At 42.8% G+C, this 288,358-nt stretch overlaps 1 protein-coding gene across 1 annotated transcript; it reads right to left on the bottom strand.

The window, feature by feature from the left end:
- Nucleotides 1–58,903: 58,903 nt before the first annotated feature.
- Nucleotides 58,904–263,071, bottom strand: SH2D4B (SH2 domain containing 4B). Its single transcript, XM_070945383.1, has 10 exons — nt 262,939–263,071; nt 246,268–246,321; nt 236,482–236,497; nt 211,669–211,821; nt 202,507–202,657; nt 165,899–166,046; nt 148,835–149,045; nt 116,289–116,416; nt 60,083–60,303; nt 58,904–58,996 (listed from the first exon to the last, which is right to left on the bottom strand). Exons 1-10 carry the CDS (start codon nt 263,069–263,071, stop codon nt 58,904–58,906), a joined length of 1,308 nt encoding a protein of 435 aa, XP_070801484.1.
- Between the last annotated feature and the right edge of the window lie 25,287 nt (nt 263,072–288,358).

Genomic DNA, 288,358 nt, shown 5'->3' with positions numbered 1-288,358 from the left:
AACCCCTTCTCTAATATCTCTTTTTAATTTTTAAGTGCCTGATGTTGGATCAACATAGATGACTGTTTTTTTTTTCTTCAAATAATTGCCAATATTCCTGTCTGAAACATTATATCTTAGAGCTCCCTTAGTTTACTAATACTGAACATCAGGATAATATTTTTAGAATCCTCCAAAACAGATAATTGGGACCATCCAGAGGGATGTTTGCATCTCCAATTCTGCACAAAAAACTTAATATACATTTTTGAAGTTTTTATGTTGCTCAGCTTTCATGGGCTGACATCCATCAATAAATCTCAGCCTAAATGCATGAGAATCCAGACTCAGGGTGATACCTTCAAAGAGACAAGCTCTTTTCCCCCCTCCAAATCTTTCCTTTTGTTTGTTTGTTTGTTTCTATTTCACACCACCCAACTGCCTATCTCCCTCAGAGAGGGGCTCTGGGCAGTATACAATTTAATTTAATACAATTTTCTCTCCTAAATTAGAGAGAAAATGAGAGAGAGCCTTGGTAGTACAGGGGTTTAAGGCACCCTGTTATTAAGCTTATTAAGACCAGCTGCCTGCAATTACTGCAGGGTTCGAATCTCGCCAAGGCTCAAGGTTGACTCAGCCTTCCATCCTTTCTAAGGTAGGTGAAATGAGGACCCAGTTTGTGGGGGCAATAAGCTGACTTTGTATAAATATACAAAAGGATGAAGGCTATTGCTGAGCACATTGTAAGCCGCCCTGAGTCTTCGGAGAAGGGCGGCATATAAATCAAATAAAAATAAAAATAAAATAAGAGAGAGAGGGAGGGAGGGAGGGAGAGAGAGAGAGAGAGAGAGAGAGAGAGAGAGAGAGAGAGAGAGAGAGAGAGAGAGAGAGAGAGAGAGATGGAATTCAGCCGGTTCACACCGGTTCAGGCAAAGTGGTAGTGCCCTCCTGCTTGCCTCATCCCTCTCTGCCTGTTCACCCCACCCTTCCCATCCACTCTGCCCCACCCATCCACCCAGTCACTCCTCATCTCACCTCCCTGGCATAGCTTTTGCTTCTGTTTGGCTCCTCGTTTGCATTGACCACACAGTCTCTGTGGGCCAGCCAGCTTGCCTGCCTTCCCACGCAGTGCCTGTGGCCCAACTGAGTGGCCTTGATCTGCCTGGGAGCCTGTGGGCAACTCCCGAATCCTGAGCACCTCCAGCTTGCCTGCCTTTGTTGCCATGGCTGCATCCCATGCAGCACTCACCCACAGCCCAACTGAGCAGCCCTGATCAGCCTGGGTAAGCCTGTGAGTTGTGGCCTAGCTACCTGCCTCCCACCATCCCACACTACATGGTGCCGCCAGTTTACCTGTCTTCGCCACCACGGCTGCATCCCACATGGCACCCACCCCATGTTCACAGCCCAACTGAGCAGTCCTGAGTGGCCTGTGAGCAACTCCCAAATCCCAAGTGCCTCCAGCTTGCCTGACTTGGCCTTCCATGCGGCCTAAGCAGCCCAGTCCACTTGCCTACCTTCCCTGCAGCCTACTATGTGGTGCCTGCAGCCCAGCCCAATTACCTGCCTTCCCCGTGGCCCAGCTGATCTCTGCATAGGCAAACAGGTGTGTGGCTGACACTTGGCTTCCAACGCTGGAGAGGGCGGGGAAGGAAAGCAACCAGGCTGCTGCGAGATGGAGCTCTTCTTGGTGTCTCTTCCCCCACCCCCATCACCTGGAATGGCAGGGCTTCCTGCCCCTCACTTAGCCACCTGCCCCCTTTTTGGATGTAATTTGGGCAGGTGGGGTAGGGGAGGAAAGGTATTCCCGACTCCTGGGCCGACTGGCTTCTTCCAGGCAGCTCTTGCTCTGACTTTCAGTGTTTTTATGGGCAGAAGAGCTTGCCCCACCCACCACTGCTGAGGCCCTTGCTTTTCTTTGCACCTCCCTGATTTCCAGCTCCATCGCATTTCTCCATCACGTTTCTTGCTGTCCTGTGCAGGAAAACAAAAGTTTGTGGGACTTAAAAAAAACTTCAATCAATCAATTCCAACTTCTCATGAAAGAAAAAGATCTCGCAAAGTTGGAATTGGTTGATTGAAGGGGTTTTTTTTAGTCCCAGAAACATATTTCCCTGCACAAAATGGTGAGAAATGCAATGGAAAAACGTGATGGAGGGGAAATCAGGTAGGCAAAAAAATGCTTGGGGGAAATAATGGCCTGGGCGGTGGTGGGTGGGGCAAGCTCCATGGCATGGTGCTGCAATGGAGAAAAGGGCAACAGAGCAGCCAGCATTAGGGAAGGAAGCCACTTTTCTTCTTTCCCTGCTGCTCATCTTTCCCTTGAGCTGGCTGCTCCCGTTCTCCTTTCTCTATTGAGCGCAGCACCCAGGATCCTCTTAGATAATGGGGGGGAGGGATTTAAAAACTGGGCTCACACTGGACACAGTAAAAAGGCCCTGATCTTTACAGAGGAGGAGGGTAAGGGAAGGTTTTTCAGTGCAGGAGCATCGCTTGAGCATTCCCCTCATTGCCCGTCTCCACCCATTCATGACAGAGCAACTCCTCCCTCGCTGGGCTTTAGTCAAGGGGAAGCAGCTGGAGCAGGGAATGGGGGAAGCCTTGCACAAAAATGCAGAGGCTGGGAAGGTGAGATAGCAATGGAAAGGGGGTAGCCCAGGAGGGTCTCCCTCTCTCTCTCTCTCTCTCTCTCGCCATCTCCGGTTTATTGAGGAGATGGAAGGGGCAAGAAGTGGAGCGGAGAAGAGAGCAGGGCAGCCGGTCTCTTCTTCCATGGTTGGAAGCAGATGAAGTCTGCTTCCTCTCCTCTGCATTTGCATTCTGCCTGCATTGCAACATCTGGGGGAGCTGCGCCCAAGAGAGCTTGGTAGTATCCCAGAGTGCAAAATTTGGTTTTCATTTCTTTCCATAAGAGGGGGAGGGAAGAGTGTCCAGGATACAGACCTACTAAAGTGCGATCCCCAAAGGGCCAGATTGCGGGGTGGTACAGCCCTCTAAGCCAAAACAGCTGGTTTCCCAACTTTTTTTGAGCTTAGCCTAACGCACAAATAGAGGCACGAAGCTAGACTGGCTGCATATCTGCCTGGCTGTGGTTAGGAACCTAGTCAGGGCTAGCTCTCTGTCCCCAACAGGGTGCTCTCCAGTGGTGAGGAGGGGCTGGGAGGGGAGGGGCCGGGTTAATGTCAGGGTTCCAAGTAACATCCCCAATGAAAGAAGACTCCGAGGCTTGAGTTTCCTCAAAGTTCCTTTTTAATGAAGATGTCATATTGGCACATCTGGGAAAATCTGAATCTGAAAGTTTCCAGGTGTTCCCCACCCAAGTGAAAGTTCAAGTCCCTGCCCAGCACCCTCATGTCCATCACATGAGGTCCAATCATCCACCGCCCAAACTGGAGAGACCTCCCAGTCATCTGACTCCATGTGCCATGGCAAAGCATCCATGACTCTCTGAGAAAGGAATGTTATTTTGACTACATATCACCCATACTCTATGCAATCCCCCCTCCCATTTTCCCACAGAAGAATACAGTATGTGGCAGGCCTGAAGGCCCAAGTGTAAAAGATGGCTTCCAGGTCTGACACATAGATAGGTAGATAGATAGATAGATAGATAGATAGATAGATAGATAGATAGATAGATAGATAGACAGACAGACAGATAGACAGACAGACAGACAGGCAGGCAAGCAGACGATATACCAAATATTGAAGCAAGTTCAAAAAAAGGTATCTTTTAGCTGTATGAAGTTCCTGAGGATGTGCCAAGGAAGATTTTTGGTTTCTGGGAGGGGAAGGCAGGGGGAGGGAGGGAGGGAAGCAGGGAGGGAGGGAAGGAAGGAAGGATGGATGGATGGATTTGTAGGGAACTGTGATGTCATGTACAGTATCCACTTTCTCTGGAGTGAGAGAACATAGCACAGTTATGATTACGTTTCTCCATAAGCCTACAATATATGAATTAACCAAATAGAGATACTTTCCCCTATCTTTTCCTTCAGGGAATGATTTGATTAAAGTTATTGAGTGTGACCTAACCCTTTCTGTGTAAGAAGAAGTAATGTCAGAATCTGGGGATGGAGTGAAAAGAGGGATCAGCCTAGAATCCCTACACAGTCACAAATAAACTAAGTCCAACCTCCCTTGAAGGCCTTTTCCCCTTATCTAATTCTGATCAGGTGCTGTTCACTAGTTGAGAATGTCAGATGTAAATGCCTTATTCTCTATTGTGTAAATAATGTATATATGGGACATCAGGGGTTAACTTATTCTTTGGATTTTAATGTATTCATAATTTACCACTCCCATTCCTGGCTCCACCCCTTGTATATATAAGGAGCCACCCTCACCATTTTCTTTGCTTCTATCTTGAATATTCAGCGAATATAGAATGCCTATTATTATTAAAGAGAAATATATTTAAATCTCTAATTCTTATTATCTTTATTGAGTCTGATCCTGAAAATATTGCAACAAGCTGGTAGCAGAGGATGGTTAATTGACTCAATAAATAATTAAAAATGTCTAAGAAAGATAGGCCCAACACCAGGGCCTACAGCAAGGAAATAGAAACTGAACAAGAGATGATCAACGAATCCACTAACGCGATTTCGAGAGAATCCGAAGAATACACCACTGAAGAAGAAGAACTGATAAATGAAAATAATGACCAGGAAGAAATCGAAATAGAAAATAACGAACTCAGGTCAGAGATATTGAAGATACTAAAAAGCCAGAAGAACGATGAAAGCCTCATCGCGAACCTCCAAGAAATGCTGAAGAACAACGGAGCAGCGAGAGAGAAAAACGTCGTTAAAGAAAAACCCAAAGATCAAAAAACTGTGAGTGAAATGAATACTGAGAAAGTCGTTGTAAAAAAGAAAAGATGTGATCCCGCGCGAAATTTTGAATGGCAGCCATCTTGGTTTCAACGAACTTCAAAAGAGAATGGAGCAGAGCCAATCAAAACGCTCAGTTCAAAATTTCTGGCGCGAAAAACGCTATCAGACGACGAAAGTGAAAAAGAAGACTCAAACTCTTCAGAAGAACCAGAATCAGAAAGTGAAGACGATTTAACAAAGTCTCAAGTAAAGTCAGCAATGAAAACGCTTTTTGCTGCTTTTGGGCCAAGATTGAAAATTTCCAAGGCACCAACGAAGAAGCAAGAGATCAAACCGACAACTCGAGACCTGCACGCTCCCATCCTGACTTCGAAGGCGATGACACCTGAGCCCAGAGAGCCATGCCGATTCCGTCCTACACCGCAGACCGGATCAAGTGCCAACGCACACGAAAGAAAGAGAAGAGCTGTCGCCACCACCAGAACCCCTAAAACCGAACCAGAGACCGACTCATCTGAAGAGGAGCGGAACGAGAGAGCTGAAATGGAGAGAACCTTCCACGACGACGCCAAGGAAGAAATGAGCAACGCGCATGTGCAAAGCTACGTAGACGGCCCCGAAAGACTTGAACTGGCCAGAGAACCGCGCAGACTCGTTGCGAGCATCCCCATGCCGTTCTGTAATTTCCTGCACTTGCGAGACCACGGACTGCCTCAGGTTGTAAGTAATGGACAAAATAATGTGGGGAACTTACCCAGTGACTTCCCAAAACTTAGAATTGATGGCATTAATTTACAAGAGTGGTATCAACAGCTTCAGGTTGTCTTTATGAAAGAAAATTTACTATTCTTTATAACTAGTCCTCCAAGAAGACCTTGGACTTTAAAAATAGATTGTTTACATCATAGAGCATTTTTCATAATAATATCTAGCGTATCTCCTGCAATGTATCATAGCATCAAATCAAACCTAACTGTGTCAGAAATAATTCAATGCATGTTTAATCTATTTCACAGCGATAGCGTAGCTACAACTACAAGAATGTCTAAGGATTTCTTTTCTTCTAGAGTGAAACCAGGGGTTTCTATAAGTGAGCATTTGATATCTCTAAACAAAATAAGAGCTGAGCTGCAATTGAGGGGGGAAGTGATTTCAGATCAAACAATGAAAAGTGTTATTATCAATTCACTTGATCCATCATGGGATAGCTTTATGTCACACTTAGATACTATTAATTTAGGATATTTAACCATAGAAAGTCTATCTAACAAATTGATAGCAGAAGACAATTCAAGAAAAAATCGTTCCAGTAATCAAACAGAACACAAATCTTTTAGGAAAGTAGCTTTCCAAGAAAAATATAATGAAGCCTTTAGATGCCACAATTGTGGGTCCAGGGAACACAGTAGAAGAGACTGTCCCAAAGTCTCAAGGGAGAGACATAGGCCAGAATATAGGAGCAAATACAATTATAGACAGTCTTCCACAGATAGACACAAATATAGAAGCCCACCAAATTACAGAGAAAGTAGAGGGGGTAGAGAAAATTCAAAAGAGAGAAAATCTGGGTCACTAAATGGACTAAACAAACAAGAAAACACCAAAACACAACAAAATGAGAACAATAATTGGCTTATTGATTCTGGTGCAACCAATCACACCACTAACAACAAAAGTATATTATCTTCATTTACAGAAGATAAGTTTGTGATTAAGGTAGCTAATCAAGAAAAGGTTCAAGTATTAGGCAGAGGAAATGTGACCTTGCCTGGTTTAGGTAAAATAGAGGGGGTATTATTAATCCCAGAAATACCTCATAACATACTAAGTGCTATAAAACTAAGCAGAGATTCTGACATCAATATAGTTTTCTCAAAGGGGAAAGCAACTTTAGAGAAGGACAAAACAAATATAGGCACTGTGATGATAAAAGGAGGTCTACCCTATCTGATAACGAAAGAAAGATGGTTACATAACATTGATTCAAATATGGAAGATTGTATTGAAGCAGATGATGAAAATGTTAGTAACAGTGACAATGATGAATGTAAAATACCTCATGATCACAAAAATACACACAATGAGAAGAAACCAAAAATAGGTAAACCAATTCATGATGAGTGTGCTCACATCTTACATAGGAAGTTAGGACATGCAAGCTTTCCTGTAGTTCAAAAAATGACTGAACACGCAGAAGGTGTCAAAATAAAAAATTGTGAAAATTATTTGGAATGCTCAGTATGTAAATCCACCAAACTAAAAACCAGTCCCAGACCAAAAAAATCTAACAGATCAACTAACAATATTTTTGACTTAGTACATATGGATTTAGTTGGTCCATTAACTCCATCAATTACCTATAGAAAACGTTACTTTCTAACAATAGTGGATGATTATAGTCGCTATGGTTTTGTTTACACATTAAAGCACAAGGATGAAACCTTTCAGAAATTTAAGGAATTCTACAAACGCATAGAAACACAACATAATATCAGAATAAAACAAATTATGACAGATAGGGGATGTGAATTCATGTCTAAAGAATTCTCCCAATGGTTAAAGGATAGGGGAATGCTACATTTCACGTCCAATCCATTTTCTGCGTTTCAAAACGGGATTGCAGAGAGAAAGAATTCCACACTACAAACCATGATTAGATGCACATTAGAGGATGCTGGTTTAGGCAAACAATTCTGGTCAGAAGCCCTACATTATTCAAATTACACTCAAAATAGAACCTGGTCCAGTATTGTGAATAAGACACCGTATGAGGTGATGTACAATAGGAAACCTAAATTAGCACACATGCACGTATTTGGAGTCACTGCAGATGTGCACATACCTAAGCAGTTGAGGAGAAAGGGAGAAAACGTATCCAGAAGATTAAGATTTATGGGATATGAAACTGGAACCAAAGGGTACAGATTCATTGATAATAATAACAAATTTATAGTCTCCAGAACAGCTGTGTTTCATGAGCAGGCCAATTGGTCTAAACTGCACCTTAATGAAATATTTCCAAATAAATGCAAAGATGCGATATCTTGCGAGGAAGGGACAATAGAAAATCAAAACATTAACAAAAATAAGAACAAAACCAAAACTTGGACAAATAGTCAGCATAAAATAAAGACAGACACATTAACAAAAAAGGAAGCTAGATATTTGCACGACAACCATAGCAAACCTGAAAGAGCTATTAGAGACAATAGAAATCAAATACCAAGTAAATACAAAGATTACATAATGCATATGAATGGAGAACAAATAACACCTAATACATATGAGGAAGTATTAAAACTCCCTCGTGAAGAAAGAGAAAAATGGGAACTAGCTATGAAAAAAGAGATGGAAAGTTTGCAAGGATTAAATGTATTCACTCCTACGATCGCACCTAAGGATAAAACAATTATAGGTACCAGGTGGATTTATAAAATTAAGAACCTAGAAGGAGGCAATACTTTATACAAGGCTAGACTAGTTGCACAAGGTTATGCACAAAAATATCCAGAAGACTATACTGATACATACTCCCCCACGGTGAGGACAGAGAGTGTTAAAACAGCTCTAGTAGTAGCATCTGCACTCAATCTGGACGTATTTCAATATGACATACAGACTGCGTATTTACACGCAAAACTAGATAAGGAAATATATGTAAGAGCACCACATAGTCAATACACTAATAAGAATGAAATTTGGTTATTAAATAAGAGTCTATACGGATTAAAGCAATCTGGCAAGAGATGGTACGATTGCTTGGTAAAAGTACTAAAGACCATGGATTTCAACGCTACCACTGCTGATAACTGTTTCTTTGTAAAAAAGAGTGATGATCACATTGAATTTGTATTAATTTATGTGGATGATATCTTATATATAGGAAAACACAAAGAGAGCAGAGAAATCTTTGTAAATAAGTTAAACGAACATTTCTCGTTGAAATCTCTAGGTAAAGTGAATAAATACCTTGGTGTACAAATTAACAAAACTAGAAGGGGATTCAAACTTACTCAGAAAGATAAGATCATTGAACTTCTAAACAAATGTAATTTAAACAATGCCAAAACCTGTGACACTCCTATGCAAACTGATTTCCTTAGAAACACTGATGAGTCTTCCCCTGAATTTAAAGATAATACATTTTACAGATCAGTTATAGGCTCACTACTTTATATATCTAATTGGACCAGACCAGATATTGCATTACCTCTCAATTTATTGTCAAGATATGTTAGCAAACCAACCATGTATCATTGGGAAGCTGTCAAAAGAATTCTAAGATATTTGAAAAGTACATTAGATTTTTGTTTAGTATTAGAACCTAATAATGACAAAGAACCAAAAATTACCTGTTATGCGGATGCAGATTGGGCTGGTGATACATCATGCAGAAAGAGTACTTCTGGTTATATTTTTCTATTGAATGATTGTCCAGTTTACTGGTACACTGGTAAACAAGAACTGGTAGCCACTTCAACCACAGAAGCGGAATATGTTTGTTTATCCAAAGCTGCAAATAACCTTGTATGGTTCAATGACTTGATCTCAGATGTTTGGAAAAAACCTGCATTACCTTTTGTTGTGCATGAAGATAATAAAGCAGCCATTGAAATATCCAGATCCGATGCCATTGGACAAAGGTCCAGGCATATTGATATAAAATTTAAGCACGTGAGACAATTATCTCAAGATGGATTCATCAAAGCAATACATTGTGATACTTCTGAACAATTAGCTGACATATTAACGAAGCCTTTACCTTCTAAACAGCACAAATATTTAACTTCTAAATTGTATGTATTATATTGTCCTGAATCTGAATGTAATTGGTGTTGTATAGCGAACCGGCATTTAGAGGGGGATTTGTCAGATGTAAATGCCTTATTCTCTATTGTGTAAATAATGTATATATGGGACATCAGGGGTTAACTTATTCTTTGGATTTTAATGTATTCATAATTTACCACTCCCATTCCTGGCTCCACCCCTTGTATATATAAGGAGCCACCCTCACCATTTTCTTTGCTTCTATCTTGAATATTCAGCGAATATAGAATGCCTATTATTATTAAAGAGAAATATATTTAAATCTCTAATTCTTATTATCTTTATTGAGTCTGATCCTGAAAATATTGCAACAGAGAAGTTTCTCATGCATAGGCCTTTAGCAATAAGTCAGCTTAATTGAACCTTCACACGTGGACCCATGCCTGACAAGCCCTGTGATATTGCCACAGCTATACTTAATCTTTACATTATAATAAGCTGTCATGTGTGCCTCTGTTCCTCTGCAGCAAACAGTAGCATCACAATCTCCAAACTGGAATAAATAATCAGTTAAATAACTTTGCAGGGTGGGAATGCTTTCAATCCCATTCCAGAAGTCTGTTTCCAAATTGAAAGCAGATCGTTCCTTTCTCATAGTGATCCATTCCTCTGTTGTATGCAAAAGAGGGTATTTATCCTTGCATTGAACAGTGAGGATGGCCACCATTGTATGTTTCGTACAACCACTCCAAACTACCTACTTGTACACCAGGAATCATTAAAAACGTTTCGGATCTCACATCCATAACATGGTTGTCGTCAAAGGGAATTAAATGCATCATGCCAGCCTTTTTATTCTAAACCAATGCCACGATATTGATAATAATGGGATTTGTTGCAATTTGCAACTGACATTTTCCAAAGCTTGTAATCCACAATGAACTCCCTCGGTATTACTTCATAGAGAGAGATATAAACCAGCTTCTGGTTTTGCGAAATATGGCATGGTATTATACAATCTGACATTTGGATGGTTTCCCAAGAGATATTAAGCGTTTAATAACTTCATACCGTGCTTCTGTCAGACTAGATTAAAAATTATATAAGGACTTGTTTTTTATTTGAGTGTGATTAATCTCCAAGAGTTCAGAGATTCATCTAGAATACAAAAACTTTGGGGGAATATCTTTGGAATGTCCTGAACTTCTAATCCTAGCAAAATTGTTCTGAAGACCTACAAAACAAGGACAGATTCCTATGATGTTTCTGCATTTTTTTAAAACAGATGCCAGAATACAGAAACAGATCTATTTGTGGGGTCCTTAGTGCTCTCTGAGTTTGGATGTTTTCTTGGTCATTTCATGACCAAACTAAGTAACATCACCAGTGCTAGTAGGCAGTGGGGATCGCTCTCATTTTATATACTTGCCCTGTCAGTGTTCTTGGTGGTTCCTTCATTGGCCTGTCATTTATTTCTTGATTGTCAGAGTTGGTAGTTCTTTGATTGGAGTATTTTTTGCTTCTTGAATGATGGTCTAGAGGTGTTCCATTCCATTCCAATTTTATTTTTATTTATTTATTTGTCAAGCGTATATAGGATAACAGATAAAAGTATAAACATGAATTGTGAATACATGAAGGATATGAATAAAAAGGGACAGGGATGGAAGGCACTCTGGTGCTCTTATGCACACCCCTTACAGAACTCTTAGGTGAGGTCAACAGTAGATAGTCTAAGGTTAAAGTTTTGGGGGCTTGGAGAAGTAACCACAGAGTGCATTCCAGGCATTGAAGTTGCTGAAGTCATATTTCCTGCAATCGATTTTGGAGCGGTTTACCTTAAGTTTGTATCTATTGTGTGCTCATGTATTGTTGTGGTTGAAGCTAAAGTAGTCATTGACAGGTAGGACATTGTAGCAGACAGTACATATCTAGAATGTTTCTTGGGATCTGTATCAGGAGGCGACGGGAGAAACTCGCAACTAGTTCAAACTATGAGTAGAGACCAGGTATGAGTTCCTTAAGTCTATCACTTACTCTTTAATAATAATAGCTTTCTTTTTTAAAGGTAGACTGCCCTAATGAAGGAAGAGTTTCCATTTCAGATGTAACAAAACTGATTACAATAGTTTCATTTATTATTGGATATTATTATTTATGAATGCATAATAACATTATAAAATAATGCATTTTATTATTCATTATTGGGTATATTTGTCATTATATTACACATATACACATACACACACACACACATGCATTCACACTCACACACATATATATTCTTTTTATGAGACGGCTTCTTTCATATCTGCATTGGGGAAAATATTCCACCCAACCATTAAATAACAATGATATCTTTACCTTTATTAAATAACAATGAAGTTGGTATTATTTCATGGTGAGATTTATTTTATTGCCTGATATTTCAATTATTATCTTCCTGTGGATCATTTTTATAGTACTTTGACTAATTTTAGGTTCCTAGGATTTTGCAGTAGAGGATACATTTTTAAGGGGAAAAATGGTGATTAGCAATTAGTTTTAACATCTCTCTGTTTTATGATGTAAACAAAGCAAAAGGGACTAGTTTGATGCTTTTTAATTAAGACAATGGCTTCATATAATCATAATTCAAGCAATGTCCAAAGGACAGAAAATTATATAGTCCTGGGAATGCATTCCTTCCTGATCATTAAATCCTTCTGCAATCCCAAATCTATACTTTAAATTTACCTTGGAAGTTCAGTGTAACAGCCTTCCTCCTCCTCTTTCTCATTCCTTGATCCTGCCTTTTTTAACCAAGAGGTTACTGAAGTCTGTTCGATATAAAACTTGAAAATAGAAGATATCTATTGAAGAAGAGACTTAATTTTGAGCATAGTCCTGTTACTTTATATATAGCTAAATGACTGGTTACGTTGCAAACTGGTTTCAAATCACTCAGCTTATGAAGAGGCAACTGAATCTCCATAGTAAAGTCAACCCTCTTTTGAGCTGAGCTGACTTCAGAGCATCTTGTTATTTTCTTGTTATTTTCTTCACAAAACAGTTTCGCATTACACAGGTGGTCCTGGATTTATGACCACAATGGAGCCCAACATTTCTGTGGTTAAGTGAGACATTTCTTAAGTGACTTTTGTCCCATTTTACGACCTTCCTTGCCACCGTGGTTAAGTGAATCACTGTGGTTGCTTAGTTAATAAACTGGTTGTTAAGTGAATCAGGCTTCCCCATTGATTTTACTTGTCAGAAGGTCTCAAAAGGGGATCACGTGACCCCTGGGATACTGCAACGGTCATAAGTAGGAACCAGTTGCGGAGCATCTGAATTTAGACTACATGATCACCGAGAGGCTACTAAAGATGAAAGTGTGAAAAATGGTCATAAGTCACTTTTTCCTGTTATGGAATGATGGGACCAAACAACATTCCTGGGTCAGCCAGAGACAGTTTTATTGCGCAGTTTCAGAACCAGATTTGTATCTGCAATTCTGAACCAAGAAGAGCTCTGATACAACTGCTTTTATACATCTTCAAGACAAAGGATTTTGCGAGCACAGCAGTTTTCCATATATGGTTAACATACATTTGTTACATAATAATTGACACTTTCTAATTACTAAATTCTTTCATTATTTTCTAGTTCATAAGATTATTTTAGCTAAACAACCTTCCTTAGTTCTGTAATTGCTGATGCGTAGATTCATGACTGCTTTGGCTAATAAGTAACTTTTTGTTTCAGATGGATGTCTTTGCATCCTTGACATAGGCCCCTCAGAAGATATATATTACTAAGAATGGAATTTAGCTGACTTAGTGTAATCTCTAAACAAGCACATTTCTTTCTTATAATAATGTGAATAAAGAGGGTCCTTCAGTGTTCATATAGCTGACCCTGTACTATTCCTACTGTTCTGTCCCTGTACCCCACACGCACCCCCACAGATGGCCTGGAGTTAATAAGCCACATGACAAAACTCTTTGAAGATAAAGCTGGCAGCAACCCAGTGGCTAGCTGCCAATTCAGACTTTACTCACACAAAACAAAGATTAGACTGCAAGCATTCCGATAAAACAGGCAGAGTGTCAACAATACAAGGATTAATCCAAATGCAGTCCGATAAAGCAGGCAAAGTCCAGTAACACAGAGATCATGGAGTATTTCCAGTTTTTGCTCATCACAAACTGAACCGGCTACCACACCCACATTTATACCCTGTGGGGTGTGGTCCAGTGACTCAGCTAATCTCTGGCACGCCTTCCCTTCTGCTGTGCATGCTTCTCCCTGCGCCTCTGTCGCGGGTCCAGCCAGCACTTATCTTCTTCGTTGCTGTCCACCTGTGGCTTCGGGGACGTGCTTGGCTCTGAGCCTATCGTTTGGCCTTCGGTGTCCTCCGGAGGCATTGCCGGAGAGGAGGGTCCTGGTGAGGGAGAACTTGCCAACTCTTCTTCCTCACTCTCAGAGTCTGCATCTGTCAATAGCCCAGGCTCAGGCAACGGAGCCACAACAGCTACATCATTCACATTATTCCAGTGCCATTGTAACTTAGAAGGTCACTAAATGAACTGCTGTAAATTAAAGGACTACCTGTATTCTTTGGAGATTAAGCAAACCCACATCCATGGGATTTCCTGGTTAAATGTTAAACTTGCTTAGGTCGGCCTGTTGCTATATTTTTAGAGGAACTGGCTATATCTCTCCACTAAGATCATTGACAATATTTGAAGGCTGAACATGTATTACAATAATTGGGTCTACAACATACAGCAATATGAAGGGTATTTGCAAACTACTGGCACTTAAAAAAAAAATACAGCAAAGCTTGTCTTTATCAAGCTGATGAGAATTTCACTACATTTTTCATCCTTTTCTCTCACAGAAATATTCTGGATAATAGGTTGGCTACCAGCAACTGCCCCCCCCCCCCAGTTTATGCAGTAGTTGACAATGTTGTTGATGAACTGAAACGACCATTAAACATGAGCCAGCAGTGTGTGGCAGCAGCCAAAAAAACTAACAAAATCCTTGCCTGTATAAACAGAGGCATATAATCAAAATCATGTGAAGTATTAGTACTTCTTTATAAATCCTTAGTAAGGTAACACCGTGAACACTGTCTGCATCTGGTTTTGGTCATCACAGATGTTGAGACTTTGGAAAAAAGAAGAGCAGAGAAGAGCAACTAAGATGATTCAAGGCCTGGAGGCTAAAACATATGAAGACCAATTGCAGGATTTGGGTCTGGCCAGTCTAGGGAAAAGAAGGACTAGGGATGACATGATAGCAGCATTCCAATATTTGAGGGGCTGCCTCAAAGAAGAGGGAGGTCAACTTATTTTCCAAAGCACCAGAAGGCAAGAGAAGAAACAATGGATGGAAAGTAATCAAGGAGAGAAGCAACCTGGAATTAAGGAGAAATTTCCTAAGAGAACAATTAAGGCACAGCTTGCCTTTAGAAGTTGTTCTAACATTGCTTTGACTGATTCAGGTATTTTAGATAGCTCTGCTTTTTCTAAATATTGTTTTATTTTCTCTTCTGATATTGACTCCTGATCATATAAATTCTTGTAGTAACTTTGGATCACTTTCTTCTTATCCTCGTTTTGGTAGTAAGTTTTCCCATCATGGTCCATTAACTTATCTATCAATTTCTTTTCTTTCTCTTTTTTCAGTTTATACACCAACCATCTTCCTGGTTTATTTGCATTTTCAAAAAAGTTTTGTTTAGCACTTTTAATTTTCCTTGCTCGGTCTTCTTTATCCATCAAGCTCAGTTTATGTTTCAGTAAGTCCATTTGATTCTTTTTTTGTAAAAATACAAAAAAGGCAGCTCTATTTATCCAAATATTGTGGTGGTCAAAGCTTCTCTACAGTCCAATAATATCTTTGAGGTTCCCAGTCCAGCTTTTAAGTCAAAAATATTTTCACTCTTTTTCTAAAAGTTTTAACTTCCTGTTCCAAAATGGCAAAAGCTCTTCTTGCCACTTTTCAGGGGAGGTGGAGGGGAAAAAAACCAAACCCACCTCCTTTTGGAGCCCCACTTACACCAGCTGTTTCCCCAGGGGACTTTCGCCCCACTTCTAGCAAAAAAAACCAACTGGAAATCTCTCACCCAGATTGATCACACTGACAGTCTCTCTCTTAAAAGCTTCCTTCCTGTGGCTGGCCCAGCTTTGATCCAGCCCATAATGGCTGTCTCTTCCACTCCATAGACTTCGAGAGCCTTCTCTGGGTCAATTAGGGAGTTTGCGGACTTCTGTAACCCCCAGAATGCACTTTCTTCCTCAATCACCCCTCCAAGGCAATTCCAGTCCCAATGGACTGTTCCAACAAGTGGATTTGGCGCTGCCCTCGGAGATCCCAAGAGATACATCATCCAGCTGTGACACTAGCCATGCCTTTCCTAATTATTTACTGTGTGAAAAGCTAGCAGAGGAACAAGTAAAGGAGACAATGATAGAATGGGTGAAAAATTTTGGTTATACGATAGAACTAGATAAATGGCAGAAACTGTGGGACAGGAATTATAAATTAACGATGTCAACTGCATATAAAGAGAATTTATATAAGATGTTTTATAAAGGTTTAAAGATGGCATCTTCCACTGGCAAAGTTGGCAAAGATATTTAAAGACAAATCAGCTAGATGTTGGAAGTGCCACCAGATACCTGGGACGGCCACTCATGGCCTAGCTGGTTGGATGAAACCCCATTTTAGGTTTTTATCAATAAAGGTTCGCAATTCCTCCAGCACATGAGGGGTCATGGAGTAGATCTTTGGTTTAGGGAGTTTCATCCCTGGGAGGATTTCTATACTGCAGTCCATGGGGCAATGGGGTGGGAGCACATCTGATGACCTCTCACTGAATGCCTCCCTGAGGTCCCAATATTCCTTAGGGATTTTCTCCTCCCCAGCAATGCATTCGCTCACTGCCACTTCCAGCTCCTTTGTGGCTTTGGCTATGCAGAGGAGTTTTCCCCCTTCCTTCCCTCCTGGGTGGAGGGGATGCACAACAAGCTCTTCTTCCAATTCACATGAGAGTTCCATTACTGGAGCCAGGGTAATCTGAGCAAGAGGGGCCATTCCATTCCAGGGGCCACAATAAAACTCAAAGTCTCTTGGTGGTCCCCCATCCTCATCTCAACTGGCTCGGTCACAAAGTGGGCTGCCCCCACACCTTTCAGAGCCATTTTGCGGTTCTTTGCTGGTGGCTTCTCATCTCTATTCCCTCCAGCAGGGGTCAGCTTGGAGCTAGGCTTGGTGAAACAATCAGCAGCTCAGTGCCCCTTCTTCCCACATCTGAAGCATGCTGTGGATCTGGGCTTGGATGCTGCCCCCCCCCTTTGACAGATCTAGGGGCCTCTTTCAGGGTGGAAGGGGAAGGCTTGTTCCAGCTGCCACCCCCATGGTACCGATCTCTGGCCAGGTCAATTTCCACCTCAGCTGCCAACACATACCAGCACTGCAGATCTCAGGGGGGCCCTCGGGAACAACAGCTTTGGTAGACATCCTAATTGAGGCCATCCTTGTAACATTCCATCAGGGCCTCCTGGGACCACCCCTGCTTATAGCAAACCAGCTCACAAAAATTTCTGGGTGTATTTGACCACCAATCTCTGCCCCTGGTTTAGGGTTTCATCCTGGTTCTAGCCTTTCGTTCAGCTAAGGGTTCATCAAAGTGCACTCGGAAGGCTGTCATAAACAGGTCATAATCCCTCAGCAGTGGGGAATCCTCAATATGAAGGGCCACCATCCACTCAGCTGCTGTCCCCTCCAGGGCCATGGTGACACACTTCACTTTTGCCACTTCTGAAGCAAAATCTGCCCCATACTCCTGCATATGATTCCAAACATGGGCTAGGAGGAATTCCAAAGCCTTGGGATCTCCTCTGTATTTTACTGCTAGCTGAGGAACCTTTGGAATTTGGCACCTCCAGGGGCCTAACCCCCCCCACCAGGGGGGCCTGGACTGCAGCCACCACTTGAGTTCCTGCAGCCTGCGCTGGCTCTGGATGAGCTCTAGGAATCTCCTTTGGGTATGCAGTGGCTTCTGCTCCCCCCCCCACCAGTTGCTCAGCTCCTCACGCGCAGGCAAGGCATACCTTTCATGTGTTCTCCAACTTTCAAGAGCTTCTTGCAGGAAATGCAGGGCTTGAGTCAGCAGGAGGTCTTCTTTGTCATCTTCCTGCCAGGCAGCCTTTCCACGCCAGTGTCTGGCAGCTGTTACTCCAGGGGGAATCTCCTTGGGAGTCTCCATCCATCCTATGCCCAGTGACCATTTGGCTCGCACCGGCTTTTCCTCAATCTGCACTTCAGACATCCACTCTGATGCTTCCCAGCTGCAGTGGGACTGGATTGGAGTCAAGCCAGCAGCTCCCATGTTCTCTCGGTCACTGCCTTAGTTAGACATTCTTTGCTCATCCCCCATGGTAGAGTTTTCTCGGGGTTGGCTGATAAAACAGCTCTTGCTTAATGTCAGGCATGCCTCCAGTCAAAACTCAAGAAAGGAAAACCCCAACTCCATGTTTGTAGGCAAAGGTACTTTTACTGAATTTGAACTGATAGCAATGAAAGAAAAGCAAGATCTGAAGCAAAAGGCATGAAAGTTGTATATTGAAAGTATCCCCAAGTCCCTCCCCAAAAGACCCAGGGTAAATGTCCAATCCCTATTCCAATTGGTGTCATGTGGGCAGCATATTCAGGGGTTTTTGTCCATCTGGTATTCCGAGATGGTTGACCTTGACTGGGCATAAACAAGTCCATACAGCTGTGCAGTAGAACATAGGAGCAATTCTCCCTATTTGTTCACCCAGGGCAATCTCTCTCCAGCTCACATCCCCCACCCCCATTACTATGGTAGCCGATAGCAAGCAAGCATCATAGAGGCTGACACTGCTCTTTAGAAGGCCAGATCCTGAAGATGAAACTCAAATACTTTGGCCACCTAATGAGAAGGAAGGACTCACTGGAGAAGAGCCTAATGCTGGGAAAGATTAAGGGCAAAAGAAGAAGGAGACAACAGAGAACAAGGTGGCTGGGTGGAGTCACTGAAGCAGTAGGTGTGAGCTTAAATGGACTCCAGAGGATGGTAGAGGACAGGAAGGCCTGGAGGAACATTATCCATGGGGTCGCGATGGGTCGGACACAACTTCATAACGAACAACAAAAAGTCCTTCTCTATTAGATGGTTGCTACTTCTAGCTATATATGGTCAAGATTTTCCTTGCACCGGTATTCTATGAGTTGGCTGAGAGTTGATTTTTTTCCGCATTATTTTTGTGGGGAGAAAAAGCAGTTCCTTTATTTGAAAACCCTGACATTTATTAGCATAATAAAACTCTCTAGATGAAATTGCAATTTTCTAGCCAGTCACTTCATTTGCTGGGGAATTTAGAAGGAATTTAGAAGGAATTTATTTTAAAGCCAGGTAAAACTTAAATTTATAGGTAAAAAATATGAGGTATGCATGAAGTGCCTGTTAAAAAGGGGGGAAAATAGACGGTGGCATGAAAAATCACATTGTTAGACTATATATGTTCATTAGAAAGTAGTTGGGGTGACAGGCCAAAGGACAGCTTTTCACTCTTCTCTATGCTAGTGTCATGCAATAATCTATAAACTGTTGCCAGTTTAGGAATTGTTCCAGAGGCGTATTATGCTCCTAAAAATCCAGCTATCACCCCTTCAGAACAATCCCCGACAATAATTTCAGTCTGCAGGGTAGCGGTTTCAAGACAATATCTTGAAAAGTTTACTCTAAGAATGGATAATTTTTGGTTACATTTTTGGTGGGCAAGATATTTGTTTGTATTCCATCTTTATTATTTTTATAAATAACTCAAGGCAGCAATCATATCCAACATGCCTTACTCCTCCTATTTTCCCCACAACAACAATTCTGTGAGGTGCTTTGGGCTGAGAGAGAGGGACTGGCCCAAGGTCACCCAGCTGTACTTTATGGCTAAGGCAGGATTAGAACTCACTATCTCTTGGTGATTGGTCCAAAGTCATCCCTCCGGCTTTCATGTCTAAGGTGGGGCGAGAACTTGCTGTCTCCTGGTGGTTGGCCCAAAGTCATCCTGACAGCTCTTAGGCCTAAGGCAGGACTAGAAATCATCCTCTCCTGGTGATTGATCCAAAGTCCTCCAGCCAGCTTTCATGGACAAGGTGGGACCAGAACTCACAGTCTCCTGCTTTCTAACCTGGTGCCTTCACCACTAGACTCAACTGCCTCTGTTTTGACATACTTCCAAGTGAGTGGCTCATGGTGTTCTCTGAGCTTGGTTATTTTCTTGCAGATGTTTCTGCAAGAAACCAAACTAGGTAATTGTCAGCATTCCAGAAAACCCCAACTCCGAGTAAAGACATGGAAGCAAGCATTTTCCAAAGTTCTCTTTACTAGAATAGGTAAACTGGCACATCTGGGAAAACCCGAATCTGAAAGGTCCGGGTTTTCCCTCAGTAAACCAAAACCCCCAAAACCATCCCCTCACACCTCAGTCAATCACATGCTCCAATCAACGTCCGTCCCATCTCGACTCAGTACTCCGACCACTCCTTCTCCAGATGCCGAATCGCCCTGACAGGAAGAATGCTATTATGTCTACCAACAACTCCTCTACTAAATCCCCCCTCCTACATTCCCACACATGAGAAGGTGGCAGCATGGAAGCTTCCGGCCTAATATGGCTTCCAAAACTGATAAGCATCCCCCCCTGCAGAAAAAAACCACATCCTGAAAAATAAAACAGACAAAACACAAAAGAAGGGGTTAACACCTTGTACCCCTTAACCCCTCTCTCCCCCCCCCCAGGGGGACCTTTTTGTTTCTCAGGAAATTTATCATGAAATTGCTTCACTAGAGCATCAACATTTATATCCAAACGTTTCACCCAAGTAACTTCAGATAATGGGTACCCTTTCCAGTGTACCAATTATTGTAACCGAACCCTGTATAGTCTAGAGTCAAGGATCTTTTTAACTTCATAATGAGTCTCCCCTTGCACTACCAAAGGAGGGGTGGGAGCAGCTGGTAAGGGCCATAAGTTAGATTCTTTTGCTGGTTTCAATAAGCTACTGTGAAAAACTGGGTGCACTTTCCCTAATATGTGAGGGAGGCTAAGTTGGACAGTCACTGGGTTAATCACTTTCACTATAGGGAAGGGACCTATGAATTTGGGTCCAAACTTCTTCCTAGGTAACCTCAATCTTAGGTACTTGGTTGACAAATACACTTTATCTCCTATATCGTCCAGTCTCCAACCTTCGCTTGGCAAAGGTTGTTGAGAGTGTGGTGGCGCGACAACTTCCCCAGTACCTGGATGAAGCTGTCTATCTAGATCCGTACCAGTCGGGTTTCAGGCCAGGATACAGCATGGAAACGGCATTGGTCGCATTGGATGATGATCTCTGGAGGGCTTGGGACAGGGGCTGTTCCTCTGTCCTGGTCCTATTAGACCTCTCAGCGGCTTTTGATACCATCGACCATGGTATCATGCTGCGCCAATTGGAGGGGTTGGGAGTGGGGGGCACCGTGTTGTGGTCATTCTCCTCTTTCCTCTCTGACTGTATGCAGTTTGTGTTGGCAGGGGGACAGAGATCGACCTCAAGGTGCCTTGTTTGTGGGGTGCCACAAAGGTCGGTCCTCTTGCCCCTTCTGTTCAACATTTATGTGAGATCATCCATGGATCATCCGCTGGGTGAGATCATCCGTGGTTTTGGGGTGAAGTTCCAACAGTACGCTGATGATACTCAGCTGTACATCTCCACCCTGGACCACCCCAATGATGCCCTTGATGTGATGTCCCAGTGCCTGGAGGCCGTGCAGATCTGGATGGGGAGAAACAAGCTCAGACTCAACCCCTCCAAGACCGAGTGGCTGTGGTTTCCGGCGTTCCAGTAGAGCCAGCTGGCTCTATCGCTGACTATTGAGGGTGAGATCTTGGCCTTCTCAGAGAGGGCTCGCAACTTGGGTGTCCTCCTGGATACACAGCTGTCTTTAGAAGATCATATGACGGCTGTGGCCAGGGGAGCTTTTTATCAGGTTCGCCTGATTCACCAGTTGCGTCCCTTTCTGGACTGGGATGCCTTGTGCATGGTCACTCATGCCCTTGTCACATCACGTCTGGACTACTGTAATGCTCTCTACATGGGGCTCCCCTTGAAGGGCAATCGGAGGCTCCAACTGGTCCATAATGCAGCCGTGCGGGTGATTATGGGGGTGACACGACGCACCCATGTAACACCTCTCCTACACGAGCTGCACTGGCTCCCAATAGTCTTCCAGGTGCGATTCAAGGTGTTGGTTACCACCTTTAAAGCGCTCCATGGCTTAGGTTCTGGGTATGTATGAGATCGCCTTCTGCCACCAATAGCCTCCCACCAGCCAATACGCTCCCACAGAGAGGGACTCCACAGGGTGGAGCCAAACAATGTTGACTGGCGACACCCAGGGGGAGAGCCTTCTCTGTGGGGGCACCTGCCCTCTGGAATGAACTGCCCCCGGAGATTCGCATGATTCCCTGATCTACGTACCTTTCGCCGTGCCCTTACGACCCTTTTATTTCAACAAGCCGGGCTGTCTTAGAAAATGAATTTTAATAGGATGTTTGTAGTTTATAATATATGGCCACATTTTAATATATTTTAAATTGTTTTTAAATTTTATGGGTATATGTTTGTTTTGATATGGCTGTACACTGCCCTGAGTCCTTCGGGAGAAGGGCAGTATAAAAATTTAAATAATAATAATAATAATAATAATAATAATAATAATAATAATAATAATAATAATAATAATAATAATAATAATAATAATAATAGCAGAATATAAGAAAGAAGTAATTGAGCAGTGAGCTGTAAATTGGAAACACAAAGCTCTGCATGGCCAATACTTGAAAAGTATTGAAGGCAAAGCTGACCAGAAACTAACTTGGAACTGGTTAAGATCAGGAGTACTGAAAAAAGAAACAGAAAGCTTTATTTTGGCAGCTCAAGAACAAGCCCTAGCCACAAACTGCATGAAGGCAAAAATTCAACATGTTACCACCAACAGCAAATGCCGCCTCTGCAATGAGAAAGATGAGACAGTCAACCACCTGATCAGTGGGTGCAGCAAAATTTCACAAACTGACTACCTACAATGCCATGACCATGTTGCTAAGATCATTCACTGGAAATTGTGCCAGAAGTTTGGATTTGAGTACAGCAAAAACCACTGGGAACATCAGGTTGAGAAAGTTTTAGAGAATGAGAAACTCAAGATCTTGTGGGACTTTAAGATTCAGACTGACAGGCACTTGGTCCACAACACACCTGACATAACAATAGTTGAAAAGAAAAAAGTATGGTTCATTGACATTGCAATACCTGGTGATGCACGGATTGAAGATAAGCAGCAAGAAAAAATCAAAAAGTACCGGGATTTACAAATTGAAGTTGAGCGACTGTGGAAAAAGAAATCGTGTGTTGTCCCGATTGTAATTGGAGCCCTCGGAGCAATACCCAAAGGGCTACCCCGCTATTTAGAAATTCTAAATTTGCCGGACTTGAACATTTTGACTCTACAAAAAACCACCTTACTCGGAACAGCTTACATCCTCCGACGATACCTTAACAGTTCCTAGGTCCTTGGTTAGGACTCGAGCTGCTGAGCTATTAACCAGCCTGTGAATCTCACTAAAGATTAACCAATAAATAATAATAATAATAATAATTCGGAAAGATGGTTGGAGAGACTGGCCTTTGTCAGCCTGGGCCTTATATTTCTCCGCTGATTCAGCTAAAGCTTTCTTAGTATTCTCCCAACCCTTTTTCAACGAGGTCATCCATTCTGTTAGGGACATGGAAGTGGACGGCTCTCTAGGCAACTCAGGCATCGGCACAAAATCCATGCCCATAGTTATCTGAAAAGGAGTCAACCCAGTACTGCTGTGTACTGCATTATTATAAGCCACTTCTGTGAACGGTAGAAAGTCCGCCCAGTTTTCTTGTTGATAATTTACATAACATCAAATGTATTATTCTACCACTGAGTTCACTTTTTTAGCCAATCCATTAGTCGATGGGTGGAAAGCTGAGCTAAGCCCCTGGGATGACCCAATGGACCATAGGAACTCTCTCCAGAATTTAGCGGTAAACTGGACCCCGCGATCCAATATTATTCTCCTTGGAACCCCATGTAGCCTGTAGATATGCTTCATGAAAAGCTTTGCCAGCTTCTTGGCCGAGGGTAGTCCATTGCAGGCAGTGAAGTGTGCTTGCTTGGAGAATAAATCAACGACAGTCCAAATCACCTTGTTCCCTCCACTGTCAGGGAGCTCAACTGTGAAGTCCATTGCAATCTCCTCCCAGGGCTTGGTGGGTTTGGCCACAGTCTGGAGAAGTCCAGGGGGATTCCCTGGTCTGGACTTCATGGTGGCGCAGGTGGCACAGCTCCTCACATAGTCTTCCACATCAGCTTTTCATCTTTGGCCACCAGAATTGTCTCCTAGTCAAATGGAGGGTTTTAAAAAACCCAAAGTGGCCCCCTAGTCAAGAATCATGACTCCTCTTTAGCATCCGCACATGCTGCGGGGCACATAAATCTTACTCCCCTTCCATGCCAACCCTTCTCTTAGGGTTAGATCTATCTGGTTTTCCTTGAACCAGGAATCAGTCGAGAGCGCCACTTTTAGCTCTGCTGTCATCTTTGGGGAGGTTGGAACCATGGCGCATTTGCATTCTGGCGTGGGTTTGGGCAGCTGGCTGAGTTTCCGAGATCATGGCATGAACTATCTCTTCCCGTTGGCTGTCAAACTGGGGCTTACAGGAGAGAGCATCAGCTAAAAGGTCCCCCCCCCCAGAATGTATTTCAGGTTAAAGTGTTTGAAATACTGAGCCCAGTGAACCTGCTTGGTTGAAAGCTTCCTCAGGGTCTTCAGCAGCTTGAGATTTTTGTGATCAGTCCACACCTGAAAAGGCTCATTAACCCCCTCTAGGAAGTGTCTCCAGGATAGGAGAGCCCATCGCACCACAAAAGCCTCTTTCTCCCATACTGCCCATCTGCGCTCAGTGTCTGTTAACTTCCTCAATACATAAGCACATGGCATTAGATTGTTTTGGGCATTCCTTGGCAGTAGAACAGCAGCCACCGCCACATCACTTGCGTCCGCCTGAACCACAAATGGCTTATTTGGGTCAGGGTGCTGTAGGATCGGCTCCACAGCAAATAGGCATTTTAACTGTTCAAAGGATTTTTGACAGCCCATTGTCCAAGCTAGGGGTTGGCTAGGTTTTGGCTTGGTGGGAGATGGACCAGTTTTTAGTAATTCTGTCAAAGGGAGAGCAATTTCAGCAAAGGAAGGGATGAATTGTCTGTAAAAGTTTGCAAACCCCAGGAAGCTTTGTAACTGCTTACGGGTTCGTGGGGGTTGCCAGTCCAACACTGCCTTCACCTTCCCTGGATCCATTTCAATTCCTTGATTTGACACCCTGTATGCCAGGCAGTCCAAGGACTCCTTATGGAACTCGCATTTGGACAACTTCGTATAAAGCTTGACCATTATGAGCTTTTTCAGTACTTGTCTGACCAATTTGACATGTTCTTCCATACTTTCACTGAATATAAGAATGTCATCAAGGTAAACAAGGACCCCCTTATACAGGTGCTCATGCAAAACTTTGTTGATCAATTGCATGAAGACTGCAGAGGGCCCTTGGAGTCCAAAAGGCATGACCCGGAATTGGAAGCTGCCCAGGGGGCAGTTAAAAGCAGTCTTCCATTCGTCTCCCTCCTTTATGTGAACTCAGTAGTAGGCTTCCCTTAGATATAGCTTGGTGAAAATCTTACCTTTTGACAAGTGGTTCAGCAAGTCTTTCATTAGTGGTAGGGGGGAGGTATTTTGTATGCAAATTCAGTTCACTCCCCTAAAATCAACACACAATCTCAGTGTACCATCTTTTTTTTTTCTTTAAACAATACTGGGGTGGCCACCCTGGATTTCACAGGCTCGATGAATCTTCTGGCTAGGTTGGTGTCAATGTACTTCCTCAACCCAGGAGTACATCCTGGGTTTTGGCACCTGGTTCTAATTCAATGGCGCAATCCATGGGCCGATGCGGGGGAGGAGGTTACATTCCTCCTCACTGAAAGCTTTGGCTAAGTCTGTATATACCTTAGGAATCTGGTGTTCACCTGGAGGCCTGTCTGAACAAGCCGCTGCTGTTTCTGGCAGCTGGTTGTTATGGGTAGGCTGCTCTTTGGGAGGAGGGCCAGGGGGTAATTTATTTATTTATTTATTTATTCAATTTATATACCGCCCTTCTCCTAGTGGACTCAGGGCGGTGCACAGCCAAAACTAAAATACATAACAATACAAAATTTAAAATTAATTAAAAGAATTATATACTTTGGCCTGAATTAAAACAGTGCGAATTAAAACCCATTAACAAATTAAAACTAAACAATTAATAACCATTAAAAACTAAAAAAGGGGGTGGGGTTCACACCAGCCCTGCTTGCTGGAAAAGAAGAGTTTTCAGGGCACGGCGAAAGACCCGGAGATCCGATATCCTTCTTATCTCCGGGGGCAAATCGTTCCAGAGGGCGGGAGCTGCCACAGAGAAGGCCCTCCCCCTGGGGGTCGCCAGCCGACATTGCCTGGCTGACGGCACCCTGAGGAGTCCCTCTCTGTGGGAGCGTACTGGTCAGTGGGAGGCTATCTAATGGGCCAACTCCTATTCTGATTTTTCGGTATCCATCTTCCCATTTGATGGTGGGGGCCCATTTGTCCAACCAAGCCAGGCCCAGTATGACAGATTCTGACATTTTTGGGGTTACTATAAATCGTATAAGTTCATGATGCCTTCTGATTTCTAATTTAACCAGTTCTGTAATATGGGTGGCAGGGACTCCCCCCCAATTAACGTTCCATCCACCTGGTGAAATTTAATTGGGTGCTTTAAGGCTGCTGTTCTGATCCCCAATTGTTCAGCAACTGGAAGTCCAGTTAGACATCTGGTGCAGCCAGTATCTTATTGCTGTCAGTTCTGCTTGCTTCCCTGTCTATGGCACTATCAGTTTCACTTTAATTGAAAAGGGGGGGGGTGCACTCTCCATCAGGTCTTCATCTAGGCTAGCCTCACTGGGAGGGGCTTCTTTAGCCAGAAGATCCTCGCTCTCTTCAGTGGGAGGGGAACCTCTACAGCTTGTCTGGTGAATCGGCTGGTGTCTGGGGCTTTTCTTGGAGCCCTCCTGCCTCATGCAGCTGTGGCAGGACATTGTTGTGGAACTAGAGCAGGGGCCAGGCACTCAGAAGCTCAATGTCCCAGTTGTCCACACTGATAGCATTTAATTGCCCCTACTGGTTGAGGGTGGGGTGATTTCAGTAGCCTTTGAAATGGGCCATCTAGATAATGCTCTCTGAGGCGGCTTCTATACTGGGGTTTTGCTGTGGGGATGGATTTCTCTGTTGAGAGCTATGGACATGGTATACTAGTCGTGCAGATGCTCAGGCACCCACAGGCTTTTCTGACTTCTTGGTCAATAACTTCTTTAAAATAGTATAGGAGTATGCGATCTGGCCAATGCCCCAGGTTCCCTACAACTCGTCTAAAGTCCCATACAAAGTCTTTTATGGGTCAATTACCTTGCTTCATCACTTTTAGCATGGCTTCACTTTCATTTATTCAGTCTGGATCTTCAAATTGGGCATTGAGCAGCACAATAAACCCATCGGCATCATTCAGTTCCGCAGAGCCCTCATTGTGCAGCTGGGCTATCCATTCAGAAGCCTGCCCCTCATTTAACCCATCGGAAATTGCCGACACCAAGTTCCAGTCTGACTCATATTGATCTCTGTACTGATCCACATGAGCCCAGACCCTGCTGAGGAAATAAGCCAGTTTGACAGGCGTACCATCAAAGGTTGCTCTGAAGTGGGGTGGGGTGGCCTCGCAGGTGGAGGCACCCCAGCAGCGGCTGGGTGAGCTGGAACTTGTTGCGGAGCTGCTCCTGGTTGCTGTACTCGAGCCGGCTGCTGGGGGAGGGGGCCCAGCTGCTGAGCTGCTTGCTGGGCTGGAGTGAGGGGGGGTACTCCAGCCAGCTGATGGATTAGTCCCCCCTGTGGTGCTGGGATCGTTGGGCCATACTGGGGCCATGGGGATCCCTGGAAGCTTGGAACAGATGACGCTGAATACCACTGGCACTAGACCCACCCCTGGCTGGGATAAAATCCCCAGCTTGGAGGTATACTCTCAGCAGAAGGTAGCAAAAAGGCAGGCTGGCGAGGGTTTTTGCATTCCATATGCTGGCTGTGTTTGTTGTCTCACAGCTGCAGGATGGCCAGGCTGAGCTGATCCACTTGTTTCACCCCTGGCCGGGTAGAGGGGTGTCTGTGCCCTACTAATTCCCCCTCCAAGTCCCAGATCAGGGAAGGTGAATGTAGGTTGCACTAATCTCCATCTACCTCAAGAGGTTGGGAGGTGGGTGCGTAACTTCCCAATTTCATTTGTTCAAAACGCTTCACATTGGGCACAACAGGTCCCAGTCCCGGGAGTCTCTGGATCCCACAGCTGTCCCCATCCTCCACTCTGGCTCACGGGATGACTTCATTTCCCCTCCTGGAGCTGGGTCAGACTGGTAACTCTTCCAGGAATCTGATGCCTTGGGCCGAGCCCTCAGCCTTCAGGCTTCCTCTGCAACCTCAATGGCTCGCACCATTTCTGTTTGTCGGCCAAACAGTGTCGACTGGGGGCCCCCAGAGGGAGAGCCTTCTCTGTGGGGGCACCTACCATCTGGAACGAGCTCCCCACAGAGATACGGAGGATCCCGGACCTGTGCACGTTTCGTCGTGCTCTCAAAACTTTTTTATTTCAGCAGGCTGGCCTGGCCTAACTCTCCTCTTTTAAATTTTTAATTTGTGATTTTATAAATTGGGTGTTTTAATCTGTGTTTCGGCCAAAATATTTAATAATTTTAAGGGATTTTTAATATTTGTATTATCTGTATTTTATCTTGGCTGTTCATCGCCCTGAGTCCTTCGGGAGTAGGGCGGTATAGAAATTTGATTAATAAATAAATAAATAATAAATAAATAAAATCAAGGAGTACATGAAATCCCATGCCCCACCTGCCCCACCACATACATCGGACAAACCAACAGAAGAATAAATGCATGCATTGAAGAACACAAGAACTCAGTCAGAAAAGAGGAACCAACTTCTTCCCTGGTCCAACACCTTAAAGCCACAGGACATGATATTGACTTTAAAAAGACCAGAACTATCGCCAAAACTGAACACTTTAACAACAGAATTATCAGAGAAGCCATCGAGATAGAAAAATGCCCACACAGCATGAATAAACAAAATGATACCTCCCGCCTACCAGCCATTTGGAAACCCGCCCTTATTGACAAATGAGTCCCTAACACAAGGAATGACACCAGACCCACACTCACGAAAACCACACAGGATGTCACCACCATACATCCACGCAAAAAGCAGACTCAAACCCATACCAATGATGAGGCATGACCACGGACCAGAAGCCAGACCGCAGCTGCATCATTAGCCACTTTAAATCCCTCCAATCCATACATGAAGCAGACTGACACCCACCATGAAGATGTAGCACGATCACGAATGTGAAGCCAAACAACAGCAACACAGCTCACCAGCTCAAATCCCCCTGCAACTCAGACTAACCCGAGCACAACCAAGCCCCCACCCAAACAGAACACACCCCCATCCAATCAGAGCACAGCCAACCTCCCATCCAATCAGAGCACAGCCAAGCCCCCAACCAATCAGAACACACCTCCACCCAATCAGAACACAGCCAAGCTCCCACCCAATCAGTTCACACCCCCACTAGCAGTTAAGAGGAAGAAACAGCTGCGATCCACACATTGCTCCTAGAAGCACAAAGCCGAAAACACCAGCCTGACGATGATGAATGAGACTTCATCGAAACGTCGCCAACACACTTCCAATTTTACGTGGGAGAAAACCCGAATAACCAAAGACCTACATACAAACACTGGTGAAAACCTCAGAAAACAAATATATCTATATCTATATATATCTGAAGCAGAGACCAATGGCACCCTCCCCCCACCTCTGAGCATGCAGACTCAGCCTGTGAAGGCATAGTCAGTCCTGACCAAACACAAAGCAACCTGGCAGGGCTATCTCAAACTATAACAGATAGGATTAATGAGAAACAAACCGGGCCAAAGTCAAAGGTGAAAGTGTGTTGTTAGTGGTTGTATATGCACCAAATAGTGAACAAAAAGAATTTTATCAAAAACTGCATGAAAAGATTATAGAACAAAATTTAGAAAATGTATGTCTGTTGGGAGACCTCAACACAATTGTGGACCCAAAAAAGGATTATAAGAGTGACCAGAATAATAAAAAAAAGAAAAATTTGCTGCCAAAAACATTTTTTAATTTAACAGAAGAATTAAATTTAGTAGATATATGGAGACTATATAACCCAGAAGAGGAAAAGTACACATATTATTCCAACCCCCACAAATCCTGGTCAAGGATAGACATGGCATGGGCTACAAAGAGTTTAATACAGGAGATAGAATCAGTAGAGATTGTGATGAATGATTGGGCTGATGATAATCCAATAACGATAGAATGGAGAGGGCAAAGAAAGAAAAGGAGCAGATGGATGATGAATGTTCAGATAATGAAAGAAAAGGAGTATACTGAAAGGATAGAAAAAGAATTGAAGGGTTTTTTCAAAGATAACAACAAATATCAGACATCCCTCCAAAACTTGTGGGATACAACAAAGGCCTACATTAGAGGCTTAACAATAGCCTATAATAGTAAACGGAAAAAGGAGAAAGAAAATGAATATAACAAAATTCGAGAAGAGATCAAAAATTGTGAAGGGAAATTACAGGAGAGGCCAAAGGATGAACAAATAAGAACTAATTGGATGGCAGCTAAACACAAATTGAATTTATTTGAGCAAGAAAAATATGTCAATACAATGAAATTTGTAAAACAAAATTAATTTGAAGAGGCGAACAAACTGGGGAGATGGATGGCTTATAAATTAAGAAAAGAAAGAGAGAAACGAACAATTCATCAACTGCAGGATAAGGATGGTAAGTTATGTCAGAATCGGAAAAGAAGAAAGAGATAGTAACTCAATTTTTTCAAGATTTATACACACAGGATAAGGTGCCAACAGAGGAAATAGACCAATATTTAAAAGAGGAGGGAATGCCAGTAGTAACTGAAGAAGAGGAAGAGATACTCAATAGAGAGATTACTATAGAGGAACTATATTCCTTGCCCAGGCTATCGTTTATCCTTTGACCAGGTTTTCTGCCAGATCAAATTCTAGTAAATATTTGTAAATTTTTGAAATCAAGTTTCCATCTTTAACTCCTAATAATTTGTCTAGCTGATTGGAATTTATTTCGATTCCTCCTTCCTCACTATCTTTATTGTATCTAGTTTGTATTTGTAGGTAGGGCCACCAATCTATTTCTATACCTTGTTCCCTAAGTTCCTGCCGTATTTTTAATCTTCCATGGGGATCCAGTAATTCTTTATATCTTATCAATTTATGGGCAGCTAATGTGTTGGGGTGCATTGCCACCTCCAATGTGGATATCCAGCCGGGAACCTTCATATAATGTTTATTTTTAATTTCGAGCCAAGTGCCAATTAGTGAATTTCTTATTATATGATTTTTAAAATGTTTATAGGTTTTGTTCCCGGCGTTCCACAAGAAGGTGTGCCACCCCTTTAATAAGTCGTGGCCTTCCAATTTTAATAGTCTATAATTATCCAAATTGACCCATTTTTTAATCCATGTTAGACTTGCTGCTTTATAGTATTTTTCCCAAGTTGGTAGGCCAAAACCCCCTCTAGTTCTATCATCCTGTTTAAATGTTTAAATGTAATATGTTTAAATTTATTCTTGGTTTTTTTCCTTCCCATACGAATTTTGATGTTATTTTATTCAGATTTGTAAAGAAGTTTTTCTCTAATTTAACCGGAATAGTTTGGAATAAGTAGAGAAGTCTCGGGAGCATATTCATCTTTATCGCCCCAATTCTTCCTAGCGATGATAGCTTTAGTTTCCCCCATCTTTCTAAGTCTTTTTTAATTTGTTGTACTAACTCTCTGTAATTATTATCTTTTATGGCCACATTCCTAGTTGTCAAATTGATACCTAAATATTTTATCTTCTTAATTGCTTGTAATCCTGACTGTTTTTCTAACTCTTCTATTTGTTTTGCTGTTAGGTTTTTAGTTAATATTTTGGACTTATCTTTATTGATTTTTAAATCTGCCACTTTACCGAATTTCTCTATTTCTTCTGTTAATTTTAATTCTGTTTCTAGTGGCTCCTCTATGAAGAATACAAGGTCGTCAGTGAACGCTTGGACCTTGTATTCTTCTCCTTTTACCTTGAGTCCTTTTATATTTTTGTTTAATCTGATTCTTCTAAGTAGATTTTCTAAGGTTAAGATAAAAAGTAGTGGTGAAAGTGGGCACCCTTGTCGTACTCCTCTACTTATTTAAAAAAAAATTGTTAATTCCCCATTGACTAGTATCCTTGCTCTCTGTTTTGTGTATATTGAAACTATCATCTTTTTGAATTGCTCCCCAAATTTCATATTCTTTATTTGTTGTGTCATGAATCTCCAGTTAACCCAATCAAATGCTTTTTGTGCATCCAGAAAAATCCGGGCTACTTGTTTTTCTGGCTGCACCTCATAGTATTCTATTACATTGATCACAGTCCTTATGTTGTTTTTAATTTGTCTTGCCGGCAGGAATCCGTTCTGATCCGAATGTATTCTACGGTTTAATATTGCCTTTAATCTGTTTGCCATCAAATTCATAAAAATCTTATAATCGGAATTTAGTAAAGAAATCAGCCTATAATTTTTTATCTATGTTATATCTGCCCCCTCCTTCGGGATTAGCGAGATATATGCCTCCCTCCAAGAGTCTGGTAGCTTTGCCTCTTTCAATGCCTCATTGTAAACCTCTAATAGTATCCAATTTAATGATTCCCCTAATCCTTTGTATAATTCTATTGGTAACCCATCTGTTCCCGGGGTTTTATTGTTTTTTTTTTTTTGTTTCCTAATTGTTGCCTGTAGTTCCTCTATAGTAATCTCTCTGAAGAAGAGGAAGAGATACTGAATAGAGAAATTACTATAGAGGAACTACAGGCAACAATTAGGAAACAAAAAAACAATAAAACTCCGGGAACAGATGAATTACCAATAGAATTATACAAAGGATTAGGGGAATCACTAAATTGGATACTATTAGAGGTCTACAGTGAGGCATTGAAAGAGGCAAAGCTGCCAGAATCTTGGAGGGAGGCATATATCTCACTAATCCCGAAGGAGGGGGCAGATACAACACAGATAAAAAATTATAGGCTGATTTCTCTACTAAATTCCAATTATAAGATTTTTATGAATTTGATGGCAAACAGATTAAAGACAATATTAAACCACAGAATACATTCGGACCAGAACGGATTCCTGCCGGCAAGACAAATTGGTGGTGCGCTCCGACCCTCCAAGTTCTATCCGACCTCCTGGGGGTTGAGGGATTGGGCCCCTGGGCTTAGGCTGGTCTATTTTAATGCTAGGTCTGTGGTCAATAAAGCTCCCCTCATTCGTGAGTTGATTGAGGAGGAAACCACAGACCTGGCATGCATTACGGAAACCTGGTTGGGCTCAGAGGGGGGTGTCCCTCTGACTGAATTGTGCCCACCAGGTTTTCGGGTGCCGCACCAGCCAAGAGCCCAGGATAGGGGAGGGGGGGTGGCGGTGGTTATTAGGGAGGTCCTTAGTCCGCGGGAGGTCACTGCTCCTAAGATTGATGGGTGTGAGGCCCTCCTCATGAGGTGGGGCCAGTATGGTCAGTTGGGCTTGTTGATTGTGTACCTGTCTCCCAGCTGCGTATCAACAGCCCTGCCCAGGCTGCTCGACGCTCTCTCGGGGCTGGTGGTAGAATTTCCCAGACTTATTGTTCTGGGGGACTTTAATCTGCCATCCCTGGGTGTGGCATCGGGTGTGGCTCGAGAGTTCATGGCTTCCATGGCAGCTATGGACCTGACCCAGATTATCCAGGGCCCGACTCATGGGAGGGGGACACACACCCGATCTGGTTTTTGTCTCGGAGCAGTGGCGAGATGAGTTCGGTGGGGGATCTCCTACTATTTATCCCCTGTCATGGACCGACCATTACCTCCTTCGGCTAGGCTTCCATTACGCCACCCCTCCTCGCTGGGAGGCGAAACAGACCATCTGGTTCTGCCCCAGGTGCCTGATGGACCCTGAGAGGTTCCAGAAGGAGCTTGGGATGATCCCTCTCTCTCTCTCCCCCGCCCTGGTAGAGGCCTGGGAAGAGGCTGCTACCGGGGCTCTGGACCGGGTCGTTCCTTTGCGGCCTCGGACTCGTCGCAGATCCCGGCCGGCTCCCTGGTTTACCGAGGAGCTCCAGGAGATGAAGCAGCATAGACAAGGCCTAGAGAGCTGTTGGAGAGCAGGCCGTTCCGAATCCGACCGATTTCAATTAAGGTTGGCCACACGGGCCTACCTGGTGGAATTGGCGGTGGCAAAGCGCCGCTACTTCACCGATGTCATCGCGTCCGCAGAGAATCCCCGGGCTGCCCTGTTCAGGGTGTCCCACTCCCTCTTAAATCAGAGGGTGAGCGAAGATCCTTTACAGGGACGAGCCGAGGAGTTTGGTCAGCATCTGTCGGACAAAATCGCTCGGATTCGGGACGGCTTGGACTCTGACTGGACAGAGTCAGATGGGGGTGAGACAGCAGGTCCTGTGTTTTGGGAAGAGTTCGATTCTGTTACCCCAGAGGAGGTGGACAGGATCATGGGAAAGCTGAGTGCGACCACCTGTGTGTTGGACCCATGTCCCTCCTGGCTGGTTTATTCGGCCCGGGAGGTGACAGGAGGCTGGATCCAGGCGGTGATAGCGGCTTCTTTGAGGGAGGGAAACTTCCTGACCGCCTTGAAGGAGGCGGTGGTGAGGCCCCTCCTCAAGAAGTCAGCCTTGGACCCAGCTGTATTAAATCATTTTCGTCCAGTCTCCAACCTTCGCTTTTTAGCGAAGGTTGTTGAGAATGTGGTTGCACGTCAGCTCCCGCTGGTCCTGGATGAAGCGGATTACCTCGACCCGTGCCAATCGGGTTTCAGGCCCGGGTACAGCATGGAGACGGCATTGGTCGCACTGGTGGATGATCTCTGGAGGGCCTGGGACAGAGGTCTTTCCTCTGTTCTGGTCCTTCTGGATCTTTCGGCGGCATTTGATACCGTCGACCATGGTATCTTGCTGCATCGCCTCGAGAGGTTGGGAGTGGGAGGCACTGTTTTACGGTGGTTCTCCTCCTACCTCTCGGGTCAAACACAAGCAGTGTTGACGGGGGGGCAGAGATCGACCTTGAGGCCCCTCACTTGTGGGGTGCCTCAGGGATCGGTTCTCTCGCCTCTCCTGTTCAACATCTATATGAAACCGCTAGGGGAGATCATCTGTGGTTTTGGGGTGAGGTATCATCAGTACACTGATGATACTCAGCTTTATATTTCCACCCCAAACCAACCCAGTGATTCCCTCGATGTGATGGCCCGGTGCCTGGAAGCGGTACTGGTCTGGATGGGCAGAAACAAATTGCAACTCAACCCAGCCAAGACCGAGTGGCTATGGGTACCGGCATCTCGGTTCAGGGGAGAGATGCCATCGCTGACTATAGGGGGTGAAGTTTTGCCCCCTGTAGACAGGGTGCACAACTTGGGCATCCTTCTGGATTCACGGTTGAGCTTAGAAGACCAGATAATGACCGTGACCAGGGGGGCATTCGCCCAGATACGTCTGGTGCGCCAGTTGCGTCCCTACTTGGACCGAGATGCCCTACACACAGTTACTCATGTGCTGGTCACCTCACGGATTGACTACTGCAATGCTCTCTACATGGGGCTGCCCTTGAGGACCACTCGGAGGCTTCAGCTGGTGCAAAATGCAGCTGCGTGGGTTGTGATGGGAGAATCCCGATACTCCCATGTTACACCCCTCCTGCGCGGTTTGCATTGGCTACCGGTTGCCCTCCGGGTGAGATTCAAGGTGCTGGTGTTGACCTATAAAGCCCTACATGGCTTAGGACCAGGATGTTTGGCGGATCACCTACAGCCAGCAACAACATCCCATTGCCCGGTTCGCGCCCATAGAGAGGGCTTACTCAGGGTGCCGTCGGCTAGACAGTGGCGGCTGGTGGCCCCCAGGAGTAGAGGCTTCTCGGTTGGGGCGCCCACCCTCTGGAATCAACTCCTCTTGGAGCTCCGACTAGCGCCCGACCTTCGCACCTTCCGCCGGGAATTAAAAACTTGGCTTTTCAAATCCCTTGACCTGGTCTGATGATGGGGTTTTTAATGGTTTTAATGGGTTAATTTTAATTTTTTTAGATTTTAGTCTTTATTTTTATTGTGGCTTTTGTTTTATTGTTGTGAGCCGCCCTGAGTCCATTGTGAGATAGGGCGGCATATAAGCCGAATAAAATAAATAAAATAAATTAATTAATTAATTAAAAACAACATAAGGACAGTGATCAATGTAATAGAATACTATGAGGTGCAGCCAGAGAAACAGGTAGCCCTGATTTTCCTGGATGCACAAAAGGCATTTGATCAGGTCAACTGGAGATTCATGACACAAGAAATAAAGAATATGAAATTCAGGGAGAAATTTGAAAAGATGATAGTTTCAATATACACAAAACAGAGAGCAAGGATATTAGTCAATGGGGAACTAACTAATTTTTTTGAAATAGGTAGAGGAGTACGACAAGGGTGCCCACTTTCACCACTACTTTTTATTCTAACATTAGAAAATCTACTTAGAAGAATCAGACTCAACAAAAATATAAAAGGACTCAAGGTTAAAGGAGAAGAATACAAGGTCCAAGCGTTTGCTGATGACCTTGTATTCTTCATAGAGGATCCACTAGAAACAGAATTAAAATTAACAGAAGAAATAGAGAAATTTGGTAAGGTGGCAGGTTTAAAAATCAATAAGGATAAGACTAAAATATTAACTAAAAATTTAACAGCAAAACAAATAGAAGAGTTAGAAAAACAATCAGGATTACAAGCAGTTAAGAGGATAAAATATTTAGGAATTAATCTGACAACTAGGAATGTGGCTATAAAAGATAACAATTATGGAGAATTAGTACAACAAATTAAAAATGATTTCGAAAGATGGGGGAAACTAAAATTATCATTGCTAGGAAGAATTGGGGCAATAAAGATGAATATGCTCCCGAGGCTCCTCTACTTATTTCAAACTATCCCAGTTAAATTAAAGAAAAACTTTTTTATAAATTTGAATAAAATAACATCAAAATTCGTATGGGAGGGGAAAAAACCAAGAATAAATTTAAACATATTACAGGATGATAGATCTAGAGGGGGTTTTGGCCTACCAGCATGGGAAAAATATTATAAGGCAGCGAGTTTAACATGGTTAAGGAGTGGGTCAATTTGGACAATTACAGACTATTAAAACTGAAAGGCCACGATCTATTAAAGGGGTGGCATGCCTATTTGTGGAAAGCCGGGAACAAAACCTATAAACATTTTAAAAACCACATAATAAGAAATTCACTGATTGGCACTTGGTTCAAAATTAAAAATAAACATTATATGAAGGTTCCCGGCTGGATATCTGCATTGGAGGTGGCAACGCACCCCAACACACTAGCCCCCCATAAATTAATAAGATATAAAGAATTACTGGATCCCCAAGGAAGATTAAAAACACAGCAGGAACTCAGGGAACAAGGTATAGAAATAGATTGGTGGCCCTACCTACAAATACAAACTAGATACAATAAAGATAATGAGGAAGGAGGAATCAAAATAAATCCCAACCGACTAGACAAATTATTAGTTTAGTTTAGTTTTAGTTTTATTGAATTTGTATACCGCCCTACTCCCGAAGGACTCAGGGCGGTGAATGGCCATAGAATAAAACAATATAAATACAAAATTTAAAATAGAATAAAACAAATTAAATAATTTGGCTGAACAAATTTAAAACCCCAATACCCCAATTTTAAACAAAATTTAAAGCCCCAATTAGGAGCTAAAGATGGAAATTTGATTTCAAAGATATACAAATACTTATTAGAATTCGACCTAGCAGAAAATCTAGTCAAAGGACAAATGATAACTTGGGCAAGGAATATTGGCAAAAATATACAATTGGAAGAATGAGAAAGGGTATGGGAAACCAACTATAGAATAACAAAATCCGTAACATATAAGGAGAACCACTACAAGATGTGGTACAGATGGTATCTAGCCCCTGCGAGATTAGTGAGGATGTATGCAAATCTTAATCCAACGTGTTGGAAATGTAAGCAAGCACAGGGAACCTTCTTTCATGTCTGGTGGCTTTGCCCCAAAATTAAGAAATATTGGATAAAAATCAAAATTTGGATATCAGAAATAATTGCGGAGGATATATATATATATATATAAATTTGATTTATATGCCGCCCTTCTCCGGAGACTCAGGGCGGCTTACAATGCGTTAAGCAATAGCCTTCATACTTTTGTATATTTATACAAAGTCAGCTTATTGCCCCCACAAACTGGGTCCTCATTTAACCTACCTTAGAAAGGATGGAAGGCTGAGTCAACCTTGAGCCTGGTAAGATTCAAACCTGCAGTAATTGCAGGCAGCTGTGTTAATAACAGGGTGCATTAAACCACTGTACTACCAAGGCTCTTGATATTGAGTTAGAACCAGAATTTTTTTTGTTAGTATTGTAGCGCAGGAATAATGAGAGGCACAAGCAAGCTAGTGACAACAGCTCTTTAATTCAGGGTGAGACTTCAGCAAAGAACCACAGGCAACAGCCCTCCTTATATACAGTACTGAAACACCCGTTAACCAATCACAAGCATTGTTGAATTTCCCGCACAAAATAGATACATACATAACACCCCTCCATTCCCAGAAGGCACTTATCCTATCTATTTACATATTTACATACAAAATCATGCAGGTGACCAGGGCATGACTTTACTACGCAGTTCAGTTGCTGGAGAGGCGTTGAGCCGGTCAGAGGGACCTCCCGTCTCTCCTGGCTCCACCAATGGAACCTCCTGGATTTCTCCAGAGGCGTGGCCATCCCCGGCTGGGAGTATCGACTCGCAGGGGCAGCGCTGGAATTCAGGCTTACCCGATAAGTATTCCGGTTTACTCGGGCTTGAGATAGCTGTTTCGGGGAAACTTTGGAAGTTAGGTTTTACAGTGTTGGAGTTTTCACAGCTTCACAATTCAAACGTTTACGCAATTGATCTATATGCCTTCTCCAAATTTTACCTTGCCCTACATCCACGGTGTATGATTTCAGACTGGTGATCCCTACAATAATTCCCCTGATCCACAGTGGGCCATTGGCATAATTCCTAGTGAATACCGGGGTTCCGATTTGGAATTGTCTTAATCCTCTCTCTTTCCCCTTATAATTATCTGTGGAGTAGTTTGGGTGTAAGCGATCGAGAGTGCACCTGAGTTTACGGCTCATTAAAAGCTCTGCTGGGCTGCGCCCTGTGGTAGTGCATGGGGTTGCATGTTGTATTGCTAAGAATTGATCAATCCTAGCTTGCCAGTCTCCCACATCGAGTCGGGACAGTGCTTCTTTGGCCGTTCATACGAATCTCTCTACAAGGCCATTCGAAGCCGGATGAAAAGGAGCAGATAATGCGTGTCATATGCCTAACTCTGCCAGATAACTTTCAAATTGAGTTGCTGTGAATTGGGGCCAGTTATCAGAGACCAGGGTGTCTGGCAAACTGTGAGTCATGAAAAGTTTCCTGAGGACTTTAATTACGGCCTCAGAAGTGGTTGAAGGCATCAAAACTATTTCTAGCCACTTAGAAAAAGCATCTACAATTATGAGAAAATTCTGGCCGTGGAAGGGGCCTGCAAAATCGATATGGATCCTCCCCCATCGTCCTTTTGGCTTTTCCCACTCTCTAACAGGAGCTACCGGGGGATCCGGGCAGGACTCCTGGCAAGGCCTGCATTTCCCCACCCACTCAGTGACGTCTTGGTCAAGATGTGGCTACTACACATAGCTCCGAGCCAGACTTTTCATTCTAACTATACCAGGGTGCCCTTCGTGTAGCAACTCTAGCATCCGATACCTTAAACGAGAGGGAATAACCATCCTGTCGCCCCATGGCAAGCAGCCCCCCAACATAGACAATTCATTCTTATTGTTGAAAAACAATTGAAAATCCCCACTGTCCACCTTTGTTGGTCAACCCCGCATGACCCAGCCCATCACAGTACGTAAAACAGAGTCTTTGGCAGAAGCCCTCACCACCTCGCCAGACGAGAGGGGCCCCAGGGACACAACATCGATCAATAAGACAGGGGCTTCTGGAGTCGGGTTTTCCAATAGATCGGGCAAGGGGCATCGGCTGAGGGCGTCAGCATGGCCCAGAGTCCGGCCCGGTCAGTGGATTAGTCTGTACAAGTAAGCAGCCAGGAAAATGGACCATCTGGTTATCCGGGGGGAGAGAGCGGCCGGGGTCGGTTTGTCGCCAGCTAAAAGTCCCAACAATGGCTGATGGTCCGTGATAAGTTCAAAAGTTCAGCCAAACAAATATTCATGAAATTTTTTGACCCCCGCTACAGCCGCTAAGGCCTCCCTGTCCAGCTGGCTGTAATTTCGTTCTGCACTAGATAGAGTGCGAGAGTAATACGCAATGGGCGCCTCTAACCCATTTGGTAGTCTATGGCTCAACACAGCGCCCACACCAAAAGGGGATGCATCACAAACAAGTACAAGCGGCAATTCAGAGTTATACTGTATAAGGAAGCTGTCTTCAGACAAAAGTTTTTTTACAGCCTTAAACGCGGCCGCTTCAGATTTGCCCCACACCCAGGGAATGTTTTTCCCTAGTAGTCTATGCAATGGTTCCGCAATGGTGGCTTTGTCTTTGAGGAACATGGTATAAAAGTTTAGAAGTCCCAAGAAAGCCTGCAGTTCGGGCTTCGATTTGGGCGTGGGTGCATTTTGGATGGCCTTTACTTTGCTTTCTGTGGGGTGAATGCCCGTGCCATCGATTTGGTAGCCCAAAAATTCTATGGAAGGTACTGCAATTTTACATTTCGACTTTTTGAGTTTAAGTCCCACTTCTCTAAACCTGTTTAGGACTTGTCTAACTCTATCTCCAAGCTGCGCCTCATTCTGGCCACTAATGAGGACATCGTCAAAATAGGGGACAACCCCCGGGAGTCCTTGTAGGAGGCACTCCATAGTGCTCTGGAAGAGCCCTGGGGCAATGCTAACCCCTCCTTCTCTGACTCTTCCTCTGTACTGGTTCGCGCCTCCTCTCTGTGAACAGGGGCTGACTTCAGGCCATCTTTGCTTGGCTGTGGCCATTGTAGTGCTTCAGAAACCTTAGTGGATGCTTCGTGTGCTCTGGCTTCGTCGAGCGCGCCGGCTAACGTTAAATCTGGCTTCACCAGAAGGCGCCTCTGTAATCGAGTGTCTTTCATGCCACAAATCAACTGTTCGAGTAGCGCTTCGTCTAGATCCCGATAGTCGCAATGCGTTGCGACTTTTCGAAGGGCAGCCACATATGCGCTGACTGGTTCTCCTTCTCTTTGTACTCGTTGCCAGAATTCGTAGTGCTGTACAAACTTCGAAGGAACGGGAGTGTAGTGGACTCTCAGGTTTGCTTGTAGGACGTCCCAGGGGACTGTCTGGACTGGAGTTGGCTCGCAGAGGGACTCGGCCATCTCGAAAACGTCTGGCCTGCAGTGGCTCAAGAAGAGGGCTCTTTTTCGGTTCGCAGAGAGCCCTTGCATCTCACTTGCTTCCAGGGAACACTCGAACCTGGTCAGATACGACCCCCACTTCTCTCGGGTTGGGTCGAAGGGTTTTGGCGGAACGTAGGCAGACATCGCAATATGTCTCCGTGTTCGCTCGTCACCCTGACTGAAACTCAGAGCTCTTTTTGATTTGCTTCTTGTGGCCTCAATCCCACCCTCATCGCCAATGTTGTAGCGAGGGAATAACGAGAGGCACAAGCAAGCTAGTGACAACAGCTCTTTAATTCAGGGTGAGACTTCAGCAAAGAACCACAGGCAACAGCCCTCCTTATATACAGTACTGAAATACCCATTAACCAATCACAAGCATTGTTGCATTTGGATTTCCCGCACAAAATAGATACATACATAACAGTTAGGAATGCTTAAACAAAACATTAGAAAGGAAAAAAAGTACCTAATATTACACATAATCATGGCAGCTAGGTTAGCCCTAGCACAAGTCTGGAAAACAGATCAATTGCCAACAGAGCAGCAAATAATTCAAAAAATTTACACATGTGCAGAAATGAATAGACTAACATTGAAATTGAAAGATAAAGAAGACTCACAGTATTTTAAGATATGGGACAGTTGGTATGAGTGGATAAACCAATGGAAAAGAAGGTAAAGTCAAAATTTAGTAAGAAAATTAGGATTTTAAAGGTTAGCCCTGAAGATGCATCCTGCAAGATTGATAAGGCCTACAGAGTTAATTCTTGGGTGGCAAAGCAAAGGCAGTTGCCTAGAGATGTGGAGATTTACTTTACTGATAAAGAAATAAGAAATGATATTGTGCAAAAGTCTTTCAACTCCACTCTTGAAATGCATGGAAGGAAGATCTGGATATTTAAAGAACTACCGCCTAAGATGTTAAAAGATAGAAAAGATTTTGGATTTTTGGTGACTGAACTAAAGAAACAAAACATCCCATTCAGGCGGGATGTCCCAGTTGGTATAATATTGAGATATCAAGGAGAACGATACCAATTAAATACTGTTGAAAAAGCGGAAGAATTTTACTATAAGGTTTTTAAAATGGGTTTAACATCTCCACGTATAATACATGAGGGGAATAAAGAAAAGCAAAATCAACAAGAGATTGAAATTCAGGCTAAGCAGATGGAGGTGGAGGTAACGGAAAAACAACAAGTTACAGAGGCTTTTGTGGATGAACCGCTTCTGGATTCTCCTTCGGAGGCTATAGTTGGATTACCTATAAATACTAGAGAGGTGGCTTTGGATTCTAATGTGATGATTTATCAAGCTACAGACCAGCATGGAAACCAAACAGTTGATATACAACTCATAGAAAGGAAACCAGGATGGAGATCTAAGCCACAAAAAGTTAAGAAAAGAAGAAGCAGGTCCTACAAAAATAAAAACTTTTACACCAAACAACAGTGTAATGCCAGTTACTCAAGAGACGATTGAGTATTTAGAAATTTAGCTGAGGCAAAGTATTGGTTTACATTATCCTGAGGAGAGTGACAGATCTCTGTAGTGCTGTACTCTTGGGATGCGAAGATGGCCATAAATTGAGTGGATTGGAATTTTCTATTTTGGATTCTTTGACAAATGGATTACGTTTATGCTGAGCTATAAGGCAAGAGAACTATGGGATTGGGGCATGCAGAAGATCTGGCTGTTACCCCAACACGGTGGTTGGAATTAATAATCTAGATGGAAGACATTATAGACGACACTATATGGAATATAAATATAAAGTCACTCAAGTGGTTTTTTTTATATATGAAAATATTTACTATTGATGGGGGCAGATGGTAATTGAAGATACCGAACATACTGTTGGAATTAGGATGTGATGTTACCCTAACATGGGTAATGGAATTAACAATCCATCTGAGAGACATTACAGAAGATATCATATGGATTACAAACTTAAAGTCAATTGAGGATTTTATATATATATGTAAATATTTTTTTTTTTTTTGTGGAATGGGCAGAAGAAGAAAGATATTGAAAATATTATGTATGTAGACCTGTAGGAAAGTGGGTGGAGATAGGTTAGTTTACTGATTGTTTAGTTTAGGAGAAGGGATGTTATCTTATATCAATATATGTAAAAGATTTGAATTAAGAGATATATGTATGGGGGAGGAGGAAATGGATAGATTATGAGTTGAAATAGCTAAATTAGGATTTATTATATAGTTTTACAGCTGAAAGTTGCTTTGAATGTTGCTTTGAAATGTATAGTATAAGGGGGATATAATGATATTGTTAGAAGGATAGATTATGAGTTGAATAGATGAAATTGCTAAATTAGAATTTATTATATAATTTTACAGTTGAATGTTGTTTCTGAAATGTATAGTATAAGGGGGATATAATAATATTGTTAGAAAGAAAGAGTTAGTATATGGGGGGTGGTACAAAAGGATGGTAAAGTATTATATAATCTGTTATTAATTTGGGTTTTATTTTGGAGAAGCCACAGGGGGAGGGGAGGGGGAGGGGGGGTTAGGGTGGGGGGGGGGGAAAGGGGGAAAATTTGTATTTGAAAAACTTTTTCAATAAAAAAAATTTTAGTAAGAAAATAAAAGTAATAATTATACACCGTCATTAAGGGGGAAAAAAAGGAAAATAAGTTTTTGTATATATGTGTACTTATATACATTATATATACTTTATTTGTTGTTTGTTGATACTGTTTTTTTTTTAATTTGATTTATATGCCGCCCTTCTCCGAAGACTCAGGGCGGCTTACAATGTGCTCAGCAATAGCCTTCATCCTTTTGTATATTTATACAAAGTCAGCTTATTGCCCCCACAAACTGGGTCCTCATTTCACCTACCTTAGAAAGGATGGAAGGCTGAGTCAACCTTGAGCCTTGGCGAGATTCGAACCCTGCAGTAATTGCAGGCAGCTGGTCTTAATAAGCTTAATAAGCTTAATAACAGGGTGCCTTAAACCCCTGTACTACCAAGTTGATTGTTGATTGTATTTTAAGGTTGTGAATGTTTTATACAATTTTATCTTTTTTAAAAATCTAATAAAGTTTGTTTTTTAAAATAATAAAAAAAGAGAAACAAACCGGGCCGAACACAAAGTCACGGACAAGACAGCAAATTGCGACAGTTGACAGGCTAACATCATCCCCCACAGATAAGCAGACCAGGAGGGAGGAAACAGTAGGAATTAAGCCTTCATCAACCAGCATGACGACAGCAAAAACAACACAGTTAATTACAAGTGGGAGATGGCTGGAAGGGCCTATTACGGGTGCAATGGCCAAATTGATTAATGGCATATAAAGGCAAAGATCTCTGTAATGGTAGTTTAATACTCTGACGATGTCAGCAGATGGCTGACAAAAGCTTAGTGGAATAAAATTTTAATTATTTTAGTTCTGGAGCTCGCAGAATGTCTGCTTCTTTTTTTACATATATACACTGCTCAAAAAAATAAAGGGAACACAAAAATAAGACATCCTAGATCTGAATGAATGAAATATTCGTAGTAAATACTTTGTTCATTACATAGTTGAATGTGCTGACAACAAAATCACACAAAAATTATCAATGGAAATCAAATTTATCAACCCATGGAGGTCTGGATTTGGAGTTACACTCAAAATTAAAGTGGAAAAAAACACTACAGGCTGATCCAACTTTGATGTAATGTCCTTAAAATAAGTCAAAATGAGGCTCAGTAGTGTGTGTGGCCTCCACGTGCCTGTATGACCTCCCTACAATGCCTGGGCATGCTCCTGATGAGGTGGATGGTCTCTTGAGGGATCTCCTCCCACACCTGGACTAAAGCATCCCCCAACTCCTGGACAGTCTGTGGTGCAACGTGGTGTTGGTGGATGGAGCGAGACATGATGTCCCAGATGTGCCCAATTGGATTCAGGTCTGGGGAACAGGTGGGCCAGTCCATAGCATCAATGCCTTCGTCTTGCAGGAACTGCTGACACACTCAGCCACATGAGGTCTACCATTGTCGTGCATTAGGAGGAACCCAGGGCCAACCGCACCAGCATATGGTCTCACAAAGGGTCTGAGGATCTCATCTCGGTACCTAATGGCAGTCAGGCTACCTCTGGCGAGCACATGGAGGGCTGTGTGGCCCCCCCCAAAGAAATGCCACCCCATACCATTTATTTATTTATTTATTTATTTATTTATTTATTTATTTATTTATTAGATTTCTATACCGCCCTACTCCCGAAGGACTCAGGGCGGTGCACAGCCAAACAATAAAAACACATGCAATACAAAATTTAAAAAATAGAATAAAATCAAATTAAATAATTTTGGCCCTGACAAATTTAAAACCCCAAACTTTTAAAACCAATTTAAAATTGAATATATAAATACTAAAAGATATTTAAAATTTTAAAAATCTTTTATAAAAGAGGGGGAAAATTAGGCCAGGCCGGCCTGGTGAAATAGTAAGGTCTTTAAGGCGCGGCGGAAGGTGCGCAGATCCGGGATCCTCCGTATCTCTGGGGGGAGCTCGTTCCAGATAGTAGGTGCCCCCACAGAGAAGGCTCTCCCCCTGGGGGCCGCCAGTCGGCATTGTTTGGCTGACGGCACCCGGAGGAGCCCCTCTCTATGGGAGCGTACCGGCCGGTGGGAGGCTATTGGTGGTAGTAGGCGGTCCCGCAAGTACCCGGGTCCTAAGCCATGGAGCGCTTTAAAGGTGGTAACCAAAACCTTGAAGCGCACCCGGAAGACCACCGGGAGCCAGTGCAGCTCGCGCAGGAGAGGTGTTACATGGGAACGCCATGTCGCTCCCATTACCACCCGCGCGGCCGCACTCTGCGCCAGTTGGAGCCTCCGGGTGCTCCTCACGGGGAGCCCCATGTAGAGAGCGTTGCAATAGTCCAGGCGGGAGGTGACAAGGGCATGAGTGACCGTGCGTAAAGAGTCCCGATCCAGAAAGGGACGCAACTGGCGAATCAGGCGAACCTGATGAAAAATCCTCCCGGTCACGGCCGTCAAGTGCTCTTCTAAAGACAGCCGTGAATCCAGGAGGACGCCCAAGTTGCGAGCCCTCTCCATGGGGGCCAATGATTCGCCCCCAATAGTGAGTGATGGCGTCAACTGACTATATCGGGACGTCGGAAACCACAGCCACTCAGTCTTGGATGGGTTGAGCCTGAGCCTGTTCCTCCCCATCCAGATCCGTACGGCCTCCAGGCACCGGGACATCACTTCAAGGGCATCGTTGGGGTGATCCGGGGTGGAGATGTACAGCTGAGTGTCGTCAGCGTACTGATGGTACTCCACCCCGAAACCACGGATGATATCGCCCAGCGGCTTCACATAAATGTTGAACAGGAGAGGCGAGAGGACCGACCCTTGCGGCACCCCACATATGAGGGGCCTCGGGGTCGACCTCTGTCCCCCTGTCAACACAGACTGCGACTGGTCAGAGAGAAAGGAGGAGAACCACCGCAACACAGTGCCTCCCACCCCCAACTCTTCCAACCGGTGCAGCATGATACCATGGTCGATGGTATCAAAAGCCGCTGAGAGATCTAACAGGACCAGGACAGAGGAGCACCCCCTGTCCCGAGCCCTCCAGAGATCATCAACCAACGCGACCAATGCCGTTTCCGTGCTGTACCCGGGCCTGAAGCCCGACTGGAACGGATCCAGATACGTCGTTTCATCCAGGTGCTGGGGGAGCTGTTGCGCGACCACACTCTCAACAACCTTCGCAACAAAGCGAAGATTGGAGACCGGACGATAATTTACCAACATTGCCGGGACCATTACCGACTCACTACCAAACCAGTCATGCTGGAGGATGTTACAGGCAGCAGAACATTCTCCACGGCATCTCCAGACCCTGTCACATCTGTCACATGTGCTCAGTGTGAACCTGCTTTCATCTGTGAAGAGCACAGGGTGCCAGTGACGAAGTTGCCAATCTTCGTGTTCTCTGGCAAATGCCAAACGTCCAGCACGGTGTTGGGCTGTAACCACAACCCCCACCTGTGGACATTGGGCCCTCATACCACCCTCATGGAGTCTGTTTCTGACCGTTTGAGCAGCCACATGCACATTTGTGGCCCGTTGGAGGTCATTTTGCAGGGCTCTGGCAGTGCTCCTCCTGTCCCTCCTTGCACAAAGGTGGAGGTAGCGGTCCTGATGCTGGGTTGTTGCCCTCCTATGGCCTCCTCCATGTCTCCTGATGTATTGGCCTGTTTCCTGGTAGCGCCTCCATGCTCTGGACACTACGTGACAGACACAGCAAACCTTCTTGCCACAGCTCGCATTGATGTGCCATCCTGGATGAGCTGCACTACCTGAGCCACTTGTGTGGGTTGTAGCCTCCGTCTCATGCTACCACTAGAGTGACAGCACCGCCAGCATTCAAAAGTGACCAAACCATCAGCCAGAAAGCATAGGAACTGAGAAGTGGTCTGTGGTCACCACGTGCAGAACCACTCCTTTATTGGGGATGTCTTGCTCACTGCCTATGCTTTCCACCTGTTGTCTATTCCATGTTTTTTTTAATTTGATTTATATGCTGCCCTTCTCCGGAGACTCAGGGCGGCTTACAATGCATTAAGCAATAGCCTTCATACTTTTGTATATTTTATACAAAGTCAGCTTATTGCCCCCACAAACTGGGTCCTCATTTTACCTACCTTAGAAAGGATGGAAGGCTGAGTCAACCTTGAGCCTTGGAGAGATTCGAACCAGCAGAAATTGCAGGCAGCTGTGTTAATAACAGGATGCATTAAACCACTGTACTATCAAGGCTCTTGCACAACAGCATGTGAAATTGATTGTCAATCAGTGTTGCTACCTAAGTGGACAGTTTGATTTCACAGAAGTGTGATTGACTTGGAGTTACATTGTGTTGTTTAAGTGTTCCCTTTATTTTTTTAAGGGATGCAGTATGCTCCCTCCCACATGCTGGGGTAGACCAGGTGCCTCGATAGAAAAACACTTAATATCTCCCCTGGCTCAAGGTGATAAAGGGAGGAGAACTTGTGGCTCAGAGGTTAATACAATTGCCTAACATGCGGGCAGCCCAAGTTTGAATTCAAGTAAGGGGATGGTTAGCTGATGAGAGCTAAATAGCTTGAAATAAATCTATACTAGTCTCCCTTTATTTCTTATCAGTGAAATAGAATACGAAAGAAGCTAAAAATGAATACAAACATATATAAAGAAAAGAAATGAAAGAGAAAGCTAAAAAGTTCAAGAAATGAAAAAAAGATAAAAGAAAAATGGATAAGAAAGAAAAATAATAAAAAGAAGTAGCTTCCAGTCTTCTTTACAGCAGTTATAAGTACAATTATATAATTATCTCTAAAGTGACAACATGATTCTCTTCTTTCTATATTCTCTTCTTTCTAATCATCAAAACCTCAATCATAATTCCTTTTTTTTTTTTCTGTTTCAGGCAAAAATTCTATAAGGGGTTTCCAGTCAGCAATAAATGTAGATATTGTGTTTTATTTAACCAAAGAAGTCAGATGAAATAAATCATGGCCTTCTCAACAAATTCCATCATCTTCACAGTCCATTCCTTCATTATGGAGAATTTCAATAATTACACACACACACACACACACACACACACACACACACACACACACACACACACAAACACACACACAAACACACACACACACCAAACTAAAGAGGCTGAGTGAAGGAATGTATCATGAAATTTCATTTCAGAAGACACCACCTCACCTACTGACTTGCAACCATGACAGGTGTCACCAGAATTTTTTAGCTGTTACATTTTGCAATTGTTGGACAAATATCTATGGAGAGTCATTCAGATCCTGGTTGTCCCAAAGGTGCTTTTTCAAAAGGCAACTGGACTTCAGTTCAACTGAAGAATGGATGAGAAGCGAAACGTCTTCAAGAAAAATAAAGGAAGTCCAGTTGTCTTTTGAAAAAGCACCCTTGGGACAACCAGGATCTGAATGCTAAGACACTCCGTAGGCATTTGTCCAACAATTGCAAAATGTATCAGCTAAAATATTCTGACCTTTTGTCAGATCCCTAAAAGTGATACTGCCATTCAAGTGGAGGAAGGGGGGACTTGGATTTGATTTACTAGCATGGCCTGTGTCATCAGATATTTTACAACCTATATCCTGGCACCAAGGAAGCCTGAGATTCCCTTTACCTGCAGGAATTTATATGATAGCCATGTGGGTTGTCTCACTTTAAAGGGTGGTGGTGGGAATGCATGTTTGTTCGGGTTCTCAAAGGAAATAGTAAAGAAAACATCTTCACACTTGTGTATTGGCTAAAATCTGCATTCTGACTTAAAGGGAGGGGTCTCTACCACTTTAATCTTCCTGCTTTGCCTAAGGGCATTCAGATTGTGCTTTAGCTGGATGGCTATCACTTCTGCTTAGTAAAAGAATCTTTTGAACAACCACGTTTCAAGAGTTTGTACTTTCTTAAGTTGGAAGGAGAGGAGATCCTACAGAAAGCACAATCTGCAAAACGGTCAACCCAGAGAAGCAATCTTCACTCTACTGAGGCAGTACGCACACCGGCGCCCATTCTCAACCAACCCTGGGCTCCTCAACTGGAAAGAGAAACTCCCCCCTTGGGGTGAAGTTTGATGGGAATCCGCAACAATTAGGATTCTTTGTGGCACATGTGCTCACCTACATGCAAGAGTATGGGCGTGATTTCCAAACCTAAGGCTCCCGAGTGCGAGTTGTGACCCTAGCCCTAGAGGGTGCTGCAGCCAGATGGATGGTGACCCTGCATAATGCCAACGCACCAGAACTGAGGAATTTCGACCGTTTCATGATGGCCCTGTGACGTCGGTTCGAGGACCCACTGGCAGATCGCAAAGCACATGTCCGCATTAAGGTGATGAAGCAGGGGCGACGGCCAGTAGCAGAGTATACTGAAGAATTCCGGGACCCCACGTGTCGTGTGCACTGGCCGGAAGATATTTTGGTGAGCTGTTTCAAGGACAGGCTGAGTGATAATCTATACAATGCTTGCCTGGCCCGAGAGGCACCGAATGACCTACATGAATGGTATGTCACTGCTGAAGAAGCTGAGATCGATATGGCCAGAAACCATTATCGAGCGGGGCGAGCATGGAAGAAATCCCCCCCCCAATGGAAGCAAGAGCCCATCAAATCACAAACCGCATTCTCTCCGAGATCTTCAGCCTGTTTCAAGTGTGGAAAAGAGGGGCACCGAGCTGCAGAGTGTCGCTCACAAACACCCGGCCAGAACCACCCACCGGGGGAGAACCCGGCAAAACCGGGTCAGCGTGGGAAGGAGACTGCCCTGAGGAGCAGGCAGACCACAGAGATTCCATCCCCTCCCCCCTTTGGGGAGGAAACCCTGGCATCTGAACATGAGGAATCACACTCATTCGGAAGCGATCCAGATGATGAGCCACTGGTAAACAAACCAATTAAAACGCTTGCCCTCCCCTTAAGACTATTTATCCCAAACCAGGACAGGGAGATAAGTATCCCCACCCTAGTGGATTCGGGGTGCACCCGTTGTTTGATCAGCCCAACCTTAGTAGGGAAGTTAGGGATTAACGTAAGAAAGCTGAAAAACCCCATTGCTTTCAGCGAACTAGATGGGTCAATAGCAGGAGGGGAGCCAGCTTCTCTGGCCACCGTGCCTCTACATATAGGCATTGGAAGCCACGAGGAAAGGCTTACCTTTATAGTGGCACCTGGCATGGAATGGCCGTTAGTTCTGGGCCTTGCATGGCTGAAAAAATGGAACCCACAAATCAATTGGAAACAAGGCATCATAAAATTTCAGAAGAAGGTGACTTTTGCTGAGTATCCACATAAAGGAACTGAGGGGGCAGAGAATTGAGAAACAGCCATGCCTGGTCACGCCACACCAACTGAGGGCATACCCATAGAATACAAGGATTTAGCTGAGGTTTTTAGCGAAAAAGCCTCAGATGAGCTCCCCACCACCACCGCACCACTGACTGTGCAATAGAAATCTTACCCGGCGCGAAACTCCCTAAACCCAAGATGTACAGCATGTCACTGAGGGAGTTGGAAGAGACCAAAAATTGCAGCTCCAGTATTCTTTAGAGAGAAAAAAGATGGCTCAAAACGTCTCTGTGTTGATTTTAGAAACCTCAATACTATCAGTGTGGAGAACATGTATCCTCTCCCCCTTATGAAATATATGTTAGCACACCTCGCTAAAGGGAAATTTTTTTCAAAGCTGGACTTAAGGGAGGCTTACTACCGTGTCAGAATTAAGGAAGGGGATGAGTGGAAAACGGCATTTAACACCCCCCTCGGCTGCTACCAATTCAAGGTGCTTCCCTTTGGGTCGCAAGGAGCTCCTGCAGTGTTTATGCAACTAATAAATGAAGTACTGCATCAGCATTTATATAAGGGAGTCCTGGTCTACTTGGACGACATTTTAATCTATACCGAGACCAAAACAGAACATGTAAAACTAGTCAGGGCAGTTTTAAACAAACTCCGCTCTGCCAAATTTTACGCCAAACTTTCCAAATGTGAATTCCACCAGGAGAAGATTGACTATGTGGGATACCGCATTTCACACCAGGGAGTTGAGATGGATCCTCTAAAAGTGCAGGCTGTACTTGATTGGGACCCTCCACTCACATGTAAACAGTTACAGAGCTTCCTGGGGTTTGCCAACTTTTACCGCCAGTTTATCCCTGCATTCGCTCATATTGCCCTCCCCATCACCAAGCTCTTAAAAACAAAGGGGGAGGACAATCCTAAACCAAAGCAGCCATTAAACTGGACTATGGAATGCCAGGCGGCATTTGAAAAACTTAAACAACTGTTCTCAGCAGAACCAATTCTAAAACACCCAGACACAGAGAAACCATTTGTCATACAAGCAGATGCCAGTGATGTGGCAATAGGAGCAGTCCTGCTTCAGAAGAATGAGCAAGACCAACTACAACCCTGCGCTTACACATCCAAAAAGTTGAATGAGATGGAGCAAAGGTGTGCCATTTGGGAGAAAGAGGTTTATGCAGTTCGTTGGGCATTGTTAACCTGGCGGCACTTCCTAGAAGGCAGTAAGACCCCTTTTGAAGTCTGGACTGATCATAAAAATCTAGAAGCCCTAAAGACCCCAAGGAAACTCTCCCCAAAACAAGTACGATGGGCTCAGTACTTTAAACGGTTTGATTTTACTCTAAAATACCTCCCGGGGGGGAAAAACTTTCTGGCGGATGCGCTATCCAGAAAACCGCAATACATTAGTGCAAAGTCAGACGTAATCAAACCCATAGTACAAAACAATCAACTAGCTGCTAAAGTAGTCACCAGATCCCAGGCAATACAAAAGTCATTGACGGGCAATGACACCACCTAAAATTTTAAACAAGCATTGGCCACTGATGAATGGTTTTTGAACAACAAATCCAGCTGTCTGATGAAAGAAGACTTGACTTGGGTGGGAGGGAAGTTGTATGTTCCTGCAAGCCAAAGGCTATGCTTAATGGTAAGGTGCCATGACTCCAAATTAGCTGGACATTTTGGGTTTGTGAAAACTTTACACCTGATTAAAAGACAATTTTGGTGGCCATCACTAAAAAAGGACATAGAAAGCTATGTAGCTAGCTGCCCCATTTGTGCAGCAGCAAAAAGACACCAGGGGAAATCCCCAGGTCTATTGCAGAAGGTAGCTGAACCTTCAGTGCCTTGGAGAGAGATTGCTATGGATTTCATTGTGGAATTGCCAAACAGTGAGGGAAATACTGTTATTTGGGTTGTGACAGACCTATTTTCAAAACAGGCACATTTTATACCCTGCCAAAAGATTCCAACTGCTAAAAGTTTAGCCAAATTATCGACTTCATGGTGCTCCACAAAGGATCATCTCCGACAGAGGGGCTCAATTCACCTCCAACTTTTGGAGGGCATTTTTGGGCTTACTTGGTACTGGCCAGGGGTTGAGCATATCTTTTCATCCTTGTACTAATGGTAATTCTGAAATTTTGAACTCGGTGTTAGAACAATATTTAAGATGTTTCATTAATTTTCAACAGGATAACTGGACTGAACTTTTGCCTTTTGCTGACCTTGCGTTTAATAATGCTGTACATTCAAACACTGGTTTTACCCCTTTTAGAGTAGCAACAGGCCAGGATTTCAGCCCCATGCCTGAACTACCCACAGAAGAACCCACCATCCCCTCACTTAAGGAGTGGATGGATAATTTGCAAAACACGTGGCCAGTGGTTAGATTAGCCTTACAGGAAGCTAGAGAAGCTTTTAAGATTCAAGCGGACAAGAAAAGGATGGAACCCAAACCTTTTCATATTGGAGACAGAGTATACTTATCTACAAAATTCTTGAAATCATTACAACCATCGAAAAAACTAGGGCCAAAGTTCATTGGACCTTTCCCCATCACTAGAATCACCAATCCAGTAGCAGTTGAACTCCTGCCAAAGACACTCAGGCAAGTCCACCCAGTATTCCATATCAGTTTACTCAAACGAGAAATAATCTCATCCCTCAGACCACCTGCATCTACACCATCTGTTCCCATCATGATTGAAGGTGAACAACACTTTGAAATCAAGGAAATCCTTGATTCTAGGATCCACAGAGGGAAAGTCCAATACTTAGTTGCTTGGAAACATTTACCATCAGCACACAATGAATGGGTCACTAAACACCATGTTAGGGCTCCAATCTTACTGAGAAAATTTCACTCCCAATACCCTAACAAACCTTATTGATATACTATCATGAAATCTTGAAATCTTGTGTATATTTGTTTTTTTTTTTTTACAGGTGGACCCTTTTGTTTTCTAAGGAGGGTAGCATGTCAGATCCCTAAAAGTGATGCTGCCATTCAAGTGGAGGAAGGGGGGACTTGGATTCGATTTACTAGCATGGCCTATGTCATCAGATATTTTACAACCTATATCCTGGCGCCAAGGAAGCCTGAGATTCCCTTTACCTGCAGGAATTTATATGATAGCCATGTGGGTTGTCTTACTTTAAAGGGTGGTGGTGGGAATGCATGTTTGCTCGGGTTCTCAAAGGAAATAGTAAAGAAAACATCTTCACACTTGTGTATTGGCTAAAATCTGCATTCTGACTTAAAGGGAGGGGTCTCTACCACTTTAATCTTCCTGCTTTGCCTAAGGGCATTCAGATTGTGCTTTAGCTGGATAGCTATCACTTCTGCTTAATAAAAGAATCTTTTGAACAACCACGTTTCAAGAGTTTGTACTTTCTTAAGTTGGAAGGAGAGGCGATCCTTACACCTTTCATGGTTGCTGTTAAGGATATAGTTGTGAGATAACCAGGACTGGTTATGAAGCAGAGCGTAGAGTTTTGCACACGGAAACAGTTCTGAGAGTAATTGTGAATAAACTGCATACAAACTGGTTTTTAAAGTATTTTACTTATACAGCAAGTCCTTTTACCAATCCAAGTCTTAGCTATGCATAATCAATCCAGAGATACAAAACCTCTTACCGATTCGTAGAACGATACATGAATCATTCAGGAACAATATTAAAACAGTTCATTAAAGCAGTAATAAATAAACCATGATCAAATTGACCATGTAAAGAGATCAAAGATATTTACAACATAGCAGCAGGTAACAATATGGTGTAATGTCCACACTGACCACAATCAAGCTCTCCTTAAATACAGTTGCTACAGAGCTCATCCAATCAGGATGCAGAATGACTCAGCAATACTCTTAAAGCTATATTATACATATTCATACTATAAACATATAATGTTGGCTTATATATGTCCTGGCCAACTAGTTAGGCAATGACCATTTCCTAACAGTTGCAAGTCAGTAGGTGACAAATCCCTTGTCTATCTTGGGACAATTTGTAGACAAGTTATCTCATACTCTTAAGGAGGCCAATGGCAGTTTCCTTGTTGACAGTAAGTATTTTTAACTATATCATCTTTAGAAAAATAGACCAGATATCAGAACAACAAAGAACCATTCCTAATTTTCAACAGGTGATATCATTCAATGAGCCTTCGGACCATTGCTATAGGATCAATCCTATAGGGAGGATGGTGAGGGTTTTGACTATTAGGGGTGGGGAGGCCGATTTTCATCTTCTGGCCCCCCGTTCCAGTATGCTGAGACCCTGGCGAGTTGGATGAGCCGCTCCTGATAGGGGATAGGCTCCTGGATGGCCCTGAGACACCGCTGAGGGATTGCATCATCTGGGCGCTGCTGGGAGGGTGGCGGCAGCCTCTGCGATGGCGCTCAGGCCACAGAGAGTTTGCGGCCAGGTTAGCACCCCCCTGCTGGCGTTGAAGCCGCTCCTGGCCATTTTGGAACTCCGCAGCGCGCTGGCGGCTTGTAGAAGCGTCAGGCACCTTGAGGGGACGAAAGTGGCGGATGGCAGCGAAACCGGCGGCAGGGCGAGGGTGGAGCTCCGTATCGTTTGGCAGCTGGCTCTAGCTGAAGGCTGAAGGGGATGCTTTCCCGGATGGGATTGTATTGGGTTTTTGTAACCCCCCTGAGCAACTTGTGGCCTTGGAAGATCTGGGCAAAATTGCCCTGAGAGGACAGGACATGACCGCAGGGTGAGTGGACCCAGAGAAGAACTGGGGGTAATGGAAATGGGCCAGAGGGGGATTGGCAATTTTCCATTCTTGTCTCCTCTTTGGAATCCCTTGGAATCCCTCCTCACCCCTTTTTTGTGGCCTCCCTTGACTGCTGCCCTGACCTGCTTCGGCCAGACCATTCTTGCCAGCCTCAGCTGTTTTGGGACCTTATTATCACCCTCCCTATTTGTGTTGCCACCTGATCTCCTTCCCTTTGGTACTGTGCCTGTTACTTTTGGTCATGGGGGATTTCAACCTGCCATCCATTGGTGAAATGTCTGAAGTGGCTTGGGAGTTCATGGCTTCCATGATGGCCATGGACCTGACTCAGTTAATTCAAGGCCCTACTCACACGGGCGGGCACACTCTGGACTTAGTTTTTATCTCTGGTCAGTGGTCGAGTGGCCTTGATACAGGGGATATAGTCATCAAACCCTTGTCATGGTCTGACCACTCGCTCCTTCGACTTGACTTTCTAACCGCTACGCCCCACCACAGGGAGGCGGGACTGACTAGGTGGTTCTGCCCCAGGCGCCTAATGGATCCTGATAGGTTCTAGATGGAGCTTGGGCCATTTCCTGAGACTCTGGCTCATGACTCGGCTGAAGACCTGGTGGCCGCCTGGGAAGTGCGGGCGCTGGGGCTTTGGACCGCGTCATGCCTCTGACCCGTCACTGAACTCACCTAGCTCCTTAGTTCTCCAAGGAGCTGAGGGAGGTGAAGCACCGGAAAAGACACCTGGAGAGCGGTTGGAGGGCCAGCCGTTCTGAATCCGACCAAACACTGGTGAGGTCTCATATTAAGACCTACCTAGTGGCAATAAAAGCGGCAAAATCTAGCTATTTTGCCACCCATATTGCATCATCAGATAATTGCCCAGCCACCCTGCTAAGGGTGACCCGCTCCCTCCTCCATCTGGGAGCATGGGAAGACCCCTTGGAGGGTAGAGCTGAGGATTTTGTGCAGTATCTGCATGACAAGATCGCTCAGATTCAGGAAGGCCTGGTCTCTGACTGGGTAAGTCCAGACGAGATGACTGAGGCAGGTCTTGAGAGTGTTATCTGGGAGGAGTTCGATCCTGTGGCTCCCGAGGATGTGGACAGGATTCTGGGACGGCTGAATGCGACCACATGTTTATTGGACCCATGTCCCTCCTGGTTGGTGCTGGCTTCCCGGGAGGTTACACGAGGCTGCCTCCAGAGGATTATTAATGCTTCCTTGAGCGAGGGTGTCCTACCGGCTGCCTTGAAAGAAGCGGTAGTGAGGCCCCTCCTCAAGAAACCCCCCCTGGATCTGGCTGTTTTGGCTAACTATCGTCCAGTCTCCAACCTTCGTTTTATTGCGAAGGTTGTTGAGAGTGTGGTGGCACGACAGCTTCCACAGTACCTGGATGAAGCTGTCTATCTAGATCTGCTCCAGTCCAGCTTCAGGCCTGGGTACAGTATGGAAACGGCATTGGTCGCATTGTGGATGATCTCTGGAGGGCTCGGGATAGGGGTTGTTCCTCTATTCTGGTCCTGTTAGATCTCTCAGCGGCTTTTGATACCATCGACCATGGTATCATGTTGCACCAGTTGGAGGGGTTGGGGGTGGGGGCACCATTTTGTGGTGGTTCTCCTACCTCTCTGACCGGTCACAATCTGTGTTGGTAGGGGGGCAGCGGTCAACCCCAAGGCGCCTTGTTTGTGGGGTGCCACAAGGGTCGGTCCTCTCACCCCTTCATTAGCCCACATGGAAAGGGCTCGCAACTTAGGTTTCCTCCTGGATACATGGCTGTCTTTAGAAGAGCATATGACGGCTGTGGCCAGGGCGGCTTTTTATCAGGTCCGCCTGATACGCCAGTTCTAGATCGGGACTCCCTACGCATGGTCACTCAGGCACTCGTCACTTCCTGCCTGGACTACTGCAATGCTCTCTACATGGGGCTTCCCTTGGGGTGCACCCGGAGGCTCCAGTTGGTCCAGAATGCGGCCGCACGGGGGATTATGGGAGCGATGGGGCACTCCCATATGACACCTCTCCTGCACGAGCTGCACTGGCTTTCTGTGGTCTTCTGGGTGCACTTCAAGGTGTTGGTAAAGCGCTCCATGGCTTAGGGCCAGGGTATCTATGAGACTGCCTTCTGCCGCCAATAGCCTCCCACCGGCCAGTTCGCTCACACAGAGTGGGCCTCCTCAGGGTGCTGTCGGCCAGACAATGTCGGCTGGCGACCCCCAGGGGGAAAGCCTTCTCTGTGGCGGCACCTGCCCTCTGGAACGACCTACCCCCAGAGATACGCACGATACCAGACCTCCAGACTTTTCGTCGGGCCCTGAAAACACACTTATTCCATCTAGTCGGGCTGGCTTGATCCCATCCTTGCGGTTTTAATTCAAAATTGGTTTTAACTGGGTTGTTTTAAATTGATGGCCAAAATTATTTAATGTCTTTTAAACTGCTTTTAAATTTTATATGTTGTGTTTTACCGTGGCTGTTCACCGCCCTGAGTCCTGTTGGAGAAGGGCGGTATACAAATTAAATAAATAAAATAAATCATATAATTTTGTAATAATTCATAGTGAAAATTATTTGAAAAATCAAAGGGGATTTGATCTTTACTGGGCATTCACTATATTTGGGAGTACAATTATAGAACCACCAGGTCCAGCTGCTCCCAGCTTTGTATTATGTATGACATAAATAATGCATGCAGATAGAAACTTGGATCATCTTCGTAAGACATCTGTTCACACAGGTTGCAGATGATGATCTGACAATAATAAGAACCTTACTTCTCAGAGAGGGGCTCTTTTGCTAATAATTTTGGTTCTTCAAAACCTCTACTGGGGTCTGAAGGGGGTGAGTAAACCATAAAAGCAGTCATTCAAATAACAAATTATAGTCAGGAGTGCTCTTTGTCTGTCTGCAAGATTCCAGAAGCAACTCTCCACCAGAAGATGTTATTATTTCTTCCTGCAAATGCAAAAAATATCATCAGCTGGATGAAAAATATTGATTAGCACAAGTCTTCAGGTTTATCAATATCTCAAGTAAGTTTGAGGTGCTTCTCAGTCTACAAACTTAAAACCATGTTGTCATGTTTAGAAATTGGCTGAGCATGACTGAGTAGGAATAAAACAGGGGGTAGCAGGGATATTAGCATGATTTTGAGGTATTTTTAAAGAGAAGATCTTCATAATAACTCTGTTTAACCTAGTCCCATCGCAACATCCCCAACCAGACCAAATGAAAGAAGGGGAGAAAGCTATGGATGATCTTGAGGGGAATTGAGTTTCTAATGTTGACATTTATATTGTTTTCTTGGCTGTGTGATTTGTCACCATCATCTCTGATCTATTCTGAATTTTTCAGGTGATCTTCTGTCTCAGTTCTAACCATGGCTGACCCTGCTTATCTTCTAAAATCTAAGATCAGCCAAGTTGTTGCTCACTTAGTAACTGACAGAATAATTTTAGACATATACACATAACACAACTGACATTCACACGAAATCTTCACCTTATCTCAGGGGTGTCAAACTCAATTCCATTGAGGGCCGCATCAGGGTTGTGTTTGACCAGGGGGAGGGGGGGAGAGGGGCATGGCCAAGATGGATGTGGCCAGCTTGACATCACTCATGTCAGGGGCACCTGTGCTGGCCCGAGGACTCTTTCAGTGAAAACGGGCTCCCAAGCCCCATTTTCAGCTGGGACAGCCTCCTGCAACCCTCTGCCAGCGAAAATGGAGCATGTGACCCTCTTGAGCTCCATTTTTGCTGACAGAGGCACCACGGGCTGGTCCTTCGCTGTTTCCAGAGTGGCCCATTGGCCCAGATCTAAGCATCCCGCAGACTGGATCAGGCCCCCAGGTCTTGAGTTTGATACCCCTGCCTTATGTGCATAGTTTCCTGTCAGTTTCCTGCTATGCTGTGTTGCAATTGATTGCAGGCAAACCTTGTTTTGGGAATCATATTTAAAGAGCAAATTGAATTTAGGAATACAAGCTAGAGTGTCTGGTGCCTGTCCTACTGCAATCCTCTGCAATGGCCACAGCTCTTACCTTGTGGAAATCAATAAGATCTGTGAGTGTTGTGTGATGGTTGGGATTCACTCCCAGGAAGTTGTAGAAATCTCCTGATGCATCCACCAAGAAATGTTTGAAGCCATTGTGATGCCGGTAAGAGAGGGCATATCCCCATATTTTATCACTGACCCGCACAAGGAATGTCCCTTCAGGCTTGTTCATCAACAGTTCTTCTGCTTCTTGACGAGTAATAATACCTACCGGTATCATAATAAAGCAAAACTGATTTATGTAACTGGCAGTTCTAGCAGATTTTGGCCTTCCAGAAAGAGAGAAATCATAGAAAGAAAAGAAAATAGAAGCTTATAATATTATAATTATATATTATAATATATAAAATTATTAGCCTGACTAGGTGGCTCAGTGGCTAAGACACTGAGCTTGTCAATCAGAAAGGTTGGCAGTTCAGCTGTTCAAATCCCTAGTACAAGTCTCCTGCGTGAGCAGGGGGTTGGAATAGATGACCTCCACAGTCCCTTCCAACTCTGTTACAGTTACTGTTACTCCTAGTTTATTGAGTGTCACATCAATTTTAATCAGGCTTTGGGTAGCCTTTAATCAGGTAGTCCTCGACTTATGACCACATTTGAGCCAAAAATTTCTGTTGAAATGTGAGACATTTGTTAGGTGAGTTTTGCTCCATCTTATGACCTTTCTTGCCACAATGGTTAAGTGAATCACTGCACTGAATAAATTAGTCACACAGTTGTTAAATGAATCTGGTTTCCCCCTTGACTTTGCTGGTCAGGAGGTCGCAAAAGGGGATCACGTGACCCCGGGACATAGCAAAGGTCACAAATATGTGCCAGTTTCCAAGCATCTGAATTTTGATCATGTGATCATGGGGATGCTGCAAAGGTTGCAACCATGAAAAATGGTCATAAATCCTATTTTTCAGTGCCGTTGTAACTTTGAACAGTCACTAAATGAAAAGTTGTAAGTGCAGGACTACCTGTATGAGATCGGGATTGCTTGGGTCACCTTAGGGGTAACCTTTGCTAGAAATTGAGTGTGGAGGAGTGCTACTTCTTCAAGACCACTTGATATCTTCTTGGAGGTCTACTAATAGAATAACATAGTGACTAAATTAATAGACCAGCAAAATACTGTTGACATAATATACTTAGACTTCAGCAAGGCATTTGACAAAGTAGACTACAACCTACTCAGTGGTGAAATCTAAAATTTGTTACTACCGGTTCTGTGGGCATGGCTTGGTGGTGGTGGGGTAATGTGACTGGGTGGGCGTGGCCAACTTTTTTTAAAAAAAATAAAAATCATTTTTTCTACAACCTCTTCTGCGAAGAGGTTGTTAAAAATGCTTTTAAAAGCCTCTGATGATCCCAGCTGAGTTGCCTGATCAGCAGAGGCTTTTTTTCTTTTAAAAGCCTCTGACAATCCCAGCTGAGTTCCCTGATCGGCAGAGGCATTTTTTCTTTTAAAAAAATGTTTTTAAAGGAAAAAAAGCCTCTGCTGATCAGGCAACTCAGCTGGGATCGTCAGAGATTTTTTTTTTTTAAAGCCTCTGCTGATCAGGCAACTCAGCTGGGATCGTCAGAGGCTTTTAAAAGCATTTTTTCTACAACCTCTTCAGCCAAAGAGGTTGTAGAAAAAATGCTTTTAAAAATAAAAGAAAAGACTCTGATGATTGTGCAGCTCAGCTGGGCATGGGGTGGGCAGGGACTTTTGCTACCGGTTCTCCGGACCACCTGCCTCCATTGCTACCGGATCAGGCGATCCGGTATGAACCAGGAGCATTTCACCCATGAACCTATTTCTTCGTAAGCTAGAAAAAAGTGGGATAGATAGCTTCACCATCAGATGGATTCGCAACAGGCTGACAAACCATATTCAACAAGTAGTCCTTAATGGGTCTAAGTCTACATGGAGAGAAGTAAGCAATGGGGTGCCACAAGGTTCCGTCTTAGGCCCAGGACTCTTCAATATTTTCATAAATGACTTAGATGAGGGAATAGAAGGGGAACTCACCAAATTTGCAGATGATACTAAGCTGGCAGGAATAGCTAACACTCTAGAAGATAGGCTGAAGATCCAGATGGATCTTGACAGACTTGAACAATGGGCCCTATCTAACAAAATGAAATTCAGTGCAGAGAAAAGTAAAGTCTTATACTTAGGTAAGAAAAACCAAAAGTACACATATAAACTGGGGGAAACCAGGCTTAATAGCAGTGATTGTGAGAGAGATCTTGGAGTCTTAGTGGACAATCAGCTACATATGAGCCAGCAGTGTGCAGTGGCAGCTAAAAAGGCCAATGCAATCCTAAATTGCATTAATAGAGGGATACAATCAAGATCAAGTGAGGTACTAATACCACTCTATAAAACCCTTGTAAGACCACACCTAGAGTACTGCATCCAGTTTTGATCACCACACTATAAAAAGATGTTGAGACTCTAGAAAAAGTGCAGAGGAGAGCAACCAGGATGATTAGGGGACTGGAGACTAAAACATATGAAGAACAGTTACATGAACTGGGCATGGCTAGTCTAGGGAAGAGAAGGACCAGGGGAGACCTGATAGCAGTCTTCCAATACTTGAGGGGCTGCCTCAGAGAGGAAGGGGGTCAAGCTGTTTTCCAAAGCACCTGAAGGCCAGACAAGGAATAATGGATGGAAACTGACCAAGGAGAGATTCAACCTAGAAATGAGGAGGAACTTTCTGACAGTGAGAACAATCAACCAATGGAACAGCTTGTCTTTGGAAGTTGTGGGAGCTTCATCACTTGAGACTTTCAAGAAAAAATTGGACTGCCATTTGTCAGAAATGGTATAGGGTCTCCTGCTTGAGTGGGGGGGGGGTTGGACTAGATGACCTAGAAGGTCCCTTCCAACTCTGTTAATCTGTTAAATCTGTTAAACTGCCAGGTCCTGCCTCTCCTCCTTTCCCAAGAAAGTATAGACTCTTGAAACACGGTATTTCAAAAGGAACCTTTTATTGAGAAGAAGTGATCGCATGACAGGTGAAGCAAACTCTAAATTTCCTCCCAAACTACAGTTAGAAATAGAGCTTTAGAATCCTTCCCTCCCATCCGAGTGTGGATTTAGCCAATCCACAGGTGTGAAGATGTTTATTGTAATGGCCATTTTGAGAAACAGATAAGGACTTCCGGTGGCACTGCCGATGTTGCTGGATGCTCTCTTTCGGAGCGCCAGCCCAGTGATCTTTTTTTTTTTTAATTGAAAAAGTTTTTCAAATACAAATTTCCCCCCCTTTTTTCCCCCTCCTCCCTAACCCCCCCTCACCCTCCCCTCCCCCTGTGACTTCTTCATAATAAAACCCAAGTTCATAACAGATTATATAATACTTTACCATCCCCTTACTCCATCCCCATATGCTGACCCTTTCTTTCTAATAATATTATCATATCCCCCTTATACTATACATTTCAAAATGACATTCTATTATAACATCATATAATAACTCCTAATTTAACATAATAATATTATTATATCTCCCAGTTTAGCGATTTCTGCTCATAATCTACCCTTTTTCTAACCCCCCATACATATATCTCTTAAATCGAATCTTTTATGTATATTAATATAACATTTCAAAGCCTTCCACTATAAAACTATATAATAAATTCTAATTTAACATTTATTCAATTCATAGTCTACCCATTTCCTTCACCCCCATTGTTATATCTCTTAACTCAAATCTTTTACATATATTCATATCTAAACATAATATCCCTTTTCTTAAACTAAACAATCAATAAATCAATAAACTAACCTGTCTCCACCCACTTTCCTACAAGACTACCATACTTAATAATTCTTAGTATCTTTGTTCTTCTGCCCACAACACTAAAAAATATTCCCTTATGTAAATAAAATCCACTTAAAAAGACTTTAGGCTTGTAATCCATATAATATCTTCTGTAATGTCTTTCAGCTGGATAGTAAACTCCATCACCCATGTTAGGGTAACATCACATCCTGATTCCAACAGTATGTTCGGTATCTTCCATTACCATCTGCCCCCATCAATAGCAAATATCTTCAAAAAAAAAAAAAAAAAACCAACCACCCAAGTGACTTTATATTTGTATTCCATATAGTGTCTATAGAGGTGTCTTTTATCCAAATTATTAATTCCAACCACCGTAATAGGGTAACAGCTAGATTATCTGCGTGCCCCAATTCCATAACACTCTTGCCTCGTAGCTCAAGATAAACGTAGTATATTTATCAAAGAATCCAAAAAAAGATAGTTCCAATCCATTCAGTTTAAGGCCCTTTTCACATCCCAAAAGTACAGCACTGCAGAGGTCTGTCATTCTCCTCAGGATAATATAAACCAATACTTCGCCAATTATCTTTTCATATATTCAATCATCTCTTAAGTAACTGGCATTACACTGTTGTTTAGTTTAAAAGTTTTTATTTTTATGAGACCTACTTCTTCTTTTCTTGACTTTTTGTGGGTTGGATCTCAATCCTGATTTCCTTTCTGTAAATTGTATATCAACTATTTGGTTTTCATGCTGATCTATAACTTGATCTTGTTGGTTTTGCTTTTGTGGCATAAATCTCCATTCTGGTTCTATAAATTGTGTATCAACTAATTGATTTCCATGCTGGTTTGTAACTTGATAAGTCATTACATTAGAATCCAAAGCCGCCTCTCTTGTATTAAGTAGTCCAGCTGAGACCTCTGAAGGAGAATCCAGAAGCGGCTCACCTATAGAGACCTCTGTAACTTGTTGTTTCTTCATTACTTCCATCTCCTTCTGCTTATCTTGAATTTCTATCTCTTGTTGATTTTGCTTTTTAAGAACCTTGTAGAAAAATTCTTCCGCTTTTTCAACAGTATCTAGCTGATATCTTTCTCCTTGATATCTCAGTATTATACCAACTGGAACGTCCCACCTGAATGAGATATTTTGTTTTTTTAGCTCAGTCACCAAAAGTCCAAATTTCTTTCTATCTTTTAACATCTTAGGCGGCAATTCTTTATATATCCAGATCTTTCTTCCATACAGTTGTGGAGTAGAATTAAAGGATTTTTGCACAATATCATTTCTTATTTCTTTATCTGTGAAGTAAATCACCACATCTCTAGGCAGTTGCCCTTGCTTTGCAATCCAAGAATTTATTCTATAGGCCTTGTCAATTTTGCAAGATACCTCCTCAGGATGAACCTTTAAAATCCCAGCCAGAACTTGAGCAGATATTTTTCTTAGATCATCTCTATTATTTTCCTGTAACCCTCTCATTCTGACCGCAAATTCTGTGAGCCTGTATTGCATCATTACAACTTCTCTTTCAATCCCTTGCTTTATATCTTCTGCATTGTAGGTCTCGTGACCAGCTTCCTTTTAAGACTTTACTTCTAAACTATTGTCTTGAATATTTATCAAATCATTTTCAATTCTTTGTATTTTATTGTCCAGATTATAAATCTTATCATCAACTTCCTCCATTTTAGACTCTAATAATTTGATATTTGTATCCATCTTTATAACAACTTCTGAAAAAGCATTAGTCACTGTTACAATCTTTCGTTGCAGATTATCATATTTTAGTTGTATCATTTCTTTAATTTCCTGCCTTAATTTTTCAAATTTCTGATTCACAGTCTCGTGATATTTTACCATTTCCTCCTGAAGAAATTCTTTTAAATTAAAACCATTCTGCTTCTGTAAGCTCAGAGCTTGTTCACATAATTGCAAATGGGGGAGCATCCCCCCCACTGCTTGTTTGTCAGACGCTAGTTTTAACGCCATCCTGCCACACAAAAGAGGTCTTTTTTTTTTAAAGAAAACTTTTCCCCAAACAAGATCAAGTGCAAATCTCCAAGAAAAGAAAAACTTAATATGAATATTTTCCTTCTAGATTCTAGCCGGCACTGAGTATTTCGCTACTTTGTAGCTTATTACAGAAGGACTTTTGGCTTTCTTCTCAAGCCTCAGCAGTCGCCATTTTAAACTTTTTTTTTCCCCTCAGTTAGAAACGCTTATAAAGTCATTAAAAATACTTGCGATTTAGGGTCCCAGGTTCAAATCTCGCTCTCTTTAACTAAACCATCTGTTAGTTTTATTAGTTGGTCCGGTCCCGGCGCCTGGCTCTCCAAAAAGGCAGAGTTCTCCCGAAGCCCGGAGCAGCGGCGAGGGAGAATAGGGAGCCACAATCTGCTCGTCCCCAAGAGTAAAAAAAAACTCTGGGGACTTCGCAGAGGGCTCTACCTGCCCTCTCCTGCTCTGACTCACATTTCCATCAGGAAATTGAGTTTTTCGAGCCGCCTTTCAGATGTAAAGGTGGCTCTTTACAGGCAACGGGGCTGGCGGTCACGGAGGACCGTCTGGTGGCGACGGAAGCCAGACCGGAGGTCCCCAGCCCTGTGATCTTGTAAAGCCGCCCTGACAGCGCAAATCAGCTGTCCGGCAGCTGGAAAACCTTTCCCCCAGGAGAAGAGGGAAAGGAGAGTAATTGGATGGGGGTAGAGCTCCCCAGAAGCCCCTGAAATAGTTTTGGGGGCTTGGAGGGTGAGAGCTCCCCAGGAAATCTGGTGAAACTCTGAGAACCAGGGCGCTTCTGCTTTAAGCAGAAAAAAACGTCGTGACCACTTCTGCAGTCTTTACTGAGATCTAAGTTGATTATCTATGCAGACAGAGTGAAAACAGGAGAGCTGACAATCACAAGTAACAAACCCTTAATTCCACACTTAAATTGCCATCCTTTGAAGTTGATTAAAGGAGTGAAGAAAATGGCGCTTGTGCTTAATAGGGTGTGAAAGTGAAAGTTAACTCTCATTAAAGCTGTTAACATCCAGCATTGTTCAAGGTGGTTGGATTAAAAAAAATGGCTGGCTTTTTTGAAAGTGATGGAGGCTCACTATTACAAACATCAGTAAATACACAAATAGTGATTGTGGATCTCTTTAAAGAAATTTTAGAATCATTTATCTCCGTGTTAGTGGAAAGAATGGAAGGGCTCTTCAAGAAGGATTTTACTCAAGTTCGAAATAAAGATACAAGTGAAGATACTGTATCGGTATTCCAGTTGCCAAATAATAGTGAGTTGCTGAATGAAGAGGTGGAAGAAATAATCCAGTTTAATGTGCCTTTTGAAAATGGAATGGATGTTTTTCAAATTAAGAAGGAAAGGCTGAGAGGTTTGAAGGAGCGTAACCAGGAAATATTGAGAGAGATTTCTCCAGAGGCTTTGATACAGTCAACTGGAATATTGTCAGGAGGCATTGGGATTTCCAATATAAGAAGGAGGATTTGAAGTGGAATTTTACAACTATTTTACAAAAATGGACTCCCAATCACAGTGAAAGAGGTGTGTTTACTGAAAGGAATTACTTTGCGAAGAGAACAAGAGAACAAGATTGTAAGGTACAGCAACTTCAGTTGAAAAGTCAAGAACTTATAAAAATAAAAGAAGGCGGAGGAATAAGACTGAAGAAGAAGGTTCGCAAAAAAATCAGGAAAAAATGGAGATGGAAATATTACAGTGCTTTGGCCTGGGGAGGATAGTAGTAGTGAAAATGAATAATTATACATTCAATAATTGAATGAGGCGAAACGGATTGCTAACAGTTAACAGTTTATTATGATCTAACATTAACGAGGCAACCCAGAACAGAACAGCAACACGTGAACAAGTTGACAGCTCTTATATACTGAGCTGTCAAAATGCCATACCCAATAGACGCACTTCAATTTCCCGCCTGGAGGGAGTTATGGACCAACCAATCAGAATGCATCTGTGTCGGCATGTTCTTCGCTCCACTCGGCAGCTCCGCACAACTGCACATATAATCTAGATATGAAATAGACGCAAAATTATATGATTTTTATATGGAATTGACAGAATTAGATAAGATATTAACAGGAACAGATGAAGTGATAAGAAAATTGTATAGCTATTTATTGAATATCAAATTAGAAGAAGAAGAAGAAGTTAAAGAAACAATGATAGCATGGGCAAAAAACATTGGACATATGCTAGAGCTAGATAAATGGCAGCAATTATGGGATAGAAACTATAAGTTAACAATGTCTACTGCATACAAGAAGAATTTGTACAAGATGTTTTATAGATAGCATATGTCACCTGAAAGACTGGCAAAAATGTTTAAAGATAAATCAACTAAATGTTGGAAATGCCATTAGACACTGGGATCATATTATCATATGTGGTGTACATGTGTAGAAGCAAAAAAAAATACTGGGCAAGAATTTGTATGTGTTTGGGAGAAGATGACGCAGCAGCATATTGATTTAAAACCTGAGATATTCCTGTTGAGGATTTTACCAGGGAATTATAGTAAAGAAGTTGTATACTTGATTATTCATGTAATAACTGCAACTAGAATTGTATTTGCACAGAATTGGAAAGGTGAAGAGATTCCTGCAGATGAAAACGTGATTGTGAAAATATTGGAATGTGCAGAAATGAATAAATTAACACTTGCAATTAAAGGGAAGGAAGAATCCAATTATTATAATATATGGGATTTATTTTATCAATGGTTAGAGAATAAATATGAAAGTAATGTATAGCAAAGTTAAATAAGTTAAGAAGAGAAATGTTATGATAATAGATATGTTAAGTATTAAGTATTAATATTAAAATAAGAATAGATATAAATAATGAATATAGTGGTAAGCTTTTTTTTTTTTAATTTGATTTATATGCCGCCCTTCTCCGGAGACTCAGGGCGGCTTACAATGTGCTCAGCAATAGCCTTCATCCTTTTGTATATTTATACAAAGTCAGCTTATTGCCCCCACAACTGGGTCCTCAATTTACCTACCTTAGAAAGGATAGAAGGCTGAGTCAACCTTGAGCCTTGGCGAGATTCGAACCTGCAGTAATTGCAGGCAGCTGGTCTTAATAACCAGCTTAATAACAGGGTGCCTTAGACCACTGTACTACCAAGGCTCTTTAACTGTTTAACTTTAACTGTTTAACTTTAACAGTTAGCTTTAACTGTTATGACACAAAATATTTGTACGCAGACGACACACTGTTTAATGAATGATGGGAATGTTTTGTATTAAAAGAAAATAAAAATAAAAATAAAAATAAAAAATTATACCAAAAAAGTAAATAAAATTCTCCTTAGTTCTAAATGGGATCTCTCTTTGATTACTTTCCATCCATTCCTTCTTGTCCTGCCTTCAGGTGTTTGGAAAAATAGTTTGACCCCCTCTGTGACAGCCTCATAGATATTGGAAGACTGCTATAATGTCACCCAAGTCCTTCTTTTTTTTACTAGAGTGGATATACCCAATTCCTGCAATCATTCTTCATATGTTTTAGTCTCCAGTTCCCTAATCATCTTTGTTATTAGGATTAAGCTTCATTGGTAATAGTTTATAATTAATCCAGAATAATAATAATAATAATAATAATAATAATAATTTATTGGTTAATCTTTAGTGAGATTCACAGCCTTTGAGGCTGGTTAATAGCTCAGCAGCTCGAGTCCTAACCAAGGACCTAGGAACTGTTAAGGTATCGTCGGAGGATGTAAGCTGTTCCGAGTAAGGTGGTTTTTTATAGAGTCAAAATGTTCAAGTCCGGCAAATTTAGAATTTCTAAATAGCGGGGTAGCCCTTTGGGTATTGCTCCGAGGGCTCCAATTACAATCGGGACAACACACAATTTCTTTTTCCACAGTCGCTCAACTTCAATTTGTAAGTCTCGGTACTTTGTGATTTTTTCTTGCTGCTTATCTTCAATTTGTGCATCACCAGGTATTGCAATGTCAATGAGCCATACTTTTTTCTTTTCAACTATTGTTATGTCAGGTGTGTTGTGGACCAAGTGCCTGTCAGTCTGAATCCTAAAGTCCCACAAGATCTTGAGTTTCTCATTCTCTAAAACTTTCTCAACCTGATGTTCCCAGTGGTTTTTGCTGTACTCAAATCCAAACTTCTGGCACAATTTCCAGTGAATGATTTTAGCAACACGGTCATGGCGTTGTAGGTAGTCAGTTTGTGAAATTTTGCTGCACCCACTGATCAGGTGGTCGACTGTCTCATCTTTCTCATTGCAGAGGCGGCATTTGCTGTTGGTGGTAACATGTTGAATTTTTGCATTATTATTATTATTATTATTATTATTATTATTATTATTATTATTATTATTATTATTATTATTATTATTATTATTATTATTTATATACTGCCCTTCTCCCGAAGGACTCGGGGTGGTGTACAGCCAGAATTAAAACATAAATATACAATATCATAGTTAAAATTAATTAAAATCATTAAATAGTTTTGGCCGAATTTTAAAACCCAAAATTAAACCCAATTTAAACTCATTCAGTTAGACAGCCCTGCCTGTCGGAACAGTAGGGTCTTGAGGGCACAGCGAAAGACCCGGAGGTCAGAGATGTTACGAATATTCGGGGCAATTCATTCCAAAGGGCAGGAGCTCCAACAGAGAAGGCTCTCCTCCTGGGCATCGCCAGCCGACATAACCACAGCGAACTGGTCGGTGGGAGGCTGTTGGTGGCAGAAGGCGGTCCCGTAGATATCCTGGTCCTATGCCATGAGCCATTTCAAAATACTACTACATTTGAAACTTTGCTTTCTAGCATAGTTTAAAACTGTTTAAAAGTCAACAGCCCTAAATAGCTCAAATAAGTAATATTCTCATTGTGAACACTCATGGCAACTAAAATCTGTAGAAGCTCCAGAGGTCCATCTTTCTGACACATAGGGGAAACATTTCTTTCATGATGCTCCCAGACTATGAATCCGGTCTGTAAATTTGGCCTACATGCATAAATACCATATCTATTTCTTTAACATGACATGTCATATTCAATAGTTTTAGCATGCATATCTGAATTAATAAATATTGATAGAGGGGGTTAAATATAAGTTAAAACTAGTAAAATATAAGGTAAGGAGCGGAGGAAAGCATCCCTGGAAAACAGCTAACTATGCTGTGAACCAGCCAAAAATAAATTTAGGAGGAGAGGAGGAGACAACACTGGGGAGCAGTTAAAGCCAAATTGTGAACCAGCTAAATGTAGGTTAGGAGTGGAAGGAAGCATCCCTGGAAAACAGCTGATTAAGCCGTTATCCAGCTAAAAATAAAACTAGGAGTAGTGGAGGACAAAATGTTGGAGAGCAGTTAAAACCAAACTGTGATCCAGCTAACAAATAAGGCTAGGAGTGGAGGAAAGCAACCCTGGAAACCAGCTAACCAAGCTGCAATCCAGCCAAAAATAAACGTAGGAGAAGTGAAGGAGATATTTTTGAAAATAGTTACAGCCAAATTGATAGAAGTGGAGGAAAATATTGTTGGGGAATAGCTATATAAGTTATGAACCATTTAAACATCAGGATTAGCTGTAATGGAGAAGAAGCTTGTAATTAGCAAAAACAAAATATTTTGGGTATAATAAATTATAGGTGGAAATGTGGAATAAATTTTAAAGTGAATTGCTTTTGAAATGTTTTTAAGAGAGGAGTAAAATATTCTATGTTGGTTATTAGATGTGATTTAAAAGAAACATTGATTTGATTTGGGTCTTTGAAGTAAGGAAAATATATGAAATACTGATTGTTAAAATGATAAATGAATATTATAAAGAGTTGTATAGATTTGGAGTTTAAGATTTGGGGTGATTACAAAGTAGAATGTTAAATGCTACAATAAGATGTCAGATGGAATGATAAAAATTGGGTTTAGATTTGTTCTTTTTTTCTTTTTCTTTCTTTCTTTTCTTTAAGATGTTAATGGATGAAATTTGGAACTTATACTTATTTTATACCGGATCCAACCCTTGCTCTAAAAAGATGTGTTTTATGTTTTATGTTTAAAAATAAATAATTTTTTTTTCAATATATATATATATACACATAGGTCTTTGGTTATTTGGGTTTTCTCCCGCGTAAAATTGGAGGTGTCTTGGCAACATTTCGATGAAGTCTCATTCGTCATCTTCAGGCTGGTGTTTTCGGCTTTGTGCTTTTAGGAGCAATGTGTGATTCCAGCTGTTTCTTCCTTTTAACTGCCAGTGGGGGCATGAACTGATTGGGTGGGAGCTTGGCTGTGTTCTGATTGGGTGGAGGTGTGTTCTGATTGGTTGAAGGTTTGGCTGTGCTCTGATTGGATGGAGGGTTGGCTGTGCTCTGATTGGATGGGGGTGTGTTCTGTTTAGGTGGGGGCTTGGTTGTGCTCATGTTAGTCTGAGTTGCAGGGGGATTTGAGCTGGTGAGCTGCGTTGCTGTTGTTTGGCTTCACATTCGTGGTCATGCCACATCTTCATGGTGAGTGTCAGTTTGCTTCATGTATGGATTGGAGGGGTTTAAAGTAGCTAATGATGCAGCTGTGGTCTGGCTTCTGGTTTGTGGTTGTGTCTCATCAGTGTGGGTTTGCTTTTTGCATGGATGTGTGATGGTGATATCCTGTGTGGTTTTCATGAGTGTGGGTCTGGTGTCATTCTTATCTTATCTATCCAAATACAACAGATACAAATAAAATGAAAACATACCAGGATATCTTAAATGAAGAAGGAAAACTAAAAACAAGAGAAGAATTAAGAATGCAAAGTGTGGAAATGGAGTGGTGGACATACTTACAATTAAAATCCAGATATAAAACTGATACGGAAAAAATCGGAATTCAAATGGAACCAAATCAGTTAGACAAAATTTTATTGGGCCTCAATGAGAAATTAATAACCAAAATTTATAACTTCCTATTGGCATATAAACTAGCAGAGGAAATAGTTAAAGAAAATATGATCACATGGGTGACGAATTTTGGTTATCCTATAGAATTAAATAAATGGGAAAAATTGTGGAAAAGTACCAACAAATTAACATTATCTGTACCATACAAAGAAAATGCTTATAAAATGTTCTATAGGTGGCATCTACCACCAGCATGGATTTCTAAAATGTTTCCCAGTACATCTTCATTTTGCTGGAAATGTAAAGCACAAAAAGGGACATACTACCACATGTGGTGGTCATGTCCTAAAGCTAAACAATTCTGGATCAATATTAAAATGCAATTGGAACAAATAACAACTCAAAAAGTACCATTAAAACTGGAAACATACTTATTAGGAATACCTACATGTAAATATGAAAAAGAAATAATATATTTAATAACACATATCTTGACTGCATCAAGAATCGTATATGCACAAAATTGGAAACAAGAAGAAGTCCCAACTCAAGATAGAATAGTATCTAAAATTATGGAGTGTGCTGAGATGGATAGACTCACCAAGGAAATTCAAGGAAAGGAAGAATCTGAATATTATTTGGTCTGGCAAAGGTGGTATCAATGGTTAGAGGAGAAAAAAAGAAAGAAAAAAAAATCAAATAAAAGGAAAATCTCAAAAAAGTAAAATAAATTTCTATATCAAATGAAATTTAATAAAGAAATACCAAATATCAATAAAATAATATCATTATATAAGGTGAGAGAAAGAATATATACTGAAGAATATAGGTTATTGATATTGTAATAATTCAGACATTACATTTAGATGTCATTAAGATGAAGCTTGTTGTATATTGTTTTACTTTTATTTATAAATGTATTTTTTGGTTTCTTAAATTAATAAAAGTTTATAAATAAAAAAAAGAAATATTAGATGAAATGATGAGAAAAAAGGGATGAAAATTTAAAAAGTGGAGTACAAATTACAAGTGTTTGCAGATGATTTGGTATTCATTATAGAGGAACGGCAAACAAAAGGCCCTAAATTACTAGAACAGATATGGAAAAGTTTCTGGTTTGAAAATAAATAAAGATAAAACAAAAATCTTGGTGAAAAACACAACAGAAAAACAAAACAGAGAGATTAAAGAAAATTTAGATATACAAGTGGTGAAAAAAGTTAAATATCTGGGAGTATATTTAACCTCAAGATGTACAACAATAAAAGAAGAAAACTATTACAAATTAAAACAACAAATTGAAAAAGACTTGGAAAAATGGAAGAATCTTTAACTATCACTTATGGGACGGATTGCATTGATAAAGATGAACATATTATCAAGATTGCTATTTCTATTCCAAACTGTGCCAATAAAAATTGAAGACTTACTTTCAATATCTTAACAAGATAATGAGGAAATTTATATGGCAAGGGAAAAAAGCAAGAATAAGTATAAAAATGCTGCAAGACACGAGATTATGAGGGGGATTTGGTTTACCAAATTGGGAGTTGTATTGTCAAGCGGCCACATTGACATGGTTGAAGGAATGGATTGAACTAAGAAATACAAGGTTATTGACATTGGAAGGGCATGATTTACAACTGGGATTGCATGCTTTTTTGTGGTATGGTAGAAATAAGTTACATACATATTTTCATAGACATTATATAAGAAATACATTGTTATTGGTATGGGAGAAGGTTAGAGATAAATATTATGTGAAAATACCAATATGGTTATCAATAACGGAAGCTTTAATACACCCAAATGTTTTTAACTTTGGAAATATTGTTAGATGTAAGGATTTATTAACGGATAAGGGGGAATTGAAATAGAAACGAGAACTGGAAGAACAGGGGATTGAGACAGATTGGTATAATGTATATGCAGATACGAACAAGATATGAAAAAGATGCTAAATTATATGGTTTTTATTTGGAAAAGATTGAGTTGGATAGGATACTCATAGGAACAGAGGAAAATTTAATTAAAAATTTTATAATTTCTTGCTGTACATTGAATTGGAGGAGAAGCAAGTAAAAGAAACAATGATAGCTTGGAGAAGAAATTTTGGATATTCAATTGATCTTGAAAAATGGCAACAACTATGGGAAAGGAACTATAAATTAACAATGTCCACTGCATATAAGGAAAGCAATATAAACTGTTTTATATATGGCATATGCCACTGGAGAAGTTAGCAAAAATGTTCAAGAATAAATCAGCTAAATGTTGGAAATGTCACCAAATACCAGGATCTTATTACCATATGCGGTGGACATGCCCTGAAGCAAAAAATTATTGGAATAAAATTAAAACTTGGTTGGAAGAAATGATACAGCAACGTATTGAACTTAAACCAGAGTTGTTCCCATTGTGTATCCTTCCTGAAAAAATTAGTAAGGAAAATATTTACCTGATTATACGTGTAATAACAGCTGCAAGAATTGTTAATGCTCAAAATTGGAAAGCAGAGAAAATACCTTTGGAAGAAGAAGTAATAAAAGAAATTTTAGATTGTGCAGAAATGAATAGATTAACTTTGATGATTAAGGATAGGGAAGAGTCAGAATTTTTTAAGATATGGAATTATTTTTATCGCTGGTTGGAAAGGAAATATAAATGATTAATTTTATAAATATGTATAAAAAAATCGATGACTAGAATATTGTTTTAGCAATGAATTGTTAGAATGGTTCAGATGAAGATCAAGATAGAAGAAACTTATGGAAGAAGAAGAAGAATTTTGGAAGATAGCACCGAGATGTCACAGGGAAGGGAGGATTGATATATTAAATGTTTGTTTGTCTTCTATATAAATAAAAATGTAAATGTCCGTTTGTACATAACCGCACATCTCCGAAAGTTCTTCACCGATTGCTTTCAAATTTTGACACAACGTTGCATTCGACTATGGGCGTGTTTTTATATACCTATATTATATACATGTCACACCTGTGACAGGTAAAAACATGAAAAATATTGAAAGATATTGACAAACGTTGAAAAACACTGAAAATCACCGCCATCTGCGGGACATAAAACCAACATGGCAGCCTCCCAGCCCTGATTACACTCAACAGATTTCTACTCCTTATATTTAGACTCTCCATATTGCTTCCAAGAAAGTGCGCATTTGGAAGGCAGAGATGCCCAAGGGCCATATCCTGCCACCAGGCTCAGCAGGTAGGCAGCCGGCTCCCCGCCAGGAAGCCCTTGCAGCCGGCGCTTCTAGGTGGGGTGGGGCCCGCCCAAGCCTGGCTCTGACCTCCCCCTCCCCCGGCCGCCCCGCAAACTAGCCTCGCCCGCCACTGCTGCCCATTTCCCCTCGCCAGCCGCTCTCGGGGCTCCCTCCAAAGAACACCTAGCAACGAGGCTGCCTGGGTCCACCAAGTGGGAACCCTCTGTCCCTCGCCTGGCCCGAATTGTGCCTGGCCCAGCGCTACCACAGGCCCTGAGGTCAGAAAGACCAGCCGCTAACCGGCGCTATGCGAATCCGGTCAGTGAGCGGGAGATGGAGGCAACTGGAGCCTGGGGGTCGCCTTTGACCAGCGCCGCCTTTGATTCCCAGGTGAGCGCTGTGGCAGTTCACGGAGCCTACATGAAAATTTCAGCCTCTGGCAGAAAAGAGGCTCCAGGGAGTGGAAACGGGCAGGAGGGAGGATGGCTGGCCCTCCTTCATTTTGCCTGGAAGAGCGAGGGATTTAATCATTCCCCTGCCCTTGGCAGGTGGGGGAGGAGAACTGCGCAGCAGGGGTCCAGTGGGTTGTGCGTGGCTCCTGGCTTTGCCGCTTTCTTCCTTCAGGCGGGAAGCCCCAAACCAGCCTCGAACCCCCGCCACACCCCCTCCCTCCCTCCTTTCCCTTCCCTTCCCTGCTATGCATCTCCCCATCGAGCCCCCAGAGAACATCTGTGTAGGGAGGACGGAGGGGGCCCCCGAGTTTCTGCTGTGGTGCAGAGAGCTGCGAAGGCCTGGCCTGAAAAGGTAAGGGCAATGGTGGGGGATGCAGAAGAGGCCGGGCCAGAGACAGAGATAAACAGAGAGAGAGGGAGAGAGAGACATAGAGAAATACAGAGAGATGGGGGGGAGAGAGAGACACATACAGAGATACAGAGACAGAGGGTGGGAGAGAGAGAGATACAGAGAGAGAGGGGGAGACAGAGAGGGAGGATTTTGTGGTTCCCATTGTTTTTTAGCAACCAGTTCTCTGCCCTAATCACCAGCTGGGTAGGCGTGGCTCGGGAGCTGTCATATGACTGATGAAAGTGAGTGATGTTGAGTTGGCCATGCCCACCAAATGTTCATGGAGAGTTTGGAACTTCAGCCTTGCTCTTTTAGTCCAGCGGAAGCACCAGATTGGGCCACAGCAACGTGTGGCCGGGTACAGCTAGTAAAAAAATAAAATATATAAATATAAAAGGCAGTAGAAGATCAATAATGCTTATCAGACTCACTGATAAACCCTGACCAACCCTGCTCAGGATAATTAGGAGTGACAGTATCCTAACAATGCTGGTACTGAGGCACAGTTCCCAGTGGCAGCAAACCAGCAATCTTAATCAAAAGTGCCTGGAGATAATTCAGTATCTCTAGTTGCCCAGTGCTAGAGGCAAAAGGAATCTCATCTTTTATACAGAGGAAACACCAGTGTATGAATTAATTTGGATGGCAATGTTAGTGGATCAAATATCAAATATTTAGAAGGAGAAAACGACTGGACCTAAGTCAACAAAATGAAAAGCAATTCTGGGAAAAGAATAAACGCTGGCCTGATAGATTGCAACTTGTCTTTCCTTCCTAACTTTGACCTCATTATCCAGTGAATATATGAGAGGAACTTGGAGAAAAGAGGGATTGTTAAAAATCAGATATTAGAAATTAAAAATTAAAAAAGAAAAGAAAAGAAATATCAGATATTGAAGCTGATCTTTGAGAGAGAGAATATAGCAAAGTTTAGCAGAGAAATATTTTACAGTTTAGGGAGAGAAGTTGATATTACTTCAGATTATATTCATCTCACAAAAGTGTGTGTGTCCTTGTGTGCCTTCACGTCCCTGGAAAAGTTCCTGAAGTTTTCTTGGTAATCTTTTTGGAAGTGGTTTGCCATGGCTTTAATCCTTTTAGCTTGAGAGAAAGTGAATGGTCCAAAGTGTTTTGTGGCTATGGTGGGACTAGAATTCACAAAGTCTTGGTTTCTGTGGGGTCCTTGAAGCTCTCAGATGCTTCATTACCCAACTAGGCAACATCGTCAGTGCTAGAAGTAGGAGAGTTAGTATTCAACCTTCTAAAACTGATGATGTTACCTAGTTGATAATGAAACATCTGCAAGAAAACCATCAAGCTTATAAAGTACCAAGGACCCCACAGTTCAACCTTGAGCTACAAATATTCTCTTCTGTCTTGCTTTTTAGATTGGTAGCTTAACTTTTACATCTAAATGGGGTTCTCTCTCTCTTACACATGTGCGCACATGACAATTAAGAGCCACTAATAAAGGGAACACTTCAAAGTTAAATACATTCAGTCAATATTTTCCTTGAAGCAAGTTCTCACTTGGTTAATGAAAAATTTCAACCTCCAGTTGTTGAGTGTTCCCCAACCAACAGATCAAGCAACTGTTTGTTCTGAATCCAGTATGATCACATTAGTTCAAAGCCAACCACTGAGATTTTTGTAATGATTACCATTCCCTGGACAAACCTTCCCCTTCTCTCATGCTCTCCCATTCTCTACCAGGTCAGTTATAATCTAACATCTTGCATTGTTGCCCATATAGGCCAAACACTGGGAAAATACAGATTGTAAGAAATCAATTGTGTCCAAAATTCATATCCAACATTTTTACCCTAAGGGCTGGGAACTGTTCAGTGGAACAATATGCTTGCTGTACTAAGAGGTATGATTACATATGCTGCATAGTAATGCAGGAAATTTTGGAAAAGGAAGGCAGTGAATTAGGGTAAACATTAATGTTGTTGGAGGTTTAAAATCAATGTTGATGATTCTTCAATACCTCATAACTTACTGAATACACACACAAACTTCTTCCTAATCTGAATTTAAGATTCTCCACATTTGAGTTAATTTAAGTTTAGGTTAGTTAATTTACATCAACTCTCGAGTTGTGTGCAATTAACAATACTGTTCTTCTGAAAAGCAGTGAGAAAAGTCATGAATTTAACCCATGCCCCATTTCAGAATGTTTGCACACTAAAACCTGCTATTACCATAGAAACGCTGAACTAAAAATTACCAGCTTTCCTTTGGCCATGTTTAACAGATAAAGCATACAGAGTATGCTCTAAATCTTGTTTCTTTATTCCAAAGCTGTTTGCCTCCTCTCAAATGCAACTACTCCTGGAAAATCACTGTTGGCTTAAGTTCAGCTTACTTGTCTCACCAGAATAATTTTTATTTAATTTCATTCCTAGTCAGCCATTGTGGAAGTGAAGATGAGAAATGTCAGATTTAGAAGATGAGACACAGAGAGAGGGGGGGAGGGAGGGAGGGAGGAGAGAAAGAAAGAGGAGAGGGGAGAGAGGGGAAAGGAGAGAGAAAGAAAAAGAAAGGGAAGGGAAAAGGAGGGAAAGAAAGAGAAAGAGGAGAGCAGAGAGAGAGAGAAAGAGAAAGAGAAAGAGAAAAGGAGAGGAGAGGAGAGAGAGAGAGAAAGAAAGAGGAGAGAGAGAGAGAGGAGAGGAGGGAAAGAAAGAAAGAGGAGAGGAAAGAAAGGAGAGATAGAAAGAAAGAAAAAGAGAAAAGGAAAGGAGAGAACCGAAGAGAAGAGAGAGAGGAGAGACAGAAAGAAAAAGAAAGAAGAGAGGGAAGAGGAGGGAAGGAAAAAGAGGAGGCAGAGACATTTCTTGCCATGAGAGCTGAGAAACTTTTCAAATAGTTTCTTCTTAAATAAATAAGACCTGACTCGCTAAAGCTGTGGCTAAGACCAACAGTGCCTTTCTCTCCAATAACTCTGTCAGTTTTTTCCCATGCCTCTGATTATTACATTTCTCAACACGCCCTTCACTTATGGATTTTAATCTCCTGATATTCCACCCCCAGCTGCAGAAAATCTTCTCTTCCCTCCTTTTCCAGTTGGGTTTTGTTTGGCTCTACCATTTGCCAAGGCGGTGCCTTTTATGGCAACAGACACATTACCTTCTGGGGTTCTGAGAGAGACTGTGCTGTTTTCATGGCAACAAGAAAGCAACTAGAGAAGAGAAGAAAACTCACAAACGTGTTGCTGTTCGCCTCGGGATGGATATTGAAAAATAAACAACATCTGTGAAAATCCTTCTCGAACACTTGAAATCAAGTGATCTCGCTTCCTCGTTGTCTCTCCAGAGAATTTTCTGCTCTGAACCACCATTGCTGTTATTTGGTTTATTTGAACAATTTTGATGTCTGAGGCAATCAGCAAGGCTGACCTTTTCCTTTTCATTGTTCCTTCAGATTTATTTATTTTTTTTTAAAAAAAACAGTAATACAAAGCAGTGGTGGGTTGCTACCGGTTAGCCCCGGATTGGGAGAACCAGTAGCGGTGTTGGCGGGAGACTCCACCCAGCTGCCCGGATACTTCTGTGCATGCCCACGAGCAAACTGATAGCAACTGATTTTGAAACCCACCCTTGATACAAAGGGATTTACAAAACCACTGTTTTAAAGCAAAAGAGGTTCACGTAAAAAGTGGGGTATATTTATTTTGTTTATTTTTATTTACAATTTCTTCAACAACTATCTTCAGATATTGTTTGAAGTCTTGGACTTAAGATGAGGCTCAAAAGCAAAGCTGGCTTTTAATGCATGAGAAGATTTACACAATATTTAACCACTATTCTCCAAAGCACCTGACAAGGCTCAACGGATGGAAACTAACCAAGGAGAGAAGCAACCTAGAACTAAGGAGAAATTTCATGACAGTGAGAACAATTAATGAGTGGAATGACTTGCTTTCAGAGGTTATGAATGCTCCAACACTGGAGGTTTGAAGAAGAGATTGGACAACCATTTGTCTGGAATGGTATAGATTGGATAACCATTTGTCTCTGCTGAAGCATTCCTAGGTATAGGAATACTTCAGCAGAGGATTGGACTAGTAGACATCCAAGATCCCTTCCAACTCTGTTATTCTGTTACTTACCCAAAGAAATTAGATGATAGATATTGTTGAAACTGTTTAACAAGGCATTCATTCCTGGTTGAATCCTGCAGTTGAATAATATATTCAGAAAACCCAACCTTGGTTTGAAAAAGTAAAATCTCACAAAAATTCTGTAATGCAAAAACTGATTGTGTCTTTCCCCTGAGTGTTACAGATGTGCATTTGGAAGGAAGAACAGGTGGAAAAAATGAATCCCATCTACCATGCTACAAATGATCTTTCCAAAATACTACAGCATTTTTATTGTTTCACTTGAAGCATTAAAAGAAAATTAAAAACCTCTTTTTCAACAAAGCAATACAGAGTAAATCAAAAACAGCTGGCCTTGAAAACTAAACTGCTAGAAGGATAGACCATCTGCCAGTACAAAAAAGCTGAATTCATAGACTCACCGGCACAAAATAATACCCAACTGCTTGTTGTGCTACTGACAAAAGGACAGTCTTGACGCTGGGAAGAAGAGGATTAACTAATACAAATGAAATTAGGTAAAAGAAAGAAATCCTTCTAGACAATCAATTGTATACATTTTTGAGGAGGAAAAAAAAGGCAGGAAACACTGCGTATTATATATTCAGAGATAACTTCAATTTTTCTCAAAATGTCAGCTTGGTTTCCCAAGTAAAGCTATGGACATTTCTTAGAGAGAATTATCAAATGTTCTTGTATTAAAACATTAGTGTTTTCAGTTTTCAAGAGCTAGCCCTTCTCCTCAAGATGGTATAGCATCTCCTGCTTGAACTAGAAGACCTTCAAGGTCCCTTCCATCTCTATGATTCTATGTTCTAAGATCAAAGGAACAATCAAAATTCTTGGCATAGATAAACCTGTGCCACTAGGAAAGTCTCTTTTGCTTGGAACTAAATTAAGGAGATGTTATCCAACCCAGTTGGGAAAGGTTGCAGTATGGGTCCTTGTACAGGAGATACCAGAGAGGCAAGCCTTCAATACGGAGATGGAAGTAGAATCAAACCTGAAGCCATATTATCGTTTATCGGGGTCATTGGTACCACTAATGCCACTTCTCTCTCCAGAGGATCAGAAGGAATTCTCTAGCTCAAGACTTGGTTTTGTTTTTATTTGTATTCAGGCTTTATTGTTTTTTTACAAATGACACACAGTGGCAAATATATTCAGTGCACCTTCCTCCTGCTATTTTGCCCAGGACAAGTACCCTGTAAGATTGGACTGAGAGTAAGTGACTGGCTCAAGCAGGAGAACCTATACCGTCTCAGACAAGTGACTGTCCAGTCTCTTCTGGAATGATTAAAATCAAAAAGGAACACAATGAAAAGGGAACACAATGAGAATAATCACCCAACTGGCTTTCATGGCTAAGGCAGAACTAAGGCAGAACAAAATCACCCAACTGGCTTTCATGGCTAAGGCAGAGCTAGAACTCACAGTCTCCTGGTGATTGGCCCAAAGTCACCCAGCTGGCTTTCACAGCTGAGGCAGGACTAGAACTCATGGTCTCCCATTTTCTAGTCTGGTACCTTAACCACTAGACAAAACTGACTCTCTAGTTTTCCAGCAGTTTCCCTGCAAATTAGTTATGCAACTACTGTTGACTCGTACTTAGATTCCCATTGTCCCTGAACTTTTGTTTCATCCAAGCTATTGAGCACTACAGAGCATTTCTCAAATTGCTGTCAAAATATTTTCCCTCTATTCACTAACAAGCTGTGCTGCACACAAGAAGGTAGCCTGCCGTATTAGTTGTTGAGGCATGTTGCTTGCAAAGTGGAGTTGCAAATTAATGCCTCTTTGAAACAAACAGTTGGTGCTGATTCTATTTTTTGTCTTCGCCTTCCTGTCTTCCCTTTAAACTGTCACCGAAGACTGCAAGGATCTACCACCAGTTGTTGACTTGGCTGTGTTACTCACTGAGACAAATAAAAGATGCCACTACTACTACTACTACTACTTCTTCTTCTTCTTCTTCTCCTTCTTCTTCTTCTTCTTCTTCTTCTTCTTCTTCTTCTTCTTCTTCTTCTTCTTCTTCTTCTTCTTCTTCTTCTTCTTCTTCTTCTCCTTCTCCTTTTCCTTCTCCTTCTCCTTCTCCTTCTTCTTCTTCTTTTAGTGACAACCCCCACTTTGCAAGATTCAACATGTTTTAAATGTTGGAGAAAATTGTTTTCCATTTTTAAGCAAACTTTCCCTGCAATACTGACTAGATCGTTTCCCAATTGTCTGGATTTTGTATAGAAAAATGTACATATAAAATTTGTCTAGAAGAATGATGCATGTTATCTGAGTACAAAATTATCCATATTATGGGAAAGTGTGTGTGTTTTTATTATTGTTGTTACATTTATTTGTTGCCTATGTAATCATGGGGCTAGCCAAGATTCCTTACAATAATAAAAAGGAGCAAAAACAAAAAGGCTTATAAACAGAAAAGTAGAACCAATACCATCTCAGACAAGTGACTGTCCAGTCTCTTCTGGAATGATTAAAATCAAAAAGGAACACAATGAGAATACATCAATATGATAACCAAAAAGATGGAGAGATAGAAAGTAGAGAACAGGATTGAGGGAAATGGAGTCAGCCATCAATCCGGCAGCCACCTCCAGTGTGTGTGTGTGTGTGTGTGTGTGTGTGTGTGTGTGTGTGTGTGTGTGAGAGAGAGAGAGAGAGAGAGAGAGAGAGAGAGAGAGAGAGAGAGAGAGAGAGAGGGAGAGAGAGACCACACAGAAGGTCGTTGAGAATAAGAAAGATAAGAATAAGAAAGATAAGATCCTGTGGGATTTCCAGACAGGCTGATATATACATAGAGCAGAAGACAGTGGTGGTGAAAGGAACAAGCAGCATCGGAAGGAAAAAGGCACCAGGGCCTGAAGGAGGAACTAGGTCTCTGAAGAGTGTGGTGCTAGGAACAGCTAAGGTCCTGGGCAGAACCTTCAACGCCCCCCAGGCCTCTGGTAGAGGACCCAAGATTAAGGAAGACACATCCCACCCATAAGTATGAGAAGATTTTTATTTATTTATATATATATATATCTCAACATAAGTAAATATGTTAAGGGGAGGCACATTAATGTAACAGGAGGCATAGCTAGGAACCCACACTCTCAGCAGATATGGTAGCACCAACATGCAGAAGGCTTTGTCTCATCTTACTTGTTAGTAGCACCATACCCTTAGATGAATACACAGGGACACACAGCCAAACACTCTCTCTCTCTCTCTCTCTCTCTCTCTCTCTCTCTCTCTCTCTCTCTCTCTCTCTCTCTCTCTCTCTCACACACACACACACACACACACACACACACACACACACACACACACAGGCAACATTAATTCCTTATTCCTTTTTTGACTAACTTGTTTATGAAAAAATATGTAATGACTAGTGATAAATGTCTATGCAACTAACATGACTTTCTCCCTCATCTGTATCCTGATGGGTCTCCCAATTTTCTTCTCCATCCACATCTGTGGCTGTTCAGTTTTGCTGTCTATCTGTTTTATTAATTGCATTTCCTTCTGCTCACCTACCTTCTGTCTCTGTTAGCCTTTGCTTCAGTCTCTTTTAAATTATTTGGTTCACCCTTTTCCAAATTAGCTTTAAGTGTTTTATGGAAATTACTCTCTTCCAACCTCTCATTGGTTTTCTTGATGAATTAGATTTCAACATTTCAGTCAACGCCTGTGTTCAAATTTCATATAGATGTTCTTTGTTCCCGACCTGACTGTCAATCTTCTCTTCAATTAGGACAGTCCCTCCTTAGAGATGGTAGATAGATAGATTGTAGATAGATGGTAGATAGATAGATAGATAGATAGATAGATAGATAGATAGATAGATAGATGATAGATAGATAGATAGATGAGAGAGAGAGAGAGAGAGAGAAAGGTGAGAGAGAGAAATAGAAGAGAGAGGAGAAGATAGAGAAAGAAAGAGAAGGAGAAAGAGAAAGAGAAAGAGAAGGAGAGCAAGAGGGAGAGAGAGAAAGAGAAAGAGAGAGGGAGGGAGAGAGAGGGAAGGGGGAGAGAGAAAGAGAGAAGGGAGAGAAAGAGAGAGAAATAAAAGAGAGAGAGGGAGGTAGAGAAAGAAAGAGAAGGAGAGAGAGAAAGAGAAGGAGAGCAAAAGGGAGATATAGAAAGAGGGGGGAGAGAGAGTAAAGGGAGGGAAGGAGAGAGAGAAAGAGAAGGAACAGTGTGAGAAATAGAAGAGGAGATAAAGAAAGAGAAGGAGAGAAAGAGAGAAAGAGATGGAGAGCAAGAAGGAGATATAGAAAGAGAAGGAGAAAGAAAGGGAGAGGGAGGGAGGGAGGAAGGGAAGGAGAGAGAGAGAGGAGAATGAGAGAAAGAAAATGATACATAGGCAAAGAGAACAATGTTGATTTTCATTTCACAGCTCTTTTCAAAGTGTGAAACTAGTTATTAACCTAAAGCATGTGGTTCATTGTGTGTTCCATATTATGAACACTTGTAAAGAAAAATGTGTAATTTGGGATGCCACCTTTCTTACACTTCACATGAAGCCTTTGTTCCAGTTAATTAGTTGGCAGCGGAAAGAAAAAAACAACGGGCATTTTATTCCCACTTATTTTAGATGCTCATACATTGGGAGCAAACACACAGCCTTTGCTTTTGTCAATGACACATATGCACCCACTCATCAGAGGAGACTTTATTTCACCAATGCTGTGCATCAGGGAGCGAAAATAAATGAGATCCAGGATGTACACTACACTGGTGGATGAAATTAAAATAGGTTATGTGTCATTCCCAAAAATCCAAGAAAAACACACTGAGTTTCTCCAAAGCAACTTCCTTACCTATAAACAGAATCTTACCAAATTAAAGCAACTACTTGCATCATTAAATTCTAATCTGAGAATGTCTAGGGAAGAACCATCTTAACTCTCTTTCTGCCAATTCTATAAGCTTCTTTGTCTCTTGGTCAGTGGTGGGATTCAAATAATTTAACAACCGGTTCTCTGCCCTAATGATTTCTTCCAACAACCAGTTCACCAAAAGGGATATCCATATGAGGAAGCATCATGGGTACTCGTGGGAGATGTTAAAGCTGACTGACTGCTACGGCGATTCCATAGGAAGAACCCATTAAAACCACAAGCCAATATTAACACTGTTGCAATATTTTCAGGATCAGACTCAATAAAGATAATAAGAATTAGAGATTTAAATATATTTCTCTTTAATAATAATAGGCATTCTATATTCGCTGAATATTCAAGATAGAAGCAAAGAAAATGGTGAGGGTGGCTCCTTATATATACAAGGGGTGGAGCCAGGAATGGGAGTGGTAAATTATGAATACATTAAAATCCAAAGAATAAGTTAACCCCTGATGTCCCATATATACATTATTTACACAATAGAGAATAAGGCATTTACATCTGACAAATCCCCCTCTAAATGCCGGTTCGCTATACAACACCAATTACATTCAGATTCAGGACAATATAATACATACAATTTAGAAGTTAAATATTTGTGCTGTTTAGAAGGTAAAGGCTTCGTTAATATGTCAGCTAATTGTTCAGAAGTATCACAATGTATTGCTTTGATGAATCCATCTTGAGATAATTGTCTCACGTGCTTAAATTTTATATCAATATGCCTGGACCTTTGTCCAATGGCATCGGATCTGGATATTTCAATGGCTGCTTTATTATCTTCATGCACAACAAAAGGTAATGCAGGTTTTTTCCAAACATCTGAGATCAAGTCATTGAACCATACAAGGTTATTTGCAGCTTTGGATAAACAAACATATTCCGCTTCTGTGGTTGAAGTGGCTACCAGTTCTTGTTTACCAGTGTACCAGTAAACTGGACAATCATTCAATAGAAAAATATAACCAGAAGTACTCTTTCTGCATGATGTATCACCAGCCCAATCTGCATCCGCATAACAGGTAATTTTTGGTTCTTTGTCATTATTAGGTTCTAATACTAAACAAAAATCTAATGTACTTTTCAAATATCTTAGAATTCTTTTGACAGCTTCCCAATGATACATGGTTGGTTTGCTAACATATCTTGACAATAAATTGAGAGGTAATGCAATATCTGGTCTGGTCCAATTAGATATATAAAGGAGTGAGCCTATAACTGATCTGTAAAATGTATTATCTTTAAATTCAGGGGAAGACTCATCAGTGTTTCTAAGGAAATCAGTTTGCATAGGAGTGTCACAGGTTTTGGCATTGTTTAAATTACATTTGTTTAGAAGTTCAATGATCTTATCTTTCTGAGTAAGTTTGAATCCCCTTCTAGTTTTGTTAATTTGTACACCAAGGTATTTATTCACTTTACCTAGAGATTTCAACGAGAAATGTTCGTTTAACTTATTTACAAAGATTTCTCTGCTCTCTTTGTGTTTTCCTATATATAAAATATCATCCACATAAATTAATACAAATTCAATGTGATCATCACTCTTTTTTACAAAGAAACAGTTATCAGCAGTGGTAGCGTTGAAATCCATGGTCTTTAGTACTTTTACCAAGCAATCGTACCATCTCTTGCCAGATTGCTTTAATCCGTATAGACTCTTGTTTAATAACCAAATTTCATTCTTATTAGTGTATTGACTATGTGGTGCTCTTACATATATTTCCTTATCTAGTTTTGCGTGTAAATACGCAGTCTGTATGTCATATTGAAATACGTCCAGATTGAGTGCAGATGCTACTACTAGAGCTGTTTTAACACTCTCTGTCCTCACCGTGGGGGAGTATGTGTCAGTATAATCTTCTGGATATTTTTGTGCATAACCTTGTGCAACTAGTCTAGCCTTGTATAAAGTATTGCCTCCTTCTAGGTTCTTAATTTTATAAATCCACCTGGTACCTATAATTGTTTTATCCTTAGGTGCGATCGCAGGAGTGAATACATTTAATCTTTGCAAACTTTCCATCTCTTTTTTCATAGCTAGTTCCCATTTTTCTCTTTCTTCACGAGGGAGTTTTAATACTTCCTCATATGTATTAGGTGTTATTTGTTCTCCATTCATATGCATTATGTAATCTTTGTATTTACTTGGTATTTGATTTCTATTGTTTCTAATAGCTCTTTCAGGTTTGCTATGGTTGTCGTGCAAATATCTAGCTTCCTTTTTTGTTAATGTGTCTGTCTTTATTTTATGCTGACTATTTGTCCAAGTTTTGGTTTTGTTCTTATTTTTGTTAATGTTTTGATTTTCTATTGTCCCTTCCTCGCAAGATATCGCATCTTTGCATTTATTTGGAAATATTTCATTAAGGTGCAGTTTAGACCAATTGGCCTGCTCATGGAACACAGCTGTTCTGGAGACTATAAATTTGTTATTATTATCAATGAATCTGTACCCTTTGGTTCCAGTTTCATATCCCATAAATCTTAATCTTCTGGATACGTTTTCTCCCTTTCTCCTCAACTGCTTAGGTATGTGCACATCTGCAGTGACTCCAAATATGTGCATGTGTGCTAATTTAGGTTTCCTATTGTACATCACCTCATACGGTGTCTTATTCACAATACTGGACCAGGTTCTATTTTGAGTGTAATTTGAATAATGTAGGGCTTCTGACCAGAATTGTTTGCCTAAACCAGCATCCTCTAATGTGCATCTAATCATGGTTTGTAGTGTGGAATTCTTTCTCTCTACAATCCCGTTTTGAAACGCAGAAAATGGATTGGACGTGAAATGTAGCATTCCCCTATCCTTTAACCATTGGGAGAATTCTTTAGACATGAATTCACATCCCCTATCTGTCATAATTTGTTTTATTCTGATATTATGTTGTGTTTCTATGCGTTTGTAGAATTCCTTAAATTTCTGAAAGGTTTCATCCTTGTGCTTTAATGTGTAAACAAAACCATAGCGACTATAATCATCCACTATTGTTAGAAAGTAACGTTTTCTATAGGTAATTGATGGAGTTAATGGACCAACTAAATCCATATGTACTAAGTCAAAAATATTGTTAGTTGATCTGTTAGATTTTTTTGGTCTGGGACTGGTTTTTAGTTTGGTGGATTTACATACTGAGCATTCCAAATAATTTTCACAATTTTTTATTTTGACACCTTCTGCGTGTTCAGTCATTTTTTGAACTACAGGAAAGCTTGCATGTCCTAACTTCCTATGTAAGATGTGAGCACACTCATCATGAATTGGTTTACCTATTTTTGGTTTCTTCTCATTGTGTGTATTTTTGTGATCATGAGGTATTTTACATTCATCATTGTCACTGTTACTAACATTTTCATCATCTGCTTCAATACAATCTTCCATATTTGAATCAATGTTATGTAACCATCTTTCTTTTGTTATCAGATAGGGTAGACCTCCTTTTATCATCACAGTGCCTATATTTGTTTTGTCCTTCTCTAAAGTTGCTTTCCCCTTTGAGAAAACTATATTGATGTCAGAATCTCTGCTTAGTTTTATAGCACTTAGTATGTTATGAGGTATTTCTGGGATTAATAATACCCCCTCTATTTTACCTAAACCAGGCAAGGTCACATTTCCTCTGCCTAATACTTGAACCTTTTCTTGATTAGCTACCTTTATCACAAACTTATCTTCTGTAAATGAAGATAATATACTTTTGTTGTTAGTGGTGTGATTGGTTGCACCAGAATCAATAAGCCAATTATTGTTCTCATTTTGTTGTGTTTTGGTGCTTTCTTGTTTGTTTAGTCCATTTAGTGACCCAGATTTTCTCTCTTTTGAATTTTCTCTACCCCCTCTACTTTCTCTGTAATTTGGTGGGCTTCTATATTTGTGTCTATCTGTGGAAGACTGTCTATAATTGTATTTGCTCCTATATTCTGGCCTATGTCTCTCCCTTGAGACTTTGGGACAGTCTCTTCTACTGTGTTCCCTGGACCCACAATTGTGGCATCTAAAGGCTTCATTATATTTTTCTTGGAAAGCTACTTTCCTAAAAGATTTGTGTTCTGTTTGATTACTGGAACGATTTTTTCTTGAATTGTCTTCTGCTATCAATTTGTTAGATAGACTTTCTATGGTTAAATATCCTAAATTAATAGTATCTAAGTGTGACATAAAGCTATCCCATGATGGATCAAGTGAATTGATAATAACACTTTTCATTGTTTGATCTGAAATCACTTCCCCCCTCAATTGCAGCTCAGCTCTTATTTTGTTTAGAGATATCAAATGCTCACTTATAGAAACCCCTGGTTTCACTCTAGAAGAAAAGAAATCCTTAGACATTCTTGTAGTTGTAGCTACGCTATCGCTGTGAAATAGATTAAACATGCATTGAATTATTTCTGACACAGTTAGGTTTGATTTGATGCTATGATACATTGCAGGAGATACGCTAGATATTATTATGAAAAATGCTCTATGATGTAAACAATCTATTTTTAAAGTCCAAGGTCTTCTTGGAGGACTAGTTATAAAGAATAGTAAATTTTCTTTCATAAAGACAACCTGAAGCTGTTGATACCACTCTTGTAAATTAATGCCATCAATTCTAAGTTTTGGGAAGTCACTGGGTAAGTTCCCCACATTATTTTGTCCATTACTTACAACCTGAGGCAGTCCGTGGTCTCGCAAGTGCAGGAAATTACAGAACGGCATGGGGATGCTCGCAACGAGTCTGCGCGGTTCTCTGGCCAGTTCAAGTCTTTCGGGGCCGTCTACGTAGCTTTGCACATGCGCGTTGCTCATTTCTTCCTTGGCGTGGTCGTGGAAGGTTCTCTCCATTTCAGCTCTCTCGTTCCGCTCCTCTTCAGATGAGTCGGTCTCTGGTTCGGTTTTAGGGGTTCTGGTGGTGGCGACAGCTCTTCTCTTTCTTTCGTGTGTGTTGGCACTTGATCCGGTCTGCGGTGTAGGACGGAATCGGCATGGCTCTCTGGGCTCAGGTGTCGTCGCCTTCGAAGTCAGGATGGGAGCGTGCAGGTCTCGAGTTGTCGGTTTGATCTCTTGCTTCTTCGTTGGTGCCTTGGAAATTTTCAATCTTGGCCCAAAAGCAGCAAAAAGCGTTTTCATTGCTGACTTTACTTGAGACTTTGTTAAATCGTCTTCACTTTCTGATTCTGGTTCTTCTGAAGAGTTTGAGTCTTCTTTTTCACTTTCGTCGTCTGATAGCGTTTTTCGCGCCAGAAATTTTGAACTGAGCGTTTTGATTGGCTCTGCTTCACTCTCTTTTGAAGTTCGTTGAAACCAAGATGGCTGCCATTCAAAATTTCGCGCGGGATCACATCTTTTCTTTTTCACAACGACTTTCTCAGTATTCATTTCACTCACAGTTTTTTGATCTTTGGGTTTTTCTTTAACGACGTTTTTCTCTCTCGCTGCTCCGTTGTTCTTCAGCATTTCTTGGAGGTTCGCGATGAGGCTTTCATCGTTCTTCTGGCTTTTTAGTATCTTCAATATCTCTGACCTGAGTTCGTTATTTTCTATTTCGATTTCTTCCTGGTCATTATTTTCATTTATCAGTTCTTCTTCTTCAGTGGTGTATTCTTCGGATTCTCTCGAAATCGCGTTAGTGGATTCGTTGATCATCTCTTGTTCAGTTTCTATTTCCTTGCTGTAGGCCCTGGTGTTGGGCCTATCTTTCTTAGACATTTTTAATTATTTATTGAGTCAATTAACCATCCTCTGCTACCAGCTTGTTGCAATATTTTCAGGATCAGACTCAATAAAGATAATAAGAATTAGAGATTTAAATATATTTCTCTTTAATAATAATAGGCATTCTATATTCGCTGAATATTCAAGATAGAAGCAAAGAAAATGGTGAGGGTGGCTCCTTATATATACAAGGGGTGGAGCCAGGAATGGGAGTGGTAAATTATGAATACATTAAAATCCAAAGAATAAGTTAACCCCTGATGTCCCATATATACATTATTTACACAATAGAGAATAAGGCATTTACATCTGACAAACACATCTACTTTATATCTTTCAGACGACTCCGTGGTAGAGGGGAGATGCCTGTCGAGCCCGAAACCCTGCTCGACAATGCAGGGATGGGATGGTGGAGGATACTGACCAACAGAGCGTGTTAGGGGACGAACCTATTCACAAGACCGGTGGTGGTGGCACTGTACATAGGCGGTCAATGTCGGGGCTGCTGGGCATCAGGATTAGGGATCGGGCAACAACTGTTGCTGGAAAGAGACGTTTGGCAATGACTACTGCTGGCAACAGACAAAAATGGGGGGGGGGGCCAAGACAGAATCCGGAGATGCTGCCACTGTCAGTACAGAACGCCGAGGGACTGACGCCCTGGGGAGGCGGAGCCAGAGCAAACGCCCTCCAGCTGATGGGCGCTTCCCCAATCACACGGAGCCTGGGAGGGGCGGGATAATAAAGGGTGCTACGAGGCAGCCGCTCGTAGCATCAATTTTGAAATGTTTAGGCTCAGCGTCTCTTTGATGTTACAAATTGCATTAAACCAGCATTGGTTCCCGACTACATGCCTGCTTTGTTTTCCTGTTGTTTTCGGCTCATTCGAGAGAAGGAACTGAGACTATAATTTTGACAGATTTTGACAGATTTCTAGTGTGATTCTGTGAAAATCTAGTCGAACTTAAGGAACTCTAAACTCCACTGCACCTGTATCCAGATAAATAGATTGCTGCCTTTGAAAAACCTATGGAAGGCACTGGGACTTCCTTAAGCAATAGATTTACAATTCTAATGTCAAAATGTGAAAAAGATCTGGATGAAAAAGTTACAACAAATACAGCTGTTTTGCAAAGTCCCCATAGAGTTTTATAAGTAGGGTGATTATTGGTGGTCTGTCTGCATGAAACATTTCTTTCTTTTGCAGTCATCTTTCTCTCCCACTTTAAACAGGTTTTAAAGTTGAAGATCGACTGTTGGCTAAAGTACCCTATTTTTCGGACTATAAGATGCACTCCCCCCCCCAAAAAAAATGGGTGGAAATGTCTGTCTGTCTTATAGAGTGAATATTGCAGCAGGGGAAGGGGGTTTAGTGCAGCTGATCAGCTGTTCTAGGTGGTGGGGATTGCTGCTGCCACCTATCACCACCCGTTCGTGGCGATTGGCAGTGAACGGGCCATGGCGAACAATCCGTGGCGGCGGTGAACGGCTGACAGAGGCAGATTTTTTTTTCTTGTTTTCCTCCTCTAAAGCTAATGTGTGTCTTATAGTCCAGAACGTTTTATAGTCAGAAAATACAGTAATTGTTTATCAATAAAGCCAACCCATTTTTAGCACTTAAAATGGTGATTAAAATTTTTGGAAAGGAAGATCAAGAAGGCAATAACAATGCAAAACCTCTTATATTCTCTTTGCTTGTGGGCTGTTTTAGTTTACCTTTTTATATTTGAGGGGCTGCCAGAGAGAGGAGGGGAACAATCTATTTTCTAAAGCACCCGAAGGCCAGACAAGGAATAATGGATGGAAACTGAACAAGGAGAGATTCAACCTAGAAATGAGGAATTTCCTGGCAGTGAGAACAATCAAACCATGGAACAGAAGTTGTCTTCGGAAGTTGTGGGAGCTTCATCACTGGGGGCTTTCAAGACGAGACTGGACTGTCCTCTGTCAGAAATGGTTTAGGGTCTCCTGCTTGGGTGTGGGTTGGACTAGATGACCTACAAGTTCTCTTCCAACTCTGTTATTCTGTTATTATTATCTTAAAGAATTCTCAAGGTTCCAAAGCAAGGGATATTCAACTGCATTAAAAAATAAGGAAAAATAATTCATATATAAAAATAAATATAAAAATGTGCTTTTCAATCATTTCTGCACTTCTCACTTTTTTTCCTGATTAGCAAACCCTTCCAAACATTTCAAGTGCAATTTTCCTCAGCCAGAAAACAAAATGTTTACAAAAGTCTAGCTTAAACACTCCAAAACTATGAAGAATTTCATCAAAGAAAATCCCACTGAGAGCAGTATCTTTTTTTTTTTTTTAAGATCCTGAGGGATATATTGAAATACTGTAAAAATATATATCTCAGCACCAGCTTCCTTTCTCATTTCTGGCTGCCTTACCACTTCATCATAGTAGATTAAACCATCAAAACAGATTGTTTTGTGATGGACTGTTTTCCTTAGCAAAAATTTAAGGAAATTGAAAATATTTCTGTGCTTTATTTTAGGGGGGGGGGGTTCATTCAAGAGCGTTCATCATGAAAGCAAGTTTCTTGAGTTCTAAATAAATCTTGCAATTTTGAATTGGTAAAATGGCATTTAAATGCAAAGTCGGTTCAAGGTTTTGCTTTAATTTGCCTCCCTTGGAATAAACCAATTCAACCAGTAAAAAGACTCCAGAAAAATCAGGAAAAGTCATATTCTTTAAGAAAAATAGATGGGACTATCTCTTAACTTTGAACTTCTTTTTCAATTGCTAAGTAGAACATGGTCATTATCTTTGGTAGAACAACTAGGACTCTATGGCAACCACCTACCTTATAAATATCCACAAAAGTTCTCTATTGTGGAGGACAGAGGACAGAACAATGTTTGACACAGAACCTCCTTGCTATCTCTTTTCTAGAGAGGAAATGCTATCCTAACAAGAATGTTGAAATAAAATTCTTTTATATATGGAGCAGGAATGAATCACTATGGTCTTTAGCCACATTTCTATCTTTGTCTCTTTCTTTCTTTCTTTCTTTCTTTCTTTCTTTCTTTCTTTCTTTCTTTCTCTCTCTCTCTCTCTCTCTTTCTCTCTCTCTCTCTCTCTCTCTCCTTCTTTTCTTCTCTCTCTTTTTTCTCTCAACACTACTCAGATAAGTAGAAGAAAATGTATTCTAGGTTCATTAGAGAAAGCTCTGATTTTCTTCATGGGAAGAAAGTTTGATTGCATTTCCAAGTCATTTTAACTTCTCTGATTGGATCTTTTCATAGATTTGTTTGATCCACTAAGATCTCTGGTAGTGGATGTGGAGTGAGAAAGATTAGATGAGATACCAAGATAACTTTCAATCATTCTATGATTTCAGAAAGCTATGAAAATATCTCACATTAGCAAATTCTCTGTGTTACAGACACACAGTGTGAATTAATTCAACTATTGGACATGCCAAAGTCAATAATTAAGAGAAGCGATAATATTGATTTAATTGACCTTTGTTTCCTTTCTCCTCTGAGTTTACTGTCAACAGAGTATAATTTTTGTTGACAACATCGATGTACTCAATGATATATTTTCTTGACATGGTTTCAATTATTTAGTGATGGAAGAGCAAAAGGATTGGCATGTTGTGTGGGTATTGAATTGTCTAAAGGTTAATTGGGCAACTTGATAAAAGATAAGATATTGTGCCTTTGCGGCCTCTGACCTGGCACCGATCTCACCTGGCTCCTTGGTTCATCGAGGAGCTGAGGGAGATGAAGCGCCGGAAAAGACGCCTAGAGAGTAGTTGGAGGGCCAGTCCTTCTGAATCTGACCGGACACTGGTAAGATCTCATATTAAGAATTACCTAGTGGCGATAAAAGCAGCAAAATGTACTCATTTTGCTGCTCTTATTGCATCATCAGATAATTGCCCAGCCACCCTGTTTAGGGTGACCCGCTCCCTGCTCCACCAGGAAGCGCGGGAGGACCCCTTGGAGGGAAGAGCCGAGGATTTTGTTCAGTATCTGTCTGACAAAATCACTCAGATTAGGGAAGATCTGGACTCCGACTGGGTAGATCCAGCGAGGGTGACGGAGGCAGGTCTTGAGAATGTTATCTGGGATGAGTTTGATCCTGTGACCCCTGATGACATGGACAGGATTCTGGGTAGACTGAATGCGACCACATGTTTGTTGGACCTGTGTCCCTCCTGGTTAATGCTGGCTTCCCAGAAGGTGACGCGAGGCTGGCTCCAGGGGATTATAAATGCTTCATTGGGCGAGGGTGTCTTCCCCGCCGCCCTGAAGGAGGCGGTGGTGAGGCCTCTCCTCAAGAAGCCTTCCCTGTACCTGGCAGTATTGGCTAACTATCGTCCAGTCTCCAAACTTCGCTTCGTGGCGAAGGTTGTTGAGAGTGTGGTTGCGTGACAGCTTCCCCAGTACCTGGATGAAACAACATATCTGGATCTGTTCCAGTCGGGTTTCAGGCATGGGTACAGCACAGAAACGGCATTGGTCGCATTGGTCGATGATCTCTGGAGGGCTCGGGACAGGGGTTGCTCCTCTGTCCTGGTCCTGTTAGATCTCTCAGCGGCTTTTGATATCATCGACCATGGTATCATGCTGCACCGGCTGGAAGAGTTAGGAGTGGGAGGCACCGTACTATGGTGGTTCTCCTCCTTTCTCTCCGACCGGTCGCAGTCTGTGTTGCAGGGGGGGCAGAGGTTGACCCCAAGGCCCTTCATATGTGGGGTGCCACAAGGATCGGTCCTCTAGCCCCTTTTGTTCAACATTTATGTAAAACTGTTGGGCGGCCAGGCTTCCGGTTTCCTCGTCTTCAGCGGCGGCGGTGCCTTTTGAAGCTCCGCCAGCCCCGCCGCTTGTAGAGCCGCTTCGCGACTAAGAAGCGGCTCGAAAACTTCAAAAATCCCTAGGATTTTTGAAGAGAGATCGCAGGGCACAGGTTGAGCCCCTGCAACCCCCCCAGGGAATAGTTTCTGGGGAGGGAACAGGAGCAGCTCCCATTCAACCTGCTGGAACTCCAGGCGGCGTGGGACAAGTCTGCTTTTGCAGAACAAGCCGGCTACAGGAAACTTCAAACTGAAAGGAAAGGAACCAGCCTTAATAAGCAGCATATTTTTACTTGAACCCTGAAACTCGGAATCGCAAGTATTAGAGTTTTCTTGGCTTTCTAATCTGAGTGAAAAATGCGGATGAGTGAAAGTGAACTGTAAAAACATGGCGCTTAGCTTCAGAGTTAACGAGCTGGCGAGTGTGGATTGCTGAACTTATCTTGCTTTGTCACAAAATTTCTAAACTGTTACGAAGTTGCTTCACTTGTAACAAGAGAAATAAGAGAGAAATTTCTCCTTTTTCAATACTGGACTTTGCTTTACTTTAGTTCTTATTTGATTAAATCTGGGGGACTTTTTCAGAAGTCTTTGTGGAGGTGGGAGAGGAAGAAGAACTTCCTTTTTTAGTAAAACTAGCCTACATGGCAGGATGGCCTCAAAGAAGCAGGAAATGAAGGCAACAGGAGGTGGATCTCCCACACATAAAGCACAGCCTCCCCCTGCACAACAGATACAGACTCAGAAAAAAGATTTTGACGTGGGAGACTTAAAAGAATTTATTTCTAAAATTTTGGATGATAAATTTCAAAAATCTCAACAGGAGATAGATGATAAACTTCAAAAGTCACATCAGGAATTTATGCAGGAAATTAATGAAGTTAAAGATATGGTGAAACAGAATCAAAACAAGGTGACCAAAAAAATATCAGAAGTGGCGTCTGGCCTGGCAGAATTTATTATGAAAGTTGATTCTAAAGTTGAAGAATTTAAATCAGAAGTTAATGTTAAGATGAAAGACAATGATTATAAAATTGATGTTGACAATAAAATGCAAAGAGTTGAAAATGAGATTGTGATGGTACAATTCAGGGCAATGGAGTTTGCCATATGGCTTCGAGGGATTCGAGAAGAGGAAAGACAGGATTTGAGACAGGTTTGTTCTGAGGCCCTGGCCAAGATTCTACAAGTTAATCCTGATGTGGTTTTTCACAAAATAGATAAAATTTACAGAGTCAATTCTTGGGTGGCCAGACAAAGACAATTGCCCAGAGATGTGGTCATATATTTTACAGATAGAGAAATAAGAAATGACATCCTGCAAAAATCCTTTTACACCTCTGTGCAAGTGGGGGGCTCACGAATTGGAATTTATAAAGAATTACCTCCTAAAATGCTGAAAACCTGAAAAGAATTTGGCTTTCTTGTTAAAGAATTGCAAAATCTACAGATACCATTTCGGTGGGACGCCCCAGTTGGTATAATTTTCAGATACAAGGGAGAAAGGTATCGTTTGAACACCGTGGAGAAGGCAGAGCACTTTTACACTACTATTCTTAAGGAAAGAACACCATCCCCACGCACATCTACAGTTTTGGAGATTAAGGAGAGTGATGAGAAGCAACCTCAACGAGAATTGCAAGAACAGTCTAAGCAGGAACTAGAGGAAATGCAAGGCGCAGAAGGAGGTTTTCTGGATGAGCCTTTGCTGGAATCTTCTCCAATCTTGGACCCGGTTCGGATGATCGAAGTTAAGGATCAACGTATAACTCGAGCTCAATCTAAGTTACTTAAACAAAAGCAACAACAACAGGAAAGACAAGACAAGAAGGCAGTTAAGAGTACTGCACAAGAGACTGGAGCCATGGGGGGAGCAAGATCGAAGCTTTCGGATGACATTCGATTATTCTGCTCTTTGCTCCAGAAAGATGAAGATGACGCTTAAGTGTTTATCTTGGAATGTGAATGGGTTGAATTCAGCACAGAAAAGGAAGAAATTATTTACATATTTGAAACAATTTAATAATGATATAATTTGTTTACAAGAAACGCATATTACAGTTCAAAATCAAAAATACTTGATAAACTCCAAACTAGGAACACATTTTATATCTTCAACGTTGCAAAAAAAGAATGGTGTGGTTATCTATGTAAATAAGAAATTTATGGCTAAAGTTATAGAAACAGATGAAGATGGTAGGTTTGTAGCAATTGAATTACTTACAACATATGGCCAAATTCTTTTGATAGGAATTTATGCTCCCAACCAACAACAGGATTATTTTTATAAAATGTTACATTCTAAAATACTACAATGGGACTATAGATCTATTTTAATCATGGGAGACTGGAATGGAGTAATAGACTCTAAATTAGACAAAAGGAGTTCAGCGAAATCTAGGATTAGGTTACCTCAGACCTTTTTTGATATGAAAGAAGATTTGGAACTAAAAGATATTTGGAGAATACATAACCCAAAAGAACTGGACTATACTTTTTTTTCAGATAGACATAGATCCTTCTCTAGAATTGATTTCATTTTGTTGTCAGATGATTTACTTGTCAAGACAAAAAGAACAAAGATTTTTCCAAGAACTTTGACTGACCATAGCCCAGTATGGATAGAAATTGAGATGGACAAGATTGAGAGACGTTCTTGGAGATTAAATGAGAACTTGTTCAGATATGAAAAAAACATAACAGAACTTAAAAAGCACTTGAAAGAATTTTTTGAAATAAATTTGAATAAAGGTACCCCAATAGAAATTGTGTGGGATGCAAGTAAAGCTTATATGAGAGGGGTGCTTATCTACATGAACTCTAAACATAGACTGATTCGACAAAAGAAAAGATCTGAATTGGAAATAGAAATAAAGAATAAAGAACAGTTACTTATTAAAAATCCAACAGATGAAAGAATATGCGGTGCTATAAAACTTTTGAAAGATCAATTTCAAATGCTTATGGTGGAACAAGTTGCAACAAACATACAATATGCAAAGCACAATACATTTTGTAACGCTAATAAACCGGGCAGATGGTTGGCTTACACATTGAGGAAAAAACAGAGTATACGGACTATTGATAGTATTGATATTGGAGGGAAAGAAATTTTTCAACAAAAATTAATTAAAGAAGCTTTTGTGGACTATTATACCAAACTATACGCCAAAGAGGAGGTGCAGAATGGACTTATAGAAAAATATTTAAACGATAAAAGAGTTACAAAAATTACTGATCAACAAAAGGAAAGAATGAATTATCCTATAACAGAGGAGGAGATAATAGTAGCAATTAAACAGTTAAAAACAGCCAAAGCTCCTGGCACGGATGGTTTGACCGCAGTGTATTACAAAACCTTGCAAGCTGAAATGGTGGAACAACTTAGAGATTTATTTTGCAATATTCAACAAGGGGGTAAAATACCCCCATCATGGACAACAGCTTATATATCTTTGATACCAAAAGAACAAGTCGGTCCTAAAAAACCAGAGAATTACAGACCAATATCTCTTTTGAATACAGACTATAAAATTTATGCGAAAGTATTAGCCAACAGGTTGATGCCAGTAATCCAAAAGGTGATTCATGATGATCAAGTGGGATTTATCGAGGGCAGATACATGAAGGATAATGTAAGGCAAGTAATAGATTTATTGGAATATCTTGAGAAGAATAAACAGATTCCTGCAGTGCTGGTCTTTTTGGATGCAGAGAAGGCCTTTGATAGAGTGGATTGGAATTTTCTACTAAAGACTCTAAAAAAGATGGACTTTGGGGATCAATTTATACAGGTGATTTCAGCAATTTACCAAGAGCAAAAGGCACAGATCATTATTAATGGAAGTTTGACAACAGAGTTCAAAATTGAAAAAGGAACAAGACAGGGATGTCCGTTGTCCCCACTTCTATTCATCTTAACACTAGAAGTCTTGCTAAATACAATACGGGACTCTAATATCTTGAAAGGTATAATGATTAGGCAAGAGGATTACAGAATAAAGGCATTTGCAGATGATCTGGTTGTTACCCTATCACAGCCTATGGAATCAATAATCCTGATGAAGGACATTATACAGGACTATGGTAAAGTTTCAGGTTTTAGATTGAATCCAAAAAAGACTAAAATGATAGCTAAAAACATGACACAAGATCGTAAACATGAGCTTGAAAGGAGGGCAGGTTTTGAGATTGTATCAAAGGTAAAATATCTAGGAGTTCAGGTTGCAGAATCAAACATGAAATTGTTTCAAAATAATTATGAGGTGTTGTGGCGAGAGGTGCAGAAAGACATGGAGACTTGGAAAAAACTGCAGCTGTCTCTACTTGGAAGAATAGCAGCAGTTAAGATGAACATTTTGCCAAGATTTCTTTTTTTGTTTCAAATGATTCCGGTGCTTAAAAGTGATAAACAATTGAAAGTTTGGCAAACTGGAGTGAATAAGTTCGTCTGGAACGAGAAAAAGCTGAGAGTGAAATTGAAAATTATGCAAGATGTTCCAGAAAGAGGAGGTTTTAAACTTCCAAACCTACAGTTATATTATGATGCAGCAGCTTTAACTTTAACAAGTGATTGGTTTGGAAGGAAAAAGGCTGGAATATTGAATGCAGAAAGTTTTGATCTTGAATTTGGATGGCATGCCTACTTATTTTATGATGACAAAGTTGATAAAGTATTTAAAAGCCACATACTTAGAGACTCTTTGATGAGAGTTTGGAAGAAGCACCAATCCAAATGGGATTATAAAATACCGTTATGGCTGGATCTTGGTCATATTTTGTGGAATACAAATATAATGTCACTCGGGGGGTTTTCATATAAAGAGGTTCTTTTTACAGATGCGGGCAGATGGCAGCTGAAGACATTGCAGACACTGTTGGACGAAGGGATTAATCTAACTTGGTTACAATATAATCAATTACAATTGAGATGGAAGGAGGACCAAAAAACTGGTATTATGTTGCACGAGGAGGAATTGGTTAGACATATAAAAGAGAAAGGTCCAATGCATATCAAAAGGCTTTATAATGTTTTGTTAGAAAGGGATTCAGAAACTGAATTGGTTAAAGATTGTATGATTAAGTGGGCACAAAATTTTGAAGAACCAGTGATGTTGGAAACATGGGAAAAAATTTGGGTTCAGAACGTTAAATTTACACAATCGCAGAATTTAAGGGAAAATTTCTATAAAATGTTTTATAGATGGCATTTAGACCCCAAAAAATTGTCGTGTATGTACCCTAATGTTCAGCCAAAATGTTGGAGATGTGAATGTTTGGATGCTACGTATTATCATGTTTGGTGGACCTGTAGGAAAGTTAAGGCTTTTTGGATAAAAATTTGGTGGGTCATGCAGAATGTTTTGAAGAAAAAAATTCAATTCTCTCCACAATTGTTTTTATTGGGCATAGTTAAGGGTTTTACATTGGGTGAAACAAAACTGATATTGTATATGATAACAGCAGCAAGATTGTTGATAGGTAAATATTGGAAAAATGAAGTCTTGCCCACTATTGAGGAATGGACTTTGAAGATGGCCAGTTTTGCAGAGATGGCGAAGATTTCAGCATACTTAAAAGATTGTTCACAAGAGACTTATGAATGGGAATGGAAAAAGTGGATAGAATATGTTCAGAACAAATATCAAACTAGAAAGTATCAAATAGCTTTTATTTGAAAATAATGTATTAGAAATATTTTAATGTAATGAGGGTAAAAAGAAAAATTATAAAGGGGAGGGAGGGGTTCAAGTTTTTTACACAAGTTTTATATTAAAGGTTTTTTTATTTTTTTTTTACCAGATATGAGTATAATATAGGGAAGTCTGGGGGGTGGGGAGGGTTAGGGAGGGTTAGGGAGGTTGGGAAGTTTGGGGAGGGTGGTGGGGGGGGGGAAAGGGGTGAAAATGTAATTGTAAAACTTTTGTAATAAAAAAAAAAACTGTTGGGCGAGATCATCCGTGGTTTCGGGGTGAAGTACCACCAGTACGCTGATGACACCCAGCTGTACATCTCCACCCCAGACCACCCCAACGATGCCCTTGAAGTGATGTCCCGGTACTTGGAGGCTGTATGGATCTGGATGGGGAGAAACAGGCTCAGGCTCAACCCATCCAAGACCGAGTGGCTGTGGTTTCCGACGTCCCGATATAGTCAGCTGGTGCAATCGCTGACTATTGGGGGTGAATCATTGGCCCCCATGGAAGGGGCTCGCAACTTGGGCATCCTCCTGGATTCACGGCTGTCTTTAGAAGAGCACTTGACGGCCGTGACCAGGAGGATTTTTCATCAGGTTCTCCTGATCCGCCAGTTGCGTCCCTTTCTAGATCGGGACTCCCTACGCACAGTCCTCATGCCCTTGTCACCTCCCATCTGGACTATTGTAATGCTCTCTACATGGGGCTCCCCTTGAGGAGCACTCAGAGGCTCCAACTGGCGCAGAGTGCGGCCACATGGGTGGTAATGGGAGCGACGTGGTGTTCCCATGTAACACGTCTCCTGCACAAGCTGCACTGGCTCCCGGTGGTCTTCCGGGTGCGCTTCAAGGTTTTGGTTATCACCTTTAGAGAGTTCCATGGCTTAGGACCTGGTTATTTACGGGACCACCTGCTACCACCAATAGCCTCCCACCGGCCAGTACGCTCCCATAGAGAGGGGCTCCTCTGGGTGCTGTTGGCCAAACAATGTCGACTGGCAGCCCCTAGGGGGAGAGCCTTTTCTGTGGGGGCACCTACGATCTGGAACAAGCTCCCCCTGGAGATACGGAGGATCCCAGATCTGCGCACCTTCCGTCGCGCGCTCAAGACTTTCTTATTTCATCAAGCTGGCCTGGCCTAAATCTTTTCCCCTTTTAAATGTAAATTTTAATTTGTTTTTAAATTATTGGGTATTTTAAATTTGTCTCAGCCAAATTATTTAATTCGTTTTTATTCTATTTTAATTTTTTTGTATTTATGTGTTTTATTCTGTGGCTGTTCACTGCCCTGAGTCCTTCGGGAGTAGGGTGGTATATAAATCTAGTAAAATCAAATCAAATCAAATATTACTGCCATTGATGGGGTATTCAGTTGCTGATTCCTGTCCCTTACCATTCACAGCTTTTCTCTAGGTAGCCACTTACAGAGAACTTCATCTGCTGTGTTTAACTGGGTACTTGTGCTAATTTGAAAATAACTGCTTATTCTAGAAGTATAAAGCCCAATCTGAATACTGGGGAACATGGAGAAAATGGAAAATATGAATACACAGCTAAGTTAGACGCATTTCTGAAATCATGAATATTTGGGGTGCACAATTGATTGTTCAGACACAAACAATCAGACTGGGTACCTGACTTCTCATCTCCCAGAGCAGTAAACCATCCAGATACTGCTGTCTTGTGGTCTCCTTGTGAGGAGCACTTGTGGGCAACCTCAAGGCTTCTCCTTGTCCAGAGAGGAATTAAAGAACCATTCTAAGCACTGACTCTTAATTCTACTGTGGTCACCAACTCCACTTTTTACAAGTCAGGAAGAGGTTACTCATTCTCATCTCCATATCTAATCCCTGTTGTCTACAAAAATGAACTCATGAGTTCTATATATTAGAGGGAGGGAGAAGGAGAGGGAGAGGGAGAGGGAGAGGGAGAGGGAGAGAAACAGAATAACAGAGTTGGAAGGGACTTTGGCAGTCTTCCAGTCCAATCCTCTGCTCAAGCAGGAGACCCTATACCCATGATGGCGAACCTATGGCACACGTGCCACAGGTTGCATGCGGAACTATATCTGTGGGCACACGAGTGTTGCACTAGCTCAGCTCCAGCGCGTATGCGCACGCTGGCCAGCTGATTTTTGGGCCTTCTGGGCCCACCGGACATTGGGAAACAAGCCATTTCCGGCCTCTAGAGGGCCTCCGGGAGGGTGGGGAAGGCTGTTTTCGCCTTTCCCAGGCTCCTAGAAAGCCTCTGGAGCCTGGGGAGGGCAAAAAATGGGCCTACTGGGCCCACAGTAACCTTTTTGCCGTCCCGTGCCAAAAGCAGGGGGAGCACAGGGGGTCATGTGTGCATGCGTGGGGGGCATTGAATTATGGGTGTGGTCACACATGCACGCTCCCCCCACTTTTGGCACATGACAGCAAAAAGGTTAGCCATCACTGCCCTATACCATTTCAAATAAGTGACTGTCCAGTCTCTTCTTAAAAGTCTCCAGTGATGGAGCACCACAACTTCTGGAGGCAAGCCATTCCACTGATTAATTGTTCTCAATATCATGAAATTTCTACTTAGTTCTAGGGCTAGTTCTAGCTTCTCTCCTTGATAAAGTTTCCATCCATTGCTTCTTGTCTTGCTTTCAGGTGCTTTGGAAAATAGGTTGACCCCCCTCTTCTTTGTGGCAGTCCCTCAAATATTGGAAAATTACTATCATGTCACCCATAGTCCTTCTTCTCACTAGATTAGCCGTACCCAATTCTTTATTTTTATTTTTATTTTATTTTATTTTATATTGGATTTCTATACCGCCCTTCTCCCTGAGGACTCAGGGCGGTGTACAGCCAGATTAAAAAACATGCAGAACAAATATTAAAAACAATTAAAAGATATATAAATTTGGCCCAATTAAAACTCATTACCAATTAAAAACGTTTAAAACATTTAAAAAACAGTTAAAAATTTCATCTTAAGCCAGCCCGGCTTGTTTAAATAAATGGGTTTTAAGGGCGCGACGGAAGGCACTGAGGTCTTGGATTCTCCATATCTCTGGGGGGAGCTGATTCCAGAGGGTAGGTGCCCCCACAGAGAAGGCTCTCCCCCTGGGAGTCACCAGCCTACATTGTCTGGCTGATGGCACCCCGAGGAGGCCCTCTCTGTGGGAGCGCACGGGTCGATGGGAGGTCGTTGGTAGCAGCAGGCGGTCTCGAAGATAGCTAGGCCCTATGCCATGGAGCGCTTTAAAGGTGATAACCAACACCTTGAAGCGCACCCGGAAGACAACTGGGAGCCAGTGCAGCTCGCGCAGGAGCGGTGTTACATGGGAGCGCCATGCTGCTCCCGTCACTTCCCGCGCTGCTGCGTTCTGGACCAGCTGGAGCCTCCGGGTGCTCCTCAAGGGGAGCCCCATGTAGAGAGCGTTGCAATAGTCAAGGCGAGAGGTGACGAGGGCGTGAGTGACTGTGCACAGGGAATCCCGATCAAGAAAGGGCCGCAACTGGCGAATCAGGCGAACCTGACAAAAGGTCCCCCTGGTTACAGCCGTCAGATGTTCCTCCAAGGACAGCTGCATATCCAGGAGGACTCCCAGATTGCGAGCCCTCTCTGTGGGGGCCAATGACTCGCCCCCAATAGTCAGTGATAGAGTCAACTGACTATATCGGGATGCCGGGAGCCACAGCCACTCAGTCTTGGAAGGGTTGAGCTTGAGCCTGTTCCTCCCCATCCAGATCCGCACAGCCTCCAGGCACTGAGACATCACTTCAAGGGCATCGTTGGGGTGGCCTGGGGTGGAGATGTACAGCTGGGTGTCATCAGCGTACTGGTGGTATCTCACCCCAAAGCCACGGATGATCTCACCCAGCGGCTTCACATAAATGTTGAACAGGAGAGGCGAGAGGACCGATCCCTGCGGCACTCCACAAATGAGAGGCCTCGAGGTCGACCTCTGCCCCCCTGCCAACACAAACTGCGACCGGTCGGAGAGAAAGGAGGAGAACCACCGCAACACGGTGCCTCCCACCCCCAACTCTTCCAGCCGGTGCAGCATGATACCATGGTCGATGGTATCAAAAGCCGCTGAGAGGTCTAACAGGACCAGAACAGAGGAACAACCCCTGTCCCGAGCCCTCCAGAGATCATCAACCAACGCGACCAATGCCATTTCTGTGCTGTGCCCAGACCTGAAACCCGACTGGAACGGATCTAGATAAGACATTTCCTCCAGGAATTGCGGAAACTTTAGCCTCCAGGCCCCTAATCATCCCTGTTGCTTTTCTATGCAGTCTTTGAGCCTTTCTATTTTCCAATGTTTCCTGTTACTTCTCCACTGGAATATCAAGTTGGTTAAGTACAGCTTCCTACTGTTTCCTGAATAGCAACAGTTTTGCTGTCTGACTCTTCCTTATAGTGCAGCATAATCACACACATTTCCCTCGTATGATTCTTCAACTGCAAGCAATTCCAGCGAGGGCAGATCATGAGCATAATGTTGCCTTGAGGAACCTCAGAAATTTCACCTCTGCCAAGGAAGATTTCAGTCTGACAGTTTAAGTGGCTACTGCCTAAAGGCAGGAATCAATAAAATATTCCCTGTAATTTGTGCAGGCACAAGGTGGGTCAAAAGAGAGACTGTTTGTAAGAAAGTCACCTGTACAGTTAACATTTTGCTATTATGTTCATAGCATTCCAATTAAATCAAATGAGAAAGAAAAACCATGAATGAAATGAATGCCAACATTGGAGGAAGTGGATATTAACGTGTGTAATGCTAGATTCAGATCATTTATTATACAAATGGATTTAATGCCTGCAATTCATTGCTAGCAAGATTTTCAGCTTTGAAAATTCCCTCTCTATTTCAGTGACATCGTTGGCCTGGATGGTTATGAAAGAGTGTAATTTGATCAATGGATTATAGGATCCCTAGTAGATTCAACTGCCAATGTGCTAGAGGAACTTTGGAGACTATAATTTTTCATGTTGGGAACAGCCGTCAGCGTTTTCTATCAGTTAGAACAAGAAGTCCCCTCCCAGTGACTTCATACTTTCATTTGCAATGTTATTTTTGGAAATAATCAAATGTATAATAATTTTTAAAAAGAAAAAGTCAATCAACCACCAGCCCCAAAAGATTTTGCCACCAAAATTCAGACATTTTGCTGCCAAATTCCACTGACATTAACTATAGAGTAGCAAAAAGGTTGCTCAATCCTATTTTTTTCACATTTACTTTAAACATTTAATGCCATATAAAAAGAAATCTGTCTTTAAACTGCTCAGGCACACATCTTTTTAGTGTCAGCATTCCAGAACAACCCCAACTCCAAGTAAAGACGCGGAAGCAAGCATCTTCCAAAGACTTCTTTACTAGAATAGGCAAATTGGCACATCTGGGGAAACCCGAATCTGAAAAGCCCAGGTTTTCCTTCAGTAAGTCAAAGCTCCCCAAACCATCCCCTTTTCCACCCAGTCGGTCACATGCTCCAATCAACATCTGTTCCATCCCGATCCAGCCCCCTGACCACTCCTTCTCCAGATGCTGGATCGCCCTGACCATGACCGTCAGGAAGAATGCTATTATGTCTACTAACCCCTTCTCCTACTTTCCCACACATGAGAACGTGGCAGCATTGGAGCTTCCGGCCTGATATGGCTTCCAAAGCTGACATTTAGTGTCTATAGCACTGGTGATATTTATACAGATAAGTCCTTGCTTAGCAACCATATGAGGTTCTGATAGGCCCTCCCCACAACAGATGGTACTTATGACCTGGATTTGATATCCTAACCCCTTCTGAGTCCACATGATCACATTTTGGACTCATTTTGGACTCATGAGTGCTGTGTTTGCTTAACATCTACTGCAAAGAAAATGCCATAAAATTGGGTTCATCATATGATGACCTACATAATGACAGGCATGACTTATGACTGTAATTCTGGACTCAATTAGGGTCCTACATCAAGGATTACATGCACTGCTGGAGACCCTCTATGTTCCTGTTGAATTCTCAGCAATGCTTGAGAGAATGTCAAGCTTATAGGAAGACTTAAATGTTCTAATTTAATTGTTCATTTCCCTTTTCCTTTCTACTAGGAGATGGACAACCTACAGGAAGGGTTTCTATGGAGGTTCTCAGTCATCCATGCCATGGTTGTCCCAAAGATGCTTTTTCAAAAAGCAACTGGACATTCTTTGTTTTTCCTTAAAGACATTCGCTTCTCATCCAAGATGCTTTTTTGGGACTATGAGAAGGATGCTTTTCAAGAAAAGTGTAGCAACAAAAATGATCACATTCCAAATCAGATGATGCTGAGTCCATGTATTCTAGAGATTGTCCCATACCTAGTGTTCTGTCCCCGTCCCCACACACACACAAACAGCCAGCCGGGAGTTAAAGAATTATTTGGCACACACCAGGTTCGTTATCAGGAACTTGGCAGCAATACGATAACTGTCTGCCAAGTGCTTTACTTCAAGAAGAGGGAGTTTTCCTCCACCAGATAAACACCGACAAATACACACAGTTTTCAAAAACAGTCCAGCTCAAACAGAAACCTTCAGCAGATTCAGGCATTGTACAAAGTGACTAGCAGAAGTTAGCTTTGTCCATCACAGAGTCTAAATGGCCACCACACTCTCTTATATAGCCTGTGGGGTGTGGTCCAGTGACTCAGCTTAATCCCTGGCACGCCTCCTCATCTGCTGCAAATGTTTATCTCACCTTCGTTGGCGTGGATCCAGGAACGACGTATCACCATCGCTGTCATCAGAGACACCTGGCTCCTGGCCAATCTCCTCTCCCTCGGCAGGCACCTGAGGCATAGCCAGAGAGGAGGGGCCTGGAGAGGGAGGCCTGGCCGGCTCCTCTCCTTCATGTTCGGAGCCTTCTTCCTCCGATAAGATGGGCTCAGGGATCGGAGCCACAGCACCTAGTTAGAGATACCAAAAAATGCATCTATATCTTTTTCATGCAAAGCACGAACATCTCAAGAACATGCAACACAACCAAGAAAGTAGGCAGAAACATCCTACTACTCAATGTTTGTAGATGATCTTGCCAACATTTTCATCCTCTGGGGAATAAAGGATTTTAATAGCCAATTACATGACATCCAGCAGCTTGGGGTTTTTTTCCCAAAGGAAGAACTGCTACTGGAAATCTTCTAAGAACTTCAGTAGTTTTGGGTCAATTGACTTCTAATCATAGCTCTTGTTAATTCCAATTTGGTTTGCAAGAATGCACACAAAGCTTTTTACAGTCACTTCAGGAACTGTGGTTAATTTCTTTTTTCTCAGCAGACAAGAGTCCTTATAAGAATGCAGGGGTATATAAAAATGATAAATACGTAAACCAATGAGCAGAAAGTAAACTGACCACTCCATAGCCCTAAGTTGAGATGAATGATCCACTTTACTTTCTTTCACAGTCAAACTTCTGGACTTCATCCCCTATTTTTTAATGAAGAAATAGTGAAAATAATGAAGATTATTTTAATCCTTGACCAAAGAGAAAATATCTTCTGTCTCCCATAGAAGCTATCATTAAAAAGAGGGTCTTGGACACATTAAATCCAAAGCTTAATCATGTAACATGGGATTTTTCACTACTCCAATGTTAAAGCTTGATCCATGCAGTTTTTAATTGGTATCAGAGTTGTGCAAACTGGGTCTAATTTGGATGTTCATAAACATTCCAAAAATTCTTCTTATTTGCCTGAGATGCCCAAATCTTTGGGAGCGAATCTCTGCATTGAATTTGATTCATTTCTGGACCACTAAAACACTTGCACAAAAACCCTTTAATTTAGTCTTTGTACCAACATCATTTCATTCAAACACTGTGATGCTCCTAATGTGAAAAAATATTTATAGCAAGTGTAGCCAATACAAACTACTACATCTCTATAGAGGACTATGGACATTTTTAAGGTCCCATTTGGCTAATGAGTGTACTATTACTTTAACTATAATAAAAAAACCCTTCCTTTCTATGACCGTGTAATCCCTTAATTCGGCATAGGGTCAGAGCAATGGATGGAATTGAGTATTTACTGGCCAGATGACCTTCCTAACTCCTACATGAAGTTCACAGCAGACATTTTTTTCTTTGCTCCTGAGGAGAGAAACATCTGAGAGGTCCTTGGTGCTTTCTGAACTTGCTTGTTTTCTTGAAAATGTTTCATTACCCTAACTATGTTAGGGTAATAAAACATTTGCTAGCACTGATGATGTTACCAGCTTCCATGCTGCTCCTCATTGTTAGATGAAAAGCTTACACTGAATAGGAAACTCATCTTGAAGTCAGGGAATGGTACCCAAAGCCAAAATTATGCTTTAATTCATAAACCTTTGAATATGTGTATGTCAACCCCTCTCTACATCTATCCTAATGCCATCATTCTTTTCTTTTCCTTTTTGAATCACAAGAAGCAACTTCATCCTTGATCTTAGTACATAAACACCCGAGTCTGAGTTAAACACAAACCGAGGATGTTTGGCATATTGTAGGAGGTTAACAAAACCTATCTTCACATTAGCAATTAGATCATTAGTATGAATAATTCAGGATTCTAGGTTTCTCATTTCACCGTAATAGCAATGCTGGTATTTTATATATATTTCCCTTCCTTTCTCCTTGCCATATGTCACAGCTCATGTTACCTTACTTGGATATTCTGCTTGCTTCCTTTGGGAGGGTGCACCTCTGAAACATTTATCAAGTTGGCTGATAATGTCTTGATTCCCTTTTGATCAACTACAACAGCTCTAGAATAACAGACCATTCAGAATGTTGAACAGACGTAAACAATTATTCAGAATTAGAATGAAGCAATGCACTGCTGGAAGAATGAAAGTATTTGTGAATAAAGAGGAGGGGAAATCAATCTAGGAAATTACATTTTTATATATTATTGAAGAGGGAATCTTGAAAGTAGCCATAGTTATTTGCAGAAAGAATTCTCTCTCTCTCTCTCTCTCTCTCTCTCTCTTTCTTTCTTTCTTTCTTTCTTTCTTTCTTTCTTTCTTTCTTTCTTTCTTTCTTTCTTTCTTTCTTTCTTTCTTTCTTTCTGTATCCCACCATTTTTATATTTACAAATAACTCAAGGCAGGAAACATATCAATACACCTTCTGTCTATTTTGCCCACAACAACAACCCTGTGAGATGAATTGGGCTGAGAGAGAGTGACTGGCCCAAAGTCAGCTGGCTTTCATAGCTAAGGCAGGTCTAGAATTCACCATCTACTGGTGATTGGCCCAAAGTCACACAACAGGTTTTCATGGCTAAGGCAGAACTTGAACTCACGATCTCTCACTTTCTAGCCTGGTGCCTTAACCCCTAGATCAAGCTGGTTCTCTAGTTTTATGGTCTAGATTATGGACTTCCCAAAATTTTAGCATTACTGGAAGATATCCAATTGCCATACAACAAGGCAGACAATGACTGTGAGTGTGTGTTGAACTTTCAAATTTGGTCCTAATTGACTAGCTATGTGGCCTTTCACCAAGCTTAACTGACCCTGGAAAAGTAAAGCCGAATGAGACCTTATTAATATTTGACTGGTAGAACACCACCAAGGAAGTCCAGGGCTTTAGGCTGAACTCAGAAATTGAGACACAATCTAGAAGACAACAATGGTAAACCATTTCCATATTGTTCAGAAGAAAACTGATGGTTGTATTCATGAGTGAATCCTTGGTGCTGTCTGTGTTTGGTTGTTTTCTTGCAGATGTTTCATTAGCAGTGATGTTACCTAATTTGGTAATGAAATGTGTACAAGAAAAAACTGAGCTCAGAGAGAAACAAGGACTCCTTATGTTAACCCTGAGCTACATATATTTTCCTGTATTGCCTTGTGGAATTGGGATCGTAGAAACACCCAGGAGCATAGAAGAGTTCAGAGGCAGATGCATGAATAAATGTCTTAAATGTATTTATTCATATAATAAAGCATATTAACTATGTACAAAGGCTGTCTCAGTATTCATTATAGGATAGGGGGCAAACAGTGTGTGTGACTACCCTGATCAGAGACCAAGTCTCATGAGGAACAAACACGAAAAGAGAGAGATGGAGAGAGCAAGGTGGAAAAGGTTGGAGGGGGTTTTATACTCAGGGTAAGCCCCTCCTTTCCACATAGGGGTGGAGACACTCTCTGCCTCCACTGGTGTCTATATGACACATGTGCCAATGGCTTGCAAATACTTGACATGCTTGTACTCATGTAGACATGGGGAGTTGATTTCATCTTGAGGACACTTCACCATAACAGCTACTCCATTCCATTCAATTCAATCAAGCAATTGTTATTGTTGTTGTTGTTTTCAGAAACTTCCTGAAAGTTCCCTCCTTCCCACTTTGATGTTCCTTCCAGAATTGTTCCAGAATTGGTCTGGGCATGCTATGCAGTCTTATTCCATATGTCAAGCATTCCATATGTCATCCTTTCAGCAACTTTGACAAATCTCATGGGTTGTCACAAACAGGAAGGTTAAATTTAAGGTTACATTAGCCAACATGACTAAATACCCCATGAAGCAGAAGGAGGAAAAATGGTCATAAACAGAAACTTAAATAAAGCTCTTCTTGATGTACCATATATATTTATTAAATAACTCATTCTCATGGCATCCAACTTATTCTGATGTTTCTCTTGGCAGTCCCAACCCTTAAGTCTAGTTTAGGCTCAATTAGTTCAGTCTTCTTCAACAAAGATTTATCCCTTGCTATAGACTAGTTACTGCCTACTGTCTTTCTGCCGGCATTTGTACATATTAACAATTTCTATTCATTAGAAAATTTTCTACTGTGGAAAACAAATAAATCTACTTGATACAGGGGCTATTGTCAGAATAACAGAACAATGATTTATTTATTAATATATCACTCATTGCTTGTCTGGAGCATATGCACCAGAGACAAATTCCTTATGTATCCAATCATACTTGACCAATAAAGAATTCTATTCTATAACAGAATTGGAAGGGACCTTGGAGGTCTTCTAGTCCAACTCCCTGATCAAGCAGGAGACCCCATTGCCATTCCAGACAAACGGCTGTTATGTCTCTTCTTCCAGTGATGGAGCACCACAATGTCTGGAGGCAAACTGTTCCACTGGTTAATTGTCCTCACTGTTAGGAAGTTAATTCCAGGTTGCTTCTTTCCTTGATTAGTTTCCATCCATTGTTTCTTGTCTTGCCTTCTGGTGCTTTGGAAAATAATTTGACCCCCTCTTCTTTGTGGCAGCCCCTCAAAGGTTGTGACCCCTAATCCTTTTTTTCACTAGATTAGACATACCCAATACTTGCAACCATTCTTCATTTATATATGACTTGCAACTATTCGCTGCACGCTCCCTATCCAACCCAACTCTTTCGGTCTTTGATCCATTAATATTCAAGTCCATATTCCTCTTTCTAACATTCCCTGCAAGTCAACACGGCATCATAGATACACAAAAATACAAACATCCCCCTCACATCAACACTAGAACTGTTCGTACATTCACCCTAATTTTTAACAAGTATCAACGATTCTGAATGAATTTGTGATAACATATTTTGTATCCAACATTCTGATTTCTCCAATTCAGCGAAGGATGATCCTGCTTATCATTACAACCTTAGTAGTAATTCAAGACAACAGTGAGATGAGAATGATTGATTGGAGGAACTGGGTATGTAGTCTAGTAAAAAGAAGGACCAGGGTTGACATGATAGCAGTGTTTCAATACTTGAAGAACTGCCACATGGAAGAGGAGGCCAACTTATTTACCAAAGCACCTGAAGGTAGGACAGGAAGCAACAGATGGAAACTAATCAAGGAGAGAAGCAACCCAGAACTAAGGAGAAACTTCCTAACAGTGAGGACAATCAACTAGTGGAACAGAAGTTGCCTTTGGAAGTTATGGGTGCTCTGAAAGCTTTGATACACCCAAATGTTTTTAATGTTGGAAATATTGTTAGATATAAGGACTTACTAACAGATAAGGGGGATTTGAAAGGGAAACAAGAGCTGGAAGAATAGGGGATTGAGATGGATTGGTATATGTACATGCAGATACAAACAAGATATGAAAAAGATGCTAAATTATATGGTTTTCACTTAGAAAAAACAGAGTTGGATGGGATACTCATGGGAACAGTGGATGAATTAATTAAAAAAATCTATAATTTTTTTACTAGGCATTGAACTGGAGGAGGAGCAGGTAAAGGAAACAATGATAGCCTGGGCAAAGAATTTTGGACATTCAATAGATCTAGATAAATAGCAACAGCTATAGGAAAAGAATTATAAATGAACAATGTCCACTGCATATAAGGAAAATCAATATAAAATGTTTTATAGATGGCATATGCCCCCTGAGAAACTGGCAAAAATGTTTAAAGATAAGTCAGCTAAATGTTGGAAATGTCACCAGTAACCAGGTTCTTATTACCATATGTGGTGGACATGTCCAGAAGCAAAAAATTATTGTAATACAATTAAGATATGGCTGGAAGAAATGATACAACAACGTATTGATTTAAAACCAGAACTGTTCCTATTGGGTATCCTGCCAGAAAAAATTAGCAAAGAAAATATCTATTTGATTATACATGTAATAACGGCTGCAAGGATTGTTTATGCACAACACTGGAAAGCAGAGAGAATATCTATGGAAGGCAAAGTAATAAAAAAAAAATTAGATTGTGCAGAAATGAATAGATTGACTTTGATGATTAAAGAAAGAGAAGATTCAGAATACTTTAAGATATGGAATCAATTTTACTATTGGTTAGAAAAGAGATACAAATAAGGAAATTAATAGTTATATATAAAAATACCATAATCAGAATATTTTGTTACTGATGAATTGTTGTAATTGATCCAATGAGAATGAAGACAGAAGAAATAACAAAAAGAAGAACGATTGGAGACAACACCGAGATGTCACACGGAAGGAATGACTGATGTATTAAATGTTTGTTTGTTTTAAAAAAATAAAAAAAAACTTTTTTAAAAAAGGAAGTTATGGGTGCTCCATCACTGGAGGCTTTTAATAAGAGACTGGACAGCCATTTGTCAGAAATAGTATAGGTCTTCTGAGTGAGCAGGGGGTTGGATTAGATGACCTCCAAGGTCCCTGCCAACTCTGTTACTGTTACTGAAATAATATTGAAAATGTCTTTCAGGTAGCTTGATATGCTGAAAGATCACTTTCCTTCTAACTCTGCAGACTAAGTTTGAAACTCTCTGTTCCAGAAATTGAAGTATATCAGAAAAGATATTTTCTGGTAGTGGTACCTAGTTCAGAATATCCTCCCCTCTTTTACACGTTATATTTTTTATCAGATGTGATCTGTTCCTCTCCAAGATCCTTCCCTTCCTCCTGCTCTTTCCTCCCCGCCCCCCCACATCTATGCAATTACATTTGCTCCAAGTCATTTATTTTTAAGTGCCTGGTATTAAAAACAGCCACCACAAATTCTCTAGTTCTGCTCTGGTGAGATGCAAATTATGAACAGAGTTGTTACTTAGAAAAAGCTTTTAAGAGTGTTTAAATACCTGAAAGGGTCAAGGTTGTGTTTTTTCTTCTTCAAAGTATTATGAACCCCTTTCTCTCTTTTTAGTTAAATGTATTTGAGCATTCTGTGCCACTATGAATATATGTTCCTGATTATCTAGTTTTATATCTGAGTGCCAATTTTTATCCTGGACAACATACGCTACTGTATTTATAAACTGTAGTTTATTGTTTCATACTGTAAACCACTTGGAGAATAAAGTTATTTGGTCACTTTGTGCAAATATAATAAAGACTGTAATCCCTTTTACCAGGGTAGAGTCAGGATGACTGAATGGAGCTGAGCATTTACTTCCTGATACCTATGCAGAGTTCACAGCAAATATTTTCTCTTTGCACCCTGATAGAGAAACATCTGCCACTGCCTAGGATTGCACTCTCAACCTTCTGAGTTGGAGGTGAGCATCTTCATCTCTAGGTCACCACGTTGGTCACCATTAGCTACTAGGTTACTCCAACTAATAAATATTGTGTGTGTGAAGCTGAGGTATACCCTTTGGAGATATATCAGCTTCATATTATCTTTTAAAAAAGAAAATTAAAAAAAATGTAGTTCTGCTTATAAACATGTGCTGGACACATTTCAAAGCCATTAACCTTTCATGGAAAAAGCATGTCTAGAAATTCACCATCACCCAGAGAACAGATGGGTGAAGGACCTTCAAACTTCAGAATGCTAATAAAGATTATTTGTTTACCATGGAACCAAGGAGCAATAGCATTGGAGTTTCTTTCCAAGCCGGCCCGCCGTGGAATCTGTTCCTCTTTGAACCACTGAATGATGACTTCTCTGGACAAAGGCCTCTGGGGCCACTCCCATGCTTTGCTGTGTTAAATTAAAAAGAAATAGAGGTTAAGGCCATGCAGGGAGGAGCTGCATTAGGAAGAAACTGCATTGTAGTTACAAAATAAGAGGGACTTGAAAAAGAAGCTAGCTGAGCCATTTGTCGTTCTGTTCACAGAAGGTGACAATAATATTTTGCACCTTCCGTAAGCAAAGTGAAGCTGTAATTGGGTATTAAATCTAGACACGATACAAGTCAGGAGTGGCAAGGTCACCTAGAGAAAGCCTTTTCAGCATTTTGAATAAGTCAATTTCGCTATTCTTCTCATCCTGGGGCTTTTGAAACACGAGGGCTGACTGGCACCTATTAAAGTCCTGGTAAGGAGGAGGTTGAAGGATGGATTCATAGTGACAAGGAGATCTTGCCCGATGGGCGATAGGGAAAATAATAAAAAGCAACAGCATCTGAAAGGAAAACTCTTTCAAAGAGCAGTGGGTAGCAATTTTGCATCTTGTATTTATTTGTTTGTTCAATTTCTATGATTGCCCATCTCAGTCAATGATTCTGGGGCAGTTACAGTTCATAAAATATATTAGAGCTTTCTCTTTCTCTCTCTCTCTCTCTCTCTCTCTCTCTCTTTCTCCTTCCTTCCTTCCTCCCTCCCTCCTTCCTTCCTTCCATCCTTCCTTTCTGTCTTCCTCCTCTAGCCCCCCCTTCCTTCCATCTTCCTCCCTCCCTGCAGCCTTCCTTCCTTCCTTCCTTCCTTCCTTCCTTCCTTCCTTCCTTCCTTCCTTCCTTCCTTTCTTTCTTTCTTTCTTTCTTTCTTTTCTTTTCTTTTTCTCCCTACTGGAGAAAGAAAGTTCCTGCAAAGTTCCTACATGTCAGCATTCCAGAAAGTCCCCAACTCCAAGTAAAAACTCTGAGGCAGGCATTTCTCAAAGTTCCATTTTATTTGAGTAGGTATACTGGCATATCTGGGAAAACCCGAATCTGAGAGTTCTGGGTTTTCCCTCAGTAAATCGAAACCCCAAATCCAGCCCCTTCGCCCATCAGTCTGTCACATGGTCCAATCATCATCCATCCCCACTTGAGCCATCCCTGCAACCATTCCTCCTCTAGATGCAGAAACACCATGACCTTGACCCAAGGGAAGAATGCTATTATGTCTAACTACATTCACTCTCCTAAATCCCCCCTCCTACTTTTCCAGGTGCATGGAATTGGCAGCATGGAAGCTTCTGGTGCTAATATGGCTTCCAAAGCTGACGCTACAAAGAGGAACTCCCTATTTGCTTTATAAGAGTAAATGGTGACAATTGTGAGTCCTGACACTAAAAACAAAACACAACTGAAGTGAGAGACCTGCTCTAATTTCTGGTGACTCTTCATTAAACAACCTCAGCAACAGAGAAGCATATTTTTTTCACTAGTTTCTTCATAATCCTAGGACTAATTAATAAAATCATATGGTGCATGGAAGCTCAGGAGAAGCAACTGATAGTTTCCTCCATCTGCTGCATATTTTCCATTCTTGAAAATGAACAGAACTGTGTACATAGGAGAAAAATCAGTTAAAAATATGTCATAGAAAATATTGGTTTGTTGCCACCCTTAAAAAAAAAAGCTCAGGGAGCACCAAAGACCCCACCGTTCAACCCTGAGTTACAAATATTCTCCTTTAAATGAAGTAGGAATGCAAAAGAGAGGTGATGAATATGACAAGCAAGAGAAGCCTTCTTGGTGATAATTTTGTCCACTACAACTGAGGAAAACCAATGTGTCAAAGACTTTGATTCTGCACTAGTGGATGCAACCTACTAAGAAACACTGAAAAGAAAACCCTTGTGCTGTCTCAGAGAGAGAGGTTTGGCATATACTAATAGTATCATTGGGACTATCTATGTCCCCAGGCACTTGAGATGTTTCAATTTGAAAAGAAGCCATCTGGAGGGAGTGACTTGGGAGGACGGTGACCGATCAATCGAGTTTGGGCAGCAGCCCATGTCGGAAGGCAGTGGAATCTTTGATGAGTGTGGATGGGGAAGAAGATGGCCCGTAATGGCCGAACCGCAGAGCTGACAGCCAGATGAGGAAAGCGGTGGTGAAGTGGAATGTCGGTGGACCCGAATTGGCTGAAATCAGTTCCAATTTCCAAAGAGTGAGTAGAACGGCAGGGAGAGAAGCTGAGCGAAACCCCTAGCTGATTGAGAAAAAGAAGGGGCTCCTCTTAGAAGGAAGGGGGGATGTTGCCGCCCCCCCCCCCCATGATAGCAGCGGCAAGGAGATTGTGGAGCTTTTTTCTAAGACACACAAGGATAGAAGATAGAAAGAGAGGGATACCGGTTGCTAATTAGACAGAGTGGATCTGGATCAGGAGATTTTCATGGGACTGCACAGGAAAAGTTGGATAGTTTGAAACAGTGGTGGGTTTCAAAAAATTTTACTACCAGTTGTCCACCCTCTTCTTTTTTTTTTTTATTTTATTGCAAAAGTTTTACAATTACATTTTCACCCCTTTTTCCCCCCCCCACCTCCCCCCCCAAACTTCCCGACCTCCCTAACCCTCCCTAACCCTCCCTCCCCCCAGACTTCCCTATAATATACTCATAATCATGACGAACCCTAATATAACACTTATATATAAACTTGAGCCCCTCCCTCCCCTGTATAATTTTTCTCTTTATCTCATTACTTTAAAAAATTTCTAGTACATTATTTTCAAGTAAAAGCTATTTGATACTTTCTAGTTTGATATTTGTTCTGAACATATTCTATCCACCTTTTCCATTCCCACTCATAAGTCTCTTGTGAACAGTCTTTTAAATATGCTGAAATCTTCGCCATCTCTGCAAAACTGGCCATCTTCAAAGTCCATTCCTCAATAGTGGGCAAAGCTTCATTCTTCCAGTATTTACCTATCAACAATCTTGCTGCTGTTATCATATACAATATCAATTTTGTTTCACCCAATGTAAAACCCTTAACTATACCCAATAAAAACAGTTGTGGAGAAAATTGAATTTTTTTCTTCAAAACATTCTGCATGACCCACCAAATTTTTATCCAAAAAGCCTTAACTTTCCTACAGGTCCACCAAACATGATAATACGTAGCATCCAAACATTCACATCTCCAACATTTTGGCTGAACATTAGGGTACATACATGACAACTTTTTGGGATCTAAATGCCATCTATAAAACATTTTGTAGAAATTTTCCCTCAGGTTCTGCGACTGTGTAAATTTAACATTCTGAACCCAAATTTTTTCCCATGTTTCCAGCATCACTGGTTCTTCAAAATTCTGTGCCCACTTAATCATACAATCTTTAACTAATTCAGTTTCTGAATCTCTTTCTAACAAAACATTATAAAGCCTTTTGATATGCATTGGACCTTTCTCTCTTATATGTCTAACCAATTCTTCCTCATGCAACATAATACCAGTTTTTTGGTCCTCTTTCCATCTCAATTGTAATTGATTATATTGTAACCAAGTTAAATTAATCCCTTCATCCAACAGTGTCTGCAATGTCTTCAGCTGCCATCTGCCCGCATCTGTAAAAAGAACCTCTTTATATAAAAACCCTCCGAGTGACATTATATTTGTATTCCACAAAGTATGACCAAGATCCAGCCATAACGGTATTTTATAATCCCATTTGAATCGGTGCTTCTTCCAAACTCTCATCAAAGAGTCTCTAAGTATATGACTTTTGAATACTTTATCTACTTTGTCGTCGTAAAATAAGTAAGCATGCCATCCAAATTCAAGATCAAAACTTTCTGCATTCAATATTCCAGTCTTTTTCCTTCCAAACCAATCACTTGTTAAAGTTAAAGCTGCTGCATCATAATATAGCTGTAGGTGTGGAAGTTTAAGACCTCCTCTTTCTGGAACATCTTGCATAATTTTCAATTTCACTCTCGGCTTCTTCTCGTTCCAGACAAACTTATTCACTCCAGATTGCCAAACTTTCAATTGTTTATCACTTTTAAGCACCGGAATCATTTGAAACAAAAAAAGAAATCTTGGCAAAATGTTCATCTTAACTGCTGCTATTCTTCCAAGTAAAGACAGCTGCAGTTTTTTCCAAGTCTCCATGTCTTTCTGCACCTCTCGCCACAACACCTCATAGTTATTTTGAAACAATTTCATGTTTGATTCTGCAACCTAAACTCCTAGATATTTTACCTTAGGTACAGTTTCAAAACCTGCCCTCCTTTCAAGCTCATGTTTACGATCTTGTGTCATGTTTTTAACTATCATTTTAGTCTTTTTTGGATTCAGTCTAAAGCCTGAGACTTTACCATAGTCTTGTATAATGTCCTTCATCAGGATTATTGATTCCATTGGTTGTGATAGGGTAACAACCAGATCATCTGCAAATGCCTTTATTCTGTAATCCTCTTGCCTAATCCTTATTCCTTTCAAGGTATTAGAATCCCGTATTGTATTTAACAAGACTTCTAGTGTTAGAATAAATAAAAGTGGGGACAACGGACATCCCTGTCTTGTTCCTTTTTCAATTTTAAACTCTGTTGTCAAACTTCCATTAATGATGATCTGTGCCTTTTGCTCTTGGTAAATTGCTGAAATCGCCTGTATAAATTGATCCCCAAAATCCATCTTTTTTAAAGTCTTTAGTAGAAAATTCCAATCAACTCTATCAAAGGCCTTCTCTACGTCCAAAAAAACCAGCACTGCAGGAATCTGTTTATTCTTCTCAAGATATTCCAATAAATCTATTACTTGCCTTACATTATCCTTCATGTGTCTGCCCTCGATAAATCCCGCTTGGTCCTCATGAATCACCTTTTGGATTACTGGCATCAACCTGTTGGCTAATACTTTCGCATAGATTTTATAATCTGTATTCAAAAGAGATATTGGTCTATAATTCTCTGGTTTTTTAGGACCGACTTGTTCTTTTGGTATCAAAGATATGTAAGCTGTTGTCCATGATGGGGGTATTTTACCCCCTTGTTGAATATTGCAAAATAAATCTCTAAGTTGTTCCACCATTTCAGCTTGCAAGGTTTTGTAATACACTGCAGTCAAACCATCCGTACCAGGAGCTTTGGCTGTTTTTAACTGTTTAATTGCTACTATTATCTCCTCCTCTGTTATAGGATAATTCATTCTTTCCTTTTGTTGATCAGTAATTTTTGTAACTCTTTTATCGTTTAAGTATTTTTCTATAAGTCCATTCTGCACCTCCTCCTTGGCATATAATTTGGTATAATAGTCCACAAAAGCTTCTTTAATTAATTTTTGTTGAAAAATTTCTTTCCCTCCAATATCAATACTATCTATAGTCCATATACTTTGTTTTTTCCTCAATGTGTAAGCCAACCATCTGCCCGGTTTATTAGCGTTGCAAAATGTATTATGCTTCGCATATTGTAAGTTTGTTGCAACTTGTTCCGCCATAAGCATTTGAAATTGGTCTTTCAAAAGTTTTATAGCACTGCTTATTCTTTCATCTGTTGGATTTTTAATAAGTAACTGTTCTTTATTCTTTATTTCTATTTCCAATTCAGATCTTTTCTTTTGTCGAAACAGTCTATGTTTAGAGTTCATGTAGATAAGTACCCCTCTCATATAAGCTTTACTTGCGTCCCAGACAATTTCAATTGGGGTACCTTTATTCAGATTTATTTCAAAAAATTCTTTCAGATGCTTTTTAAGTTCTGTTGTATTTTTTTCATATCTAAACAAGTTCTCATTTAATCTCCAGGAACGTCTCTCAACCTTGTCCATCTCAATTTCTATCCATACTGGGCTGTGGTCAGTCAAAGTTCTTGGAAAAATCTTTGTTCTTTTTGTCTTGACAAGTAAATCATCTGACAACAAGATAAAGTCAATCCTAGAGAAGGATCTGTGTCTATCAGAAAAGAAAGTGTAGTCCAGTTCTTTTGGATTATGTATTCTCCAAACATCTTTTAGTTCCATGTCTTCTTTCATGTCAAAAAAAGTCTGTGGTAGTCTGATTCTAGACTTTGCCAAACTCTTTTTATCTAATTTAGAATCAATTACTTCATTCCAGTCTCCCATAATTAAAATAGATCTGTAATCCCATTGCAGTATTTTGGTATGTAGCATCTTGTAGAAATAGTCCTGTTGTTGATTGGGAGCATAAATTCCAATCAAAAGAATTTGGCCCTTTGCCGTGAGCAATTCAATTGCTACAAACCTACCATCTTCATCTGTTTCTATAACTTTAGCTGTTAATTTTTTATTTACATAGATAACCACACCATTCTTTTTTTGCGAAGTTGAAGATATAAAATGTGTTCCTAGTTTGGAGTTTATCAGATATTTTTGATCTTGAGTTGTGATATGCGTTTCTTGTAAACAAATTATATCATTATTAAATTGTTTCAAATATGTAAATAATTTCTTCCTTTTCTGTGCTGAATTCAACCCATTAACATTCCAAGATAAACACTTAAAGGTCATGAGCCTCTTTTCGGAGCACAGAGCAAAATACTTGAAGATCATCCGAAAGCTTCGATTTCGCTCCTCCCATAGCTCCAATCTCTTGTGCAGTACTCTTAACTGCCTCCTTGTCTTGTCTCTCCTGTTGTTGTTGTTGCTTTTGTTTAAGTAACTTAGATTGAGCTCTAGTTATACGTTGATCCTTAAATTCAATCATCCGAACCGAGTCCAAAATTGGAGAAGATTCCAGCAAGGGCTCATCCAAAAAACCTCCTTCTGCACCTTGCACTCCTTCTAATTCCTGCTTGGACTGTTCTTGCAATTCTCGTTGAGGTTGCTTCTCTTCACTCTCTTTAATCTCCACAACTGTAGATGTACGTGGAGATGGTGTTCTTTCCTTAAGAATAGTAGTATAAAAGTGTTGTGCCTTCTCCACGGTATTCAAACGACATCTTTCTCCCTTGTATCTGAAAATTATCCCAGCTGGTGCGTCCCACCGGAAGGGTATCTGTAAATTTTGCAATTCCTTAACAAGAAAGCCAAATTCTTTTCTAGCTTTCAACATTTTAGGAGGCAATTCTTTATAAATTCCAATTCGTGAGCCCCCGACTTGTACAGAAGTGTAAAAGGATTTTTGCAGGATATCATTTCTTATTTCTCTTTCTGTAAAATATATGACCACATCTCTAGGTAATTGTCTTTGTCTGGCCACCCAAGAGTTCACTCTGTAAATTTTGTCTATTTTATGAAAAACCACATCAGGATTAACTTGTAGAATCTTAGCCAAGGCCTCAGAACAGACTTGTCTCAAATCCTGTCTTTCCTCCTCTCGAATTCCCCGAAGCCGTATAGCGAACTCCATTGCCCTGAATTGTATCATAACAATCTCGTCTTCAACTCTCTGCATTTTATTGTCAACATCAGCAATTTTATAATCATTGTCTTTCATCTTTACATTAACTTCTGATTTAAGTTCTTCAACTTTAGAATCAACTTTCCCAATAAATTCTGCCAGGCCAGATGCCACTTCTGATATTTTTTTGGTCACCTTGTTTTGATTCTGTTTCACCATATCTTTAACTTCATTAATTTCCTGCATAAATTCCTGGTGTGATTTTTGAAGTTTATCATCTATCCCCTGATGTGATTTTTGAAGTTTGTCATCTATCTCCTGTTGAGATTTTTGAAATTTATCATCCAGAGTTTTAGAAATAAATTCTTTTAAATCTCCCACATCAAATTCTCTTTTTTGAGTCTGTAACTGTTGAGCAGGGGGAAGCTGCGTTTCATGTTTGTGTGTGGGGGATCCCCCCCTGTTGCCTTCCCTTCCTGCTTCTTTGAAGCCATCGTGCCACGTGAGCTAGTTTTTCTGAAGAGGGAAATTCCTTTTCCTTTCCCTCTTCCACAGAAACTTCTAAAAAAGTCCCCCAGATTTAATCAAGTGAAACTGAAGTAAAACAAAGTCAAATTTTAGAAAAAGAAATTTTTTCTTTAGATAGAGCAACTTTGTAGCAGCTTTATAACTTTGTAGCAAAGCAGGAAGGCTTCACAAATCCACTTTCACTAGCTCGTTAACTCAAATGCTGGGCGCCATATTTTTCCAAATCACTTTCACTCACTCGCTTTCTCTTTTAAATTAAAAAGTCAACAAAGCACTAATACTTGCAATTTTCAAGTTTCTGGATTCAAGTTGATATTTCCGCTGTTTGTTAAGATTAGTTCCTTTCGCTTTAAGAGTTTGCTGCTGCCGGCTTGTTCTGCTAATTAGCAGAAACGTCCCACGCCGCCCGGAGTTTCAGCAGGTTGGAAGGGAGCCACGCCTGTTTCCTCCCCAGAAACAATTCCCTGGGGGGTTACAGGGGCTCAACCTGTACCCTGCTGTCTCTTCTCCTTCAATCTTCAAGATTTTGGAGTTTTCGAGCCGCTCCTCGATCGCGGGGCGGCTCTACAGGCGGCGGGGCTGGCGGTCTTTAAAGAAACACCGCCGTCGCCGAGGCTCGCAAACCGGAAGTCTGTCCACCCTCTTCTTAAAAACTTCCAGTGTTGGAGCATTTACAACTTCTGGAGGCAAGTTCGTTCCACTGATTAACCAACCAACCCCAATCTGCAGCAGGGGGTTGGACTAGATGGCCTCCAAGGTCCCTTCCAGCCCTAGATTGCTGTCCTGTTTCAAAGCATCTTCTGAAGCCACATCTAGTGCCAGGATTTGTGGTCCGTCCTTCCTCCTCTCTCTCTCTCTCTCTCTCTCTCTCTCTCTCCCTCCCTCCCTCCCTTCCTTCTTCTTTCTTTCTCTTTCTTCTTTTTTTTCTTTCTCTTTCTCTTTCTCTCTCTCTTTTCAGTAGTTCAGTAGCTGAACTGAACTGAACTATAATAGATTGCTAGTTTGCTGGAAATCACTGGAACCTTGGGTGTTACTATCAATATCACTGTTATCACCATAGTACTGCCATCACTATTATTATATTATTGTGATTATTGTAACTATAAGTATTATTATCATTTATATTAAGATTGTATTTATTAATATTAATGCTACCATTCTCACCTGTATTAATATCGTTAGCTTCAATCCTAGTGTAATAGAATTAGAATAAGTTTGGTCTTTTGATATCTCGTGGTTAACATCAATAGCCTAAACTACTGTCGGAGCAGTGGAGTATACTGGTGTGAAAAGGAGGTGGGAGTGTTGGATAAAGTCTAATTTTGTGGAAGAATTCTTAAAGATGACAAGCACTATGAACTTAACTAAGGTAGGGACGGGGAGGAGACCAGCTGCCCAGACAGCATCCGCTACATCAAGCCCATTAACATGGAGATCGATAGAAGACATGGTTCAAAGGGAGAGGTCCAACTCTTTTAAAGATCTGCAGGCTATGCTGCAGTCAATGCAGGAAGTGATGACAAAGAACCACAATGAAATGAAAAAAGAGATAGGAGAGGTAAGAAATTATACAGGAGAACTTAAAGAAATAATGCAAAAGATGGATGATAAATTTGAATTTTTTCAGCAACAGATTACTAGAAACAAACAGAAACTGCAGGAGATGGAAGAGAGGATGGAGAGAGAAGAAAAAAGAGTGGACTAAATGAGTGAGAAATTATTCCAGGCAAATAAAGAATTAGAATCTACATTATTTTTATTGTAGAATTAAATGTAGAATTAATGTAAAGAATTAGGAACAGAAAAAGAGGAGATGTTGATGGAAATAGATGAGACCTATAAAATCCACATAAATTACGCGAGGAGACACACTCTTCCAAAGGAAGTACATATCAGATTCGTGAAGAAATTGATCTGGGACGAAGTGCTTCACAGGACAAGAGATGAACCAATAGAATACAGAGGGAAACAACTGACAGTCCTTAAGCAGGTCCCAAGAAGAGTTAGAGCAGTGGTTCTCAACCTGTGGGTCGGGACCCCTTTGGGGGTCGAACAACCCTTTCACAGGGGTCGCCTAAGACCATCGGAAAACACATATTTTCAATGGTTTTAGAGATAATTTTATGGTTGGGGGTCACCACAACATGAGGAACTGTATTAAAGGGTCACGGCATTAGGAAGGTTGAGACCCACTGAGTTAGAGAATTGTGAAAACCATACCAATTCCTAACATCATTGTTGACTAAATACAACATCAATTTTAGATGGCTGACCCTGGAAGGTACAATGGTCTCCTGGTGAGAAAAGAGATACAGAGTGGAAACTTTGGACAAAGTGGAGGAATTCTATAACCAATATTTTGGTAATGAGGAAGAAACAGAAGAGAGGGAAGTAATAGTAGAAAAAGACCAAAGAATACCAACCGTGGAAGAAAGGAAAGTATAATTGAAAAAGAGGGAGAAAGAAAAAGGAGAAAGACTAGAAAGTAATGGGGAAAGACCTAAGGAACTAAGAGAGATCAGAATAACAAGAACTGTAAGACCTAGATATAAGTAGAGGAATGCAAGAAGAGTTTATGATCCTATCATTGAATATTAATGGATTAAATATTCTATTACACATATGGGTGACATATAATAGAATTAGAACAACTCATGGGGTGTGTGCTGACTCCCTGTATAAATGGGGAAAGACACCTTCAGCACAATGTGATTGCGGGGCCCCTCGACAGACTATCCAGCATATAGTGAGGGAATGCCCTAACAGAAGGTATCCAGGAGATTCTAGGGACTTCCTCTGCATAACAACGACAGCTACTGACTGGATCTCCAAATTCGACAAATATGTGTTGGGGCAAATATTACTGGAGGTATATAATGCAGTTCTAAATGAAGTGAAGATGCCATCATCATGGATAGAAGCGAGTATTAAATTGATCCTGAAAGAAGATGCTGATTTAACATTAATTAAAAACTATAGGCTTATCTCGCTGTTGAACACAGATTATAAAATATTTATGTCAATAATAGCAGAAAGATTGAAAAGGTTTCTAAACGAGTTTATACATGTGGACCAAAATAGTTTTCTGCCAAAAAGACAAATAAGGAACAACATGAGAATAATATTAGACACGTTAGAATATTATGAAAGTCATAGTGAGATACAGGTAGTATTGATGTTTCTAGATGCCCAAAAAGCCTTTGATAATGTTAAATGGAATTTTATGTTACCACAACTAAGACATATGGATTTTGGTGATAAATTTATAAACATGTTTATGGCAATATATTCTAAACAGGCCAGAGTAATAGTGAATGGAGAGGTGACACAAAACTTTACAATTCAGAAAGGCACAAGATAAGGGTGTCTGCTATCACCATTGTTGTTTATATTAACTTTGGAGGTATTAACGAGAATAATTCAAAAAGATACGCAGATCAAAGGATTTGAAATTAAAAGAGAGAGTTATACATTGCAAGCTTTTGCAGATGACTTAGTCTTTATTTTAGAGGAGCCACTGAAATTGGGCCTGAGACTTATGGAGATATTGGAGGAATACGGAGAAGTAGCCAGACTAAAAGTAAACAAAGAAAAAACTAAAATGATAGCCAAGAACATGACAAATAAACAGAAAGATGGAGGGGGCGTGGCCAGCATTGCAGCGACACAGTGTGAAACTTCGGGGCATGTGTGCCATAGGTTCACCATCACGGGACTAGATCTACAAAACAAGTAAATAAGAAAGAAATGGAAGAAGAAATTAAAATGATATCAATGAATATAAATGGATTAAATTCAGCAATAAAAAGAAAAAGAATATTTAATAAATTAGAGAAGATAAAATTAGAGATTATATGTTTGCAAGAAGTCCACATTAGAAAACAACACAAAAAACTTTTGGAGCAAGTAAAATTGGGTACAACGCTTGCTTGCCAAAGTAAAAGAGGAGTAGCACTTTATATTAAAAAGACAATTCAATCTAAACAAATATTTGAGGATGAGGAAGGAAGAGTATTAATGGTAGAAATAGTAATGAACTATAAAAAATATTGTTAGTGGGGATATACGCTCCAAATGAAAATCAAGAAGAATTTTATGCAAAATTACACAGGAAAATATTAGAATATGAAGATGAAGATATATGCATAATAGGAGTTAGACTACAAATCTACAAAAGTGAACAAAAAATTAAGAAAGACTTTACCTAGAGCATTTTATACAATGACAGATGAATTAAGCTTCCAAGATGCATGGAGAAAAAGAAATTTGAAAGAAAAGCAATATACATTCTACTCAAACAGGCACATGTCGTGGTCAAGAATAGATATGATGTGGATGTCAACAGAATTAATTTCCAAGATATATAAGATTAAAATAGAAGCAAGTACATGGGTAGACCACAGTCCAATAACAATGATATGGAAGGGATTTGGTCTGCCTAATTGGGAATTATATTATCAAGTGACAAGTTTGATGTGGATTAAGGAATAGATAATGCTAAGAAATACTAGATTATTGACTCCAGAAGGACATGATTTGTTGTTGGGCTGGCATGCTTTTTTATGGTATAAGGGAACAAAAACGCAGGGGTATTTTAGAAGACATTTTATACGAGAGGCTTTGCTATTAAACTGGGAGAAGATCAAAAGACAACATTATTTAAAAATTCCAGTCTGGTTATCAACTATTGAAGTATTCTAATATTCAATAACATTTAGAAAGGAACAAATTATTAGATATAGTGAAAAGGGTGAACTTAAATCTATGCAAGAACTAGAAGAACAAGGTATAAAGATGAATTGGTTTTCCTATTTGCAAATACACTCTAGATACGATAGATTTTAAGACAGAAGGTTTTTATAATAATTTGACTAATTTAGATAACATTTTAACAGGTACTGATGAAAATGTAATTAAAAAACTATATGGATATTTATTGGAGGTTAAGTTGGAAGAAGAACAAGTTAAAGAAACAATGATTGCTTGGGGGAAAAATTTTGGACATGGAATTGACTTAGAGAAATGGCAAAAATTGTGATCTCAAAATTATAAAATGACGATGTCAACTGCATATAAAGAAAATTTGTATAAGATGTTTTACAGCCGGCATCTATCCCCGACGAGAATAGCCAGAATGTTTTAAGAATAAATCCGAAAAATGTTGGAAATGTCATCAGATACCGGGTTCATATTACCATATGTGGTGGACATGTGCAGAAGCCAAAAGATACTAGACTAAAATCCACACGTGGTTGGAAAAAATGACAAAAAAACCACATAGATTTTAAACCAGAGATTTTTTTATTGGGGATTGTACCTGAAATATATAATAGAGAATTGAGATATCTGATTGTGAATGTATTAACAGCAGCAAAGATTGTGTTTGCTAAAAATTGGAAAAATGAGAAAATACCAACGCAGGATGAAGTTATTAAGAAAATAATGGAATGTGCTGAAATGAGCAAATTGACATTTGTAATTAGAGAACAAGAAGACAAACAATACTATAAGATATGGGACCTATTTTATCAATAGTTAGATAAAAAAATATGGAATTGAAATATGGTAGAGATCTTTACAATACAAGAATTGTAGAATTATGTGAAATATAACATAAAGAGGTATTATTACTGGATAGATTCAGGAGGATGAAATGAATGTTATAATAAAAATTAACTCAAATCTTAGAATATTTTGAATAATAATGAGGAAAGAAATAGCCATAGTCAAATGATTAATGAGGATAATAATATATAGATATTTATTAGGTCGATTATATGAGAATTTAGGTAAACTGTAAATTGTAAACTATGAATTTGGTGAATGATGCACAAAAGACTTGTAACCAACCGACACACTGTTTGCAATTGAAGATGGTTTTATGTATGTCTGTTTAAAAATTAAAAAAAATTGTTATAAAAAAACCAATGATATGGAAGGGGAAGAGAAAAAGAATGAGATGGACATTAAACTAAAACTTACTAAATGAAAAGGACTTTCTACAATATATGGAAAAAAAATTGACTTTCTTCTTTAAAGAAATAGAAAAGATGATACATCACTGCAAAATGTATGGGATACTAGTAAGGCAGGGGGCTTCAATCCCTTCCCTCAGATAGCCTGCTCGGGTTGGGAGGCAGGGAAGCCCCAGCCCGCACATCTTTCCCACCGCCCCCTCACACCCAGCGGCAGCAATTCTTGCGCTGCCCTTTCCTGGCGGTGTCAGAAGCAGTGGGCCAGGGCTTTAATCCCTTCCCCCAGAGAGCCCGCTCGGGTAGGGAGACAGGGAAGCCCCAGACCGCACATCCTTCCCACCGCCCTTCACACCCGGTGGTGGCGGTTCTTCCGCTGCCCTTTTCCGGCGGTGCCAGAAGCAGCGGGCCGGGGCTTCAATCCCTTCCCCCAAAAGTCCAGAATTTAGTCCAAAATAGGCCAGGGGGGCAAAGCGCATGTGGGGGAGTGTGCATGTGCAATGCAGGGCACATGCGCCAGGGAATGTGGGGGGGTCATGTGTGCATGCGCATGGGAGTTCGCATTGCATTATGGGTGCTAGCATACGCGCACGCTGGCACACGCGCACACACACACTTCCGGCATGCAACAAGAAAAAGGTTCGCCATCACTGTTATAGAGTTAAAACCAGAGGCATTTTTATTGGGTATATTACCAGAGAAATATAGCAAAGAAGATACATATTTGATTATTCATATAATAACAGTGAGAATTATATTTGCACAAAAGTGGAAGACAGAAAAAATCCCATCAGAAGGCGTGGTAATAAAGAAGATTTTAGAATGTGCAGAAATGAATAAGTTAACATTGAGAATAAAAGATAAAGAGAATATTTCAAGATATGGGGACAATTTTATGTATGGTTAGAAAAGAAATATGAATAAAAGATTATGGAGAAATAAATTAGATAAGGTATAAGTAAATGAGAGAGAAGGCAAAAAAGAAATAGAAACCCAGAAGTCACCTTTGTAAATGGAAAAGGGGGAAGGGGAGGTAGAAAGAAAATGTTATTATATAAGTGTACATTTATGATGATATGTGTGAATTTAGTAAAATGAAAAAGTAATTGATAAGAAAGTAAAAATCAGGATTGCTCGAATACCATTTTGGAAAATATTAAATTGAAAATTAATACAACAATAGAGAGAGAATGGAGAGGGATAGAGGAGAGAAGAAAGGAAGAAGAGAGAGGGAAAGAAGAAAGGGAAAAGAAGAGGAAGAAAGAGAGGGGAAACAAGAGTAGGCGAGAAGGTTAGAAGGGAGGAAGAAGGGAGGTGTGTGGGAAAGGAAGAGGAAGTAGAGAAGGAGAAGGAGAGGAGGAAAGAAGAAAGTAGAAAAGTAGATGGAAGAAGGGAGGGAAAGGAAAGAGAGGAGAGGGAGAAGAAGGATTGTTGTAAAACAATGGAGATGAAATGGTAGAAGAACAAACCCGAATATTTATTTTATTTTATTTATTTTATTTTTGAATTTGTATACCGCCCTTCTCCCTGAGGACTCAGGGCGGTGAACAGCCAGATAAAAACATCAAATACAAATATTAAAACACATTTAAAAATATATATAGATTTGGCCCCATTAATTAAAACGATAAGCAAAACAGAACAATTAAAAAAACCCTTAAAAAGAAATTAAGCCAGCCCGGCTTGTTGAAAAAAGAAAGTTTTAAGGGCACGGCGGAAGGCACTGAGGTCTTCCTCAGTGAATATACTTAAATTGTTTAGGATGAAGATTGTATTAGTATGAAAGTTAAAAGAAAATATGTATGTTAGATAAGAAAGTACATTTAAGATATGCTTATGAAGGGGGAAAAAAAACCCAGAAAGATGATTCCACTAAGGCAGGGGTCTGCAACCTTAAACACTCAAAGAGCCACTTGGGCCCATTTCCTAAAGAAAACAAAACACCAGGAGCCACAAAACCTGAGTGGGCATGGCCAACTCCACATCACTCTCTCCCACCCAGTCACATGACACCCCCCCCCAGCCATGCCTCCCCAGGTTTTGTAGCTCCAGGTATTTTCTTTTAAACAGGTCTCTCGCTCCCCCCTCATCTTTCTCCCTCCCTCCTCACCTCTTTCTCCCTCTCTTTCTCTCTCTCTCTCTCTCATCTTTCCCCTCTCATCTTTCTCCCTCTCTCTTTCTCATCTTTCTCCCTCATCTCTCTTTCTCCCTTTCCCTCTTTCTCTCTCTTATCTTTCTCCCGCTCCATCTCTCATCTCCCTCCCTCCCTCTCAACTCTTTCTTTTCCCCCTCTCTTTTTCTCATCTCTGTCTCTCATCTCTCTACCGCTCTTTCTCCCTCTCCCTCCCTCTCTCTCGTGTCTATGTGTGTGGGGAGGGGGTTGGTGGTTCCCTCTTGAATCATTTCCAAAAACAGGTGAGGATTGGGGTTTTTTTCTGATGTTGTTCTTTCTTCTTCTTTGGGTGCTTTTTACCATATGATTTCATTTTAAATCAAGAGTCATTTTAGGTTCCCAGATAAATGAAGCTCTTTTGTCCCCCTGCTGTGGCTCCCTATCGGCTGACTGCCCCCCGCCCCCCCTCCTCACTCCTCGCCAGCCCTGAGAAGAGAAGGGCAGTGGAGGCGGATGGAGACTCGCTCCGTATTTCAGAGCGGAAGCGAAGCAGCCCTCTACTTGCCTCTTTTTCTGGCCCTTGTTCTCTGCCCCAAGACACCGGCTGGGCTGCCCCAGCCAATGCTGCATGTTGTAATGGGCTCCAGGAGGAGGAGGAGGGGACGCCGTCTCCCTCATTGTGCAGCGCGCTAAATTTAAGCGGAAGAGCAGCAAGCAGCCACGGAGGCAGGGAGAGGAATATGGGGAGACGCGCCCCAGCTGGTGTCTCAGGGCGGAGAAAATCATGTGTCTCCCCATATTCTTCGCCCTGAGACACCAGCTGGGGCGCCCCATATTCCTCTCCCTGCCTCCGTGGCTGCTTGCTGCTCTTCCGCTTAAATTTAGCGCGCTGCACAATGGGGGAGACGGTGTGTCCCCCCCCTCCTCCTCCTCCTCCTGGAGCCCATTTCAACAAACAGCATCGGCTGCAGCTGGGCAGCCCAGCCAGTGTCTCGACACAGAGCAAAGTCACGTGTCTCCCCCAGTGGCTGAGGTGTGCGTAGCACCAACAAGGGCTGGAAAAAAAGGCAAGTAGAGGGGTGCTTCACTCCCGCTCTGGAATACGGAGCCAGTCTCCATCCGCCTTCACTGCCCTTCTCTTCTCAGGGCAGGGGAGAGGAGGGGCCACCCAGTGGTGGGATCATCCGACAGGGAGCCGCAGGAGAGGGCCCAAAGAGCCGCATGTGGCTCGAGAGCCACACGTTGCCAATCTAAGGTTCCCAGACTAAGGGAATAAATATTCAATTAGCGAAAAAGATGAAGTACTTCGGGATTTACTTGACAGCAAGGTATACATAGATTAAGGAGGACAATTATATGAAATTAATAAATCAAATAAAGACAGATCTGGAGAGATGGAAGACCATTCAACTCTCCTTTATGGGCAGAATACGGCAATAAAAATGAATGTTCTATTTCAAAACATACCGATAAAATTAGAGAAAAAATATTTTGATAATTTGAATAAAATAGTGTCAAAATTTATATGGCAAGGGAAGAAGTCAAGAATTAAACTGAAATAACACCAAGATTCCAAAGAAAGAGGAGGGTTTGATTTGCCTGACTGGGAATTATATTATCAAGCGTCAATGATCACCTGGGTGAAAGAATGGATAACTTTAAGGAACAAGAAATTATTAATACTAGAAGGTCATGATATTCAAGCAGGGTGGCATGCATTCCTCTGGTATGGAAGACAAGTGGCACACCAATACTTCCAAAGATACTATATATGACAGTCCCTATTGGGAGTATGAAATAAAAAAACAGAACTATATGAAAATACTGATCTGGCTCTCCATTCTAGAAGTGTTGGTTCATCCTAATCTTATCAATTGGGGGAAAATTGTTACATACAAGGATATTCTAGATGAAAAAGGAGGACTAAAAATGAGACTACAATTAAAAGAACAAGGGGTAGAATTGGAATGGTAGGCATATTTACAAATTCAGTCATGCTATATGAAAGATGTGAAAGCGTGGGGTATTAATAGAAATTTAATAATATTAGACAAACTTCTATTGGGGACAGATGAGAAAATGATTAAAGCAATGTATAAATACTTATTAGACTATAACATGGAGGAAGAGCAAGTTAAAGAGACAATGGTGATATGGGCAAATTTTTTTAGGTATTGAACTGGAAAAGTGGGAAAAATTGTGGGAAAGGAATAGGAAATTAACCCTGGCCACATCATACAAGGAAAACGTAGGTGGCATTTACCACCAGCAAGATTGGCCAAAATGTATAGAAATTTATCACTGAAATGTTGGAAATGTAACCAATCACTGGGCACCTACTACCATATGTGATGGACATGTAGAAAAGCAAAAGAGTATTGGTGAAAGATTCAAATGTGGCTGGAAAAAATGATTGGACAAAGATTGGAATTCAAACCAGAAATATTTTTATTAAGAATCATAACAGAAGATTACAGTAAAGGGTTAACATACTTAATATTGCATATCATAACAGCAGCAAGAATGATATATGCTCAACAGTGAAAGAATGAGAATATACCTATAGAAAGGGAGATAATAAAGAAAATATTAGATTGTGCAGAATATGATAGATTGACACTAGAAGTAAAAAACAAAGGAGAGACAGAATACTATGAGGTTTGGAATAGATTTTACCAATAGTTGGATTTGAGAAATGGAAGTTGGAACACGAAATAACTAAGATGTGTAGACCAAAAGATGATGTAATATATGTAAATATTTAATTTAATTTAATTTAATTTCCAATTTATATACCTCCCTTCTCCCTGAGGATTCAGGGCGGTGTACAGCCAAGATAAAAAACATAGAATACAAATATTACAACATTTAAAAATATATATAAATTTTGGCCCGAAAGTTAAGAATCACAGACTAATTAAAAGAATTTAAAAATTTCTTCTTAAGCCAACCCGGCTTGCTGAAAAAGATGGGTTTTCAGGGAACAACGGAAGGCACTGAGGTCATGGATTCTTCTTATCTCCGGGGGCAACTGATTCCAGAGGGTGGGAGCCCCCACAGAGAAGGCCCTCCCCCTGGGGGCCACCAGCCTACATTGTTTGGCTGATGGCACCCTGAGGAGGCCCTCTCTGTGGGAGCGCACGGGTCGATGGGAGGTCGTTGGTAGCAGCAGGCGGTCTCGGAGATAGCTAGGCCCTATGCCATGGAGCGCTTTAAAGGTGATAACCAACACCTTGAAGCGCACCCGGAAGACCACCGGGAGCCAGTGCAGCTCGCACAGGAGCGGTGTTACATGGGAGCGCCATGTTGCTCCCATCACTACCCGCGCTGCTGCATTCTGGACCAGCTGGAGCCTCCGGGTGCTCTTCAAGGGGAGCCCCATGTAGAGAGCGTTGCAGTAGTCAAGGCGAGAGGTGACGAGGGCGTGAGTGACTGTGCACAAGGAATCCCGATCAAGAAAGGGCCGCAACTGGCGAATCAGGCGAACCTGATAAAAGGTCCCCCTGGTAACAGCCGTCAGATGTTCCTCCAAAGACAGCTGCCTATCCAGGAGGACTCCCAGATTGCGAGCCCTTTCAGTGGGGGCCAAAGACTCGCCCCCAATAGTCAGTGATGGAGTCAACTGACTATATCGGGATGCCGGGAGCCACAGCCACTCAGTCTTGGAAGGGTTGAGCTTGAGCCTGTTCCTCCCCATCCAGATCCGCACAGCCTCCAGGCACTGGGACATCACTTCAAGGGCATCGTTGGGGTGGCCTGGGGTGGAGATGTACAGCTGGGTGTCATCAGCGTACTGGTGGTATCTCACCCCAAAGCCACGGATGATCTCGCCCAGCGGCTTCACATAAATGTTGAACAGGAGGGGCGAGAGGACCGATCCCTGCGGCACTCCACAAATGAGAGGCCTCAAGGTCGACCTCTGCCCCCCTGCCAACACAAACTGCGACCGGTCGGAGAGAAAGGAGGAGAACCACCGCAACACAGTGCCTCCCACCCCCAACTCTTCCAGCCGGTGCAGCATGATACCATGGTCGATGGTATCAAAAGCTGCTGAGAGATCTAATAGGACCAGAACAGAGGAATAACCCCTGTCCTGAGCCCTCCAGAGATCATCCACCAATGCGACCAATGCTGTTTCCGTGCTGTGCCCAGACCTGAAACCCGACTGGAACGGATCTAGATAGGATGTTTCCTCCAGGAATTGTGGAAACTGTTGCGTGACCACACTCTCAACAACCTTCGCAATGAAGCGAAGGTTGGAGACAGGACGATAGTTAGCCAATATTGCTGGATCCAGGGACGGCTTCTTGAGGAGAGGCCTCACCACCGCCTCTTTCAGGGCAGCGGGGAAGTGACCCTCACTCAACGAAGCATTAATGATGCCCTGGAGCCAGCCTCGTGTAACCTCCCGGGAAGCCAGTACCAACCAGGAGGGACACAGGTCCAGTAAACATGTGGCCACACTGTCTCCCCAAAATCCTGTCCACATCATCGGGAGTCACAGCATCAAACTCCTCCCAGATAACATTCTCAAGACTGTTCCTCGTCACCCTGCCCTGATCTACCCAGTCAGAGTCCAAATCCCCCCGGATCTGAGCGATTTTGTCATACAGGTATTGTCTGAAATCCTCCGCCCTGCCTTCTAAGGGATCCTCCCGCACTCCCAGATGGAGCAGGGCGCGGGTCACCCTAAACAGGGCGGCCGGACGATTCCCTGATGACGCAATAGAGGCGGAAAAGTAGTTAGACTTTGCCATCTTTATCGCCACTAGGTAGGCCTTAATATGCGACCTTACCAGTGTTCGATCAGATTCAGCGAGACTGGCCCTCCAACCGCTCTCCAGGCGTCTTTTCTGGCGCTTCATTTCCCTCAGCTCCTCAGTGAACCAAGGAGCCGCACGGGATCGGCATCGGGTCAGAGGCCGCAAAGGCACAACTCGGTCCAAGGCCCCACCAGCCGCCCGATCCCAGGCAGCTACCAGGTCCTCGGCCGAGTCATGTGCTAGATCCTCAGGAAATGGCCCAAGCTCCGTCTGGAACCTATCAGGATCCATCAGGCGCCTGGGGCGGATCCATCTAGTTGGGTCCGCCTCCCTGCGGCAAGGGGTCGCGGTTCGAAGATCTAGGCGAAGGAGTGAGTGGTCAGTCCATGACAAGGGTTCCATGTCTATATCCCCTATAACAAGACCACTCAACCACTGGCCAGAGACAAAAATCAAATCCAGAGTGTGACCTCCCCTGTGAGTAGGGCCGTGAACTAACTGGGTCAGGTCCATGGCCGTCATGGAAGCCATGAACTCCCGAACCACCTCAGACGTTTCACCAACGGATGGCAAGTTGAAATCACCCATGACTAAAAGCCTGGGTGTATCTACTGCCACCGTGGCTATCACGTCGAGTAGCTCAGGTAGGGCTGTTGCCACGCGGCAGGGAGCCAGGTATGTAAGCAACAAGTCCATCTGAACCCCACGGCCCCACCTCACAAGGAGGGACTCACATCCGGCTATCTGAGGCACAGTGGTCTCCCTCGGACCCAGATCCTCGTTAATAATAACCGCCACCCCCCCGCCCCTCCCCTGGGCCCTCGGCTGATGGAATGCTCTGAAGCCTGGTGGGCACATTTCAACCAGAGGGACGCCACCCTCCGGGCCCAACCAGGTCTCCGTAATACCCGCCAGGTCCGCTCCTCCCTCTTGTATAAGATCGTGAATGAGGGGGGCCTTATTAACCATGGACCTGGCATTGCATAACATCAGCCAAAGGCCCAGATCCTGAGTGTCTAAGCCACCTAGTCTCCGAGAGGAGCCATGGGGACCGGGGCAAGCAATTGCTCTCAAACAGCGAGTGCAAGCCCCCAACACATGATATGGTCCCCTGCTCCCGCCATATCTGCCCCTCCCATCTACCGTGCTGATGGTACAGACCTCATAGGTATCGTCCCCCATCCCTTTCCCAGTCCCTCGACCAACACCTCCCAAATCGTTACCCTGTGCCGGGCTCGGCTCTGACCCTGGTGGATTTCCCCCCCCATCCCCCAGAGTCTTCTTCCCAATTTCTCTAGAAAGATCATTACAAACCCCCCTCCCAGAACCCCTTAAAATCTTAAAAAAAAATCCCTAAAAAACCCCACAAATTCTTCCTTGCTCCATGCCATCTCTCTGGACTCCAAAGTCCGTCATCGAGATAGGCCCTCGATAATGTGGAGGGCCAAACCTGCGAGAGGGGAGAATCTCGCAGGACGAGGAGTTCCGACACCGAATACATATAATCATCAGGGGAGCCAAAGTCCAAGGGAAGGGAGTACCGCTGATGTTACAAACATAGGGAAAATTCTAGTCCATGGTCAGGCCATCAAGCCCATTGTCCTCTCACGACAATGGCCAAGGAGGTGTATATCATTCGACCCCGTAAGTTTCTAGGGCAGCCATGCTCTCACCTAGGCCACCCATGGAAACTCTGATGGAAATCCGGGCGTGAAGATAGCCATAATCCGCCTCCCACTGGCCTTACGTCCATAGAACCAGTATCCCTCCTGGGATTAGTAGCATCCGGGAGTCCAAGTATCCTGCTCAGAAGGAGGTTTAAGTTCGTAATTTCACGTCAAAGAGATTTTACATGACAGGGAGTTCAGACAGGCTAGATGTAAAAGGGGGAAAATTCGGAATAATTCAGCAGGCCAAGATAGATGGGTAGCTGTAACCGTAATAAGGCCCATACGCCTAAACTCGGTCCAAAGGAAGGAAGAGGGAGGGGAAATTCAAGCCGCATAGGTTTGTAGTTTTTTTCCGACCCCTGCAAATCCCTCAACCATTATCTGATGGATAATGCTGCCCTATTTCATTCCCCCCCCCAATCCAGCTCATCCTGGGGGGGGGGTCTCTGGGTCTCCATGGAGGTAACCCTTCCCCCAAGGGTCCAACACTCTCCAATCTCCCAGAGCTCAGTCTAAGGCTGCTGCTGAAGAATCCTATGCTGTAGTTCAGGTCTGCAAGCCGTTGGGAGCCGCCCCGACATCAGCTGCCATCACCGCAGCCGCCGCCGTGGCTGCCACCGCCACCATCGCCGCTGTCGCCATCAGTCTCCCCACGGAGGGTATAAGGGTATATAGGGGTCAAATATGTATATATAATTAGCAAGGTATGCTGAGCATATAAAATACTTGTGTTATACTTTAGTGTATATGGTGGAGATAACGCCAGGATGGTTGCACCATGTCCAATTTCTTTTTTAATATGATATAAATAAAAAAATTAAAAAGAAAGAAGGTTGACATTGTCTTTTTCCTTATACTTAAATGTTATATTTCAAGTGCCCCATCTACCTTTTTTGCCTTCACATCCTAATAGGGACCCTTTTGAAAATTCACAAAACGACCTTAATTGTTTTTCCCTGTCTGAAGTGCATGTTTGAATTTAGTTGTCCTTCCATTATTGCCCTTTCATCCTGTGCCATTTCTTGGCTGACACATGCATACTCTTGCAGCAACGTGCCTATTTTTAAATAAGATCTAAACTATTGATGAAAGTAGACAGAATCGACATTTGAATCTATGCATCCAGAAGGGAAGCAGACTGGAAATAGATGGATGGGCCATCTCTCTCTTCCTCGGCTTCCTATTTCATAACACAGCAACTTGGCTTCTTGAAGTGGCCATCACAGAATTTGATTATGGGACCATCTCTTCTTCCTTTAAATCTCCAGTCAAAACTGACTGTGTCCTACCCATTCTTAAACAGAAGTAAACTTGTGGATCCCCCTCCCCCCCCGCATTGCCTTCTTTCATCTTTCTTTGGAAAACGTTCAGAGAAGAACAACTAAGATGATCAAACATATGAAGAACGGCTGCAGAATTTGGGTCTGGCTAGTCTAAAGAAAAGAAGAATGAGAGGTGACATGATAGCAGTATTTCAGTACTTGAGGGGCTGCCACAAAGAAGAGGGGGTCAAATTATTCTCCAAAGCACCAGAAGGCAGGACAAGAAACAATGGATGGAAACTAATCAAGGAGAGAAGCAACCTGGAATTAAGGAGAAGCTTCCTAACAGTGAAGACAATTGATCAGTGGAATAGCTTGCCTTCAGAAATCATGGGGGCTCCATCACTGGAGGTTTTTAAGAAGAGACTGGACAGTCACTTGTCTGAAATGGTATAGTTTCTCCTGCTGGACTAGAAGACCTCCAAGGTCCCTTCCAGCTGTTCTGTTCTATTCTATTCTATTCTATTCTATTCTATTCTATTCTATTCTATTCTATTCTATTCTATTCTATTCTATTCTATTCTATTCTATTCTATTCTATTCTATTCCATTCCATTCCATTCCATTCCATTCCATATTTCCTATTCTATTCTGTTGTGTTCTGTTGTGTTCTGTCCTTCACTATCCATACTACTGGTTGTCCAGCATCAGGTCCTCATTGTCTATAACTCTATAAATCAATGCAATGAACATGAATTTGGGCAAATTCCAGGAAACAGTGGAAGACAGTAGGACCAGGCGTGCTATGGTCCACGGGGTCGCAAAGAGCCAGACATGACTTAGTGACTGAACAACAATAGAGTATCTCTCCACATAGATCTATCCAACAATATACAAGCAAATATGTTATTAAGTTCATCTGTCCATTGAAATTTAACTATTCGAGTACATTGACCCATTGACCAACTTTCCTTTTACTTTTGCAAACAACCCTCAGATTAGTTCCACAGACTCCCCAGCTTCCTGGAATAGTTTTAGTTGGGATAGCTGTATATAGCTATATACAGCTCCTATAGCTGTGAGGATCACAATCATGGAGTATGATGATATCCATTTTTTTATCCCTTCGCTCTATGCATCTGTTCCTGATTTTGACTATCCAGCCCCAATTGAAAATAGTCAGTAAAGAGGATCTTCCCAATTGTTCAGCTTTTGAGCTCTTACTTTCTCAGCAGCTCTCCTACTATTCAGCTGAAATCCCCTTTTATTGGAAAACCATTCTAATGTCCCACATGTTGACTTCCACACATCACAGTTACGATTGATAGCTAAACAGGCATCAAATGTTATCTCTACTGGCTTTCCTAATTTTCTAAACTCCGTCTTATTTAAAAGTTCTTCTCTCCCACATTCTGTTGTGTATATTGACATCTCATAAGTAGTGATTTGCTTAGCTTCTCCAGGGTTGTAACATTGTACCTTATCCTTCAGCATACACATGTGATATATGGTATTATTTACCTGACAGGTTTGGGGTTTATACTCCCCACACCCGTCAGGCTTCTGAGTGTGATAGATCAAAGTTTTAGAAACCCGTGTTCCCTGCAATGTTGTGCGTATGCATGGGTCACAGTCCTCCTCACTCACCGCTTCTGTCATGGGAATGTCTAGCTCACTTCGTAGTCTCATTACCCATCCGCTCATCCATAATCCCAGTCCAATGATTACCATATTCTGCATCCTCCCGGTCCTTTCTGTTCTGATCCCTCAATGCTCTCTCAACGGTGGGGGTAACCTTAAGTGTATAATAAGATGTCCTTAACCCTATCACCAAATAGTGTTCTAGTACTTCTTCTATGATCTTTATGTCACACTCAATCAAACACCCTGTACATAAAACACAGTCTATACAATGAGCGCAACAACAGCACTCACATCCACAATTACAGAACCAACACATTGGAAAAAAATCTTAATACATTCAGAAATCGCCCCTTTGCTTATTACAATCAAGATTTCTTTAATAACCAAACAGTTTATACTGAGTGGGTGTTCAGGAGCAGATCCGGGCAGTTAGGAATTGGAGTAGCTGGTGCCGTGATGTGCCTTGGTCGTCCACAAAACCACTGTTTATACCTGTAAAACACAATAATCGACAGACCCAATCCCCCCAATCCCCAACACACCCACATCCAATTCTCCTCCCACATGGATCCTTTGTTCTTCAGTCACTTGTCGTTAATCAGTTTCCAAAAGAATATGACAACCCGGGTATGTAGTTCACTCTTATGATCCGTTGAGGATCCCCACAATCGATCACACCTCCAAGTATCCTATATAAAATAGAAAAAAAAACTATTTTTGAGCATGCTTGAATGTTAGCTTAGTAGGGTTTTGTTTATCCACGATCACTTTCCAGCCAGTTTCTGCTGCCGCCTTGACTCGTGTCCAATGGATCCATGACTTTGATTCTGCAATCTTAATAGCAAGGGGAGAAGTCATAATAACAGTAAAAGGTCTCTTCCACCGTCCTTCCAGTGGCTCTTTCTTCCAATGTTTGACCCATACTTGATCCCCTGGTTTAAACGGATGACAATGGGTTATTAACCGGGGGGGCACTTGTTCCATCACGTATCGCTGAAGCCTCTCAACTTGCTTATTAAGTTCTTGTACCATTTCCATATTCCAGACCCCCCCTTTATGCCCCAAATCTGGCCACCCTGCCAAGTTTCTTCTTAACAACCCTGGCGGTCGTCCATACATTAACTCATATGGCGATAACTTGTGCTGGCCCCTTGGTGAGCTTCGAATGGCATACAAGGCTAGTGGTAGAGCATCTGGCCATTTTAAATGACTATCTGTACAAATCTTAGTAATCCTTTCCTTCAGAGTCCTGTTCATGCGTTCCACACATCCACCTGCTTCTGGCCGAAAAGAACTGTGAAACCGCCACTTGATTCCTACCGCCTTTGCAACTACCTGGTTAATACGATGGACAAACTCAGGACCATTATCCGATGAGATATGACTAGGAATTCCGAATCTGGGAATTATCTCTTTCAATAATAGTCTTGCCACTTCCCGTGCCTGTTTGGTCTTTGTTGGAAAAGCCTCGGGCCACCCTGTATACATATCCACCATAACTAACAGAGCTCTGAACAATCCACATCTAGGCATATCAGTAAAGTCTATCATAATATAATCCATGGGGATGTATGACCGGGGTATGGCACCAGGGGGCAGTAAGGGCCCTTGTCTTGGGTTAACCTTAGCACATGTAACACACTTTGCAACAGTTCCAGCAGCGACTCCGGCCAGCCCATTGATGTAATAATCTCTTCCTAATGCCAATTCTAAAGCCGTTTTTCCCATGTGTGTTGTTTCATGGGCTAGGCGTACTAGTGTCCATGCCATTGAGGCTGGTACGAAAATCCTCCTGTCTGGTAATACATACCACCCATCTTCAACCTGAGCTTTTAAGTCTGTCACTGCTTTCACACTTTCCTGTTGCGTATATGTTGGTTTAATTTCAGGGGGAATAACCCCTAAATCCATTGCTACACAGACAGATAAGTCGGGCAAAGGCCCCTCTTGTTTCGCCGCTTCCCTTGCTTCCACATCCGCTGCTCTATTCCCTATAGCTACCTTATCATCTCCTCTTTGATGTCCTTTACAATGCATCACTGCTACTTTCTTTGGTTTATTTACAGCTTCAATCAGGCGGCTAATAAGATGTCCATGCAAAATACTTTTCCCTGCTGAATCTCTAAACCCTCGTTCCTTATAAACAGCCCCATGTGCATGTAAAGTAAGGAATGCATATTTACTATCGGTCCACACATTCAATGTTTCTCCCTTGGCCCTTTCTAAGGCACGTATCAATGCCCACAACTCAGCCACCTGTGCACTATGTCCACTTCCTAGAGGTCCGCTTTCCACCACTCCTTCATCATCTACAATGGCATATCCAGACACCCGATATCCATCTACAATGTAACTGGATCCGTCCGTGTACCAATTGAACTGTGCATTGGGTAACGGGATGTCCGTTAAATCAGGGCGGGTGGAATAAACTTTGTCTAATACCTGTAAACAATTGTGTTGGGTATCCACTTCCATCGGCAATAACGTAGCCGGATTCAACCTATTGGACATTACCAAACGCACCTGGGGGTTCTCAATCATGATTGCCTGATATTTTGCCAATCTCTGCCCACTAATCCATAAATGTCCTTTAGCATCCAAGACGGACTGTACCGCATGGGGAGAGTGCACATTTATCGGACAGGAAAAAGTAAGTTTATTACAATCCTGAATTAATTCTGCAATTGCAGCCAATGCACTTTCAAACAATGCGGCCAGCCTCGTGCCACTCCGTCCAGCTGTTTTGATAAGTATGCTACTGGTTGTTGCCAACTTCCCAACGGTTGAGTAAGCACCCCCACTGCAATATTTCTACTTGTGTCTACATACAAATTAAAAGGCTTCTGCAAATTCGGTAAGGCTAACGCCGGTGCCTGAGTCAGCGCGAGTTTTATATCTTTAAAGGCTTTTTTCTGTTCTCCCCCCCCACTCAAGGGGTTCTGTATTGGCGCCCCTGGTGGCTGCATACAAGGGTGCTGCCATCAAAGCAAAGTTGGGGATCCAAATACGACAAAAGCCAGCCAACCATAAAAAGCTTCTCAGTTGTCTCTTTGTTCTAGGTTCGGCCAGCATCAAAACTGCCTGTTTCCGCTCCGGTCCTAAAGCCCTGTGTCCTTTCTCAATATCATAACCCAAGTACCTCACCCTCTCTCTCACCAGTTGAGCTTTCTTCCTTGATACCCGATACCCACACTCGAGCAACAAGTCTAATAACATTTTAGTATTATTCCAGCATAAATCCTCTGTCTGTCCTGTCACTAAAACATCATCAACATATTGTAAAATTGTGTCCCCCGGTTGCTGAGGCATGTAATACTGCAGGTCCCTAGCCAGCGCTGTTCCAAACAATGTCGGGGAATTTTTAAACCCCTGTGGCAACCTAGTCCATGTGTATTGCATTTTTGTGCCCATATGAGGGTTCTCCCACTCAAAGGCGAACAGCGGCTGGCTTGATGGATGAATAGGAATTGTAAAGAAGGCATCCTTCAAATCAACTACAGAAAACCACCCCGCCTGGGGTGGGATTAAACTTAACAAAGTATATGGATTAGACACGGCTGGGTGTAAGGTAACTGTTAGGCTATTCACAAATCTCAAATCCTGAGCCGGGCGAAAAGACCCATCTGCCTTTTTAATCGGGATAATTGGGGTATTCCACGGGGATTGAGTAGGCACCAAAACACCCGCTTCCAAATATTTCTGTATACTCTCATAGATAGCATAGATCGCTTCCCATGAGACGGGACGTTGCCTTATTCTGACTGGCATTGCTCCCGGTTTTAGCTCAACCACCACTGGAGGGTGGTGTGCTGCAAAACCTGGTGGATTGTCCTCTGCCCACAAACCCGGCACATCAAACATCCTCCACTTTTCCTCCTTTTCTTTCTCACCGACCTGTCTCTCTATCATCAACCTCCAAATTTCCTCCGGAGAATGCCTTATGGTTATTTTCTGACTGCCTTCATCAAAAGAAATTGTTGCCCCTAATTTGCTCAGCAGATCCCTGCCTAGCAATGGAATAGGGCACTCAGGGATGTACAAAAATTCATGCTGGATTTCAGCTTCCTTAAAATCACACATCTCTGATTTCAAGACCTGCCGCCCCATAATCTGTCCTGATACCCCCTGAACCTGGATTTTACGTGATCCAGGGGCTGCAATTTGCGTATTTACAACTGATCTACCTGCTCCTGTATCCACTAAAAATGTTGTCTGCTGGCCCCCTATCCTCATTGTAACCAACGGCTCAGGCGGGGGTTCTTCCAAGCCTGGTCCCTGTCAATCTGACCACCCCATGTCTGCCAATCCAATACTCTCTGCTTCTCTTGGTCCGGCACCCCCTCTAGCTCCTCTACCAAAGCCTCGTCCCAAGCCTCTTTGTCCAAATCCTCTATTCAAGCCCCCTCTCATTCTTCGTTCTCCCCTTCTTGCTGCAAACTGCCCCCTCATCCCTGCTCCAAATTCAGGTCTTCTCATCATCCCTCTACCTCTCATCATCCGTCTGGGGCATTCTCTTTGCCAGTGGCCTTCTCCTTTACAATAGGCGCATTGGTTAGGACCCAGGGGTGTCCCCGGGTTGGGGTCGAAATTCATTCCTCCCTGTAGTGCTACTGCCAATAACTCCGCCTTCTTTTGCATTCTGGCATCTCTCTCCTTCTTTTCCACCTTATCCCTATTGACATATACCTTCCGTGCCAATTCCAACAATTCCGTCGTGTTCTTCCCTAGTGCTCCTTCTACCCGCTGCAATTTTCGCCGTATATCCTCATAACTTTGAGCTATAAACCTTTCATTCAACATCCGCACATTATCCCCCTGCCTTGGATCCACCTGTGTATATAACTCATACGCTTCAATCAATCTTTGCAGGAAACTCTCCGGGCTTTCATCCGCACCCTGCATCACTAGAGATGGCTTGGACATATTTACTGGGGGCTTCCCTGCTCTTCTAAGACTTTGCACCACCAAATTCTGATATTCCCTCAAACGTGTCCGGTCCTGTTCCTCCTTAGGGTCCCAGCCCGGATCTATTTCGGGCGCCCGGACCAACACCACCGGCTGCACATCCGCATCATTTGGCAACATCTCTTTCACACACTGCCTAACTGCCGCTTTCCACTTCTCTCGTTCTTCCGGAGTTAACAGAGTGCGTAACAACTGTTGTACATCCTGCCATGTTGGGTTATGTGTTAACATAATAGTTTGAAACAGGTCCGCCATCTCAGTGGGCTTAGTAGTCAGCGGCCCATAATGTTGCTTCCAATTTAAAAGATCCGTAGTAGTAAACGGCACGTATTGAAAAAGGGGCTGACGTTCCACCTGCCCCTGCTGGTTTACTATTATCTGATCCACCTGGCGCAAAGGCGCTGTAACTTCTTGCTTGCTAGCCTTCAACTTCGCTGTTACCGCGCGAGTTTGCACCCCCACCTGCTCTCCTCCTGTTCCTTCCTTCAACCCCTTATCATCCCGATCTTCTCCTTCACTCCGACTACCTTCTTCCAGCGGGGGACTTTTCCTTATTTTCGGTCTCGCCCCAGGATCGCTCATGCGTCTCTGATTTCCACCTCCCTCTCCTCCTACAGCTCCCGGCAACTGCTGCTGTTGGTCTGGGGGCTGCGCTGGGGGCTGCTGCTGCACTGGGGGCTGCTGCTGCACTGGGGGCTGCTGCTGCCACAATGGAGCATACGGTGGGGGTCTAACTAACTCCTCCTCATCTTCTGTCAATACTTTTCTCCTTCTTGAATATTCCTCTCCTCTTTTTGCCTGGGTTTTTTCTTGCTTGCTTCTCCCCCCTTCTCTCCCCCCTTTAATCTTTCCGCCAGATCTGGATACACACAGCCTGACCATTTCAGCCTGACACTGCAGCAAATCCTCAGCTTTTTCTGTTAGGGCTCTCGCCCATTGATCAATGTATTGAAATTGATCAAGATATTTATCCTGATTTACTACAATCACCCCCCACAACTTATCCACCGTTTCCTCCCTTAATGATCCCTGCGGGGGCCACCCTGTCCCCAATAATGGCCACACATGCTTACATAAAAATTTTAATCGCTCCTTTGATCCTTTCGGATAGGAAGGGTTGCTGAAATACTTGTCAAAACCTTTTAACATGCATGCCAAAGGAGTATTTGGCACGCTCTGAGCCCCTCCCATCTTATCGCACTGCTGTCGACTCGTAGCCCCGGAAACTCACGGCCACTAACGAGAAATGCGACGACTTAACCACCCACACAACCTGACACGGACTTCGTTAGGGTAGCCTACCCCGAGTCCAAGGGAGTGATCAAATCCCTTCTTCTGCCTTCAAAGGAGGCAGGTACAATACTCCTTTACAATATACTCACTTAAAAACGCTCCCACTCCATAGATTCCTGGCCAGGAATTTGTTCAGACCACCTTTCCTGCACCGCAGGGTTCTTGGACTCGATCAGAGCACCGTCGGGCCCACAGGGTTATCGCGGCTGTCTCCCGGAGATGTATCTCCGTGGCGCCTGGAGAATGTTCAGGAGCAACCTCCCGATGGTCCCGAGGGGTCGAAACGGTCCTCAGCGAAATATCGCCTTGCACCTAGTCCTGCTGCGGTCGCCAGCTGTTGCAGGAAAAATGACGGACTAGAACAAGCTCTTCAGTGCAGGAAAGAGTTTATTTGCGCAAGGTTCAAACAGTCCAAAGACAGCGAAAAGTCTGAACAGTGATGGCTGATTTCAACCAGATATTTATACAGTATAAAGACAAAGTTATTACGAAGAGTGCAACATTTCACACGTAGAAGTTACCCTTTAATCTATCTCTAGGAAAGACATAACAGCCTGGTTCCCACAGGCTCAGGTTCTCAGCTCCGGAGCTCAAGACATAATAAAAGAGGAGATAAGGGGCTCAAAGGCGCCTTAAGAGCAGTAAAGAGGACAGTAAGGGAAGCAGTTTTTCTTCTCTAGGATATACATGACATTTGGGGTGTAATAAACAGTAAACAACAGGATGTATCTGTTTAGGATCAGTTTGCCCTTTTACAATGCTGTACCTACGTCAAATACCATTTGTCAATTCAGCACCTTGGCACAGAAGAGGCACTTCTGCCTTGACCAAAGATTTGGATTTCTAATATTTGAGTTTTATCCCAATATCGAATCTTAGCCTGGCTCAACCTTGCTGAATACAATAGGGAAATCAATTCTAAATTCCACTTTTCTTTATGGGAATACAAACCAACCTGATTGGTGTTGCCACATTCAAGGATGGGATGGTGCAAGAACTGGCTGGCTTGGTTTCTTGTTTGATATTCAAACCAGCTGCCTGGAACAGACTACTTAGATCAGCCACTTTTCCTTTACGGATGGCCCGTAAGGAGTGCCTCCGATACTCATCACGAGCTTGGCGAGCCTTGTGGCTCCTTTCTTCATCTGCCACCTTGGAACGATGTACTGCAGGCAGGCCAACAGGAAGGAAAGAAAGAATCATAAATATCTCCCTTGTTTTTCTTTTCCTTTCCATTATCTACTGTAATGGTCTGTAAGAAGAACGTTGGGATGCAGGAGAAGAAGCTACAGGCCAGGCAACCATCAGATGAGAGATGTCTTGGCCTTCTGGGTAGAAAAAATATGCTAAAACACCTTCACATAGTGGAGACGATGCCCAGGTGGAGAAAGGCAATCAAGCAGTAAGTTTGGATTTCTGGAGCTTTTCTGAACAAGGTGAAGTCACATGTCAGCCTTCCCGAGTAGACCAGACAAAAAAAAAAAGAGTAGATGAGTTAATTCAACTTTATTGTAAGGTTGCATTAACAGAATTTAAGAAGCCTAAAAGTATAAATCTCTCACCATCTATTTTTGTAGCCTGATAAGTTAGGGAGGTGTCAGGGTTCTGAGTTGACAGGAGAATCCTTTTTGAGGGTCTTTCTCTGTCTGTTGGGCATCTTTGGGTTCTCCTCCCCCTTATCTGATTGTTCCATGGGCAGCGTCTCTTCCCCCCATCTTCCAAGGTCATTCACACATACTATTATGCCATGACATTACCCACCTGTGCTCTGGAAGGTAGATGCTGAGGAAGAAAGAAGCTGAGGAAGAAAGATCAAGGTCAGAAACCTTAAGTGGAGCCTGCTAAAAAGACACTGAGTTTGCCCACTTCATTCTCTAGAGCACGTTAGAATGGGAACATTTTTAAAGTTATGGAGTTCTTCAGTCCCTCAAAAAACACAAGAGATATCTCAGTCCACAGAAAGGGAAGTGTCTCTAATGAGTTCTCTGGAAATTAAAGGCAAGGAAGGATAGAACTGTTTTTAAGCTTGTATGATGTTGTTACTGTTGTCAGGGTTCCAACCAATGCCCTAATTAAATCATGAGCCTCAAGCCAAGCTTCAAAAGAAATCCAGTTATTTATTAGGAGCGTCATGTCGGAACAGACCAAGTGAAACCAACTCTGACCTCACTTAATTCATATCTTGGCTCTGACCCTGTTTTCCCCTCCCCCCAAGCTGTGTCATTAGTCACATTCCCCAACAAAGCAATTTCGCGGGTTGTAGAAGTCACTCCCTCTGGTCACTGTGGGTCTCCCTGGAGATGACTTTGACATTGCCAGCTGGAATGTGCTTTGTTTTGACTGAAATGCAAGTTCCTCGATGCAGTTGCGAGGCTTGATTCCCCATCCCCCTGCCTATGGCAACTCGAGAGCAGGTCAGGAATGCTTTGCAAGTTGACAACTGTAAGCTTACAATAAAGGTAGTGTTGGTACTTGTTACTTGGTTTCTTGCCTAAAAAAACTTGGTTTTTCGCCGTGCTCTCAAAACTTTTCTATTTCAGCAAGCTGGCCTGGCCTAACTCCCATTTTTTAAATTTTTTAAATTTTTTAATTTGTGATTTTATAAATTGGGTGTTTTAATCTGTGTTTCGGCCGAAATATTTAATAATTTTAAGGGATTTTTTAAATATTTGTATTATCTGTATTTTATCTTGGCTGTTCACCGCCCTGAGTCCTTCGGGAGTAGGGCGGTATAGAAATTTGATTAATAATAATAATAATAATAATAATAATAATAATAATAATAATAATAATAGACTACTTCAAAGGGCTCACATCTACATATGAGATGACACAAGAAAACGAGTTTGGTCTAGTGGTTAAGGCATCAGGCTAGAAAATAGGAGTCTGTGAGTTCAATTCTGACCTTGAAAGCCAACTGGGTGACTTTGGACCAATCACCAAGAGATTGTGAGTTCTAGTCCTGTTTTAGGCATGAAAGCCAACTGGGTGGCCCTGAGCCACTCATTCTCTCTCAGTCCAACCCACCTTACAGTGTTGTTGTTTTGGGGAAAATAGGAAGAGGAAGGTGTGTTGGATACATCCATCACCTTGAGTTATTTATAAAAATAACAGTGGGATACAAATAAATCATTAAATATGCAAAATCTCATTTGGTAGCAGTAATCACTGGCCTTTCCCAGACTTGATAACTAAGTAGGGTTGAGAAATCAAAAGCATCCTGGATGCTATGAACAAACCAGTGATATACGATCACCAATAAAATTGCAATAATACAACTTGAAATTTCATTTTTATTTTTCTATATGCTGAGCTACCATGTTAAGATTTGTCCACGAAATAAGGTTCCCCCAAAGTAAGATCAAACTCAAAAAGCCACTGAGTCAGGCATCAGATAAGATGGAGTTGAAGTCTCTCCAAATGGGGCTAAAGAGTCGGTCCCAATGCACAAAGGCCAACAATCGTCAGTTTTTTCAGAAATAACTAATTTCGAGCTCTATTTCAAATACCTCTCCACAGAGTTGATAGTTTATAATCTGGGATTGTAAAGGAAAGTTAATCGATGAGAGCACCAATTGCAAAATAAAATGAAAATGCTTTGCAGAATTTCTTTCTTCCTTCCTTCCTCTCTCTCTCTCCCTCCCTCCCTCCCTCCTTCCTTCCTTCCTTCCTCCCTTCTTTCTTTCTTTCTTTCTTTCATGAGCTATATCCTTTCTTTTATAAACTCAGATCTCTTCATTCTGGCTGGATCACCTTTATTCCAGATCTTTCTACAGGCAGTCTGGATGTATAATATCTGATGTGAAATTGTGAGTTCAAATGTTTTTCTCGGCAGAACTATTACTCAATCTATATCTATGGAGATTCTCAGTCATCCAGGTCATGGTTGTCCCAAAGGTGCTTTTTCAAGAGACAGCTAGACTTTCTGGTTTTTCTTTGGAGATGTTTCACTTCTCATCCAAGAAGAGAGCTTCTCATGATTTGCTTCTCATCAAGAGAGCTGAAGATGCTTCTTGGATGAGAAGCAAAACATCTTCAAAGCAAAACAAGAAAGTCCAGTTGCCTCTTGAAAAATGCACCTTTGGGACACTCATCCTAAACTTCTCTAAATTTCCAGAAAATAAAATTAATTGGATAAATTGGATAAATTCTTTCTCCTTCGTTTTTGCTTCTTCATGTCCAAAATGAAGCATTGCATTAAAAAAAAGTACATAAACATTTTATTGCTCTAGTTCCATTTAACAGCAAATTTTATGAACTGCTTTGATGTGATATCCAACTGCATTTTTTAATATAAAGACATCAATGAATTCCTGCTCTTAGGGCTGAATTTGAGAAAAATGGCATCATTTGGGACAGATTAGAAGATGTTCATATGTTACGGTTCCATTTACTGTTTTGAAGAGCTGCAAGTCACAGGGAAACATATCATAAAGAGGTCCTTTAATAAGCATTTCCTTTTTTTATCATTTCCTCCAGCTGCTTGCTTGTTAATAGTCTTTGGTCTGTAGCTAATTGGGAATGAGTTGCACTTGCAACAAATAATTTGGATTTGAACTGTATTTAGCTGCAAATATTGCATCGTATGATTGTCTTCAGCCATAAAACAAAACCTGACTCTTGAAAAAATATGAGGTTGCCAATGAAAACTTAAGCAGATCATGGCTAATATTGATTATGCCCAAAATGATTGTGTCTGAATTGATAGCCCCATCTTTCAGCTGAGAGCTCAAAGCTCTTTTTGCCCAGCTCTGAGAAATGGGTTGGATGGAGAACTGACTGGATCAAAATTACTCAATGAGTCACATTGAGATATGAGTCTTGCAAGCAGAGTATTAACCCTTCTTGCTCTCCCTTCCTTTGCTTTCTTCTCTCTTCTTCTTCTCCTCCTCCTCTCTCATACATACACTTTCATGTGAACATTTCCAGTGAGCACAAAGGAGATTACAGATGAAGAAGGAATGTTTTAGCCTCTCCTCAGTTTCCAGCAGCAGTGCTTCCCTGTACTCCATTGAAATGTTGGGGAGTCAACAGTGACACTGTTCATTGATCTCATGAGAAGCAAACACACATACCTAGGAAATAGAATAGGAGTAAGGAGTAACCAGAGTTATTAAAAGTCAATCTAATCCTGTGTAGCTGTAGGAGAAGAAATGGCAGAACCTGGGGGTGGAGTGAAAAGGGGAATCAGCCTAGAAAGCCCTATGTAGCCACAAGCAAACTCCAAGTCCAATCCTCCTGGATTGTCATTCATCCTTATCTAACTCTAACCAGATGCTGACTGTTAGGAATTGTCTTGAATTTTCCTTCAGTAGCCATCATCACCACCACCACCACCATCTCCTAACTTCATTTTTTTACAGTTCAAGATGAGTACACAATGTCCCAACCTCCTAATTTCTCACAAAACCTTATGAGGTAGTCTGGCTTGAGAGACAGTCTTCCAGTCCAGCACCTGAATTAATACACCAAAGTATCTGTTTAAGAACTGATTGCAATTAAGAGGTGAGTTGGCTTTAATTTTTACAAAAAGACCTATTTTGGCTTTCCATGTTCAGAACACATTGCCTAAGTGCAAGCTTTGGCCTTTTGTGATCCCAGCATCAGTATTACCTCACTGATAAGTAAGGTATCAGTTTTGAAAGCCATATTAGGCTGGAAGCTTCCATGCTGCCACCTTCTCATCAGCGGTGGGTTCTAAATTTTTTTATTACTGGTTCTGTGGGCATGGCTTATATTGTGGGGTGGCTTGGTGGGAGGGTAATGTGACTGGTGGGCATGGCCAACTTTTTTTTTAACTTTTAAAAGCATTTTTTTCTACAACCTTAAGAGGTTGCAGAAAAAAATTATTTGAAAAGCCTCTGCCAATCAGGCAACTCAGCTGGGATCGTCAGAGGCTTTTCAAAGCATTTTTTTTACCAGCTCTTCGGCTGAAGAGGTTGCAGAAAACAATGCTTTGAAAAGCCTCTGCCAATCAGGCAATTCAGCTGAGATTTTCAGAGGCTTTTCAAAGAATTTTTTTAGCACCTCTTCAGCTGAAGAGGTTGTAGAAAACATGTTTTGAAAAGCCTCTGACGTTCCCAGCTGAGCCGTGGGATCATCAGAGGCTTTTTTTTACTTTTAAAAGCATTTTTTCGTCCAAAGAGGTTGTAGAAAAAATGCTTTTAAAAATAAAAAAAAAAGCCTCTGATAAGGTGGGCGGGGTAAGCGAGCAGCGACTGGGCCAGGGACCGGTTCGGGGGCATGGCCAGCCAATGTTATTACCAGTTCTTGGAACTACTACAAATTTTTACTACCGGTTCTTGAGAACCAGTGTGAACCGGGAGCAACCCACCACTGCTTCTCATGTGTGGGAAAGTAGGAGGGGAGATTTAGTAGAGGGGTTGTCTGTAGCAACTTGGGCGTCCTCCTGGATTCACGGCTGTCTTTAGAAGAGCACTTGACGGCTGTGACCGGGAGGATTTTTCATCAGGTTCACCTGATTCGCCAGTTGCGTCCCTTTCTGGATCGGGACTCCTTACGCACAGTCACTCATGCCTTCGTCACCTCCCACCTGGACTATTGTAATGCTCTCTACATGGGGTTCCCCTTGAGGAGCACCCGGAGGCTCCAACTGGCGCAGAGTGAGGCCACACGGGTGGTAATGGGAGCGACATGGCATTCCCATGTAACACCCCTCCTGCGCAAGCTGCACTGGCTCCCGGTGATCTTCCGGGTGCGCTTCAAGGTTTTGGTTATCACCTTTAAAGCGCTCCATGGCTCAGGACCTGGGTACTTGCGGGACCGCCTACTACCACCAATAGCCTCCCACCGGCCGGTACGCTCTCATAGAGAGGGGCTCTTCCGGGTACCGTCGGCCAAACAATGTTGACTGGCGGCCCCCAGGGGGAGAGCCTTCTCTGTGGGGGCACCTACTATCTGGAACGAGCTCCCCCCAGAGATACGGAAGATCCCGGATCTGTGCACCTTCCGCCGCGCTCTAAAGACCTTTTTATTTCACCAGGCGGGCCTGGCCTAACTTTCTCCCTCTTTTTAAACATTTTTAATATTTTTAAATATTTTTTAGTATTTTTGATATTCAAAGTTTAAATTTGTTTTAAATTGAGGGGTTTTAAATCTGTCTGGGCCAAACTATTTAATTCGATTTTATCTCTGCTTTTTAAATTTTGTATGTATGTATTTTATTGTTAGCTGTTCACCGCCCTGAGTCCTTCGGGAGTAGGGCGGTATATAAATCAAATAAAAAGTAAAGTAGACATAATAGCATTCTTCCTGTTGGTCAAGGTCAGGGCAATTCTGCATTTGGAGAAGGAGTGGTCAGAGTGCTGTCTCGAGATGGGATGGATGGTGATTGGAGCATGTGATCGGCTGAGGACTGAGGGGATGGTTTTGTGGGTTTTGATTTACTGAGGGAAAACCCAGACACTCAGATGTGCCAGTTTACCTATTCTAGTAAATAGAACTTTGAAAAATGCTTGCTTCAGGGTTTTACTTGGAGTTGAGGAGTTTTCTGGAACGCTGAGATAAGATGGAATTTAAAAGTGTCAACTGCATTGAGGAGACCCTTCCTTAGCTATGGAAGCTCCCTAGAAAACTTTGAGCTAATTATTTTAAACAGAATAACAGAGATGGAAGGGATCCTGGAAGTCTTCTAGTCCAATCTCCTGCTCAAGCATGACTCACTCCATCCCAGACAAATGGTTTTCCAATCTCTCCTTGAAAGCCTCCAGTGATGGAGCACCCACAATATCTGAAGGCAAGTCGTTCCACTGATTAATTGTTCTCACTGTCAGGAAATTTCTCCTTAGTTTCTAGATTGGTTCTTTCCTTGATTAGTTTCCATCCATTTTCTACTTGCCCCACAGGAGAGAAAGAGAAGACAGTATGCATGTGACTTTGAACTCCTGGAAAAAAAGGTTGCTGCAGCAAAAGAACTTTTGAAAACAGAATATAAGGATGATGAGAATTTTATTTCTGTTTGTCTGCATAATTGTTTAGAAGAAACAAATTGGTTGTGGTGAAAGAGCAGTAGAGATATTTATGAAGTTATAAACAGTTCAGGGAAAGAGTAAACCTTTTCTCCCTTCCCAAGCATTCAAATTTCATTTGCCTTTTTTAAAAGGGGGGGGGTAGATTAATTCATGGAAGGCAGTTTTTTCTGTGGTTATTAGTTGTGACAGCTAAATTGAATTTTCATTGCATTCACAGAATGCAATTCCACTGTAGTTTAGATCCTAAATTAAGCAAGAAAAAGGCCACCAGAGTCATCACACCTGCTTGAAGAAAGCTAAGGTATGTGATGGGGCCACTGTCCAAGTAATGCACCAGATAGATCTTATTTTGACCTGGTTGATGGAGTTCTCAGATGGAAATTCAGAAGAGAGCCAGTTTTTGCGTTTTAAAAGTCGCTTTTTTAAAAAAAAGAGGATTAAAGAGTTTATCTCAATTACCTAGAAGAAAGCAATGTTATTACTTGTTTGGCTCAGCAAAAAAAGAACCACAGCAGTGAATTAAGCAGAACACCGAAATTAGTAACGCTTTGCCTATTGACTTGGCAGTCGGTAGCACTGGGATGAGATGAATCCTCATTCATTTAGAAATTCTATCCACTAACTAAATTAGTTGCATCCTCAATATCCCTGCAACGTTCACTGCCCACAGTAGCTGCACTCAGTCCAACACCACCCCTTCTGACTCCTGGCAGCATTGAGCAGAGCAGCTGACTTGAAAGCTGAAAGACCTGATGGGACCAGCTCTGCCCCTCATGGATAAATTGGGCTTCTACTGACAGCACAAAGTAGCAAATTAAGGCCCACTAACAGCTCTGCAACTTCTTGGCTGCCGAGGCTGGCTGTAGAACTGAGGGGGAGAGGAGGACATAGGAAAAATCGGCCATCATCTCTTGGGTTGTGTGAAGGCATAAACCTGGGTCAGACACAGCCCAGAGATGCTAACTAAAGAAGGTGTGGCAAGAATTATGCCAAAAGACACTCTTCATCAATCTGGATAACCTCTCTTGAAAACCCTTCATCAACCTGGATTCCAACTTTTGGATATCCTTCATCCAACTGGATACTATCTTTTGGATAGCCTTGAAGGAGGCGGTGGTGAGGCCCCTCCTCAAGAAGCCGGCCTTGGATCCAGCCGTTTTGAGTCATTTTTGTCCAGTCTCCAACCTCCGCTTTCTAGTGAAGGTTGTTGAGAGTGTAGTGGCGCGTCAGCTCCCGCTGGCCCTGGATGAAGCGAATTACCTTGACCCATACCAATCGGGTTTCAGGCCCGGGTACAGCATGGAGACGGCATTGGTCACACTGGTGGATGATCTCTGGAGGGCTCGGGGCAGAGATTATTCCTCTGTTCTGGTCCTATTAGATCTTTCGGCAGCTTTTGATACCGTCGACCATGGTATCTTGCTGCGTTGCCTCGAGGGGTTGGGAGTGGGAGGCACCGTTTTATGGTGGTTCTCCTCCTACCTCTTGGGTCAAATGCAAGTGGTGTTGGCAGGGGAGCAGAGATCGACCCAAGGGTCGGTTCTCTCACCCCTTCTGTTCAACATCTATATGAAACCGCTGGGAGAGATCATCTGTGGTTTCGGGGTGAGGTACCATCAATATGCTGATGACACTCGGCTCTTTTTATCCACCCTGAACCAGCACAGTGATGCCCTCGACGTGATGACCCAGTGCCTGGAAGCGGTATGGGTCTGGGTGGGAAGGAACAGACTTTGACTCAACCCGGCCAAGACCGAGTGGCTGTGGGTACCGGCATCTTGGTCCATGTGAGAGGTTCCATCGCTGGCTATAGGGGGTGAAGTTTTACCCCCTGTAGACAGGGCACGCAACTTGGGTGTCCTCCTGGATTCACGGTTGAGTTTAGAAGACCATATAACGACCGTGACCAGGGGGGCATATGCCCAGATTCGTCTGGTGTGCCAGTTGCGCTCCTACCTGGACTGGGATGCCTTACACACAGTTACCCATGCGCTAGTCACCTCCTGTATTGACTACTGTAATACTCTCTACATGGGGCTGCCCTTGAGGACCACTTGGAGGCTTCAGCTAGTGAAAGATAGGAAAAGACTCAGAGAACTTGACTTAGGATACATAATCTGTTCACTGGAGGATTTATTGAAGATTAGAAAGAAGAAATTAAATGGAACAATGAAAACTGAACTAATAAACATGGCAATAAAAGAAGGGTGTGGCAATAGAAGAAGGACGTGATGATACCATATATGGAATAGCTTCAGAATCAACTTTGTAGAACTTATAACTTTGATGACATTGAAATGGAAAAGATATATACTTGGACAGACTGGATAAAGGAATAATGGAATATATTATGTAACAAGACAAGAAAATATTATATTTTGATTTAAATGAATGTAACAGCTTCTGGGTGGTTGAATAATGCTAGGAGATACTTTTTTCTTTCTTTCTTTTCCTTCTCTATGCTCTCTCTCTATTTCTTTCTTGTAGTATCCTTTTCTTCATTTCTTTTCCCCTCTATTTTTTTTAAATCCATTTTACTTCTTTTGTTATATTTCTACTCTCTTCCTTTTTCCTTTTTTCTCCTTTTTAGTGTTGCCTTATTTTTGTGCGTGTTTCTTTTATTGTAATTATTAAAATTATTGCTATTACTCTCTCCTTTTTTTCTATTATTATTTTCATATAAATATATAAACAATTTGATTAAGAAATAAGAGCATAAATGATTGAAGAAAAACATGATTTTTGGGTGTTCTAATGCCCTTTTAAATTTTGAATTTTTAACTAGCACTACTTACAGATTTAATAATCTGGAAGAAAATATTTACTTTTAAAGGCATTGGATGTTAAAAAGAATTATTTATAGAATTAAGAACCATAAAAAAATGATTTTAAAGTGTTTCAAAATGTTTCCTATTGAAAATAAGAAACAAGCATGGAATGGGAGAAAACTTAAGAGAGAATAGGAGATAAGATATTTATTGAAATATACTTTTATCTTAAATTGGTAAGAGATACGGAGGAGAATAGATTGGAAAACAATATTGGTAACATATTCCAAAACAATTTGGAGCTAAACAACTGAATAAGAGATAAATGTTATGAATTAGTTAAATAAATGAATTTAGGAGTGGAGGAAAGCATGACTCTGGAGATCAGTGAAAGCAAAGCTGTGACCCAGTTTTACAAATAAGGTAGGAGTGGAGAAAAGCATCATACTGGAGAACAGTTAAAGTAAACTGGGAACCAGTTAAAAATAAAAAAAAAGAGTTAGGAGTGGAGGAAAGCATACGCTGGTCAACAGTTAAAGCAAAGCTGTGAACCAGCCAAAATATTGAGTTAGGAGTGGAAGAAAGCATACGCTGGTTAACAGTTAAAGCAAAACTGTGAACTAGCTAAAAATAAAAAGTTAGGAGTGGAGGAGACTATACCTGGGGATCAATTGAAATAAAGTTGTGAACCAGTTAAAAATAGGGGTAGGAGTGGAGGAAAGCATTGCTGGAAGGCAACTACTTGAGTTGTGAACCAGTTTTATAATAGATTTAGGAGGAGTTAAGGAGAAGGTTGGTGTGCAGTTAAAATTATACTGTGAACCAGCCAAAATAATTAAGATAAGGAGTGGAGGAAAACATTGCTGGAAAGCAGCTGATTAAGATGTGAACCAGCTAAAAAATAAATTTAGGAGGAAGTGGAAGAGATTTTACCGGAGAATAGTAGCTAAACTGTGAACCAGTTTAAATAAATACAGATAGGAGTATTGGAAAATACAGCTGGGAAATAGATATTTAAACTATGAACCAGTTAAAAATTAGATTTAATAAAATATGAGAATAAACTTGAAATAAATAAAATAAAGTATTGTGGAAGTAACAAACTATAGAAGGAAATGTTGATTGTTTATGAAATGACTTTAAGAGAGGAGGAAAATACTTTTTGTCAAGATTATGGATATTAGATGTCATTTAAGAGAAGTAAAATATAGATTTGAGGTAATGGGTTTTAGGATTGAGGAATATATATGAAATATTGATTGTTAAAATGATAAAGTTTTAGAACAGTGTTTATTGTTTAGAATTTTGGGTGTAATAGTAGAATGATAAATGTTTAGAATAAGATTTTTTTTCTTTTTTCTTTTTCTTTTTTTTAAAGATGTAAATGGATAAAATTTGGAACAAAATTGATTGAGGGAATGTGAATAATTGTACTCATTTTATGCCGGACCAAACCCTTGCTCTAAAATGATGTGTTTTATGTTTAAAAAAATATAAAAAATTTGGGGGAAAAACCTAATTTGGATTCCAGCTTTTGGGTATCCTTCATCAACCTGGAAACCTTTTCCTAGATACTCTTCATCAACCTAGAAACCTCCTGAAAGCACTTCATTAACCCGGATACCATCTTTTGGATACCTTTCATCAACCTGGAAATTTTCTCCTGGATACTCCATCAATCTGGATACCTTTTATTAATCTGCATCTCTCCAAAAGTGATGGAATAGGGATGACAGCAGTTGGAGTCCAACATTTTTTGTAGGCATTGAGTTAGGGAACCCCACCCTGAATGATTCAACAAGCATATTTTTATATGAATCAGATAAAGGTGTTAATGGAATTTCTCAAAGTTTTAAAAAACTGTAACAAGGTTTTCTCTCTTTTCTCTTTTCTATAGAGATAGATAGATAGATGGACTGATGGTTAGGGTTAGGGTTAGGGTTAGGGTTAGGGATAGGGATAGGGATAGGGATAGGGATAGGGATAGGGTTAGGGATAGGGATAGGGATAGGGATAGGGTTAGGGTTAGGGTTAGGGTTAGGGTTAGGGTTAGGGTTAGGGTTAGGGTTAGGGTTAGGGTTAGGGTTAGGGTTAGGGACAGGGACAGGGACAGGGACAGGGACAGGGACAGGGTTAGGGATAGGGATAGGGATAGGGATAGGGATAGGGATAGGGTTAGGGTTAGGGATAGGGTTAGGGTTAGGGTTAGGGACAGGGACAGGGACAGGGTTAGGGATAGGGATAGGGTTAGGGATAGGGATAGGGATAGGGATAGGGATAGGGATAGGGATAGGGATAGGGTTAGGGTTAGGGTTAGGGTTAGGGTTAGGGTTAGGGTTAGGGCAGGTACAGATCCCTTCTAAAAATCATTAGAAGGGAGGGGAATTGGAATTTGGACTAACAGCATTTAGTTGCATAATTACAAATATTTCTTAATGATATGCATTTATTTATAAAATTACATTTCATGTTTCCACTGTTAAACACAATCCCAGCAGAGAAATCCAATGCATTTTGCATTCATTTTGCATGCAGCTGTGGGGTTTTTTAGCTGTGTCCTTTGTTAAATTTTTAAGGGGTTCTGGGAGGGGGATAGTGGGTTTTATGAAAATGGGTTTGGGGGGTAACCCACAAGGGGTTGGGCCTAGTCCAACAGGGGGCTATGTGACTGGGGCTGCGGGGTCAGGGGTCGAGGAGGGGGCTAGTTTCCATACCAATGAGGGCTGGTCCATCGGTGCTATGTGTGGGAGGGGCAGACATGGCGGGAGCAGGGGGCCATATCATGTTAGGGGAGTGCGCACTCGCTATCTTCAAGCGATTGAGCACTCCGGCCCCCAATGCTCTTCTTGTTCCCTGGGTTGCGCAGATCCTCAGGGCCCGGTTGATGTTGTGCAACGCTAGGTCCATGGTAAATAAAGCCCCCCTTATTTGTGATCTCATTCAGGAGGGAGGAGCGGACCTGGCGGGTATTACGGAGACCTGGTTGGGCCTGGAGGGGGGTCCCCCTCGTTGAAATGTGCCCACCAGGTTTCCGCGCATTCCATCAGCCAAGGTCTCGGGAGGGGTGGGAGAGGTGGCGGTTGTTATTAAGGAAGGTCTTGGTCCGAGGGAGGCCACTGTGCCTCAGATAGTCAGATGTGAGTCCCTACTTGTGAAATGGGGCCGTGGGGGCCAGATGGGCTTGCTGGTCATGTACCTGGCTCCCTACCACATGGTGGCGGCCTTGCCTGGGCTGCTCAGCGGGATAGCCGAGGTGGCCCCAGGCTTATGGTCATGGAGGATTTCAACCTGCCATCTATTGGTGAAAGGTCTGAGGTGGCTCAGGAGTTCATGGCTTCCATGACGGCCATGGACCTGACCCAGTTAGTTCTTGGCCCCACTCACACGGGACCTGGTTTTTGTCTCTGGCCAGTGGCAGAAAGGTTTTGATATAGGGGATATTGTGATCGAGCCTTTGTCATAGTCAGACCATTCTCTCTTTCGACGACCTTCAAACCGCTACACCTTGCTGCAGGGAGGCGGAACCAATCAGGTGGTTCTACCCCAGGTACCTGATGGACCCTGATAGGTTCCAGACAGAGCTTGGGCCATTCCCTGAGGTTCTGGCCCATGATGCGGCTGAAGACCTGGTGGCCACCTGGGATAGGGTGGCCACTGAAGTTTTGGACCTCATTGTGCCTTTGCAGCCTCTGACCTGGTGCCAATCCCAGGTGGCTCTCTGATTTTTCAAGGAGCTGAGGGAAATGAAGCACCGGAAAAGACGCCTAGAGAGTGGTTGGAGGGCCAGCCAGTCCGAATCTGACCGAACACTGGTGAGGTCTCATATTAAGACCTACCTAGTGGCGATAAAAGCGGCAAAGTGTAACTACTTTTCCGCTCTTATCACATCTGCAGATAACCGCCCAGCTGCCCTGTTTAGGGTCACCCACTCCCTGCTCCATCTGGGAGCGCGGGAAGACCCCTTGGAGGGTAGAGCTGAGGATTTTGTACAGTATCTGCAGGACAAAATCACTCAAATTCGGGAAGGCTTGGACTCCAATGGGATAGGTTCAGACGGGGTGATGGAGGAAGGTTTTGAGAGTGTTATCTGGGAGGAGTTTGACCCGGTGACTCCTGAAGACATGGACAAGATTCTGGGTAGACTTAGCGCGGCCACATGTTTATTGGACCCGTGTCCCTCCTGGCTGGTGCTGGCTTCCCGGGAGGTTACACGATGCTGGCTCCAGAGGATTATCAATGCTTCTTTGAGTGAGGGTTGCTTTCCCGCCACCTTGAAAGAGGCGGTGGTGAGGCCCCTCCTCAAGAAGCTCTCTCTGGATCCGGCTGCTTTAGCGAATTATCGTCTAGTCTCCAATCTCCGCTTTGTGGTGAAGGTTGTTGAGAATGTGGTGGTGCGACAGTTTCCCCAGTACCTGGGTGAAGCGGTCTATCTTGATCCATTCCAGTCAGGTTTCAGACCTGGGTACAGCACGGAAACGGCATTGGTTGCATTGGTTGATGATCTCTGGAGGGCTCAGAACAAGGGTTTTTCCTCTGTCCTGGTCCTATTAGATCTCTCAGCGGCTTTTGATACCATCGACCATGGTATCATGCTGCACCGGTTGGAGGGGTTGGGAGTGGGAGGCACTGTGCTGCAGTGGTTCTCCTCCTTTCTCTCTGACCAGTCGCAGTTTGTGTTGACAGGGGGGCAGAGGTCGACCTCGAGGTGCCTTATGTGTGGGGTGCTGCAGCGATCACTCCTCTCACCCCTTCTGTTCAACTTTTATGTTAAGCCACTGGGTGAAATCATCCGTGGTTTCGGGGTGCAGTTTCACCAGTACGCTGATGACACCCAGCTGTACATCTCCACCCCGGACCACCCCAATGATGCCCTTGAAGTGATGTCCCGGTGTCTAGAGACCGTGCGGATCTGGATGGCGAGAAACAGGCTCAAGCTCAACCCATCCAAGACTGAGTGGCTGTGGCTTCTGGCATCCCAATATAGTCAGTTGATGCCATCTCTGACTATTGGGGGTGAATCGTTGGCTCCCATGGAGAAGGCTCGCAACTTAGGTGTTCTCCTGGATGCAAAGCTGTCCTTAGAAGAACATGTGATGGCCGTGTCCAGGGGGGCTTTTTATCAGGTTCGTCTGATCCGTCAGTTGCGTCCCTTTCTGGATCGGGACTCCCTACGCACGGTCACTCATGCCCTCATCACTTCCCCCCTGGACTACTGTAATCCTCTCTACATGGGGCTCCCCTTGAAGAGCACCCGGAGGCTCCAACTGGTCCAGAATGTGGCCGTGTGGGTGATTATGGACCTGGGTATCTACAAGACCGCCTGCTGCTACCAATAGCCTCCCACCAGCCAATTTGCTCCCACAGAGAGGGGCTCCTCCGGGTGCCATCGGCCAAGCAATGTTGGCTGGCGACCCCCAGGGAGAGAGCCTTCTCTGTGGGAGCTCCTGCCCTCTGGAACAAATTGCCCCCCCGAGAGGTGGAGGATTCCCGACTTACGCACCTTCTGCCTGGCCCTTAAGACGCTTTTATTTCAACAAGCCAGGCTGGACTAATTTTTTAAATTTTTTAAATTTTTTAATCATCAATTCTTAATTTTATATGTTTAAAACGGGTAGTTTTTATTTTAATTAGATATGGGGCAAACTATTTAATATTTTTTAAATTGTTTTTTAAATTTTATATCTGTGTGTTTTATTCTGGCTGTACACCGCCCTGAGTCCCTTTGGGAGAAGGGCGGTATATAAATTAAATTAATAAATAAATAATAAATAAATAAATCCAAGCCCACATTAAAGGCAATGTACATACATACATGTATGCATGTATACACACACACACACACACACACACACACACACTGTATATACAGATACTCTCAGTGGATAAATTTAGTTCAAACACTCTTTAAAATAAATGTTTAAAACCACAAATCCCTGAACACCCCAGAATTCTAGGTATATCACAGAAAATGAGAGATAATTTTCAAATCCTTTGCAGTTCTTGCCTAATTTAAGGTCTTGCCTCTTCAATCTTCCCAAGGAAGCAGGACTCTTATTGTTCCAAAAGGAGCTTTTATTGAAAGGTTTGTGATAACAAGAGATCTAGGCAAAAAGTGAAGCCTCTCACTTAAGACCAGCTATTTAAAGCAATGTTAACCAAACTCCTCCCACACTACATCATTGCAGGGAAACAGAAACAGAAACTTCATATACAGATCACTCCATTCCAGGGGTGGGTTCTAAAAACTTTTACTACCGGTTCTGTGGGCGTGGCTTATTTTGTGGGTGTGGCTTGATGGTCATGTGACAATTATTTAGGATTTAGCAGAGGTACTGCTCTACCAGGCTTTTAACTGCTTGCAGAGCTGTACAGATCTACCCATTTATTTTTGCAGGCACTGATCTACTCATGTATTTTTGCAGGCACCGGTCTACTCATTTGTTTTCTTTTAACACTGATCAGCTGTAGGCAGCCCTTTGAACCCCCGTGGCAAGAGTTTAAACAGTTTTTTTCCCTCTAGCCATCAGCTGGGACTCAGGAGGCAACAATAGATTGGGGGTGGGGCCAAATAAAAGGTAAGAATAATGCGGGGGGTGGGGGAGGCACGGGGGGGGCAGAACCGGTTCGGTGACAACATATCGTCACCGCTACAGGCTCGGGAGAACCAGGCCGAACCGGGAGGAACCCACCACTGCTCCATTCCCCCCCCACTTCCTACCACCAAAATGCCAGTGTCCCTGTAGAAATATCTGGGACCTGACACTCATTGCAAAATATGGGACTTTCAGATTACATTTACTTATGCTTACCATACAAATAGTTACTTTTCTTGCTTAGTTTTCATAAATGATTGTAAGATCCATCCCCATGTCCCTGCCTTCATCCCCAGCTCGGAATTGAGATAGGTTCAAGTCATTCGTAACTGGAGCAGAGATAAAATAATCTTTCCTGCCTTTTTCCAACACAGTGGAAATTGTTAAGTTCTGTCACTTATTATCTTGGGGAAAAGTTAAGGGACTTCAAAGTTTGAAGATAAGAGGAACAGAATGGGTACAAAAAATTGGCATTATTTTGTGCCTACTGAAGGATGGAGACCAAACAAGTTGAAGAGCACTTCAACTCATCAAAGTGGAGAAAGGTCCTGAGACCTGTGGGTTTTCCTTCAAGGAAGACTCAATTCATACATCATATAGTATTTGTGCAGGCTGCATGAAGATCTTGGCCTCATTTGAAATCCTCCAAAGTTCCAGGTTTACTCACACTGTTCTTTCCATTCATGGTCTTCCTTCTCACTGTATTTACTGCGTTGCTGGGCCTCCTTGAGACTCCTGTATAGCTCCTGAGCTCTGAGTTCCTCCTGCTTTCGAATCTGCTCCTCTCCTCTTTGCCTCTCTTCTTTTTCTCTTTTCTAAAAGTAAGAGGAGAATATGACTTAAAATGATGGGAAATTATAGAGATGTATGAAGTAAATGAAATGAGATTTATGTTTGATGTTTTATGTTTTAAATATGCTCTATTGAAAATTTGAGAAATTGCAAGAATTGTCATACTTTTAATTGCAGTATTGGAGGTTTATAAAATGTTAAGTTGTAATAATATGAATAAATTTAATTGGGGGAATTGTAATAAATTGTAATATTTTAAACTATATATTTGAAATGTAATCAAAAAAGGGAAAGAAGGCAAATTAAGTTTAAAATAAGAACTAATTAGATCGGGTGCAATTAGAAATGATTAAGATGTGAATTATAAATATATATTGTTAACAATTAAAAAGATAAGAAGAATTTTGAAAAAGATATTTAATAAATGAAAGAAAGGTAGGGGTTGCCTGGACACCATAGTGAAAATATTAAATTGAAAATCTATACAGCAATAGAGAGAGATGGAAGAAGAAGTAAAGAGATGGAAGAGAAGGGAAGGAGAGGGAGGGATAGAAGAGGAGAGGGAGGGAGGGGGGAAATCAGAGTAGGAGAGAGATTTAGTCAGGGAGGAAGAAAGGAGGAGAAGGAGAAAGGAAGGGTAAGTACTAAGGAGCAGGAGAAAAGGGAAAGAAAGTAAGAAGGAAGGAAGAGAGGGAGAGGGAAGAGACTGAGAAGAAAGATTGCTGTATAACAAAAAAGAAGAAATGGAAGAAAGGCAAACCCGAATACACATATGAATATATGAAAATAAAGAAGAAATTGTTTAAAAATAAAAGAGAATAAATGTGAACAAACAGGAAAATTAGAATTTGAGAACAAATGAAGATGTTGTTTATATAAATAAATATAGAAATATTGAGATATGAATTAAAGAAAAAATAGGGAAAACAGGAAGATTTTGGCAAAAATTGTAATTGAGTAAAATGTATTTGAACTTGAAAAATTGTATAAGGTAAGATATGGCCAATACTCTGTTCAAAAAAAGATCTGGGTGAATGTGGGGGGAAAAATCAATAAAACTTGATTCAAAAAAAGAAGAAGCGTAAATTAGTTGTTTTTATAAGAGTTCTGCTTACCAATCACCTGTGTCTGGATCATTCAGCCCTTTTCTCTGTTTGGCACTTCTGGTTCCTGTCATCCCCCTCCTAGGGGATCTTCCTTCCCCCGCCCCCTCCCCTGACTTATGGCAGGATGCTAGCAAAGCAAAGCACAGATGAAGTGGTCAGATGGCAATCCTGACAATTCCTCTTTCTGCAATGCTGTTCTCAAAGAATTTTATTGTCAGGAATCTTAAGCATTGTGCTATGATCTACCACCAGCTAACCTGTGCTATTTAAGTGATGATTTGGGACATTGGAAAGGCAAATATAGACAATTGGATAACCATGGTCATACCAGACCATGATACTGTGATAACTTCCCCGGACATTTCCCCAGATATCTCTCCAGATGTCAGCTTGGAGGAGTGTTATGTCCTTATAAGGACATCCGCCCTGATTGGCTGCCAGCCATCGGGCGGGAGATTTGAATCCCTGTCTAGGGGCGGTGCGTCTGCCGGGAGCGAATATAAGGAGAGCTCCGGCAGCGCGCCAGCAGTCTTCTTTTACTTGTTACATTGTAAATAAAGCTGTTACATGTATCGAGCTGGTCACGTCTTCTGTTCCTGCGCCTGATCTAACACTGGCGACGAAGGACTAGAGAAGAGAACCTGAGAAAGACTCACGGCACGATCGCCCAAAGAGCTGAAGTCACTTCACCACAGCGACTTCCAGAATGGCCACCCCGCAAGCCCCGACGACCGCGCTGAACCCCTTCGACCCATCCTGGGAGAAGTGGAGGTCATACATGGTCCGATTCCGGCAGTTCCTGCGAGGCAATGGATACCAGAACCTCGATGATGAGAGGAAAAGAGCCCTCTTCCTGGCTCATTGCGGATCGGACGTCCTAGAGATGGCGATGGACCTCGTGGCACCCAGGGACATCGAGGAGATGTCCTATGCACCTACAGGCACCCCCATCGCAAACAGGTTCACCTTCCAGCAAAGAAACCAGCGGGAAGGTGAATCCATCAAAGAATTCGTGGCAGCGCTCCGCCAACTCGCTGCCAACTGTGAGTTCGACAATGTGGACAACGCCATCCGGGACCGCATTGTTTTTGGAATGCGAGATGTGGGGCTGCAAAAGAAATTCCTCAGCAGGAAGAGGATTCCGCTTAAAGACGTCCTCGACGAGGCAACAGCGGCGGAAACGTCCGAACAAGCAGCCGCTGCAATGGTAAAAGCAAGAGGGATCCATAAGATCCACAAATCGGGCCCGACCTCATCAGACGAGGCAACCACTCAATCCGAGTCTGATGAGGAAATGGCCGTCCACAAGGTGTCCCGCCCTCCCAGGCGGGAAACACCACAGCATGGCGACCGTGGAGAGCGATGCGGCAGCTGCAGAGGCGACCACCCCAGAGCAACCTGCAGATGGAGGGACGCGACCTGCCGACGATGCCTGAAGAGGGGCCACATCGCCGAGGCCTGCAGAGCCACAGACCCAGCCCCGGAGCCGCCCAGACCACGATTCCGGGAAAATCGCAAAGATAACCAGAGGACATCCAAACGGTCCTCAAACCAGTCCCGGCGCGGGGAGGAGGAATATCCCCGAAATAGAACGGTGCACCAGACCACCACCATTGCTCACACAAGCGACGAGGGGACCACCAAGTTCCACGTGACGCTGCTAGCAGAGGGGTCTCCGTGCAAGATGGAGGTAGACTCTGGATCCGCCTTCTCCATCATGGACTGGCAGCACCTACAACAGCTGAAACCGGCATACAAAAGGACCCAGCTGAAAGCCCCGAAAGACAAACTTGTGGACTTTAACGGAAACCCCATTGAAATCCTAGGCAGAGCAACCATCCATGTGAAGTACAACGACTTCGATGGAAAGCTACCCATCACCATTGTGCAGCACAGCCGACCGAACCTGTTGGGCGTGGAGTGGTTCAAGCCTCTAGGACTTTCACTTCAGGGCATCCACGAGATCCGCAGGGACGAACTTGACTCCATCATCGAAGAGTTCAAAGAAGTCTTCGATGGTAAGCTGGGGAAATTTGTGGGGAGGCCAATCTCTTTTAATCTGGACAAGGGAATCACCCCAATCAGGCTCAAGCCCCGCCAAGTTCCATTTGCCCTGCGGCCTAAAGTAGATGAACAGCTGGATAAGCTGATCGCCCAGGGCGTACTGGAACCGATCGATCATGCCTCATGGGAGACCCCCATTGTGACCCCACTGAAGCATGATGGGTCTGTGCGCATCTGTGCTGACTACCGTTGTACCATCAACAAGGCGTTGGCACAGAGCGCATACCCAGTCCCAGTGGTGCAACATCTGCTGCATTCCCTGGGATCTGGATTAATTTTCGCGAAACTGGACCTGGCCCAGGCTTACCAGCAACTGCCAGTGGATGACAAAACAGCGGAGGCTCAAACAATTGTCACGCACAGAGGGGCGTTTAAATGCAACCGCCTCCAATTTGGAGTCAGCGCTGCCCCTGGCATCTTCCAATCCATGATGGAACGCCTTCTCCAAGGCGTTCCAGGGGTGGTGCCTTACTTCGATGATGTGCTCATCTCCGGTGACTCAAGAGCCCAACTCCTTGAAAGGCTCAGGCTTGTCCTGCAGCGGTTCAAGGCCAAGGGTTTGAGGGTCAGGCGGGACAAGTGCATCATAGGAGTACAGGAAGTTGAGTTCCTGGGCTTCCTCATTGATAGCACAGGCATACACCCCACCAAATCAAAAGTGGAAGCAATCCATGAAGCTCCAAGCCCAAAAAACAAAACGGAGCTTCAGGCTTTCCTTGGGTTGCTCAACTTCTACGCCATTTTCTTAAAACAGAAAGCCACAGTTGCTGAGCCACTCCACCGCCTGCTGGGGAAATCGGTTTCCTGGAAGTGGGGCCAGGAAGAGGAAGCGGCATTCCGGGCCATCAAGGGACTATTGACGTCCAAAAGCGTCCTCATCCAATACAGCGAGACGCTCCCCATCAGACTGACCTGCGACGCGTCGCCCTACGGGGTGGGGGCAGTCCTCAGCCACGAACTGCCCAATGGCTCGGAAGCCCCAATCGCGTACTTCTCAAAGACAATGTCCGGCGCAGAACGGAACTATAGCCAGCTGGACAAAGAAGCCCTGGCCATCGTGGCTGGAGTGAAGCGCTTCCACGAATACCTTTACGGAAGACGTTTCACCATAGTCACAGACCACAAGCCTCTTCTGGGACTCCTCGCAGGCGACCAACCAACCCCGACCTTCATGTCCCCAAGAATGACGAGATGGGCCATCTTCCTAGCTGGCTACTCCTATCGGCTCGTGCACCAGCCAGGCACAGCCATAGGGAACGCTGATGCCCTCAGCAGATGCCCATCGAAGAAGCCGGTCGAAGACCCAGCCCCCACGCTCCACCTACTCCACATTGATGACGACGCCAGCTGCCCGGTGTCGTCCGCAGATGTGGCCGTCCACACCCAAAAGGACCCCACACTCCGCCAAGTGAAGTCCTGGATCCTCAGAGGGTGGCCAGCGGAAAAGCCAGAGGAAAGGTTCAGCCCGTTCGCCAGGAAGCAGGAGGAGCTGTCCACCATAAAAGGCTGCCTGCTATGGGGAGACAGGGTGCTGATTCCAAGCACTCTGCAACGGCGGACGTTAGAAACCCTGCACAAGGGGCATCCGGGCATCGTCCGCATGAAGGCTCTGGCACGGAGTTACGTCTGGTGGCCCTCCATGGACAGAGACATTGAACAATGGGTCTCCAGATGTGACCCGTGCCAAGAAGTCCGCCCAGCGCCACCGCAATCCGAAGTCGCGAAGTGGGAGACCCCCAGCAACCCCTGGTCGAGGATCCACATTGACTTCGCGGGTCCGATGCAAGGGCGACACCTCCTCATCGTGGTAGATGCCTTCTCCAAATGGCTCGAGGTGGTGCCCATGGCATCTACCACAACAGACGCTACGATCCGAGCCCTGCGCCGCCTGTTTGCCACACATGGTCTACCGGATGTGCTGGTCTCAGACAACGGCCCCCAGCTCACATCCCTGGCCATGGAGTCTTTCCTGGCAGGACTGGGCATCCGCCACGCCCTGTCCGCCCCCTACAGGCCGGCCGGAAACGGACAAGCCGAACGCATGGTCCGACTGACCAAAGAGGCCCTCACCAAGATGGGCCCGGGGGACTGGCAAGAGCGCATAGACAATTTCCTCCTCACACAGCACATCACGCCACACGCCACCACCCACAAGAGCCCGGCCGAACTGTTGATGGGCAGAAGATTGAGGTCACCCTTGGACCGGCTGCACCCCCAATACAGCCAGGAAGTGACCGCAACCGCCAGCCGCCCGCTTCGCGCCTTCAGCAACGGAGATTCAATCTTCGCGCTAAACTTTAGCGGCTCTCCTAAATGGCTGAAGGGGAAAATTGCCAGCACAACCGGCCCCAAATCCTACATCGTCGAGTTGGAAGATGGACAGTTCACGAGACGCCACATCGACCAACTCCGAAAAAGGTGGGGGGGGGCACATGAAAACCAGCCTGACGAGGGAGGCCTACAACACCCCGACGAGGTAGGCCTCCAACACCCCGGCGAGGTAGGCCTACCACACCCAGACCAGGTAGGCCTACAACACCCCGACGAGGTAGGCCTACAACACCCTGACGAGGTAGGCCTACCACACCCCTGCGAGGCAGAGCAGCACCACCCCGACAAGGTTGGCCCAGCCCACTACCAGATGCTGTCACATCGACAGCCCAGCGAGGTAGACCGGGGCCAACCGCACGGGGGATGGCAACACCAACCCAGCCCGCAGGTAGACTGGGACCTGCCCAGAGGAGGAGCAGCGCACCCCACCAGTTACAGCAGCCTATGCCAGCCCAGCCAGGGAGACTGCAGCTCCAGGCGAGTAGACCGGGACCCAGCCAAGATGGGCACCCCACGACCCACGGGCGAGGGTGGCACACGGCTCACCGACGTGGGGGACCCCCACCCATCACGGAAGACAGCCAACAAACGACACCCCGACCCGGTTGACCCCAGGCACCACCCGACGGTAGACCAGGGACTAGGGGGAAGGGAAAGCCGACAACAACCCGGCCAGGTAGACCTGCACCACCCCGGCAGGGGAGACCTCCGCCGCCCCGCAGAGGTAGTGCCGCAACAACAGCCCGAACCAGGTCGACCACCACCGACCAGACGGGGTAGACCAACGCCAGCCCGACCTGGCAGACCAACGCCACCCCTGCGAGGTCGGACAACGCAACACAGGCCAGCACCACCCGCAGCCGGCGGGCCGGTCCAGAGGGCACCAAACAGAACCACCACCCACCCGGCACCAGGCCGAACCGCAACCGAACCGCAGCACCCGGGAGACCAGGGGGGAGCAAACGATGGACTTACCGAGACTCAGACGCTCTTCCCGGGTCGGAACCGAGCCAACGAGACGAGGCGACAGATCCACAGGCCAGGAAGAAGACCACCAGAACCAGCCATCCAAGGTCTGCGGTCCGGCCGGAGGCGCTGGGGGTGACCCCGCTCACTCGACAGCCGAACCAAGCCCGGTTCCGGAGAGGGAGCCGGGAGACGACAGAGCCCCGTCCATCCAGGTCGGAGACGGAGAACAAGTGAGACTGCGCAGGTCAGCTAGGGTGCCGAGGCGTCCTACGTACCTGCGTGACTACGTGACTTTTGTGAACGAGATTTGACAGTTCAGACCAAGGGGGGAGGAGTGTTATGTCCTTATAAGGACATCCGCCCTGATTGGCTGCCAGCCATCGGGCGGGAGATTTGAATCCCTGTCTAGGGGCGGTGCGTCTGCCGGGAGCGAATATAAGGAGAGCTCCGGCAGCGCGCCAGCAGTCTTCTTTTACTTGTTACATTGTAAATAAAGCTGTTACATGTATCGAGCTGGTCACGTCTTCTGTTCCTGCGCCTGATCTAACAAGGAGGATGAACCAGTTCTGAGCATGTCAGGAGGAGAGATGGTCAGTGGCTCCAAGAAGCCATCTGAGAGGGATTTGGCTGAAGCACAGCTGCAGCAGAACAACCCTGAGGCTCCAGGTGGGGAAAGCACACAGTTGCAACCAGACAGCAAAGAGAAAGAGGAACTGCCTTCTGCCTCCAAGAACACGTAGGGCAGAGAAAAGGCAGGAGCAGAGAAGGTCACAAGGAGGCAGCCTTGCCCTTCTGTACCAGAATCTGACTATTTAGCACAGCAGAGAGATGGAGGTCATGCTGGGAACAACATATTCATTTCCTAGCTGTGTGTTTCCTGGTTGTTGTGATCCCTGCCTTGCTTTGGATTAACACCATGCCTCGACTTGGATTATGCCTTGTAAACTCTGGACTTTTCTCAACTTGTGAATCCTCTTGTATTATGGATTTAATTTTGCCTGGTAGGTTTATCTTGTTTGGGAAACTCCCATTCACTCACATACATGTAACAGTATGTGAGTGAATGGGACACCACAGATACTGATTTTCTCTGGAGGCTTTAGGCATCAGAAGGAAACAAGTTTATCCTACATTTGTAGAGTTATCACTCTCTCTACTCATGTGGAGCATTTGTATACTTTTCAAAAGGCAGAACAGATAATATGCCAATTATGTTGGCAAGATTCCTTGAGAATGGTTGTGGGTGTTGCAGGGGAAATTGGTCTTGAAAACATTTGTATCCTGAATTTGGAGCCCATCTTCATTCCAATATTTCAATCTTCAAGGTAATTATCATATTCTAATTCTATCATCCCTAACTTTGGTAAGCCAAAGGGTTTGGAGTAATATTTGCTTTTAAAACACTTTGTTTAATTCCAAGATTTCTGTATCTAATGGAGGAGCATAGGCTTAAAATGCTAGATATGCCAAAGGTTCTTGTTTGCTTGCATGATAAATATATGAAAAAAGGCAAAACAGACACAGAATGGCTGAACTTCAGTAATCTTGATATTCAACATTGTCCCAAAAACCTTCCATTAACCAAACAAATTAAAGAAAACCTATCCTATCTAAATGGACTTAAAAAGAAGTCCCATTGAATAAAATTGAAATGCCACAAAGTGTGTACTATATAAAGCAATGAATCCCTTACTTGATTTAGCTTTATCTTGGCTGTATTATCTTGGCTGTTTATCTTGATGCTCTCTGAGCTTGGTTTATTTTCTTGCAGGCATTTCATTACCAAAGTAGGGAATATCATCAGTGCTGGGAATAGGGTTACTAGCACTGATGATGTTTCCTACATTGGTAAGGAAACGTCTGCAAAAAAAAACAAAAAAAAAAAACTCAGAGAGCACCAAGGACCTCACAGTTGAACCCTGAGCTATAAATATTCTCTTCTATTTATCTTGGCTAAGTATAATATCAAGAATACACCTTAACTCTTCACATTTGTTTTCATAAACTTCTCTACTAATCAGTTACCCAAAGCAAATCAATGATGCAGATTCAGAAGCTTCTCAGGAGACTGGGGAAATCACTTCGATCCATGAATTCTCTATGATAGCTTGCTTCATTGCACTTTGGCAAATATGCATAGTGGGAGTATGAAGTCTCTGAACATTTACTATCTTTCAGAAGGTTCTCCAGCAGGTCTCCATGACCTTTAAGATACCAGCCAAGCTCCAGTGGCTTGATGGTTCAGAGGCCAAAGCTATTTTTAAAAGAACGAGTAGTTAAAGAATATTGGCATTTCTTGTTAGCAAGGATGAAAGAGTACAGAAGTGTTCTTTCAAGCGTAAATAAACAAGGACAGGTGTGTTGAGTTTCAGAAAGATAACCTGCTCAGAGCAACCTGGAGCTGACAAACTTCAAAATGCTTTTTGTCCATTGACATTTCAAACATGAGTAGTAGGAAGGGTAGCAATTTGCTAATTACGAACATTTATCATACGCAAGGGGATGCAACATTGGGAATCAGGGCGGGTTGCTTACCTTTGGCCAGAAATCAAGAGGCTTTGCCAAGCATGTAAAAATGGTGTAAGGCTTACATTTCTTTAAGCTGCAATGGGATTACTATCACTGAAAAAGGTAAGCATGGCTATTTGTACTAGCTGGGAACCTGGGAGCTTTTTTAAAAAAAAATATCCAGAGAATTTGGTGCATAAAGACTGCCATGATTAATAGATCTCTGCATGGTTTCCATTTTTAAGGAAGGGTTTTCCTTCTCCTGTTTTTTTTTTTTTTTTAATACTCCAAGCTCTATATAGCTTTTCCCCCCCTGGATTTGTGGAAATTGGGATCGTAGAAAACACCCAGGAGCATAAAAGAGTCCAAAGGCAGATGCATGAATAAATGTGATAAATGTATTTATTCATATAACAAAACATATTAACTATATACAAAGGCTGTCTTAATATCCATTAGGATAGGGGGCACACAGCGTGTGTGACTACCCCTATCAAAGATCATGTCTCATGGAGAACAAACGTAAAAAGAGAGCGTGGTGGAAAGGTTAGAGGGGGTTTTATACTCAGTGTAAGCCCCTCCTCTCCACATAGGGGTGGGGGCACTTCCTGCCTCCACTAGTGTCTGTATGATATATGTGCCAATGGCTTGCAAATACTTGACAGTTCCCCTCCTTGCGAGCCAATGGCATGCAAACATACAAATGCAATGCACAACAGATTTTACCCTGTGAGACATAACTTTTTACACAGATCTTTGTGCCTATCTGCTGGTAGAGGTTTTGTGAAAATATCAGCTGTTTGATATTTGGTCTGACAATGTGATAAAGATATAAACCCCATCTCTACTAGTTGCCTAACATTTTGATAGCGGATATCGATATGTCTGGACCTTTTTCCCACCGCATAGGCTTTGGCAATGCCTATGGCCCCGGTGTTGTCTTCTATAATTTGGATGGGCAAAGTCGGTGGCGTCCAGATGCTAGAAATTAAGGCATCAAACCATATCAGATCGTTCCCTGCCTCTGATAAGCATGCATATTCGGCCTCAGCGGTGGAGCACGAAACAAATTTCTGTTGCCCCACATGCCAATGGATGGGTGCCTCATTTAATAGTACCAAGAAGCCTGAAGTACTCCTACGTGTCTTGGTATCTCCGGCCCAGTCCGCATCTGCGAAGCATTTTAATTGGGCCTTGTCTCTATTCTCAGGTTCCAAGCGAAGCACGTAATCTGCTGTGGTCTTGAGATACCTTAATAGCTTTTTAATGGCTAACCAGTGGAACTGGGTAGGATGTTCCACTTGTCTAGATAGCAGGTTTACGGCCAGGGCAATATCTGGACGGCTCCAGTTACTTATATATAGTAATGAGCCAATCACTGACCTAAATAGAGTATTATTTTGGAACTCTGGGCTATCCTTGTGTGCCAAGCCATAATAGTCGGTCTGCATTGGGATAGCCGTTGGCTTGCTATCTTCCATTTTACATTTCACCAAGAGTTCCTCTATCTTTTCCTTTTGGGAGAGAGCAAAACCTTTTGGTGTAGTGATGATTTGTACGCCTAGGTACTTGTCCACATATCCTAAAGACTTTAGAGTGAACTTTTTTTGTAGGGTCCTGGCAAATATAATACTTCCCCCCTTGTCAGGCCCTATATATAAAAGATCATCGACATACACTAGGACTTTCTCCAGCCCCCCTTTGGTATCCCTTGTGAAGGTACATTTATCAGCTGGAGATGGATGGAAACCCAGTGATTTGAGAGTTTTACTCAGGCATTTGTACCACAGTCTGCCTGATTGTTTGAGGCCGTACAAACTTTTCTTCAGAAGCCAGGCGTGGCCTTCCTGCCGTTGAAATCCAGGGGCACCTCTGACGTAAATTTCTTGTTTTAGATGTGCGTGTAAATAAGCAGTTTGCACATCAAATTGAAAAATGTGTTCCCCATGTGCTGCTGCGGTGACCAAAGCAGCCCTCACACTTTCCGCTCTCACGGTGGGGGAGTATGTTTCATCAAAGTCCTGCAAGTAGCGCTGTGCGTAGCCTTGTGCTACCAGCCGGGCCTTATAGAGGAGTTTGTTGTTGGGCATTGGCTTGACCTTGTAGACCCAACGGGTGCCAATTGCTTTCCTCTTTTTGGGGACTTCCATGGGGATGAAGACTTTCAATTTTTTGAGACTGTCCATTTCCCGCTCCATTGCCACCCTCCACCTGCGCTGTTCTTCCTCGGGAAGTTGGAGGACATCTGAGTACGTTTTAGGGGCCATGGTAACGCTGTTGACCGAGGCAACACAGCCAATGTCCAATCTTTTGGGTGGCACCCCTTTATTGGAGCGTTTTGATCGTCTGGGAAATTGCCACTCACCATCATCATTGTCATCCGGAGCATCGGTGTCAGAATTGGAGCTGCCGGAGGTATCTTTCCAATCAAAATGGGGCGGGCCTCTGTCCCAGGCGCTGCGAAGATATGGTCGTTTAGGTGAGGCAGGAGGTGTGAAGTCACCCAGGGATTCCTTGTCTGAATCGTCAGAGTCAGGTAGGGATTCATCACCATCTGGATCTTCGCTGGTCAGTTGCTTGGAGTTTGTTGGTTCATCCTCTTCAGGTGGTGCTGCTTGTTCAGTGTCGCTTCTAATAGGGGAATAACCGGGTTCATTGGAATGAATTTTTGACCAATTTGACCCCTCCTCAAAGGAAGCTGATCTAGAGACAATGACAAGGTTATTTTTGTCTACAAACCTAGAGGCCTTGCTGCCGGTTGCATAACCTATAAATCTGAGCCTCCTTGATGCCTTGCCCCCCTTTCTTCTGAGGTGCTTGGGAATATGGACCCAGGCATAGGAACCAAAAATTCTCAGGTGTGAGAGGCTAGGTTTCCTTCCATGGACCAGGAAGTATGGGGTTTGGTTAATGGCACTACTCCACGTCCTGTTGACTAGATAATTAGCCATTTTGACCGCTTCTGCCCAAAAAACTTGGCTCATGTCAGCATCTGCAAGTAGGCAGTTCATGACATTCTGCAGCACTCCATTTCTCCTTTCTGAAATACCATTCTCGGACGGAGTTCGAGGGGATGATTTAAAATGGAGGATGCCTCTCTCCTTCATCCACTTTTCGAAAATCTTGGATGTAAACTCAGTCCCCCTATCACTCTGCACCTGAGCGATGCACACCTTGTGTTGCGTTTGGATCTGGTTGTAAAGATATTTGAAGTTGGTAAAGACTTCAGTTTTGTCCTTTAAAATAAATACATGGCCATAACGAGAGTAATCATCTACTACTGTTAAAAAATAACGCCCCCTACCAAGGGAGGGTCTAAAAGGACCAACCAAATCCATGTGTACCAGCTGATAAGGGTACCTTGCACGACGGGAAGAGACCTTAGGTATAGCAGCAGTTTTAGATTTTGCTGCCTTACAGATGGCACATTCCAAATAGGTATTACAATTCTTTATCTTAAGCCCATCAGAAAAATCTTGCATTTTCTTAATAACCGGGAAGCTGGCATGGCCAAGCCTGCGGTGTAATATATGAGCACAATCCAAATGTAAAGGTTTACCCATGCATACTTTGTCAACCTTATGTATCTTACCATTACAAGCTTTGGTCTGTTCAGTAATGAGAGTAGGCACTGGATTAATGGTCACCTTAGAGTTCCTCAGGATTGGCTGAGGAGTTGTGACCTTAATGGGCTCAGCCTTAATGGCTTTGGATGTCCTAGGAGCTGGTTTAAAAGCTTCATTGGTTTTAGGTCCAGGGTCCTTGAGTTTGGACAACCTGGGGGCTGGCACAGAAGCTTTCTGCTCTATCTGGGCGTTAGCTCCCTGAGCCCTCTTGTTAGGTTTCTTGTGCCTTTTGACCTGTGCTTTTGGGGAAAAATAAGGCAAATTGTTGATTTTTACAATATCGCCAACAACACTCCCATTTTCGGAAACATAACCTCCACCCTTCTCAAAAACCAGTTTTACATTTTTATCCTCAGTCAATTTTAAGATGCTTAAAAGGTTGTTCTTGATTGAGGGAACATACAGTGCCCCAGTGACATCTCCTATACCAGGCACATTGATCACGCCTTCCCCAGTTACCTCTGCCTTGTCCCCAGTGGCAACTTTTACTGAGGACTTGAGTGGGTGTAAAACCTTAAATCGTTGCTTCGTGTTGGCTATATGCGTTGATGCACCTGAATCAAGAAGCCACAGCCCCTCAGCATCCTTTACCTGGGAGGTGTGATTGTCATTAGTGACACTACAGTATTGGTATCCTTTATGACCACCTCCCCCTCTTCCACGGCCTCTTTTATTTTTACTGTGCTTAAGTCCAGCCGTGTTGGCCCTAGAGCGAGGGCACTCCCTTTTAAAGTGACCTTGTATACCACAGTCAAAGCAGGTGGGAAGGGTATTAATCCTTTCACTTGTGTCCTGGCGCCTCCTCTGAGGCCTAGGCCTGTGATATGCCTCCTTCGTTTCTTGTTGTTCCTCATCTCTGCGCCTTAAATCTTCCTCAATAAAGCGGCCAGAAAAGTATTCTATATTTCTTTGTTCCCTAGAAACCCCTTCTAGAGAAATAATAAAGGGACTCCAGGATTTGTCTAGGGAGTTCAACATCACACTAATTAAAGTGGATTCAGAAACAGGCTCCCCCCTCTGTATAAGCTCATCCCTCATGGCTTTAAGCGTTGCCAAATGTTCCCCCATTTTGACACCAGGTTTGAGTTTATAGTTGTGGAAAATTCTTGACAATCTGCTGGTTGCAGCCATATTGTCACTATGGAACAAATTATATAGGGCAGTCCAAACTTCCTGAGCTGTGAGGCCGTCTGAAAGACTGGCATACAGAGCTGTGTCTATAGAACTTAACAGGGTTGTGTAAGCTCTTTTATGCAGGAACTCAATTTCAGGGCTCCAAGGTAAAGGGGGTGGTCTTTTGATCATGTCCAGAGTATTTTCTCTTAAGAGAATTATCTGAATCTCTTTACACCATTTTTTAAAATTCTGACCACTTAAATGTAATTTTTCAAAATTATTTGGCAAAGTTACAAAATTATTGCCATTAAACTGCATGGGGAGTTGTTCAAATGGCTGAAAAGATCCTGATGTGAATGGCATTGGGATCCCTAAGCCTGGGATCGATTGCTTAGGTCTGGCTCCTTTTTGTAGTCCTTCTGTAGTTTGAAGCAACTGGGCACGTGCAGGAAATGGAGCATGCTCCAAAGCCTTTTCTTGTTGGAGCTCCGATCTCCCTCTCTGAGCTCTGAAGTCAGGTCTGGCTGGAGCCTCAGAATAGGTCCGGACATCATCGATGTGGTGGGGAAGCCTTGGAGGAGTGGGAAGAAGGCCTGGAGGTCTTTCTGGAGACTGGAGGCCCATCAGATGAGGTCCATGGGCTGGGTAGGCCTGGAAATGTCTCTGGATCTCCTCTTCTCCATCAGAGGAGCAGGATTGCAGCTCCGGATCATCCCAGCAGGGCCGGAAAGGTGTGGGGGCCTCAGCCTGGGCCTCCCTGGAGCATTCAGTGAATGGTGAGTGCCTCTGCAGTGGGGGGTGGGAGGCTGCAGGTCCATCTGGGTTCCTCCGGGGGTGGGAGGTTGGATTTGGGGCCCTCCTTGAGTGGGCAGCTGGGTCTGGGGCCTCGGGGGGGCCAGTGGGTGGTTGCTCCATTAGTTGCAGGGCAGCGACCAGGGCCTCTATGGCCTCTTTGATGTTTGCCATGGCAGGTGGGGCCTGGCAAGGGCCTTGTGGGCTCGGAGTGGTCCTCTGGGCCGCTGGAAGGCTGAACTGACTGGCTGGTGTAGTAGGCCTGGGCTGTGGAGCTGGGGAGGGCCTGGCTCGTGGTTCTGGCAAAGTGCCCAGGGGAGCAGCCATCTTGGAGGAAGTTGCCTCCGGAAGTGGCCTGGCGGCCATTTTGTTTGGCGGGAAACTGGGTGGGGGGGCAGTCTCTCTGGCGGCAGGCGCCATCTTGGAGAGATCAGGCAGGGGAGTCCTTACCGGGATGGCAGGCATCTCTGGTGCTGCCTCCTCAGGCCTCTTTCTGGCTGCTGCCCTTGTCTTCAGGAGGCAGGCGAGCGCTGCTCGGCACTCCTCTTCTGACATCTCAGCCACTTGCCTGTCCAGGTTTTCATCTGGTCCTTCTGCCCCCTCTTCGTCAGTGCTGAAGAAGCCTTCTCCAGCATCGCTTGGCTCGGCCCCTGGGATCTCTTGCTGCATCTGGGTGGCCTCTGGCTGCCAGGGTGTAGCAGGATGGAAACCCCCTTCAATGTTTTCCATCGTTGATTCAGACTGGGGCTGCTGTGAAGTTCTCCTCCGTTGAAGGCCTCTGGTCACAACAGGGGAGCTTCTCTCACAGGTTATTTTGGAGGGCATCTTGCCTTTTCAACAGCTCCTGGAGTGGAGTTCTGCTACCATCCTCTGCTACCATTCTGTGGAAATTGGGATCATAGAAAACACCCAGGAGCATAGAAGAGTCCAAAGGCAGATGCATGAATAAATGTGATAAATGTATTTATTCATATAACAAAACATATTAACTATATACAAAGGCTGTCTTAATATCCATTAGGATAGGGGGCACACAGCGTGTGTGACTACCCCTATCAAAGATCATGTCTCATGGAGAACAAACGTAAAAAGAGAGCGTGGTGGAAAGGTTAGAGGGGGTTTTATACTCAGTGTAAGCCCCTCCTCTCCACATAGGGGTGGGGGCACTTCCTGCCTCCACTAGTGTCTGTATGATATATGTGCCAATGGCTTGCAAATACTTGACAGGATTATAAATGGACATCCAGCTATGGTAAGAAAGATAAACTCAGTCTGGAGAAGTATGGATGAAGATCTTCCTTGTGCTTGGAAAACAGCCCAGAAATTTGCCTTGCAAATGTAACCTCCCACCTGCAGACAGCTGCAGAGCCCAGGAATGACATCATTCTTGGTCAAGAGAGAGCTGCAAGCATCTTTATTCAGTTCCTTTCTCTTAAAAGCATATGGGCAGAATGCAGCCAGCCTTAGGACCGTGCAAAACTGTTCATGTTCAAAATATTTCCAGTTCAAAGCATGCTGTTCTGATCTTACATTCCAGTGCTGAAACAAGGCAGTGTAAGCATAAAACAATTTATATTTGTTTCATAGACCATAGAATAACAGTTGGAAGGGACCTTGGAGGTCTTCTAGTCCAATCCTCTGCTTGAATAGGAGACCCTATACTATTTCAGACAAATGCCTGTCCAGTCTCTTCTTAAGAGCCTCCAGTGATGTAGTACCCACAACTTCTGGAGGGAAGCCATTCACTAGTTCATAGTTCTCTCTGTCAGGAAATTTCTCCTTAGTTCTAGATTGATTCTCTCCTTGATTAGTTTCCATCCATTGCTTCTTGTCCTGCCCTCAGGTGCTTTGGAAAATATGTTGATCACCTCATCTTTGTGGCAGCCCACAAATATTGGAACACTGCTATCCTGTCACCCCTAGTGTTAGATCGGCGCCGGAAAGAAACGCGACTCATCTCTGGTCCGTTCAGCACTTTATTAGAATAGTAAAACAGACTGCCGGCTGGGACTGCCTTATATGTGTCTCAGGCATGCCAGCCGGCCAATGACAGTTGTTTAAACTTCCCACCGGTGGAATCAGCCAATCACCCAGCGGATGTCCTTATAAGGACATAACACCCCTCCCCTCCTAGTTCTTAGTCAATCACTCCGTGGCCGACGTAGGTCACATAGTCGCGCAGGTAGGCAGGACGAACAATAGTCCTACCTGACCTGCACAGTTCTGTTCGTTCGACGATGCTGCTCCAGACGGGTCTGGCTCCTGTTAGCTCCCGTCCCTGCGATGAAATGTCCCGGAACTCTGCCGTTGAGTGTGCGGGGCCTCGCCTAGCGCCTCCGGCTGGAGTAGACAACATGCCCCGTGGTTGGTGGGGTGCCTCAACGGGGCCTGGATGAAGAATGGCCAGTTCCTGTCATTCGTCTTGGAGTTGGACTGGACAGCTGAGACCTGGTAGGACCCTTGGTTCCTTACATTCCTCTCTGCTTGGTGTCCAAGGATCTCCACTGGTGGAGGTGGCAGGCCACCCCCAAGGCTGGGCTCCCGCCGGTGGTGGGTGTTGGTGCCCCGGTCCGGCCGGGGGGCGCTGGCCTACCCTGTCGGGGTTGGGTAGGACTCCTCCGCTGAGGTGTTGCCATCCTCCCTTGCTACAGCGGTGTAGGTCGCCCTCGCTGGGGTGGTGTAGGTCTACCCTGCTAGGGTGGCGGTGGTCGACCCTTCCGGGTTGGTGTCAGCTCACTGGGCTGGGTTGTCGCTGGTCTACCCCGTTGCTGTGGTGTCGGTCTCCCTCACTGGGATGGCGGCAGACGACTCTGCTGGGTTGGTGTTGGCCCACCACATCGGGTAGTCTCCGGTCTATCCCGTCGTGGTGATGGAGGTCCCGTCTGCCGACGGGTCGCTGATCCCCATTGCCGTAGGGCTGTCGGCTCGTCCCGCTGAGGTGGTCCCGGTCTACCGCAACTTCTTCGCTGGCCTGCTGGTATCTCTCTTTGCCGGGAGGGTGTCAGTCTGCCCTGTCGGGATGGGGCAGGCCTCCCTCCACGGGGTGTTGTAGGCCTACCTCGTCGGGGGGTTGGCAGGCCTACCTCATCGGGGGGTGGTAGATCTACCTTGTCTGGGTGTGGTAGACCTACCTCATCGGGGGTGGCAGGCCTACCTTGTCGGGGGTTGGTAGGTCTACCTCATCTGGGTGGTTTTCCTCGATTCACCTCCACCTTTTCCGGAGCTGGTTGATGTGCCGTCTGCATGATGGTCTGTCGTCCAGCTCCACCTCGTACCATCTCAGACCGGTCACTCTCCCGATTCGGCCCTTGACCCATTTTGGTGGACTCTGGAAGTTCAGTGCGAACACCAGGTCTCCGCTAGCGAAGCTGCGCATTGGTGGTGGGTTGGTCAGCTTGTCTTTTGGGTTGTACTGTGGATGGAGCTGATCTAGCGGAGAGCAGAGCCTTCTCCCCATCAGGAGTTCTGCCAGGCTTTTCTTGGTGGTCGCGTGCGGTGTGATATGCTGGGCCAGCAGGAACTTATCGATTTGTTCCTGCCAGTCTCCAGTGCCCATCTTGGTGAGCATGTCTTTTGTGAGGCGCACCATTTTTTCCACCTGCCTGTTTCCCGCCGGTGTGTACGGGGCGATGAGGGCGTGTCTGATGCCCTGTTCTGCCAGGAAGTCTTCCAACACCTTTGCCGTGAGTTGCAGGCCTTTGTCGGAGACCAGGACGTCCGGTAGGCCGTGGGAGCGCCCTAATGGTGGCATCTGTTGTGGAGGGCATTGTTATTACCTCCAACCATTTTGAGAAGGCATCCACCACGATGAGCAGGAACTTCCCCTTCATGGGCCCCGCAAAGTCAATATGTATCCTTGACCATGGGTTGCTGGGCTGTTCCCACTCTGTCAGCTGGGCTTGCGGTGGCGCCGGTTTCGATGCTTGGCACGGGTCACATCTGGCGATCCACACTTCAATGTCCTTGTCTAACGAGGGCCACCAAACATAGCTTCGTGCCAACGCCTTCATCCGGACTACGCCTGGATGGCCGCTATGTAGGGTCTCCAATGTTTTTCATTGCAGGGTGTGGGGAATCACCACCCTGTCACCCCAGAGGAGGCACCCTTTCATTGTGGACAGTTCTTGCTGCCTCCGTACGAAAGGGGTGAAGTCTTTGCCCAGTCTCTCCATCAGCCATACCCGCAAAATCCAGGACAGCACTTGCTTCAAGGTTTTGTCCCTGAGGGTGTGGCTTGCCACCATGGTGGATGACACTGGGCACATCGATGTGATAGAGGCCGAGGATGAGTGCCGGATCTATCATAGGTTCTCGCACCGGGCATCTGCAGAGGCCGTCTGCGTTGCAAATGTTCTTACCGGGTCAGTGGATCAGGTTGTAGGAGTAACCGGAAAGAAAGATGGCCCAGCATGTCATCCTGGGCGACATGTATGCAGGCGTTGGCTTGTCCCCTGCGAGCAGTCCCAGCAATGGTTTGTGGTCTGTGATGATTGTAAAAGCCCTTCCATTCAAGTATTCATGGAAACGCTTTATACCAGCTACGATGGCAAGAGCTTCTTTGTCCAGCTGGCTATAATTGTGCTCCGCTGAGGACATTGTCTTGGAAAAGTAAGCGATGGGGGCTTCGGATCCATTGGGCAGCTGATGGCTTAGCACAGCCCCGACTCCGTACAGTGATGAGTCGCAAGTCAGGGACAGTGGGAGCGACTCATGATATTGCATGAGGATGCTGTCGAAGGAGAGGAGTCTTTTGATCTTCTGGAAGGCTGCCTCTTCTTCTTCTCCCCACTTCCAAGGAACCGCCTTGCCTAGGAGATGGTGGAGTGGCTCAGCAATGGTGGCTTTCTGTTTCAAAAAGACACTGTAAAAATTCAGTAGTCCCAAGAAAGCCTGCAGCTCCGTTTTTGTTTTGGGGGCTGGAGCTTCGTGTATAGCCCTAACTTTGCTTTTGGTGGGGTGGATGCCCTTGCTATCAATTAGATAGCCCAGGAACTTGACCTCCTGAACCCCAATGATGCATTTGTCCCTTCTGACTCTTAGTCCCTTCGCCTGGAACCGCTGTAGGGCAACCCTGAGCCATTCATTCCATTAGTTGGGATTCCGAGTTTCCAGAGACTAGTATGTCATCAAAGTATGGCACCACCCCTGGAATGCCTTGTAGAAAGCATTCCATCATGGATTGAAAGATACCTGGGGCAGCGCCGACTCCAAATTGGAGGCAGTTGCATTTAAATGCGCCCCTATGCGTGACAATAGTTTGTGCCTCCGCAGTCTTTTCATCTACTGGCAGTTGCTGGTAAGCCTGGGCCAGGTCCAGTTTTGTGAATATGGTCCCGCTGCCAAGTGAATGCAACAGATGTTGCACCACTGGCACAGGATATGTGCTCTGCTGCAGTGCCCTGTTAATGGTGCACTTATAGTTGGTGCAGATGCGCACAGATCCATCATGCTTCATGGGGGTCACAATGGGGTTCTCCCATGCTGCATGATCAATCAGTTCCAGAATGCCCTGGGTGATTAATTTGTCCAGCTGGGCATCCACTTTAGGTCAGAGGGCAAACGGAACTCTCCGGGGCTTAATCCGAATTGGAACAATTTTCGGATCTAAATTGAAGGAAATGGGTTTCCCCAAAAATTTACCTAAGCTCCCGTCGAAGACATCCTTGAAGTCCTCTAGGAGCTGGTTGAGTGAATTCTGCTGAATTTGGTTGATGCCACCAATTGTGAGCCCTAGGGACTTGAATCACTCCACGCCTAGCAGGGTTGGACAGGCTTCCTTCACCACGGCAATGGGGAGATCCCCTGCGAAGTCTTTGAAGTTCACTCTGAAGTGGGTTCTTTCCAGGATCCCAATGGGATGGCCCCCAAAGTCCACCAGTCGCGCTTGCAGTGGTTCCAGTTGCTTCTTGGATAGCCGCAGCTTGAGTCGTTTAAGCTGGTCCCAGGCTATTATTGAATAGGGCGAGCCTGAGTCAATTTCCATGGGGCATGGTGCCCCTTCCATGTGGATGGTCATGTGGAACTTGTTGAATCCCTTGGCAGCAGCGTGTGCTATGGTCGTCTGGTGTATCCCTCTGCTCTTTGCGTGGCCCTCTCCATCACGCCGCGGGTACTGGGACCGTTTGGATGACCTCTGGTATTCACGGTCCGTGGCCCTGGGAGCCTCCCAACTTGGTTCTGCCTCTCTGCAGGCTTCAGCAATGTGGCCCTTTCTCCCGCAGTGTCTGCAGGTCGCATCCCACCAGTGACATCTGGCGCGTGGATGGTCCCCCTTGCAGTTGGCGCAGCATTCCTCCCATCCGCCATTTTGGGGGTTTTCCCGCCTCTGGGGTCTTGTGACCTTATGGACGGCCATCTCGCAATCGGATTCTGACCCCGTAGAGGTCTCGTCCGATGATGGCTGTGGATCCCTGTGGACCTTGTGGATCCCCTTGGATCTCCGCATTGCAGCTGCTGCTCTGTCAGATGCCTCGGCGGCTGTGGCTTCTTCGATGACATATTTTAGCGAGACTTTCTTTCGGCTGAGGAGCTTCTTTTGAACTGTGCTGTCCCTCATGCCGAAGACTATTTGGTCCCTCAGCTGAATGTCCACATTCTCGATCTTCTGGCCGCGATCTTCCGGAGCGCCGAAACGAAGTCTTTGAATGACTCTCCGTCATGCTGGTTGCACTGATGGAAGTCAAAACAGTTGGCTAGCAGTTTGCTCGATGGGGCGTAGTGCTCCCAATCGTAGTGCTCGATGGGAGTATCTCTTGCAACTCGGCCCATGGCATCAACTCAAAGTCCCTTGGTGCCACGAGATCCATGGCCATCTGTAGGACTCCCGAGCCGCAGTGAGCCAGGAAGAGAGCCCTCTTCCTGTTGTCGTCCAGGTCGGTGAATCCGCTGCCCGCCAGGAATTGTCTGAATCGGACCATGAACGCCTTCCACTTCTCCTGGTTCGGATCAAAGGGAGCCATCGAGATCTGTGGTCCGGCCATGGTTCAGTGATTCAGCTCTGGGGTTTGCTAGCTCTTTTTGGGTAGTGAGGCGATCGTGTCTGTTGTTCTGATGTCAGTTCTTTGCTCGTCCTTCGTTGCCAGTGTTAGATCGGCACCGGAAAGAAACGCGACTCAGCTCTGGTCCATTCAGCACTTTATTAGAATAGTAAAACAGACTGCCAGCTGGGGCTGCCGAGCCGCCTTATATGCATCTCAGGCATGCCAGCCGGCCAATGACAGTTGTTTAAACTTCCTGCCGGTGGAATCAGCCAATCCCCCGGTGGATGTCCTTATAAGGACATAACACCTAGTCCTTCTTTTCATGAGACTAGACTTATCCAATTCCTGCAACTGTTCTTCATATGTTTTAGCCTCCAGTCCCCTAATTATCTTTGTTGCTCTTCTCTGCACCCTTTCTAGAGTCTCAACATCTTTTTTATATTGTGGCGACCAAAATTGGATGTGGATGTGGATTTTTTTTTACTGCCATTTAACATGGCAACTTCATCTCTTGATTATAGTGGGCAAAAATCTCTGATTAAATGTGAAAAAATGAATAAATAAAATGTCCAAGTTATCATTTGCTCTGACCCATAATTTAGAAATCAGCGCTTTCAATATTACTTACAATCTTCCTAATTAATGCTGGGAAAGAATGAGAAAAGTGGCCTGGGTTGGGATTGCAACATTTTTCTGTTGGTTCTGCCCCATTTATGGACCCCAAAGAACTCAGCACACACAAAGTCCATACAAACCTTAGTTTACTAATTAAGGACTACTAATGAGCTTTCTTAGTAGTTGTTCGAACACAAGTACAGTTTAAATCAGTCTTTTCTGAACAAGAGCTGTTAATTTAATTTCATTAACAGCCGACAAGAATCCAAAGAATAATAACTCAATTCTGAGGCACAGTATTTCAGATAACCGTAATCTTACTGTGGCTGGCAGAATGCCCAGAAGCAATTTGCAAGAAAACTGACAAGAGAGAAGCAAGAGCCTATCAAACGTTTCTGGAATCAAGACGCGAAGGAATATGAACAAAGTTGTTTCCTGCAAATTGCATCAGTCGTCGTCCTTCCTTAAATAGGCTAGGGGAGTGGCCAATTAGCCCCAAGCCTTACTCTCGAGGAGACCTCCTCCTGAGGAGCCACTCCTGTCTTTTAACAGCTCTGCGCGCTCGTGCATCGAGAAGAGGCTCCTCCTCTTCTTCCTCTTCACTTATGGGAGCTTCTGGAGGCTCTGAAGGCCCTGGCTGAATCCCCGCCTCTGGTACCACATCTTCTCCAGCCTCCTCATTGTCTGACTCGAGTGCCAGCTGCACAGGCTGCTGCCACATCACCACACCAGCCTCCTTGCTGTTGGAATCAGCTACTAGCTGCAGAGGCTGCTGACAGGTCACAACAGTTGGTTAAACAATGTACCCATAGTGCTCTTCAGTTTAAAAATACAATGCTTTAATCATTTTTATGAGAATTGTAGCAAAGTCCAAACAAAAAAACAAGACATACAACAGTGCACAAGAAGAAGTGAAGTTATTTCAGAAAAAACACTGAAACTTGAGTTACTCCTTCTAAATCCTATAGGACAGGGTAAATCAAATCATATCCATCTTTATTAGCATCATAGACTAGATTAATAGGGCCAAGTAAATTTGGTTCAAATTTGGGGGCATCGCTGAGAAGCAGCAAAACCTGACCTTTATTCTAAATAATGATGTTTCCCTGGATAATGGCACCCCCTAGTTTCTCCTATATAAGAAAATGCTTAGAGGAGAAAAGTAAGAAAGAGAAAAAATACATTTGAGGAAGAGGGGCCTGGTGGCTCAACAGACTGATAGCATTGTGATTAACACCAGCTGTCTGCAATTACTGTAAGTTCGAATCTCACCAGGCTCAAGGTTGACTCAGCCTTCCATCCTTTCTAAGGTAGGTAAATTGAGGACCCAGTTTGTGGGGGCAATAAACTGACTTTGTATAAATATACAAAAGTATGAAGGCTATTGCTTAACGCATTGTAAGCCGCCCTGAGTCTCTGGAGAAAGGGCGGCATATAAATCAATTTTTTTTAAAAAAAAAGTATCTAAACTATTCACAACCCAACTCAGCTGGTGAAAATAGACCAACAATATGTTCATTCTCTTTTTGCATAAAATTGAAAATATGTATCTCCTAAAAGAAATGGTGCTCTACTCCTCAAAAAATAAAAACCCAGTTTGCATTAGGATTGTGTTTTTAGCTCTATCTTTTTAAAAAGGTAAATCTGAGAGTATGACCCCAGCAGGCAAGGAAAAAAAAAATATTTCACTCATGAATTAAAGACCATCCAGTTATCCTAAGTTTTTGATATTAGTTGGACTGATTTTTCTTTCTGCCAATATCTGTTCCTGGTCCATTGATCCCAATGCTTTTATCTTATATTTCTCATTTTATCCTGTTTACCATTTTATTCTCCTGTTACTGTCAATCAATCAATGGGCTGCAGCTGAAGGCTATGACATCTTAGCACTTAGCAATAGCACTTATATACCACTTTACCACGCTTCACAGCCCTCTCTAAGTGGTTTTCATAGTTAGCATATTGGCCCCAATCATCTGGGTCCTCATTTTACCCACCTTGGAAGGATGGAAGGTTGAGTGAACCCTGAGCCAGTGAGAATTGAACCGCTGGCAGTCAGCAGAATTAGCTTGCAAAACTACATTCTAACCACTACATCACCACAGCCCTTAAGTGAAATATGTAAAAACTTAAATATGCTAAAAAGAAAAGAAAAGAAAAGAAAAAGAACCTTCCCATCCCGATCTATCTCCATTCATAGGAGCCTATGGAGAAGACAGCATTTATTTTTTTAATTTGATTTATATGCCGCCCTTCTCCAGAGACTCAGGGCGGCTTACAATGGGCTAAGCAATAGCCTTCATTCTTTTGTATATTTATACAAAGTCAGCTTATTGCCTTCACAAACTGGGTCCTCAATTTACCTACCTTAGAAAGGATGGAAGGCTGGAAACCTTGAGCCTGGTGAGATTCGAACCTGCAGTAATTGCAGGCAGCTGGTCTTAATAACAGGGTGCTTTAGACCACTGTACTACCAAGGCTCTTTATTTGCTATTTATCTTAGTGTTGATCTAGCGGTTAAGGCAGTGGTGGGTTCCTCCCAGTTCTGCCTGGTTCCGCCGAGCCGGTAGCAGTGACGATATGACATCACCAAACCAGTTCTGTCCCCCCCCCACCCCCGTGTTATTCTTACCTTTTATTTGGCCCCACCCCCAATCTATTGCTGCCTCCTGAGTCCCAGCTGGGAAAAAAACTGTTTAAACTCTTGCTGTGGAGCTTCAAAGGGCCGCCCTACAGCTGATCAGTGTTAAAAGAAAACAAATGAGTAGACCGGTGTCTGCAAAAATGCATGAATAGATCAGTGCCTGCAAAAATAAATGGGTAGACCAGTGCCTGCAAAAATAAATGGGTAGATTGGTACAGCTCTGCAAGCAGTTAAAAACCTGGTAAACTAGTACCTCTGCTAAATCCTAAATAATTGTCACATGACCATCAAGCCACACCCACAAAATAAGCCATGCCCACAGAACCAGTAGTAAAAAAATTTAGAACCCACCCCTGGGTTAAGGTGCTGGTGTCGAAACCAGGAGCTTGTGAGTTCTAGTCCTGCCTTTAAATATGAAAGCTGACTGGATAATTTTAAGCAAGCCACTCACTCTTAGCCCAATCTACCTCACAGATGGGAAAAACAGGAGGAGGAAGAAGTATTAGATATGTCCAGCATCTTGAATCACTCAATCAGCTTTCATTCATAAGTATCAGTTCCCGTGTATCTGCCATTCTTCGTAGAAGAAGGGGAGATTTGGATATGTCACATTTAGTTCTCTTTCCTATGTATCCTAAGTATCCTATTTCCTGCCTGGTCCTCTTTATATAAACTTTAACCTGATTTGTAACCATTGCCTGGCACCAGGAGTGCCTGGAGAATTCTCACCTCCTGGGAAATGAGAGGGGGATGGGAGAATTTCCACTCTACCAAGGAGACCCTGTAACAATGTCCGAACAAAGCAGCAAGCAAGGGGAAGCCATGTGCTGGGGAGAAACCTCGACAACTACCCAGCAAGACACCATATCTCCCACCGAGGACATCGAAGCTGTCCTCGAAAGCTCCATGAAGCCTCGATGGTTGATTTGTTTAGGAAAGAGAGACAGCTGGGATGGAAGAGGGGAGTGACCCTCACCCACAGCAGCCGTAAACCCAGGTGAAAAATGGAGCTGGAGTTGGAGGCCCTCTCCGATCAGGAAGAGCTGACCTAGGAACCACTGGTGGATGATCAATTGAAGCAGTACATTATCTGTATTATGATGGAAGCCCTGGAAAATCTCAATGTTCAAGGTGAACAGGTTTGCCAAAGAAGAAGAGCAGGTGGACCAGCAGCTTGAGACATCACCCCTGGTCCAGCCATAGCTGACCAAGCAGATGATCAAGCTGGCAGAGTAGCAGCCACATCAACTTCCTGCCATCCCAGCCCAAGCGATCATTCTCGGCCTACCCAGGGAGCCACAGCTAGAGAGGAAGGCCCCTCCCTTGGGGGTAAAATTCAACAGAGACCCGCAAAAGTTGGGGTTTTTCCTGGCTCAAGTCCTCACCTACATGCAAGAGTACGGGCGGAATTTCCCAACCCAGGGGTCATGAGTGCGAGTCATTACCCTAGCCCTAGAAGGGGCAGCAGCTAGGTGGATGATGAACCTCCACAATGCTGACCCTCCAGAGCTACGAAACTTTGATCGATTCATGACAGCCCTGCGCCACCACTTCAAAGACCCCCCTCACTGATCGCAAAGCCCATGACCACATTAGAGTCATAAAACAAGACTGCCGTCCTGTAGCTGAATACACCAAAGAATTCCGGAACCTGGCCAGCTGAGTCGACTGGCCAGAAGATATTCTAGTCTGCTGGTTCAACAACAACCTGTACACTGCCTGCCTGGCCCGTGGCACCCCTAACTGCCTGCATGAATGGTACCTGATGGCAGAGGAGGCAGAGATCGACATGACCGAAACCAGTACTGCACCGGCAGGGCTTGGAGAAGATCCCCACCCCAGGGGAAGTGACAGCCATTCAAACCCCAAACCGCCATGGCACCGAGGCCATCAGGTTGCTTTAAATGTAGGAAGGAGGAGCACCACCCAGCAGAATGCTGGTCAAAAACCCCTGCTGAAAAACCTGATAGGCCTGTCAGAGGGGACCTGTCAAAGGGGAGGCTTACAAAAACCACCCCCAAGGAAAAGAAACCGTGCTGAGAAGCCGAGAGGCTGCAAAATTCCATTCCCCTCCAAAATCAGAGGAAGGACCTCCAACACCCTGAGAGGAACTGAGCCACTCTGAAAGCGATCTGGAAGACAACCCACTGGTAAGCAATCCAATTGAACCACTCACTCTTCCCCTAAGACTTTTTATCCCCAGCCAAGGGAAAGGGGAGGAAGTAGCAGCATTGCTGGACTTGGAATGCACCCGATGCCCAATTAGCCCAACCCTGGCAGGGAGATTGTGAATTCATCTAATGAAAATGAAAACCCCCATCACTTTTTGCCAGCTAGACAGAACTGTAGCAGGGGGGGAGCATGCTATTTTTGCCACAGAACCATTGCAAATGAAGCTGAGGGATCATAGCGAGATCCTCACATTCATAGTAGCCATTCATAGAAGTGGAACCCTAAAATAAACTGGATGAGAGGAACCATAAAATTCCAGGGGCATGTAACCTTCACGAACATCCCAGAGGGAAAAGAGAAAGGAAAGGAAAACAGGGAAATGGCAATGACTGGCCACCCTGTTGAACCCACTAGCTTCCCCAAAGAATACCAGGATTTGGCTGAGGTATTTAGTGAGGAGGCTTCCAATGAACTTCCACCTCATCGTGCCACAGACTGTGCCATTGAGATCCTACCTGGAGCTAAATTTCCAAAACCAAAAATGTACTGCATATTCCCTAGAGAACTAGACGAACTCAGAGCATTTATTGACAAAAACCTAAAAGGGGTTTCATCGAACCCACCCAATCAAAAATAGCAGCCCAGTGTTATTCGGTGAAAAGAAAGATGGCTCCTTACACCTCTGCATTACGCCTCTGTAACCTGAACACAATCAGCGTGGAAAACATGTACCCACTCCCCTTCATGAAGGAAATGCTGGCCCACCTCTCTAATGGAAAAATCTTTTCAAAGCTTGATTTACGAGAGGTGTACTACCGCATCAGAATTAGGAAAGGGGATGAGTGGAAGACTGCTTTTAACACCCCACTGGGGTGATATCAATTTAAAGTACTCACTTTTGGATTACAAGGGGGCCCTGCCATGTTTATGCAACTAATGATTGAAGATGATACAACATTGATTGGTCTCATTTGAGACAACAATGAATCTTCATACAGATGGGAGGTTGAACAATTAGCCTTGTGGTGCGACCAAAACAATCTGGAACTGAACACACTCAAAACCGTAGAAATGGTGGTAGACTTTAGGAGAAACCCTCCCATGCCTCTTACAACCTCTTACAATACTAGACAACATAGTATCAACAGTAGAGACCTTCAAATTTCCAGGTTCTATCATATCTCAAGACCTAAAACGGATGCCTAACATCAAAAACATCATAAGAAAAGCAAAACAGAGAATGTTCTTTCCGCACCAACTCAGGAAGTTCAAATTGTCCAAGGAGCTGCTGATACAGTTCTATAGAGGAACTATTGAGTCTCTGATCTGCACCTCTATAATTGGTTTGGTTCTGCAACCCAACAAGACAGACACTGACTTCAGGGGATAATTAGAACTGCAGAAAAAACAATTACTACCAACCTGCCTTCCATTGAGGACCTGTATAGTGCACAAGTCAAAAAGAGGGCTGTGAAAATATTTACAGATCCCTCGCATCCTGGACATAAATTGTTTCAATTCCCACCCTCAAAATGACTATAGAGTACTGCACACCAAGACAACTAGATACAAGAACAGTTTTTTCCCGAACGCCATCACTCTGCTAAACAAATAATTCCCTCAACACTGTCAAATTATTCACATTAAGCTACATTACTATTGCTATTGGTCTTCTCATCGTTCCTTTCGCCCATCTCCTCCCATTTGTGACTGCATGACTATAACTTTGTTGCTTGTATCCTTGCAATTTATATTGATTTTGATTGTTTCCTAGTATGATTTGATTGCTTATTGTACCATATAACTGTCGCTGGGTGTTGTGCCCTGTGATTCTTGATGAGTGTATCTTGTCTTTTTATGTACACTGAGAGCATATGCACCAAAGCCAAATTCCTTGTGTGTCCAATCACATTTGGCCAATAAAGAATTCTATTCTATTCTATTCTATTCTATTCTATTCTATTCTATTCTATTCTATTCTATTCTATTCTTGTCAGCCTCCCTCTAATGAGGTGTTCCATGAACATTTATACAAAGGGTCCTGGCTTACCTTGGTGGCATTCTAATTTACACCGAAACAAAAGCAGAACACATAAAACTAGTCCGAGCAGTTCTCACTAAACTCCAAGCCGCCAAACTCTATGCAAAACTCTCTAAATGTGAGTTCCACCAAGAAAGAATTGTCTACCTGGGATATAGAATATCCTGAGTCCTTTGGGAGAAGGGTGGTGTAGAAATTTAATAAACTAACTAACTAACTAACTAATCCCATGAGGGAATAGAAATGGATCCACAAAAAGTAAAAGTCGTCATTGATTGGGAGCTGCCCCAAACCCATAAACAACTACAAAGTTTCCTTGGTTTTGCTAACTTTTACCATCAATTAATTCCAGCCTTTGAGAAAATTGCCGTCCCCATTACGAACTTGCTAAAGACGAAAGGGGGGAAAACCAAAACCAAGGCAACCTCTTAACTGGACCATGGAATGCCAAACAGCATTCAAATAACTCAAACAACTATTCTCAGCCGAACCAGTCCTAAAACACCCAGACCCAGAACAACCATTTGTCATCCAAGCAGACGCTAGTGACATGACAGTAGGAGCTGTCCTACTTCAAAACAATGAACAGGGACAATTGCAACAATGTGCATACACATCTAAGAAATTGATAGAAACCGAGCAAAGATGGGCCATATGAAAGAAAGAGGCTTATGCAGGAGGAAAAAACTTCTTAGCTGATGCCCTGTCCAGAAAACGCCAATACAAGAGCAAAAAGACTGAAATTGTTAAACCTATGCGCCAAACACCCCAGCTAGCCACCAAAATAATTACCCAAACACAAGCCAAAAAAGAACCGCTTGCCGACAATGCCACGCTCTCAAAATTTAAGGAGGCACTACTTAAGGATGACTGGTTCCATGCACGCAAAAACATTTATTTGCTCAAAGACGACTTAGCCTGGGTTGAAAACAAACTTTACATCCCTGCTATCCAAAGATTGGAGCTTATGAAACGATGCCATGACTCCAACATAGCTGGATATTTTGGATTTGTGAAAACACTACACCTAATCAAAAGGCAATTCTGGTAGCCATCCCTTTAAAAAGACATTGAGAGCTATGTGGCTAGCTGCCCCACCTGCACAGCTGCAAAAAGACGACAAGGAAAGTCCCCAGGACTCTTACAAACTGTAGCATATCCTTCAGCACCGTGGAGAGATATTTCTATGGATTTTATAGTGGAAGTGCCTGACAGCTTGGGAAACACAGTTATTTGGGTTATAAAAGACCTCTTTTCAAAACAGGAGCATTTCATACCCTGCCAGAAGATCCCAACAGCCAAGGCATTAGCAAAAATGTTTTTGGTCCACATTTACCACCTTCATGGAGCCCCCCAATGGATTATCTCAGACAGGGGCGTCCAATTCACCTCCAAAGTTTGGCAGGGTTTTTAAAATCTATTAAGCTCTGCCCAGGGGCTGTCCTCTTCACACCACCCCCAGACAAATGGAGGGGGGTTGAAAAAATGAATGGCATATTGGAACAATATCTAAGATGTTTTATTAACTACCAACAGGACAATTGGACTGACCTGTTACCTTTTGCTGAAGTAGCTTACAACAACTCAGTACACAGTAGCACTGGCTTCACCCCATTTCAGGTAGACACAGGACAAGTATTCAACCCCATGCCAGACCTACCAGCTAAGGAACCTGACATCCCCTCCCTTAAGGTGTGGATAAACAACCTACAAACCACTTGGCCAGTGGTCAGGCTACCTCTACAAGAGGCTAGAGCAGCTTTTAAAATTCAAGCTGACAAGAAACGCTGTGAATCCATTCTATCCTATTTCCTGCCTGGTCCTCTTAACCTGATTTATAACCATTGCCTGGCACCAGGAGTGCCTGAGAATTCTCACCTCCTGGGAAATGAGAGGGGGGAAAACGTGTGGATTGCAAGATGGCCCTGAGAAGCTCTTCTTATCTGCTTCTCAGAGAGGCCAGTACGATATCATCATCACACTGGCAGATTGGTTGGAATCTACATCGGACGGTGGGGAGAGGGTTCCTAATTTTCTTTATCCTGAACTGAATGCCTTGAGGGACTTCAGAGCCTGCTTTGAGTTTTGACTTGCTTTCATCCCTTTCAATAAAAGGCTCCTTTTGCAATACAAAGTTCTCAAGAGTTTGTACTTTCTTGGAAGTGGGGGGGGGGGGAGAAGCTGGTCCTTACAGTAAGATAGAATCGGAACTTACAACCTCCTGGTTTCAACACCAGCATTTTAACCATTTCACCAAACCAAACTAACAAACGGATGAAATTAAGAAGGACATATTAAGATGGCAGAAATTGCAATTGTCATTGTTTGGGGACAATTTCCATGATAAAAATGTATGTTTTGCCAGGATGGTGTTATAGCTTCAAATAATACCTATTCCAGGGGTGAAATGCTCCCGGTTCGGACCGGATCACCCAATCTGGTAGCGATGGTGGCGGGTGGTTCGGAGAACTGGTAGCAAAAATTCCTGTGCACCCCACCCCCATGCTCAGCTGAGCCGCGCGATCATCAGAGGCTGTTTTTTTTACTTTGAAAAGTATTTTTTCTACAACCTCTTCGGCCAAAAAATGCTTTTAAAAGTTTTTTAAAAAGCCTCTGATGATCGCGCGGCTCAGCTGGGATTGTCAGAGGCTTTTCAAAGCATTTCTTAAAAAAATGCTTTTAAAAGTAAAAAAAAAAAAAGTTGGCCATGTCCACCCAGTCACATTACCAGCACCCCCCACCAAGCCATGCCCACAGAACCAGTAGTAACAAATTTTAGATTTCACCCCTGATCTGTTCTGATAACTATTTAAGGAAGAAAGATATACCTAGATTTGTATGGAAAGGGGAAAAGTCAAGGATTAGATATAAAGATGCAAACGAAAGAGAAGGTTTAGATTTGCCTGATCTGAAATTTGTGTTTTGCAGCCCGCTATTTGGTCTAAATGTGAGTTTTGCTGAGAATTTTTTAAAAAAACCATATTACAATCTGAGGTTTGGATGGTATGATAAAGTTAAGGTCAATGTAGATTTTAAGAATAGTTATACTACAAGTGCCATATTGAACAGGTATGGGACCAATATTAACCCAGACTGTGCCTAAAAATGCCATAACAGATCTCAGCAAACCCAGCATTTTAAAAGAAAAAAAAAACAGGTAAAGAAAAAAAAAGTTAATTTATTGAGAATGTAAAAAAAAATAAAAAAAAATTCCACAGCCTGTTCTCCCTTCAGTGATCTTCCTCTTCCAGTGATTTATGTATAGACTTACTGCATTTATGTCCTGATGTCAAGCTCAGGAAATCAAGAGTCCAAGCAGTTCAAAGGAATATTGGTTTATTGCATGCTAATGCTCTTTGCAAGAATCTGAACTAGTAACAATCAAAGCAAATTGGCAGTAGATAAGAATTCAAGGTGGGCTGGACTAGGATCTCTTGTGAGCACGCAGGGACTCGAGACTGATGGTGTATTCGACTTCTCCCTTGGGCTCAGCCTGATCATCTCCTACACCTACCTTTTCTCTTGAGAGCTCAGGGCAACCTACTTGGGATCTCTCCTCATTTCCCCCCAAAATGAGTAGGAGAGAACAGCAGAGACTGCCCCAAAAGTTGGAAGAGGTGGCTTGCAATTAAGTTCATGTATTGCTCAACATCTGGGAAGCAGGTCAGAAATTGAGAGAGGGAAAGGGAGATACCGGAAATACCAAGTTGTATATTTCTGCAAAATGTATTTTTAAGGGAGTAATGAAAAATCTTCAGAAAGACAGTGCAGCTTTTTTTTTTAACTTTATCAAGACATGAGCATTTCTCTGGCTGAGTGTTATGCCCATTTCACAGGCATAAAAAGATGCAATCTGCTACAGAGCATAATGAGACCTGTCACATCATATAAATGCCTCTGCGGTTTCCCTTATCTTCAGGAAATTGATTGAGCAAAAAAAAATATATCACTAGAAACTACTGCAAGAATCCTCAGGGAGCTGCAGGAGAATTCTTCCTTGGTGAGAAAACTGTTTTGTTTTCCAAAGTTTTTGTTTGGGTTCTCAATCATGGAGCGAGTTTTAATTAAAGCAAAGTCGAAAACTGCATAATAATTGAGGGTGAGGCATAATAAGAGGGTGAGGCAACCCTCTTATTATTTTGAACGCACAGCTTGATTGCAAACTATTACATTCTGCACTTACTGTAGCTCAACAAAACACATGTTGAGTAAATCGAGAGAGGTTGATTTTTAACTGCTTCTTTGTCACATGACACTGATTTAATAAACAATCTGAAAAACCTGAAACATCAGAAAAATAACCTTTAAGACACCTCTCATAGTTCACTTCTTTTTAAAAAGGTGGGAGGGTAGCCATGGCATGTTGTCTTTTGTGTTTCTGCATGCATAAATCTTGGTTTCTATGGGTTCTTTGCTTAAACAGATAGCATCCATTATACAATATGTATTTCTGACACTATTCTTTATAGGGATAAAAAAACATAAAGAGAAACTATGAAACCGAAGATGGACGATAAGAAAAAATAAAGGAAAATCTAAATTACACCCCCATTCGATATACCTCTCTTTATTTTTATACCCTTGCAAACTATCTTTGTCTCCATGAACTCTGTATGAAAGTTTTATATGTTGCTTTTTGCCTTGATGAGTTGTCTTTTGATGTTCTCCTTTCTCAACCCAGACTTGCATCCTCCTAACTTAGTACAACGCAAAATCCCAATACTCCTTTATGCCGACGATGCTGCTATTATTTCAGAAACCTCAATTGGACTGAAGAAAGCTGTTGCAGCAATGTTAAAGTACTGTAGACAAAATAATCCAGTCTTCAATTTCAATAAATTGAAAATCCTCGTTTTTGCTAAAAGAGGTTTTTGATACTCATGGAGTATCATGGAGAAGGACATGATCTAGGAAGAAGTCAATGTATTTAAATACCTTGAGGTGGCTTTACATACCAAAGGTATTTGGAAGACACATCTGGACCACAAGATGCCATCAGCCATTAGGTCTTCAAATACTGTCACACAGGTGGAGGACAATTAGTCCCTGCAACCTTAAACATTTTTGAGGCTAAAACATTGTCATTCTCTTTTGCAGTTGGTATAACAATACCCTTAAATGGTTTTATCTTTGTGATAATACTTATGGCTGCTGTAGACCAAATTGGGTGCATGAGTTGAAACATGGCCACCATTATTCCAGTTCAATGGTTAATGTTTTGGCTTCTTTCTACAAGCATCCATTCAACAGCAGATCTCATGTTTCCATTTTAAATTTATTGAGTTCTATGCAACTTAAAATTTATTCTTCCATTTCTCCACTGCTAATAAACTTGCTACTAAGATTCATCTCTTTGTGATAGCTTCTTTACCTTAGGTATAGTCTGGATTGATTCACTTCTTTTTTCCTTCAAGGACCTAAGTTTCCAATAGGTTGATAGCTTAAGGGTTTCTACATCACTGCTCCAACTTTTTGGAAAAATCAACTTTTTCCGTCAAGTCTTTGGAGAATGGGCTTATGGTTGTCAGATTCGATCCTGAAAGGTATAATTTTATGCTTTCATTTATTCAGTGACCTTATAGACATATAGATGTATACTAATTTGAGGACTGGAGATTTTATTAATGTCTGGAGCAGCATATAAATGATTGAAATCATCTTTTTAGGTCCAATTCTTATTTGCATCATCTAACCTAAACATTCACTGAAATCCTTTGGATTCCCAGTCAACAACATGGCATCATCCACATAAAAATGTACATCTAGAACTGCAGTGGCACAGTGGTTAGAATGCAGTACTGCAGGCTACTTCTGCTGATCACCAGCTGCCAGCAGTTTGGCAGATCAAATCTCACCAGGCTCAAGGTTGACTCAGACTTCCATCCTTCCGAGGTCAGTAAAAATGAGAATCCAGATTGTTGGGGGCAATAGGCTGACTCTGTAAACCACTTAGAGAGGGCTGTAAAGCACTGTGAAGCGGTATATAAGTCTAAGTGCTATTGCTATCTATATTCATGTTCCCAACCTCTAACATCACAAGAAGCAGTCCTTATACATAAGCACGTTAAACAACAAGGGAATGTCATATATCCTTGTCTTGCTTGCTCCTGAATGTGAAACATTTATGATGCATTCTATTCATTTATTTTTTGGAAGCTTTACTTAATATTCATAGCAACCAACCTTACCTCCATGTATGCTTTGTCATAAACTTACCATAAATCAACCAATATATAATAACCTCTCTTTCTCACATGCATATATCAAGCTGTCAGAAAGCTGCGTGATAAAACTCTTGACTGTACAAATTCTTCATGCAACTATTTTCTACTATAAAGACCTATATAATCATAGGACAACTCACTGCAGCCAACCCATTGTGGCCAACTCACTACAGCCAAATCACTGCAAGGACAAAAGTTATACTAATATTGAAGAGATGGTGAAATAAAATTGTTAAAGAAAGAATGCAAAAGAAGGACAAATGAAATGTGGATGATGAAATTCAAAATATTTTTTAATGATTTTAAATAATTAAATTGAATGGTTGAATTCTCCTGCAGTGAACTGTCCTGCGGCAAGTTGGCCATGATGAGTTGGCCCATTCCAACAAAGGTTACTCTCCTAGTCTTCCTTTTTTGAAAACAATATCCTGCTGTAAGGTTCCAACCTAAGAAATGTTTACCTCCTGTGAACCTGGTTATAGAAGTTATTCCAAAACCAGGGTTAGCTTTTAGCTTGGACTTCAAGAATTTCAAGCAGGTGAGTCAAAATCTGCAGGCATATTGAAAAGCAGCAAGTTTTTTCTTATGAGACTATTCTTGTAGATTTTGACCCATACACTCTGGAAATCTCTTATCCTTTTCAGTATTGAATCAAGATTCAAGGATTTCAGCTTGAAGTAGATGAGGAGCAAATAAAAGGGGTAGGGAAAATTCAGAAATAAAATATATCTATCTTGCATCCCGGGTAGAAGATAGACAAGAAGAATCTTTAGGATTCTGCTTCAAATGTCAACTGGTGGTTGTTCTTACCTTCACTTATTATCTTACCTGACTCCAATAGCAAGTCTTGAAAATACAACACTTCCCTCAAGTGAATTTTAACTTCTCCAGATTGTGTAAACCATTCATGCTGTTTTCTTGGCAATAGTGCAAAATTGTTTTCTTGTGGGATCTTTCTAGTATTTCCTAGTAGCCCTGGTCATTTCTACTTCACTTCCATCAAATTACTAACCAAAACTAAACTTTTCAAAACCTATCTACAATAGGTAACATGATCATTCTGTATGTATATTTGTCTTAATGTGGGTGGAGAGTGATTGCCTCTCCATCTACTTTCTGATAGCTAGTAGCTTGGAAAACAACTAAATCCCAATGTATTATGAATGGAATAGAGCGGAGCGGAGCGGAGCAGAGCAGAGCAGAGCAGAGCAGAGCAGAGTAGAGCAGAATAGAAACATTCTAAGAGGTACAAACTCAAACATTAGAAAGCAGGATTGTTGAAAGAACCACCCAACCTTTAATTCCTCCTGGATTTTCTCCTCCTCCATCAATTTGGCTGCTTTGCGATCTTCTGCCTCTATCTTCCATTTCTCTGCCACTATTCGAGCTTTCTCCTTTGCCATAGCATCACGGAACTTCTTTGCGATTTCAGCTTCCTTTTGTTTCCTTCCCAAAAACATAAATAATAATAATAATAATAATAATAATAATAATAATAATAATAATAATAATAATAATAATAATAATAATGGAGCTCTACCTTGTTGTGGTGGAGGGGCTTGCGTGCTCTAGTGCTCCTAAGGGCTATGCTGAACAGGTGCAACCATATCAGACAGACCTTAGGTGAAGGGCCAGACAAAATCTGCTCCACAACCCATTCAAATATGGTGAATACAGAAAAAATGAAATTTATGCTGGCTGAACCGTCGCCCTGATTAACAAGGGTTCCATTGGATGCTATGGCTCCTGGGCATTCTACGCAAAATGAGTTACAGGGCTCAACTCCCTCTGCTAGGCAACCAGGGCATGGAGCTGACAAGCTACTGGAAGAAAAACCCAAAAAGCGAAAAATCTGGACCAGGGAAGAAAACACCTCTATTATGAAAGCTTACTATCAGTCTGAACCAGCAAAACATGGATTTCAAAAAAGAATGTATCAGTTTTGGAAGATGAACCATACGGACTGTGACACCAGTGAACAAAGGTTAATGGACCAACGACGTGTAATCCTAAACCACAAATTTTTCACTACAGAAGAATTAATAGCAATAGAAGAGAAAGCAATTAATGGTCTGAGTACAACAACAAAGAGGAGTAACATCAAGAATGATTTCCAGACTCAAAAGCAAATTGAGGAAGAAAGGGAAGAAGAGGATACTGAAATGGATGAAGATAAAGAACAAGGAAGCACTAAAGAACAAACACCAACAGATAGTGCTCAATTAGCTGGAAAAATAAAACATCAAATGGAAGATGATGAAAGAACACGTTTGCCAAAGCTGAACCAAGTGAACCGGAAAGAATTGAGAAATGTACTAAAAAAGGTCAATGAGGCTGTGCAAACTATTCAAACCACTACATTAGCCGAAACTAACCAACTGATGTATGCAGCAGCTGTCATAACCACCAAAGAACTGGGGTTGAAAATACAAAAGAACCAAAGAGGCAAGAAGGGGAAGCCTAAGTGGAAAATTCAGTTAGAATTGAAGATCAAAAAAGGCCGTGGAGATTTGAGCAACTTGAAGAACCTAAGGCAAGGTCAGCTAAAGAACAAGCAGGTCAAAAGCAGCCTGGAAGCAAGATACGATCTAAGGAATAAGGAGATTGCAATAGTAATTGAAGAGCTGAAGCAGAGGGTTGTTGCCATCACTGAAAAGATTAAAAGGTATGAAAACCGAGTAACTCAGTTCAAGGAAAACTCACAGTTCAGAGCAAATCAGCACCAGTTTTATAAGAATTTAGAAAATGGAAATGGAGTAACAACAAATGAAAAGCCTGATAAAGAGAAAGCTCTGAAATTCTGGAAGAATTTGTGGGAAAACAACAAGAAGCACAACAGAAATGCAAAATGGATCAAACAGGTTGAGGACTCTATTAAAATGCATAAAATGGAAGACGTGAAAATAACAAAAGCAATGGTGCAAAGACAGTCAAGAAAAGTGAAGAACTGGAGTGCACCTGGACCGGATGAGCTGCATGGCTTCTGGTTAAAGGCACTTACAAGTCTGCACAAAAGATTGGCAACCCAGATGAACCAGATCCTAAAAACACCTGAAAATGATGGATGGATGACAACTGGAAGGACATTTTTGATCCAAAAAGATAAAGAAAAAGGAAAGGACCCTGGAAACTATAGGCCAATCACCTGCTTGCCAACAACATACAAGCTTCTTACTGGTATCATTGCAAACCAAATCTATGGATACCTGGAAAGAAATAACTTGCTTCCTGTAGAACAGAAAGGATGCTGCAAAAACTCAAGAGGAACAAAAGATCAATTGCTGATCGACAAGCTAATCCTAAAGAACTCAAAGAAAAGACGAACCAACCTGTTCATGGCTTGGATAGACTATAAGAAAGCATTTGATTCAGTTCCCCATAGCTGGATCAAGAAATGCCTGGAAATATTAGGCATCAGCAGCAACATACAAAAATTCATGGAATCTTCAATGAACCTCTGGAAAACAAAACTTATGGCTAATGAAGAAGAACTGGGTGAAGTTGAAATTAAACGAGGCATTTTCCAGGGCGATTCCCTTTCACTCCTACTTTTTATACTCTCAATGCTACCACTGACAATCATTTTGAAGAAGATGAACTGTGGATACGAACTTGCAAAGAAAGGACTGAAAATCTCGCACTTGATGTACATGGATGATTTGAAGCTGTTTGGTAAAACAAAAGCTGAACTGAATTTATTAATTGAAAACAGAAAAGAATTCAGCCAAGACATTGGTATGCAGTTTGGAATTGACAAATGTGCAACAATAGCAACCAATGCAGGCAAGATCATAGAAGAGGATGGAATAGAACTAGAGAATGAAGAAATGATAAAGGCAGTAAAATCAGAAGAAGGCTACAAGTACTTGGGGATTTTAGAAGCCTCTGACTTAATGCATAATAAAGTCAAGGAATTAACTTCAGCCAAGTACATTCGGCGAATTCGTAAGATATTAATGTCCAAATTGAGTGGAGGAAACATCATAAAAGCCATAAATACCTGGGCTATACCTGTGATTAGATACTCTGCAGGAATAATTGACTGGACCCAGATGGAGTTAGACAATTTGGACAGAAAAACAAGGAAGCTTATGACAATGAATCATGCCTTGCACCCTAAAAGTGATGTTGACCGATTATATTTACCAAGAGCAGAGGGTGGTCGAGGACTCCTACAAGTAAAGCAGACTGTGGAAGAAGAAAAATGCAGCTTGAATGGTTAGATCCAGAAAAGTGAAGAACCAATGATTAAGGAAGTAAATAAAGGAGGCCTTTTAAAGACAACTAAAACAAAAGCAGAATATAAGAAAGAAGTAATTGAGCAGCGAGCTGAAAATTGGAAACACAAAGCTCTGCATGGCCAATACTTGAAAAGTATTGGAGGCAAAGCTGACCAGAAACTAACTTGGAACTGGTTAAGATCAGGAGTACTGAAAAAAGAAACAGAAAGCTTTATTTTGGCAGCTCAAGAACAAGTCCTAGCCACAAACTGTATGAAGGCAAAAATTCAACATGTTACCACCAACAGCAAATGCCGCCTCTGCAATGAAAAAGAGGAGACAGTTGACCACCTGATCAGTGGGTGCAGCAAAATTTCACAAACTGACTACCTACAACGCCATGACCGTGTTGCTAAAATCATTCACTGGAAATTGTGCCAGAAGTTTGGATTTGAGTACAGCAAAAACCACTGGGAACATCAGGTTGAGAAAGTTTTAGAGAATGAGAAACTCAAGATCTTGTGGGACTTTAGGATTCAGACTGACAGGCACTTGGTCCACAACACACCTGACATAACAATAGTTGAAAAGAAAAAAGTATGGTTCATTGACATTGCAATACCTGGTGATGCACGAATTGAAGATAAGCAGCAAGAAAAAATCACAAAGTACCGGGACTTACAAATTGAACTTGAGCGACTGTGGAAAAAGAAATCGTGTGTTGTCCCGATTGTAATTGGAGCCCTTGGAGCAATACCCAAAGGGCTACCCCGCTATTTAGAAATTCTAAATTTGCCGGACTTGAACATTTTGACTCTACAAAAAACCACCTTACTCGGAACAGCTTACATCCTCCGACGATACCTTAACAGTTCCTAGGTCCTTGGTTAGGACTCGAGCTGCTGAGCTATTAACCAGCCTCAAAGGCTGTGAATCTCACTAAAGATTAACCAATTAATAATAATAATAATAATAATAATAATAATAATAATAATAATAATAATAATAATAATAATAATAATAATAATAATTTTATTTCTATACCGCCCTTCTCCCGAAGGACTCAGGGCGGTGTACAGCCTATTTAAAAACACAAGACAAAACAACGATTAATTTTTTTTTTTTTTTTTTTTTTTTGCAACTTTATTTTTATTGAAAAAGTTTTCAAATACAAATTTTTTCCCCCTTTTTCCCCCCCCTCCCCCCCCCTCCCTAACCCCCCCTCCCCACCCTTCCCCCCCTGTGACTTCTTCGTAACAAAAAAAAAACCCTAATTCATAACAGATTACTTGCTCCCTCCTCAAAATACTGACCTTTACTTACTAAAAGTATTATAAATCCCCCTTTATCCATACATCTCAGAAAAGAAGAAGAGAAAAAAACAAAACAAAAAACAAACACATTATACTATAACTATTATAAAATAACTTCTAATTTAGCATAATAGTGTTTTATATCTATACATTATTGCAACAATTCAAAACCACCTTCCACTTTAAAACTATACGATAAGTCCTACTTTAATAACATTTCAAAGCGGGCTCACCATAAAATCTAATTTAACATTTATTCCACTCTATCCATTTCCTCCACTCCCCTAAATGTATCACTTAAAAATCCCTTTTCTTAAACTAATCAATCTGTAGCTAGCTTATTCACCCACTGTCTTACAAATTTACCATACACAACAATTCTTGATATCTTTAATTCACTGCCCACACTACTTAAAAATATATATATATATATATTCCATTATATCTAAATAAAAAAAGAAAAGACAATAACTTTAAATTTATAGTCCATATAATATCTTCTTGAAGTCTTTCCACTGGATTGTTAGAACCAACATCCATAATGGGGTAACATAGCTTGCTGATGCAACAGTTTATTCAAGGTCTCCAATCATATCTGCCCCCATCAGTAGTAAACATCTTCTTATATATATAAAAGTAAAAACAACCACCCGAGTGACATTATAATTATATTCCATATAATAATAATTGTGGGTTTCATCAGGATTATTAATTTCCATCATCGTATTGGGTAACAACCCGATCTTCTGCATGTCCCAATGTGATTCTCTTGCCTTATAATTCAAAATAATTATAATATATTTATCAACACAAAAAGAAGTTTCAAAGTAGATAATTCAAAACCATCAATTTGAGGCTCTTTCCATGTCCCAAAATTACGGCAATGCAGAGATCTGCCACTATCCTCAGGATGATATTGACCAATGTGTCGCCTCCTCTATGTTTTCACATAATCATTCATATTTTAAAATCACTGGCTTCACTGTTGCTTGGATTAGAAATTTCTATTTTTGCACAACCTATTTCTTTTTTGTTTTCTTTTTGTGGGTTTGACTTCCATCCTAATTTTTTGTGTCTCGCGTTTCTTTTTTATCCCTTGTATATCCTCTAATTGGTTTCCATGCTTGTCCTTGCCTTGATAAGTCATCACATTAAAATCAGATGGCACTTCTCTCGAATTTGTAGATAATCCAGCTGGGGTATCCGATAAATCCAAAGGCAATTTATCTGGTACAGTCTCTGTCTTTAGTTCCAGCTCCTTCTGCTTATCCTGTATTATATCTGAAGACGTTAAATTCATTTTCAACCTATTTTGATAAAATTCTTCCGCTCTTTCAACAGTATTTAACTGGTATCTTTCTCCTTGATATCTCAATATAATACCAACTGGGACGTCCCACCGGAATTGAATATTTCTCCTTTTTAACTCAGACACCAGAAAGCCAAATTTCTTCCTTTCCATTAATATCTTAGGTGGGAGTTCCTTGTAAATCCAAATCTTTCTTCCATACAATTGCAAATTAGAATTGAAGGAATTTTGCACAATTTTATTCCTAATTTCTTTATCTGAAAAATAGATTACCACATCTCTAGGCAATTGCCTTTGCTTGGCAGTCCAGGAGTTTATTCGATAAGCTCTGTCAATCCTACAAAACACTTCCTCAGGTTGAATCTTTAAAATCCCAGCTAGAAATTCAGAAGATATTTTCCTTAAGTCATCTCTGTTATTTTCCTGCAAACCTCTAAGTCTTATTGCATATTCTGTAAAATTATATTGTATCTTTAGAACCTCTTTTTCAATCCTCTGTTGCAGAGTTTCTACATTACCAGACTTTTGATCAGCATCCATTTTAAATTTTTCTTCTGAACTATAATCCTGAATATTTAACAAATCATTTTCAATTTTTTGAATTCTATTGTCCAATTTGTCTTGAATTTCATCCATTTTTGACTCTAGTAAATTAGCATTTGTTTCCAACCGAATCATGAATTCTGACATTTTTAAAATTTTTTGCTGCAAAAAGTCAAACTTGGATTTCACCAATTCCTTAGTTTCCTGCTTAAATTTTTCAAGTTGCTGATTCACAATCTCATCCCTTCTTTCAATCTCCTCTAAGAGAAATTCTATTATATTAAAATCAGGTTTCTGGGACTGAAGAGTTAAAACTTGTTCCTTTAAATTCTTAGTGGGGGAATCCCCCCCACCTATTTTTTTGTCTGACTTCACAAGCCTCAGTGCCATGTTTCCGCCTAAGCAGGCTTTGTTAGAAGAAAAAAAAAACAAGACAAAAGACTTCCAGCCAGCAACAATCAGGCCTCCAGGGGAAAAAGAGAAAAACAAAAACAGGAGCGGAGTTTTGTCTACAAATGTAGCCAGTGGTATTTATTCCGCTACATTGTAATAATAAAAAACGGAAGAACTTTCCCTCTCAAACTCTTCTCCAGCCGCGGCAGACGCCATTTTAAAAAAAACCTTTTTTCCTCTTTCTCTTCCTCTATTCTCTTAAGTAATTTTTAAAAGATAAGTAAAATACTTGCGCTTCAGTATTACAGGTCCAGCTCACATTTTCTTTGAGTAATCTGTCAAATTCGCAGGCTTGCTTTTGACGCCTAGCTCTGCATTAGCAGAGGTCTCCCAAAGCCCGGAGCAGCGGCTGGGGATATGGGGCATCTCATCCGCTCCATCCCAAAAGTAAAAGAAAAACTTTTGGGACTCTGCAGAGAGTTCTACCCACCCCTGCCGGCTCTATCTCCGTTTCCTCATGGGAACGGAGTTTTTTCGAGCCGCCGTTCCGTTGTGAAGGCGGCTCTGACAGGCTATGGAAGCTGACGATCCCAAAGGAACGTCTGGCGGCGGCCAGCAGCAAACAGGAAGTCTCTACGATTAAAAATTTTAAATGATTAAATAGATTTGGCTCAATTTAAAACCCCAGAAATTTAAAATACCCCAATTTAAAATTATTATGTTGATAGCCAGGCCTGGCGGAACAACAGGGTCTTCAGTGCACAGCGAAACACCCAGAGGTTGGAGATCTTACGTATTTCCGGGGGCAGTTCATTCCACAGGGCTGGGGCTCCCACAGAGAAGGCCCTCCCCCTGGGTGTCGCCAGCTGACATAACTTGGCCGATGGCACCCTGAGGAGATCCTCTCTGTGGGAGTGGACTGGCTGGTGGGAGGCTATTGGTGGCAGAAGACGGTCTCGAAGGTACCCGGGTCCTATGCCATGGAGCGCTTTAAAGGTGGTAACCAACACCTTGAATCGCACCCGGAAGACCACTGGGAGCCAGTGCAGCTCGCGCAGGAGGGGTGTCACGTGGGCACAACAAATTGCACCCATAACCACCCGCCCGGCCACATTCTGGACCAGTTGGAGCCTCCGAGTGCTCTTCAAGGGGAGCCCCATGTAGAGAGCATTACAATAGTCCAACCGGGAGGTAACAAGGGCATGAGTGACCGTGCACAGGGTGTCCCGGTCCAGAAAGGGCTGCAACTGGCGAATCAGGCGAACCTGATAAAAGACCCCCCTGGCCACGGCCGTCATATGCTCTTCTAAAGACAGCTGTGCATCCAGGAGGACACCCAGATTGCGAGCCCTCTCTGTGGGGGGCAAAATTCAACCCCAATAGTCAGAAAGAGAGGCAAGGTAAGGAAGGATAAGTCAACCTTGAGTTGTCATTTAGAACAAAAGTCTAAGGATACTGGACAACCTTGGCATTTTTTCCAACAACCATCATAATGACAGAATCTCATGGACATACATTGAGGTTCACAGGGGACATTGGTGATTATTATTATTATTATTATTATTATTATTATTATTATTATTATTATTATTATTATTTATTGGTTAATCTTTAGTGAGATTCACAGTCTTTGAGGCTGGTTAATAGCTCAGCAGCTCGAGTCCTAACCAAGGACCTAGGAACTGTTAAGGTATCGTCGGAGGATGTAAGCTGTTCCGAGTAAGGTGGTTTTTTGTAGAGTCAAAATGTTCAAGTTGGTGTGCACTGCACATGCGCATGCGGAGTGCGCATTTGGCACATGCACGGCTAGCGAACCGGTAGTAAACCAGTTCAGATTTCTCCACTATATTGCACTGATTTTGGTAAGTCTAACATAACATTTTATATTCAAATATAAACCAAACAGTTCTACTTGTTATTCTTATATCATTTTAATTTAAGATAGATACTTAAGAGAGAGAATTTATGACAGAGACTAGTTCTTTTGAGGCATTCAAAAGAAATTTAAAATTTCCATTTGTAGAATTCCTTGTGATTTCATGGACCTGTCCATGTTCAAAGATAGCTTGCCATTGTCTCCATCTGGGAGATTCTTTTGACTTTCCAGTCTAAACTACAACCCTGAGTTTCTCTGATGATCTCCACCCAAATGCTAACCATTTCTGGTTAGACCCTACATCATTTCTGACAGATGGCAGTCCAATCTCTTCTCGAAAGCCTCCAGTAATGAAGCTCCCACAGCTTCTGAACGCAACTTCAGTTCCATTGATTGATTGTTCTCACTGGCAGAAAAATTATCCTTATTTCTAGGTTGAATCTCTCCTTGATCAGATTCCATCCATTATTCCTTGTCTGGCCTTCAGGTGCTTTGGAGAATAGCTTGACCCCCTCCTCTCTGTGGCAGCCCCTCAAATATTGGAACACTGCTATCATGTCTCCCCTGGTCCTTCTCTTCACTATGCCCAGTTCCTGCAACCATTCTTCATATGTATCTATGTATGACCCAGCTTAGTTTCTGAGTCCAAGCAAGATGTTATATCCTGATGAGATTTGGCATTTTCAGAAATGATTATACAGTTCAAAGACTACATTATCCAATAGAATTCCAAAATAATTCTCATTCAGTAGTTTTTTTTTTTATAGCAATATTCTAGAAGTAATTTCTTTGTAGATACTCACCATAGTTCTTCTGCTTCCTTCTGGGCCTGCTGTCTGGCTCGTTCTGCAAGAAGCTCCTCTGAAATCTGCTCATATGACTTGTCTCCAGGGGCTTCTCCCATGATCCAAACCCAGACTTCACCATCAGTTCCCTGAAGCCACTGAACATGTTTCCTGTTACCTGGAATAGCCATCCAAATGTGTTGTCAGAAGGAGAAAGTCTCTGAGCCATCAATCAAACAATACAAGTCTTGAAATACAAGGAATGAGAACTAAGCACTGGGCCTGTTCAAGTTCATGAAAGAGAACTTCATTTCAGCAATGGTGCAAGCAAAGCATTTCTCTGAAGTTGCCTTGCAAAGCAACCTGGCCACCTGCTTCTAGAAAAATGAGCAGAGGGGCCAAGGAGTTTTACTTTGCTGGAGAAAGGGTATCCAGTCTATCTAGAAGAGCCTAGTTAGGTTAGGGCTTGAAGAGAGTCTTCATCACATGCAGAATAATAGAATTACAAAATAACAAAATAACAGCATTGGAAGAGACCTTGGAGGGGACCTGTGTATTTCCTTGACTTCTTGGAATAACAAGATGCAAAGTATACATCAGCTCTTGATAAGGATCTACAATGTCTATCTCCTTCATGCTTAAATTATAAAATAAATTTCACCACTGTCCCTATTGTCACAAGCTAATTTTTTTCTGGGTATAGGCTGATATGATAAATTTACTTCCTGCATATAAAGGTGTGGCTGTTTTATAAATTGGCTTTCATAGAAGCAACATGGTTATTACTGTTTTAATTATCAACTGCAAACCATACTATTCACCTCGTGAATTTTCCTCATTTCTTCTAATTGCTATTTATGTCCCACCACAAGCCTGTGTAAACAAGACATTTCGAACTCTAGCTGACCAAATTATGGAGGTTGAAGCCAAATTCACTGGCCATTATTTTGGGAGATCTAAATAAAACAAACTTAGGGAAAGAGCTACCAAAATACTTTCAGCATGTCAATTGTCCCACTAGAGGCAAGACATTGCCTCTTTAGACCATTGCTACACAACACTAGTGGTGGGTTGCCCCCGGTTCGCACCGGTTCTATAGAACTGGTAGTAAAACCGGCAGGAGGCTCCACCCACCGACCCCAACATCATCAAAATGCTTCTGCACCTGCGCAGAAGAGCGCGCGCATGGCCCCGTTGTGAACCAGTAGTAAAGGTAAGTAGAAACCACCCCTGCCCTAGTCCTTCTTTTCACTAGAGTAGACATACCCAATTCTTGGATTCCCACTCTGGACAAAGAGGGAACTCATGGACATAAGTTCATAAGGTAGTGAATTAGGTGAAATAGTGTGATAACTCCCCGGACACTTCCCCAGATACCTCTCCAGATGTCACCTTGGAGGAGGATGAACCAGTTCCAGGCGCATCTGGAGGAGAATTGGTTAATGGCTCTGAGCAACAGTCTCAGAGGGATTTGGCTGAAGCACAGCTGCAGCAGGAGAGCCCTGAGGCTCCAGGTGGGGAAAGCAGGCAGCTGCAATTGGCCAGGGATGAGGAAGAGGAACTGCTTCTTCACCTGATCTTGGACAGGTGATCTTGGAATACATAGGTCAGAGAAAAGGCAGGAGCCAGCTTTTGGTACAGCCCATCAAGAAGGGTGAGGCTGCCTCCTCATGAGTAGTCCACTGATCCTCACTGCTCCTGGTGCAGCTGTACTTCAGCCAAATCCCTCTCAGATGGCTGCTTGGAGCCATTGACCAACTCCCCTCCAGAGATGCCTTCATCCTCCTCCAAGCTGACATCTGGACAGGTATCTGGGGAAGCATCCAGGGGAGTCATCACAAATAGTTGAACATTAAATGAATGGAAAAAACATGTCTTTGGGCTATTTGAAGGAATGATAAAGTGAGGGCCAGTCTTACTTCCAAGGAGATGATATTCCAGAGGGAGGGAATCACCATGGAGAAGGTTCTTCTTGGTCCCACCAAATGGACCTCTTTAAAGCCACCCTGAGTCTTCGGAGAGGGGCAGCATATAAATTGAAGTAATAAATAAATGAATAAATAAAATCTGCCAGTTATCTTAGTCCCATATTTCTCAGAGTTTCCTATATCACAGTCAAACAGCCCCAAAGATGCTAATGACCAAATGACTGCAAAGAATATAAATCTTTCCATTCCCCACCATTCAATCAGAAGGTTCTTGCATAAGAAGAGAAATGTTTTCAAGGAAAACACCAAGAAAGTCCAGTTGCCTTTTGAAAAGCACCTTTGGGACAACCAAGACCTGGATGATTGAGAACCTTCATAGACTTTGCAATTAATACCTTCAAAGTACCTAACTAAACAGAAACCAGTGCTGTAGCCCAAGGATGTAAGGTTTAACCATGTAATATCTAAACCTATTTACACATAGAACTTTCCAGTAAAGAAGAATTTTTTAAAAAACCCACTAACCCCAATTCCTGACTAAAAAAGAACAGAAAGAATCAAGAAACTATCTGCTTAATGATGAATGCTTGCATCAACGATTTTCGCCCCATCCAAGAAATGACATTATAGCAAATTCTCCTTCCAGCAGCCCAATTTGCAGCATCAGCTTTCCATAAGGCAGAAGGCTATGACTAATGTAACCCAGAAAATGAACCTTCAGTAGTACTTGTAAAATGTAGAGAATCCTCATTTTGGAACCATAATATTTGCCTGTGCTTTTCCAGTCCTTTCTACAACAGATTAATAGAAACTGCTTCTGGCTGAAATTCATCGCAATCAACTCCAGAAACAAGACCTTAGAGAGCAATAGCAAGTTCTCTTGAAGAATCATTCATCTCAAATGAACTGCCCTGCCTAATATAGTGCACACCAGAAGCTGAGCTTGTTCTTTTCCAAGTTTGGGTTTGCAAAAAAAAAAAAAAAAAACAACCCTAAGATTTATTTTAAAATCTCAGAGTTTGCAAAAGACAAAGGTCATTTCACAGCGGACATGCTCAGCTGACTTTCTTATGAAGATCTCTGGAAATGTGCACACTCCATTAGCACTGTCTGTGTAGATTGGGTAGCAAATTCACCCATCTGGAGGGAGTCAAATTTTCGACAAATCATAGAACATAGAATAATAGAGTGGGAAGGACTGTCCAAGACCCTGCTCAAGCAGGAGAACCTATACCATTCCAGATAAATGGCTGTCCAATTTCTTTTTGAACGCCTTCAGTGATAAGAGTACCCACAACTTCAGAAGGAAAGTTGTTCCATTGGTTGATTGCTCTCATCATTAGGAATTTTTTCCTTAGTTCTTAGGTTGCTTCTCTCCTTGGTTAGTTTCCATCCATTGACCCCCTCATCTTTGTAGGAGCCTCTCAAATATTGGAATGGTGCTCATTATTGTTGTTTTTATTATTATTATTTTCAAACGTTCTGCTTCAGTTGAAAGAAAAGAAGTAACTCTTGCCACCTTTGACTAAAACGTACTTGCTTGTTCTACCAGATGATGTGCTTTTAAGTGCAAAAAAAAGTGGAGAAGGAGCTTGCTGAAAATTTTCAGCAGAAAAATTGCAGAGGTATTTATAAATGAAGACAATGAAACCATTCCCAGATTACAAATAAAATAATATTTCAGCTTTAAAATATCAGATCAAGCTGTAGAAGAAGGAAGGGGGAAATGTGCTAAAATTTAATAAAGTCCTGTATCAGTTGTATAAGAATGTAAACCAACTGACAATTAGTTGATAGTCCATGAGAAGAAGGGAATTTGCTGAAGAAAACAATTATAGTTTGGAAGACTTAGCGGTAAAAGGAAACCAGGCTGCCAAAGAACATGGTGACTGGAGCCTAGAACAACTCAAAGAAGTATCTATGGAGATTCTCAGTCATCCAGGTCATGGTTGTCCCAAAGGTGTTTTTTCAAGAGGCAACTGGACGTTCTGATTTTTCTTTGAAGATGTTTCACATCTTCAAAGCACCTTTGGATCAAAGAAGACATGCAAGATTGGAAGATGTGGAGAGAAGTGGACCATAGAATCATCAAGAATTGGACACAACTAAGACTTCTGGTTGATGTTACGGCGAGATCAGACATGAGGAGCGGATCTCCGCGCTCCTGTGCTGAATCCTCCCCATTGGTGGGCTCTGAGAGGAGCCAAAGCCTCCCTATAGGGGAGGCAAAGCAAAGAGAGGTGCCCAGCGTAGTCGCAGAGAGTCGCATTTCTCCTGCCTGGCCCAGGGTTTTTTTTTTCTCTCTCAGCCACAACGAGGAGAAGAAGCAGCCTAAATATGGATGGGGCAGCCGAGGAACACCTAAGACTGATGCTGGAGCAGAGTTAGTGAACAGTGATTGGAACTGGGTGAGAAGATCCCCCCTTTTTTTCCATTTAGTCCCTAAACTTAAAGGTAAAAAGAAGAAAATCCAGAGAAGAAAAGAGACTCTTAGAATTACCTTTTATAAAGTGGCGAATAACCATAGAGAGAAAAATCCTAGACCCAAATGAAAGGAACTGAGGGAAAGAAAGCTAAAGATATTTTAATTTAAAAAAAATGAATTTTAAAACTGGGTAGGCATTGTTATGGAAAGGCATTATAATATGCTGGAACCATGTACCTGAATTGATTCGAGTATCTAACTTTGTTTCTATAAACTGAATTAAATTTGGATTTTAATTTATCACGTTTGAAATGACACTGAAATCTCTGTTGATGATGCCATCTACTGGTGAATGGAATATACTGCACCCATACAAATCTAGGAAAATTTTGACAGAAAAAATAAGCAACATCTTTTTGAAGGATTGTGGTGATACTAACTGTCCTATAATTAATTACTTTACTATTGTGATAAGGAAGACTTTTAAGTAAAATAAAGTGATTTTTGTTGTGTGGTTAATAGTCCTGAAATTTAAAGAGCTATGATTATTGAACTCTTTTTTTTTATTGAAAAAGTTTTTCAAATACAGTTTCCCCCCCCTTTTTTTTCCCCCTCCTCCCTAACCCCCCCTCACCATCCCCTCCCCCCATGGCTTCTCCAAAATAAAATCCAAATTGATATCACATTATATAATACTTTACCATCCTTTTACACCACCCCCCCATATGCTAACCATTTCTTTTTAACATTATTATTATATCCCCCCTATACTATACATTTCAAAGCAACTTTCAGCTATACAATTATATAAAAAATCCTAATTTGGCATTTATTCAACTCATAATCTACCCATTTCCTCCACCCCCATACATATATCTCTTAATCCAACCATACGTCTGGGAGGGAACGGGGTGACTTTGAGTCAGCCAGCCTGGCTTTGGAGGAATCTTGGCTGTCTGTCAGGTTTCGTTGCTATCTTAAATAAACTTCATTCTCAAACGCAAAGTCTCTAATGAATCTTCTGATTTATTTAAGAATAGAAAAAACGACATGCCTGAACTCTGATGCAGCCAAGATTGGCACCTCCTTCCAAACCCCTCCCTTTCCGTTCTTCAACCCCAATGTCTCATTGGCCACCATGCAGATCCATCTCTTCGTCCCATGCACTTTCTTTCACAGGAATTCCCCCCTCCCTCTGTTGCCCAAGTAACGCTATCTGCTGAAGAACCAGGAACTAGGTGAAAGTTCATCCCAGCATTTAGCAAGTCTTTCTGTGTCTTTTATGTCAGCGCTGAAAGAGATCACAATTTGGAACGCTGACAATATGTTTTAAAATAAAAACCCAATAAACCTTGAAAAAAAGAGTTGAACACAACTAAATAGTTCATATCATAATCATTATCAGTATCATCATCATTCATGAGATACATCCTGGACTTTCTACTTGGGCCAAACACTTTCTGATTCACTCTCTGTTGGACAATGTAGCATGGTTTGCTGAATTTTTTCCAAGAGGTTCATTATTCTTACTTGATGGCATGGGCATCATATGGAAAACCATATGGAACTGGAATATGAAGTGCACACAAAGACAGGCAAATAGTGAAGAGTTGTCTTTTGTTGCTTGGCCTGCCTGCCTCTTCTGGAAGCTACATTGGCTAGAATAAAGTTTAGTGCTTGCACTGCACATCACAAGAGACCACCTCTGAATGATGGAAACTGCTGTGGAAGGATTCAAAGTGAAAAGAAGTGCCTTAACACCCGATAATAAATGTTGTTGGTCACCCAAGTCAGTTCCAAACACAGATTCCTAGAAAGGAAATGTCAGGGTATGCAGATTTAATAGCTGTAAACTGATGGAAGGTTGTGAGTGATGCAATGGAACTGAGGCAGCACGATTACTGCCACTTTAAGAAGCTGGGTAAGAAGCTGCCTATATAAGGGAAGCCATTAGAGGGCATTTCTTCTCATCTCTTCTCCTCATGTCTTCTCATATTCTCTCTCGTCGTGTATCTCATTGCTCTCCTTGTGTCAGTAGCTGTATGACAAGGTATTTAACCACGTATAAGTCTGTATATATTTAGCTGTTGATAAAACCACTATTAATTTATCTAAAGGCTCTGTGTGCTGTGTGCTGTGTTTTGTTCCTGGGTTTATCTCATAATACTAGTTACGTTGCCTAAACTCTGACAGGTTATGGGCCCAGTCCACAGTGAAGACCGGAGTGACTGGTGACTTGTGAGCCTAGAGGAAAGAGAATCCCAGTGTGAGCTTGCATCAGAGTAAGTGGTTTAAAATGTGGTTAGCAGGCAGCATGGCCTCTATCGGTGTAATGGGAGGAGGTTTCCTGGGGTCTCGGCTGAATGAGACTAATTACCTCTCCTGGAATGTGAAGATGGAGATGTACCTGTGGAGGGAGGAGTTGTGGACGATTGTTACTAATCCACCAGCAGTGGATGATGGGGATCAGAGGGAAAATGAAAAGGCATTAGGCAGCATAATGCTTGCCTTGGAAGATAGTCAGATAATACACATGAGGGGTCTCCAGTCTGCGAAAGAGTGCTGGGAGGCATTGCGCAGTGTGTATGTGAGAGAGACTGTGGGCAGTAAAGTGTTGCTGACTAGAAGGCTGTATAAGGCACAGTTGAAGCCAGGAGAGTGTGTGTCCACACATTTGCAGAACATGAGACGGACATTCCTTAAGTTGAAAGAAAGGGGAATGACATATACAGAGGCACACAAAGTGTATGTAGTGCTTAGTTCCTTGGATAGTTCATGGGACATTCTTTTGAGCAGTCTTGAGTCCATGCAAGAACAGGACTTTATGATGGCGTACTTGACTGGACGGTTGTTGGAGGAGGAGCAGAAATGGCTGGAGAGGAGACCAGGAAAGGGAGGAGAGAGAGCATTCAGCACAAACCAGCATCTGCAATAGTCCAGGATGCTGGCAGAGCAGCTGAAAGAGTTAACTTTGCAAAGAGATGCTACATTGTACAACATGTTATATGGGGAAGGTAATGTGTATGTACCAGAAATAGATGCTACGTTGTACGTGTTATATGAACCTGCTTTAGAGCATAAAAGTATATCCATGTTAGACAGGCAGGGGTATGAAATAATATTTGCTGGGGGACTATATACAATTAAGAAGAATGGACAGGTATGTGCACAAGGTGTTTAAAAGGATGGTCTGTATGTTCTGGGAATGCAAGAACATAATTGTGTATGTGTACTTAAAAATGTTTCTACACATGACAACTGTATACATAGAAGATTAGGGCATGCAAGTTTTAACGTGTTGAGGAAAATGCCAGACATAGCTGAGGGGCTAAAATTAAAGAAATGTAATGCATACAGTCAGGTCCAGAAATATTGGGACATCGACACAATTCTAACATCTTTGGCTCTATACACCACCACAATGGAGTTGGAATGAAACAAACACAATGTGCTTTAACTGCAGACTGTCAGCTTTAATTTGAGGGTATGTACATCCAACTCAGGTGAACGGTGTAGGACTTACAGCAGTTTGCATATGTGCCTCCCACTTGTTAAGGGACCAAAAGTAATGGGACAGAATAATAATCATAAATCAAACTTTCCTTTCTTAATACTTGGTTGCAAATCCTTTGCAGTCAATCACAGCCTGAAGTCTGGAATGCATAGACATCACCAGACGCTGGGTTTCATCCCTGGTGATGCTCTGCCAGGCCTCTACTGCAACTATCTTCAGTTCCTGCTTGTTCTTGGGGCATTTTCCCTTCAGTTTTGTCTTCAGCAAGTGAAATGCATGCTCAATGGGATTCAGGTCAGGTGATTGACTTGGTCATTGCATAACATTCCACTTCTGTCCGTTCAAAAACTCTTTGGTTGCTTTTGCAGTATGCTTTGGGTCATTGTCCATCTGCACCGTGAAATGCTGTTCAATGAGTTCTGCAGCATTTGGCTGAATGTGAGCAGATAATATTGCCCGAAACATTTCAAAATTCATCCTGCTGCTTTTGTCAGCAGTCACATCATCAATAAATACAAGAGAACCAGTTCCATTGGCAGCCATACATGTCCACGCCATGACACTACCACCACCATGCTTCACTGATGAGGTGGTATGCTTAGGATCATGAGCAATTCCTTTCCTTCTCCATACTCTTCTCTTCCCATCACTCTGGTACAAGTTGATCTTGGTCTCATCTGTCCATAGGATCTTGTTCCAGAACTGTGAAGGCTTTGTTAGATGTTGTTTGGCAAACTCTAATCTGGCCTTCCTGTTTTTGAGGCTCACCAATGGTTTACATCTTGTGGTGAACCCTCTGTATTCACTCTGGTGAAGTCTTCTCTTGATTGTTGACTTTGACACACATACACCTACCTCCTGGAGAGTGTTCTTGATCTGGCCAACTGTTGTGAAGGGTGTTTTCTTCACCAGGGAAAGAATTCTTTGGTCATCCACCACACTTGTTTTCCGTGGTCTCCTGGGTCTTTTGGTGTTGCTGAGCTCACCGGTGCATTCCTTCTTTTTGAGAATGTTTCAAACAGTTGTTTTGGCCATGCCTAATGTTCTTGCTATCTCTCTGATGGGTTTGTTTTGTTTCTTCAACCTAATGATGGCTTGCTTCACTGATAGTGACAGCTCTTTGGATCTCATCTTGAGAGTTGACAGCAACAGATTCCAAATGCAAATAGCACACTTGAAATGAACTCTGGGCCTTTTATCTGCACATTGTAATTGAGGTAATGAGGGAATATCACATACACGGCCATGGAACAGCTGAGAAGCCAATTGTCCCATTACTTTTGGTCCCTTAACAAGTGGGAGGCACATATACAAACTGCTGTAAGTCCTACACCGTTCACCTGAGTTGGATATACATACCCTCAAATTAAAGCTGACAGCCTGCAGTTAACGCACATTGTGTTTGTTTCATTCCAACTCCATTGTGGTGGTGTATAGAGCCAAAGATGCTAGAATTGTGTCAATGTCCCAATATTTCTGGACCTGACTGTATTTGGATTGTTCTGTATGTAAAGAATCAAAAGCTAAAATGTATCCTGTAAGTAAGAAAAGTGCTAGAATTACAAATAGGGTATTACAATTAGATCATACTGATGTGATTGGTCCTATAACACCCTCTTTAGGAGATGCGAGATATGCATTAGTCATAGTTGACGATTACAGTAGATATGGATATTGTTATTTACTGAAAAATAAGTGAGGTATTGCAACAGTTCAGGAAATTGATAACATTTGTAGAACAACAGCATGGATGTAATGTATGTCAGATTCAAACAGACAGGGGGACAGAGTTTATGTGTGAGATATTTCAAAGGTGGTTAAGCAGTCTAGGCACAAGGAATAGAAAAACAAATCCATATTCGCCTTTGGGAAACAGTATGGTTGAGAGATGAAACGGTGTGCTACAGACAATGAAAGATGCTTTGCTTGCAGGCATGAGTAAGACATTCTGGGGAGAAGCTATATTAACAGCAAATTATATTGTTAATAGGTTATGGAGTGAGGCAATACAGGACACACCATATTTCCTGATGCATGGTAGGAAACTGTCTTTAGGTCATGTAAGAACATTCGGTAGTTATGTCTGGGTGCATATTCTGAAAGCTACTAGGAGAAAAGGTCAGACAAAGGCCAGAAAGCTTCAATTAGTTGGATATGAGCCAGGAACGAAGGGGTACAGATTTACAGATGGTACTAAGCGAGTTGTAATCTCAAGGCCTGCTAGTTTTGAAGAGCAGTACTGGAACAAGATACATGCTAATAATGAGGTGTTCATGCCAATACAAGAATCCTTGGTCACGCTACCATGCATGCGAGTTTATCAAAGCCTGGAACTTCACAAGCAATTCCATCAACAAACACATCGACCTACAACCAGCCTATGAACTTCTGAGAATTCAAATCAACCACACAACCAACCAGTGACAGCTCTGACCTTCAACCCCACCCAACCAGCACGTCACCTCCCAATGACCTTCACTTGATGCGACCTTCCCATCTCAAGACCCATCACTAGACCCTCACCTGGTGTAATCCTCCCATCACAAGACCTACTGACCACACAAAGCCCTTATAAGCAGAAAAACCAACCCTGATATTCCCTAAATTCTGCTGAAGATGTTACCTAGCCTGGTAATGAAACATTCAGAAACCAACCCACAAACTCAACCTCCACCCTCATCCTAAACCCGAGCTACAGATATTTGCCACTATTGTAAGAAAAGCTGTGTCTGGACCTGACAGAAGTCAAGTGGATGCCTTTCTCATTTGATGCCTACATTCATTTGCATTCATGCTGCTAATTAAAAGCTATCTAAAATAACTGGAGCTGCAGTTGATGAAATATTGCTGGAATCAGCTTATTGCAAGCAGGCTGATTTATCATTGTTCTTTAGCAACTATGGCACCCTTGACAAATCCTAATTGCTAGCCATCTTCTTCGCCTCCAGAAATTGATTCCCTTTTTCAGAAAGTCTATTGCAAGCCCAACCAGATATAACATCTCAGCGATATATCTCTCATTAAACAAAGTTGCAACACTCAGCCAAACACAGCATTCAGGTAGTTTTCCATCATTCTATTCTATGGCAGATTAACTGTTAATTTAATTAGTGTTTAACTAAAATGTGGCTCTAGGAATTGCTGGAAAAATTAAAGGACTTCTACACTTGATAGAGTTTCCTGATAAAAACTGATGCAGGAAACTTGTATAACACGGTGCTTCCCCCCACTCACCTCTGCACAGTGGTGGGATTCAAATAATTTAACAACTGGTTTTTTTGCCCTAATGACTGGCTGGCTGGGCGTGGCCATGGTGGGCGTGGCCGGGGTGTGTGACAGGCAGCACTTGCCTCCTGGGAGCAAAAACAGGCCACGTGGGGGCTGCACTGCCCCCCACACTCCATTTTGGTCCTAGGAAACCTCGCTGAAGCCTCGTGGGAGTGAAAGCGGGCCGTGGGGTGCTCCATTTTGGGCCTAGTAGGCCTCCCTGCACTTACCTGGGAGCCAAAATGGGGCACATGGGGACTCCTGGAAGGGGTGGGGCAGGGAGGGATTTGGCCAGCCATCAATTTAACTACCGGTTTGCCCAAACCAGCCCAAACCGGCTGAATCCCACCACTGCCTCTGCACCTATGGATGTCCTTCTCCTAAAGACACATTAAAAGTGGTGTTGATGCTTGTCTTTAGTAGTACTTGCTAGGACAGGCTTGCCTTTTTGAAGGAGGAGGAGGAAGAAGAAGAAGAGGAAGAGGAGAGGAGGAGGAGGAGGAGGAGGAGGAGGAGGAGGAGGAGGAGGAGGAGGAGGAGGAGGAGGAGAGGAGAAGAAGAGGAAGAGAAGAAGCTCCTCACTATAGTGTTAGAATATTCATGACTGGAAAGGTAACAAGGTCAGCCAATGAATAGGCATAGCAACTAAGTCAGCCAATTGGGAACTGAGACAGACTGGAGCCAGGGCATGTCTTAGTCTGCAACTTCTGATTCTGTGCTGAGAAATTGAAACTGAAAGCAGTCTGTGCATGCTGTCTGGTCTGAACTGAGCTGAAATGAAATGAAACTGTTCTCTGCTGTTGGTATATATTATTGTATATAAAGAAGTTAATGAATCCTGCTGAATCAGTTTATCTGTGTGTGCTTCTGGATTTGATTTTTGCAAGAAACTCTGAAAGGTTATGGGCCCAGAGCACACAGAAGATTGAATTGTAATTAAGCTGAAAGACTGCCTGTGTGAAAAACCAGACAGAAAAGGTTTTTGCAGAATGGCTGTTGTTAAATTGCATGAGGGCTCTCTGCCTCGTTTGGGACAGAAGAACTATATAATTTGGGCTGCAAAGATGGAATGTTTCCTGAAGACTAAGGAGCTGTGGGATATGGTTATTAATCCACCACAGGTGCCATTTACAGCTGCAGAGCAGAGGCAGCATGATAAAGCAATGGCTTATCTCATCTTGAGTTTAGAAGATGATCAGTTTATCAAGGTAGCTGATTTAAAGACTTTAAAGGAGGTCTGGCTGAAATTAAGAAATGTGCATGTGAGTGTGTCAGCATGCAATATTGTACAATTATCAAGAAAATTATACAGAGCCTGTTTGCAACCAGGAGAATCTGTAGAACAGCATTTTGTACAAATGCAAACTTTGTTTGTGGAATTAGAACAGCATAGAATGCAGTTTCCTGAGTCCAAGAAGGTGCTGCTAGTGTTAAACAGTCTGGATGAAATTTGGGACATTGTTTCTGCAGTGTTTGAGTGCAAACCAGAGCAGGAGTTGTGTTTGGAGACTCTAAAGGCTTGTTTGATTGCTGAGGAGCCGAAACGCCATTATAGAAAAAGCCACAAGGAAAAATTCCTGAGGTGGGGGCCCAAGGAGCAGAGTGAGAAGAGCGAAATTTCCACAGACTGGATGTCTCCAAAGAGATAAGTAGCAACAGAATATATCAGATTACAGCCCAGCAATAACGGATGTGCTTCATTTGTGGTGAAACAACACATTTAAAGAAAGACTGTTTCCAAGGAAGAAATTATTTACAAAGGAGGAACTGTTTGCAAGGAAAATTGCAAGGTGGACAAATTGCTGTTGCAAAAGTTAGCTATTGCAATAGCAGAGACAAATGGTTGATTGACAGTGGGGCAAGTCAACCAATTGTTAACAATTCTAAATTGTTTTACAGAATGGATTCAGCTGCTGGAAATGCAGTAGCAGTAGTCTTGACAAATGGCCAGAAGGCTAAAGTCATTGGAAGAGGCAGTGTGCAAATTCCATATTTGGAAACAAGGTTTAATGATATATTATGTGTGCCTGAAATGGAGCATAATTTGCTGAGTGTCTCTAGTTTAGACAAGCAAGGATTTGAGACCACATTTGCAAATGGGAGGTGTCTCATAAAGAGAAATGGAAATGTATGTGCACAGGGCATAAAAGAGGATAATCTTTATGTGTTGCAGGGACAAAAGGTTCAATGTGCACAAACATTTGGAAATGTGCCACAACACGATTCATGTGTTCATCTCTTGCACAGGAAGCTTGGCCATGCCAGCTTCAAAGTTTTGCAAAGGATGGACCAGTTTGCAGAAGGATTAAATTTAAAGGGATATAAGGCATATTTGGACTGTGCAGTATGCAAATCATCAAAGTCCAAAGCATTCTCTGTAAGCAAGAGTAGCACAAAGCAGACAACAAGAGCTCTAGAGTTGGTACATGCAGATTTGGTTGGGCCAATGCAAGTCAGTTTGCGAGGAGCAAAGTATGCGCTGGTCATTGTAGAAGACTACAGCATGGTTGGGTTCTGCTATTTACAAAAGAGTAAAATAGAGGTGCTACAGAAATTTAAGCAATGGGTAAGCTTTGTAGAAAGAAGATATAAACAACAGATATGTCAGCTGCAAACTGACAGAGGTTCAGAATTCATGTCAACAAGTTTTCAACAATGGTTGGAACAGTTAGGAATAAAACACAGACGGACAAAACTGTACACAGCTGCTGAGAATGGTGTAGTTGAGAGGTGGCATGGTGTCTTACAAACGATGAAGGACTCACTGCTGGAGGATTCTGGCCTGAGCAGGTCATATTGGGGTGAAGCCATGTTGACTGCTAACTATTTAATCAATAGGCTGTGGAGTTCATCAATTAATGATACTCCATATGCAGTGATATATGGGAGAAAGCCATCTCTGGCACATTTAAGAGTTTTTGGAAGTAACGCGTGGGTGCATATTCCAAAAGCAGTTAGAAGAAAGGGACAATCAATTTGTGGAATTAGAACAGTGTGGAATGCAGTTTCCTGAGTCCAAGAAAGTGTGCTTCTGGATTTGATTTTTGCAAGAAACTCTGACATATAGTAGCAACAGCAATAGTATTTAAACTTATATACCACTTCATAGTCTTTACAGCACCAGGAGGTTTACAGAATCAGTGTATTGCCCCCAACAATCTGGGTCCTCATTTTATGAAGCTCGGAAGGATGAAAGGCTAAGTCAACCTTGAACCAGTCAGAATCGAACTCCTGGCAGTGGGCAGAGTCAGCCTGCAATTCTACATTCTAACCTCTGTGCCACCACAGTTCTTAGTAATGGTCCAGTCACTAATGAATATCACAAGTATGCCAGAATCCAGCCAGACATCTGTAAATTTCTACTTCCTTTACCAGTGTTGTAGGGCACCTGGCCACCTGTTCCATCTGAGGCAAGCAGCTAAGCATCCGCCACATGTTTGATTGAAAAGAGGTCCCCTTTTCCCTTCCCCAGCCTTCACTTCTCCCCCCTTAGACAGGATCATCTGGCTCATTGTAGGTAGGTGTGGTTCTAGTCCAAACCCAAAACTGGAAAACACCCTCGGAGGAGGGTGGGACATTCTATACCTGTGATGGTGGGAAGGGGCAGAAGAAATCGAAGTACGGGTGGGGAGCATCACACCAGATGCATTCGGATAGTGACTTGCTCCCATACCTCCTGCTCACCCTGCTTTCCTGGGGATATGAGAGCGAGGGACCCTGGTTTCCGTCTGGTATATGTGAATGCCAGGTCCATGATGGATAAGGCCCTCCTCATACGAGATCTTATTGATGAGGAGGGTGCGGACCTGGCCTGTATCACGGAGACCTGGTTGGGGCAAGAGGGGGGAATCCCTCTCTCTGATTTATGCCCCTCAGGCTTTCGTGTCCTGCACCAGCCGTGATACCAGGGAAGGGGCGGGGGGTGGCAGTGGTTGTTAGAGAAAGTCTGAGTCCTAAGGAGGTCACTGTCCCTCAGATAGGCGGGTGTGAGTCTCTTCTATTGAAGTGGGACCCTGGAGTTCAGTCGGGCTTGTTGGTCACATACCTATCTCCCAGCTATGTTGCCACAGCCCTGCCCGCACTGCTCGATGTCTTGACTGAAGTGGCACTCCAACTCCCCAGCCTTTTGGTTGTGGGAGATTTTAATCTGCCTTCGATCGGCGAGTCATCTGAGACAGTCCAGGAGTTCATGGCCTCCATGGCAGCCATGGACCTGACTCAGGTTATTCAGGGCCCAACTCATAGGGGAGGACACACACTCGACCTGGTTTTTCTCTCTGGGCAGTGGATAAATGGTCATGGTAAGGGGGAACTTTCCATCACTCCCCTGTCATGGACTGACCATTCCCTCCTTAGACTAGACTTTCAATCTGCCAACCCCTGCCACTGGGAGACGGGACCCATAAAATGGTTCCGCCCCAAGCACCTGATAGACCCAGAAAGGTTCTTGAAGGAGCTTGGGACATTCCCCACCTCTCAATCCTGTGATTCAGCTGAGGCTCTGGTGGCATCCTGGGAATGGGTGGCTACCAACACCTTGGACAGAATTGCACCTTTGCGGCCTCTAACCCGACGCAGATCCTGGATTGCTCCTTGGTTTTCCATGGAGCTCTGGGAAATGAAATGTCGGAAAAGATGCCTAGAGGAGAGTTGGAGGTCCTCCCGATCTGAATCTGACCGAACACAGTTAAGAACCCATATTAGGTCTTATCTAGTGGTGATGGAAGCGGCAAAACGAGATTACTTCGCCATCCTCATTGCATCTGCAGAAAACCGCCCAGCGGCCCTGTTTCGTGTGACCCGCTCCGTCCTCAATCAAGGAGCAAGGGAAGAACCTTTACAGGGCAGAGCTGAGGATTTTGTACAGTTTCTGCATGATAAAATCGCTCAGATCCGGATCAGATTGGACTCTGACTGGGCAGAATCCAATCGGGAGACAAGGGTGGGTCTTGAGAATAATATCTGGATTGAGTTTGACCCTGTTTCTGTCAAGGAAGTGGACAGGATTATGGGCAAACTTAGTTCCTCCACTTACTTATTGGACCCTTGTCCCTCCTGGTTGGTTTTGGCTGCCAGGGAGGTGACTAGAGACTGGATCCAGGCAATTGTCAATGCTTCATTGAGAGAGGGGAACTTCCCTGCCTCTCTTAAGGAGGCGGTGGTTCGACCTCTCCTCAAGAAGCCTTCCCTGGATCCAGACTCACTTAATAACTATCGTCCCATCTCCAACCTTCGCTTCATTCACTGTAGTGGCGCAACAGCTCCCACAATTCCTAGAGGAAACAGAATACCTTGACCCATACCAATCTGTCACTGCGTTTTTTTATTTCCCAGCTGAGCTTCATTATTTTTGGACTAATAGACTTACTGTAATTTGCCAAGTTCCTTATCAGTATTTTACTACGCATGTCCGCATTCTTTCACATTCCTTCACACTCTTTCCTTTGTTCTCTTGCCAGAAAGGTCCGGCTGAGAAATAGCCGGCAAAAGCTATTTCAAAATGTAGCAATTACTTTTCTTAGTTAGTGAGGTGTTTTATTTTCTTTATAACAAATAAATGAGTTTTATTAGAGAACTTTTCTTCACGTTTCTTTTCAGACTATTGCAACAAGGAGGAAGCCTCGATCCATCCTCTAATTAAACCAGGGTGATTAGTCCCAGAGCCAAACATGGGATTAATCAATGCCCTGACATCTGGTAGCTCGGACGGTTGATTTATGGCTTTTTTCCTTGTTTTTTTATTTCTGATAAGAGCGCATAGGCAGTTAGTTTTTAGCTACTGAGGTACGCTAATTATTTTGCTAAGATGCCGAAACAGAAGAAAAAGGAAAAAATGAAGCACAGAGCTTTATCCTCTTTGGAAGAAGAACAGGAGATAGTAACGCCCTCAAGATTCCAGTCTAAGAAAAGGGATTTTTAAGTGATATATTTAGGGGAGTGGAGGAAATGGATAGAGTGGAATAAATGTTAAACTAGATTTGATGGGGAAGGCTGCTTTGAAATGTCATAGTAATATACATAGAAGATTAAATATTAAAGTAGGACTTATTGTATAGTTTTAAAGTGGAGAAGTTATTTTATAATGTCATAGTATAATGTCTTTTTTTTTTCCTTTTTTTCCCTTTCTTTTCTCTTTTCTCTTTTCTGAAATGTATGGATAAAGGGGGATGTTATAATATTAATAATATTTTTAGTAAGTAAAGGTCAATATCTAGAGGAGGGAGTAAGTAATCTGTTATGAATTAGGTTTTTTTTTGTTATGAAGAAGTCACAGGGGGGGATGGGTGGGGTGGGGAGGGGGGGGTTAGGGAGGGGGAGGGAGAGGGGGGGAAAAAAGGGGGAAAAATCTGTATTTGAAAACTTTTTCAATAAAAAAAAAAAAAAAAAAGATTCCAGCCTCTTGCTACGGCTACGCAATTGGAACAAGAAGGTGCCATGGGTGAAGAAGATCTGAAAATGCTTTCAGAAACACATCAAAGGACAGATATCAGAACAGCTGCTTTTGAAGATAATGAACTGCGACTGAGGTCGGTAGCCTTTTCTTCTCAATTTGCATGCTATGAATCTATTCTACCAGAGCCCACAGATTACGATGTGCTTGGTGCTAGGCCAAGAAAGTTTCCACAAATGGCAAAGCTTTTTCACCCCCACGAAGAGAGAGAAGTAATTCATTATTCTCCTCAAAGCCTTGAGCTCACCCAGCGTGAGATGGCCATTAAATCCTACCGTGAACATGTAAAATATTATGAAAATGAACTTTTTCGATTTAAGAGAGATTTGTTTATGCTTGAGCAAGATAAGGAAGAATCCCGTGACTTAAATTTTTCAAAAAGCGCCATCTTGTCTTCTTCCTCAGAGCCAAAGACACTCCCCCTGGTGGATTCTGTGTCAGGCCAATTAAGGCAGAGAGCACTGCATACGTCACATGAAAGTCTCCCTGATCAAGTTACATGTAAATCTGCCATGCAGTCATTTCTTGTAACTGGGCTGCCCGAAGCTAAAGGTGCAGCACCATCTGCTGGCGAAAGTAATTTACTACAGGAAGCTGAAAGAGAAAGGAGCTTAGATGAACATTTTAAATTACTACAGCAGACCCTGGCAAACCTGTCTCTAACTCACTCAGAGATTCAAGCTGAAATGCCACAAGTGTCTCCACGGGCTCAAACTTCAACACCCCCTGGTGGTGATGGTGTCTTTTTAGATGGAACACAGCCAAACTTGATGCAGCAAAGGCAAATGACTGCATCTCCAGCAGGCCATGCCAATATTGCAGATCAAGCACAAATGGCAACTGGAATACAGCAGATTCCAGTGCATCAGCCACAGCAGCTACAAATGCCTGCATATGTGCCCCAGTCACAAGGGCAAATAGGGCCAGCTCCTGGCCCACCTCCAATGGCACAACCAAGACCATTTTTAGGTCCACAACAGGCACAGCAAATACCACAGGCATTTCTGCCAGCACAGCCAGCATATCAAATGCAGGCTCCTTACCAGGCATTTTCTGTCTCTCCACTAACTGGTGAGTCAAAACTAAAAATGTCAGGACACAATTATAAAGCCTGGGTCAGTGAGATTACACTATTGCTTCTTAGAGAAGGCACTCACTGCATGGTTTTTAACCCTCCTGCACAACCATGGGATTTTGCAATATGAGATCTAGAGATAAGGGCTCGCACAACATTATTGATGTCCATGGACACTGAACTAAAGGTCACTTTTCCACCAAACACAACAGCCCGACAAATTTGGGCTGAATTGGAAAATTGCTACAGGCCTATCTCAATTGAATCTTCGTGTTTACTCATGTCCGAACTCCACGGTTCGAGATTGAAACCCGGTGAACAAATTGGAGGGCATTTGACCAAACTGAAAGGACTGAGAACAGAATTGAGAGAAAGAGGCCATAACATTGAAGATATTCAAATGATCAGCATCATTATTAACTCTTTGAATTATGAATGGAAAAATGCTGTTACAAAAATTAACCAAGTCCCAATTGCTCAACGCACAGTGGACAATGTCTGTAGACTTTTAATTGAAGAAGAGGCATTCATGTTGGCCACGCCACACTTGAGAGGACCACCCGCATCAAAAGCTCCAGCTAGGCGCCCCTTCCAAGGAAGGACCTATGCTCCAAGGATGCCAAGATGCTACACCTGCAACCGTGTGGGACATGCCACCCGGGATTGTCCCCAATGAGTTCCAGCTCCCGTCACATACCAGCCCAGAGGAACAGATTCCAGAGGCAGAGGCGGAAGACAAGGTCGTCGTGGTCCCCAGCATGATCCACAAACTCCACTCGCCACACTGGCTTTAACCAATGATCCACAACCTCAACCAGAGTATGACAGACGACTCCTGTGGACTTTGGACAGTGGTGCAGCATTGCCTGTTACCTACAGAAAGGAACTTTTCACAGAGATGCACGAGCCTGAACCAGAACTATGTGAACTTTATTCTTTTTCCAATCATCCTTGTCAGGTCAAAGGAAAAGGAACTGTTTATGTTGAAGAGCTCGATGCATTCATTCCTGATGTTTATTACATACCAACAGCAACCAGTAACTTGCTTAGTCAGAGTCACTTGTCTAGAGAATTAAAATTCCAGGTTCACCACCTTGAAAATGCAAGTTACATAGTTAAAGACGGAGATATTGTTGCTGGAACCATATTAATTGGTGGTGTTTATTACTTAAAGCCAAAGCCTAAAACACAAACACAGGCAAGTATAAAAACTCCAAAAAGGGAGAGCACAGGCCCAGAGAGAGATGCTCCAGAGAGAGATCCTGTTGCTATTCCAAAGGGTCCTAAAGCCAACAAAAAGAGAGTTGGTAAACAGGTTGCTCAGAGCAAGCCTGAGGTTCCGCATAAAAATGTTAATGTTGAGAATTCACTAACAGGTAAACCTTTGCATTCCAGGTGTATCCATAAATGGCATAGAAGATTGGGGCATGCCAGTTTCCGTGTTCTTAGGAAGATGCCGGAGTTCACAAAAGATTTGGATCTAAAGGGGTGTAAGGTGTTTTTGGATTGTGCTGTCTGCAAAAAGGCCAAATCCAAAGCAGCCATTCCCAAACGCGTTACACGCCTGTCAACACGCATTTTTGATTTGGTTCACATTGACATAGTTGGTCCTTTCCCGCCATCATTTGGTGGTAGAAAATATTTTCTAACAATTGTTGATAATTACTCTAGATACGGATATGTATATTCTATGAAAGAAAAATCAGAGACCTTTCAGATCTTTAAAGACTTTGCAACCCTTGTTTCTACCCAACACCAAGTTCGCATCGCCAGAATCCAGAGTGATCGTGGTGCCAAGTTCATGTCTCAGCGTTTCCAGGACTGGATGCGTAAGAATGGAATTATTCATCAGACTTCGGCCCCTTACACACCGGCTCACAATGGAGTCGTAGAACGAAGACAAGGGGTCCTGCAAACCATGATGCGTTGTCTCCTAGAAGACGCCAACCTTGGTAAGATATACTGGGGTGAAGCTATCAAGTACGCAAATTACATTGTCAACCATACTTGGAGCAGTGTAACAAATCAGACTCCTTTCTTCATGTTGTATAGCTACAAGCCTGATCTTAAAAACATCCATATTTTTGGTTCATATGCTATGGTGAACATTCCCTTAGCTCAAAGAAGAAAAGGAAGTCCAACAGCAAAGAGACTGAGATTTATGGGTATTGATGATAACTCAAAAAGGAGCAAATTTATTGACTCTAAACATGTAATTGTGATTTCCCAATCTGCTAATTTTGAGGAAGATATTGACTGGTCCAGGATTCATTCCAATGATCCTGGAGTTTATTTTCCCAGAGATGATACTGCTGATGCCACGCAGATTGATGATCAAGATTCCACTGGTTCTTCTCAACCTGATGTTCCATCTTCACAAGCCGCGGATGCTGATGCTAGCGACGAAAGTGAGGATGAGGACGAAGAAGAAGAAGACTGGACAGTTGTTCCGAGACGTTCCAAGAGGGCCACAAAAGGAATCCCTCCACAACAATATTCTTGGCAACTGACAAAAGCACCCTTGCCTTTGATTTGCAATGTTACACTTCCACCTGATAATTTCACACAAATCAAGCAGCTCCCTGATTCAGAGCAAGACAAATGGTATGAAGCAATGCAGGTTGAAATGGACAGTCTAAAGAAACTTAAAGTATTTACACCTGCAAAACCTCCAGCAAACAAAAAGGTCATTGGCACTCGATGGGTCTACAGAATCAAAAAGAAACCAAATGGTGAGTCATTGTACAAGGCCAGACTTGTAGCTCAGGGTTTCGCTCAACGTTATCCTGAGGACTACACAAAACCTTTTTTCACTAAATGTTTTATGTTTTGATAACGGATGTCAATGTGTCTGGACCTAGAACCTGTGAAATGTGAACATACTGCCGAGACTCCTTTATTTATTTCAAACAATTCCAATTATACAATTCTAATTAACAATTAGATAAAAAATTCTTTAATAATTTGAATAGAATAACCACAAAATTTGTGTGGGAAGGGAAAAAACCAAGAATCAAATTAAGTATATTGCAGGACGATAGAACTAGAGGTGGATTCAGTTTACCAGCATGGGAAACATATTACAAAGCAACAAGTCTAACATGGATTAGAGAATGGGTGAATTTGGAAAACCAAAGACTATTAAAATTAGAAGGACATGATTTGATGATGGGGTGGCACGCCTTCTTATGGAACACAGGGAACAAAACATATAAAAACTTCAGTAATCATATACTAAGAGATTCACTAATCTGTACATGGCGAGAAATTAAAAACAAACATTATATAAAAGTTCCCGGATGGTTATCCACAATGGAGGCGCAAATACACCCCAACACATTGGCACTACAAAAAATGATATTGGATTCCCAGGGAGTATTAAAAACACAAGAAGAACTTAGAGAACAAGGAATATTGATAGACTGGTGGCCCTATTTACTGATAAAAAAAAAGTTATAAAAAAGATTAAGAGGAAGGAGGAATTGAACTAAAACTGAACCAATTAGATAAACTGTTAGAAGCCAAGAAGAAAAATTGAAATCAAAAATTTATTAATACTTATTAGAATTCAACCTAGCAGAGGAATTAGTAAAAGGACAAATGATAGCATGGACAAGAAACATTGGACATAACATACAATTAGAAGACTGGGAAAATGCATGGGAAACCAATTATATCATGACAAAATCAGTAGTTTATAGAGGGAATCAGTATAAAATGTGGTATAGATGGTATCTGGCCCCTTCGAAGTTAGAGAAGATGTATCAGAACTTAAATCCAACTTGTTGGAAATGTAAACAAGCACAGGGCACGTCCTTTCATGTCTGGTGGCTTTACCCAAAAATTAAGAAATACTGGGAAAAAATAAAAACTTGGCTAACAGAAATAACAACAGAGGAAATAGAGCTGAAACCAGAAATTTTTCTATTAGGCATGATCAAAGGAAACCATAGCAAAGAAACAAAATATTTAATATTACACATAATTACGGCAGCCAGACTGGCATTAGCACAGCATTGGAAAATGGATCAATTGCCAGCAGATCATCTAGTAATCCAAAAAATTTACAATTGTGCAGAAATGGCTAAATTAACATTTGAGTTAAAAGACAAGGTAGACTCAAAATATTATACTGTATGGAATAGATGGTACGATTGGACAAGTCAAAAGAAAGGAGAGTAAATGTAAAATTCCACAAGAAAACAAGAAAATAAAATTAACAACAAGCACCGTCAATAAGATAAATGATGTAATAAGTCACTTTCTATATATAGATATATATATATAGTTTCGTTTTGTATTGTTTTTCTATTTTATGGGGTGAATAGAAATGTATTTTGTATGTACTTGATTTGATATTTTATCTTTTTATGTGTAATAAAGTTTGTTTTTTTAAAAAATAAATAAATAAATAAAAGAGATCGAAGGAAGTCCATCCAAGATGGAAATCGACACTGACTCATCTCTATCCATCATGTCCTGGGCTAGCCTGAAGGCAGCAATCCCCAGCCTGCAGAAGCGACAACTACAGCCTCAGCGACTGCGGCTACGAAACCGCATCCCTGTAGAAGGCGTCGGCACGTTCCAGAGCTCGGTAGGTAATTCATTCCAGAGGGTGGGAGCACCCACAGAGAACGCCCTACCCCTGGGCACAGCAAGATGACATTGGCTCGCCGTTGGAACCCTGAGGAGAACGGCCCTATGTGAGCGAACAGGATGGTGAGAGGCAGGCAGGAGAAGGTCCTGCAAATATCGCGGACCTAAGTCATGTAGGGCCTTATAGGTGAGAACTAGCACCTTGAAGTGGACCCGGAGAACCACTGGTAACCAGTGCAGCTCATGCAGGAGGGGTGTTATATGGGAGTAACGAGGGGCTCCCATAACAACCCGTGCAGCTGCATTCTGGATCAGCTGGAGTCTCCGGGTGCATCTCAGGGGCAGGCCCATGTAGAGGGAATTGCAGTAATCCAAGCGGGAAGTAACCAGGGCATGAGTGACTGTGCGAAGGTCATCTCAGTCCAGGAAAGGGTGCAACTGGCACACCAGGCAAACCTGTGCGAAGGCCCCCCTGGTCACGGCCGTTAGATGGTCTTCTAGTGACAGCCGAGCATCCAGGAGGACACTCAAGTTGGGAGCCCTATCAATGGGGGCAAGTTTTTCCCCAACTATCAAAAGTTATGGGGCCTCTGAAACCCGAGATGCCGGCATCCACAGCCACTCAGTCTTAGAGGGATTGAGTTTGAGTCTGTTTCTGCCCATCCAGGCCCGTACTGCCTCCAGGCAATGGGACATCACGGAAAGGGCATCTCTGGGGTGGTCTGGGGTGGAGATGTATAATTGGGTATCATCAGCATATTGATGATATCTCACCCCAAAGCCACGAATGATCTCACCCAGTGGCTTCATATAGATGTTAAAGAGTAGGGGGGAGAGAACCAACCCCTGAGGCACCCCACAATTTAGGGGCCTCAGGGTGGATCTCTGCCCTCCCGCCCATACAAACTGACAGCGACCTGAGAGGTAGGAGGAGAACCACTGTAAGACAGTGCCTCCCACCACCAACCCGACAAGTCGCTGCAGTAGGATACCATGGTCGATGGTATCAAAAGCTGCTGAGAGGTCAATTAGGACCAGGATGGAGGAACAACCACCATCCCGAGCCCGCCAGAGATCATTCACCAGAGCGACCAATGCCGTTTCCGTGCTGTGTCCATGTCGGAAGCCCGTCAGGACATTGATTAATCCCATGTTTGGCTCTGGAACTAATCACCCTGGTTTAATTAGAGGATGGATCGAGGCTTCCTTCTTGTTGCAATATTCTGAAAAGAAACGTGAAGAAAAGTTCTCTAATAAAACTCATTTATTTGTTATAAAGAAAATAAAACACCTCACTAACTAAGAAAAGTAATTGCTACATTTTGAAATAGCTTTTGCCGGCTATTTCTCAGCCGGACCTTTCTGGCAAGAGAACAAAGGAAAGAGTGTGAAGGAATGTGAAAGAATGCGGACATGCATAGTAAAATACTGATAAGGAACTTGGCAAACTACAGTAAGTCTATTAGTCCAAAAATAATGAAGCTCAGCTGGGAGCTCGTTCCAGATAGTAGGTGCCCCCACAGAGAAGGCTCTCCCCCTAGGGGCCGCCAGTCGACATTGTTTGGCCCGCAGCACCCAGAGGAGCCCCTCTCTATGAGAGCGTACCGGCCAGTGGGAGGCTATTGGTGGTAGTAGGTGGTCCCATAGATAACCAGGTCCTAAGCAATGGAGCGTTCTAAAGGTGGTGACCAAAACCTTGAAGCACACCCGGAAGACCACCGGGAACCAGTGCAGCTCACGCAGGAGACGTGTTACATGGGAACGCCATGTCGCTCCTATTACCACCCACGCGGCCGCACTCTGGACCAGTTGGAGCCTCCGGGTGCTCCTCAAGGAGAGCCCCATGTAGAGAGTGTTACAATAGTCCAGGTGGGAGGTGATGAGGGCATGAGTGACCGTGCGTAGGGGGTCCCGATTCAGAAAGGGACGCAACTGGCGAATCAGGCGAACCTGATGAAAAATCCTCCCGATCACGGCCATCAAATGCTCTTCTAAAGACAGCCGGGAATCCATGAGGACACCCAAGTTGCGAACCCTCTCTGTGGGGACCAATGATTCGCCCCCAGTAGTCATTGATGGAGCCAACTGACTATATCGGGATGTCGGAAACCACAGCCCAGGCTCTTGGATGGGTTGAGCCTGAGCCTATTCCTCCCCATCCAGATCCACATGGCCTCCAGGCACCGGGACATCACTTCAAGGGCATCGTTGGGGTGGTCCGGGGTGGAGATGTACAGCTGAGTGTCATCAGCAAACTGGTGGTACTTCACCCCGAAACCACAGATGATCTCGCCCAGCGGCTTCACAAAAATGTTGAACAGGAGGGGCGAGAGGACCGACCCTTGCGGCACCCCACATATGAGGGACCTCGGGGTCGACCTCTGCCCCCCTGTCAACACAGACTGTGATCGGTCAGAGAGAAAGGAGGAGAATTGGTTTTGTATTGGGGTAGATTTTTGCTAACCAGGTGGCTAGAGGCCACCTATATAACATTTTGTATTGATTTTCTTTGTACGCTACTGCTCTCGTCAATTTATAGTTCTTATTCCAAATTATTTCCCAATCATTCAAATTTATACTATGTCCAATGTTCTTTGCCCACACAATCATCTGATCTTTAACTATCTCCTCTGCCCTATCATATTCTAATAAATAATTGTATAATTTAGCCAATATTTTTTTCTCCGATCCTATCAATACCTTATCGAATCCATTTGGTCCCATCTCTATACCAAATTCTTCCTTGTCTTTTTGGTATCGAGACTTGATTTGTAGGTATGGCCCGCAGTCGATATTAATACCTTGTTCTCTCAGTGTATCATTAGACTTAAGGTTTCTGCCGCTATCTAGGATATCCTTATATCTAAACATTTTTTCAGTTCCTAACATGTTGGGATATATCATGGCTTCCATTATAGAAAGCCACTTCGGGAGTCTCATGTATTGCTTTTGCCTGATCTCTGTCCAAGTCTGTATTAATGTGTCCCTTATTTTACGTCTATGAAAATATGTTTTCTTTTTCCTATCTTTATCCCATAAACACGCGTGCCACCCTCTCTGCAGGTCATGCCCTTCCAACGTTAAAATCCTTTTGTTTTCTAGGGTGACCCATTCCCTTATCCACACTAAATTAGCTGCCTTATAATATATTTCCCAAGCTGGGAATCCGAACCCCCCACCTTACTCCTTTTATCCTGTAATATTCTAAATGAAATTCTGGGTTTCCCCTCCCACCCCCCAGATAAATTTCCTAATAGATTTATTCAATTCCAAGAAAAAAAATTTATCCAAGTTAACTGGTGTAGTTTGAAACAAATATAACATCTTGGGCAGAATACTCATTTTTATTGAAGCTATCCTACCCAAGACTGACAATTGCAGTTTCCCCCGTCTCTCTAAATCTTGCTTAATTTTTTTAATTAAGGGCACATAATTATCCTCTTTTAAGGCCGAGCATCTTGGTGTTATCCAGATTCCTAGGTATTTTATTTATTTTTTGACAATTTGCAAGCCCAGTGTTTTTTCTATTTCTTTCTTTTGCTCTTCTGTCACATTTTTGACCAGCACTTTAGTTTTAGTTTTGTTTAATTTAAATCCAGATACTTCTTCATATCTATCTAATTCCTCCAGAGTTTTTTGTCCTGTTTCTAGTGGTTCCTCCATGATCAGAACCACATCATCAGCAAATGCCTCTGTTTTGTATACCTCTCTCCTAATCTTCAGTCCCTTTATTTCATTGTTATTCCTAATTCTAAATGTGTTGGTCATGTGCCCATTCACTAATATACTCGCCCTTTGTTTATCATAGATTGTTCTTATCATTCTCTTAAAATTTTCTCCATATTCAATTTTCTTAATTTGTTTGACCATAAATTCCCAATTTAAATTATTGAACGCTTTCTGGGCGTCTAAGAAGACTAGTGCCATCTGCTTGTCCGAGTGTGCTTCATAGTATTCTAAGGTGTCAATCACTATTCTTATATTATTTCTTATTTGCCTTCCAGGGAGGAATCCATTTTGATCCATATGTATCAAGGTATTTAATATTTTCTTTATTCTTTCTGCCATTACACTCATAAAAATTTTGTAATCCGAATTTAAAAGGGAAATTGGCCTATAATTTTGTATTTGTTTTGCATTGGTACCTTCTTTTGGTAGTAACGTGATATGTGTTTCCCTCCATGAATCTGGAATTTTGGAGCCCATCAGCACCTCATTGCAAATTTCTAATAATTTGGGTAACAGTATTTCCTCCAGACATTTAGACAATTCTCCTGGGAAACCATCCGGACCTGGTGACATATTATTTTTAAGTTTTGAAATTGCTGTCTTCAGTTCCTCTATTGTAACCTCTCTGTTCAACATTTCCCTCTCTTCCTCTCCTATCAATGGGAGTTCTTCGTTTGCCAGGTATTGTTCGATTTTCTCTCTTGGTACTTCTTCCTCTTTATATAGTGCTGCATAGTATTCCCGGGCAATCTCAAGCTTATCCTCTTCTTTATTTAATACGTTTCCCTTTGTGTCCTCCAGTTGATAAATGGTCCCTTTTTCATTCTCCTTCTTTAGTTTATAAGACAGCCATCTGCCCGGTTTGTTAGCATTTTCAAAATAGTATTGTTTTGATCATTTTATTTTGAATGCCAATTCTTCCTGATCTAAAATATTCAATTTATGGGGGACTTCCTGTTGGCACTGCAGGCTTCATGGATGGTCTCCTTAGACCGCCAGCCCTGTGTCTTCGTAAAGGCCGCTTTGACAGCACAAATCGGCTGTCTGGCCTCCCCTTCGGGAAAAGAAGGAGAGGAGAGCTGGTGGGCGGGAGTAGAGCTCCCCGAAAGTCCTCTGGAATAATTCCAGAGGCTTGGAGGGTGAAAGCTCCCCAGTCAGCCCGCCAAGAAGCTCCGAAGCCTGGACGACTCTGTGTAAACAAAGCTAGAAGCCGCGATCCGATCCTGCTGTCAAAAAGTGAGTCTGATTGATTACAAGTGCAGGCAGAGCAGAAACAGGAGAACAAGCCTTAAAAGTAACAGCGCTTACCTCCGGAGTTACTTTGTTTCAAATTGAATTTCTTTGAGCTGGAGGCTGAAGATGGCATCTTTGTTATGGTTTTGAAAGTGAAAGTCAGAAACGAAAGTGCTTATTGAGAACTTTGCGCTGGGGGAGTGGATTAAAGCTGCTGGGAAGTGAGAGCTTGTGGAAAAAAGACTATTTTGCCTGATAAATCAGAGACTATAAATTACAAGCACTTTAAAGTTGTTCAAGGGACTTTGTGGCTTTGGAAAAAAAAAGATCTTTTTAAAAAGGAAAAAAAATGGCTTCTAAACAAGTTAAGCCAGGAGTTTTTAAAGGAGAGGGAGGTTCCCCAGTTGTGTCAGTGGTGACACAGAAAGCACAACTTCCGGCTGATTCACAGAGCCAGGAGGCTGCTCTCAATGATTTCAAAGAGTTTATGAAAGAAGCCACGAATAATCAAGCAACAGCAATGAAAGAAGCTATGAATAATCAAGCCACAGCAATTAATAATTTAACAGTACTTGTGGAAGGGAAATTAAAGAAAGTTGAGGAGGATATAAAATCAATTAAGGAAGCGGTTGCAGAAAAACACGATGAAATAAGAGATGATATTGTTTTTGCAGTATCAGGATTGTCAAAACTTGTTATTCAGTTGGAAGAGAAAGTGGAAGAAATTAATGAAGCCAATTTAAATTTGGAAAGCAAAATGGGAGATGTCATGACCAAAACAGAGAAAGTTGATGATGAATTGGTAATGTTACAATACAGGTCCATGGAATTTGCCTTGAGATTGAGAGGCCTGAAAGAAAACAGCAAAGTAAATTTAAAGGATATTTGTACTGATGCTATTGCAGAGTTAATTAAAGAAAGACCAGAAGAGGTGGCAAGCCGAATTGATAAAATCTACAGGGTTAACTTCTGGTTGACAAGACAAAGACAGCTGCCAAGAGATGTAGTGATTTATTTTACAACCAGGAGGATCAGAAATGATATTTTACAAGCTTACTACAAGAATAAGGTTCAGATGGCTGGGCAAGAAGTGGTGGTTTTGAAAGAGATCCCTCCAAAGATGTTGAGAAGTAGAAAGGACTTTGGCTTTTTGGTAAATGAGCTGAGAAATCAACAAGTGGCATACAGATGGGACGTTCCAACTGGTCTAATAGTGACTTATAATGGAGAAAGATACCAGTTAAACACAGTCTGGAAGGCAAAAGATTTCTATGTTAATGTTTTAAAGGCTGGATACCCACCCTCACCAGTGGGGAGCAGAAAGAAAATGGAGATGATACAACAAGAAAAAGATGGAAAGCAGATACAAACTTATGCCGAAGTTGCAGCTGGAGGAATCATCATGGAAGAAGATCTGGATCTTGGGGGGTTTACCCCCAACTCTGGAACCACTCAAGAAGGGAGAACTGAAAGCACAACGACTGACCCGATCAACTTATAAACTTCAACAACAACAGTCAAAAATGCAACAATCTCAAGATCTATCTCAAGAAGTTCAGAAAACAGAAGCAGTGGGGGGGGAGGCTAGGCCGAAGAGCAAGGTGGAGGAGGATCTTCAGCTGATGCTTATGCGGCTTCGAAAAGCTAAAGATGGCAACTAAATTTCTATCTTGGAATGTTAATGGCTTAAATTCACCACAAAAAAGAAAGAAAGTATTTCATTACTTGAAACAATTTAACAATGATGTTATTTGTCTGCAAGAAACACATATTAGGTTATTAGACCAAAAATATTTGATAAATTCAAGATTAGGTACACACTTTGTGGCATCAGCGCCAGAGAAGAAAAATGGGTTAGTTGTATATGTAAAGAAAGGATTATCAGTTAATTTAATTGAGGCAGATGATCAAGGAAGATATATCGCAATTATTAACACAGACTGGAAAAATTCTTTTAATTGGAATATATGCCCCTAATCAGCAACAAGACAAATTTTATAAATTTTTACACACTAAAATAACACAATGGGATTATAAATCTTTTATATTAATGGGTGACTGGAATGGAGTAATAGACACACAGAGAGATAAAAAAAAGTTTATCCATGATATGATGGAAGATATGGAACTGAGAGATATTTGGAGAGAAGGGGCATTGGTCCTACCTGACACGCACCTTCTCGTTGGGTGGAGACAGCAGCCAGAAGTGGGTTCAGCTCGTGCAATCAGAGGAAGGACTGAGCCTGTCAAAGCTAAATCCCGCCCCCGCTGCTAGGGGCTCCCAGCTTTGTGAAGGACGAAGACAGGCTTAACGTGTGGAACAAGAAAAAGAGAAGAACAAACAGATCAATATCCAGACTGACAGGGTGGGACTGGCTGCTGTCTCCACCCAACGAGAAGGTGCGTGTCAGGTAGGACCAACACCCCTTCTCCATTGTGAGGTGGAGACAGCAGCCAGAAGTGGGACATACCCAAGATCAGCGTCCCAGGTCTAGGGAGGGAACAGTCTGGGCAAATAACTCCCCGTCCCCCCGCACTCTTTGGAGAACTCTCCGCCTGAAGGCCGCCTCTGCCGAAGCATACTTGTCTATTTTATAATGCAGAACAAAGGGGGAAGGAGAGGTCCAGGTAGCCGCTCTGCAGATTTTGAGTAACGAAGCCTGGGAAGACCAGGCCGCAGAGGTCGACGCACTCCTCGTCGAGTGAGCTGTCACCGTGGTAGGAGGTGTTAAGGAACGCAGTTTATACGCCATAGCGATCGTGCACCTAATCCAACGTCCGATCGTCAACGACGACACCTTAGTACCTAGCGAAGCGGGAAGAAAGGACACAAATAATGACTCAGACCGACGAATGTCCGCAGTCCTTGTCAAGTAGATCCGCAGAGCCCTCCGGACGTCCAGCATGTGCCATCGACGCTCTAACTGATGAGACAGATGAGGGCAGAAGTCTGGGAGAACCAGTTCCTGTAAACGGTGAAAAGGAGAGTTAATCTTAGGTACAAATGTGGGGTCGAGTCGAAGCACAACCTGGTCCACATGGAAGACACACAAATCGTCTCTCATAGAAAGAGCAGCGATCTCCGAAATACGTCGAGCAGACGTTATAGCCACCAGAAAGGCAACCTTGTATGATAAAAGGCGTAGACTGACCGTGCGTAACGGTTCATATGGTGACTCAGTAAGAGAGTTCAACACAAGGGAAAGGTCCCAAGTGGGATATCTATGAATGACCGGGGGTGACAAGTTGGTGGCTCCTCGCAGAAAACGCCGTATAATGGGTTGTTGAGACAAAGGTTGGAGAGAGTTAGGAGTCAAAATGGACGAAATCGCCACCACCTGCCTCCATAAGGTATTGGGTGAGAATCCTTTGTCCAAGCCTGCCTGAAGAAACCTCAGGACCTGCAACACGGAAGCTTCCAGTGGAAAGATGTTCTGGGAGGAGCACCAAGTACAAAATGCCCGCCACGTCGATGAATAGATCCTATTAGTGACGCTTGGATAGTTTGGATTATGGAAGGAGGGACGTTGTCTCGTTGAAGATCGCCCCGCTCAATCTCCAAGCGGTCAGTCTCAGCCATAGTGGGTCTGGATGGAGGATCTGCCCTTGACTGAGGCAATCGGTGGGGCACGGAAGTGTCCAGGGAGGAGCTACTGATAAGTGCATTAGGTCGGCAAACCATGACCTCCGTGGCCAATGGGGGGTGATGAGGATGATCTCCGCCCATTCCAGAACAACCTTCCGAAGGACCCTTGGAAGGAGGGGAATTGGTGGGAATGCGAAGAGCAGACCCAGGGGCCAGGGGGAGCGTAGAGCATCCACTGCCTCCGCCTGAGGTGTCCGGAAGCGGGAGAAAAACCTGGGGAGCTGTGCATTCAGAGGAGAAGCGAATAGGTCCACAATAGGTTTGCCGAAGTGACTCGCCAACTTCTGGAAGATACAGGGATTCAGATGCCACTCGGAGTGGTCTATTGACTGGCGACTGAGCCAATCCGCTCGTACATTCGCCTCCCCCGAAATATGTTCCGCCTTCAGGGAGATCAAGTGGCGTTCCGACCAAAGACAAAGTCGTCTGGCTTCCAACATCAGCAACCTGGACCTGGTGCCCCCCTGGCGATTTATGTGGGCCTTTGTTGAAACGTTGTCGGTGAGAACCAACACATGCGCTCCGGCCACCAGATGACGAAAAGCCCGGAGAGCGAGAACGACGGCTTGTAGTTCCAGCCAGTTTATGCTGCGGGAGGCGTCGGTGGCCGACCATGTGCCCTGAGCCACTTGAGTCTCGCAGTGAGCGCCCCAGCCGAATTTGCTGGCATCTGTTGTGACGACGACCCAGTGACGGTCCAGGAAAAAACTGCCCTTGGAGATGGACGGGGAGCGCCACCAACGAAGGGACGCTAACACCTCCCTGGGGATGGTAACTCTGGTCGACGAGGTGCCCTTCCTCGCCTTCTGCAAAGGCAAAAGAAACCATTGAAGGCTTATCAGGTGGAATCTGGCCCAGGGAACAATATCAATAGCAGAAACCATTTTCCCCAATAATCTAGAGAGAAACAAGGGCGAGACCCTCTTCTCTCGCATGACTTGAGTCACTAGGGCCCTCAGTCCCTCCTGCCGCTCCCTAGACAGATAAACCTTACCCTCGACCGAATCTATGACCGTCCCTAGGTGGATGATCCTAGTAGAAGGGACGAGGTGGCTCTTTTCCACGTTAATGGAAAAACCATGGGCAGCTAGGGTCCGAATGGTGAGGTGAAGGTCAGAGTAGGCTCGAGACAGAGACATAGACATGATAAGGATGTCATCCAGATAACACTGGAAACGAATTGACTTAAGTCTGAGAGAAGCAGCTAAAGCCGCCAATATTTTAGTGAAGCTACGGGGAGCTGAGGAAAGACCAAAGGACAAAGCCCTATACTGAAAATGCTTTCCAGCATAGTAGAAACGTAAAAACTTCCTGTAGGAAGATCGAATGGGTATATGTAAGTATGCTTCAGTTAAATCAATTGAACAGAGGAGATCGCCCCTCCGAACGCCATCAAGAATAGAACGTAAAGATTGCATTTTGAACCTTCTATAAACTACAAATTGGTTAAAACGTTTTAGGTCCAGAATCGGTCTCCACCCACCCGAGGACTTAGGTACAAGGAAGACCCGAGAGTAGAAACCACGCCCCAATTGATCCAAAGGTACAGGTTGGATGGCCTTAATGGTGAGGAGGTGGTTAATGGCCGAATCCATGAGGGCTCTACGCTCAGGGCAACCAGAGTGGGGGCAGCGGAGAAAAACAGAAGGAGGGGTGGAGACAAACTCAATGGACAGCCCCGATCGGATGGAGGCTCTGATCCAGCAATCTGAAGTAGTGCATTCCCAAATGGCAGCAAAATGGCCCAATCTGCCGCCCACGGGAAAGTTAGGGACACTACTAACGACGGCGACAGATGGAACGACCCCCTCCCCCTCGAAAGGGCCATCTAGACATAAAGGGCCTGCCTCTCCCGGGCCTGTCCTGAAACCCCCTCTGTCTAGGGACAAAATTACCCGTACCACGGGAAGATCCCGAACCCCCGTCCACTGGGTGAAATTGGGCACGAGAGGGAAACGGAGAGTATCTGGATTCCCCTCTACGGAAAACGGTGGGCAAAATTTTCTTTTTGTCCTTACTTTCTATCAGGAAAGCCTCCAACAGGTCCCCAAACAACTTCCCCCCCAGGAAGGGAACTGAGGCCAGACGCCACTTATGGCGGGCATCAGCTGGCCAATGTCTCAGCCAAACCAGGCGCCGGGCTGCTACAGTTGACGCCAGGGACTTTGAAGCGAAGCAAGCTGCATTTAAAGTTGCGTCCGCAGAAAACTGTACTGCCGCCACAATTTTATTGACGTCTTGCTTGAAATTGGAATCCTCATTGGCGAGCTTGTCTTGAAGTTGGCGGAGCCAAAGGAGGGTTGAACAATTAAAAAAGGAGGCCGTAGTGGCTGATCGGATGGCCCAGGATGCTGCAAGATGAGCACGTTGAAGAATCTGCTCGGATCGACGCTTTTCGGGATGAAGGTTCTCCTCAGGATCACCAGGAACCGTAGAGTGGGAAAGCAAGGCCGCAACAGGAGCATCTACTGTGGGGATTTGAAGCAGTGAGGACAACTCTGAAGAAACAGAGAAGTTTTTCCTGTCTGAGGTAGATGGTACAGGAGCCGAAGCAGGAGAGGACCATTGCTTTTTAATAACATCCAAAAAGAGAGGAGGAGTAGGAACTGTCATCACAGGCTTAGGAGGCTCCGTAAACAAGGGATTTAGCGCATGCTCGGATGTAGGAGGAACAGATTGAGCGGAGGTCCCAAGTTGAGCCGCATTAACCGCCTTAAATAGTAGGGACTTAAATAGAGCCTGAGGGAAAAGACCTGTAAAAGGGGGTTGGTCCGGTGGAAGTCCCTCATCTTCTGACAACTCCGGCTCTTGAAGATCAACGTCTTCACAGGCGGAAGGACGGCTCACACAGGAAGGAGCAGGAGAATGAGAATCGGCTCTAGATAATAACTCATTTTCTTCATCCCCATCCAAGGATACAGAGGAATCAGATGGAACGGACCAATTCCTAGGACGTTTGGATCGATAGGATTTATGGGCAGCCAAAGATTGCTGTACTGCGGCCACAATCATTTTTTGAATGTCCTCAGTATTAAGAACTGATTGTATCTGGCCAGAAGCCGGTCCGACTTCCGAAGAAGTACGGACCGGAACAGAAGATAAGGTCGGCGGCGACTGCGCGGGAGGAGCTGGAGCCGGAGCAACAGGAGCCAGAGGAGAAGGAACTGGATCAGCGCCCCACAAATCCGAACTATGATAGTCCAGAGGACAGTCTTGTAGTGAAATTTGATCCGGTGTAGGAGGAGACCGACGGACACTGACTCCAGATAAGGAAGAATTAGGGATCATAGTTGGATGTTTGTTGGCCCTCTCACTCGGCTGTTTTGAACTTTTTTCCTTGCGGTGGGGGGCCCGTGGAGGGTCCGATGAGGAACCCTTACGATGCGATTGGGACCCTGTGGACTCATGGGTAGCTGGGCTGGCGGAAACTGCCAAGGGATCAGTCCCCACATCCCTATGAATGGCCAGGGACTGTTGCCGCACTGTGGCCCTACGGCCATGTTTACTCTTCCCCACTGCTTTAGGCATGATGGGTTGAATATATAAATCAATATGGCCGCTCCCAGACAGCTTTCAATAAAATAGCCACCAACCTTCGAGAGGTAAAGGGTCCTTAACTAAGGCACCCTACTGACTGGCATTAAAGCAGGAGCCAATAATGTCCTGGGAGCAATGGAAATGGCCAAGCCTCTACAGGAAAATGTTACAACCTGGAGGCCTCCAGTAACCGCCACAGCAAGTGCACCAAATTGACCCACAAAATGGCGGCTGAGCCCCAGAGGCAATGGGAGCGTGAAAAACTCCACCACAACAGAATTTAATTAGGCGGTAATGAGCAATGGGGCAGAACTGCTCCAGCCGGCAAGGGCGAGCGAAAAGGCCAAGGACCTGCTAATTATGCTAGGTCCGACAATCAGCTGAGCCAGAGGACAAACGGCAAGCGGCAATTTTAAAATGGGAAAAAAAAACTTTCCCCTCAGCTTAGAGGCTCAAACGGGCAGCGCGCCAGGCAAAAGGGAGCGCGGCAGCTCCACAACGATCGAACGACTCAGAAGGCGCCCCCACAGCCGCTGCCTACCAGAAGAATTAATTAGCGGCTCCCTCGAAGTGGCGCGAAGCTCCCCAAGTCCCACTCACTGACCAGAAGCTGAAAGGGGAGCGCGGCAACTCCACAGCGAATACACGTCCCAGCAAGGCCTAAAAACAGCTCCGTAGTTCAAAATGGCAGCACGGCAGGCAAAGGGGAGCGCGGCAGCTCCGCAGCGAGTAAACTGGCCCGGAAAGCGACCAGAGCCTCCTTCAAGGGAGCACGAAGCTCCGCAAGCCCCACTTACTGATCCAGGAAGGGCAGGGTCGAGAACAGTCCAAGAGGGAGAAATTAGACGAAGATGAGGGCAATTGCTGGTAAACGAAGCCGACGTCCAAGAGGCAGAGAATAGTCAGGTAACAGTCCAAAGTCAAAAAAGCCAAAATTCAAGAAAAAAACTGTGATAAAGGTAGAAATTGACTAGAGAGAAATTTCCACACTGCAGTCCAGTCTAAAGGACTGAGCAAAGCTGGGAGCCCCTAGCAGCGGGGGCGGGATTTAGCTTTGACAGGCTCAGTCCTTCCTCTGATTGCATGAGCTGAACCCACTTCTGGCTGCTGTCTCCACCTCACAATGGAGAATGTAATATGGAGGAAAGAGATTTCACGTTCTTTTCTGATAGACATCAATCCTTCTCCAGGACTGATTTTATACTAACCACAAATGATTTTATTTCTAGGGTGAAGAAGACGAAGATATGTCCAAGAATTTTAACTGATTATAGTCCAGTCTGGATTGAATTTGAACAGGAGAGGGGAGAAAGGAGGTCTTGGAGGTTAAATGAAAATTTATTTAGATATGAAGAAAATGTGAAAGAGCTTAAAAAACAAATGAAAGAATTTTTTGCTATTAATATGAACAACGGTACCTCTATGGAAATGGTTTGGGATGCTAGTAAGGCTTATATGAGGGGTACGTTAATACATATGAATAATAAACATAGACTAAAACAACAAAAGAAGTGGAAAGAGATAGAGGAAGAAATAAAAAAGAAAGAACAATTACTTATACTTAATCCAGGAGATAAGAAGGTAAAAGAAACAATAAATATATTACGAGGGCAATTTAATATGTTAATGGCTGATCAGGTGGCAACTAGCTTACAATATGCTAAACATAATACATTTTGTAATGCCAATAAACCAGGAAAATAAAAAAATGGCTTAATGAGATCTTAATGTTAAAAATTGATTGGCTTCCAGAGACATGCCTGCTCGGTTCTAAGCCGGAAAATATAAAAAGGGACTTATGGTATTTGACACTACGTATCATTACAGCAGCGAGATTGACATACTCTCAACTCTGGAAAAATCAAAATATCCCAACAGAGGAGGCTATTATAAAAAAAAATTTAGAATGTGCGGAAGCAGATATGCTAACTAAAAAATTAAAGGATAGAGAGCAAACACAAGTAGGTTTAGCTTGGGAAAATTTTTATAAATGGTTAGAAAAGAGGAAATTATAACCCACATTAGATGAGGAATGGTATCTATTGAGAAACTTATATAAGATAAGTGAGGTCAGATAGACCTAATTGATGTATTAAGGTATATAAGCTGTTCTGTCTTCTCCGGAATATAATATAGTGTTATAGTACCGAATATTTATTTGTTAAGGTACTACATGGAAGTATGTTTGTTTATTGTTGCATTGTTCTTTGTGTGTCATTTTATGTTGTGTTGTCTTTTCTTTTTAACCGAAATGTAAATAAAGATTATTTAAAAAAAAAAAACAATTGCATTAAAATCACCAATCAAACATACATTCTCCATTTTTTGTTCTATTATTTTTTCATGTACTTTTTTGTAAAATTCTGTTTGTCCACTATTTGGCGCATATATAACCACTAATAAAATACTTTTATATTTAAATTTTACCTCTATCATCAAAATTCTTCCTATTAGATCTGCATATTTCAAGTTGCTCTCTATTCCTCCTTTAACATACACTGCTATTCCTCTTTTCTTTTCTTCTGCTAGTGTTACAAAAGATTTACCTAATTTTTTGCATTGTAAATATTTTTCATCTTGTTTTCTTCTATGTACCTCTTGGAGGCACACAATATCCATTTGTTGTTTCACAGCTTTTCTAAAAATTTGATGTCTTTTGGCTGGGGAATTAAGGCCATTTACGTTCAATGATAGAATTTTAAGATTTTGTTCCATTCCTTAATGGACGTCTTATACGCTTTTTCTATTACTTTCTGTCCTTTCTCTTGGCCCTCCTTCTTCCTCTTGTATTTCTCCTTCTTCCTCTTTATCTCCCTCTTCTAGTACTTTTTCTTGTTCCTCTTGTCTCTGTTTCCCTTTAGTACTCCTTTCTGGTTCCTCCCTTTTATTATTTATTCCTTCTATGCCCATCACTTGGTCATGCAGATTTTGTGCTTTATATTGTGAGTCCACTTTTACTTTTTTCCCCTGCCATGACACCAACATTCCTTCCGGTGTTATCCATCTGAACAGTATATGCTGCTTGTTTAATAATGTGGCTAAGAACCAATATTCCTTTCTCAGTTCCCTTATTCTCTTAGGGACTTGCTTTAATGTGATTATTTCCTTGCTTCTGTAGAACATCAGTTCATTTTTCGTTATTTTGTAAACAATGTCTCTCACTTTTTGTCTCACAAATCTTACGTGGACCTCCCTTGGTAGTTTATATTGTCTAGCATAATTTGTGTGGACTCTATAGACTTCGTCCAACTCATTTATTATTTCGTCCTTATCACGTTGGAGGGCCTCTGCAATCACTTCTGCTGATGTTAGGTCCTCCTCTCTATCTTCCACCACCTTCTGAAAGTGCAGATAGAATGCAGCCCTCTCCATCTCCAGATGTGCCACAGTATTTTCCAATTCTTTATTAAGTCCCATCATTTTCTGGTCCAAAAATTCCAATTTTTCTTCCGTCTGCTCTGTTTTCTTTTCTATAGCTATTATTCGTTGATCATTTTTTTGTATAATTTCTTGTATTGAGTCCATCTTTTCATCTATCTTTTGTATGTCACTTTTTACTTCTCTTTTAATCTCGTCCATATCTCTCCTTGTTTCTTCATGATACTTGGTCATACATTCTTGCATTTTAATCATGGTCTCCTGAATTGTTATAAGTGTAGCCTGCATAGTTGGCATACTTAAAGCAGGAGGTTGCTTATCTGATGGGAACATTCCTTCTATTGTCCTCTGTGCTGCAGGGGAAGCCAATGATCCATTCAGTGTCGAAGTAGTTTTCTTTCCCGTTTTCACAGTGATTGTGGTGGTACTAGTCATTTCCTTTAATATTTTATACTGTTCCCCTAAGATTCTATCTATCTTCTCCCAAATCACCATCCACTTTAGAATTCAATTTCCTTCCCTCCCTTCTCTATTCTCTTAATGTAGTATAATACTAACTTAGTTAATAAAGTTCTATTAAAAAGCAAAATTCATAAATATCTTAATTAATACTCTAATTACTAAAATTCTTATATGATTACTAAATACTAATCAATTTAATCAATTGAAAAGATCTAGTATTAACTTTAAATAATTACTTTAAATATTCAATAAGATAATATGAAGTAATTGTACAGAAAGAAGAAAAAGTAAAAATAGGAAAAGGAAGAGAGAAAGCACAACAGCTATAAATAATTAATAAGTAATTAGGAAGTAGTAATTTGCTAATACTAAATTTCCTCTATAAGTAACTAAATATATTAATATGTAGGTTATGTATATAAATAGCTATAAATATAATTATAAATTTACATGCCGCCCTTCTCCGGAGACTCAGGGCGGCTTACAATGCGTTAAGCAATAGCCTTCATACTTTTTGTATATTTATACCAAGTCAGGTTATTGCCCCCACAAACTGGGTCCCCCTATATATATATATGTAATAATAATTTGCTAGTAATTAATTATAAATATCAGATAAATACAAAAATACAAAAGTTTCTCAAACAATGAATAAATATGTCAATATATAAGCTATGTATCTAAAAGTTCACAATATTTCCAGCTTTTGTGTGTTCTTTAAAAAAGTTCAGATGTACTTCAAATATAGTCTTACTTTCTTTCACACTTTCAGTTTTCACTCACAAGTAAATATGGCGATCTCTAATCAGCACTGTCACTCTTGTGCGTCTTCTACTTTTTGTGAATCCACATTTCTCCTTCCGTTGGAGCAGCTAAGGTAGGGGTAGAAATAGAACCTTGTATTCAGTTCACTTCTCTCTCCCAGCTTCCTAGAACACCCATTTTCCTCGATATTTCACTCCTCTGGTGTTTTTTCTGCTGGTCCGAAATTTGCCTCTTTACTTTTGCTCTCCTCGTTAATTGCCCCCCATTTACAATCTGAGCCTTTCTATTCTGCCCGCTGCACCTCTGGAATCCAAATTCTTCTTCTTCTCCAACTATCTGAACAAGTTTAAAATCTTTATTTTTCTGCTCTCATTGTCACTTCTCGCACCGTACTCACTCTCTGCTTCCCATTGTTTTCGATCGGGGCATCAGGCATCTGAGTCAGCCATGCCGGCTGTCTTCTTCCACGTTTAGATTAAGGGTTCTTCTTGGTGTGGCGGGAGACTGCACCTCTCCACGCCTCCTCCGAAGATTCCCCTCTTTCCTGCTGGTCCCACCAGGACCGAACCTTGCCCTTAAAGGGCACCAAAATGCTGGAAAATCGGCATTGGGAATGGAGCAATTTTTCCCGTGCCACCTCGATCCCACGTCACCGCCGGAAGTCCCTGGACTTCCTTCAATCTCTACCACAATGTGTAGTTTCTTTTCTGGAGCCGTGTTCGCGTGGCCGACTCTAGTGTTGCAGGTCTCTGGACTTTTGAAAGTCACGCCTTTTTTCGGGTGGCCATATCTGTCGGATTTCTTGTGCTGCGGCGGTTTGGTTTGACTAGTGACAGCTCTTTGCTTATGGCTGGATGGCTGGCTTGCCTGGCACACCCTTGCCAAGTGTCCTTTTTTGTCGCAGCATCTGCAGACTGCGTCTCTGAATTTGCAGATCTGTTGTTGGTGGGATCCTCCACAGCTCGCGCAGACCTCTTGACGGTCTTTAGGGTCACGTTTGTGCTTTTCGGTTTTGAAGACGTCTTCGTCAGACTCTTCATCACTGTCAGTCTGGGCCACTTCGCTGTGCACCGGAGCTGATTTTTGGGCTGCTTGAGGTGGCACTGGTCGTTGCAGGGTCTCCGCAGCCTTAGTGGAGGATTTGTGTGCCCTGGCTTCATCCAGCGCAATGTATAGAGTTAGATTTGACTTAGCTAGAAGTCATCTCTGTAGGCGAATATCTCTAACACCGCAGATTAGTTGCTCTAAGAGCGCATCATCGAGGTCTCGGTATTCGCAGTGCATAGCGGCCTTGCGCAGGGCAGCCATGTAAGCGCTGATCGGCTTCCCTTCTTGCTGCAGCCACTGGCGAAATTCATATCTCTGTACAAATTTTGATGGTACCGGGGCATAGTGAGCCCTCAGCATGGTCTGCAAGACCTGCTATGGTACCGACTGAACCGGGGTCAGCTCAGATAGTGACTCAGACATGTCGAAGACCTAGGGGCCGCAGTGGCTCAGGAATAAGGCCCACTTTCTATTATCGGAGAGTCCTTGCAGGTCGTTGGCCTCAAGGAAACACTTGAATCGAGTCATGTATGACCCCCACTTCTCCTTTGATGGGTTGAAAGGCGTTGGCGGTGCAAATGCAGACATCATGGTTGTCGCGCTTGGCACTTTAGGCTCGTTCGCCTGGCTGGATTCGTTGCTGTCAGCTCTTTTTGTTTGCTACCTGTCTACCTCAATCCCACCTTTGTCGCCAGTGTTAAATTGGGTGATAGAGGCAACAGGAGCCAGGTCATGAACAACAACATCTCTTTATTTCACAGTGTGAATCCAGCAAAAGATGCAACAAGACAGCTCCCTTTATTTAGTTTTCTGCCTAGGGAGTTAGCCAAACACCAACGTGCATTTTCCCTCCAAAAGTTCCCTCCAAAACTAGATACATTACACAATATATGTGGGTATATGCAAAATTTTGTTTTTATTTGTTTTGTCATGTTTATTTATTGTATATTGGAGGTGGTGACCCTTATTGTCAAAGTGACAATAAAGTTATTCTTTCTATCTATCTATCTATCTATCTATCTATCTATCTATCTATCTATCTATCTCCCATCTTTCCCTTTCTTTTGACCCCCGAAATAAGCATTTGACCTTATTATCGGAGAGGTCTTATTATTTTTGAGGTGCAGGAGGCGGCGAGCATGGTCACCTCATGGCTGCTGCTGTGGTTCGCTGCTGTGGCAGTGCAACACAGCCACTCGTCAGCTGTTCACTCCTGAGGCTGTGCACACACTTCCAGTCATGCTTCTCAGGATTCTGCACCATGCCATTGGCCCAGCCACACCTCGGCACCCAGATGTCCCATCACTGCTATCGCCTCCCTGTTCTTTATGCTGGCCACACACCTCATTGCCTGCCACTCACAGCCAGACCCAGCCAGGAGAATGGCCTGCTGATGAGCGGCTGGCCGGTGCTGTCTTGACATGTCCCACCACTGCCACCGCCTCGCTCAGCATTGGACTCACCAGCTCCAATGGTTGCAGCTCTGTGCCCCCCCCCAACCACAGTTATGGTGAGCCCCGATCAGGATTCGACAAGAGGCCCTGAGCTGCGTGGTTGCCCAATGCCAGGGCAGGGCTGGGGCTGGCAAGAATGTTCAAGAAATACCTCCAGGCACCCAGAGAGATAGAACCAGAGGCAACTCCCGATCAGCTCAGTTTATCCATGGGTCATGATTAAGGGGTCCAGCTGCCATTACCTGACTGGGGAAGGGAAGGGCTTCACTTTCAGGGGGGATCTTATTTTAGCGCTTGTGTTCAAAAGCCCAATTGGGCTTATTATCCAGGGAGATTTTATTTTCAGGGAAACACAGTGTCTGTCTGTCTGTCTATCTGTCTGTCTGTCTGTCTGTCTATTATCTATCTATCTATCTATCTATCTATCTATCTATCTATCTATCAGTGGTGAAATCTAAAATTTGTTACTACCGGTTCTGTGGGCGTGGCTTGGGGGGTAATGTGACTGGGTGGGCCTGGCAACTCAGCTTGGATCGTCAGAGGCATTTAAAAGGAAAAAAGCCTCTGCCGATCAGGCAACTCAGCTTGGATCGTCAGAGGCTTTTAAAAGCATTTTTTCTACAATCTCTGAAGAGGTTGTAGAAAAAATGCTTTTAAAAGCCTTTGACAATCCCAGCTGAGCCGCACGATAAGCAGAGGCTTTTTTTTTAACCTTTAAAAGCATTTTTTCGGCGGAAGAGGTTGTAGAAAAAATGCTTTTAAAAATTAAAAAAAAGCTTCTGATGATTGCGTGGCTCAGCTGGGCATGGGGGGGCAGGGATTTTTGCTACTGATTCTCCGAACCACCCGCCTCCATCGCTACCAGATCGGGCAATCCGGTCCGAACCGGGAGCTTTTCATCCCTGCTATCTATCTATCTATCTATCTATCTATCTATCTATCTATCTATCCTACAGCCACAATTCAGCCTAAAATTTCTGTTGCTAATGGCTTCCCCATGGACTTTGCTTGTCAGAAACTCACAAAAGGGGATCACATGACCCCGGCAGGTTACTGCAGCTGTCATAAATATGAACACAGAAAAATGGTCATAAGTCGCTTTTTCCAGTGCCATTGTATCTTTGAATGGTCACTAAATAAACAGTTGTAAATTGAGGACTACTTGTACTGACAGACATAGGATAGCTCTCAGTACTGGTTGTACTGGGGTCCTCAAACTGTGGATTTTAGGAAGCTAAACAGTTACTGGCATTGATTGTACGGGTGTGTGTGTGTGTTAACCATGACACTCAGGACCTTGGACAGTTCCAAATATTGGCTATATTGCATTGGGAGTTCTCCACTCTTAGTCATGGTGCAAATTACCTCTTTTACTAAGTGATTTTTTTTTTGTTATCCCCATAAAACTATTATTAGTTTTATTTCTGCCTCATGCTAAGTCATCATGATATTGTAAGCTCTAAGACATACCTGAATAGTCACAAGCAAGATTGAAATGGTGCATCAGGGGCGAGAGGTACTTCACTGAGGTTTTCAGAATAAACTGTTGTGAATTATAACTCACAGGCTAATAAGTACTGATTTCAAGGACATTGGTGGGAATAGGGTGCATTCTAATCATTGCACACCCAACTAACAAGGCCTCAAAGAAATTAGAATCATTGAGGAGTTGCAATAAATTCTCCCCTGCCTTTTCCAAAACCAATATCTTGGAAATTCACCAATTCAGCACTGTCTCATACACTTATTTTATCAGACCTGCTCGAAACATTCCAATGTATAGAGTTGGCGACTACAGTGGTACCTCGGTACTCAACTGCTTTGCAATTCATCAAATTTGTTACTCAACACATTTTGACACAAAAAGCTTGTCCCTGTACTCATCGTTTGTTTGGTACTCAATGCACAAACTGGAACTTCTCAGCGTCGGCTGCCTTGTAACTCACTACATTATTCCTTAGGGAGTAAATTTGTTTGGTACTCACCATTTTTGGTACTCATCAGAACCAATTAACAATGAGTAGCAAGGTAGCACTGTATTCATATATGGAGAATATTATAGTCTACCCACATTTATTAGTAATGCTGCACTTTCTCTCAATACCTAACGCTTGTATTGGTTACCATTGCAAACACCACTAAAATATATTGTCCTAAGTCCTTGCATCCCATTTCAGCATATAGTCAAATAGAATTGATTTTCACATATACGTATTTTGTGCTTTCTACCTACTAACTGTGGTGTTTATATCTTATAGAACCCCTGATCAGTTATCACTGTGAGGTGCTACATAATTAAAGATCAAGAGGTCTTTGTCAGGAACACCCATATAGCTTAGAATTTATGTCCTATTTTAATGTCCTTGGAAGTTGTTGAGGAACTGGGAATGTGCTCTGCAACACGTAAGAGGCACTTATCTCTTTTCTGTTGCAATTGTGAAAAGGGGAAGAAAGCAGCTTGCAAGCTTGCTAGAATAACAATAAAGCAGTAGCAGCAGAGCCTGTGATCAAGGAGTCTCTGTGTCATTTTTGTCACCTCTCACATCTGAGAAATACACACATCTCTCTCTCTGTGTTATTTCTAAGTATTTAATGGTGGTGGTTATTCCAGTATAATGTGCACTTTTTCTGTAATTCTTTGATGAAACCACCTATATGGATTTTGTGTAGTCCTGCAAGGCAGAGAGATGGCATGGCATAGATGCAACACACTCAATGTAACCTGCTAGTTTTGCTAAATAAAATGATCATTTAGAATGTCTCCAGCCATTTGAAACTAGCATTTTACTTCCAACAATGGGAATTTCAAAACATGCTGCCAGTCTCACAGACACAGCTATTAATTTAAAGAAAGATGCAAATTTTTACCCTGTCAAAATCCAGCCAGGTGCTGCACAATTCCACAAAATTATTTCCTAAAACCTGCAATTCTCTTAGCATCAGTAAAATCGCTCTGATCATCCTGTTCAACCCTTCAAGATCAGATTTTTTAAGTATACTTTAATCATTATATAATTGATGACAGCAGTTGATTAACAAAACTGCTCTGTTAACAAAAAATGGAAGTCACGGCTAATTACTGACATAATCAGAGTATTACTTGAATTCTATAATTTTGACACAAGCTATGTTGATGAGCAATTGAATGACGTGGCCCAAAGCCAATAGTTCCATTCAATAATTTTTGAACAATTCTTTTGAGTAGTTATTTAATTTCAGACACATGTTAGACCATGTAGCTGATATTTTCTACCATAGAAGAATGTTCTCTATGATGCAATGTTATTCAGTGAGGTTGAGACTAATGTTACAGGATATCAGAGCCCAGGTAGGGTTCCTCTTGGTGCTAAAGTCAAAAAGAGAAAGAAAAGCTAAAAGTAATCTATGATGGTTGAGCAGTGCTTGTATGAATGAAGTCAACCAACCTAGGAAAGCAGCTTCCAAAATCAAAATCAAACTTGTGAACTGTCGCCAAGTCAACTGAAGAGACATGTCTCAAATCAGTGGTGGGTTCCACCCGGTTCCACCGAGCCGGTAGCGGTGATGATATGACATCACCGAACCAGTTCTGCCCCCCGCCCCCCCCCACCCGCATTATTTTTACCTTTTATTTGGCCCCACCCCCAATCTATTGCTGCCTCCTGAGTCCCAGCTGATGGCTAGAGGGAAAAAACTGTTTAAACTCTTGCCGCGGGGCTTCAAAGGGCTGCCCTACAGCTGATCAGTGTTAAAAGAAAATACATGAGTAGATCGGTGCCTGCAAAAATAAATGGGTAGACCAGTGCCTACAAAAATACATGAGTAGATCAGTGCCTGCAAAAATAAATGTTAGGCCAGTGCCTGCAAAAATACATGAGTAAATCAGTGCCTGCAAAAATAAATGGTTAGACCAGTGCCTGCAAAAATAAATGGGTAGATCGGTACAGCTCTGCAAGCAGTTAAAAGCCTAGTAGACCAGTACCTCTGCTAAATCCTAAATAATTGTCACATGACCATCAAGCCATGCCCACAAAATAAGCCACACCCACAGAACCAGTAGTAAAAAATTTTAGAACCCACCCCTGTCTCAAATAGATTGGCTCAGATAATGAGTCTCAGTTTGGAGCATGTGGTGCAAACAAGGGATAGATAAAAAAGAGGAGAATTCAAGGAAATGTATGGATGGAAATACGAAGGAAATTACTGTCATGTTCTTTGAAAAATAACCCTCTGGATTTGCCACTAGACACGCGAAATATCACTTTTCCATTTTTATCTCTTACAGGAGACAAATTCCTTATGTGATTAACCACACGGCCAAATAAAGCCTATTCTATTCTATTCCATTCCATTCCATATGAGATCCAACTGGATGTATCTAAATAACTAATTGGTTGCTACTTCAGCCTATAAACTGGAAGAAACATTGAGACTGTAATTGTGATTTTTCTCTTTATCATTTAGAGGCTGCCTAAATGATGAGAAAAACATCCTGGCACATTTTCATCTCCCATGAAATGGGAATACAACAAAGTTTGAGTCAGTTATGCGGAATCTACCTTCCACCCATGTCTGAATCAAAACACAGTTTCAGGGCCTAGAGAATAAATAAATCAAAACACACACACACACACACAAACATACACAAAGAGACCACTCTGAGTACAAAGGAATCTGTGGTAAATGAGGCTGACCTTTCCTCTCTGTTCTGGTTTTGTCTCTCTGCAATTATTGAAAGACCATCCTTCCTTGAAGACTATCATCAAACATTTTGTTCTAGGAGCTCTCTTGGCTGTAATTTGGCCAAAAACTACATAGGAAAAGATTTTTATAATAGTAGCTATTTTCTTCCTGAATCTGCTTCTTGAAGATTTCCCCAATTATGTCCAGCACAAATATTTCAGTGCCAGGAAAAATCTTATTATCTCAGGCCTTTTGATCTTCTCATACAAGTAGTCCTGGAGTTACAACCACAATTGTAGCCCAACATTTCTGTTATTAAATGAAACAATTGTTAAATAAATTTTGCCCAATTTTGAGATTTGTTAAATGAATCACTGCAGTTATTAAGTTAGTAAGACGGTTGTTAAGTGAATCTGGCTTCCTTATTGATTTTGGTTGTCAGAAGGTGGCAAATGACCCACAGATACTGCAATCGTCATAAACATGAGTCAGTTGCCAAGCGTCTGAATTTTGGTCACGTGACCATGGGGAGGCTGCAATGGTCATAAGTGTGAAAAACAGTCATAAGTCACTTTCAGTACCATTGTAACTTTGAATGGTCACTAAACGAACTGTTGTAAATTGTGCACTACCTATAGCTGTGTTTTTTTAAAGAGGTTTAATTCTCGGGTCTTCTTAAATAATGTCTGTTTTAATGTGGTTATTCTCAAATGTTATTCTATTTCTAATCTGTGGTTTTATTTGAATGTGTTTTTCTTTCATTTATATGGATTGATCTGTGTTTTTATTTTATAATACCACTAGATCTACCAGCTACAGCCAGCCAGTAAATCTTAGAAAGAAATCACAGCATGCCACTTTACATGTCCATGGAGAAGTAAGTCAAATTTTATCTTGTGGAATTTACTCGTAGCTATATAGGTATTGTATTGGACTCATAAATATTACTCTCTACTGTGAGGAAAGTTTTCATCCATCTCTACTTCAGATGAAATGGAGAAGTTCTGCTAGTTTATATCTTTTGATTCACCTTTTAGAATGTGATCATTACATGTTGTCCAGTGGTGGGTTTCAAAATTTTTTACTACCGGTTCTGTAGGCATGGCTTGCTTGGTGGACATGACTTGGTGGGCATGTGACTTAGTGGGTGTGGCCAACTTGACATCACTCACAGCCACGGCCACTCAGTCACATGACCACCCCACCTAGCCACACCCAAAAAGGGGTGGGAAATTTTCTTGTATTTCTACCAATCTACTTATTTTCTGCCAGGCCTGGCCTAATCTATCAAAGGCCTCCTCCTGCATGCCGCCCCACCCTCCCTTCAGCAGTCACATGCGTCGCCCCATTTTCCCTCCTTCAGCGGCTCTGGCCCTAGTCCCTCTTCCTCCCCCACCATCACCTCTTTCTTCAGGCTGCTTACCTTTCTCCCGTGGCGGCCTCCAGCCAGCCACTGCTGCTGGGAAGTGGCTCTCAAAGAGGTGGCAGCTGGGAGGCTTCTCGCAGTTGCATCAAAAAAGAAAAAGCTTCTTAGCTGGCCGCAGGCCACCGAAAACTACCAGAGGTTGCCGTAAAAGCCACTGCCGTCACCTCCCTGTTCTTCATAACAATCGCGCATGTGCATCCCATTGCCTGCTGCATCACACTCGGACTGACACAGAAGCAATGTGATGCGATGGCAGTGGCTTTTTCAGCAACCTCCAAGTAGCTTTTGGTGGCCTGCAGCCAGCTGAGAGGCTTTTTCTTTTTCAATGCGACTGCGAGAAGCCTCCCAGCTGCCGCCTCTTTGAGAGCCACTTCCCGGCAGTCAGATGGGCAGGCAGGGCAAGCGAGTGGCGAATGGGCTACTAGTTCAGGTTCAGCCAGCAGTCATTAATGGTTTGGCGACCCAGGCCAAATTACCACTACCAGTTTGCCCGAACCAGTGCGAACCGATAGAAACCCACCACTGATGTTGTCCATACCTGGATAAGCCTCTCAAAAGAATGAAGAACAACAGAGTTGGGAGGGACCTTGGAAGTCTTCTAGTCCAACCCCCTGCTTAAACAAAAGACCCTATAGCATTTCAGATAAATGGTGTCCAATCCTTTCTTAAAAACCTCCAGGGATGGAGCACCCCAACTTCTGAAGGAGAGCTGTTCCACTGTGAACTGTTCTCACTGCCAGGAAATTTCTCCTTAGTTCTAGATTGCTTCTCTCCTTGATTAGTCTTGTTCTATAGTCTTGTTCTAGATCTAACTCAGTAGTGGTAACCTCCAAGTGTGTGGACTTCAGACACACACACACACATATACACCAGAATTCCTAGCAATGTTTGTGTTGGTTGGAGAACTCTGGAAACTGGGAAAGATTAAGTTAGATGGAAACTAATCAAGGACAGAAGCAACCTAGAACTAAGGAGAAATTACTTCACAATGAGGACAATCAATCAGTGGAGCAGCTTGCCTCCAGAAATTCTGGGTACTCCATCACTGGAAGTTTTAAGAAGACAACCATTTGTATGAAATGGTATATAGGGTTTCCTGCCTGAGCAAGGGGTTGGACTAGAAGACCTTCAAGGTCCCTTCCAACTCTGTTATTCTGTTCAAGTTCAGAGTCTAAATCTTTTGGCTCAAAAGAGAATTGAATTTTGCAATCTCAGCCTCCATGGTCGGCAGAAAAGATGAAGCCTCTGGATTTTCTAGAAGCTTGATATTTGGCTTTTAGCTAGATTATAAAGCAGAACATTCCATTTATTTTCCTTTTCAGCCATTGACCGAAAGGACTCCATTCTGGGAAGCTCTGATCTACAGAGCTGTCTCATGTCTCTATCTGTTTTTTCTCAAAAGTTTCTAGGAACTGTTTGTCTGTGATTGTAAAATGAAATGCTCTTCTTTATTCGCAGGAGGGAAAAAAGGAAGTTTGCATTAATACCGCATTAAATATCCATTATAATGTGCCATGCCGAACTTCTAGCAACTTAAACATAATGTGGGCTATTTAATAACTTTCATGTTCTGCCACATTGCTCAGGTCTGTCATGCAGCACAGATCACGTAACAAGGTTATTTGTTGGAGATGTGAATTGTTCCTTTTTAAGTGCACCCTTTAAAAAGGAATAAAAAATTTCCCAGTGAAGTGAAAACACCATATCGTTAAGCCCAAAGGGATGAGCCGAGATTAAGTAAGGACACTGAAAAGGAAAAAGTATCCAATCTAGAACAACCTCAATTTCCAAGCCCTTTTAAGCAGAAAATGTCTGAGGGGTCCCTTGATGTTCTCTGAGCTCGGTGGTTTTCTTGCAGATGTTTCATTACCCAACTAGGTAACATCATCAGTGCTAAAAAGGAGTGGGGTTTGCTCTCAGTTTGTATTTCAAGGCAGTGGCACCAGCGCCAGGGACCAGTTCCATAGAGGGAGGTTTTTCCACAGACCGAGGAAGTGTGATTTCATGCTCTGCCTGGATCCTGCTCATACACTCCCTTGCAAAGCCCGGTTCCGGGTGAGCCACAGACTTCTGCCAGTCCATGGCCTGGGTTGGGAATCCCTGTTCTAGGGTTTTGCCCTGCCAGTGGATGGAAACCAAAAAGCCAAAAAAGAAAACAAAAAAGGGAACAAAAGGACCAAAACACCTCCCCATCAGCGATTCAACAGCAAGATGAGCAGAGATTATCTCCAAGATTAACATTAGACCAACAATCGAGAAGTAAACAATGCCCCAATCAAGAAACAAGCTAACAATAAACAACAGTAAACAACAGTAAACCAACCAAGCAAACTCCAAGATCACTCCCAGCAACACTGACAGGGCAAGCCACTAGAATAACAAAGGCAGGGAAGGAAGGAAGGAAGGAAGGAAGGAAGGAAGGAAGGAAGGAAGGAAGGAAGGAAGGAAGGAAGGAAGGAAGGAAGGAAGGAAGGAAGGAAGGAAGGAGTCAGTCAGTTGGTCGGTTAATAAGCCAATAAATCAGTAAATATCATTTCCCTCCTTTGTACCCATTGAATTCATGGGCAACTGCTAAGTAGAAGAATATGCAAACTGTACACAACTTTGCAAACAGCAAAGGATTGATCTATGGACAAGAGGGAAACAAAAATAGCCCATCTTACTCTGTTGAAATCTCCTTGTCCCCTTTGGGCTAATGTCTCCTTCTTCCCATCGCCTGACCTGCTCTTCCCTCATCTTGTAAAAAAGGATGTGTTTCTGTTCTTCGTTCAGCTCTGCCAAAAGCTCAGGCTCGATGTACAGGTCTCGCAAAATTTGCTGCAGCATGGCCAGGCTGAGCTACCAGACAGGTAGAGCCTTCAAAAAGCAAGGAGAAGGGAAGAAATGAGGCTCAGCTCAAAGCCACTCAAGTTCCATCCAAGCCTCCCGGATGAAAATCCGAAACTTTTTTCAGAACCAATGAGGGAAAAACAAAATAGAAGGGGGGATACTTCTGGTAAGCATTGTGGGGTTCCTCCCCATCCACTGGCATTCCTTTAGGGATCCCAAAAATAACTCTTGAGGGCTTCACCCATCAACAGATATGCCCCCACAAGAAGGATGGAGCCAATGCTTATTGTATGTGCCCAAAAGGCAGGCAAGAAGCATGAGATGTTTGCTCTTGTTAGTTGCCGAAGGAGAGTTCAGAATGTTTTTAAAATCAGAATATGGCACATGGTTTCTGCTCGGTGTGTAGTACAATACCAGGCATTGCTCTGAGTATACATCCCTCTGCTGCTTTTTTTCTTTGTTTTCAATCGGTGATGTCATGGGTAAAAGTAACAACTACACCAGTGATATCCCTGTCACCTCAGGGAACTGATCTCCTTTGGAAGAGATAAATGCCTGAATCCCTTCATCGCTGTAACCTATGCTACCACCTGCTCGCTCCAGGATCATGTTTAGTTACTGTCAACAATACACACACAAACAAGAACACAAGCATGGTGATTCAGCATCCCCTAATTAAAAAGGATTCCTCGTCTTGCAGCAAAGGATGGAGAGAAAGATGGAGGGAGACCACCTTTCCAAATTCATAGGGCAGGTAATTAATATTAATTTAGCCTTTGGCATCTCAGGGTGCGCTAAGTCTTTTTACCTATCAGTGTATTTTCCATTGCAGGGAAAGAAAAGGAAACAAGATTGCTTTTTAAGCCAACTGTGACCTTTGGCTGCTTACTGGCTTTTTCTCATTCTTAATGAAATAATATTGATGGCCCTTTAGGATCTCTGTTAAAATAATTCAGATGCCACTGTTTATTGCTTGCAACGATTCCAAGGTATCAAGCAGGATAATGCACAAGTTCAGCTTCCCAAAACCACAGGCAGCTGATACCTTTATGAAGTCCCATCAGAATGGCATCAAATCAAAAAGAAATTCTCAGGGGGAAATGGGACCTACATAGTCCAAATTTTCCCCCTGTTTCATAGTCCACATTTGGATCCCATTTGAAGATGGCAATTGCAAATGGAATAAGCACTCTAAATAGAAGTGCTCTAAAGTTACATATAGGATTCTGAGATAAGGAAGGAACACATTTCCCTAATTAACAAAACCAGATATTTTAGAATAGAATAGAATAACAGAGTTGGAAAGGACCTTGGAGGTCATCTAGTCAAACCCCCCGCTTAGGCAGGAAACCCTATACCAGTGGTTCTCAACCTTCCTAATGCCGCGACCCTTTAATACAGTTCTTCATGTTGTGGTGACCCCCAACCATAAAATTATTTTCATTGCTTTGTGTGTATATGTCAGCAATGGTGAACCTTTTGGGCGTTGTGTGCCAAAAGTCCAAGCGTGCGAGCGCTCATGCGCTCTCACGTGCCAGGACCCATAATGCAATGGGCGCCCCCATTTGCGCATGTGCGCATGACCCCCATGCTCCTAATGTGCATGCACCTCACACTGTGCATATGCACATGCAACCTGCACTGCGCATGTGCGCATCCTCCATGCATGCACCCCCACTTTTTCCAAGAGGGCCGGCGCACCTCTTACCAGAGGACAACCAGTTACCGGCCCGTTCCCTGGCGAGACAGCTGTTCCCAAGCCAGCAGCAGCGCTATTGGCTCTGCCACCTCGGCAGCGCCATACAATGGCCAGGGAAGCTCATCCCTCCACCTCAGGCCCCGCATGCAGCCTGCAACCGGGAGATGTGTTACCCAGTGCAGCACTCTTCCCTGAGGGCTGCCTGCTCACCCACCCGCTACCTGGACTGGTCTAAAAGCAGTGCATCACCTTGTCCTCCTCCCACCTGGCCACTGGCTCCTTGACGTGAGCAGAGGCTGCTGGTTGGAGGGAGGGGAACTTCAGTGCTGGGCTGCCACGACTGCGAGTGCCAAGGCATAGCTAGAATTGTAAGAAAAGGCTGCGCGGCTATGGTGGAAAGAACCAGAGCAACACCTGGCAGTTTGGATGAGAAGGGGCAAGTGAAGCGGCCGCTGCTTTCACTGGTAACTGAGCCCACCATGCCAATTTGCAGGCTCAGTTACTGTCGAGAGCAGCCACTGCTTGAGAATGACACACCACTTCCAGGCCAGTTTGAGCAGGGACCTGAGAGCCACGCGAGGATGGCTCACCCGAAAGAACTATGGCAGAGCCTTGCAGCTTTTATCTGCCAGCTGGACTCTGGGTAATGCCCCTCCTCCTCCTCCTCTCCCCTTCCCCTTCCAGCAGTGTACTGTTTTTCCAAACACCCCGGCCAGACTGGGCAGCAATTCCCAGGGAGGGCCCCGATTGAGGAGGCTCAGGCTTGCATAAACCGCTCCCGACCCTTTCAAAATAGCCACCCAGCGCTTCACTTGGGCGCCCAGGGCCAGCAAGCAGTTCTTCTTCCGAGAAAGGGGGGAGAGGCAGGTGCGCCAGCGGAGACAGGCTTTGGCTGCTTGTTCTGCTGTGACCCCAAACCCTTGCCTGGGCTCCTCCCTGCTGGGTGCTGGGCTTCCTGGGAAGCTCCCTGTGCCTTTGCTGCCTCCATTGGAGCCTGATTCCAGAAGTGGCCCAGGGAAGTGTGGAGGTCGGGACTCAGTTGGTGAAACAGGCGCTGCGCAGGGAGCGTAAGGCAAGGCGCTGCCACACAAAAACACTGTTGCCGCAATCTTAGCAAGCATTTTTGGCCGGTAGCGCTGCGATCCCCTCCCCAAATCTGCGCTGCCACCCAAAAATGCTTTCCTCCCTAGAAATGCACATTGCAGAGCTGCGCACCCTTCTCCTCCTTCTCCACAGACTCACTTTCTCTTTCTTCTTGGCTAGATCTGCCACCCAAAATATGTGTTTTCTGATGGCCTTAGGCGACCCCTGTGAAAGGGTGGTTCGACCCCCAAAGGGATCACAACCCCCAGGTTGAGAACCACTGGCTTAGACCTACCAGAGAAGAGCAACAAAGATGATAAGGGGTCTGTGGGTTAATTCATACAATGGAACTAAAGGAACTAGGTATGTTTAGTCTAATGAAGAGAAGGTTTAACATGATAGCTCCCTTCCAGTACTTGAGTGGCTGTCACAGGGAAGAGTTCTATTCTCCAATACACCAGAAGGTAAGACAAGAAAGCATGGATGGAAACTCATCACAGGGAGATCCAACCTTGAACTAAGGAGGAATTTCCCAACAGTGAGAATGACTAAGCCATGGAACAGCTTGCCCCCAGAAGTGTGGGTGCTCCCTGGTGATTTTCAGGAAAAGATTGGACAACCATTTGTCCAGGGTGGTATAAAATCTCCTGCCTTGGACAAGGGGTTAGGCTAGAAGACCTCCAAGGTCTATTCTGATTAATCTCCTACAATAGCTCAGACATTCTGATTATAAAATGAAGGAAGAGGTTCACTACAATCAGATCTGTGAGGTTCTGCTATTATAAACAATCAAAATAAAAATAAAAAGGCTGCTAGAACTGGATATCACAATTCACTGAGAGTAAGATGACTGCAAAACTGAACTGGACATTCTTGAGAGTGATTGTCAAATACCAAGCATTTTTTTGAAATTTTGGAATTTCAAAGTTATGCACAGCCCTACAGAACAGACCTGTTCAAAACCAAGATGGAGATATTTGTCAACAAGCTGAAGTGTCCCTAGAGTTAGCAATACTAAAAAGTGGGGGCACCCTCTCCCTAGAAGGAAACAAAAAATCACCAAATAAGAACTGATTATTCTCAGGATCTATCAAATTTTCATTGTCAGAAATGTGCATTCCATACAGGAATGTGGAATCTCATGGAAATCTTCTGGAAGCAATTCCCACTTTTTAATCTAACAACTGCCTAAAACCTTTGGGTCTCCATTCTGAGCAAAATGAGAATTATTGTTGAAGAGCACAGCAACTGAAGTCCATAAATTATCCGGTATATTTACCAAAGTCTATGAAGTGTATGCTGTGAACACAAGAATTCTCTCCCATCTCCTGAAGTGTAAATTCCAGACTGCTTGTTACTTGAAAGAGAAACTTTGTTGCTTGTTACTTAAAGTGGATTATTTTGAGAAAAATTTCAAGAGGCTTGACTTTGGACATATAATCTGTGTATTGGAGGATATTGAAGACCAGAAAGAAGAAACTAAATGGAATAATGAAAACTGATTTATTAAGCATAGCAACAAGAGAAAAAGGGTGTGGCAACAAAAGAAGAACATGATGATACCATATATGGAACAGTCAATTTAGAATTAACTTTATAGAATTTATAACTTTGAGGACATTGAAATGGAAAATAAATATACTCAGATAGATTGAAGAAAGAAAAAAAATGGAATATAAAATAACAGGATAACAAAATACCATAGTTTGAATTAAATGGATGTAATGGAGTTTGATCTTTGAATAATTTGGGGAGATATTTTCCTCCTTCTCTGGGCTCTCTCTCAATTCTATTTTATTTTATTTATTTATTTCTCTTTTTTTCCTTTTTTTTCTTTCCTTTGTCCCTTTCCCCCTCTCAATTTTTTCTAATTCTCTTTTCAATTTCTTTTGTTATATTTCTATTCTCCTTCCAATTTGTATTCTTGTTTTTTTCTTTTGTTTTTAGTTTAACTATTATTAATATTGTTACTATTCTCTCTCTTTTTTCACTATTATTTTTATTTAAGTTAATTTTATGAATATACAACAATTTGATTTGTAAAAAATGAGTATAAATGATTGAAAATTATGATTTTTGGATGTTTTAATACTTTTTTAAACTTGGAATTTTTAAGCTCTATTTATAGACTTAATAATTTAGAAGAAAATGTTCTCTAAGGTGCTGGATATTAAGAAGAATTAATCACAGATTTAATAATTATAGAAAATTGATATTAAAGTGATTTAAAATATTGATATTCACTGGAAATAAATATGGCACGGGAGAAAGCCTAGGAAAGAGTAGGAGCTAAGATATTTGTCAATATACTTTTTTATTCTTAATCAGTTAAAAGCATGGAGGAGAATGGATTTAAAAATGAATATGAGTAATATATTGTGAATTAATTTAAGGTTAAATAATTGAATAAGAGATGTAGAAATGGAGGAAAACATAAAGCTGGACAATAATTAAAATAAAATGTTATGAATTAGTCAAATAAATGAAGTTAGGAGTGGAGGGAAGCATGATTCTGGAGAACAGTGAAAGTAAAGCTGTGATCTAGTCTTACAAATAAGGTAGGAGTGGAGGAAAGCATCATACTGGAGAACAGTTAAGGCAAAACTGGGAACCAGTTAAAAATAAAAATAACGAGTTAGGAGTGGAGGAAAAAATAAATTCAGGAGGAAGTGGAGGAGACAATACTGGAGAATAGTTAAGCCAAACTGTGAACCAGTTAAATAAATAGAGTTAGAAGTGGAGGAAAACACTGTTGGGAAATAGCTATTTAAATTATGAATCAGTTAAATATTAGACTTTAAAATAAAGTATTTTGGGAGGGACAAATTCTAGATGGAAATGTTGATTGATTTAGAAACAATTAATAGAGGAGGAAAATATTCTTTGTTAAGATTATGGATATTAATTGTCATTTAAAAGAGGTACAAACTCAATGTAATGGGTCTTAGAAATGAGGAATATATATGAAATATTGATTGTTAAAATGACAAAGATTTGGAATGATGTCTATTTGGAAATAATTGTTTAGAATTTAGGGTGACATAGTAGAATGTTTAAAATCTAAATGTTTAGAATAAGATTTCTTTTTCTTTTCTTTTTTTCTTTTCTTTTCTTTTTTTTTTTTAAAGAGGTAATTGGATAAAATTTGGAACAAAATTGGTTGAGGGAATGTGAGTAATTGTATTTACTTTATACCAGATCAAATCCTTGCTCTAAAAAGATGTATTTTATGTTTCATGTTTTAAAAAAAAATTTAAAAAAAACTTTTCAAAAAAAAAAAAAAGAATTCTCTTCCATCTCCTCATTTCTTCACTGTATGTTATATTTTTCCATAGAATGTGGAAGAGCCATTTCTTACTATCGTTCATGGGCCAAAATTAAGCTACGTTCCATGTCAGAAGCAAATAAAATATTTGATTCACCTCAGTTTTTTTGAACCATTAGTTGATATATTGTTTTTAAAAAAACACCACATTTTAAGAAAAGGAGATTTGCTTGCCATAATTAAGGGGGGGGGGGGAATTGATGTCTCTTGGAAAGGTGGGCCAAGAGTTTATTTACACAAAAGCAAGCTTGGGATAATGCCAGAGAAATTGATTTATCTGCTCTCAGATAGCAAAATTTTGGATGTTGTCTCTAATGGGGTAGTAATTGGTCTCTACCTAACAATCCTGGAGATACTGGGTGATAAATTGTTGTATTTTTCCAAGCATTTTGATTTCTGAAATCTCACAATGTGCTGCTAGATTATGGCTAGTGGACATTACTGTTCCACTTCATTAGCCCTTAATGAAGAGAACTGTTGATATTGTTCCATGCTCCCCTAGAATTTAAATTTGACAAAAGAGGGAATAGTCTTATTTCAACTAAATAATTTTAACAACTTCCTGTTGGACCACTCGCCCATCAGCACTGTAAACCCAATTTTGTGCATGCTTTTTGGAAAAGAATAATGTTGTGTTTTAGGTAGATGCCAAATATGTTTCTTTAATGAGACTTATTCAGATGGATGTGATGATTTTACAAGAATATCCCAGCAAGTGGTCTACTTATCATTTACAACCAATATATCCCATGTATATTAGGACACCGGCTTTCTAATTCTTTATCAGTCTTCCAGGGTCAGACACAAAAGATCGGGTACACACATGAAGGTCTAATTAAATTGATTTATTGTCACTCATGCTTATGGACAGGAATCTTCTCAACTAAAGATTAGCAGCTGCTTAGAGTTAGATAAGATCAACAGAATTCAAAGGAGATTGGATTTAGTTTGCTTGTGACTACAAAGGGATTCTAGGCTGATTCCTCTTTTGACTCCACCCTCAGGTTCTGCCACTGCTTTCCTACATCTGACAAAAAGGTGGGTTCCTTTACTAAAAATGGGGACGCTTACACTGGAGGGTTTACCAGATGGTTTTCTGAAATCTTTCCAGTTAGAGAACCAATTCATACACTTCCCATGCATCTGAAAATGCATGATTCCCAGATTGAGCAAATGGGACTTTAAGAACTATTTCTGCAAATTAATGTACTGTATATCTGGGAATGTATAAGAGAGACAGGGATGAAGGGACAACTTGAAGGAGTGATTACATAGTAATCCTATGGCATTCTGGACCCCTTCATAATTGGATAGCTGGGTTCCTGTCAAACAGACAACAAGTGGTCAAAGTAGGGAGTGCCCTATCAAATCCTGCACCTGTTAATAGTGGTGTCCCCCAAGGCAGCGTTCTAGGACCAACACTCTTCATAAATGACCTTTGTGATCATATTATAAGCAACTGTGTTCTCTTCGCTGATGACGTAAAACTATTTAACACCACCGACAATGCTGCTACCCTTCAAAAAGATCTTGACTTTGTGTCGGAATGGTCAAACAATTGACAACTCCAAATCTCAACCAACAAATCTCTATCTTACACATTGGCAAAAAGAATCAGAACAAAAATAGAAGCTGAGTGGACACGACCTTGTAGACAACCCTCACTCAGTCAAGGAGTACTCATATTTAATGATCTAAGTGCCCACTGTAACAACATTGTCAAAAAGGCATTAAGAGTTGTAAACCTAATCTTACGTAGCTTCTTCTCCAGTAATATCACACTACTAACCAGAGCATACAAAACATTTGCTAGACCAATTTTTGAATACAGCTCATATGTCTGGAACCCGCACTGCATATCGGACATTAATACAATTGAGTGTGTCCAGAAATATTTCACAAGAAGAATCCTTGTCTCCTCTTCACGCAAGAAAATACCTTATGCCACCAGACTTGAAATTCTGGGCTTAGACAACTTAGAACTACGCTGCCTTCGGTATGACCTAAGTGTAGCTCATAAAATTATCTGCTACAATGTCCTGCCTGTCCATGACTACTTCAGCTTCAACCACAACAACACATGAGCACACAATAGATACAAACTTAAAGAGAACCACTCCAAACTCTATTGCAGAAAATAGGACTTCAGCAACAGAGTGGTCAATGCCTGGAATGCACTACCTGACTCTGTGGTTACTTCCCCAAACCCCCATTCCTAAGAGGTCTGTAAGGGAAATGCATAAGAGCACCAGCATGCCTTCCATCCCTGTCCTAATGTACCTTTTATTCGTATTCATTTTATGTATTCAATTCATGTTTACACTGATATATATTATCTAATACGTACTTGACAAATCAAATAAATAAATAAAATAAAATAAAAACATAGTCCACAGATTGAAACTAGCATGAGAAAGAAACACCGAAGACATTTGCTTTTTGTGAGATAGGGCCCAGTGTTCAAGCCTGTGAAGATCCTTCTGGATCTTGAGTCTATCATCTAAAGTGTTGGTTATTCCCCCCAGCCTGGGGTCACCTACAAATCTGATGAGTCCCCCTTCTATCCTCATATCTAAATCATTTATGAAGATATTGAAGAGAACTGAGCCTAAGATTTTGGAAGTTGTTATTGCTGCTGTTACTATTTCCGCTATCTGCCAGACTGTTCTGACCAGATTTGATTCCCATGGCTCTGGGCTAACTAAAGATATTCCAGGAACACATGCATTGTTCCAAGAAATATAACATTTTACAGTTGATGACTTGATATTCCTTCCATTCCTGTTACATCCAAACAGTTTTCAGAACTTTTGGTATGGCACGAGGCATCATCGTCATCATCTCTGTCTTCTGCTTCTAGAATCATTTCAGAAAAATACAGAGGGGATTTTATGGCAAAACAAATATTTCCTGCTCTGAACTATCCCACAAATCACTGTTCTCTCCTTAATATGGTTGGTTTGTCTCATGCAGTTCTTCCAAGAACATGCCTAAGCCTATAGTGACCTCTAATGGACAGACTGAACTACATTTTTTGGAAGGAAGGAAGGAAGGGAGGGAGGGAGGGGTAAAGGAAGAATTGGGAAAATATATAGAATATTAACTGAATTAGAAGAGCAGGCAAAAGGTTTAAAATTAATTTGGGAATCAGATTTAGGAGAAATAAATGATAATGACTGGAAAAATACTTGGAATAGACGAGTATATAAGAATATGTCAGTTAGAGTTAAGGAAAATGGATATAAAGTGACATGGAGGTGGTATCTAACACCACATAAATTAAATCAAATAGATGGTAAATATACAAATATTTGTTGGAGGTGCAAGAAAGAGGTTGGAACATATAAACATACATGGTGGGATTGTGATAGTGCACAAAAAATAGGGGACATGATGTTTAGAGAAATTAGAGCACTTTTGAATGTAAATTTAGATATGTCACTGAGGATTGCATTACTGATGCTGGTGGAAAAACAGAATGTAAATGAAACAAAAAAGGAATTGATTGTAAATTTGATAATGGCTAAATATTGGGGATGAAATTGGGATATTCAAAGAAATGAGTGGTATAATGAAATTCGGAGCATGGCAACAAATGATAACAACAGAAATAAAATTTAAAAAGGGGAGGATTAAAGCAAACAATTGTAATGAAATAAGGGAGGGTTTTATAAAAACAGTGTGGGTGGAAGGCAAAAGGAATAAACCTACTCAAGAATATATGTTGTTTTGGATGGGATAAGGGCACAATTGGAATATATTGTATATCTTTTAGTTGTTATAGAAGAAGAAATATAAGAAAAAATGGTCTCGGGGGGTGCACTGTAATATCTGTATTTTTTCCCTTTTTTGTATTTAGATCTTTATGTATTATATTTGTATTATTTGTATTTAAAATAAAAAAAATTAAAAAGGAAGGAGGGAGGGAGGAAAAAAGAAGGGAGGGAGGAGGGGAGGGGAAGGGAGGAGAGGGAGGAGGGTGGGGGAGGGAGGGAAGGAAGGAAGGGGAGGGAGAGGAGGGAGGGAGGGAGGGAGGGCTCAAGTGAAACATAACCCTTTCCTGAACTAAGACACTTTTGAGTGACTATTTTGTCATCATTTAGAAGTGTGATAAAGAGGAAGCGCAAGGGAAATAATGAGAAAATGGCTCACTAGCCAAGGTGTGGATGGAATAAGCATGGGCTGTTGTCAGTCCAACTAGAGAATCTGGCATGCCAAATATGTTCTGGAAAAACATTGTGGCTTATCCTACCTTTAGTGGAACCATTGTTCTCTAAAGATATAAAAGCTGAACATTGAAATTGAAATTTAACCCACCACCTGGCCTGAACTAGGTTGCTTAAAAATAACTGATATCATAAATTGATTATCAAACTCCGTCTTCCAACTTGTCGTCTACTGTACATACTTCTAATCCTTTCCCCCATACAATGAAAGTCAACTCAATGAGGAACTTCATGACTGGCATGGAGGGAATGTTTGATGAGGGGTCCTTGGTGCTCTCTGAGCTTGTTTGTTTTCTTGCAGACATTTCATTACCCTAACAAGGAAGGAGGGAGGGAGGGAGGGAGGGCTAGTAAGGAGTGCTGTTTGCTGTCAGTTTATATTCTGTGTGGGTGGAGGCAGTCATAGAGATTCTTTGGTGGACTGTTGGGCTGGAGAAGAGGGGTTCAATTTATTTTCCAAAGCACCTGAAGGCCAAACAAGGAATAATGGATGGAAACTGATCAAGGAGAGATTCAACCTAGAAATAAGGAGAAATTTTCAGATAGTGAGAACAATCAACCAATGGAACAGCTTGCCTTCAGAAGTTGTGGGAGCTTCATCACTGGAAGCTTTCAAGAAGAGATAGGAGTGTCATTTGTCAGAAATGGTATAGGGCAGTGATGGCTAACCTTTTCGGCACTGAGTGCCAAAAGCACGTGTGTGTGCTTTCGTGCACGCATGCACACACCCATAATGCAATGCGTGCATGACCCCCCCCACACCCCATCCCCCATGCATGCACATGCAACCCCCCGTGTGCACCCCACTCTCTACCTCCCATGCATGTGTGCAACCCCTTGTGCGCCCTGCCCCCGTGCATGCATGCACGACCCCCCCCCCGTGTGTGCCTCCCTGAGCATGCATCACATCTCCCACATGTGCCTCGCCCCCCATGCATGCACGGCAGAGACCCAAAAACCAGCTGGCTGGCGGGAGACGCACACATATGCACAGCAGAGCTGAGCTGTGGTGACAGCTTGCGTGCCTGAAGAGAGGGCTCTGTGTGCCACTTGTGACATGTGTGCCATAAGTTCACCATCACGGGTATAGGGTCTCCTGTTTGAGCAGGCAATTGGACTAGTTCCCTTCCAACTCTGTTATTCCATTCTGTTCTAAATGTATAAACAATTTAACTGGTTTTCCTGCACTTCACAGAGAATTGGACTAGACTTAGAATACTGTATCCAGTTCTGGTTGCCATGATATAAAAAAATGTTGAGACTCTAGAAAGAGTGCAGAGAAGAGCAACCAAGATGATGAGGGGACTGGAGGCTAAAACATACGATGAACAGTTGCAGGAACTGGGCATGACTAGTCTAGTGAAGAGAAGGAGCAGGGGAGACATGATAGCAGTGTTTCAATATTTGAGGAGCTGCCAAAAAGAAGTGGAGGTCAACCTATTCTCTAAAGCATGCAAAATGCAAGAAGCATAAAATCAAGTGCCACTCATTTAACAACTGCCTTGCTTAGCAATGGAAACTTTTGTCCCAATTATGGTCATAAGTAAAGGACTGCCTATATAGATGTCTGAATGCCAGGTTTCATCACTGAAAATAAGAAGTACATCAGTATCCTGCTTTTTCAGGATTAGCCCTTTTTATGTTATTAAATCTGTAGACAATTGCTATACTTAAGCAGAAATTATTAATGTTCTCTATAGTGCTGCCAGGGTAATAGTATTATTATCATCACAAGGGCATCCCACGTAAACTCTGTAGTTTTGGGAAGAACCATGTAATTCCAAAAAATACAGTGCAAAAGACCAAAAAAAATCCAAGTCTTGGATTCTCTGATGAATAAAAAATGAAAAGGAAAAATAAACCCCAAGCACTAGTCAACACATCCTTTCCTATTGCAAAAGACACTCCTCCTGCATGTATGGTGCATCCTTGTTTTCCTTGTGCTGTAGGAAAGTCTTAGTTGAATCTCTGACTCTTTGCTCAGGCCAAGAAAGATTCTACTCTGAAGGGCTGAAGAACAACAGAAAATTGATGTTAGCAACCCTGAGACAGATGGACCATCAGTCTGATTCAGGATAAAGCAATTTCTCGTGTTTCCATTCTACATCATTCTTCCTGAACCAATCAGGTGCGATGACAAAATTACCATACAGGTGGGATCACCTGGCATGATATATAGATAGTACCAAGCAAGAAAACAAGCCTTAATGGGCTCCACCAAACATACAGTCTCTTAGAGATTCTCATTTGATCAGAATATACCCACAATTGATTTATTGCTGGAGGTTTTTAAGAAGAGACTGGACTGCCACTTGTCTGGAATGGTTTAGGGACTCTTTCTTGAGCAGGGGGTTGGGCTGGAAGACCTCCAAGATCCCTTCCAACTCTGTTATTCATAAATTAATAATTCCTCTTTGGTAGAGGAAGGAAGGGAGTATTGGAAAGCCAAGTGAACAAATTCCTGAGCAAAACATCCCATCCCAACTAAATCCAGCCCAGCCCAGCCCAACATATCACCAGCCCAACCCATCCTAACCCAATAGCACAGGAAGAGTTTGCTGGAGCCTGTGTTCCCCCAGGTCCACTGAGAGCTTGTGAGAAAATTTAAAAAGGAAACTAATCTACACACAGACATGGTCAGACACCAAGACCGTATGTTAAATTGCAGTTCAAAGATTTAAGTGTATACACAAAAATCTAGTCAATTAAAGTTCAGCACTAAACCGGTGCCAGGTAAGTGTCAACAGAATTCAAGAAGGTTTGGACTTGGAGCACTTGTGGGAACATAATGACTCTCAGCTAATGACACGCTTAACCCAGCTCTGCCTGCTCTTCTCCTACTGACACACAGACACACACACACAAGTTGTTATGTTGAGTTATGGAGAAATTAACTAAATAGGCATTAGGATTCAATTCTATTTTTCACACATTCGGATCAAGTTACCTGGGTTTTTTTTCACAAGTTTATTTTTATTTTGAGACCAAATTGCCACCTAGTATTGGGGTACCCATTGTTCTTTTCTTCATTCTTTCTCTTGCAAACTTTTTCTTAAAACCTAACACTCATTCATGATCAATTTGATGTTGGGTAGATTTTAATGAACTTTAAATGGCAAAATTTAGGCTTAAATTGAAGAAAGTAAGGGAAAGCACTTCCCCTTACATTCATTCAGGTATGAATGAAATCATATCCCTGATGAATATACAGTAGAGCTGACAAATAGATTTAAGGAGTTAGATCTGATAGACAGAGTGCCCAATGGTGGGATTCAACTTATTTAACAACCGGTTGTCTGCCCTAATGATTTCTTCCAAAAACCAGTTCATCAAACTGCTCAGAAATTTAACAATCGGTTCTCCCGAAGTGGTGCGAACTGGCTGAATTCAGGCACTGAGAGTGCCTGAAGAACCACTAAAGAGGTCCACAACAATGTACAAGAGGTAGCAACTAAAACCATCCCGAAGAAAAAGAAATGCAAGAAAGCAAAATGGCTGTCTGAGGAAGCTTTGCAAATAGCTGAGGAAAGAAGGAAGAGAAAGGCAAGGGAGAAAGAGAACGATACACCCAATTGAATGCAAAATTCCAGAGAATAGCTAGAAGAGATAAGAATGCCTTCTTAAATGAACAGTACAAAGAAATAGAAGAAAACCATAGAATTGGGAGGACCAGAGATCTCTTCAAGAAAATTGGAGATATGAAGGGAACTTTTCATGCAAAGATGGGCATGATAAAGGACCAAAATGACAGGGACCTAACAGAGATAGAAGATATTAAGAAGAGGTGGCAAAATTACACAGAAGAACTATTCAAGAATGAGTTTAACATCCCTGATAACCACGATGGAGTGAAGAGAAGCAGTGGTAACACCGGTTGGAACCCACCACTGAACTAAAGAGCATCTTGATGGGGATGAAGAAGGAGAGTGCAAAAGTTGGCTTGAAACTCAACATTAAGAAAACTAAGATCATGGCATCTGGCCCTATCAATTCCTGGCAAATAGATCGGGAAGAAATGGATGTCAGCATTCCAGAAAACCCCCCAACTCCAAGTAAAACTCTGAAGCAGGCAGTTTTCAAAGTTCTATTTACTAGAATAGGTAAACTGGCACATCTGGGAAAACCTGAATCTGAGAGGTCCAGGTTTTCCCTCAGTAAATCAAAACCCCCAAAACCACCCCCTCACTCCTCAGACGATCACATGCTCCAATCACCATCCATCCGATCTCGAGACAGCACTCCGACCACTCCTTCTCCAGATGCAGGATCAGCCTGACCTTGATCGACAGGAAAAATGCTATTATGTCTACAGATAACCCTCTATTAAATCCCCCCTCCTATTTTCCCACACAGGAGAAGGTGGCAGCATGGAAGCTTCCAGCCTAATATGGTTTCTAAAGCTGACAGGCATCCCATGCCCCCCCCTGCAGAAAAAAAACACACTGTTATGTAAATAGGTTTGTTTGGCGGGAAGTTTGAATTAACTGACCCTCAGCTGATTGGCTGACCACCACAGCTGCAAGGTATATAAAGGGAGCAGTTTCCCTAGGTCAGTCGCTGGGTTCTCACCCTAATAAACAGAGCTGTTGTCACTCACTGCCTGGCTTGCTGCGTCCTCATTCACCCAACTTAACATTGGCGACGAAGGTGAGATTTTGAGGCCAGAAGCCAAGGAAAGAGCTGAAGCCACAACCAAAAAGAGCTGAAATCACGTTCCGAGAGAGAAGCGGAACAACCAACCACAGAATCCAGCCAGCGAGCGAGCGGAGCACAGGAGAATCACGAACGATGTCTGCCTACACCCCGCCAGCGCCCTTCAACCCCAAGGAGAAGTGGGGGTCCTACATGTCCCGGTTCGAGTGCTTCATGGTGGCCAACGACCTGCAAGGACTACCGGATGTGAGGAAGAAGGCTCTGTTCCTGAGCCACTGCAGACCATGAGTGTTCGACACAGCCGAAGCCCTGGCGGAGCCGAACTCAGTCCACACCATATCATGGTCAACACTGCAGACCCTGCTGAAAGACCACTATGCCCCGACGCCTTCCAAGTACATCCAGCGGTACGAGTTCCGGCAAAGGCTGCAGCAGAATGGTGAGTCGATCAGCGAGTACGTCTCTGCCCTGCATAAGGCCACAAACCAGTGCGAGTACCGAGACTAGATGAGATGCTCCTAGAGCAACTAATCTGCGGAGTGAGAGACGGCCGGCTACAACGGAGGCTACTTGCGAGATCGAACCTGACCCTGCACATCATCCTAGATGAAGCAAGAGCACAAGAGTCATCCGTAAAGGCCGCCAAGAGACTGCAAGGGACCATCCATGGCCGGACAGTGCAGAGGTTGGCGACTGTACACCATGAAGCCGTGAGCACCGGGAGCGAAGGGGAGTCTGAGGAGGAAGTCTACCGCACAGAGCAGTCCAGGCCGGATCGACGAGGACCCAGAGATGACTGCACCAGCTGCAGAGGCCCCCACCCCCAACACAACTGCAAGTTCCAGGATGCGATCTGCCAGTTCTGCGAGAAAAAGGGACACATCGCTCGAGTCTGCAGAGCCAAGCAAGCAAAGGGCCACAAACCACGTGGCCAACCCAGCCAATCCAAAATGGCGCCGCGCCAGAGACCCAATAAAGATGGCAGAAGCCGGAAGGGCATGAAAATCGAAGACATAGAGGCCTACACCATCCACATCGGCCAGACCTGCACATCCCCCGGCGAGAAGACCTACACTGCGGTCGAGATCGAGGGTCGTGAGTGCCAGATGGAGATCGACAAGGGATCCCCCATATCCATCGTGTCGTGGGCCACCCTCAAGAAAGCCATCCCCAGCGCACACAAGCGGCAGCTCCAACCACAGCGACACCGACTTAAAGATTACCAAGGGAACCGCATCCCAGTCGAAGGAATAGGCGAGTTCCAGGTATGATACAGGGACTTCAGCAAGAGACTCCCTCTCACCATCATCAGCGGCAAGCTCCCAAGCCTCCTGGGCATGGACTGGTTTCGAGCCCTGGGCATGGGATTCACCGAAGTGAGGAACATCCAGAGCACCCTGAGGGATGACCTGATGCAGGAGTTCCAGGACGTGTTCAAGGAAAGGCTTGGCAAGTATGTGGGGACCCCTATCTCATTCAACCTCAACCCCAATGTTGCCCCAATCCGTTTAAAGCCTAGGAGGGTGTCATTCGCCCTAAAGCCCAAGATAGACATTGAGCTGGACAAGCTAATAAAGTAAGGGGTGCTTGTGCCAGTCGACCACGCCAAATGGGAGACCCCAATTGTGACACCCGTGAAACCGGACGGGTCAGTGCGCATATGCACTGATTATAAATGCACAATTAATAAGGCCCTGCAACAGAGCGCCTATCCGGTCCCAATTGTGCACCACCTCCTGCATTCCCTGGGCCCTGGCAAGATCTTCGCCAAACTAGATCTTGCGCAGGCGTACCAGCAGCTACCGGTAGATAGTGCTACCACGGAAGCACAGACTATTATAACACATAGAGGCGCCTTCAAGTGTACGCGCCTACAATTTGGAGTCAGCATAGCCCCCCGGACTTTTCCAAAGTACAATGGAGCGGCTGCTGCAGGGGATCCCTGGGGTGGTTTCATATTTCGATGATGTACTCATCACGGCGGGAGGCAAGCAACAACTGGGGGGGGGAGGCTGAGAACGGTCTTAGAAAAATTCAGAAATGCTGGACTCCAGGTCAAACGCAACAAATGCATGATCGCCATCCCCTCCGTAGAGTTCCTGGGGTACCGAGTAGATGGCACCAGCATACACCCCACCGAGAGTAAAATCAGGGCAATCCAAGAGGCCCCCACCCCTAAAGACAAGGCGGAACTACAGACGGGACTGCTTAACTTTTATGCCATCTTCTTAAAGGACAAGGCAATAGTGGCTGAACCCCTACACAGACTGTTAGCCAAAAAGTCCACATGGACATGGGAGAAGGCCGAGGACAGGGCATTGGCAAACATCAAGAAATTGCTATCAGCCGAGAGTTTCTTGATCCAATACAACTCAACGCTTCCCCTTGTTTTAGCCTGTGATGCATCTCCTTTCAGCGTGGGAGCCATCCTGAGCCATAGACTTCCGAATGGCCTAGAGGCACCCATCGCCTACTACTCCCGAACTCTGTCAAGCGCCGAGAGGAATTACAGTCAGCTTGGCAAAGAGGCCCTCGCCGCCGTCTCAGGAGTAAAGAAGTTCCATGAGTACCTGTTCGGGAGGCACTTCGACCTGATTACTGACCATCGCCCGCTCCTAGGTCTCCTCGCAGGAGACCGACCAACACTGGCAGCCCTGTTGCCCAGGATGACATGCTGGGCCATCTTCCTCGCAGCCTAGTCCTATCACCTGGTACATCGACCAGGGGTGGACATGGGAAATGCCGATGCACTCAGCCGCTGCCCACTACCAGACAAGCTGGACGACCCCACACCCGGCATCCCCATCCTGCTGATAAACGTTTTGGACTTGGGACCCATCACATCAGCAGAGGTAGCCAAAGCCTCCAACAAAGACCACATGATCCAGACGGTCGCAAGTTGGGTGACGAGGGGGTGGCCGGAAAAGACTGGGAGCGGGGAATTCAAACAGTATGCGAGCAAACAGGACGAACTAACAATGCAAGGGGGGTCCTTGCTATGGAGCGAACGGGTTATTGTTCCCTTGTGCCTAAAGGAAAAAGTCTTAACACTGTTGCATGAAGGGCACCCTGGGGTTGTACGGATGAAGGGACTAGCTAGGAGCTACGTCTGGTGGCCCAACATGGACGCAGACATAACCAAGTGGGTGGGGAGATGCCAACCCTGCCAGGAGTCTAGGCCAGATCCTCCGACAGCACCGGTGAGGGAGTGGGAAAGACCCAAGGGGACTTGGTCCAGGATCCACATAGATTTCACGGGGCCGTTTCACGGGCAGACCTTCATGGTCATAGTAGATGCCTTTTCCAAGTGGCTGGAAATTAAGCTCATGACGGCCACTACCACCGACACGGTTTTCAGGCAGTTATTCGCTACCCATGGGTTACCGGACATCTTAGTGTCAGACAATGGGCCCCAATTCACGGCCACACAGTTCGAAGGGTATTTAGCTGAGTTGGGGGTCAGACACGTCCTCTCGGCCCCGTTTCATCCGGCTAGTAATGGACAGGCTGAGAGATTCGTAAGAACGGCCAAAGAGGCCCTCTCACTCCTAAGCCCCGGGGACTGGCAGGAAAAGATAGATCGGTTTCTAACAGCCCAGCACTCCACACCTTGTACAGCCACAGGCCGAAGCCTGGCAGAACTACTCATGGGGAGAAAGCTCGGAGGGGTACTGGAGAGGCTAAATCCCAATTATTCCCCCAAGGTTTTCAAAGGGTGGGGAGAGGAAACTCAGGGAGTTCACCATAGGGACTCCAGTCCATGCCAGAAACTACGGAAAGGGCCCACTCTGGGAAGCAGGGACAATCACGGAAATCACGGGGCCCAAATCGTACAAGGTAGACATGGGGGACGGGAGAGTTTGGCGCAGGCATATAGACCAACTGAGAAGGCGAATTGCAACAGACGCCGAGGAAAACTTCAACGAACCGCTCCCTGACTACCAGCCAGAACAACAAATTAAGTCCGAGTGCAGCAGAGGACTTAGCTGACGATCCTGGCATCCGGAGCCGCCCCAGCGAGGAGTTCCTGCCAGCCGGAGAAGTCGCCACCCAGAAGAGATCTCGGCGTTTCCATTGGCGGACCAGGGAGAAACAGGGAGTCCCTCCGACCTGCTCGACACCACCTGAACTGCGCAGGTCGACCAGGCTACGTACACACCCTGATCACCTGAGAAACTTTGTATGTAAATAAAACCCAAAGTGACTTCTGGGAGGGGAGGAGTGTTATGTAAATAGGTTTGTTTGGCAGGAAGTTTGAATTAACTGACCCTCAGCTGATTGGCTGACCACCACAGCTGCAAGGTATATAAAGGGAGCTGTTTCCCTAGGTCAGTTGCTGGGTTCTCACCCTAATAAACAGAGCTGTTGTCACTCACTGCCTGACTTGCTGCATCCTCATTCACCCAACTTAACACACACCCTGAAAAATAAAACAGACAAAACACAAAAAAGGGGTTAACACCTTGTACATCACCTCTTAACCCCCTCTCCCCCCTCCAGGAGGACCCTTTGGTTTCTCAGGGAATTTATCATGAAATAGCTTTACTAGAGTATCAGCATTCACATCCCAACTTTTCACCTAAGTAGCTTCAGATAATGGGTAACCCTTCCAGTTTACCAAATATTGTAACCGAATCCTGTATAGTCTAGAGTCAAGGATCTTCTTAACTTCATAATGAGTCTCCCCTTGTACTACCAAAGGAGGGGTGGGAGCAATTGGTAAGGGCCTTAAGTTAGACCCTCTTGCTGGTTTCAATAAGCTACTGTGAAAAATGGGGTGCATTTTCCCTAATATGCAAGGGAGGCTAAGTTGGACAGTCACTGGGTTAATCACCTTCACTATAGGGAAGGGACCTATGAATTTGGGTCCAAACTTCATGCTAGGCAACCTCAATCTTAGGTATTTGGTTGACAAATACACCTTATCTCCTATTTGGAAAGGCATGCTGGTGAGGGGGCCCAGTAGAGAGGTTTCGCATTCCCCATGCCGGCTGCGTCTGATGTCTCCCAACTGCGGGATAGCCATGCTGTGCTGATCTGCTCCTCATTTCATCCCTGGCTGGGTAGAGAGGTGCCTGTGCCCCGCTAATTCCTCTGCCAGGTCCTGGATTGGGGAAGGTGAACGTAAGTTGCACTAAACTCCATCTCACTTGAGGAGGTTGGGAGGCGAGGTGTAACTTCCGACTTCCATCTGTTCAAAATGCTCAGGGAGCCCAATCAATGATTGGCTTCACAAGGGAGGAAACAGGTTCCAGTCCCGGGAGTCTTTGGATCCCAAAGCTCTTCTCCACTCTGGCTCATGGAGTGACTCCATTGGGCTGGGAGCGGCACTATATCCAAGCAGTCCCTCCTCTGGTCCCCTTTCTGGAGTTGGATCAGACTGGCAACTTTTTCAGGAATCTGACTCCTTGGGCCGAGCACCTAGCCTTCGGGTCGCCTTGCATTCTCAACGGTTTTCGCCATTTCTTCAGAAGGAGAAACCAGGGTGTTGGTAAATCCTTGAGTATACATCCCCACGGCCCCCTCTGAGAGCTCTTCTTTCTCCTCCATTTTCACTGAGTTTTCACACCACCTGAGGTTTAGGTAGATGCTGGGGCTCAGCACCCCTGACAGCCCCCTTTCGGGGTGCTTCATGTTGTGACTCCGACCCCCGAGCCTGTCTTATCAGAGGGAGAAGACTCTGAAAGTGAAGGAGAGGAGTTGGCAAGGCCTCCCTCTCCAGGACCCTCCTCTCTGGCAATGCCTCAGGTATCCTCCGAAGGCCAAGTGATAGGCCAGGGGCCAGGCATTTCGGAGCAGCCGCAGTTGGACAGCGATGGATATGAGTCTTGGCTGGACCCCCGACAGCGTTGCAGAGATAAGTGTGCGCAGCAGAGGAAGAGGCATGCCAGAGATTAAGCGAGTCACTGGACCACACCCCACAGGGGATAAAAGGAGGTGTGGGGGCCAGTCAAGCCTTGTGATGAACAAAACTGAAAGCTAGCAAGTCATTCTGCATTTCTGGAACTTTGTTATATGCTCTGCTTGGATTGATTTTTGGACTGGACCTGACTATTCTTTGGCTTTTGTGGACTTACTTTGATGTTTCGGATGGAGGAGAAAAACCTCCCTTTGTAAATAAAAACTTTTGGCAAGCAGCCACTGGGTTGCTGCCAATTCTGTTATCAAAGGAAATTCTTGTCTGCTGGTTTATTTTAACTCTTGGTCGACTGCTGGTGTGCGTGTGTGAGACGGGGACAGAACACTTCAAGAGAGATTCGGGTTAATGTCAGCATTCCAGAAAACCCCCCAACTCCAAGTAAATATCTGAAGCAAGCATTTTTCAAAGTTCTATTTATTAGAATAGGTAACCTGGCACATCTGGGAAAACCCAAATCTGAGAGGTCCAGGTTTTCCCTCAGTAAATCAAAACCCCCCAAACCATCCTCTCACTCCTCAGATGATCACATGCTCCAATCACCATCCATCCCATCTCAAGACAGCACTCCGATCACTCCTTCTCCAGATGCAGGATTGGCCTGACCTTGACTGACAGGAAGAATGCTGTTATGTCTAAAGGCAACCCCTCTACTAAATCCCCCCTTCTACTTTCCCACACATGAGAAGGTGGCAGCATGGAAGCTTCTAGCCTAATATGGCTTCCAAAGATGACAATGGAGGTCGTGACAGATTTTATTTTCCTGGGCTCCAAGATCACCGCAGATGGGGACTGCAGCCAAGAAATTAAAATATGCCTGCTCCTGGGGAGGAAAGCTATGGCAAATCTAGACAGCATACTAAAAAGCAGAAACATCACCCTGCCAACAAAAATGCCTATAGTCAAGGCTATGGTTTTCCCAGTTGCAATGTATGGCTGTGAAAGTTGGACCATAAGAAAGGCTGAGCACCAAAGAATTGAGGCCTTTGAACTATGGTGCTGGAGAAGACTCCCGCGAGTCTTCTTGATCGCAAGGCGATCAAACCGGTCAGTCCTAGAGGAGATCAACCCTGACTGCTCTTTAGAAGGCCAGATCCTGAAGATGAAACTGAAGCAGCAGGCGTGAGCTTAAATGGACTCCAGAGGATGGTAGAGGACAGGAAGGCCTGGAGAAACATTGTCCATGGGGTCACAATGGATCGGACACGACTTTGCAACTAACAACAACAAAACAACAAAATGGCATTTTAGGAAATGGACTCATTGCCAGTTCGTATATTTGAGTTTGGGACTGAATTTTGCCTCCTTATTGATAAATCCAAGACTTCTGCAGATTGACCACCAGGTTCAAGTTACTTAACATGTCTTACATAAATTTTGGGCTCAATTATGATTATAAGTCGAGGACTACCTGTATTGGACTTACTACTGGAGAGAAAAGAGGGGAAAGAGGGAGGGGGGAAGGAGGCACATGCTGTACTTACAAATTAAAATAATTTCCCACATTATAACTTCTCACCCTGTACATAATTCTCTTCCATCCTCTTTGTGAAGTCCTATGCAATATTTAGAAGCTCCTGCTTTAAAAAATAATGAGTAAATTCTTCTTTACTTACATCCAGATATGCCTGGCTATATTTCATTAGTAACACCACCACCCCAAACCCTGAATTCAAGGCTCTACATTTTTAAAGAGATAGATAGTAGAGATGGATAATTGATCAATTTTATTCCTCCTTGCTATTCTTTTGGATTTTATTTTAAAAGAAAACATAATAATTTGGAGGCTAAAATCACCCAGAGTCACTCAACAGTGAGATGAGTGGCCTATAAACTTAATAAATACATCCATTAAATACACAAATTCTGGTAAATAGTTTTTGTTTTAAAAAGACCACCATGTTCATACATCTCTTCTTTAATCTCAGGCTATTTCCTTCCAACAGTTTAGGGAAAACTCAACTTAGAATGAATTTACACTTGCAAGAAATGTTTAAAACAATTTTAAAGATATTATAGGGTCACCTAGATTCAGAGTACAGGAGAAAAAAGCTAAATTTTAAGACCCACCTTCAACCTTTCCGGCTGATGCTTGGCAATAACGACATAATGGAAGCAACCTAAGCAAGGGAAAGTGCAAATGCATAAAGACAAACAAAATCAATTTCAAATTATTTGATAAATATAAATATCTTGACCTAGTACTGAAGAAATTATAATACCAGCTCCAACTCTCATTAGAACTAATATTCCTAGCGGGTGTGATAAAGGAAATATAAAACATATTAAAAAGCATAAAAAGTATCTCTTAAATTAGCTAAACTTCTGACAACTTCATGGAGAACATTCATACAGTTTTCTTGGCAATAGTCTTTTGGTGTATGTGTGTGTGTTTGTGTGTGTGTGTATTTACCTACCAGTCTAATCTTCAAGCCTGCCATTTCTTGGAGATTTCCCATCCAACAACTAACCAGACATAATGTTGCTTATTTTTTGAGTCACAACATCAGCCAGGTGATGCCGCTAAATGGCCCCCTTTTCAAAAAGGGGGGAAGAAAATTAAACCACTAACCATTAGTGAGTTTCACTTGTGAATCCTGAAAGGTCTAAAACAGGGGTCCCCAACCTGTGGGCTGCAGCCCATTAGCAGCCGTGAGGGGTTTGCAACTGGGCCGTGGAACTGGCCAGCTAGCACACGCTCATCCTCACTTGTCCAAGCAGCAGACAAACATGTAGGCACACACTTCATTTGCATGCCACTCATGCAAGTGGAGCTGTGCATGCACAAACCATCCCCTCTCCCCCTACCTGGACCACAAAGCTGGAAACGTTGGGGAACTCTGGTCTAGAATGAACCAAACTTGTCAAGCAATCAGGAGGAGGGGGAGGGGGAGGGAGAGGGAGAGGGGGAGGGGGAGGGGGAGGGGGAGAAGGAGAAGGAGAAGGAGAAGGAGAAGGAGAAGGAGAAGGAGAAGGAGAAGGAGAAGGAGAAGGAGAAGGAGAAATCACAAAATACCTCAAGAAAAAAATGTGAGGCTAGTTTTATCTCTGCATCCTCGTGTGGTACATCATGGGTAGAACATTTTTATCTCAGTAAAATCTCACTACTATGATGTTTTCAGGAAGTTGATGAAGTTGGTTTAGATGATAATACTGTTAACAATATAATAACATAGCTCCATTGTGAGAGCTAGTTGAGCAATCAGACCATAATGAAATAATGTTCAGCAATAACCTTTTATTAAGAATAATAGGAGAAACAGGTCTGCTTGGGTGAGACCTCACCAGAAGTCTGTGCTGAGCAGAGTGTTGGATACCAGAACTTAAACCACCCTTTCTAGGTCAAAGTTTCTGGTCATCAGAAGAATATGAAAAGAATATCTGAAGAAAATATAATAAGAAAGAAATGACAACCACAGAAAAAAACCCTGCTTGGATTATTGATGTATAATCAATCATTTCAAGAGACAGCAATGTTAAAGATAAAATAGAAAAGACTAAGATTTGCAAGTAGAAGTATTGTAGGAAGACCCCTCTTCCCCCACACCCCAGGAGAGGAGAGGAAAGGAGAGGAGAGGAGAGGAGAGGAGAGGAGAGGAGAGGAGAGGAGAGAAGGGAAGAGAAGTTGTCGTTTTGAATGTAGACTAATGGGCATACATTAAAATGAAATTTCATTGCATACAGCTCTCAAAGGTTCACCATCTCCAATGTACACCATATAAACATGTCAAAAATATAAATAAATAAATAAATAAATAAATAAATAAATAAATAAATAAATAAATAAATACAAAACTATGCATATACCCACATATATTATATGACACAGAGAAACAACACAACACAACTAGTTTGGGTGCATACATGGCAAGAAAAACAAATCTTGCAAATTTACCAGATGGATGGCATAAGGAACAAAGCTGTTACAGAATCTGGTAATCCTGCTATAAATACTTCAAAACCTCCTCCCAGAGGGGAGCAACAGAAACAGACCATAAAGTGGGTGAGTGGGGTATCTGACAATGTTTTGAGCGATTATAAACACATAGCGATTATAAACAGTGTCCTGAATAAAACCAGAAGCGAGCTTCCTATAATCTTCTCAGCTGTCTTTACCACTCTCTGTAGGGACTTTCTATCTGAGGCGCTGTGGCCACCAAACCAAATAAGGATGCAGTTGTTGTTGTTCAGTTGTGGTCTGACCATTTGTGACACATGGACCACAGCATGCCAGGCTTCCCTTTCCTCTATGCACATAGTGTATATTACTCTATATTTCCTTTTCTTGGCTATTTTACTTGCTAATTTTATTTATTTTTTTTAGAAATCATATAAGGACAGTGCTTGCTGAAATTATAAAATAGAGAGTGAATAGGATTTC

Source organism: Pituophis catenifer, unplaced genomic scaffold (assembly GCF_029215685.1).
Source record: "Pituophis catenifer annectens isolate HBS135680 unplaced genomic scaffold, rPitCat1.0.hap2 SCAF_6, whole genome shotgun sequence".
NCBI lineage: Eukaryota > Metazoa > Chordata > Lepidosauria > Squamata > Colubridae > Pituophis > Pituophis catenifer.
This window is presented reverse-complemented; position numbering and strand designations above follow the sequence as displayed.

Excerpts from the sequence above, each read along its gene's own strand:
- SH2D4B (XM_070945383.1), bottom strand. The coding sequence starts at position 263,071 with ATGCTGCAGCAAATTTTGCGAGACCTGTACATCGAGCCTGAGCTTTTG. Across the intron at positions 246,322-262,938 it reads ATGGGAAGAAGGAGACATTA|AGCCGGAGTTGTCAGAAGAT; the intron begins GCCCAAAGGGGA and ends TTGATCTTCAAG. Across the intron at positions 60,304-116,288 it reads TATTGCTCCTTGGTTCCATG|GTATTATTACTCGTCAAGAA; the intron begins GTAAACAAATAA and ends TGATACCGGTAG.